Genomic DNA, 288,358 nt, shown 5'->3' on the forward strand with positions numbered 1-288,358 from the left:
TCGATGGTCAGACGCCATGATCCATCGGGCTTCCTCACTGGCCAAATAGGGGCATTATTGGTCGAGGCTACCGTTCTGAGCACACCTTGCTCCAATAAGCTTCCTATCACCTTTTCTATTTCCACCTCTGCTTCCAGGGGAAATCTATACTGTTTCTGTGGTCGGGGGTCCTGTCCGGTAACGTAAACTGGTCCAGTCATTCTGCCACAGTCATGACGGTGACTGGCAAATGCTGTCCTGTGTTTGTTCAGTAGGGCTTTTATTTGTCTGTCGGTGTGGAGTGTAGTCAGGTCAAATGAGTACTCTCCCACTGCGCTAATCCGATTAGCGTAGTCTCCTACTGTGAGGGTGGCTGGTGCTCTGTCTGATCTAGCCATTCGCCAGACACACTGGTTCACTGGGTCGAACGACAGGCTATGGGCATTCATAAAGTCTATCCCCAGGATGTGTTCTGCTGTCCGGGGAAGATTTACTAATACAACGGGGTGTTTGGTTGAGATGTTCCCTAGCTGGATCGCTACGGGTGCTGTGATATGTCCCTGCTGCGAGTGTCCGGTGAACCCGCTAAGTGTAATGGTGGATGTGGTCGGCCACGTGTCTGCGTGTGCCGTGGTCGTAGAGTTAATGGTGGTGCGGGAGCCTCCTGTGTCCCACAGTAACTCTATGGGCTTCCCTTTTACTCTCGCTGTGACTACGGGTCTCCCTGATGGATCCCATAGTGTGTCACAGACCCAAGTGGGGGAGCCCGAACACCGTCAGTTTGTCTCGTCCACATTGGTGGGTCCTGACTGTACTGCTATATTGTGGATGAGTTTTGCCTTACTGCGGTTCAGAGTGCCTGTCTGCTGGCCTCTCTGAGATCGCTGGGGTGCATTGCATTCCTTTGCCCAATGCCCTAACTGTCCACAGTTATAGCATTCCTGTCCTTTCTGCTGTGGGCTGCTCTTCCCTTCATTTACCCATGCGGGTTTCTGGTGCTCTCTCACTGCCTGAATATCTGCTGCAGCCTGAGCCTCTTCTGGGGATTTAACCTTACTCTTTCCCTGAATTGATTGCTCCCAAGCGCGGGACAACCTTTTCAGGACCCATTTCTCATTATGGGCCTCTTCTGAGGGGTCATAACTGTTGCAAGCGCTCTGTCCTGCCTCTGTCGCGTGTGAGATTATAGTGCGCGTCCATTTGACCATATTTTCCCGGTTCAAATGCGCTCTATTTAAATCGCCGAAAACTGCTTTGAAATGAATCCACAGCCTTCCTGCGAATGCTGTGGGGTGTTCGGATCTTTTCTGCCGGCACTTATTAAGTCCTTCTACGGGGTCACCTCGATTATACCCTATGGCATCTAAAATGGAGGTGTGCATCTCCTCTAGGGTGCCTCCGGCAACGTTCTGTGGGTCGGGGAGGGCTGCTACTACTGACTGGTCTAAGCTCAGCACGGTGAGCTTAACCTGCTCTCTCTCATCCAGGCCGTACATGGTCGCCTGCTGTTTCACTTTAGCGAAAAACTGGTGGGGGTCTGCGGTGGGGAGGGACGGAGTGATCTTCTCACATGCGTCCCTGAGCTGGGTTACAGTTAAGGGGGTGGTATAGGTTATATCTGGTGCGCCTTCTGTTATAGCTTTTCGCTGCGTGGTTACGGGATTCATGGGTGCGGTTATGATCTGATCTGTAGGGGGTTGGGGTGCCTGCCTTTTCTGTTGCGCTGCTGGCGCACATGTTCCCTGAACATATCGCTGCGCTGTCTCACTTAATTCTTGCCAATCTGGGGCATTTTCTCCATCTAACTGGGTTCCAAAGGTGCTTTGAAACCCATTTTGCACCGAAAGCAGCGATTGCAGCTCTGCAATCTGTTTCCTGCATTTCGCGTGGTCTACTGTACTTTGCCTTTGCTCTGTGGTTGCAGCATGGAGTGCTCTCAAAGCTGCTTTGAGATCAGAGCACTGCCTCTGCAAAGCCTCCACCTGCTTGTCTGATTCCTCTCTTATCAGAACGGCACGTTGCACGTCCTGATAAGCCTTTTCGTACTGGGTCTGGGAACTGCTGAGATGGGCTAGACAAGACTGATGTGCCCTCTTGGCATCATCCACCTCTCTACCTTTCTCTGCCAACTTCCCTCTTAGATCCATATTTTACTTTTCAATGTCCCTGACATCGACCTTACTCATACGGTTCCTTTCTTCTAAATCTGCCCGGAGCGTCCTGACGACCTCCTCTGTGCCTCGCAATTGTGCCAAACAGGACACAATCGCCATCGGCTTACGTGCTTTACTCATGTTCTTTTTATGAATTTGAGAGAGGTTCTCCCACCAAATATGTCCTATACTTCCGGGACCTGTCTCCTCATTCAAACAAAACTCTTTCCAAAGGGGCCATCCCTTTCCTTGCAGATACTTGCGGAGTTCCAGCTCCCACGTGGGACACTGACCTACCCTGCTACTGCTGCTGGTCGCTGCGACCACAAACCTTTCTGGATCCATCAGACGTTCCATCGCCTGCATGGCCATTTCCTCTGACTCTCTTTTAGTTAATTTAGAACAGGGGGTTGCTGGGGTTGTGTTTCAAGAAACGGGTACGGCTTACACTATGTTCCGTTCACGAAACTACCGAAAGTTTGTCGCAACAAAAATGCTTTCAGTTTTACCTTACAGCCGTTAGTACGCATGCACTAAACACACTTCCGAATTACGCTTATTAGTTTGAACACCTTGAATACTCGTGATTTTCTTTACTTTCCTACTTTCTCTGTAATTTGGAGGTCTAATTCAAATTTCAGGGTCCTGGACGGTGTGGGGGTACCACTTACAACCGTATCCCACCAGAGTCGCCACTAAATGTTGCACGTTTAGGTATGTGGGCAAAACGCGTTTATTGGGGTGTATTAACTTCCAAGTGCTTAACACCACTAGGCTCTGTTCTATGTATTTATTCAGCTTAGGAGTCGCCAGGTGCCGTATAGACACCGTCACGAGTATTCCAAGGTCAAGTTCAAAGTAATAAAGACGATACACCGATTAGTAAGGTCCAAACGATAATATTTATTATGCAGTTATAATAAATACTCATGCACACACTAAGAGACTAAGCTATGACTAAACTAAAGTAATCAGAATACTTATCTAACAGGAACAGGCAAGGTCAGGGAGCGAGGCCTTCGTCCTGGTCTTGGGCTGCAACCTTCAGCAAGCGTTCTGGTCACTGGGGGTTCTAGCGGGCTTAGTTCGCGTAGCGAGCGTCGTACTGGCACTTACGGTTCGGCGGCTGGTGCTCAACGGCTGGAGTCAGGATGTAGCTTCTAGTTCTTGGTCAGGGCCAGAGCACGAAACAACAGATCTTGATCGAAGTTAAGCCGGAGCACAAACAACAGACCGGACAACACGAGGTCCCTGTCTTTTATAGGGATCCCAATGTCCTTCCCTCTTCTTGGGCGGGCTTTAACCTTTGGTTATCTATTGGGTCAATTCCTCATCGATACTGTTTTAATTCCCCAATGCGAGGGGGTCTCCGTGATGGGGGGGGGCGTTTCTTATGCCCTTTTGTTTGGAGGTTTCTGGTGCCTCGATGTCTGGGCCTTGATTCAAATGTGTCCATTCAGAATCAAATGTTTCTATTGTGTGGGTGTTCAGGTCTGATTGCCTCATTAGCATGCAAAGCGTTTTGCCATTTGCACCTAACTAAGGTCTTCTCACCTGAGCCCAAACTGGTTTCTGCTACTTGCAGAATGCAAAATGCTGTCTTTGCAGACTGCTGTTTTGGCTAAACTGCCTGTTTCCCTGCAGTCTTAGCGCTTGGCTTACTTTGTAGCTCAGCGTCCATTTTAGGTGGCTACAATAGAATCATGGAATTCCTACAAGTGCTGAAGGAGGCAAATCGGCCTATTGAGTCTGCAATGACCCTCCGAAGGAGCACCCTACCAACTTTTTTCTTTGGACACTATGGGGCAATTTATCACGGCCAATCAACCTAACCTGCACATCTTTGGACTGTGGGTGGAAACTGGAGCAAATGGAGGAAAACCATGCAGACACGGGGAGAATGTGCAAACTCCACACAGATAGCGAGCCAAGGCCAGAATTGAATCCAGGGCCCTGCTGCTGTGAGGCAGCAGTGCTAACTACTGTGCCATATCTGGTTGCCATATTGAAAAGGCATCCACTATATTGACCCACCATTGAAGGGAAGAAGATGAATCACCTGAGAAAGGAAATAGATCTCCAAGAACACACTGAGGCTGGAACATGGATCTCCAAAGAAGATGGAACACCAGCAATGCTCTGAGACCGGAAGATGGACCTCCTTGATGACACTGACTCTGGATGATCCACCTGTAGATAATCCCCCAGCCGCTGCTGTGGTGTTCCAGGGTCACTGCTGGTCTCCATCATGAAATCCTGAGGTAGCAGCCCCAATTTCTGCACACCATGTTGTTCTAGACATTTTCTGGACCATCCCATCAGTAAGGGGCTGGATTTAACCCAGCAGATGAGTGTTCAAATTTCGTACACATCCATATCCCAAACACTTGTGTGCTCATTCATACAGAACTTGCATAGTTAAAAAAAAATCTTGTAAGGGTAAAATCTGAAGAAAAATAATTACACAAAGTAAACAACTAAATATATTTATTCAATTTCAATCAGAAAAAAAGTCAATGCATTGTTCAAACAGATTTTATTGTCATTCTTCTGCATTTATGTAGTGGAGTATGTTTACATCCAGTGTGAACAAGGCCACGGAAGATCAATCCCTTCACCATAAAATTATTTTAAAATTGACTTATTAATCCTCATTGATATTATGTCAAGTCTAACTTCCTGATACTGGGGGTGATTTTTGAGCCTGCATTGGCCGTCAGCGTCAATGGCGGTGCGGGCTTAGAACCCTGTGAGAGTGAAATTCTCGCGAGTGAAATCTCGTTTTCCAATTTTCCACGCCACCTCATCCATGATGTAACGCCTTTTGGGGGCGGGAACCTCAATTCCAAATAAATTTTACTTAAATGTCGTTTAAAGGGCTTGCCCACAATATGTTCCCTCCTCACTGAATATGCATGCCTTACCGATGTGACGCCATGTCAGTGAGATTTACAACAGGTTATTTAAAACTTGAAAAAGTCTAAGGGAACCCACGCGGGCCGCAAAGGTAAGTACAGACAATGGGGGAGAGAATAATGCCCTGGCACCCTGGCTGCCCCTTGGCACTGCCCCTCGAACTAACAACAGAGCACTGCACCTTGGCTGCCTCTTGGCACTGCCCCTAGCATTAACAACCCAGCACTGCACCTTGGCTGCCTCTTGGCACTGCCCCTAGCATTAACAACCCAGCACTGCACCTTGGCTGCCTCTTGGCACTGCCCCTAGCATTAACAACCCAGCACTGCACCTTGGCTGCCTCTTGGCACTGCCCCTAGCATTAACAACCCAGCACTGCACCTTGTCACCCTGGCACTGAGAATGAAATGAGAATCGCTTATTCCCACAAGTAGGCTTCAAATGAAGTTACTGTGAAAAGCCCCTAGTCTCCACATTCTGGCGCCTGTTCGGGGAGGCTAGTATGGGAATTAAACCGTGCTGCTGGCCTGCCTTGGTCTGCTTTAAAAGCCCTGTGCTAATCCAGCCCCACTGCGCTCTCACAGTGTCAAATAGGCTGTGCCAGGGGCTGGCCTTCTGGGGGGATGGGGGTTCCCCTGATGTGTGGTGGAGCGACATGCTCCAATGTTAGTGGGGTGGGGAGATGCGTCCCAATGCTTGTGAGGATGGTGGGACCTCATGCTTATATGTGTTGGTGGGGAGGGGGCTGTGAGGGCTGCTTGTGGGAGGCAGTCGCCTAGATGCTTGCCCAGGGGTGGGGGAGAGAGGTCGCAACGAAGGTTGTGGAGGGTTGGGGGGAAATCTATTTTTATCGCAGATGCGAGCGCCAACCTCCCCCCCCCCCCCCCCCCCCCCTCCACAAAACAAAATCATGCCCCAGATTTTCTTTTGCACAGAGTACACTAAACTCTGGAGAGGAAACATGGCTGTGTAGCTGGAGAGCTTCACGCCAGTTTACTCACCTCAGGCAGCACTCTGGGTACTAAGGAGAAAATTCTACCCTCTGTGCACAGTGGCTAGCACTGCTGCTTCATAGTTCCAGGATCCCAGGTTCAATTCCCGCATGGGTCACTGTCTGTGCGGAGTCTGCATGTTCTCCCCGTGTCTGCGTGGGTTTCCTCCGGGTGCTCCTGTTTCCTCCCACAAGTCCCGAAAGACGTGCTGTTAGGTAATTTGGACATTCTGAATTCTCCCTCTGTGTACCTGAACAGGCACTGGAATGTGGCGACGAGGGGCTTTTCACAGTAACTTCATGTCAGTGTTAATGTAAGCCTACTTGTGACAATAATAAGGATCATTATTATTAAATACTTTTAGTAAAACACGGTTTCTGTACTCTCTGTAACTGTCTTTATTTAAACATAGGACCAAAGATTTACAGGCTAGGTGGATTGACCATGCTCAATTGCCCCTTAGTGTCCAAAGATTTACAGGTTAGGTGGATTGACCATGCTCAATTGCCCCTTAGTGTCCAAAGATTTACAGGTTAGGTGGATTGACCATGCTCAATTGCCCCTTAGTGTCCAAAGATTTACAGGTTAGGTGGATTGACCATGCTCAATTGCCCATTGTGTCCAAGGATGTGCAGGTTAGGTGGGGTTCTCGGTATGGGGACGGGAGAGTGGGCCTAGGCGGCTACTCTTTCGGAAGGGTAATACCCTCACCCCTATTTTAGAGAGTTGCACAGACTGACGTTCCAATGTAGTACTGAGGGAGCACTACTCTGCTGGAGGCACTTCCCTGATTATGAGAAGTGGAACCAGGGCTCCATCTGCCATTTCAGGCAGAGTTACACAATGTCATGGCACTGTTTTGAAGAAGAGAATGGTTTTGATTCACTCTTACCCTAAACTGGTGGCCTGGCAAAACTTATCCCTCAGTCAAGAACTGAAAACTGATTGTTGCTTTTTGTGGGACCGTGTGTAGAAATTGGCTGCCGTGCTTCCGACATGACAACATGTATGTACATTGACAGAAAAGCACTTTGAGACATTGTGACGCTTTGATAATCACCACGTACATGGAAACCTTTCTTTGGGCATTCGCTGGTTGCTCTGTTCAGCTCCACTCCATTACCCAGATACCCATGTACATGCTCAGTGAGCAGCTGGCCTGGAGATCAAGCCATCACTGATTTGAACGGAAAAAACGATTAACTTCTCTGGGAATAAGCAAATTACATTAACAAGAATTCATTTAGAAGGCAAACAGAGGAGTCACTGAACTAATTAATTTGTCATAATCATAAATGGAAAGAGCAAGCAAAAAATGAGACAAAAAATCAGATTAATGTGTGCCCCTTTTTCCAATAAATGATATTCTTCCATCAACGGCAGGATAAACCTTTTGCATTTGTCTGATGTACTCTGAAACAACTGTAAAATCGGTGTCACCTACGGCAGAAAAAAAATACTTATTAATGTAACATTTCACATAAATACGAGCAGAAACCCGCAAAACATTTTAATTTCTCTCTTGTGCCATTCCATCTTCCCATGCCATCCATTTCAGACCACATCTATTGTTCCCAGCCCATTCCATCCCCTACCCCAACCCTTCTCCCCATGCAACTCTGCTCCTTTTCTGTATCGCCCATGCTTCAACATTCTGCCAGGCTGTCAGCCCCCAATACTGTTCTCCCACGTTGGCATTTCTCTCCTCGCATGCCATCATCCTCCTTCCAGCCACAGGAATGTTGTTGTTGACTTCCCCTCACCCTCCGATATCCCCCCCCCTCCACCAACTCCCCACCCAAACTCTGATCACTGCCAACCATTGGAAGCTCACATCCATCAAATGCTTCAGCTTGCCTCATGGCTCATGCCTTGCCCACCAAATTAGCTGATTGACCAATCAGAACATTGTGGACAGACAGGAACTGTAGTATAACATGTTGGTAATAAATGGCAGATGATTTGAACATCTGTTGGAAATGTGTATATACCAGTATCGTGTTTGAGGTTTTTGTCCTTCAACATGGTGAACCCATCTCCACCTCCAGCAAGGTAAGAGTTGACAATGATTTTGTAAACTTTGGAGTCTTTGAGTCGTTTATAGTGTGGCACACGGCACTTTGAGCAGAGAACATCCAGTTTGACCACCCTGTGACCCGGTTCTTTATTCAGGTCAAATTTCACATGGACACCTAAGAAAAAGAATCACGTCAGCCTTGGCAGCAAGGAGAGAATTAACATTGCAAATGATCATGTTTGGTACATAATGTGTGTGTCCCTGAACTTGGTCACTTTAACTCCCTTCCAACTGGACTCCTCCTTTCCCTCTGAACCCTTCACCTGATGGTTGCTCTTGACAAATGATAGTCTTCTACTCTCTGTGGAATGAAGACACTTTATTTCTCTGTGACATGCTCGTCATAGGACTTCAGTTTACATATTTCAAGTGGTTTCCCATCTGAAATGTCTTTCCCAGGATCCTCGGCAAGATGGCAGCAAATGTGATGAATTTAGGTATTTCCGATATATATTGTATTATATGTAGCTGGTGGAGTAATGATTAAATGCCTGGGCCAGGGTGTGTCTGACTGCTGCAGTCATGTTTTTTTTGAAATCCTGGTTTGAAAGGCAGCTAGACTTTGGGGCTACAGAGTTGCAATTAAAGCATTGTAAAAATATGAACAAAATTCATTTCAGCCATGGATATTGTTTGCCAACGTTGGGCTAATGGAATTCTGTCAATAGAAACACAGAAGGGGAGTGGCTAATAAGAGACATTGGACTCGATTCCGTGACTGCGTTGTGCCCGGCGCAGATCCAGGCACGCCGGGTGAATAGTGGGAGAGAGTAAAATTGGGAATTGCAAGGCTTGAACCATTTTGCGATTCATCTGGTCAACTCCCGACAGTGAGTTCCAGATCTCACCCAAAAATGGTGTGAATATCGTTCACCTTAATTTGCATTCATTTCAATCTCATTAATGAGATTGAAGTCAAATGCAGTGGCCTCCCAAGAATTACCCGAATCCCCAGCAGGACATCACACATTTGTAATTTAGTACTACTTTTTAATAACGTGAAGCTGGCACCGTGGCTGCTGAGGGGAACTGATGAGGTGAGTAGCCATTTACATTTTCAAGCATGCAGGTCAAGCGCACCGGAGCTGCTGCCCTAGTGCTCAGGAGTGGGGGTGGGAAACCCTTAGATGTGCTGGTCTTGGCCAGGGGGTTGAAGCTTTCCAGGTCAGGGATCACCCCAGGGCCATGGGGGTGGGGGTGGGGGGGGGGGGGGGGGGGGGGGTGGGGGGGGAGTGAGAACTTTGTGACTGTGAAGCCTTTAAACCATCTGAAAATATTGTGGAGACCCATAACTGGGGCAAGCACAGCTTCAGCCTGTCTGTCCAACCAGATTCTCCCAGGACAGAGCCCTGCTGTAGCTTCTGTCCTGAAGTAATAATAAGTAGGCTGACATTACTCTGCAACTCCACACTCACAGGATGCCTTGATCCACTGTAATCCGCATACATCACAACCGATCCACAACAGACGCCATCTTCCTGGCCTTATGTTCATTGCTGGAGCATCTCGACAGCAAGGACCCCTACATCAGACTCCTATTTATTGACTGCAGCTTCGCCTTGAACACCATAATCCCAGCCAAGCTCATTTCAAAGCTCCAAAACCTAGGACTTGGCTCCTCACTCTGCAACTGGATCCTCGACTTTCTGACCAACAGACCACAGACAGTAAGAATAAACTACAACACCTCATCCACAATAGTCCTCAATACCGGGGCCCCGCAAGGCTGCGTACTTAGCCCCCTACTATACTCCCTGTACACACAACTGCATGGCAAAATTTGATTCCAACTCCATCTACATTTCTGCTGATGGCATGACCCTAGTGGGTCGGATCTCAAACAATGATGAGTCAGAATACAGGAGGGTGATACAGAACCGAGTGGACTGGTGTAACAACAATAATCTATCCTCAATGTCAGCAAAACTAATGAGCTGGTCACTGACTTCTGAAAGCAAAGTACACACCTCTGTCAGCATCAACTGGGCCGAGGTGGAGATGGTTAACAGCTTCAAATTCCCAGGTGTGCACATGACCAAAAATCTGTCCTGGTCCACCCATGTTGACGCTACCACCAAGAAAGCACATCAGTGCCTATACCTCCTCAGGAAACTAAGGAAATTCGGCATGTCCACACTGACTCTTACCAACTTTTACAGATGCACCATAGAAAGCCTTCTATCGGGCTGCATCACAGTCTGGTATGGCAACTGCTTGGCCCAAGATCGCAAGAAACTTCAGAGAGTCGTGAACGCAGCCCAGTACATGACACAAACCTGCCTCCCATCCATTGACTCTAGCTACACCTCCCACTGCCTTGGGAAAGTGGTAGCATAATCAAAGACCCCCTACCGCCTGGCTTACTCAGTCTTCCAGCTTTTGCCATCGGGCAGGCGATACAAAATTCTGAGCACACTCACGAATAGATTCAAAAACAGCTTCTTCCCCGCTATTGCCAGACTCCGAAATGACCCTCTTATGGACTGACCTGATTAATGATTACACACCTGTATACTTCATCCGATGCCAGTTTCTATGTATTTACATTGTGTACCTTGTGTTGCCCTGTGTTGCCCTATTTTGGAACATAAAACATAGAACAGTACAGCATAGTACAGTCCCTTTGGCCCACGATGTTGTGCCGACCATTTATCCTAATCTAAGATCAACCGAACCCACACCCCTTCAATTTACTGCCGTCCATTCAGTCGCTTAAATGTCCCTAATGACTCTGACTCCACCACCTCTGCTGGCAATGCATTCCAGGCACCAACCACTCCCTATTCCTTTTCTTCAAGAGGGGACCAACATTCGCCTCCCTCCAATCATCCGGTACTCCTCCAGTGGAGAGTGAGCACGCAAAGATCATCGCCAACGGCACCGCAGAAAAATACTTTTCATTGTGCCTCGGTAACGTGACAATAAACAATTCCATCCGTCCATCCAATGAAGTTACTGTGAAAAGCCCATAGTCGCCACACTACGGCACCTGTTCGGGTACACAGGGGGAGAATTCAGAATGTTCCAAATTACCTAACAAGCGTGTCTTTCAGGACGTATGGTAGGAAACCGGGGCACCTGGAGGAAACGCAACCAGACACGGGGAAAAGGTGCAGACTCCATACAGGCAGTGACCCAAAAACCGAACCGGAGTCCCTGGCGCTTTTAAGCCACAGTGCTAACCACTGTGCTACCATGCCACCCAAATCACTTTTACCCCCTTTGACTGTGAGCAGCCTCTAGCTTCACACTGGAGGCTATTTCAAATGAGGAATTGTCCTTGCTCGTAGTGAGAGCACTTTACAGCTGCAGGTTCATTTGTTGCTTGCTTCTGCTGATGGCTGCAGATGCCTGGAGGCTGCTGTTTCCTTCCTTTTCTGCAGCCGGAAAGAATGATAGAATCTCTACACTGCAGAAGGAGGCTATTTGACCCATCGAGCGGTCCTTGGAAAGTGCACTCTAAGCCCACACATCCACCCTATCCCCGTAATCCAGTAATCCTACTTTTGTGAGGGCCATGAAAAATCCAGCGCAAGTTGAAGGATAGAAAGAAATAACATTTATTTACAATAACATGTAGCAGCAGCAGCAGCAGCAGCAGCAGCAGCAGCAGCAGCAGCAGCAGCAGCAGCAGCAGCAGCAGCAGCAGCAGCAGCAGCAGCAGCAGCAGCAGCAGCAGCATCATCTCATGCTGCTTACTCTCCTCTAGCTGGTTCCAAACTGGCCAGCTCTATTTATGCAGGGAATCTGCTGATGATGTCTCCGCCCCCCTCATTCGGGAAGCTCATACTCCCTAAGGATTGTGGGATTGCCATTAGTCCCCAGCCAATGGTTAAGCAGACAGCTTATAACATCCCTCCCCCCCAAAGTCCAAGGAATCCACCGAAGACCCTGGCGAAGGAGGGTGTCGGACTCGTTTTGCCGCAGGCCGGACACCATTTGTATGAGGCGCTGGATCGGGCGGCATGTAACGAGACAGAGAACGGCGCTTTCGTGATGAACGGCGTAATGGTTGTACATCCACGGCCTGTGGGCCTGAGGACTCCTCCTCTGAGGCGCTCTTTATCTCCATCTCAGAGTCGGAGTCCGCTGCCTCCGTCACCTCGGCGTCTCTATCTCCACGCGGTTCTGCAACGACCTGCGCAGGCTTTGAGTGCGGCACCAGAGGAAGATTGTGAGGAATCTTTTCCACTGTGTCTGGCCTCTGTGGCTGTAGAAATTAGCTCCGGGAGCGGGGAACCTTTGGAAGAAATGGTCTTCTGGACCGAACGTGATCTACATGTTTGCGCTGGAGACGACCCTGGGCTTGCGCCTGGTAAGAGATAGGGCACATTCGGTGAAAGATAACGCCAGGGACCCATTGGGCACCACCAGCAAAATTTTGAACGCTCACTGGGTTTCCGGGCGCAAACTGCCGAATTGGCCGGTGCCGAGAAAAGCCATGGCCCTGCCATTCCTGAGTGCGGCGTACTGTCCGGGAAAACCATGCTAAGGTGGGTGCGGAGTCTCCGGCCCATTAGGAGTTCTGCGGGAGCTACCCCAGTCACTGCATGGGGGGTGGTCCTATATGAAAACAAAAAACAAGCCAGTCTCATGTCCATCGACCCGGAAGACTGCTTCTTTAGGCCTTGTTTGAATGTCTGCACTGCGCGCTCCGCCAACCCATTTGAAGCCGGGTGGTATGGGGAGGTGAGGATATGGTGTATGCTGTTCATCTTCATCAACCTCGCAAACTCCTCACTTGTGAACGGAGTGCTGTTGTCCGTGGCCAGCACCTCGGGGAGGCCATGCGTACTGAAAGACAAATGCATCTTCTCAATTGTTGCGCAGGACGTTGTGCCGACCATCTTATGCACCTCTAACCATTTAGACTGGGCGTTGATTAATAGAAGGAACATGGATCCTTGAAAAGGGCCGACGCAATCCGCATGCAAGTGCGCCCAAGGCCGCCCTGGCCATTCCCAGTGTTGTAGGGGCGTGGCCGGCGGAAGCTTCTGATGCTCCTGGCAAATGGAGCAGTTTTGGGCCACCTTCTCAATGTCGATGTCGAGGCCTGGCCACCAGACATAACTCCGGGCCAACATTTTCATTTTGGTCACACCCGAATGCCCATTGTGCAAGTCTCTCAGTATCAGCTCCTGTCCTTTTTCCGGCACAAATCACACGCGTCCCCCACAAGAAGATACCGTCTTCCACGCTAAATTCTGACAGCTTGGAGGAAAATGCCCGCAACTCGTCTATGCTGCCCACCATACAGGACTATGTGCCGAACCTTTGACAGGACTGGCTCCATCTGGGTCCACTCACGGATCTGTGATGCCGTGACAGGCAAGGTGTCCATAAAATTTAGGGTTGCAACCACCTCACCGGTCGTGGGGATCCGTGCGGAAGCAATGGACGGTATTGGCTTATCCTCTCTGAAAAGTCCCAGCAGAGGCTTATGATTAGGGGCAGCACGGTAGCATGGTGGTTAGCATAAATGCTTCACAGCTCCAGGGTCCTAGGTTCAGTTCCCGGCTGGGTCACTGTCTGTGCGGAGTCTGCACGTCCTCCCCGTGTGTGCGTGGGTTTCCTCCGGGTGCTCCGGTTTCCTCCCACAGTCCAAAGATGTGCGGGTTAGGTGGATTGGCCATGCTAAATTGCCCGTAGTGTCCTAAAAAGTAAGGTTAAGGGGGGGGTTGTTGGGTTACGGGTATAGGGTGGATACGTGGGTTTGAGTAGGGTGATCATTGCTCGGCACAACATCGAGGGCCGAAGGGCCTGTTCTGTGCTGTACTGTTCTATGTTCTATGTTCTATCAGTCACGATAGTGAAGTGGCGGCTATACACATACTGGTGGAAACGTTTCACCGCAAAGGCCACTGCCAGGCCCTCCTTCTCGATCTGTGCGTACTTCTTTTCCGCTGTAGTCAATGTCCGGAAGGCGAAAGCTATCGACCGCTCGGCCCCGTTCTCCATCTTGTGGGACAGGATGGCCCCAATACCAACGGAGATGCACCACATATGATGAGCAAAGGCTTTCTAGGGTCATAGTGGGTTAGTAACCCAGACAACGGCAATTGTTGTTTTACCCACCGGAAAGCGGTTTCTTGCGGCTGAACCCAAACCCAGGTGTGATTCTTCTTTAGCAGAAGGTGCAACGGGGCCAGCATAGTTGCCAGATTGGGGAGGAATGTCCCATAATAGTTTACGAGGCCGAGAAATGAACGAATATGTGTAGTGTCAGTCGGGGCGGGGGCCTGTTGAATCACGCGCACCTTCTCTGCGACGGGGTACAAACCTTCGCGGTCCACCCGATAACCCAGGTAGACTACTTCCTTCGCCTCAAAGACGCACTTTGTACGACGCAAACAGACTCCAACCTCTGAATAGCATCTAAGGACAACCTCCAAATTTTCCAAATGTTCCTGGTCCAATGTCCCTGGAATCAAAACGTCGTCTAAGTAGACAGCAACATGCAGTAAACCTCTCAAGATGCCCTCCATGACGCGTTAAAAAATAGAGCAGGCATAGGATACCCCAAAGGGCAACCGTGTATATTCATACAGGCCCCTGCGTGTATTAATAGTTACATATGGTCCAGCTCCAACTGTAGGTAAGCGTGACTCACATCAAATTAGTGAACGAGAGTCCGCCTGCAAGCTTTGCGTAGAAATCCTCTATGCAAGGGGTTGGATATCGGTCGAGCCGGGAAACCGTATTCACTGTAAGTTTATAGTTGCCACACAAGTGAACTGTGGCATCTAGCTTCATTACAGGTACAATTGGTGTTGCCCAGTCGGCGAAACGGACGGGCCTGATAATACCCAAAGTCTCCAAACGAGTGAGCTCCCCTTCTACCTTCTCGAGCAAGGCATAAGGCACCGGGCGCGCCCGGAAATAGTGCGGTGTGGCTCCTGGTTCTACTTGGATACGGACTACGGCCCCTTTTATTTTCCCCAAACCGGGCTGGAATACATCTGGATACTGTCCTAGTACCTCCGTCAACCCTCCAGAAACTGTTTGGAGGATGTGCTGCAACTGCAGCCGCAAGTGGCGCAACCAGTCCTGACCCAACAGGCTGGGCCCATGGCCGCGCACCACGATAAATGGGAAACGCCCCTCCTGGCGTCCATAAACAACAGGGATCATCGTAGTTCCTGCAATGTCCAATGGTTCTCCTGTGGCCAACCTGGCCTGTGTGTCGGTTAACGTAAGGGTCTGTATATCCTGCTTGATGCGGTCGAATGTCCTCTGGGCGATCACGGAGACCGCTGCGCCAGCGTCCAACTCCATCTCAAGCGGGTGACCATTGACCTGTCCTGTCACCTTAATGGGGGCCAAACGGGAAGCTGCCACACAATGCAGCTGCAGACAGTCGTCCTCCGTCTCCATGTCCTCGGGAGTAGCCGCCGCAGATTCATCCAAATGAAAGGTACGGCCCCTGGGTTGGCCCCAGTTTCTGTCGGAACGACAGCGCCTCTGGCACCCCCAGGACCGGCGTCCGCGACGTCAGCGCCTACAAGTCTGAAACGGACATGGCCATAAAAATGAAATCATGGACAATGCCACCGAGCATCAAGATGGGTCTTGGGCCAGAACATTAGACCAATAGTGCTTTCCGTTTGACTAAAGACTGCAGTTTAAAACAAAAGCTGAAAGATTTCAGAACAGGAATAAAGAAAAAGACACATGGAACAGACAAGGATTGAACAAATTCCTTACAATGTGTGTTGACTGAGAGTGAGCGGTGAGGGAACATTTAAAAGCAGCTCCCCCTTGTTAGCGTCGAGCAGCTTAGGTAGGAATCAGGTGAATCAAACAGTGGGGGAGCCTGTAACGTTGGGAATCTCATGGGGGCTCCTTTTTGGCACTAAGTGCTGTTGAATACAGGCCACGATCTCGCCAACATGGCTATCGTGAAACTCCTTGCCAAACACACCCAAAACCGGATTTTAACTTTGGTCTGTTGAATTACGCCCATTGATTTTAGACTCAGTCAGATGGTCATAACCCAGTTTGTGGGATAGAGATGATGTGGCTAATGGGAGGAACCAGGGCTGAAGCAGTCAGGTGTTGAGTTTAGTTTAGATCTGTCTGTGACAGACTAACAGCTTCTGAAAACAGTGAGTTAAAAGGTTTGACTAAACAGAATAGCAGCGTTTTGCCAAATGCTAGGAAGTTAAACAATAGTTTGACACAGACAAGGATTTCCTAGTTAGATCCTGAAGAATCTCTCTCTCAAAGTAGTTCATCCAAGACTTCTCTACAAAGCAAGTATTCCTGGGTCTGCTAACTATATCTAAAGAAGGGTTTTGACCTGAGATGGGTTTTGTTTGATTGGGGATGAAAGATAGCAGTTAAGAGATAAAAGGTGCGATTCTCAGCCCTCGTTGCACTCGCGCTCAAGCAGAACAAGGCCGGTGAATAACGGGAGAGGCTTAAAATGAGAACCGCGCCAGGCGCCAAACAGTTTTCGATGCAACTGGCCCACTCCTGTGGGCAAAATTGGGGTCTCACTGTAAAATGGGAAGAAACCAATTATTACCACTTAAGCCCTACTTCCATACAATTAACTGGGAGCAACTCCATATCCAACGGCCTCCTGTCATTCATCGGCCTGTCCAGTGTGTGGTCACGCTGGGGCTGATTAGTAGTCCTTTTGAAAAACGTGAACCAGGTGGAAGGGCTTCAGCGGGGAGCCGGGGAGGTGAGTAGCCATCTTTGCTCACAGGTAAAGAGCCCGGGGGTACTGGGCTTGCCACAACAGTGCTCAGTGGGGGGTGGGGGACCCTCAGCTGGGGGGAGGGGGCACCATCCGCAGGGGTGGGGAGGGGGAGGTGCTGGGTGGGCAACCACGTACGGCATCACCATGCCGACACTGGATTATGGATACCAATTCCAGGGGTAACCCTAGCCCCTGCCCGTCTGCCTCACCGATAACCCCACCAACTGCCGAGGCCTCTGGCCATGCGGCTGAAGGCTATTGCTAATGGGGAATTGGCAAGCGTGGTTAAGTGAGCACTTCACACAACCCAAGTGGGTTCCCGTAGGTGGGTGGACCATGTAGCATGTGGGAGTCATTGCCTAGCATCCCAATCGCACCTTGATGCATGGACAATGTGCTTGAACAAGCGGAGACAACACCACACACTCAGCAGCCAACATCCGAGCACCCAGGAGCTGGGACACAGCTCTGGGGACATCTCCACGGCTGGAGAGCTGGTGAGTACTACGGGAAAGGGGGGAAGCCTGGAGAAATCGTTCAAGGGATCGGAAGTCAGGCTGCATTGTGGAATAAAGTGACAGAGGCATCATACTGCTTGTGGTCAAGGGTTTCTAATGTGTGACAGGTGTCCAACAATGCACCACTCTCTCAATGGTGCCGTCCCACTCTCCCCAACACCTGCCTAGCCCCCCTTACCACCCCCCTCACCCTGCCCTCTCTCCACCTCCCCTGGTGTTGTCAGTGTCCTCAACGTGCTTAACCTTTTTTGTACTACCGCTACGTCTATGTGTGTCCCGAGGATGCACATCTGAGGTGAAGGCAGGTGGCAGCGTGCCACATCCCATTGCCTTTGATGCCCCTGGAGAGGGTCCTGTGGGGTTCTGCGGCCAGAGGGCCCATACGCACTTGTCGACAACATATGCACAGCTGCTCCGGGTGCTGGCTGCGAGACACGGCCTCATCAGAGGGACAGAACTCAGGGGAGCTGCTAACCACCACCCTCACTCCATGGGACATGTCCGGGTTGGCACTCAGCACCCCCTCCTCTTCTCGGTGCCTATAGGGCCCTGGGGTTCACCTCGGGATGGAGGGATAACTGGTTTGCCCCCATTGCCCCTGCATCATCTGTCTCTGCCAGCCCTGGCAGCTACCCAATGTCTGCACCATGGTGTTGATGGCCTCGGTGATGCTCCTCAGTGATTGGGCCATGCTCTGCAGCGCCTCGGCAATGCCCACCTGTGAGTGGAAGAAGCTCCGCAGCACCTCGGCCGTTCCCATCTGAGAGCGGTCAGCCTGGTAGTGAGTCACATCCCCCAACATGGGGTGAGTTGGCAGTCTGCTGAGACCCTCAGCCATGGCCGTCACCAACTGTACCATACCTTCACTCATGCTGCCGACGTTGTGCACCAGGCTCTCCACTGCGGTCACCACCCTAGCAGTGTTGGCCTCGGTGCCACGCATTGCCGGCGACATCTCCTGTGCCCGTAGCCTCTGGGACTCCTCCAATTGTGTTCCTCCTCTGCGGGAGTCACCGGCACGGGCCCCATCACCACCTCCTTCTTTCAGGGTGCCCAATGGCCCCCGGGCTATCCCATGGGATGGGGTGCGAAGGGAGCTATCCTCTGAGGCTCCCCCGCCACCTGGCACTGCCAGTGCTGGCGGTCTGCTCTGGTCTCAACCAGGATCCGTAAGCTCGCGGCCATGGAGCACAGGGAGTCAGCCATGTCTGAGTGGGACTGCGCCACATCAACCATTGGCTGTGCCACCATCTTCTGGGATACCTACCTCTGCATCTGTGCCATGTTGCCCATCCTCTCAGCAATGCTGCTAATGTTCCCAGTTATGGCCTGCTGTGACTAAGCCGCACTCAGGAGTGCCACTGTAGTTTCCAGATGACTCTGGGATATGGTCGCCTGACCTGGGCCTCGGCCAACACCTGCACAGAATGCCCCAGGCCTTGGACATGCTGAACCACAGCTAAAAGCGTTGCCACCCCAATGCCACCACCATGGACGCCACCTTTGCTTTGTTCGTCAGGCTGGCATGCACTGTCCACACCACCTCCTGCTCCTGCAGGCGGTTGGACTCCTCCAACTGCACCTTCAGGTGCTGGATGCTCGTCGACAACCCTCATGTAGTCCTTGGCTCTGCAACTGCATCTCCACGATTGATGGGACTGTCTGTTCCAGAAGCTCGAGACCCATCTGGAAATAGTTGGTTCCTGGGATCAGCCTGCCCTCCGACCATCTGCCCCCTTGGGGGTTCCCATCTCCACCTGCTGTACTGGGTCAGCTGTGTGGCAAGCACCAGAGAGTGTCCCAGGAGCCTCTTCATGAGCATGCCCACCCGAGGTGAGTGTCTCTGGGATGGTGGATGATATTGCAGACAGCTGTGATGGGAAATCATTGTCATCCTCCAACCCGAGCTCCAGTGTCTCCTGAGTCTCGGGCAGAGGGCTGGTGTCCGAGCTGATTTCAGCGTTGAGGACCGGATCATGGACCAGCCCCATCCCCTGCAGACACAAGACAAGACACATGTTTAGACCATGATCCTGGTCTAACCACAGAGAGTGGGGGTGGGCGCGTGGCTGGGGCTGGGGGGTGTGGTATGGGGTGAGGGTAGTGTAGGGTTGGTGTTGAGGGGGAGCGGTTGGCACATGTGTCGTGGGGAACCCCACCTACGTGGGGGCTCACTTCCTTGCCCACGGCCAAGTTCCAGCACGGCAGCCTCTCTTTCCTCCGGACTGCCGACCACATCCAGGGCCCTCCTCTCGGCCATGGTCAGGAGCCGTTTGTCCGGCGGTCCCGCTCATGACTTCCCATGCTCCGGCAGGGCGGGGGTGGAAACAGAAAACGACAGTGTTGGAGACTGTTGACTCATGCAGCCCAGCGGGTGGGCAGCTGGTGGTCTCAGTGGTCAGGGCACCCTGCCATGGCGACCGGTATGGGTGCTGACGTGTGGGAAAGAGTGGGGGTTCGGTCACCCTCCAGGTGAGAGGGGGCGTCGGGTCCCAGATGTGTAGAATGTGGGTTAGTACCAGGGGCACAGTTCTGCCTACTCACCATGGACGCCCTGAGGAGGCTCATCGGGCACTGCTGGCCGGTCCGGACGGTTTTACAGGTGGTGCTGACCGCCTCTGCCACTTGCCATGCATGACAAAAGGTGGCAGCTGGCAACCTCCTTACCAGGCCAGGGTATAGGGTAATCCGCTCTCCTCCACCGCATCCAGAAGGATCTCCAGCGCGGCATCGATGAAATGGGGTGCCTCTCTCCTCGCTGCCACCTTGTTGGCTGGGATGGTGTGTCTGGGGAGTGAAATGTGTATATGCGGCTGCAGCTTGTCAGCCTCCTAAGTGTCAATCACAAACCCGATGAATCCGGCACCGTTTCTCATTGGAATTGATAGTGTTCCACATGGCGCTGGTGCTAGCCCCTCAATGGTCGCTGAATCGGTCCAGGTGCAGTGACAAATTTGCTGTTGTGAAAGTCCACGAATCCTGCATTGGCGTCAACACTTAATCTCAGAAGTTGAGAATCCCGCCTCTATTATCAGTCTGACAGGGTGGTATTTGACTGTGTTGAAGTGCTGGCCTGGTGAACTGAGGAATTGTTTGGATTCCTATGCAGGCAGCTGGTGCCAAATGAGAGCCGCTGCTGGCTATTGTGGTCATCGCTCTCCTCCCTTCTCACTCCTGTTGCAAGCTAAAAGGAGACTGAATGCTTCACCAAAAGAGCCTGGGGAGATCAGCTGGATAACAATAGGTTAGAACTGCCCAGAAAGCAGTCCAGTTGTGGTCCAGTCAGGACTTTATTAATCAAAGGCATGGTTTCTACTCCTGTGCATTCCATAGAAAATAGAACATAGAACACTACAGCGCAGTATGGGCCCTTCGGCCCTCGATGTTGCGCCGACCTGTGAAACCATCTGAAGCCTATCTGACCTACACTATTCCATTTTCATCCATATGTCTATCCAGTGACCACTTAAATGCCCTTAAAGTTGGCGAGTCTACTACTATTGCAGGCAGGGCGTTCCACACCCCTACTACTCTCTGAGTAAAGAAACTGCCTTTGATATCTGTCCTATATCTATCACCCCTCAATTTAAAGCTATGTCCCCTCGTGTTGGTCATCACCATCCAAGGAAAAAGACTCTCACTGTCCACCCTATCTAACCCTCTGACAATCTTATATGTCTCTATTAAGTCACCTCTCAGCCTTCTCCTCTCTAACGAAAACAACCTCAATTCCCTGAGCCTTTCCTCGTAAGGCCTTCCCTCCATACCAGGCAACATCCTAGTAAATCTCCTCTGAACCCTTTCCAAAGCTTCCACATCCTTCCTATAATGTGGTGACCAGAACTGCACGCAGTACTCCAGGTGCGGCCGCACCAGAGTTATGTACAGCTGCAGCATGACCTTGTGGTTCCGAAACTCAATCCCCCTGCTTATAAAGGCTAGCACACCATATGCCTTCTTAACAGCCCTATTAACCTGGGTGGCAACTTTCAGGGATTTATGTACCTGGATGCCGAGATCTCTCTGTTCATCTACACTACCAAGAATCTTGCCATTAGCCCAGTACTCTGCATTCCTGTTACTCCTTCCAAAGTGAACCACCTCACACTTTTCCGCATTAAACTCCATCTGCCACCTCTCAGCCCAGCTCTGCAGCTTATCTATGTCCCTCTGTATCCTATAACATCCCTCAGCACTATCCACAACTCCACCGACCTTCGTGTCATCTGCAAATTTACTAACCCATCCTTCTACACCCTCTTCCAGGTCATTTATAAAAATGACAAACAGCAGTGGCCCCAAAACAGATCCTTGAGGTACACCACTAGTAACTGAACTCCAGGATGAACATTTCCCATCAACTACCACTCTCTGTCTTCTTTCAACTAGCCAATTTCTGATCCACATCTCTAAATCACCCTCAATCCCCAGACTCCGTATTTTCTGCAATAGCCGACCGTGGGGAACCTTATCAAACGCTTTACTGAAATCCATATACACCACATCAACTGCTCTACCCTCGTCTACCTGTTCAGTCACCTTCTCAAAGAACTCGATCAGGTTTGTGAGGCATGACCTACCCTTCACAAAACCATGCTGACTATCCATAATCATATTATTCCTATCTAGATGATTATAAATCGTATCTTTTATAATCCTCTCCAAGACCTTACTCACCACAGACGTTAGGCTCACCGGCCTATAGTTACCGGGGTTATCTCTACTCCCCTTCTTGAACAAAGGGACCACATTTGCTATCCTCCAGTCCTCTGGCACTATTCCTGTAGCCAATGATGACCTAAAAATCAAAGCCAAAGGCTCAGCAATCTCTTCCCTGGCTTCCCAGAGAATCCTAGGATAAATCCCATCCGGCCCCGGGGACTTATCTATTTTCACCTTGTCCAGAATTGCCAACACTTCTTCCCTACGCACCTCAATGCCATCTATTCTAATAGCCTGTGTCTCAGCATTCTCCTCCACAATATTATCTTTTTCTTGAGTGAATACTGACGAAAAGTATTCATTTAGTATCTCGCTTATCTCCTCAGCCTCCACACACAACTTCCCACCACTGTCCTTGACTGGCCCTACTCTTACACTAGTCATTCTTTTATTCCTGACATACCTATAGAAAGCTTTTGGGTTTTCCTTGATCCTACCTGCACACGGGGAGGATGTGCAGACTCCACACAGATAGTGACTAGTCGGAAGTAAATAGTCGGAAACAAAGAAATGGCAGAGGAACTAAATAGTTACTTTGCATCAGTCTTCACGGTGGAAGACACCAGTGGGATGCCAAAGCTCCAGGAGAACCAGAGGGCAGAGGTGAGTGCAGTGGCCATTACTAAGGAGAAGGTTCTGGGGAAACTGAAAGGTATGAAGATGGATAAATAATCTGAAGCGGTTGGACTACACCCCAGGGTTCTAAAAGAGATAGCTGAGGAAATTGTGGAGGAATTGGTGATGATCTTTCAAGAATCACTGAAGGCAGGAAGGTTCCCAGAGGAATGGAAAGTGGCTAATGTAACACCACTGTTTAAGAAGGGAGGGAGACAGAAGATGGGAAATTATAGGCCGGTTAGCCTGACTTCGGTCATTGGTAAGATTTTAGAGTCCATTATTAAAGATGAGATTGCGAAGTACTTGGAAGTGCATGGTAAAATAGGACTGAGTCAGCACAGCTTTGTCAAAGGGAGGTCATGTCTGACAAATCTTTCAGAGTTCTTTGAGGAGGTAACAAAAAAGTTAGACAAAGGAGAACCAGTGGACGTGATTTATTTAGATTTCTCGAAGGCCTTTGACAAGGTGCCGCATAGGAGACTGTTAAATAAGTTAAGAGCCCATGGTGTTATGGGTAAGATCCTGGCATGGATAGAGGATTGGCTAACTGGCAGAAGTCAGACAGTGTGGCTAAAAGGGGTCATTTTTAGGATGGCAGCCGGTGACTAGTGGTGTGCCTCAGGGGTCTGTGCTGGGACCACAACTTTTTACAATATGCATTAATGATCTGGAAGAAGGAACTGAAGACACTGTTGCTAAGTTTGTAGATAATACAAAATATGTAGAGGGACAGGTAGTACTGAGGAAGCCAGGGGGCTGCAGAAGGATTTGGACAAGCTTGGAGAGTGGGCAATGAAGTGGCAGATGAAATACAATGTGGAAAAGTGTGAGGTTATGCACTTTGGAAGAAGGAATGGAGGCATAGACTATTTTCTGAATGGGGAAATACATACAAAATCAGAAGCACAATGGCACTTGGGAGTCCTTGTGCAAGATTCTCTTAACGTTAACATGCAGGTTCAGTCAGCAGTTAGGAAGGCAAATGCAATGTTAGGATTCATGCCGAGAGGGCCAGAGTACAAGAGTAGGGATGTAATTCTGAGGCTGTATAAGGATCTGGTCAGACCCCATTTGGAGCATTGAGAGCAGTTTTGGGCCCCGTACCTAAGGAAGGATGTGCTGGCCTTGGAAAGGGTCCAGAGGAGGTTCACAAGAATGATCCCTGGAATGAAGAGCTTGTCATGTGAGGAATGGTTGAGGACTTTGGGTCTGTACTCAGTGGAGTTTAGAAGGCTGGGGGGGGGGGATCTTATTGAAACTTACAGGATACTGTGAGGCCTAGATAGAGGTCACAATCTCAGACTAGCCATTTAAAACAGAGATGAGGAGGAATTTCTTCAGCCAGAGGGTGGTGAATCTGTGGAACTCTTTGCTGCAGAAGGCTGTAGAGGCCAAATCACTGAGTGTCTTTAAGACAGAGATATTTAGTTCCTGATTAATAAGGAGATCAGGTGTAATGGGGAGAAGGGAGGAGAATGGGGATGTGAAAAATATCAGCCATGATTGAATGGCGGAGCAGACTCGATGGGCCGAGTGTCCTAATTCTGCTCTTGCAACTATTCGACTAAGCGGGGGTTTGTTGGGGGTGGGGGGGGGGGGGGGGGGGGGGGGTGGATGTGAGACACAGGTGAGCAACGGACAGAGGCAAAAGGAAAGGGCGAGCGGGGGAGGGAAGGGACAAGGATCAAAAGCACACGCAAAAATGCAAGGGACAAATCAGCAGGCGTCTGCTCTGGGGGCAAGCTGAGACTCAAATAAAACTGTAAATAGATGTTTGTAAATACGTGCTTTGGCCATATTGGGGAATGTAAAATATGGTCTTATGCTGACAAAAGCGGGGGTCACAGCCACAGTTGTAGTGAAGATACTTGCTTATGAATGTAGGTGTTGTTTTCTGGCATGGTTTTAGAATATGTAATTTATGAATTGTTGGATATAATATATAAAAACTCGATAAAAACATTTTAAAAAAGAAATTAATTATCTTTCTGGTATGTTAGTTTGTTTATTCTGGTCTCTATGAGGGTTAAAAATTCCTCATTAAACCTATTCTGCCTTTACTAAAGTTAAAATCCAGCATTGAAACTATTCTGCCTTTGCTACATGTTTTCACAATCTCTGCATTTATACAATCTACCAATTCACCGCTGTCATCAGGCAATTTATCAACAATTCCCAGTCCAGCTTTAAATCATTTTCAATTTCTTAATTCTCCCCATAAAGTCTGTAGTATCTGCTTAGCTCTTCATCATCAATTAAGTGATTTCATCCTTAATTATGAGAGTAACTCTTCTGTACAGATTTGTAACCTGATTGTTATGACTTGACAGCCATGTCTCGGTGATGATTATCATGTCATACAGTGTAAGTTGAATTTAGAATTTATCGTTGCAGTTCATTTAATTACAATGTAAAATAAATTTGCTGTCATGAAAGTCCACAAATTCTGCGTCGGCGTCAACACATAGTCTCAGAAACGGAGAATCCCGCCCAAGGTTCCTTTAGTTCACCAGTATCAAAGTTGCACAAAATCTCAAGGGAAAGCTTAACTTCAAGAAACAAACTATTTACTGAAACTCTTCATAACCAATGCCCCAAATCTTTGCCCAGTCCGTGGCCACGGCTCTTCAACACTGTGACTCACCAGGCTTCACCTGCTGCTCCAGTTATTGGCTGCAGGTCTGGTCTCCTCTCTCTTCACAAGGCCTTTGGTCCCTCCTTATTCAGCCTACACTCCAGGCTTAGGCTCCAGCCCTCAATTTGCTGAGGACTTTGTCTCCTGTTCCACGGGAATACTTAGGAGCATCCAAATCCTCAGCCCAGCATCTTCATGGGCTGAAGGCTTCTGCTAGTGGGGACCTGGTGCCCAGCAGGCAATGCCCTGCATGGGTATAGCCCAGCCTTTGACCCCAATCTGAAGTTGGATGTTGGAAATTGATAGATGAATGGCCCACTGACCTCGCCCAATATAATGATCAAGGCTACTGATGGTTAATGGATGGAGTTATGGAATATAAATCAAAAATCTAATGTAAACTAGACAAAATTTAACAAAACAAGTCCAAAGATGGACAGAGTAGGTGGATTCGCTATGCTAAATTGCCGCTTACTGTCCAGGGGTATGCAGGTTAGGTTAAGGGTTGCAGAGATGGGCAGATGGAGTGCTCATTTGAACGATCAGTGCAGACTCGATGGGCTGAATGGCCTCCTTCTGCACTGTAGTTATTCTATGAGTCTATTAAATCTGTCCTCACATCCCTCCGTATATCTGGCCCAATATCCTAAATCTGTATCCCCTTGTTTTGTTCTATCGGGTAACAGGAACAGGTTTTCTTTGTCTACCTTATCTAAATCTGTCACAATCTTGTCCACCTCTATTAATTCTCCCTCAAGCTCTTTTGCTCTAAGGAAAACAATCTCCAATCTAATCTTGTATCTAAGTTTGATGTTGCTCTACTCTCTTTTGTTATTTGGTTTGCAACTATAATTTAAAAAATTTATATTTTTCTTAGCATTTTTAGTTTTATGAAATAACTTCCAACTATTCCCAGAATGCTAATTGGTGTCCGATGAGGTAGGCTCTCATTTTTCCGATTAAAAAGGCCTTCAAACATGAAGGCATTTAGAAGGTGGTAAGAATATAACGCCTTTCTGAATGAGTTGTGTTTTCAGTCAGTTATAAATTTCAATTTATAAATTTGCACATTTGCAATTTGAACACTAGCTGAGGAGTATGACTCATTGGCATAGTTAAAATAATAATCAACAATATCCCAAGAGGTATAAATGATAGAATTCCAACAGTGCAGAAGGAGACCATTCAGCCCATCACATCTACACCAGTCCTTTGAAAGAGCAGCCAAACTACGGTGACACAGTAGTGTCAGCACTGCTAACATAGGGAACCAGGCTCAATTCCGACCTTGGGTGACTGTCTATCTGGAGTCTGGACGTTCTTCCAGTGTCTGCATGGGTTTCCTCTGGGTGTTCCAATTTACTCCCACAATCTAACAAAGTGTAGGTTAGGTGGATTGGCCATGCCAAATTGGCCCTTAGTTTCTAAAGATTAGGAGCCGTTATGGGAACAGGGTTGGGATTGGGCATGAATAGGGTGTTCTTTCAGAGTGTCAGTGCAGATTTGATGGGCCCAATGGCCTCCTACTGCACTGTAAGGATTCTATGGTTCTATCCCTATGACCCCACCTAACCTGCACATATTTGGATACCAAGGACCAATTTAGCATGGCCCAACTACCTCACGTGCACAGCTTTGGACTGTGTGAGGAAACCAGAGTGTCAGGAGGAAGCCCATGCAGACACGGGGAGAACATGCAAACTCCACACAGACAGTCACCCGAGGCTGGAATTGAACCCAGGTCCCTAGCATTGTGAGGAAGCAGTGCTAACCACTGTGCCACCATGTTACCCCTAGCTGAAGATCAGTTATCATATTGCAGCCACAATTATCTTGCAGGAAAGCTTTGTGTTCAACGGTGAAGAATGACCTTACCAGTCACCTGCAGGAACTTCCCTTTTCCATGTCCGTATGTCCAGACAGAAAGCTCAAAAGCTGATCTTAAAGTTGAACCGGAGACTTTTATCAGATCAATGGTATTTCCAAATGGTAAAACACTTAGAATATTTTCTGCATATATTTTTCCTGTGTGTGAGAATAAAAGGTAAACCTATTAAGTTACTCTCGGCTTCTTACATTCGTTTAGTTGAGCTTTTATCCCCAAACGGGAGAGTTTTACATTTCAAATTCACTTATTAATTATCTTGTCTACAAGTAATTAATCAGTTTTCTTTTAAAGTGTGCTGTTTTCTCTGTATATGACATGATGGCAACCTCCCTCGAAGGCAAAGTAGTCCTAAAATTCCAACAAACGGTGTAAAGAATTTCTCCCATCCTCTCTCCTCATTGGCAGCAGGGTAGCATGGTGGTTAGCATAAATGCTTCACAGCTCCAGGGTCCCAGGTTCGATTCCCGGCTGGGTCACTGTCTGTGTGGAGTCTGCACGTCCTCCCTCTGTGTGCGTGGGTTTCCTCCGGGTGCTCCGGTTTCCTCCCACAGTCCAAAGATGTGCGGGTTAGGTGGATTGGCCATGCTAAATTGCCCGTAGTGTCCTAATAAAAGTAAGGTTAAGGGGGGGTTGTTGGGTTACGGTTATAGGGTGGATACGTGGGTTTGAGTAGGGTGATCATGGCTCGGCACAACATTGAGGGCCGAAGGGCCTGTTCTGTGCTGTACTGTTCTATGTTCTATGTTCTATGTTCTATTCCTCACGAATAATTCTGAATCGTAAATTTCTTATCATTGAACCGTCAAACAGGGAAAATCGACTTTACAATTATTCGATTTCCTGCTCCAATGAGAAGAGTCCCAGTTCCAGGCTACCTGTTGAATTCACATTATATACTCCCTTTGACACAAACATCTTTTCTACAATGAGGCTCCCTAACTGGTAACTCGAGATACACAAACTGTGACCTAACCAGCACTTTATATACATTTTGCATTCTTTCCTTCTTATTGTACTCTGCACCCCTACTTCTGAAAGACATCAGTTTATTGCCCTTTTTTAGGTTTTATTCATCCATGTTCTCACTTCAGGGAATGATGTATTCAAACCAATTGTTCTCCATAATCACCTGCCCGTATTCCCATCTTCCGAATGATTGCTTTGCCCTATATTATTTCTTATGTCCAAATAAAGCTTGTAGTCTTCCAGTTGAAGTAAATGCTTTATTGAGTAGGTTCATTCTCTCTCCAGAGCTTATACTAGATGTTATTTGTGAGCTGTCTATCTGTGTCCTGCTCACTAGCTGCCGTTCCTGTGAAGAGTGAGATGCTGGATCCTGTCCATTATTTTATACCTCTCTAGTGCTCCTTCTAGTGATTACTTAGTTGTAGTGTATTTACATTAACCCCTTGTGTACATGCAGATGTGCAGATCACTACATGCCCCATTCATTGCTCTTAGATCCAAAGCAAAACCCTCACAAGCATCCACAAAAATGTGCATCTACCACCTGTTTGAGGGGCTGGTTTAGCACAGTGGGCTAAACAACTGGCTTGTAATGCAGAACAAGGCAGCAGCGCGGGTTCAATTCCCGTACTGGCCTCCTCGAACAGGCACGGAATGTGGCGACTAGGGACTTTTCACAGTAACTTCATTGAAGCCTACTTGTGACAATAAGCAATTATTATTATTATTATTTGCATTCTATTCCCCCGTGGCATCAACTTATAGCATCATTAATCGAAGAAAATCATGCAAATTGCTTCACAGGAAGGGAATCAACACAAATCCATTAACCTCTGAAGGTTTTCCTTCAAGCTTTTGTGGTCCTCGTCACTGCTTACCAAGGCCTTATTTTTGTCATCAGCAGGTTTGAAGATTGTGTTTCATGCACTCAAATTCAAATTATCTGCCCGCATGGAGGAAAAAAATGGATCCTCCGATATCAAAGAACAAAAGATCAAACAATGGTCCAGCACAGGAACAGGCCCTTTGGCCCTCTAAGCCTGTGCCGACCATGCTGCCTGAATAATCTAAAACCTTCTACATGTCCGTGGTCCGTATCCCTCTATTCCCATCCTACTGATGTATTTGTCAAGACGCCCCTTCAACATCACTATTGTACCTGCTTTCACAGGGGCAGCACGGTAGCATAGTGGTTAGCATCAATGCTTCACAGCTCCAGGGTCCCAGGTTTGGTTCCCGGCTGGGTCACTGTCTGTGCGGAGTCTGCACGTCCTCCCCGTGTGTGCGTGGGTTTCCTCCGGGTGCTCCGGTTTCCTCCCACAGTCCAAAGATGTGCGGGTTAGGTGGATTGGCCATGCTAAATTGCCTGTAGTGTCCTAAAAAGTAAGGTTAAGGGGGAGTTGTTGGGTTACGGGTATAGGGTGGATACGTGAGTTTGAGTAGGGTGATCATTGATCGGCACAACATCGAGGGCCGAAGGGCCTGTTCTGTGCTGTACTGTTCTAAATTCTAAATTCTAAATTCTAAACCTCCTCCTCTGGCAGCGAGTTCCAGGCACCCACTACCCTCTGTGCAAAAGACTTCCCTCGCCCATCTCCTCTAAACTTTGTCCCTCGCACCTTAAACCTATGTCCCCTAAAAATAATAAAAATCTTTATTTTCACAAGTCGGCTTATTTAACACTGCAATGAAGTTACTGTGAAAAGCTCCTCGTCACCACATTCTGGCGCCAGTTTGGGTACACAGAGGGAGAATTGAGAATGTCCAAATTACCTGGCAGCATGTCTTTCAGGATTTGTGGGTGACAACACGGTGGCACAGCAGTTAGCACTACTGCCTCACAGCTCCAGGGTCCCAGGTTCAATTCCGGTCTTGGATGACTGTCATTTAACTCCCGAGGTAAGTTGAAACAAGTCTCCATTCTCTCCATGGCCACAGGAAACTGAAGTTCAGTCTTTTGCATTTATATTATCAACCATGCAAGGCATAGCCACCCGCTTGATTGCTCCCCCTTTGCACAAACACTCAAACCCTCTACCACCGACGAACGGTGGCAGCCACGTGTACCATCTACAAGATGCACTGCAGTAACTCACCAAGGTTCCTTAGACAGCACCTCCAAAACCCACGCCCACTACCATCTAGAAGGACAAGAGCAGCAGATACCTGGGAATCCCACCGGCTGGAGGTTCCCCTCAAAGTCACTCGCCACTCCTGACTTGGAAATCACAGAATCACAGAATTTACAGTGCAGAAGGAGGCCATTCGGCCCATTGAGTCTGAACCGGCCCTTGGAAAGAACACCCTACCCAAGCCCACACCCCCACCCCATCCCCGTAACCCAACCTTTTTCTTTGGACACTAAGGGCAATTTAGAATGGCCAATCCACCTAAGCTGCGCATCTTTGGACTGTGGGAGGAAACCGGAGCACCCGGAGGAAACCCACGCAGACACGGGGAGAACGTGCAGGCTCCGCACAGACAGTGACCCAAGCCGGGAATTAAACCTGGGACCCTGGAGCTGTGAAGCAACAGTGCTAACCACTGTGCTGTCTTGCTGCCCACTATATTGTCGTTCCTTCACTGCCGCTGGGGCAACACCCTGGAACTCTCTCTCTAACAGCATAGTGGATGTACCTACATCTCAAGGATGGCAGAAGTTCAAGAAGGCAACTCACCATCGCCTTCTAAAGGACAACAAGGGATGGGCCACAAATGCTGGCCCAACCAATGACACCCACAACCCGTAAACTAATAAAAAAATGAATGTCTTCCTTTCAGGTGTCGCTGTCTGAAGTGAGACTTCATATGTTTTTAGGTGTGAAATTCCATGTTTTCTCAGGACACGTCTGTTACTATAATCCACATGGGAATTTTCCCAAAAGTAGTCACTTTACATTATCAACCATTGTTTGTTCAGTACCTTTGCTTGTAACTCTTTAATAAAACACAGGCCTTCCTTAAGAAGTTCAATATGCCCACAAGTCATTCAAGGCTGTAATCTGTTCTTTCTGACACCACTTCGGTACCAGAAAAATAGCCATGAAGTAGGCTCTGCACAGTCAGTATGAGGAGTGAGGCAACAAATTAAGAAGTAGAACCTTAAAGCTACTATAAAATATAAATTCAAGGTGATCAGGCAGAGTCAACATGGCTCTTGTTGAAAGGGAAATCATGTTTGGGCAATGTATTGGATTTCTTTGCAGGTGTCGCATGTGCTGTGGATGAAGGTGGGTGCACTGTACTTAGATTTCCAGACGGCATTTGATAAGGTGCAACATCAAAATTTATTGCAGAAAATAAATGCTCATGGTGTAGGCGGTAGCATATCAGCATGGATAGAAGATTGTTTCCTGTTAACCAGCTAGAGAGTGGGCATAAATAGGGTCTTTTCTGATTGCCAGGATGTAACGAGTGTTAAGCCACAGGGTTCAGTGCTGGGGCCTCCACTTTTCACAATTTATATCAGTGAGCTGGATGACGGGACTGAAGGTATAGTTGCTAAACTTGCTGATGAAGACAGGTCGAAAAGTAAGTTGTAAAGAGGAAACAAGTAAGCTACACAAGCACATGAATTGGTTAAGTGAGTGGGAAAAGATCTGGTGAAGGAATATAATAGAATGCTATTGTTTACTGTGAAGGGAATTGAACGTAAAAGTGGGGAGGTTATGCTTCAGCTATACAGGACACAAGGGAAACCACATCTGGAGTATACCGTACAATTTTCGTCTTCTTATTTAAAGAAAATAATAGCCGACCCACATACCATTGTCACTGAGCTCATCAATAGGCCCACGGATTCCACCCCCATTCGTCAAACAAATGGATGCTTGGGTCCAAGACTTTTCATCTGTTCTCCGGATATATTTATTGATCTGAAATTGTTGTAAAGGTAGAGAGAAGAGGAGTGTAGGTTTTGTTAGCTCATCTACCTGATACGGCACACTTCAACAGGACATTCTGTGCTGATGTATGCAGATTGTCACAGGCATTTCCTGGTTAGTAAGATTCAAAAACAATAACAACTTGCATTTATATATGCCCTTTCTATAATGGCGGAAATGCTTTATAATATGACTCAAAACATGTCACCAAGCCACACAGAGCTGCTCAGAAACTTGATCAAAGAGTTGGGTTCGAAGAAGTCTCAAAGGAGGGAACGTGGGGTGGAGAGGGAAATGGAGGGAATTCCAGAGCTCAGGTTCCGGGCAGCTGCAGACATGGCCCCCAGTCGTGGGACAATAATCAATGGGAATGCATCAGAGACCAGAATTAGAGGGGCACAGATATCTCAGAGGGCTGAGGGTTTGGAAGAGATCACGGAGATAGGGAGGGGAAAGGCCCCGGAAGGGTTTGAGATCAAGAATGAGGGGATGGATTCTCCCAAAAATGGGACTATGTCCCCATGCCGGTGTACGAACGTTGGAGTTTTACTCCAGAGATTCCTGGGAAAACGTACAGCTAATCCATTGCCCTGCACGGGGCTAGCAGGGACCCAGAGTAAATATCGCTGCTTTAGCTACGAATATGAGCCCCCGCACTTCCGGTTTGGAGTCCGCACATGAGCATGGCGGCGGTCTCCAGCGGCCGCGCCGAGCTCCATGGCAGACTCGGACCACGGAGCAAGACACAAAAATTAGACTTCCCTGATCGGCCGCCGGAGCATCTAACCTCGCACAAGTACTCCGGTGTCGGTCCTCCCGCCCCCGACCAGGACGGCCGTGGACTGAATCCGCAGCCGCCATGCCACCATCCCGACTGTCAATAGGTGGTTAGTTCAACGCTGTCGGTAACTCGGCCGGTTGGGAGTGGACTGGGCGGGCCTCTGTCAATGGGCCCCCAGCCGCACAGCGTACTCTGCGATCACGCCGATTCTAGGGTCCAAGAGAATCGCCGCACCAGCACCGGGCCCAATTTCGCCATGAAAGTGGATTCTCCGCCCCCACTGCGTAGAATCCAGCCCGAGAAGTTAAATCAAGATGTTGCTTAACAAGGAGCCCTTATGGGCAGCATGGTGGCCTAGTGGTTAGCACAACCGCCTCACGGCGCTGAGGTCCCAGGTTCGATCCCGGCTCTGGGTCACTGTCCGTGTGGAGTTTGCACATTCTCCCCGTGTTTGCGTGGGTTTCGCCCCCACAACCCAAAAATGTGCAGGGTAGGTGGATTGGCCACGCTAAATTGCCCCTTAATTGGAAAAAATAATTGGGTAATCTAAATTTATAAAAAAAAAACAAGGAGCCCTTATAAGTCAGCGAGCACAGGGGTGACTGGGGAACTGGACTTGCTGCAAGTTTAAAGCAGCAGAGTATTGGATAACCAAGTTCATGAAGGGGAGAGCGTGGGAGAGCAGCCAGGAGTGTGTGGGAATAGTCAAGTCTCGAGGTGACAAAGGCGTGGATAAAGGTTTCAGCAGTAGATGGGCCAAGACAGGAGTGAAGTTGAGTGATTGATGTTACTGAGGTGGAAATAGACAGTTTTAATGATGGCTTGAATATTCCAACATAAACGACTTAATCATCATTGACAGATCCATAAAAATGTTTTTCATTTTACACTAAATTGATACAGTCATATGATTCATAGAATACCTACAATGCAGAAGGAGACCATTCAGCCCCTGAAATCTGCATCAACCCCCTGAAAGAGCACCCTCCCAGGCCCTCTCCCCCGCCCTATACCTATGACCCAACCTGACATTTTGACATTAAGGGCAATTTAGCATGGGCAATCCACCTCACCTAACCTAATCTTTGGACTGTGGGAGGAAACTGGAGCACCCGGAGGAAACCCAAGCAGACACGGGGAGAAAGTGTAAACTCCACCCAGAGATGTGGAGATGCCGGGTAAGCATTCTCCAAGGCGGTCTTCAGGACACGCGACAACGCAGAATTGCCGAGCAAAAACTTATAGCTAAGTTCCGCACGCATGAGTGCGGCCTCAACCGGGATCTTGGATTCATGTCGCATTACATTCACCCCCCACCATCTAGCCTGGACTTGCAAAATCCTACCAACTGTTCTGGCTTGAGACAATTCACACCTCTTTAACCTGTGATTATCCCTCTCCCTGGATCTGTAATGATTTGATTACCCGCAAATGCTCGCATTCCAAGCATTGTCCAGCATCTCTGACTTTGTCTATTGTGATGGTATGAATGTGAGCACTGCCATTGGTGCAGAGCATTGGTTTCCCATTGGCTCTGGCTGGTCATGTGCCTCTCGTCCGATTGGCTGGGACCAGTCATGTGACTGCTCACCAATTGGTCGAGAGGCAAGTAGACCCTGCCTCCGAGGAGGGGTATAAGTACCCAGAGTTCCCGGCAGTCGGCCTTTCTCTGTAGTCGACCACCGGGCTAACAACTAGCTGATTAAAGCCACAGTTTGGATCATCATCGTGTCTCGCGTCCAATCGATGGTACATCATCTATATAAATGTTTCTGGAACATACCTCTCCATTCACCTGAGGAAGGAGCTGCGCTCCGAAAGCTCGTGTTTGAAACATACCTGTTGGACTTTAACTTGGTGTTGTAAGACTTCTTACTGTGTCCACCCAGCGAGTCACCCAAGGTTGGAATTGAACCCGAGTGCCTGGTGCTGTGAGACAGCAGTGCTAACCACTGTGCTACTGTGAATATGAGGAATGCAGATGATGTAATGGAATATTACATTGTATGTTTTTATTGGCTGTAACAGAAGGATACACACTTTGATTTTATATAATCTCAACCGACACAAGTTCCATTTAATGTTGACTCACTTAATGGTGTGTTGTTTAAGATTGTTAAAACAGTGTCAAAGTCTCTATTTACTGGCACAAGCTTCACTTTCACACTGGCTGCCAGAGATTTCCTATTTTCTGGTCTACCTGTGCACATGACCCTTTCCCCAGTGCTCCTGCTCCTGCCCTCAGCACTGAAATCCATCGTTCCCCCACTCCCACCCTCCATTCTTACTTTTAAAGTTCTGGGTATGTATTATAGCCATCACTGGGAACCAGCTCCTCAAAAACCGTGTTAGGGACCTGGAGCTTGAGCTGGATGAACTTCGGATCATTCGGGAGATAGAGGGGGTCATAGATAGGAGCATCAGGGAAGTAGTTACACCAAACACTGGAGATAGATGGGTAACTGTAAGAGGGACTGGGAAGAAGCAGTCAGTGCAGGGACCCCCTGCGGTCGTTCCCCTGAGTAACAAGTATACCGTTTTGGATACTTGTGGGGGGTCGACTTACCAGGGGTAAGCCATGGGGTACGGGCCTCTGGCACGGAGTCTGTCCCTGTTGCTCAGAAGGGAAGGGGGGAAAGGAGTAGAACATTAGTAATTGGGGACTCAATAGTCAGGGGCACAGATAGGAGATTTTGTGGGAGCGAGAGAGACTCACGTTTGGTATGTTGCCTCCCAGGTGCAAGGGTACGTGATGTCTCGGATCGTGTTTTCCGGGTCCTTAAGGGGGAGGGGGAGGGGGAGCAGCCCCAAGTCGTAGTCCACATTGGCACTAACGACATAGGTAGGAAAGGGGACAAGGATGTCAGGCAGGCCTTTAGGGAGCTAGGATGGAAGCTCAGAGCGAGAACAAACAGAGTTGTTATCTCTGGGTTGTTGCCCGTGCCACGTGATAGTGAGATGAGGAATAGGGAGAGAGAGCAATTAAACACGTGGCTACAGGGATGGTGCAGGCGGGAGGGATTCAGATTTCTGGATAACTGGGGCTCTTTCTGGGGAAGGTGGGACCTCTATAGACAGGATGGTCTACATCTGAACCTGAGGGGCACCAATGTCCTGGGGGGGGAGATTTGTTAGTGCTCTTTGGGGGGGGTTTAAACTAATTCAGCAGGGGCATGGGAACCTGGATTGTAGTTTTGGGGTACGGGAGATTGAGAGTATAGAGGTCAGGAGCACAGATTTGACTTCGCTGGAGGGTGCCAGTGTTCAGGTAGGTGGTTTGAAGTGTGTCTACTTCAATGCCAGGAGTATACGAAATAAGGTAGGGGAACTGGCAGCATGGGTAGGTACCTGGGACTTCGATGTTGTGGCCATTTCAGAGACATGGATAGAGCAGGGACAGGAATGGTTGTTGCAGGTTCCGGGGTTTAGGTGTTTTAGTAAGGTCAGAGAAGGGGGCAAAAGAGGGGGAAGTGTGGCGCTGCTAGTCAAGGACACTATTACGGTGGCGGAAAGGATGCTAGATGGGGACTCTTCTTCTGAGGTAGTATGGGCTGAGGTTAGAAACAGGAAAGGAGAGGTCACCCTGTTGGGAGTTTTCTATAGGCCACCTAATAGTTCTAGGGATGTAGAGGAAAGGATGGCGAAGATGATTCTGGAAAAGAGCGAAAGTAACAGGGTAGTTGTTATGGGAGACTTTAACTTTCCAAATATTGACTGGAAAAGATATAGTTCGAGTACATTAGATGGGTCGTTCTTTGTACAATGTGTGCAGGAGGGTTTCCTGACACAATATGTTGACATGCCAACAAGAGGCGAGGCCACATTGGATTTGGTTTTGGGTAATGAACCAGGCCAGATGTTAGATCTGGAGGTAGGTGAGCACTTTGGAAACAGTGACCACAATTCGGTGACCTTTACGTTAGTGATGGAAAGGGATAAGTATACCCCGCAGGGCAAGAGTTTTAGCTGGGGGAAGGGCAATTATGATGCCATTAGACATGACTTAGGATGTGTAGGTTGGAGAAGTAGGCTGCAAGGGTTGGGCACACTGGATATGTGGAGCTTGTTCAAGGAACAGCTATTGCATGTTCTTGAAAGTACGTACCAGTCAGGCAGGGAGGAAGGGGTTGAGCGAGGGAACCGTGGTTTACCAAAGAAGTGGAATCTCTTGTTAAGAGGAAGAAGGAGGCCTATGTGAAGATGAGGCATGAAGTTTCAGTTGGGGCGCTTGATAGTTACAAGAAAGCGAGGAAGGATCTAAAGAGAGAGCTAAGACGAGCAAGGAGGGGACATGAGAAGTCTTTGGCAGGTAGGATCAAGGAAAACCCAAAAGCTTTCTATAGGTATGTCAGGAATAAAAGAATGACTAGGGTAAGAGTAGGGCCAGTCAAGGACAGTGGTGGGAAGTTGTGTGTGGAGGATGAGGAGATAAGCGAGATACTAAATGAATACTTTTCGCCAGTATTCACTCAAGAAAAAGATAATATTGTGGAGGAGAATGCTGAGACCCAGGCTATTAGAATAGATGGCATTGAGGTGCGTAGGGAAGAAGTGTTGGCAATTCTGGACAAGGTGAAAATAGATAAGTCCCCGGGGCCTGATGGGATTTATCCTAGGATTCTCTGGGAAGCCAGGGAAGAGATTGCTGAGCCTTTGGCTTTGATTTTTAGGTCATCATTGGCTACAGGAATAGTGCCAGAGGACTGGAGGATAGCAAATGTGGTCCCTTTGTTTAAGAAGGGGAGTAGAGATAACCCCGGTAACTATAGGCCAGTGAGCCTAACGTCTGTGGTGGGTAAAGTCTTGGAGAGGATTATAAAAGATACGATTTATAATCATCTAGATAGGAATAATATGATTAGGGATAGTCAGCATGGTTTTGTGAAGGGTAGGTCATGCCTCACAAACCTTATCGAGTTCTTTGAGAAGGTGACTGAACAGGTAGACGAGGGTAGAGCAGTTGATGTGGTGTATATGGATTTCAGTAAAGCGTTTGATAAGGTTCCCCACGGTCGGCTATTGCAGAAAATACGGAGGCTGGGGATTGAGGGTGATTTAGAGATGTGGATCAGAAATTGGCTAGTTGAAAGAAGACAGAGAGTGGGAGTTGATGGGAAATGTTCAGAATGGAGTTCAGTTACGAGTGGCGTACCACAAGGATCTGTTCTGGGGCCGTTGCTGTTTGTCATTTTTATAAATGACCTAGAGGAGGGTGCAGAAGGATGGGTGAGTAAATTTGCAGACGACACTAAAGTCGGTGGAGTTGTAGACAGTGCGGAAGGATGATGCAGGTTACAGAGGGACATAGATAAGCTGCAGAGCTGGGATGAGAGGTGGCAAATGGAGTTTAATGTGGAGAAGTGTTTGGTGATTCACTTTGGAAAGAATAACAGGAATAAGGAATATTTGGCTAATGGTAACATTTTTGGTAGTATGGATGAGCAGAGGGATCTCGGTGTCCATGTACATAGATCCCTGAAAGTTGCCACCCAGGTTGATAGGGTTGTGAAGAAGGCCTATGGTGTGTTGGCCTTTATTGGTAGAGGGATTGAGTTCCGGAGCCATGAGGTCATGTTGCAGTTGTACAAAACTCTAGTACGGCCGCATTTGGAGTATTGCGTACAGTTCTGGTCGCCTCATGAAAATGAAAATCGCTTATTGTCACGAGTAGGCTTCAATGAAGTTACTGTGAAAAGCCCCTAGTCGCCACATTCCGGCGCCTTATAGGAAGGACGTGGAAGCTTTGGAACGGGTGCAGAGGAGATTTACCAGGATGTTGCATGGTATGGAGGGAAAGTCTTATGAGGAAAGGCTGATGGACTTGAGGTTGTTTTCGTTAGAGAGAAGAAGGTTAAGAGGTGACTTAATAGAGGCATAAAAAATGATCAGAGGGTTAGATAGGGTGGACAGCGAGAGCCTTCTCCCGCAGATGGAGGTGGCTAGCACGAGGGGACATAGCCTTAAATTGAGGGGTAATAGATATAGGACAGAGGTCAGAGGTGGGTTTTTTACGCAAAGAGTGGTGAGGCCGTGGAATGCCCTACCTGCAACAGTAGTGAACTCGCCAACATTGAGGGCATTTAAAAGTTTATTGGATAAGCATATGGATGATAAGGGCATAGTGTAGGTTAGATGGCCTTTAGTTTATTTCCATGTCGGTGCAACATCGAGGGCCGACGGGCCTGTACTGCGCTGTATCGTTCTATGTTCTATGTTCTAGTCGGAGCACCCGGCAGTCGTCCATTTTATTGTAGACAACTGCAGGGCTAAGTTCTAGCTTATTAAAGCCTAACTTTTGCATAGCAACTCGTCTCTCGTGCAATTGATGGCTCATCAGTGTGTGAGTGTGGAGACAGTGTGGGGACAGTGTGGGAGTCTGGGGACAGTTTGGGAATGTGGGGACAGTGTGGAGTGTGAGGACGGTGTGTGAGTGTGGGGACAGTGTGGGAGTGTGGGGGAAGTGTGGGGACAGTGTGGGACTGTGGGGACAGTGTGGGAGTGTGGGGACAGTGTGGGAGTGTGGGGACAGTGTGGGAGTGTGGGGACAGTGTGGGAATGTGGGGGCAGTGTGGGGACAGTGTGGGAGTGGGGACAGTGGGGACAGTGTGGGAGTGTGGAGTCAGTGTGGGGGCAGTGTGGGAGTGTGGGGGCAGTGTGGGAGTGTGGGGACAGTGTGGGAGTGTGGAGACAGTGTGGGAGTGTGGGAGTGTGGGGACAGTGTGGGAGTGTGGGGACAGTGTGGGAGTGTGGGGACAGTGGGGACAGTGTGGGAGTGTGGAGACAGTGTGGGAGTGTGGGGACAGTGTGGGAGTGTGGGGGCAGTGTGGGAGTGTGGAGACAGTGTGGGAGTGTGGAGAAAGTGTGGGAGTGTGGAGACAGTGTGGGAGTGTGGGAGTGTGGGGACAGTGTGGGAGTGTGGAGACAGTGTGGGAGTGTGGAGACAGTGTGGGAGTGTGGGGACAGTGTGGGAGTGTGGGGACAGTGTGGGAGTGTGGGGACAGTGGGGACAGTGTGGGAGTGTGGAGACAGTGTGGGGACAGTGTGGGAGTGTGGGGACAGTGTGGGGACAGTGTGGGAGTGTGGGGACAGTGTGGGGACAGTGTGGGAGTGTAGAGACAGTGTGGGAATGTGTGGGGACAGTGTGGGAGTGTGGGGGGAGTGTGGGGACAGTGTGGGGACAGTGTGGGAGTGTGGAGACAGTGTGGGAATGTGTGGGGACAGTGTGGGAGTGTGGGGGGAGTGTGGGGGCAGTGTGGGAATTTGGAGACAGTGTGGGCGTGTGGGGAGAGTGTGGGAGTGTGGGGACAGTGAGGGAGTGTGGGGACAGTGGGGACAGTGTGGGGGCGGTGTGGGAATGTGGGGACAGTGTGGGGACAGTGTGGAGACAGTGTGGGAGTGTGGGAGTGTGGGGGGAGTGTGGGGACAGTGTGGGAGTGTGGAGACAGTGTGGGAGTGTGGAGACAGTGTGGGAATGTGGGGACAGTGTGGGAGTGTGGGGGGAGTGTGGGGACAGTGTGGGAGTGTGGAGACAGTGTGGGAGCGTGGGGACAGTGGGGACAGTGTGGGAGTGTGGGGACAGTGTGGGAGTGTGTGGACAGTGTGGGGACAGTGTGGGAGTGTGGAGACAGTGTGGGAATGTGTGGGGACAGTGTGGGAGTGTGGGGGGAGTGTGGGGACAGTGTGGGAGTGTGGGGGCAGTGTGGGAGTGTGAGGACAGTGTGGGAGTGTGGGGGGAGTGTGGGGACAGTGTGGGAGTGTGGGGGCAGTGTGGGAGTGTGGGGACAGTGTGGGAGTGTGGGGACAGTGTGGGGACAGTGTGGGAGTGTGGGGGGAGTGTGGGGACGGTGTGGGAGTGTGGGGACAGTGTGGGAGTGTGGGGACAGTGTGGGAGTGTGGGGACAGTGTGGGAGTGTGGGGATGGTGTGGGAGTCTGGGGACAGTGTGGGGACAGTGTGGGAGTGTGGGGACAGTGTGGGGACAGTGTGGGAGTGTGGGGACAGTGTGGGAGTGTGGGGACAGTGTGGGGACAGTGTGGGAGTGTGGGGACAGTGTGGGAGTGTGGGGGCGGTGAGGGAGTGTGGGGGCAGTGTGGGAATTTGGAGACAGTGTGGGGACAGTGTGGGGACAGTGTGGGAGTGTGGGGATAGTGTGGGAGTGTGGGGACAGTGTGGGAGTGTGGGGACAGTGTGGGAGTGTGGGGACAGTGTGGGGACAGTGTGGGAGTGTGGGGGGAGTGTGGGGACGGTGTGGGGACAGTGTGGGGACAGTGTGGGAATGTGGAGACAGTGTGGGAGTGTGGAGACAGTGTGGGAGTGTGGAGACAGTGTGGGAGTGTGGGGGCGGTGTGGGAGTATGGGGACAGTGTGGGAATGTGGGGACAGTGTGGGAGTGTGGGGACGGTGTGGGAGTGTGGAGACAGTGTGGGGACAGTGTGGGAGTATGGGGACAGTGTGGGAGTGTGGGGACAGTGTGGGAATGTGGGGGCAGTGTGGGAGTGTGGAGACAGTGTGGGAGTGTGGGGACAGTGTGGGAATGTGGGGACAGTGTGGGAGTGTGGGGACAGTGTGGGAGTGTGGGGATAGTGTGGGAGTGTGGGGACAGTGTGGGAGTATGGGGACAGTGTGGGAGTGTGCGGACAGTGTGGGGACAGAGTGGGAGTGTGGGGACAGTGTGGGGACAGTGTGGGAGTGTGGAGACAGTGTGGGAATGTTGGGACAGTGTGGGAATGTGGGGACAGTGTGGGAGTGTGAGGACAGTGTGGGAGTGTGGGGGCAGTGTGGGAGTGTGGGGACAGTGTGGGAGTGTGGAGACAGTGTGGGAGTATGGGATCAGTGTGGGGACAGTGTGGGGACAGTGTGGGAGTGTGGGGACAGTGTGGGAGTATGGGATCAGTGTGGGGACAGTGTGGGGGCAGTGTGGGAGTGTGGAGACAGTATGGGGACAGTGTGGGGACAGTGTGGGGGCGGTGTGGGAGTGTGGGGACAGTGTGGGGACAGTGTGGGGGCGGTGTGGGAGTGTGGGGACAGTGTGGAGACAGTATGGGGACAGTGTGGGGACAGTGTGGGGGCGGTGTGGGAGTGTGGGGACAGTGTGGGGACAGTGTGGGGACAGTGTGGGGACAGTGTGGGGACAGTGTGGGAGTGTGGAGACAGTGTGGGGACAGTGTGGGGACAGTGTGGGAGTATGGGGACAGTGTGGGGACAGTGTGGGAGTGTGGGGACGGTGTGGGAGTGTGGGGACAGTGTGGGGACAGTGTGGGAGTGTGGGGACAGTGTGGGGACAGTGTGGGAGTATGGAGACAGTGTGCGAGTGTGGGGACAGTGTGGGAGTGTGGAGACAGTGTGGGAGTGTGGAGACAGTGTGGGAGTGTGGGGACGGTGTGGGAGTGTGGAGACAGTGTGGGAATTTGGAGACAGTGTGGGGGCAGTGTGGGAGTGTGGAGACAGTGTGGGAGTGCGGGGACAGTGTGGGAGTGTGGGGGCAGTGTGGGAGTGTGGGGACAGTGTGGGAGTGTGGGGACAGTGTGGGAGTGTGGAGACAGTGTGGGAGTGTGGGGGCAGTGTGGGGACAGTGTGGGGACAGTGTGGGAGTGTGGAGACAGTGTGGGAGTGTGGGGACAGTGTGGGAATGTGGGGACAGTGTGGGAGTATGGGGACAGTGTGGGACTGTGGGGACAGTGTGGGAGTGTGGGAGTGTGGAGACAGTGTGGGGACAGTGTGGGAATGTGTGGGGACAGTGTGGGAGTGTGGGGGGAGTGTGGGGACAGTGTGGGGACAGTGTGGGAATGTGGGGACAGTGTGGGAGTGTGGAGTCAGTGTGGGGACAGTGTGGGAGTGTGGGGACAGTGTGGGAGTGTGGGGACAGTGTGGGAGTGTGGGGACAGTGTGGGAGTGTGGGGACAGTGTGGGAGTGTGGGGACAGTGTGGGAGTGTGGGGGCAGTGTGGGAGTGTGGGGACAGTGTGGGAGTGTGGGGACAGTGTGGTAGTGTGGGGGCAGTGTGGGAGTGTGGGGACAGTGTGGAGTGTGGAGACAGTGTGGGAGTGTGGGAGTGTGGGGACAGTGTGGGAGTGTGGGGACAGTGTGGGAGTGTGGGGACAGTGTGGGAGTGTGGAGGGAGTGTGGGGACAGTGTGGGAGTGTGGGGACAGTGTGGGAGTGTGGGGACAGTGTGGGAGTGTGGGGGCAGTGTGGGAGTGTGGAGACAGTGTGGGAGTGTGGAGACAGTGTGGGAGTGTGGGAGTGTGGGGACAGTGTGGGAGTGTGGAGACAGTGTGGGAGTGTGGAGACAGTGTGGGAGTGTGGAGACAGTGTGGGAGTGTGGAGACAGTGTGGGAGTGTGGGCACAGTGTGGAAGTGTGGGGACAGTGGGGACAGTGTGGGAGTGTGGAGACAGTGTGGGGACAGTGTGGGAGTGTGGGGACAGTGTGGGAGTGTGGGGACAGTGTGGGAGTGTGGTGACAGTGTGGGGACAGTGTGGGAGTGTGGAGACAGTGTGGGAATGTGTGGGGACAGTGTGGGAGTGTGGGGGGAGTGTGGGGACAGTGTGGGGACAGTGTGGGAGTGTGGAGACAGTGTGGGAATGTGTGGGGACAGTGTGGGAGTGTGGGGACAGTGTGGGGACAGTGTGGGAGTGTGGGGACAGTGTGGGAGTGTGGTGACAGTGTGGGGACAGTGTGGGAGTGTGGAGACAGTGTGGGAATGTGGGGGGACAGTGTGGGAGTGTGGGGGGAGTGTGGGGACAGTGTGGGGACAGTGTGGGAGTGTGGAGACAGTGTGGGAATGTGTGGGGACAGTGTGGGAGTGTGGGGGGAGTGTGGGGCAGTGTGGTAATTTGGAGACAGTGTAGGCGTGTGGGGAGAGTGTGGGAGTGTGGGGACAGTGTGGGAGTGTGGGGACAGTGGGGACAGTGTGGGAGTGTGCGGACAGTGTGGGAGTGTGGAGACAGTGTGGGAATGTGGGGACAGTGTGGGAGTGTGGGGGGAGTGTGGGGACAGTGTGGGAGTGTGGGGACAGTGGGGACAGTGTGGGAGTGTGGGGACAGTGTGGGAGTGTGGGGACAGTGTGGGGACAGTGTGGGAGTGTGGAGACAGTGTGGGAATGTGTGGGGACAGTGTGGGAGTGTGGGGGGAGTGTGGGGACAGTGTGGGAGTGTGGGGACAGTGTGGGGACAGTGTGGGAGTGTGGGGGGAGTGTGGGGACGGTGTTGGAGTGTGGGGACAGTGTGGGAGTGTGGGGGGAGTGTGGGGACAGTGTGGGAGTGTGGGGACAGTGTGGGAGTGTGGGGGGAGTGTGGGGACAGTGTGGGAGTGTGGAGACAGTGTGGGAGTGTGGGAGTGTGGGGACAGTGTGGGAGTGTGGGGACAGTGTGGGAGTGTGGGGACGGTGTGGGAGTGTGGGGACAGTGTGGGAGTGTGGGGACGGTGTGGGAGTGTGGGGACGGTGTGGGAGTGTGGGGACAGTGGGGACAGTGTGGGAGTGTGGGGACAGTGTGGGAGTGTGGGGACAGTGTGGGAGTGTGGGGACGGTGTGGGAGTGTGGGGACAGTGGGGACAGTGTGGGAGTGTGGGGACAGTGTGGGGACAGTGTGGGAGTGTGGGGACAGTGTGGGAATGTGGGGACGGTGTGGGAGTGTGGAGACAGTGTGGGAGTGTGGGGGCGGTGAGGGAGTGTGGGGGCAGTGTTGGAATTTGGAGACAGTGTGGGGACAGTGTGGGGACAGTGTGGGAGTGTGGGGACAGTGTGGGAGTGTGGGGGCGGTGAGGGAGTGTGGGGGCAGTGTGGGAATTTGGAGACAGTGTGGGGACAGTGTGGGGACAGTGTGGGAGTGTGGGGACAGTGTGGGAGTGTGGGGGCAGTGTGGGAGTGTGGGGGCGGTGTGGGAGTGTGGGGGCAGTGTGGGAGTGTGGGGACAGTGTGGGAGTGTGGAGACAGTGTGGGGACAGTGTGGGAGTGTGGGGACAGTGTGGGAGTGTGGGGACAGAGCGGGGACAGTGTGGGAGTGTGGGGGGAGTGTGGGGACGGTGTGGGAGTGTGGGGACAGTGTGGGAATGTGGGGACAGTGTGGGGACAGTGTGGGAGTATGGGGACAGTGTGGGAGTGTGGTGAGATAACCACTGTAGTTATGTGTACTGCAGTAGGGGGATGTACAGGGCCGGCTCAAGGCACCGGCAACTCGGGCAGTCGCCCGGTCCGCCATGTGCTAGGGGGCGCCTGACTCGGGTCCCGCGCATGCGCAGTTGGGCCGGTGCCAACCAGCGCATGCACGGTGGCCGCCCTCCCCCAGGGCTGCCCCCCCCCTGGTCCGCCCCCCCCGGCTCGGTCCGCTCCCCCGCTCCGCCCGCCCCCCCCCTCGGTCCGCCCCCCCCTTGGTCCGTCCCCCCCTGCTCGGTCCACTCCCCCCCCGCTCGGTCCGCTCCCCCCTCGGTCCGCCCCCCCGGCCCCCCCCCCCTCGCTCCGCCCCCCCCTGGTCCGCACCCCCTCGGCCCCGCCCCCCCGCCTCCGCCCCCCCACCCGCCCCCCCCCGCCCCGCCCCCCCCGCCCGCCCCCCCGGCCCGGCCCCGCCCCCGCCCGGCCCCCGCCCGCCCCCCCCGCCCGGCCCCACCTCCCCCGCCCGGCCCCGCCCCCCCCAAAAAGCGCCGAAGTTCAGCTTGCCCTGCGCGCCAGCATCCCTAGGGCCGGCGCTGGGGATGTATGCCTGTACCTGTAATACAGGTTCCTCCGGTCAGCCCCTGCCGGCTAGCTCCGCCCACAGGGAGCTTATGTATAAATGTATGAGAGCTGCTCAGACCCTTAGTCTACTGTTGCAGATGGAGGGACAACATCGTACAGCAATAAAGCCTCTATTGTACTAGTCTCTCGGCTTTGAGTATAATTGTTAGCGCCACAATTTATTGCTGTACGATGTTGTCCCTCCATCTGCAACAGTTTCCCCTCTCGGCCGAGGCACAACAGGCCTTCGCCTGCATTCGATCTGACATAGCCAGGGCGGGGATGCACGCCGTAGACGAGACTCTGCCTTTCCAAGTAGAGAGCGACGCTTCAGATGTCGCCCTTGCCGCCACGCTGAATCAGGCCGGCAGACCCGTGGCATTCTTTTCACGCACCCTCCACGCCTCCGAAATTCGGCATTCCTCTGTTGAAAAGGAAGCCCAGGCAATCGTTGAAGCGGTGCGGCACTGGAGGCATTACCTCGCCGGCAGGAGATTCACTCTCCTCACTGACCAACGGTTGGTAGCCTTCATGTTCGACAACACGCAGCGGGGCAAGATCAAGAATGACAAAATCTTGCGGTGGAGAATCGAGCTCTCCACCTTCAACTACAAGATCTTGTATCGCCCCGGCAAGCTCAACGAGCCCCCAGACGCCCTCTCCCGAGGTACATGTGCCAGTGCACAAGTGAACCAGCTCCGTGCCTTGCACGAGAGCCTTTGCCATCTGGGGGTCACTCGCTTGTACCATCTGATCAAAGCCCGCAATCTGCCCTACTCCGTCGAGGAAGTACGGACAGTCACCAGAGACTGCCAGATCTGTGCGGAGTGCAAGCCGCACTTCTACCGGCCAGATCGCGCGCGCCTGGTGAAAGCATCCCGCCCCTTTGAACGACTCAGCGTGGACTTCAAAGGGCCCCTTCCCTCCACCGACCGCAACACCTACATCCTTAGTGTGGTCGATGAATTTTCTAGGTTCCCCTTTGCCATCCCATGCCCAGATATGACGTCTGCCACCGTCATCAAGGCCCTGGATTCCATTTTCGCCCTGTTTGGTTTCCCCGACTATATCCACAGTGACAGGGGATCCTCATTCATGAGCGATGAGCTGCATCAATTCCTGCTCAGCAGGGGTATCGCCTCCAGCAGGACGACCAGCTACAACCCCCGGGGTAACGGGCAGGTAGAGAGGGAGAACGGGACGGTATGGAGGGCCGTCCAGCTGGCCCTACGGTCCAGGAACCTCCCAGCCGCTCGCTGGCAGCAGGTCCTCCCTGACGCGCTCCATTCCATTCGATCACTACTGTGCACCGCAACTAACAGTACACCCCATGAACGTGTTTTTGCCTTCCCTAGGAAGTCCACATCTGGAGTGTCGTTCCCGACTTGGCTCACGACTCCGGGCCCAGTCCTTCTCCGTAGGCATGTACGGCACCACAAGGCGGAACCCCTGGTGGACAAAGTACGCCTTCTCCACGCCAACCCTCAGTATGCCTACGTGGAGTTCCCCGACGGCCGCCAGGACACAGTCTCGCTCCGGGACCTGGCTCCCTCAGGTGCCGATCCCATGCCCACACCCCTTCCTGCGCCAACCCCAGCGCCCCCCTATTCGTCCCCATCAGGTCCATCCCTCATCCCCCTGCCCACCCTGGAGGACACGGAAGATTTTGGCTTGCTCTCGGAGTCATCCCGCCAGCAGCCAGCACCAACACCGCCAGCACCTGCACCATCGGGGCCATCACCGCCTGTGCCGACGTCACCACCACAGCTACGCCGATCACAGTGGAACGTCCGACCACCGATTCGGCTCAACCTGTAACCTGCTAACCGGATGGACTCTTGATTTTCCTTGTTGGACCCTCCTGTAAATAGCATCCTTTGTATTACAGTTACATGTCACCCCCGCCGGACTCATTTTTTACAGGGGGTGAATGTGGTGAGATAACCACTGTAGTTATGTGTACTGCAGTAGGGGGATGTATGCCTGTACCTGTAATACAGGTTCCTCCGGTCAGCCCCTGCCGGCTAGCTCCGCCCACAGGGAGCTTATGTATAAATGTATGAGAGCTGCTCAGACCCTTAGTCTACTGTTGCAGATGGAGGGACAACATCGTACAGCAATAAAGCCTCTATTGTACTAGTCTCTCGGCTTTGAGTATAATTGTTAGCGCCACAGGGAGTATGGGGACAGTGTGGGAGTGTGGAGACAGTGTGGGAGTGTGGAGACAGTGTGGGAGTGTGGGGACAGTGTGGGGACAGTGTGGGAGTATGGGGACAGTGTGGGAGTGTGGAGACAGTGTGGGAGTATGGGGGGAGTGTGGGGACAGTGTGGGAGTGTGGGGACGGTGTGGGAGTGTGGGGGGAGTATGGGGACAGTGTGGGAGTGTGGGGGGAGTGTGGGAACAGTGTGGGAGTGTGGGGACGGTGTGGGAGTGTGGGGGGAGTATGGGGACAGTGTGGGAGTATGGGGACAGTGTGGGAGTGTGGGGACAGTGTGGGGACAGTGTGGGAGTATGAGGACAGTGTGGGAGTATGGGGACAGTGTGGGAGTGTGGGGACAGTGTGGGGACAGTGTGGGAGTATGGGGACAGTGTGGGGACAGTGTGGGAGTGTGGGGGCAGTGTGGGAGTATGGGGACAGTGTGGGAGTGTGGGGACAGTGTGGGGACAGTGTGGGAGTGTGGGGGCAGTGTGGGAGTGTGGGAGTGTGGGAGTGTGGGGACAGTGTGGGAGTGTGGGGACAGTGTGGGAGTGTGGGAGTGTGGGGACAGTGTGGGAGTGTGGGGACAGTGTGGGGACAGTGTGGGAGTGTGGGGACAGTGTGGGAGTGTGGATACAGTGTGGGCATGTGGGGACAGTGTGGGAGTGTGGATACAGTGTGGGGACAGTGTGGGGACAGTGTGGGAGTATGGGGACAGTGTGGGAGTGTGGATACAGTGTGGGCATGTGGGGACAGTGTGGGAGTGTGGATACAGTGTGGGCATGTGGGGACAGTGTGGGAGTATGCGGACATTGTGGGAGTGTGGGGTCAGTGTGGGTGTATAATGCTGAGGTAGACGATCAGGCTCAAAATGCCGAAAAATGCCCAACTCCTGCTGTTATTTTTTATGTTCCAATATATAAATTTCCAAATTCCCAGGTGAGTAGTGGGATTATGGAGCAAACTGGTTGGGTCTGTAATGGTGCCAGGCAGATTACAAGAACAAGTGACAGAAGATGGTGTGACGGTATCCCTTTCCCTATCTGAATTACATGATATCAGGTAGTCACATACTGCTGGGTTTATGTCAATGATATGAATGATGGTGTGGTTGTTTATACTTGTGTTTCTTACCATGGCTTCACAGATTAAATTCCCCATATTGCATTCCCGATTCCTGCATTCCTCAGTGGTTCCATTCAGATAGACCAGTGTTTCCCCAATGAATTCCTTTGAAAACTTAGCAAGTGCTTTTTTCCAGTTGTTTACATCTGCCAGCAGCACCTTATCTGAATGTAAGACAGGAAAGAAGATTTTAATGCCGTGGATTAAATGATATTCCTTGACAGCTCTTTCTGCTCCAGAGGAGAATTACCCCCCGGTCCTCTCCAAAATAACAGCTTTTTGAATTTATATCACGTCTCTAATGTAGTACAAGCCTCAGAACATTAATACCAAACCACAGCTGGTAATATTGGACCAAAACCTTGGTCAAAGAGCAATGTTTAAGTGAGGGTTAAAAGGAGGATGAAGAGGTCGAGAGCTGGAAATATTTAGGGAGAGAATACCAGAGTTTAGGCTGAAAGTTCAGCCGCTAACGGTGGAGTGACTAAAATCAGGACTGAGCAACAGGTCAGAATTGGAGGAACGCAGAGCTTCCCGGGATGTGGTAGGGCAGTTTGGGTGAGATTGTCCGGCTGATCTTCCAGTCTCACCGATTGTTGAACCCCCGCGGGATGGGATGGATTCAATGTGATCCCATTGACAGCAGTAGGAGCAGGAGATCCCGCTGCAGCCACTGTAGGCCTCCTCCCACTGCGGGAAACACACCGTGGGGAGGGCAGAGAATCTCCCCCTTTATGTCCACCTCAGAGGCCAGGTGGGGCCTTAGTTAAACATCGCATCTATCAATGCTGCACGCTCACAATATTGTCAGCTATGGATCAGCTGATGGTGCTCTTGTCTCTCAGACAGAAGGCGGTGGGTTCAAACTCCACTCCAGCACTTGAGCACAAAATCAAAGCTGACACTGTGGTGAAGTCTGAAGGGATTGCTGCGCCGTTGGAGATAACATATTGAACTCAGGTCTCATCTGCCTGTTGTGATGGATGTAAATAATCTGGATCATTTGACAAATAGGTGGATAGGATGGGAATAGAGGGATACGGCTCTAGGAAGTGCTGAGGGTTTTGGCCAAGGGTGGCATCATGGCTAGTACCGGCTTGGAGGACCGAAGGGCCTGTTCCTGTGCTATATTGTTCTTTAGAACATAGAACAGTACAGCACAGAACAGGCCCTTCGGCCCTCGATGTTGTGCCGAGCAATGATCACCCCACTTAACCCACGTAACCGGTATACCCGTAACCCAACAATCCCCCCCATTAACCTTACACTACGGGCAATTTAGCATGGCCAATCCACCTAACCCGCACATCTTTGGACTGTGGGAGGAAACCGGAGCACCCGGAGGAAACCCACGCACACACGGGGAGGACGTGCAGACTCCACACAGACAGTGACCCAGCCGGGAATCGAACCTGGGACCCTGGAGCTGTGAAGCATTGATGCTAACCACCATGCTACCGTGAGGCCCCTGTTCTTTGTTCTTTATTACTTCGAAGAAGAGTCCTGGAGCTATCCCAGTGTCCTGACCAATTATTTCCCCTCAGTCAACATCACAGAAAAAACAGATATCCAGCTGATTATCACATTCAGCGGAATTCTCTGCTGGTGGGATTCTCCAGTCTGCCGGTAGCGCACCCACACCCACGTGTTTCCCGGCAGCGTGAGGCGGCCACAAAGGGAAGCCCCATTGACTGGCAGCGGGAATGGAGAGTCACGCTGCCGGCGGGGGCTCCGAGCTGGAAAACGCGACTGGTGGACCAGAGAATCCTGCCTATTGATATTTATGGGGTTTGCTGTGCTGCTGAGTTTATACATTATAACAGTGTCTATACCGCACTTCATCAGCAGTAAAACACGTTGAGATCTGGTGGTGGTGATAGGTGCAATATCAATGCAAGTCTTTCCCCTTTCTTTCACTGAGGGTTTGGCTTAGTTAAAACACTCAAGTCCCTGGAGTGGACATGTGCCCACAAACCTCTGACCCCAGGTGAGAATGTCACCATGGGCCAACGCCGATACCGGACACAGCGTCAGGCACTGCTCTCGGGGAAAGTAACGCATTATGGAAATGTCACCAAAGCAGCCTCCCCAAACTGAATTATAATCTATTTCCTCAAAGGAATTATTCAGCTGCACATTCTGGTGTAGAATAAGTTATTTTATAATAAACAAGAACAATTGTGTCTGAATTGAGTCTGCCATCGTAGGTGATGTAAATGGTGCCTTGGTTCTATTTAGTAGAAAGGTTGGGGGTTTTTCCCTGCTGTTCTGGTCAACACATGTTCCATAACCAATATCGCTGTTATGTATCTTAAATACAAATAGAAAGAAAATAACATTCCAATATGAAGGCAAAATAAAATAACATGATGTAGATTATGAGGACCATTAATGAATGCAATACTTGGAAAGAAAACAGGAAAATTTGAATGTTTTGTGCATGAGGCAAAAGTTAAGCCTCCTCCAACAATAATGAGCTTCCACCAATCAGCATTTGTATCCAATGTGGTTGAATTATTTTAATTGCATTGGGTCATAATTTAAAAAGCACTATTTAGAAAAGATGCTTAAAAATCTTTTTCATTGCAGTGAATAATCTCCCAATCAATGTGCACTTGTCCTATTACCTTGAGGAATGCTGCTGTCTAACAGTATTGGATTTCCCTCCGCTTTGGTCACTATTCCATTCTCATCAAATGTCACCTTTAGATATCCAAGATATTTTCCGTATGCGTAGGCCTGTACAACAGGAACATTTCTGCCATCGTCTGACTTTACCATGTAGGGGTAAGGGCCAACAGGGATGTTATTGGAAGGAGCCTTGCCTGTTGGGTTAAAACATACAGTGTAAGAGGTAGAGCAAATAGACATGGACGGCAAAAGCAGTGACCTATTGATTTGCCCTTAGAGAATCACTGTGGTTAGCACTGTAGCTTCACAGTGCCTAGTCCCAGGTTCGATTCCCAGCTTGGGTCACGTTCTGTGCGGAGTCTGCACATTCTTCCCGTGTGCATGGGTTCCTCCGGGTGTTCCGGTTTGCTGCCACAAGTCCCAAAAGACCTGCTGTTAGGTAATTTGGACATTCTAAATTCTCCCTCCGTGTCCCCGAACAAGCGGCGGAATGTGGCGACTAGGGGATTTTCACAGTAACTTCATTGTAATGTTGATGTAAGCCCACTTGTGACAATAAAGATCATTATTATTATTATTATTGTAATTCTGACCATAACAATTGTGTTTAAAAAAGACAAACAAATTCTCCTCATCTTTCCTGCCCATTATTTTAAATTTTCATCCTCTTCATGTGAATTCTGTCTCTACAATACCCTTATTTTCTATCTTTATTCTCACTTAGACAACAAGGAAACAAACCATCTCCGCTCTCAATCCACCTTAAATATCCTGTACCAGCCTCCCCGGACAGGCGCCGGAATGCGGCGACTAGGGGCTTTTCACAGTAACTTCATTGAAGGCTACTCGTGACAATAAGCAATTTTCATTTTTCATTTCATGGTGCAGAGGAATACTTGCTTTACAGAGTTATTCTTTGAGAAACAGATCTCTTCAAGCTGCTTTTCAGAAAGATCTGACTCCTGTCAGAAAGTCTGGCTGTATGTCTTCAAAAGCTATTTCAACTAACTCATTCTTTATCCCTCCGTTCTTGTCCTCAGACAAATCTGCACTGCTTTAAGGACTGTTGATCTCTTTTTAACAAAACTACAGAGAGCAAAAATCTGGCGTGCGGTCCCAGCTTCCTCCAGAACAGAACTGAACGGAAATGCTTTCTCAAAAAACCTTTGCTCCACCCAGCAATGACATTATCGTACCAAACTGAAAACCAATTCACTCTCCAGAGAATCTCCTTAACCAAAACAAAATTGCATTAGCCCAAGCTTTTTACAATGGTTAATTGCCCACCTCTGGCTCCTAAAAGCTTTGTTGTTTTTCAAACCAAGATTCTTTTAAAAACATGACTGCAGCAGTCAAACACACTCTAACCCAGGCTTTCAACCCATACTTCACCAAATAGTTACAATGCGACATAGCTGAAAATTGCCACATTCAGCACACCTCCCCATTAAAAAAAATGAACCAGAAATATAAAAAATGCCTTCATCTTTCCAACACCTTTTAACTATAACCATTTCTCATTATTAAACACAACTAATATTCTATAAGATGCATATATTACATTTTAAACATGTAAATTTAAACATGAATGTGGTCCATTTCAGTCTTTCTTCACCACCTTCAAAAGTTCCAGCCTTCTCACACTTCAAATTTGTGATAAAGTATCAGCAAACATGTTATCTCTTCCTGCTACATGCACATTTAAAATATTAAACGGATGGACAATTAACTCCATCTAAGCTGTCTTGCAGTTCGATCCGAAACTGTAATGGATTATAGTCTGTATATATAATCATCTACGATTATTAACAACATAAATGTCAAAACATTGTAACCCCAATACCAAATTCAATGGCCGGGATTCTCCGATCCCACGGCCAAGTTCTGACACCGGCATCGAGAGTGACACCGGTGTCAAAGGGCCTCCAGGCCCAGGCATTCATCCCTTCCTCAGGGGCTAGTAAGGCCTGGAGTGGTGTCTGTTGCTCCGGCGCTTGAATGCATGCCACGGCCGGCGCGGGTCCGCGTATGCGCTTCACAGCCGGCACGGGTCCGTGCATGCGCTTGGGTTGCTGACTCCATGCCGGCCCCCGGAGCCTGGCACAGAGGAACATAGGCCCCCCACGGAATTAGCCTGCCCACTGATCAGTTGGCCCTGATTGCGGACTTGGCCACCGTGGAGGCCCCCCCGAGTCGGATCCCCCTGCCCCTCCAAAGGACGGCCCCCGCAGCCAGAACTCCGAGGTGCGCCAGGTCGGACCATATGTAACCCACGTCGGCGGGACTCAGTCGAACTCAGCGGGCACTCGGCCTTTCGAGGTGTGGAGAATCGCCGGGGGGAGGGGGGGGCGCTTTCAATGGCCCCCGACCAGCATGGTGACGATCCCGTGGGTGCGATTGCTGCTGATTCTCCGGTCGGCGGAGAATGGGCGGACTGGCGTCGGAGCGGCGTGATGTGATTCTCACGCCCTCCCGCTGGTTCTCCGACCGGCGTGGGATTGGAGAATCCCAGCCAATGTCTCCTTCTCGATGGTCGAATATTTCTCTTGATTCATATTTAGTTACCGAGACAAATAACCAATTTAGATTCTTTTCGTACCTTTCTGCAACAGTAAAGCACCAACACCTCTATCACTCGCATCAATTTCTACCTTAAAGTGTTTGTCATAATTAGGTGTCATCAACACTGCTGCAGTGGCTAACACAGATTTCAGATTATCGAACGCCTCCTGACATTTCGATATCCACTGAAATTTCCCGCGTTTTGCCAGAAGTTCAGTCAATGGAGCAACCACACTGCTAAAATATGGCACAAATTTCTGGTAGAAACCACTCATACCCAGAAATCTCAGAACCTTTCTCCTCGTTGACGGTATTGGGAACTTTCCAATGGCTTTTGGTTTCCCATTCTGTGGGTCATCTGACCATGTCAAATGGTATGGCCTAAGAATGTGATTTAAGCTTTCACAAATTCATGTTTAGCCAAATTTATCACTAATCCAACCTCCTGTAGCTGATTAAATAATTCCTTTAAATGTTTAAATGCTCCTTCCATATTTGACTGAACACCACCAAATCTTCAATGTACACTGCACAATTGTTTAGTGCAGAAATTACCTTGTTGGTTAATCTTTGGAATATTGCTGCTGCATTCTTCATTCAGAATGGCAAAACCTTAAACTGATACAGACCATTTGGCATCACAAAAGCCAAAAATCCCTTCACCCTGTCTGATAAAGGTCCTTATCAGTATCCTTTAAGAAAGTCAAGTTTGCTTGTCCCAACTTTTCAACACAGTCTTCGAAATAAGGAATAGGATACATATCTGACTTGGTAACTGCATTGACATTTCTATAGTCCACACACAATTGTTGTGTTCTATCTGGTTTTGATACCATCACAATAGGTGTGCTCCAATCACTGTAACTCACTTTGATTATATAATACTTAAGTATGCTGTCAATCTTCGTTGTACCTGTGCTAACTTTAGTGGATTGAGCCTGTATGGAAGTTGTTTAATGGAAAGAGAATTTCCTCCATCTACATCATGCCTAATTACTTTCAAACTTCCTAATTTATTCCTACGAACAGCTCTATGTAACTGTAATAACTCTTAGATCATTTTGATTTTACGTCAGAAAGTAACTCAATAAATTATCCCAATTTCTTATTACGTCCTCATTGTCCAATCGAATTATAGGAAAGTCAAATTCAGAATCATCTGGGTTTATCTCTTCTCCCTGAGTTACAGCAACCAATACCTCCTCCTTCTTTCCTTCACTATCAACATACCTTTTCATAGAATCACAGAACCCCTTCAGTGCAGAAGGAAGCCATTTGGCCCATCGAAGCTGCAACAACCCTCCGTAAGAATCTAGTCACACTCCTCCACCCGATCCCCATAACTCCAGCTAACCTTTGAACACTAAGGGGAAATTTAGCATGGCCAATCCATCTAACCTGCTCATCTTTGGACTTATGAGCATATTAACATGACACACTCTGAGTTTTCCTTCTATCTGGCACTCTTATCAAACAATTCACCTCACTCAATTTCCTTCCAATTTGATAAGGGTGGCACAGTCATTAGCACTGCTGCCTCACAACTCCAAGGATCCGCATTCAATTCTGACCTTGGGTGATTGTCAGTGCGGAGTTTACACATTCTCTCCGTGTCTGCTTGGGTTTCCTCCGGGTGCTCCCATTTCTTCCCACAGTCCAAAGATGTGCAGGTTAGGTGGATTGACCATGCTAAATTGCCCCAATGTGTCCAAAGGTTGGGGGAATTTATGGGGATAGAATCTAGGTAGGGTGCTCTTTCAAGTTGTTGGTGCAAGCTTGATGGTCCAGATGGTTTCCTTCTGCACTGTAGGGATTCTATGAAGCTCTGCTAAATCTTGATTTTAATGGTTCACCTACCTTTGGTAACAATACTTTCTCCCCACTAACAAAACTGTGAAATTTTGATTTCTTATCTACCTCTGTTTTCATCGCATGTTGTGACAATTTTAAATACTTTCTAGCCAATTCACCAGCCCTAGTTAATCTCTCCGTAAAGTTTGACACATAGTACAAAACTAGTCTCTGAACGCTGCCTCACCGGGCGGGATTCTCCCAGCCCAGGCCGGGTCGGAGAATTGCCGGGCCGGGTGCAATTCGCGCGATGCCACCCTGGTGCCATTGGTGGATGCGTGGCTGGCTCTATGTGCCCCCCCCCCCCCCGTCCTGGCGATTCTTCGCTTCAGGATGGGCTGGGCGGCTGCCCAGAAAAGCCCGAGTCCCGCCGGCGCCGTTCACATCTGATCTTACACGGCGGGACCTCGGCATCCATCCTATTGGGGACAGCCTGGTGGGGGAGGGATGGGGGGGGCAAGGGGGAGGGGGGTGCGACCCACTGGGTCCTGGCCCGCAATCGGGGCCTACCAATCGGCAGGCCAGCCTCTCATGGTGGGGGCCTCTTTTGCTCCACGTCGCCCCTGTAGCCCTACGCCATGTTGCGCCAGGGCCAGCGCGCGCATTTGCGCTGGTCGGAGTGCGCATGCGCAGACCCGCGCCGCCCATTTGACACCAGTATCGGCAGCTGGAGCAGCATGGGTCACTCCAGTGCCGTGCTGGCACTCTGAAGGGCAGAGGATTGCAACACATGGCATTCCAATGACGCCGTCGTTGAACCCTCCAGTTTTTACGACGGTGTCAACACTCTGCCTTCAGATGGGAGAATCCCGTCCCCTATTTCTCTTTGATGAATTTAAGTGTTCCTCTCACCTCATGACCAAAAATCAAATGAAGACTGAATTTTAGATCATAGATCATAGAAATTGCAGTGCGGAAGGAGGCCATTCGGCCCATTGAGTCTGCACCGGCTCCTGGAAAGAGCACCCTACCCAAGGTCAACACCTCCAACCTATCCCCATAACCCAGTAACCCCACCCAACACTAAGGACAATTTTGGACACTAAGGGCAATTTAGCATGGCCAATCCACCTAACCTGCACATCTTTGGACTAAATCAATTTAGTTGATTTATTCGGTGCATTCCTAATTGCAAATAGTACAAATGCAATTTCTTTATCCCAACCCTCTGGATAATCTTGATTATAGGCCCTCAACATGGTCTTCAATTTATGATGCCATCTTTCTGCTGCCCCTAGTGATTCCAGATGACATCCAGTTGAGTCAAATTGCTGTATTCCTAAATTACCCATAACGTCTTTGAATAAATTCGATATAAAATTGGATCCCTGATTTGATTGAATTTCTTTTGGTAGTCCAGGTTTCGTAAAAAATTAGGTTCACTCCTCTCCAGCCCATGGGGGGGTATTGTTTCTGAATGGAATGGCCTCCGGGGATCTAGTAGGCACACCCATTATGGTCAACAGATACTGATCCCCACTTTTCGGTCCATCGGGGGCGGAGAATCAATTCCGATGCCGGAATCGGGACCGCCGCCAGTTTGATGTCGTTTTCCGATTCTCCGTCCCTTCCAAACTGGCATCATCGTGATGCGCACCGTGTGCAGTTGAAATGCCATTGACACCTCACTGGTCAGCTCACTTTCTAATTGTTTCATTTGTAACTGAATTCTTGTTCATTCTAATGATCCAGGCTGTGTATCTGGCAAATTTAAATGCTGACTTATTGTTTGACATTTGCAGCAGCTCTTTGAGGAGCAATGTTCAGTCCTCACTGCAAGTCATCATCTTCCTCCTCCATTGTTGGGATGAGAGGCATCCCTTTCCCATGACAAGGACCATATCAGATATGGGACATTAGTGCCAGCAAACAGGCAGGACCATCTCCCATGATGAGGCTCTGGTGGTCACCCTAATCCTAGTCATCAGCGAAGCAGGAGGTAATGAGGGTGCCCCAAGTTCTCCTCCTGCTTTGGCCCTCCCCACTGCATGATGGTCTTCCTCTGCCTCCTCCAGGGGCTACTCATCTTGTCCATCCCCTCGCCCCATTGGAGTGCCAGTTTGTGGAGAACGCAGCACAGTAAAATGATGCACAACACTCCCTGGTGGACATGCAAGGCTGGGGGAGGCTTGGGGGATTTGAGGTCCCCGGGATGGAAGCTCAAACTGATTGTCAGTCTAGCTCCTTCTCCAATTCCTTACAGAAATCAAAATGGATAGTGGTTTTGGTCCAGCAGCCGAAGTCCTTGCAGTGCTGGAGAATGCAGCAGCATCGATGTAGGCTGGAGGCAGCACCCCGTGTGCAAAGGGCTACCGCACACCCTGAATATCAGGTCACCCATCAAGCCGAGAGGGTACCCAGAGGGGACTCCAGTGATGGCCCAAGGCATACAGGTGTCATTGGCCTGTGAGGACAGGAAGGGTAGAATGTGCCACAGGAGACTCCGTCTCAACAATAGACAGTATGGCACCTCTGCCACGACCTCGCGGACTTGGCACTCCATGGTAGGACACCGGCTTCTGGTGGCCGTGAAGGTTACTGCAGCCCTGAACTTCTCTGCAACAGATTCAGACCAGGACTCGAGCGGGGACTTGCGCAGCATTTCCCAAGCAACAGCCCACAAGTGCATCCATGAGGTCACGGATGCCCTGTATGTCCGGCCAGCTGACTGTATTAACTTTGGGCTGGACCAAGCCCACCGAGAAGCCCGGGCAGCAGGATTCCCTGCCATCACCTGGATGCCCCAGGTCCAGGGGCTAATGGAAGGCATGCATGTTGCCTTGTGCGCACTGGGGCATTGGGGAGTTCCCTTCATTAACAGGAACAGTCATTAATAGTCTCACTCCCTGAATGTGCAACCATCACCTCCAGATCATGTCTGTATATGCATGCTTCCCAGGAAGTGTGCATGACAGCTACATCCTGGGACACTCAGAGATCACGACAGCTTCGAGGACCACACCAGGATGATGGGATGGCTCTTGGCGGAATAAGGGGTGCCCACTGAAGTCCTGCCTGATGACGCAAGTGAGGAGACTGTAGACCTTGGGGGAGACCTGGCATAACGAGGCTCATGTTGCCACCCATACTGTCATTGAGCGGTGCATCGGACTGCTCAACATGCAGTTCCAATTCCTGAAGCACTCTGGTGCTGCCTGCAGTACTCCCCCTGACATTGTGGTGGACTGCTGTGCCCTCCACAATCTGGCATAGCAGCGGATAAACATGCTGGAGGTGGAGGAGCCGGGCTAGGAGTGAATGGTGGAGCAGCCCGGGGAGGGTCGCAGGAGGACCCTGAGGGTGGCGGAAAGGCAGTGGCAAGGATCCAGAATACCCGGATGACCGGGGTGCCCTTATCCTCGCTCGCTTTCAAAGGGCAAGGCTTTGTCCATCTGCTCGTCCCTCTCTCCCATTCCCCACCATCCCCCTCCTTCCCCCATTCCCCTCTTTCCCCCCGAGCATTCCCTGACCCTTCCACCACCACCCTCCCCACCTCCTGAGTACCATATTCCACCCTCCCAATTTTCACTCTTTCTACCGCCCTTCCGTTTTGTTGGTATAAACCTTTGCTGAGCACTGTGAAAAATCACTTGGAAGGTTCTCCACTGTTCCTCAATTGTTTCACCATAACACCATTTCAGTGTAACATCACTCCAGGGTGATGGGCCTGTGTTGGCACTATCAGCCGGGTATACACGGCAGGAGAGTGATGACCACTCACTGTGAGGAAAGCTCTGGTGCTCCTCAGTTCCTGGCTGGTTTAGCACAATGGCGACTCGGGGCTTTTCACAGTAACATCATTAAAGCCTACTTGTGACAATAAGCGATTATTATTCTGCCCGCTGCCCTTGCGATGCGCTGGTGTCAGGGCGGGGGTGGGGGTGGGAGGGGGGAGATTTGGAAGAACTGGTGACCATGGCATCTCCTAGGTGGCAGGCCCTGGGTTGGCCTCCAGAACTTCCTCCTCCCTGACAGTGCCCGTAGGGTTCTAGTGGTCTCCATGGGACATAGGGACTGCTGGAGTTAGTTCCATAGGCCTCCGCGTGATCTGGCTCGACCAGTCCTGGCGTTGCTGTTGACACCCTCAGCGATCCCCCTCAGTAACTGGGCCATGATCTGCAGAGCCCACAAAATGTCCTGCTGCATCTGGAACACATCCCTCAGTGACTGGGACATGCTCCAAAGAACCTCAGCAATGTCCATCTGTGCCTGGGACACATCTCTCAACGACTGGGACATGGTCTGCAACGCATCAGCAATATCCCCTTGCGTCTGGGACATGACCAGAATCGACTTGGACATGATGTCGAGGCCCTCAGCCATGGTCATCACAGACTGAGCCATGCCTTGGTCACCACTACTGAAGACATTGATGTCGTGCTCCAGGCTGTCCACTCGGGTTGTCACCCTAACAGTGTTGGCCTCGATGCCACGCATTGTCGACATCATCTCCTGCCCGTAGACTTTGGGACTCATCCAATCGGCTTTGCAGTCCCTGGAATGTTGCTGACATCCTCTGCTGAATCTCATGACTGTGTCCTAGCATCTGCATCAGATCTGGGATAACCTTGTCCAGAGGCTCGGCATCTGACTGGGACTCAGACCTCCGACTGCTGTCTCCCTTCAATGTTCCTGCCTCCACCTGATGTGCATTAGCAACTGTGCGGTGCACACCAGATTGTGCCCAGAAGCCTGCCCACTAATGTTGCCCACCGAGGTGCATGTATCTGTGCTGCGCTGTGGAAGGTGCGGGTGACAGCAGTGAGGCCTCGATGGTGGTCTCCTCAGAGGTCTCTAAGGAGTTCTCGAGGGTGGCAGGGGGTGGTTGTGGTGGTGGTGGTTGCGGGGGGGGGGGGGGGGGGCGGGGGGGGTGGAGGGAGTGTGGATGACTCCAGATGACGCAGCCCCATCAGATTTAGATTTAGATTTGTTTTCACGTGTATTGAGGTACAGTGAAAAGTATTGTTCTGCATACAATCCAGGCAGATCAAAGGAGATCCTGCAAGAGAATGGACATGTGGTCAGTGAGAGGGAAGGATCATCCTATCTGACATGAGTAACTCACTTGAGACAGGTCATCTGGGTAAAGGGGCAGTGGGTGGTAACTCACCTCTGCGGCGCAGGCCGACTTCACTCTCAGTGACTGCTCTCCTCGGCAACTCCATGATTTCCAGGGTCTGTTAATCATACGGGGTGAGGTCTTGTATCAATGACACTCCGCCTCCTGTCTTGGCCCTTTTCTGCTTATTATGAGTTATCTTCTCCTGTGGGGACAAAGACAGGACTTTATGAACCACGCATTTAATGGAACAGGTGGCATGTGTGGGCACCGCAATTGGACATGAAGGGGTTGTGTTGGTGGGTGCCTGGGATGCTGAGGAGCAAGCACGAAGATTGGATGTAAGGGGTGTGCGAAGTCACAGCCACTGATTTGTGGGGTGGGGTTTTGGAATTGTGGGGTGGCAGGTGGAAGTGGTGCCAGGAGAGGTGGTAACTTACCCCTGCAGCTCGGTGGAGGATGTTGGCCTCCTTCCTACATCGGACGGCGGTCCTCCTGGTCATGCTGCCCGCACTGACAGCTGCTGCCACTGCCTCCCAGGTGGTATTGGTGACCCTGCAGCTGGTTCACTGAACTGATTAGGGAACTCGGGGCTGGATCCTCCAGTCGCCGACGCAGAACTCGCGCTCGGTGACTGGCGGGAGAATCCGAAATCCCGACCAAATCGGGGGTGGTGCCGCTTTTGCGCTGCTCCGCCCCTTCCAAGGCGTACTCAAAGAGTACGCCACGCCACACATGGACGGCCTCAGGATGCTGCCTGAGGCCTGCCCTGATGCTCCACCCCCAACCAGCCCGGATCCCGATGGCGTCGGTCGCATGTGGTCTCACCTGTCGGGAACTTGGCGTGGCGGCTACGGACTCAGTCCAGCGCCACCACAGTCAGGGGACGGCCGATCCACGGACAGAGGGGACATTATTCGGGGCTGGGGACACTGTGGGGGGGGGGGGGGGGGGGGGGGGGGGGAATGGTCCGGGGTGTGCAAGCCGGGTGAAGGGGGGGATCTATTTTGCAGGCTGGGTCAGCGAGCGGCTGGCGCCATGTTGCACACCGCGGCTGCTGCACGCTGCCGCTCTGCACATGCGCGGCAATCCGGGGCATATCGGTGGATAGATCCGGGTGCTGTACGCTGCTGTCCTGCTAACCCCCAGCAAAACGGGAATTGGTGGCCGTTTTACGCCATTTATTCCGGCATACAACGCCAGCATTCCCACGCCAGCATGGGGATGTAATCCCAGGATTGGAGAATTCAGCCCTGGATGTCGCGTCTCGCATCCACAGCATTGAGAAGCCTGGCCTGGGCGGCCTTATCAAAATGAGGAACAGGTATGCATGCTGCCATGCTTGTGTGTTGACTGAATGAGTGATGAGGGAGTGTTTAAAAGCAGCCTCTCCTTGTTCGTGGCGAGACACTGAGGCATGAGTTTGGTGAGTCAGACGGAGAGACATCCAGTAATGGCGAGAAGCTTGTGGGGGCTCAATTCTTGAACCAAGTGCTGTTAAATACAGGCCACAATCTTGCCAATGCGGCCATCATGAAAATAACATTTCAACATGCTCCCGTTAAATCATGTCCCATGATTCGAAAAATGACTGAAGGGAGGGAGATTTGCTTGTTTTTCCTGACTCCAATACTCAGCTTCTTGGTTGCTGAAGGTCAGGGAAGGGAATCTATGTGTGGAGCCAGAGGAAATAGGTGAGGTACTAAATGAATACTTTGCATCAGAATTCACCAAAGAGAAGGAATTAGTGGATGTTGAGTCTGGACAAGGGTGCATAGAAAGCCTGCGTCACATTGAGATCCAAAAAGACGAGGTGTTGGGTGTTTTAGAAAATATTAAGGTGGCTAAGTCCCAGGGCCTGATGGGATCTACCCCAGAATACTGAAGGGGGTAAGAGAGGAAATTGCTGAAGCCTTGACAGAAATCCTTGGATCCTCACTGTCTTCAGGTGATGTCACGGAGGACTGGAGAATAGCCAATGTTGTTCCTTTGTTTAAGAAGGGTAGCAAGGATAATCCAGGGAACTACAGGCCTGTGAGCCTTACGTCAGTGGTAGGGAAATTACTGGAGAGAATTCTTTGAGACGGGATCTACTGCTATTTGGAAGCAAGTGGACATATTAGCGAGAGGCAGCACTGTTTTGTGAAAGGGAGGCAGTATCTCACTAACTTGATAGAGTTTTTCAAGGAGGTCACAAAGATGATTAATACAGGTAGGGTAGTGGATGTTGTCGATATGGACTTCAGTAAGGCCTTTGACAAGGTCCCTCATGGCAGACTGGCACAAAAGGTGAAGTGACACGGATCAGAGGTGAGCTGGCAAGATGGCAAGATGGATACAGAACTGGCAAGGTCATAGAAGGCAGAGAGTAGCAATGGAAGGGTGCTTTTCTGATTGGAGGGCTATGGCTAGTGGTGTTCCACAGGGATCAGTGCTGGGACCTTTGCTGTTCATAGTATATATAAATGATTTGGAGGAAAATGTAACTGGTCTGATTAGTAAGTTTACGGACGACACAAAGGCTGGTGAAATTGCGGATAGTGATGAGGACTGTCAGAGGATACAGCAGGATTTAGATTGTTTGGAGACTTGGGCGGAGAGATGGCAGATGGAGTTTAATCCAGCCAAATGCGATGTAATGCATTTTGGAAGGTCTAATACAGGTAGGGAATATATAGTGAATGGTAGAACCCTCAAGAGTATTAAAAGTCAGAGAGATCTAGATGTACAGGTCCACAGGTCACTGAAAGTGGGGACACAGGTGGAGAAGGTAATCAAGAAGGCATACAGCATGCTTGCCTACATTGGCCGGGGCATTGAGTATAAAAATTGGCAAGTCATGTTGCAGCTGTATAGAACCTTAGTTAGGCCACACTTGGAGTGTAGTGTTCAATTCTGGTCGCCACACTACCAGAAGGATGTGGAGACTTTGGAGAGGGTGGAGAGCAAATTTACCAGGATGTTGGCTGGTATGGAGGGCATTGGCTTTGAGGGGAGGTTGAATAAACTTGGTTTGTTCTCACTGGAACGACGGAGGTTGAGGGGCGACTTGATAGAGGTCTACAAAATTATGCAGGGCATAGACAGAGTGGATAGTCAGAGGCTTTTTCCCAGGGTAGAGGGGTCAATAACTGGAGGGGAAAGGTTTAAGGTGCGAGGGGCAAGGTTTAGAGGAGATGTACGAGGCAAGTTTTTTACACAGAGTGTAGTGGGTACCTAGAACTTGCTGCCGGAGGAGGTCGTGGAAGCAGGGACAACAGTGACGTTTAAGGGGCGTCTTGACAAATACATGAATAAAATGGGAATAAAGAGATACGGACCCCGGAAGTTTAGGGTAGAGCAGTGGTCGGCACAGGCTTGGAGGGCCGAAGGGCCTGTTCCTGTGCTGTACTTTTCTTTGTTCTTTGTTCTTGTAACTTATATGACAGACACTTAGAAACAAACTGATAATTAATCAACACTGAACCGATATCAAGAACTTAAATAAAACACAATCTGCTCTGTGGCACTAATAATGGAAAGTATTATATATCAGGGTTATACTATTGGCTGCTGTAATGTTGTGTGTTTTGTAATGGTTTCATCGGAGAGTTTTGCGATCTCTTGCAGAGTTCACCATTGTACCCTGCTTGAGCAGCACCTTGTAAATAGCCCCCTTGCGCTATGTTATACGTACGCAATGTGTGATATCTTTGATTCTTTCTCGTTTCAGCTACAACAAAGAACATAACATTGTGCAGCACAGTGGTCAACACTGCCCCCTCACAGCGCCAGGGACCCGGGTTCAATTCCAGCCTCGGGTGACTTTCTGTCTGGAGTTTGCATGTTCTCCCCGTGTCTGGGTGGGTTTCCTCCAGGTGCTCCGGTTTCCTCCCACAGTCCAAAGATGTGCAGGTTGGGTGGATTGGCCATGCTAAATTGCCCCTTAGTGTCCAAAGATTAGGTGTGGTTACAGGGTTGCAGGGATAGGATGGGGGAGTGGCCTGAGGTAGTGTGCTCTTTCAGAGGGTCATTGCAGACTCAATGGGCCCAATGGCCTCCTTCTGCACTTTAGGGATACTATCATTGTATAACAAAAGGGACACCAGCGACAATATTTGGGCCATATAAAAAAATGAGAGAAAAACTACTTTTGACAAAAATGTTGTGAGGTAGAAGAAGGAATCATCGATGGAGATTCAGGCCCATTCAGCATCGGGAGGGAGGTCAGCAGAAATATCATCCAAGGTGGAATCATTGTTGTGGTAAGAAAAAAATAACACTTTAGTAAATATTTGGCCACCAAACTGTTTGTAGCAAGGTGGGTCGTCCATGCGAACGCGACGTGCAAGTAAATGAGGTTTTAAATAAAATACTGTCAGTCAACTGCGAGTTACGGGGGGGGGGGGGGGGGGGTGGTCACTTCAATCGCAGGATCGGAGTTTTCAGTACATTTACTATTGTAGTTGGTAAAACTGCACACACCACACACAAGACACTGAAACGCGTCGCGGGAAGACAAACCTATGGGCTGTGCCTACTGGCTGGGAATCGATACTGAGGCACAGAAACAGCCAGTTTGCTTGTGCACTGCGAGTTTGTCTGTTTTAAACGGAAAGAAAGTAAATGGCAGTGAAGACAGGCTGAAGACTGAATAGCACAGATCAGGGAGCTGTAATCCAAAAATGGTGGGATGTTAAGGCACAATGGACGCATTTAATAAGGAGGAGACATGGAACTCTTATGAGAAAAGGTTCCAGTTGTTCCTTAAAGGCCATCAGACACCAGCAGATCTGCATACTGCGACTTTTCTCAGCTCAGTTGGGAAAAAAACATTCATGTTACTACAGAATTTAATACACCCAGCTAAACCTAGAGACAATCATATGATGACATAGTGACTGTTTGCAAGAACATTTCTCTCCCCGTCCACTATTAATAGCTGTGAGAGAAGCTTCGCTGATTGGAGTTCGAGCAGAAGTCCATAAAATGGAGACTGTGAGAAGCAGGTCCACCAGGAACCTGCCATGTCATCGCTGCAACCAAGTGGTTCATGCGGTCGGAGATTGTTGGAGCAGGAAAAATGCCAAAATTGTGGTAATGTTGGTCACATTGCCAAAGCATTGTGGTCACGCCAACATTCATCAGCACAAACAAAGTGTCCCAAGAAAAATACTGCAAAGTCGACAGGACAGGTTTGCCAGTTAAGTACCAAAGTCAGCTTAAGAAATGTAAGCTCAGCGTTCTAGCCAGTATCAGGAGACCAGCAACGATTTTGGGTCTATCCAAAATGAAATGGGAACACTATTGGGATACAGGCGCTACAGGATCACCTATTCCTGAATCATTTAGATTTAGATTTAGAACAGTAGAGCACAGAACAGGCCCTTCCGCCCTCGATGTTGTGCCGAGCAATGATCACCCTACTCAAACTCACATATCCACCCTATACCCCCAACCCAACAACTTCCCCCTTAACCTTACTTTTTAGGACACTACGGGCAATTTAGCATGGCCAATCCACCTAACCCGCACATCTTTGGACTGTGGGAGGAAACCGGAGCACCCGGAGGAAACCCACGCACACACGGAGAGGACGTGCAGACTCCGCACAGACAGTGACCCAGCCGGGAACCGAACCTGGGACCCTGGAGCTGTGAAGCATTGATGCTAACCACTATGCTACCGTGCTGCCCCTTATGCTACCGTGCTGCCCCTTAATATACCATCTTAATATGCCTTAACATGTGCCCCATTATACCATCAGAAACGGCAGCACGGTAGCATTGTGGATAGCATAATTGCTTCACAGCTCCAGGATCCCAGGTTCGATTCCGGCTTGGGTCACTGTCTGTGTGGAGTCTGCACGTCCTCCCCGTGTATGCGTGGGTTTCTTCCGGGTGCTCCGGTTTCCTCCCACAGTCCAAAGATGTGCAGGTTAGGTGGATTGGCCATGCTAAATTGCCCTTAGTGTCCAAAATTGCCCTTAATGTTGGGTGGGGTTACTGGGTTATGGGGATAGGGTGGAGGTGTTGACCTTGGGTAGGAAGCTCTTTCCAGGAGCCGGTGCAGACTCGATGGGCCGAATGGCCTCCTTCTGCACTGTAAATTCTATGAAACTGAATTATCTGCTTTCAACCATCTGATGTGGTCTTGAGGATATTTACCGAGGAGGTTGTGCCGCTGAAGGGCTTCATCCAGGTGACTGTGGAAGTTAACAAGCAGAAAGTGGAGTTATCTCTCATATTGTTCAAGGACATTTTCCACCGTCGTTTGCGAGGTCTTGGCTAAGGATGATTAAGCTAAACTGGGCAAATATAAACCAACTCGCTGGGGATGGGGGTGAACCATGATGTCTGTGGTGGGGGGAGTAGGAGGAATGAGTGTCCCAGTGCTTGTTGGGGGGGGGGGGGGGGGGAGGAGTGCTCCACAATGTCTGCGGAGGTGAACATGAGCACATCGTTGTTTGCGGGGGGGATTGCCCTGATTCTTAGGTGGGGGGGGGGGTTATATTCAGCACGTATCAGGGCACCCTTTAAGATGGCCAGCTCCATCAGTCCCCACCCCACCAGAGTGATGGTTCAAACCAGGCCCTCTGAATGCCAAAAAATCTGGAGTGAAAGTCTGGCTGTGCATCTGGAGAGACAAGAGCCTGGTTTTCGTCTGAATCTGACAATCAGTCCGATTTGGAGGAAATTCCACCCGATAACTTTGGTATACCTGACAGAGAGAGTTGGCTGAGACGTTTACCTGTGTAAAGAAAAGTGTTGGTATGTCCTCCCACGACAACATCGACCCCTCTCACTTTCTTTGCAATTTCTTTGTCCATCTCGAATCCTGCATGACCCAGGGCGATAATCTTGTTAACCCCCAGAACTGTGAGTTTGTCAACTTCCCGTTGCACGGCTTCAACTTCATCCTCGAAGATTAGATGGGGCCCTGGAATATATTTTTAAAAATTGGTGTCCTTTTCAAAGCTCCACAACACAGTGAGCCTCAGCTTCAAACAGTACCTACCTGTACTTGAAAGTATTGGCGTTTCTTTGGTGGTGTATCCAACCACACCAATCTTCTGCCCATTGACAGTCAGGATCTTAAAAGGATGGTAGTAGCCGGAGATCTGTTGTGATAACTGTTGATCTGCTTTGAGATTCGCACTCAGCACTGGGAAGGAAACTTTCTGAAGAAAGGGGCCCAAGAGGCCGTCCACCCCATTGTCAAATTCATGATTCCCCAGAGCCTAAAGAAGACAACAACAGTCAAGTCACAAAGTTTTTATTTTTTATTTTTTTATTTAAAAAAATTTTTTTTTTAAGAGTACCCAATTAATTTTTTCCAATTAAGGGGCAATTTAGCATATTCAATCCACCTACCCTGCACATCTTTGGGTTGTGGGGGCGAAACCCACGCAGACACGGGAAGAATGTGCAAACTCCACACGGACAGTGACCCAGAGCCGGGATCGAACCTGGGACCTCAGCGCCGTGAGACTGCAGTGCTAACCCACTGAGCCACCATAGTTAGTGAAAATGGAGATGGAGGGCCGCATCTGATTAAATTGTATGTTCATTTTAATCACAAACAGAGCAAACTGCAAGGGAAATAAGATAGCTTGTATATAGAACATAGAACAGTACAGCACAGAACAGGCCCTTCGGCCCTTGATGTTGTGCTGAGCAATGATCACCCTACTCAAACCCACGTATCCACCCTATACCCGTAACCCAACAACCCCCCCCCTTAACCTTACTTTTTAGGACACTACAGGCAATTTAGCATGGCCAATCCACCTAACCCGCACACCTTTGGACTGTGGGAGGAAACTGGAGGAAACCCACGCACACACGGGGAGGACGTGCAGACTCCGCACAGACAGTGACCCAAGCTGGATTCGAACCTGGGACCCTGGAGCTGTGAAGCATTTATGCTAACCACCATGCTACCGTGATGTGGTATGATGCGGCCTTTCAGCAATGGGGAACAAGGCAGACAGGAGAAGGAAATCTGGTTGAGGCCAGAAATCAGTTTCCTAATGCAGATTGAACTTCAGCAATTATGTTTCTGGTGCTTTTTTGGCAGATCGAGCTGACTGATGAACATTGTTGGGAAGTCCTTTTTTAAAATATATTTGCATGTTATGCTTGATGATTAAAAGGCCACCAGTGAGGATTAAGTTCCTGCCAGGGCAAAATTAGAACATTTACATTCATAACTGCGCACAAGTGGTGAGCGCCTGGAAAAATTGACTTCTTCCACCATTAATGGTGAGTTGCCCAGCATTTTATTTATTTATTTATTTATTTGTGGGTCGCTGACTAGACCAGTCTTTATTGCCCATCCCTAACTTCCCTTGGACAGGTACTAGTGAGCTACTTTCTTGAATGACTACAATCTCTGTGGTGTAGGTACACCCATTGTGCTGTTAGGGAGGAGGTTCCAGGGTTTTGCCCCAGCGACAGTGAAGGAACAGCGATATATTTCCAATCCAGGAAGGTGAGTGACTTGGAGGGGAACCTCCAGGTGGTGGGGTTCCCCTGCATTTGTGGCTCTTCTCTTTCTAAATGGTAGCAGTCATCAGTTTTGAAGATGGAGCGTTGGTGAGTTCTTGTAGTGCACCTTGTAGAAGGTACACACAGCTGCTACTGTGCTTCAATGGTGGTGGTGTTGTATTTTATATTTTCCCCGCGTCTTGACTGTGATTCAGGGGCGAGGGGTATCGCAAATAAGGCATGTTGCAAATCAACAAGGGTAAAAATAGTCGATTCCGGTGGGACATTGCTAAGGATTGTCGCTGGATTTGGGACAATGGGATGTAAGGGTTTAACTATCTGATTAATAAGCTGGAGGTCTTGGACTAAACGCTATTCGGATGGTCTTCCTATTTTAGGAAGTGGAAGAATCGGGGTATTACAGGGCGATTGGCATGGTATCAAAATTCCCTGTTGAAGGAACGAATGAATCATGACCGAGACTCCTTTTTCAGCCTCGGGCCGCAAAGGGTACTGTGAAATAGAGGGTAAGGGCATATCAGGTTCGACTCTAATAACAACAGGAGGGTCATTAGTGAGACCAACTTCGTGTTTGGAGGCTGCCCATAAATCTGCGGGTAGTTCAGGAGTCGCCGATTGGGTTGAATGATGATGGTGCAGTGTGCCAATGTGGACAAATGGGCGTTTAAAATATTCTAAAGTGCCTGCGGGTAGGGTTTGACTATCATTAAGGAAAGGATCAGCTTGTCCTCGTAGTGCAGCTGCCAGAAATCCCAAGGACTTGGCATTGTAGCCTTCGTTGACAGAAAGGGTCACGTGGGGTGACACAAGTCTCGACTGACGTCATAGGCTGTGGGGTAAATCGACAAGAAAGGCAGACCCTTCTTTTGTCTTGGTAAATGCTCTCCAAATCGGGCGAGGTTACTGTATGATCGTAGCAAAGAGTGACATGTGGATTGGGAATATCTAAGGGAGGTGAAAAGTGTGAGGGATGAAAATCAAACGACCACCACTGTGGAATAGTGAATAGGGGAAAGTTTCGAAGCTGGGCCTGCGGGATAGGTGATATGGTAATGCCGTTACCAAGGCTTGGGTCACTATATTCTCTCATCTGGACTCTATCGGGTGTTTTAAACAGTGGTACTCAGGGTTAACGTTAGCTGCCAGCATAGAACACAGAGCAATCAGGCGCAGGCACAGAAGTTATTAAATTCTGCAGCTGGTGACCTCGTATTTGAGACAGTTCTATAAACATTCCATTATCAATGCAGTGTATTACCGCTCCGAATTTGCAGTGTCTAATCAGCAACTTTCTAATCAAGGTGGATAGCCTAACTTGGTTCTTTTCCATATGCGCATTCCGTTTTCAAGACCTGTCAATTCTATACTCAATTTTAATTCTTTATCCTGCCAGCTGGCTAACAAGGAGGCATCCTTCAATTTTGGACAATATTCCCTCCATAGAGAAACTAACTTTTTAGCAGTTGACGCCCTATTATTTTCCTAAATCACTTGTTGAGCTTCTATTACTGTTGATAGGCCTTTAGTTGTTCACACAGCGTTTGCAGTACGCTGCCATTTAAAAAAGTTGTATCTAAAGTTTTACCCATTGCACACTTTGTCTGATGCCAGATGGTCCTTCCGATTCCAATTTTAACAATTGATTAAGGAAATTACGTGTGTGATGTTTTATGTCAGGGTCCGCACGCTTTTTGCCCTGTTTATGTGTTATTAAGCAGAGTTATCCGCATCTGCAGGAGATTATAATTTAAATCACGGAGTAATCGCGCTCCATGCAAACCAATTAACAGCTTGAAGGTGACACTGTAAAGATTCTATGCCACCCGCCTTACAAAGTTAGCGGGAACCTTTTATCGCGAAGGTTTCAGGTAATAACAAGGACCATGTTGGCATCGATATCTCTTTACCTCTTTCAAATAATCACAGCTTGAAACATAATTTTTAAAGTCAAAGTCTGAAAAATGAAATATGAATTCTTTCCCTCTCTCTCTTATCTATCTCTCTCCCTCTCTACATAACTCTGTCTGTCTTTGGAACTCTTGTTGCTCTTTCTCTTTATCTGCCTACCTCTCCATCTCTGCCTCTCCCTGACTCGCTCTCTTTCGCTCTCTCTAACAGTTCCTGTCTCTTGTCGCTGGCTCTCTATCTTCTTCAATCTCTTCCTCTGTCTCTCTTTCTCTCTCTTGGATTCAGCCCTTGTCCTTGCGGACAAATTTTGAACAAAAATTTTTCATTCTCTTTCGAAAGCTTTATCTGTGTTATTCCATTTAAGTCAATTTGCACTGATTAATTTTAGAGGTATTAGCTATTCTTTGAGAAGTATTTTTTCTTTGTCAATTCAGAAAAGACCAACTGTCTGCTAAAATGGTTAATGTTTCCTGCAGAATGTAAGGGGTGGAGAACTTGCCGTGATGCCATTACGTTTGCCAGATGTTCCAATGCTGAGGCCATGTAGATGCTTGTAGATGCATGTAGAGGGTTGTTCGATATTTACAGCTTGCGTCTGTGACCGAGTGCGTGTCGCTAAGGGGGATACGTTAGCAGGAGTTTCATTGGTAATGGGATCAGAAGTGGGAGTCAGGACTTAGGACAGTGGAATTGCAAGATCGGGGAGCGCAAAATGAGGGTGGGGTCCAGGGTTCAAATTCTCCTCGTCTTCTGTATTGCTTGAATAGGGGAACATCTGGCAAACGTAATGGCAACAGAAGCCAGGGACACTGGACAGGCACTGGCCGAGGTCTCAGCTGAGCTAGTGACTGTCCGGACCGTGGCATTGCAAAATCGACTGGCTTTGGATTATCTGTTAGCCTCGCAGGGAGGAACGTGTGCTATCATAGGCCAAGAGTGCTGTACTTACATTCCAGATGGCTCTGAAAATATCACTAACCTGGCCGACCATATTAAGAGACAGGCTGCTCAAATTCAAGAAATTGGCAGTGAATTTCACGACTATAACCCGCCGGGTTGGCTAGGGTGGTTGGGTCATGGATTATTTGACTGGATCTTTAAGGCCTTTATTCTACTTCTACTAATGCTACTAGGGATAGGATTGCTTTCCTGCTTGTGTAAATGCATTTTCAAACGAATCATGGATATACCTATTTAGCTAGTTGTCATGATATGACAAAAGGGGGGAGTGTGGTATTGTGTGAAGCAAATAATGGCATGATGGGAAAACTAGTCAAGTCTTCTTGGTACAATTGAATTGTCAAAAGCACAGTGCTATAAATATTGTTTAGTAATAATTGATGTGTTTAGTAAATGGATTGAAGCATTCCCCACCACTAATTGTACGGCACATACAGTAGTAAAGTTGTTGTTAACGGAAGTCATGGTGAGCTCAGACAATGGACCACATTTTGTAGCTCGGATCAATACCGAATTGTGCAAAGCCCTTGTAATTAAACAGCAACTGCACTGCGCGTATCACCCGCAGGCAGCAGGAATTCTGGAAAGAGCCAACGGGACTTTAAAAGAAAAATTATCTAAATTAACTGAAGAAACTGGGTTAAATTGGCTAAAAGTACAACCTTTGGCACTGTTTCACATGCGAGTGACTCCCCATTCGCGGACCGGACTGTCAGCTGCAGAGATAGTCTATGGTCGGCCAATGAGGACTCCCTGGGATGCCCATGAAAAACCCCTAGAGGGAATAGACCTCCATGTGATGGGGGAACAAATGCAGAACTATTTGAATCAATTAACACTTTCTTTGAAGTTTCTTCACTCACAGGTAAAACAGGTACATCTACCAGTAATGACAGGGACAGCCGCCCCTCGATATCCAGTGGTCAAACCCGGAGACCTCGTGTTGGTAAAAAAACTAGGACAGAAAGAAACTAGGACAACGCTGGAGCGGACCATTCCTCGTACTACTGACGACGCCAACTTCGGTCAAACTTGAAGGACGTTCAAGTTGGATACATCTATCCGATTGCAAGAAGATAGTCTCCAATCCAGACGAGAACACAGGATGAAGATCTTCAGTATAATTTTTGGACTTTCTGGACTATTTAGCCTCAATGGCCACTCGGTAGTAAAAAAACGAACTAAACGAGACCTGCCTTCCAATACCTATTCACATATGTCATATCTTTACGCCGAAAAATTGAATATTAGCAAGTGTTGGGTTTGCACCCACATCCCTGTCCATTCAAGGGAAGGAATACCTCTCCAATCTCTCCCCTTTCATACCACAGGAACAGTTGAATGGATTTTACGACAAAATCAAACAGGAATCAGGGGAGATAGGGGGAATATGAAAATATGGAGATCTGCTGGCTATGACATGACTAAATTTTCAGCTTCATATCAACCTAACTATAATCATGCCCTAACTCCACCCTCCCTCACTGTCCACTCATATAATGTTCAAGGTTCCGTATGTTTTAATAAATCAGGGAAAGGAAAGTTAATGGGGCAAAGTAGGTGCAACCTACCAATACAATCCCCTGGATGACATCAGCTGATGATTTTACAGCCTACAATGGAACCTATTTCATATGCGGCACTAAAGCATATCCGTGGCTCCCCATGGATTGGACAGGATCCTGCTTTTTGGGATATGTCATACCCCAAATGCGTCACCGATCCACCCTTAAGTACTCCCCCTCGCGAGCAAAAAGAACAATTTCTAAAACGGAACGGGCAAGGCATCCAACGAACTGATCTACATGGCCTCAGCATTGGAACATCTGGCAAACGTAACGGCAACAGAAACCAGGGACACTGGACAGGCACTGGCCGAGGTCTCAGCTGAGCTAGTGACTGTCCGGACCGTGGCATTGCAAAATCGACTGGCTTTGGATTATCTGTTAGCCTCGCAGGGAGGAACGTGTGCTATCATAGGCCAAGAGTGCTGTACTTACATTCCAGATGGCTCTGAAAATATCACTAACCTGGCCGACCATATTAAGAGACAGGCTGCTCAAATTCAAGAAATTGGCAGTGAATTTCACGACTATAACCCGCCGGGTTGGCTAGGGTGGTTGGGTCATGGATTATTTGACTGGATCTTTAAGGCCTTTATTCTACTTCTACTAATGCTACTAGGGATAGGATTGCTTTCCTGCTTGTGTAAATGCATTTTCAAACGAATCATGGATATACCTATTTAGCTAGTTGTCATGATATGACAAAAGGGGGGAGTGTGGTATTGTGTGAAGCAAATAATGGCATGATGGGAAAACTAGTCAAGTCTTCTTGGTACAATTGAATTTAAACCTAAGGCACAGATACAAACAGCCAAGGTCAACCGAGAACTGGCTGACTCTAACACTCAGATAAGACGCGTTCGTCATGAGACCAGAGGAGTCTAAATATATACGATAAGCTAAAAAACTGTCTCTGCCTGTATGTAAACAAGTTTGTCCAGTTCTTAAAACAAAGACAAGATAATGATATGAAACTCAAGTCCCCTAAAGGTCAGAAGGTGACGCCATTGTAACGATTATTACTTATGTTTTACTTTCGATCAAATTCCTGACCAAGCTGTATTCATGTTATCTTGATCCTATAATGTATAAGAATCGCCTTCTTTTCTGTACTATCGCAGACTTGGGACGGACTCCGCAGTTTGTAATTGACTGCCTTCCGACTCCAAGTATCAGCCATTTTCTGCTAGCAGTTCTAATTAGTGAATAAAGTTCAGTTTTGCTTACCTAATGAATCATGTTTGAATTTCTCTATCACAGTCAAGACGCGGGGAAAATATAAAATACAACAGTGGGAGTGAATGTTTGTGGATGGGGTACTTATCAAGCGGGCTGATTTGTCCTGGATGGTGTCGAGCTTCTTGAATGTTGTTGGAGCTGCACTCATCCAAGCAAGTGGAGAGTATTCCATTACACTCCTGACTTGTGCCTTATAGATGGTGGACAGGCTTTGGGGGTCAGGAGGTGAGTTACTCGCCATAGGATTCCTGGTAGCCACAGTATTAATGTGGCTAGTCCAGTTGAGTTTCTGATCAATGGTAACAGCCAGGATGTTGATTGTGGGGGATTAAATGATGCAATTGAATGTCAAGGGGGTGATGGTTAGATCCTCTCTTGTAGAAGATGGTAATTGCCTAGTACTTGTACGACGTGAATGTAACTTGCCACTTCTCAGCCCAAGCCTGGATATTGTCCATGTCTTGCTGCATTTGGACATGGACTGCTCCATTATCTGAGGAGTTGCAAATGGCTCTGAACATTGTCTTCTGCAAACATTCCTACTTCTGACCTTATGATGCAAGTGAGGTCATTGATGAAGCAGCTGAAGGTGATTGGGCCCAGGACACTACCCTGAGGAGCTCCTGCAGTGAGGTCCTGGAGCTGAGATGATATGACTCCAACCAGCGTAGAGTTTCCCCCCTGATTCCCATTGACTCCAGTTTAGCTATGGCCCCTTCAGGCCATACTTGGTCAAATGCTGCCTTGATGTCAAGGGGAGTCACGCTCATCTCACCTCTGGCATTCAGCTCTTATGTCCATCCTTGAACCAAGACTGTAATGAGGTCAGGAGTTGAGAGACCCTGGTGGAACCCAAACTGAGCATCCATGAGCAGGTTATTGCTGATTTAGTGCCGCTTGTTAGTCGTGTTGACTCCTTCCATCACTTTGCTGATGATGGAGAGTATACAGATAAGGCAGTAATTGGTCGGGTTGGATTAGTCCTGTTTCTTGTGTATAGGGCACCCCGAGGAAATTTTCCACATTGCTGGGTAGATGCGAGTGTTGTAGCTATACCGGAACAGCTTAGCTAGGGATGCTGCAAGTTCTGGAGCACATGTCTTCAGTACTATTGCTGGAATATTGTCAGGGTCCTTAGTCCTTGCAGTATCCAGTGCCCTCAGCAGTTTCTTGGTATTATGTGGAGTGAATTGTGTTGGCTGAAGACTGATATCTATGGTGCTGGGGACCTCTGAAGGAGACCGAGATGGATCATTCACTCGGCACTTCTGGTTGATGATTGTTGCAAATGTCTTTTACACAGATGTGCTGAGTTCCTCCATAATTGAGGATGGAGATGTTTGTGGAGCCTCCTCCTCCAGTGAGTTGTTTAATTGTCCACCACCATTCACAGCTGGATGTGGCAGGACTGCAGAGCTTAGATTTGCTGCGTTTGTTGCGAAATCGTTTAACTCTGTCTATCACTTGCTGCTTATGCTGTTTGGCACAAAGGTAGTCCTGTGTTGTAGCTTCACCAGGTCGACACCTCATTTTTCGTTATGCCTGATGTTGCTCCTGGCATGCTCTCCTGCACTATTCATTGAACTGGCTTGTGGTAATGGTAGTGGGGGATATACCGGGCCATGAGGGTGCAGATTGTGGTTGAGTATTCTGCTGCTGCTGATGGCCCAGTGCCTCATGGATGCCCAACCTTGAGTTGCTAGATCAGTTTGAATTCTATCCCATTTAGCATGGTGGTCATGCCACACAGCACAATGGAGGTTATCCTCAATGTGAAGATGGGATTTTGTCTCCACAAGGATTGTACGGTGGTCTCTTCTACCAATACTGTCATGGACAGATGCATCTGCAGCAGGCAGTTTGGTGAGGATGAAGTCAAGTCTGCTTTTCCCTCTTGTTAGTTCCCTCACCACCTCCAAGTCACTCACCATCCTGACTTGGAAATATATTTTTTGCTGGGGCAAATCCTGGACCTCCTTCCCTAGCAGCACAGTGGGTGTACCTACACCTCAGGGACTGCAACAGTTCAAGGAGACAACTCACCACCACCGTAAGAAGGGCAAGTAGGGATGAGCAATAAATGCTGGCCTAACCAGCAACACTCACATCCCATAAATTAATTTTTAAAAAGTTCCTGGCTGTGGCGTACTATCCCACCTATATCAAGGAAAAACAGACTAAGAAGCGTTTAATGCCTCCGGCCCATTAGAAATTCAGTTGGTGCCACTGTGGGTGCGGCATGCAGAGTGGTCCTATAGCAGAACAAAAACCTGGCTAGTGTTGTATACATTGACCACAAAGTCTGCTTTTTTAGTTCAAGTTTGAGCGTTTGTAAAACTCTTTGCTGCAGCCTGTTTGAAGCTGGGTGATAGGGTGCCGTACGGATGTGCTGCACCCCATTAGCCATCAGGTATTCTGAGAACTCTTCACTTGTGAAAGGCGTTCCATTGTTGGTAACCCACACCTCTGGGGTACGGTATGTACTGAAGGACAAGCGCAATTTTTCAATGGTCGCCCTAGAGGTGGTCGGTGACATCCTGTGGACTTCCAACCACGTGGAGTGGGCATGTATCAGGAGTAAGAACACTGAGCCTTGAAATGGGCTGGCAAACCTAGCGTGTAACCGCACCCACAGTGGCCCCAGCCATTCCCATTGGTGAAGAGGCGCAGCTGGCGGAAGCTTCTGGTGCTCCCGACGTATGCCGCACTGGGCTACACCCTCTAATTCAGTGTGCAGGCCCAGCCACCATCTGCCCATTGTGCAGATCCCTGAGGATCAGGTCCTGGTCCTTGCCTGGAACGACAACTCAAGTTCCCCATAACAGGATGCCATCTTGTGGTGGTATGAATGTGAGCACTGCCATTGGTGCAGAGCACGGGTTTCCCATTGGCTCTAGCTGGTCATGTGCCTCTCGTCCGATTGGCTGGGACTAGTCATGTGACTGCTCACCAATTGGTCGAGAGGCAAGTAGACCCCGCCTCCGAGGCAGGGTATAAGTACCCAGAGTTCCCGGTGGTCGGCCTTACTCTGTAGTCGACCACCGGGCTAACAACTAGCTGATTAAAGCCACAGTTCAGATCCTAATCGTGTCTTGAGTCCAATTGATGGTACATCAATTTATCAGCTAGAAGTTTGGAATGGAGCTACGCATCAAGCCTGACTGCCTCCGTACCAGCCTGCATGCTGCAAATGCGTCTGCAATCTTTAAACACTGGCAGGCGTGTTTTAATAGCTACCTGACGACAGCAGCCGGCAAGCCCACCAAGGAGCAGAAACTCCACATCCTTCACTCATGCGTGGGCACGGCGGTATATTCAATGATTGAGGACGAAAGGGATTATGATGTAGCCATGGAGATTCTCAAAGGACACTTTCTCTGACCGATCAACGAAGTTTACACACGGCATCTCCTGACGACTAGACAACAGTTCCCTGGTGAGTCACTCGACGAGTTTTACCAGGCCCTCGCAGCTCTAGGGAGAATGTGCGCATGTATCCAGGTTTCGGCGACTGAGCACATGGAACTTTTAATCAGAGACGCTTACGTTGCCGGCATGCAGTCCCCTTCTATCTGCCAACGATTGCTGGAGAAGAACACCCTCAGCCTAGCTGAGGCACGGACCCTCGCAACCTCCCTGGAGGTTGCTGACCTGAACGCCCGCGCTTACGCCCCCGGCCGCACAGCAACCCCCTGGACTTCATGGCACGCGCCACCCCCGACCTCCGTGGACCCCGACACCCCCCCCCCCCCCCCAAAGCCTGCGCTGCGGGTCGCTCCGACAAACTAGCGGGGCCCCGTTGCTATTTTTGTAGTCTCTCCAAGCACCCCCGCCCACGCTGCCCGGCCCGCTCCGCCCTGTGTAAGAGCTGCGGGAAGAAGGGCCACTATGCGGTGGTCTGCCAGATCAAGTCGGTCGCTGCTTTCTGCGCAGCGAGCGCAGACCCCCCCCCCTCTCTCCCCCCCCCCCCCCCCCCCCTCTCCCCCCGGGCCCCCCTAGGGCCCAGCGCTGCGCACCAACCTCTCCGGCCCGCCTCCCGGCCCCCGCAACGGGCCCACGGTCCTCCCAACCCCCGCTCCCGGCTGCCCCAACCGGCCCGCAGACGCCGCTGACACTGCCCCCAGCTGCCACGAGGTTCCCACGGGCGCCGCCCTCTTGGGTCCCAGACGCCATGTGTGAGCCATGGGCGCCGCCATCTTGGGGCCCCGGCTCCACATGCGGGTCCTGGGCGCCGCCATCTTGGGACCCCGACTCCACGTGCGGGTCCTGGGCGCCGCCATCTTGGGCCAAAACGCGAAGGCCCGGCAAGCGATTACTCTGCCACTGAGGATGATCTGGAATTCTCAACACGACTTGCTTCCATCACACTCGACCAGTCGCGACCACGCACGCTTGCCAAGACTACGGCAATGGTCCAGCTCAACGAACACAAAACGAGATGCCTGCTGGACTCCGGGAGCACGGAAAGTTTCATCCACCCCGACACGGTAAGATGCTGCGCGCTCCCCATCCATCCAGTTAAGCATAAGATTGAATTGGCCTAAGGTTCGCACTCCGTCCAAATCACCGGGTGCTGCATAGCGGACCTCATGGTCCAGGGGAGGGTCTTCAAAAACTTCAAACTCCTCATCCTCCCCCGTCTATGCGCTCCGGCACTCTTGGGCCTGGATTTCCAGTGCAACCTGCAGAGCTTGACCTTCCAATTCGGCGGCCCTATTCCTCCTCTTACTGTTTGCAGCCTCGCGTCCCTCAAAGTGGACCCCCCTTCCTTGTTTGCTAATCTCACCCCAGATTGTAAACCTGCCGCACAGGAGCAGACGATACAGTGCCCAGGACCGGACCTTCATCGGGTCCGAGGTCTAGAGGCTCCTTAAGGAAGGAGTTATCGAGGCCAGCAACAGTCCCTGGCGAGTCCAGGTGCTGGTATTCGGACTGGGGAGAAAAACAGGATGGTCATCGACTACAGTCGGACCATCAACAGGTTTATGCAGCTGGATGCGTATCCTCTCCCCCGTATTTCCGACCTGGTTAACAGGATCGCGAAATACAAAGTATTTTCCACGGTGGACCTTAAGTCTGCATACCACCAGCTCCACATCCGTGCGAGTGACCGAAAGTACACTGCGTTTGAGGCAGATGGGCACCTCTACCACTTCCTCAGGGTTCCATTCGGTGTCACAAATGGAGTCTTGGTCTTCCAACGGGAGATGGACCGAATGGTCGACAAGCACGGTTTACGGGCCACCTTCCCATATCTCTATAACGTCACCATCTGCGGCCATGACCAGCAGGACCACGACATCAAGCTCCAAAAATTCCTCCGAACCGCAAAACTCCTTAACCTCACATACAATAAGGATAATGTGCGTGTTTAGCACTGACCGTCTAGCCATCCTTGGCTACGTAATGCGTAACGGAGTGATAGGTCCCGATTCCGAACGCATGCTCCCCCTCCCCAACTCCCTCAAATCCCTCAAACGCTGGCTGGGCTGCTTCTCATATTATGCCCAGTGGGTCCCCAACTACGCTGACAAAGCCCGCCCCCTCATCCAGTCCACTTCCTTTCCCCTGTCGATGGAGGCCCACCAGGCCTTTAGCCGCATCAAAGCGGATATCGCAAAGGCCACGATGCATGCTATCGACGAGTCTCTCCCATTCCAGGTCGAGAGCGACGCGTCCGATGTAGCTCTGCCGGCCACCCTCAATCAAGTGGGCAGACCCGTGGCCTTCTTCTCCCGTACCCTCCACGCTTCCGAAATCCGCCATTCCTCGGTGGAAAAGGAGGCACAGGCCATAGTCGAAGCTGTGCGATATTGGAGGCACTATCTGGCCGGCAGGAGGTTTACCCTCCTCACAGACCAACGGTCAGTGGCTTTCATGTTCGACAATGCACAGAGGGGCAAGATCAAGAATGACAAGGTCTTGCGGTGGCGGATCGAGTTGCCTACGTACAACTACGATATCTTGTATCGTCCTGGGAAGCTCAATGAGCCTCCCGATGCCCTATCCTGCGGTACCTGCACCAGCGCGCAGATCGACCGCCTCCACTCCCTCCACACGGACCTCTGCCATCCTGGGGTCACCCGTTTTTACCATTTTATTAAGACCCGCAACCTGTCCTACTCCATTGAGGAAGTCAGGACCGTCACCAGGGACTGCCGCGTCTGCGCCGAGTGCAAACCGCACTTCTACCGCCCCGAACGAGCGCATCTGATCAAGGCATCCCACCCCTTTGAACGTCTCAGTATAGACATCAAGGGTCCCCTCCCCTCCAACAACCGTAACACATATTTCTTGAGTGTTATCGATGAATACTCCCGCTTCCCTTTCGCCATTCCCTGTCCCGACATGACCACAACAACCGTCATAAAGGCCCTCCTATCCATCTTCTCCCTGTTCGGTTACCCCGCGTACATCCACAGCGACCGGGGGTCCTCCTTTATGAGTGACGAACTGCATCAATTCCTGCTCAGCAGGGGCATAGCCTCTAGCAGGACAACCAGTTATAACCCCCGGGGTAACGGTCAGGTCGAACGGGAGAATGGCACCATTTGGAAGACCATCCTGCTGGCCCTACGGTCCAGAGATCTCCCTATCCCCCGTTGGCAAGAGGTCATTCCCGACGCTCTGCATTCAATCCAGTCTCTCCTCTGTACTACCACTAATCAAACACCTCATGAACGTCTTCTTGTTTTCCCTAGGAAGTCGGCCTCAGGATCCCCTCTCCAGACCTGGCTGGCCACCCCGGGCCCATCTTGCTCCGGAAGCATGTGCGGGTGCACAAGTCCGACCCGTTGGTTGAGCGAGTCCAGTTACCCGCAGTATGCGTATGTGGAGTATCCCGACGGTCGGCAGGATACGGTCTCGCTTCGGGACCTGGCACCCGCCAGAGTGCGGCCTTCTCCCCCTACATCAACACCTCCCCCCCAACCCCAATTCCCCCAGCACCCCCCACGCCCCCACGACCCAGCGCACCTGCCCCTCGATTACAGCGCCTCCACCACCGGCCCGGGGTACGGAGACACATCTACGACCGACGCTCCCGGAGGCAAGGACGACCATCAGCCCGACGTCACCGGCTCCACTGCGACGGTCCTCTAGAACAGTGCATCTCAAACTATCTGATGTGGCGTACCGGCAGCTTTTTTCTTCAATGTGCCAGGGACCGGTGAGCGAAACAAGCCAATCCAGGATTACTGTCTCTTTCTTTTCTGGAAACACTCCAAGTACCGGCAGACGATTGCTCACGTACCGGCACCGGTACGCGTACCACACTTTGAGAAGCACTGCTCTAGAACACCACGGGCACCAGACAGGCTGATCGTGTCCATCTGATGCGGCCATGGGACATTTTGGACTTTGTTGTTATTCTGTTGCACCTTAAGTAGTAGTAGTATTGTTTTTTTGCCACGAGCCAGTGGGCAGCCCACCTTTCTTGATTTTCACTGCTCATACCACCAGTCCTCGGACCCCCCTCCCCCCCCTCTCTCTTTTCCACTTACACCCCCACCCTCCGCCTTCTTTCTCCACAAGGGGTGAATGTGGTGGTATGAATGTGAGCACTGCCATTAGTGCAGAGCATGGGTTTCCCATTGGCTCTGGCTGGTCATCTGCCTCTCGTCTGATTGGCTGGGACTAGTCATGTGACTGCTCACCAATTGGCCGAGAGACAAGTAGATCCCGCCTCCGCGGAGTATAAGTACCCAGAGTTCCCGGCAGTCGGCCTTACTCTGTAGTCGACCACCGGGCTAACAACTAGCTGATTAAAGCCACAATTCGGATCCTAATCATGTCTTCAGTCCAATTGATGGTACATCACATCTTCCACGCAAAATTCGGACATCTTCATCAAGGATGCCCGCATCTTGCCTTGTAACCACCTATGCTGATCCCCATATAGGAATGTTCAAAAGGACTGGGTCGGTCTGTGTTCACTCACAGATTTGGGAGGCGGTAACAGACAACAAATCCATAATGTTGAGCGCGGCCACTCCCTCATCGGTCCTGGGATGAGAAGGAGGGTGTGTCGGCAAAGGCAGTTGGCGTAATGCATCTACATGTGTGATCTGGGTTCTGGGACGATGCTCAAACTAATACTCGGAGATGGCCAGCAGGCGGTCCCAACGCTGGATTCTGGCGGAGGCGATGGGCAGAATTGCCTTGTGCTCTTTAAAAAGACCGAGCAGTGGCTTGTGGTCCATAATGATCGTGAAAGTTTGACCAGACAAATATTGATGGAATTTCTTCACGGTGAAGACAACGGTCAAACCTTCTTTCTTGATTTGTGCATAATTGCACTTGGCCACAGCCAGTGTCCGGGAGGTGAAAGCAGTCGGCCTCTCTCTGCCATCTTCCATGCAGTGTGATAAACAGCGCCAATGCTGTACTGCGACGCGTCACATGACAATTAGTTGTTTGGTGGGATCCTAATGTGTAAAAAGCGGAGGAAATTAATTATTTTTTTACTTGTGTGAAAATTGCTTCCTGTTGCTTTCTCCACATCCATTGCTGGTTCTTTTTTAAGAGGAGGTGTAGGGGGGGCTAACATGGGCATGAGGCCAGGGATGAACTTGCTGCAATAGATCATCAATCCCTAAAAATGCAGCTTCCTGGTGTTTTTGGGGGTAGCAGCTTGCTGAATCGCCCGTACCTGCTCTGCGACTGGTATCACCCCTCACGGTCCACTCGGTAACCCAGGCACTCCAAATCTCTTGCACTTTTCTCTCCGCAGGCAAATGCCAATCTCCGAGAAATGACAGAGCACCTCTTGAAAATTACTTCAATGTTCCTGTTCAGTTGCCCCTGTGATCAACACGTCATCAACACTGGCGGCAAACCTCTCAGTATGTTTACCATTATCCTCTGGAAAATGGTACAGGCCGATGACACTCCAAAGGATAGTCTGGTGTACACGTGCAGGCCTCTATGGGTATTTACCAGCCAATTTTGCATATAGGTCCTCGATGCGGGGCATTGGGTAACAATCCAATTGGGAGGCCCTGTTGACTGTTAACCTATAGACTCCACACAATCTGACCATCTTATCACGGACCGCCGGTGCGGCCCAATTCGCCTGATGATCCCAAGTCCTTTGAGTCGGCTAAGTTTATCCTCAGCTGTCACTAACAAAGCGCACGTTGGGCAGACCGGGCGAGCTCTGAAATATCTTAGTTGTGCATCAGTGTCGAGCTGAATGTTTGGAATGGCCCCTTTTATTTTCCCCCAGTTCGGGTTGGAAAACCTCAGGGTATTTTCCTAGTACTTCGTACAAGCCCCCGGATCCCATTTGGAAAATTTGCTGCCATGCAGATGCAGGCGCTTTTGCCAATCGTGGCCTCGCAGGCTGAGGCCATGCCCCTTGACTACGATCAATGGGAGAAGCACTGACTGTTGTCTGTAACCACCAGGGTCATAGTAGTTCACCGGTATATGTTTCTAATCTTGCCTCAGTGTCCCGCAGATCCAAATGCTGCATCCCCAATTTTATCCTGTCAAAAGTCTGTTTTTCAACAATGGAAACTGCAGCTTCCGTGTCAAGCTCCAGGTCTAATGGATGCCAATTAACCTGCACAGTTGCAACCCAATCAGCTCATACACTCCTCCTCTGGTTTGGCCAGTTGTAAAATGTGAGCCCTTGGTTGGTGCCTGCCTTGGCTGGGGTGCCTGGATCTCTGGCTGACTTGTGCCTTGCTCTCCCTTCAGCCCCTGCGACCACATGTCCCACAACATCCTGGCTCTCCCTCTATAGATTCTGGGGAGGAATCCCCTCATTGACCAACGGGCCTGGTCCCTACGGTACTCGGTCCAGGACAGAGTGTCAGTCCTGGAGGAGGGCCGCTTGTTAGGAGGGGGCACTTCCTCAGATGTTTACATCCATCCCCTGATCTCCTGCACTCCTCTCTCAGCACTTTTGTTGGAAGGTGACATTTATACGACCTGCTGAAGGTTTAAGGACAGTTCGGCGAGCAACGTCCTTTGAGTAGCCATGTTATTTATGATGCAGACCAAACAGTCACATAGCATTTTGGAAAGGGCAGTCCTGTATTCAGAAATTCCAGCTGTTTGCCGTAGCCTTGTAAAAAAACTGCGGTTACGGACTCTCCAGGAGCCCTCTGTGCCATATTAAAATGGTGGCCAGGATTCTCCCCTACCCGGCTGGGCGAGGGGTCCCGGCGAGTCGGAGTGGCGTGAACCACTCCCGCGTCGGGCCGCCCCAAAAGGTGCGGAGATTCCGCACCTTTAGGGGCCAAGCCCTCACATTGAGTGGCTAGGCCTGCACCGGAGTGGTTCCCACTCCGCCGGCTGGTGTGAGCCGCCTTTGGCGCCATGCCAGCCGGGGCTGAAAGGACTTCGCCAGCCGGCGTAAGTCCGCACATGCGCCGGAGCGTCAGCGGATGCTGACGTCATACTGGCGCGTGCGCAGGGGAGGGGGTCTCTTCCGCCTCCGCCATGGTGAAGGCCATGGTGGAGGCGGAAGAAAGAGAGTGCCCCCACGGCACAGGCCCGCCCGCCGATCGGTGGGCCCCGATCGCGGGCCAGGCCACCGTGGGGGCACCCCCCCGGGGTCAGATCACCCCCCCAGGACCCCGGAACCCGCCCGCGCCACCAATCCCGCCGGTCAGGTAGGTGTTTTGATTCCCGCCGGCGGGAGGGGCCTGTCAGCGGCGGGACTTCGGCCCATCGCGGGCCGGAGAATCGCTGCGGGGAGCCCGTCGACCGGCACAGCGCAATTCCCGCCCCCGCCGAATCTCGGGGGTGGAGAATTCGGGACACGGCGGGGGCGGGATTGACTCCGGCCCTGGGCGATTCCCGCCCGGTATCTCTGCACAATTATGGATGATTTAGGGTTGAAGTGTTGCACCGCTAGGGCTACAATTGTTCAAAAACCTTAAGGTCCAGAGCTGCAGGATATGTCAGGCTTTATAATCACTCCATAAGTTTCCATTCCAGAGGCAGTGAGCCATATTTCTGTCTGTCGATCGTCATCTGTGATAGTGTTTGCCCAGAAAAATTAAAGTCTGTGTTCTGTGTCCAATCTTCTAAGCTTGCGTCAAACATGCCCAATCTTCCAAACAAAGGCATATTTGTTAAAAAGAAATTTCCAACCTCGGTCCAGCAGAACAAAGGAGGTGGTTCACCCAACGATGTAGCAGCATCAATAGTAATCCAGTTGTATCCTAGTCACCAGTTTTCTAGACCACAATGAGTCTGAGCCGAGTTAGTAAAAATAAACTTAGTTTATTGCAAAGCATTTATGTTTACAATAGACATCAGATCCCAGCCGGGTCTGCTCTGTTTTGTTCGATTCCTGGCCGAGTTTATACAAATCTTAACCATGAATGATTTAAGGCTCCCGCCCCCTCAGGGGGGTAACTTCAGCAAGACTTACGGGGAGACTGATTGCTCCTACTCCATGGGTCTCTTGTGGCTGCTCTCCCCTTTTGAGAGAGAGAGAGAGCTGACTGGTGGTGATTTAACCTGAGGGGCACCACACCTCAGGCGAGGGGCGAGGTTGAGAAGGCCCAGTTGGTTAGCTCAGTTGGCTGGACGGCTGGTTTGTGATTCGGAACAACGCCAACAACACCTGCTCCATTCCTGCTCCAGCTGAGGTTATTCATGAAAGTCCTACCTTCTCACCTTGCTCCTTGCCTGAGGTGTGGTGGCCCCACAAGTTAAATCACCACCAGTCATTTCTCAAAGTGGAATGCAGCCTATTATCCTCTGGGACTGTGATGACATTAAGACTGCCACTGGTGGTATCATTGATCAAAATCTTGTACACCCGTTTGTAGAGAATAGGATCAGAGGGTGCTTTTGGGGAAACCTGCTTAGAGAGGGATTGACTAACTGTTCGGCCCTGAGTTGTTGGTTTGGATTTGTCTCGCTTCTTGCTGGGCAATTTTCCAATTTGTCAGGTTGGCACCAGAAGTCATATTGGTACAGCTTGCCTCAGGCTGCAGTTAGTTCCGGAACACAGGTCTTCGGCGCTACAGTCAGGATGTTGTCTGCAGTGCTTTGATCTGACTCGTTGGATGTGGAGCCCTTACCTCTGACGGTAGCATGCTATTTCCATTGTTTCAGATTAATGGAGTCCTGTATCAGTCTGGCACCTCACTCCTAACTGTAGCTCAAGCTGTTACTGGCATGTTCTCCTGGAACCTTTCACTGAACCAGGATTGATGGTAATAGGTGAGTGAGGGATATGTTGGCCCATGAGTTTACAGTCTGTCTGAATACAATTCTGCTGCTGCTGTTGTTCCATGGGGCCTCATGGGTTCAGTTTTGAGTTGTTCGATCTGTTCTGAGTCTATACAATTTAGCACAATGGTAGTCCCGCACAACATGATCAAAGATGTTCTGGGTGCAAAGACAGGATTTTGAATACACAAGGACAGTTAAGCCATAAGACCATAAGACATAGGAGCAGAATTAGGCCACTTGGCCCATTGAGTCTGCTCCGCCATTCAATCATGGCTGATATTTCTCTCAATTCCATTCTTCTGCCTTCTCCCCATAACCCCTGATCCCCTTATTGATCAAGAACCTATCTCTGTCTTAAAGACACTCAATGATTTGGCCTCCACAGCCTTCTGCGGCAAAGAGTTCCACAGATTCACCACCCTCTGGCTGAAGAAATTTCTCCTCATCTCTGTTTTAAAAGATCGTCCCTTTAGTTTGAGATTGTGTCCTCTGGTTCTAGTTTTTCCTACAAGTAGATACATCCTCTCCACATCCACACTATTCAGACCTTGCGGTATCCTATACATTTCAATAATATCCCCCCTCATCCTTCTAAACTCCAACAAGTACAGATGCAGATTCCTCAACTGTTCCTCATACAACAAACTCTTCATTCCAGGGATCATTCTTGCGAAACTCCTCTGGACCCTTTCCAAGGCCAGCGTATCCTTCCTTAGATACGGGGCCCAAAACTGCTCACAATACTCCAAATGGGGTTTGTCCAGAGTCTGATACAGCCTCAGAGGTACATCCCTGCTCTTGTATTCTATCCCTCTCGGCATGAATGCTAACATTGCATTTGCCTTCTTAACTACCGACTGAACCTGCACGCTAACCTTAAGATAATCTTGAACAAGCACTCCCAAGTCCCTTTGTGCTTCTGATTTCCTAAGCATTTCCCCATTTAGAAAATAGCTTATGCCTCCATTCCTTCTTCCAAAGTGCATAACCTTACACTTTTTCACATTGTATTCCATCTGCCACTTTTTTGCCCACTCTCCTAGCCTGTCCAAATCCTTCTGCAGCCCCCTTGCTTCCTCAATACTAACTGTCCCTCTACATTGAACATAGAACAGTACAGCACAGAACAGGCCCTTCGGCCCTCAATGTTGTGCCGAGCAATGATCACCCTACTCAAACCCATGTATCTACCCTATACCCGTAACCCAAACCCTCCCTAACCTTACTTTTTAGAACACTACGGGCAATTTAGCATGGCCAATCCACCTAACCCGCACATCTTTGGACTGTGGGAGGATACCGGAGCACCCGGAGGAAACCCACGCACACAGGGGGAGGACGTGCAGACTCCGCACAGACAGTGACCCAGCCGGGAACCGAACCTGGGACCCTGGAGCTGTGAGGCACACCACTAGTCACCAGCTGCCATCCTGAAAAAGACACCTTTATCCCTACTTTCTGCCTTTTGCCAGTCAGCCAATCCTTTATCCATGCCAGGATCTTACCCTTAACACCATTGTCTCTTAACTTATTTAATAGTCTCCTATGTGGCACCTTGTCAAAGGCCCTCTGGAAATCTAAATAAATCAGGTCCAATGGTTCTCCTTTGTCTAATTTCCTTGTTACCTCCTCAAAGAACTCTAACAGATTGGTCAGACACGACCTTCCTTTGACAAAGCCGTGTTGACTCAGTCCTATTTTAACATGCACTTCCAAGTACTTCGCAATCTCATCTTTAATAACGGACTCTAAAATCTTACCAATGACCGAAGTCAGGCTAACCGGTCTATAATTTCCCGTCTTCTGCCTCCCTCCCTTCTTAAACAGTGGTGTTATATTAGCCACATTCCAGTCCTCTGGGACCTCCCTGCCTCCAGTGATTCCTGAAAGATCACCACCAATGCCCCCACGATCTCCTCCGCTATCTCTTTTACAACACTGGGGTCTAGTCCATCCAGTCCAGGTGATTTATCCATCTTCATACCTTTCAGTTTCCCCAGAACCTTCTCCTTTGTAATGGTCACTGCACTCACCTCTATCCCCCGGTTCTCCTGGAGCTCTAGCATCCCACTGGTGTCTTCCACCATGAAGACTGATGCAAAGTAACTATTCAGTTCCTCTGCCATTTCTTTGTTTCCGACTATTTACTTCTCCAGCCACATTTTCCAGTGGTCCAATGTCTATTTTTGTCTCTCTTACCTTTTATATATTGAAACAAAACTCTTCCTAACTCCTTTTATATTACTAGCTAGCTTGCACTCATATTTCATTTTCTCTCCCCTTATTGCTTTTTTAGTTTCTGCTGCTCACTTTTAAAGGATTCCCAATCATCTGGCCTCTCACTAATCCTCGCCACTTTGTATACATTTTGTTTTTTGCCTTTATGCTGTCCTTGACTTCCCGCGTCAGCCACGGATGCCTTGTCCTCCCCTTAGCATGTTTCCTCCTCCTTGGGATGAATTTCTGTTGTGCCTCCCTAATAACCCCCAAAAACCCCTGCCATTGCTGTTCCACTGCCTCCCTGCTAGGCTCCTTCTCCAATCAACTCTGGCCAGCTCCTCCCTCATGTCTTTGTAGTTACCCTTATTTAATTTACATCTGATTGCATCTTCTCCCTTTCAAACTGCAGGGTAAATTCTATCATATTGTGGTCACTACTCCCTCAGGTTTCCTTCACCTTAAGTTCCCTAATCAAGTCTGCCTCATTACACATCACTAAATCCAGAATTGTCTGTTCCCTAGTAGGCTCTGTCACAAACAGCTCCAAAAAACCATCTCTTAGACATTCCACAAGTTCCTTTGCTTAAGATCCATTTGGGGCGAGTCAAACCCTGTGCGGACCAGCTGGTAAGTGTATTCATAGACATCACCAACACCTCACTTCTCTGCTCAGAGGTTCCCATCTCCTTCAAGAAGACCACCATAATACCAGTACCAAAGAAGAACAAGGAAGCCTGCCTCAACGACTACCGACCAGTGGTCCTGACGTCTGTTATCATGAAATGCTTCCAGTGGCTAGTCATGTGAAACACCAGCCTCACCGACAATCTGGATCCATTGCAGTTTGCCTATCGCCGCAACCGGTCCACAGCAGATGCTATCTCCCTGGCCCTAAAATCAACACTCAAACACCCCGACAACAAGGACACCTATGTAAGACTGCTGTTCAAAGACTACAGCTCCACCTTTAACACCATTATCCTGACAAGGCTAATAAACTAACTCTGCAATCTTGGACCTGACCCCTCCCTGTGCAGCTGGATCCTTGAGTTCCTCATCAACAGACCGCAATCTGTCAGGATAGGCAACAGCACCTTCTCCACAATAGTCCTCCCGATACACACAAGATGGTGGGGCAAAATTTTACTCCAATTCGATCTGTATGTTTGCGGATGATATGACTGTGGTGGGCCGTATCTCAAACAATGACGAATCAGACAACAGAAGGGAGATAAATCATTTGGTTGCATGGTGTACCGAAAAAAAAAACTTTCTAAATGTCGGAAAGACCAAGGAACTGATCATCGACTTCAGGAAACATAGTATGACACACGCCCCTGTCTACATCAATGGCTCTGAAATGGAGGTGGTGGATAGCTTTAAGTTCCTGGGAGGTTACCATCACCAATAGTCAAGAAAGCCCAAAAGCGTCTCTACTTCCAATTGGTACTTCAACCAATTACTTCCAATGGATAAATTTGGCATGTCTGCATTGACTCACAAACTTCTACAGATGTGCGAGAGAGAGCATCCTATCCGGCTGCATCACAGCTTGGTATGGCAACTGCTCGGCCCAAGATCGCAAGAAACTGCAGAGTGGGGTGAACTCAGCCCAATGCATCACACAAGCTTGCCACCCTCCCATTGATTCTGTCTACTCCTCCCACTGACTCAGAAAGGCAGACAGCATTGTCAGACCCCTCGCATTCAGGCTTTGCCTTCTTCCAGACCCTTCCATTAGGCAGAAGATACAGAAGTCTGAAGACTCGCACATCCAGACACAGGAACAGCTTTTTCCCCACAGCTACTAGACTCCTCAACGACTCTCCCTCGTACTGATCTGTTCCCTGTAAGGCACTATTCATGATGCCCTATGCTGCTCTTGCTCATGTTGTATTTGCTTTGTTTGGCCCTTGTTTCGCACTGTAACCAATTACTTATTTGTTGATGTACTTTGTCGATTATTCTTTTTGTCTGCTATGTACGTACTGTGTACATTCACTACGGCCTCAGAAAAATACTTTTCACTGTACTTTGGTACATGTGACAATAAATCAAATCAAATCAATCAACCACTCCCAACCTGATTTTCAAAGTCCACCTGCATATTGAAGTCCCCCATGATTATTATAATATTGCTTTTTTTACATGCCTTTTCTATCTCCTGATTTATTTTCTTCCCCACATCCTGACTACCGCTAGGGGGCCTGTACATAACTCCCATCAGGGTCTTTTTACCTTTGTGATTCCTCAACTCTACCCACAGAGATTCTAGGCGGGATTCTCCCGTACCCGGCGGGGCGGGGGGGTCCCGCGGGCTGGGGAGGCGTGAACCACTCTGGCATCGGCCCGCCCCAAAGGTGCGGAATCCTCCGAACCTTCAGGGGCTAGGCCGGCACCAGAGTGGTTTGCGCCCCGCCGGCCGGTGTGGAAGGCCTTTGGCGCCGCACCAGTCGGGACTGAAGGGATTCCGCCGGCCAGCACGGGCCCGCACATGCGCGGGAGTGTCAGCGGCTGCTGACATCATCCCCGCGCATGCACGGGGGGTGTCCACCAACGCGTTGGCCATCGCAGAGGCTGACACGGCCGGCGCATTTGAAAAAAGTGCCCCCACGGCACAGGCCCGCCCGCGGATCGGTGAGTCCCGATCGTGGGCCAGGCCACCGTGGGGGCACCCCCCAGGGTCAGATCGCCCGCGCCCCCCCCCCCCCCAGGACCCCGGAGCCCGCCCGCACCGCCAGGTCCCGCTGGTAAGGGACCTAGTCTAATTTACGGCGGTGGGACTGGCAAAGAACGAGCGGGACTTCAGCCCATCGCGGGTCGGAGACTCGCCGGGGGGGGGGCTGCTGCGAGTTTGTTACCGGAGTATTCAGCGGCCGGCGGGGGCGGGATTCACGGCGCCTCCAAGCTATTCTCCGACCCGGCGGGGAGTCGGAGAATCCCGCCCTCTAGGCCTTCTGATCATATATCACTTCTTGCTATCGATTTAACTTCATTCCTTACGAACAATGCAACCCCACCCTCTTTGTCCATCTGCCTGTCCTTTCGATAGGACCCCTATCCTTGTATATTTAGATCCCAGCCCTGATCCCCTTGCAGCCACGTCTCTGTGATGTCCACAACATCGTGACGGCCAATTTCAATGTGCGCAACAAGCTCATTTACCTTGTTCCTTAGACTGTGCACAATTAGGTACAACTCCCTCAGTCCTGCATTGACCACCTCCCTTCTCATACTAGTCACCTTTTTTGCTCTGCCTGAGTTTAGATTCTTGCCACCTGCTATACTCTCTGTTCTATTATGTGGTCTGGAAACTTTACTAACCTCTCCTCAGCCCTCGGCTCCTTTGAGTATTTAAAGGTCCTCACCGTTAACCTGCACTTTGAACCCTCTCCTTTAACTTTGCTTTCTACTTCTCCATACAACTGAATCCTCTCCTCCACTATTTAGTTGAAAGCCCAGTGGTCATTCACAGAAATATGGATATAGACTAATGCATCTGCAACAGATCAATTGGTAAGGACAAATAGGTTTTTCCCTCACATTAGTTCTCTCACAAACCTGCCACAACTGCTCTCTGACAGTGACGTCCTTGAGGACTCTGCTGACTCTGTTAGTAGTGGTACGACCGAGTTACTCGGTGGTTGAGATTGAAGTTCCTCCCTCCTCTCCACAGGCAGTATATTCTGTGATACTACCAACTTTAACATTTCTTCCAATTGATGTTCATCAGTTGAAGGATGATAATGAGCAAAATGTTTCCTTCGATATGTTTGACCTGATGCCATGAGACTTCATGGCATTTGAAGTCAGTATTCAGGACTCCCCAGGCAAATTCCTCTCAAATGTGTACTTCTATATATCAATGTAGCTAGTGGATCAGCCCGACCAGTGAGAAGCCTGTATTGGTAGTGTCGGCGATCTGCTGATAGGTGTGATTTTGTGAGTATGACTGTGTCAGGCTCTTGCTTGATTAGGCTGTGGGACAGTTCTCCTATTTTGGACACAAGTCCCCATATGTTAGTGACAATGCCAGCAGACGTGATGGGCCCCTCTTTCTCGTCCATAAAGCTCTATAACTCTAAGTTAACCTGGACTGCCCATGTCAATTCTGAGTGGGGTCAACCCTGTTTTATTCTTATTTTATTGTTTTGGCAGCAGTTTAATACAACTGAGTGGCTTGTTCAGTCATTTCAGAGGGTAGTTCAGAGTCAACCACAATGCTATAGATTAGGAGTCACATGTAGGCCAGATTGAGTAATGATTTCTTCCTGAGAGAAAATTGAGTTTAAACAACAACTCATAGTTCCATGGAGTCCTGACTGATATGAGCTTTTTTATTCCAGATTTAATTTAGTTAACTGAATTCAAATTCACAAACGAACAATGGTGAGATTGGAACTAATGGGCGGGATTCTACGGGAATTGGGGGGGGTGGGCAAAAACGGCGCAGTGGAGTGGCGGGAACCAGTCCGGTGTCCAGCCGCCCCAAAGGTGCGCAATCCTCCACACCTTCAGCGGCTAGGACGGCGGCGGAGTGGTTTGCGCCCCGCTGCCCGGCGTGGAAGGCCTTTGGCGCCATGCCAGCCGGGGCCAGAGGGTCTCCGCCGGACGGCGCGGGTCCGCGCATGCGCGGGAGCGTCAGCATCTGCTGATGTCATCCCCGCACATGCGCAGGGAGGGGGTCACCGTCACGTCGACCATCGCGGAGGCTGACACGGCCGGCGCATAGGAATAGAGTGCCCCCACGGCACAGGCCCGCCCGCGGATCGGTGGGCCACAACCGTGGGCCAGGTCACTGTGGGGGCACCTCCCCGGGGCCAGATCATCCCATTGCCCCCCCCGAGGACCCCGGAACCCGCCCGCGTCGCCAGGTCCCGCCGGTAAGGGACCAACCCCAATTTACACCGGCAGGACCGACATAGAACGGGCGGGACTTCGGCCCATTGTGGGCCGGAGAATCGCCGGGGGAAGCCCGCCGGCCGACGCGGTGCAATTCCCGCCCCCACCAAATGCGGGATTCACGCCACCCCCCATTATTAGTACATGCCTCTAGGTTACTAGTCCAGTAGTATTGCCACGATATTACTGTACCCAAAATATATATTCACGTTTTATAACATCAATATTGGCAATAAAGCAGGTTTATTATAATTGTTAGACTCATTCCAGCATCAGTTGAAAGCTTTGAACAAACTATTTTGAGGAAGCTGAAGTTTCCTTTTGAACTCCCTGGGGGTTAAATAAGAGAAGGTAAATATTCTGCTGAGGAACAAATCATATAGATTGTATTGATCCACAAATACTGACTGTCGTTACTACACATTTACAGATCTGGCAGAATATAATAAAAACAAAGCTTGCAAAGGGCAAGCAAAATGACTTCATGCTTTGACTCCCTCAATTGCCATGGTGATGTAGTTTGTCCATTTGCCTCCCGAATGAACTTTGATGGGATGGATGGGTTCAAAATGCCAACTCAGATTCCAGGAGGTAGGCCTCTCAACAATAGATGTGTTTCGGGGCCCTGGAGCGTGTGGCAGTGGCCAGGGAATTCATGCCAAATTCAGGTTCATTACCTCTCGAGAGGTGAAACCTGGGGCAGTATTCTTTGGTCCTCGAGTAACATGATTCTCAGCTGTTCACTGGTGGAAGGATTCTCTCTTCCCGCCAGGATTTCCCATTGTGAACACCCCAGGCCATTGGGAAACCCGCAGGCTAGGGTGTGCTGCCGACGGGAAAAGTGAATCACAATGAGCGGAGACGTCCATCCCTGGTTTAATGGGGATGTATTAACTTATTAGCAACACCCATTCCAATTGTTATGAAATGAGAACTTGTCCATTGCCAAATTCCAGGCTCTCAGTGGATGATTCACAACAGATCGGACACCAACAAAAGAGATCATAGACTAGTAAAAGGGTTCCTATTAGTGTGTTGTGGGGAATGTGGGCAGTAAACTACGCCTGAGTGAGATGTCAATTGAGTGAGCAGTAAGGAATTTGGTTCACAGTGAGAAAGAGGCGCTTCTTTTTTCAAACTCTTTTTTCAGCTTCCAGTGACTGGCGAGTTTCCTTTCAAGTTAGGCGAGTGCAACTTTCCATTACTTAATCTGCATAACTTTGTAACTACTTGGCTAATTAAGTAAATAAGGATGGACAGAAACAGCAGCGCTGGTGGTGGGCAATGATTGCAGCATGTGGGAATCTGGAATGCACTGCAATCCTGGACAACCATGTCTGCAGAAAGTGTCTGTGTTGCTGTGCCCAACCCTTCAAAAAATGGACCACCTTCATTTTTCAAAGCCTTTTCAACTTTAAACACTACTCATTACTAAACACCACTAATACATGAAAATGAAAATCGCTTATTGTGGCACTTATAGTCGCCACATTCCGGCGCCTGTCCGGGGAGGCTGGTCCGGGAATCGAACCGTGCTGCTGGCCTGCTTGGTCTGCTGTAAAAGCCAGCGATTTAGCCCGGTGAGCTAAACCAGCCCCTGGTCAAGTGAGCTAAACCAGCCCATACATTGTATGACACATATCTCGTCTGATTTAAGCAAGCAAATTTAAACATCAGCATAGTCCATTTCAGCCTTTCTTTCCCAACTTTGAAGGTTCCATTCCTCTTGCATTTCAAAGTTATGATAAACATCTGCAATTATATTTTCTCTTCCTTTTACATGTATAATTTTCAAGTTAAATGGTTGCAGCAATAAACTTTATCGAAACAGTCTTGCATTTTGATCTTTAATTTTTTCCAGAAATTTCAATGGATAATGGTCTGTATAAACAATTGTCTCTGATGAATTGTTGGCAACATTAATGTCAAAATGTTCCAACGCTAATTCCAAACTTGTGACTTGGGCCTTCACAAGCTCACTTTTAGTCAAATTTACCACTAAGCCAGCTTCCTTCAGTCGATCGAACAATTCCTTCAGATGTTCAAAATGTTCCTTCCGCATTTGACTGATCACCACCTATGTACATTGCACAATTCTTTCGTCCAGAAATGACCTTGCTGGCTAATCTTTGGAATGTTGCTGGCACATAGGGCAGCACCCCAGCAAAATGATTAGCACTGTTGATTTACAGCGGCAGGTCCCAGGTTCGATTCCCACATGGGTGACTCTCTGTGCAGAGTCTGCACGTTTTCCCCATGTCTGCGTGGGTTTCCTCCGGGTGTTCCAGTTTCCTCCCACAGTCCAAAGAACTGCAGGTTAGGTGGATTGACCATGCTAAATTGCCCTTAGTGTCCTAAACAAAAATGTTAGGTGGGGTTACTGGATTAAGGGGATATGGTGGAGGTGTGTGCTTAGGTAGGGTGTCCTTTCCAAGGGCCGGTACAGACGCGATGAGCCGAATAGCCTCCTTCTGCACTGTAAATTCAATGATTCTACGATTTTTCATTCCAAATTACGTAACTTTAAACTGAGACAGACCATTTGGTGTTATAAAAGTCAAAACTTCCTTCACCTTTTCTGATTAAGGTACTTGCCAGTATCCTTTAACTAAATCAATTTTGGTAATAAAACTTGTTTGTCCCAACTTTTCAATCAAGTCTTACAAACGAGGCATAGGAGATGCATCTGACTTTGTAACTGCATTGACTTTCCTAGAGTCCTCACACAATGGTTGCTTTCTATCTGGTTTTGGTACCACCACAATAGGTGAGCTCCAATCGCTGCAACTCACTTCAATGATGTCATTCTTAAGCAGTTTTTCAATTTCCTTTTGTACCTGTGTCAGCTTGAGTGGATTCAGTCTATCTGGATGTTGCTTAATTGGAATAGAATTTCCTACATCTACATTATGTATAATAACCTTTGTACATGGGCAGCATGGTAGCATAGTGGTTAGCACTGTGGCTTCACAGCTCCAGGGTCCCAGGTTCGATCCCCTGCTGGGTCACTGTCTGTGCGGAGTCTGCATGTTCTCCCGTGTCTGCTTGGGTTTCCTCCGGGTGCTCCGGTTTCCTGCCACAGTCCAAAGATGTGCAGGTTAGGTGGATTGGCCATGATAAATTGCCCTTCGCGTCCGAAAAGGATAGGAGGGGTTATTGGGTTGGGGGGGGGGGTAGGTGGAGGTGAGGGCTTAAGTGAGTCGAATGGCTTCCTTCTGCACTGTATGTTATATGTTCTATGTACTTCTGAGTTTGGTCCCACAAGTAGCTCTATGTAACTGTAAAAACTATTTCAGCTCACTCTGTTTTTCCTTGGAAGATAACTCAGTAATTTATCCAAATTTCTTATCACTTCCTCATTGACCAATCTAATTTGGGAAATGTTGAATTCAGAATCATCTGGATTTATCTCTTCCCCCTGAGTTTTAATGACGAACACATCCTCCTTCTTATATCTTTACAAAATATCTTTTGAGTATATTAACATGACACACTCTGTGAATTTTCTTTCTATCTGGCATTCTTATCAAATAATTCACCTCATTCAATTTCCTTTCGATTTGATAAGGCCCACTAAATCTTGCTTTTAATCGTTCACCTACCAGTGCTAATAATACAAATACTTTCTCTCCACTCAGAAAACTACAAGTTTTTGATTTCTTATCCGCCTCTTTTTTCATCACATGCTGTGGCAATTTTAAATGCTTTTTAGCCAACTCATCAGCCCTATTTAATCTCTCCCTAAAGTTTGACACATTGTCCAACAAGAAAGCTGACTCACCAATTTGACCTTATTATTATTATTAAAGATTACTAATCAATTTAAGTGGTTCTCTTACCCCATGACCCAAAATCAATCGAAACAGATCAATTTAGTTGATTCATTAGGTACATCCCTAATTGCAAATAGCACAAATGGAATTCCTTTATCCCAATCCTCTGGATAATCTTAACTATAAGCCCTCAACATGGTCTTTAAAGTTTAGTACCACCTTTCTAATTTTCCCTGTGATTCTGGATGCTAAGCAGTTGATTTAAATTGTTTTACACCAAAGCTATCCATAACTTCCCTGAATACCTTTGACATACAATTGGACCCTTGATCTTATTGGATTTCATTTCTTTATGTCTATATCTGGTAAAAACAAATGTAGTTAACTCCTCTACAATCCTTTTAGCTGCAATATTTTGTAATGTAATGGCCTCCGGTAATCTAGTAGACACAGCCATTATGGTCAACAAAGGATTCCCACTTTTCATCTTAGGAAGGCCCGAGTAAAAGGGTCCTCAAATACCAGAATCGGTACTAAGGGGGCTGGTTTGATTACCGCTTGAAGTCTTCCCATTACCAAACATGTCTGACATGTACGGCAAAATTCAACTACATCCTTATGCAGTCCAGGCCAATAAAAAACTTTACTGCTGAAAAAGGCAACTTCTCTTTTACTCCTACCATTACTTCACTACTTTTCACCTGACTCTTGAACCCTACTTTAAATAATGGAATAATACTCACTTCACCCGTAATCCCATATTTTACCACCTTTTTGGCAATACTTCTTCTGAACTTCATAGCTCCTTATTTCTCACCATTAAAGATTGACTTGCTCCTGTATCCCTTACGACCATAACCTCCTTACCTACTTCACTGTGTATACAGGAGTAAACCTTACCCTCACAAAAAAAACCATTAAAAAGATCTGACACTTTCTTATTAACCAACCTCTGAATGGCTTGTACACACTTTTACACCTATTCAGCTACAACTGTGGTTTCTTTTGCCACTTTAATAAATCCCACTGGCGTATCCTGTTTTAAAGAGTCAGTCTTCCCAGTATTTTTCCCAAGTACCAACACTGCGACTTTGTGAGTCCAGCCTTAAGTTTTGTTACCTCTCTTCCATCTTTATAAGTTTCCTTTTTAACCTGGGACAAAATCTCTTTAATATTTCCAAGTAGATCTCCTTTGCCTTATCCACCTGTGGATTTCTCATTTCTCCAGCTTCTGTCTTTCACAGGCTGAAATTAATGTTGAAAACCAAACCTTGATTGCAGAGCTTATTCAAAATGATTGGCCCTTTCTGCTGCCTGTCCAGCAGTTTTAACCCTTTGCTCTTCCATATGAGCGGGAATGAATCTTTAAATTCCTCAAAAATAACCATTCCCCTTAGAGCTCCATTTATTAGCCCTATTTTTAATGCGCTCATCCACTTATCAAAATTATTCTATTTGTCTCTTTCAAATTCTATCTGTCTGACCTGGTCCTTTCCTTAGATTTCTAAGCTTCTGTCTGTAGGCTTCTGGCACTAGTTTATATGCACTTAAGATGGCATTTCTCACCATCCCTACATACATTCTCTGATAGTGATGCAAACAATTCAACACCACTACCTACTAACTTTGTTTGAACCAACCAAACCCACATGTTTTGTGGCCACTTAAATTGCATCTCAAGTGAGGTAAAAATGCTTCCACATCTTTCTCACCACTCCTTGGCAGTGTTTGAATATATTTAAATATATCCCCACTCAGGTAATGACCAGGAGGGATTACTCCTCCCTCTAAACTTTCCTCACCTTCTACTTTTAACACCAACATTTTAAGTTGATGTTCTCTTCTCTCCTTTTCCTATTCCTCTGTTTTTGCTGCTCTCTCATTTTCCATTTCCTCCACCATTGCCACTCTCTCCTCGTCTTTTCCCTTCGCTTTTAATACCAGTTCAAACTCTCTCAGTTCTATTTCTCTCCCTTCACCTTTTTGCTGCATTTTTAATTTATTTAGTTCTATTTCTTTCTCTTTCTCTTTTTTCCTGCATTCCTAATTGTAATTGAATTTTAGCTAATTTCAGTGATTCAGACTGTGGCTCGGGTCAATTTAAATGCTGAGCTATTGCGTGAGTTATCTCCACCATCCTCAAACCTTCAGGTAAATTCAACCGCAACTTGTCTGCCAAATCCAAAAGCCGTTAGTTTTAACAACCCTTTGTAAACCACCCAGAGTGATCTCTTCCACAACCAGGAAAATCTTAGCCACTAAAAGAGCCACTTCACCAATCACTCCCTATTTATACTGACAAGAATATCAACATCTGAAAGAAAGTATTAGCCCCTCACACTGACTGTCTTAAATTCAATTATCCCAAATCAAACTAGGATTTTTAATTCCAATGAAGAGCCTCAATTTAGTTGGGATACTGGACCAGGCCCCAGTTTTTGTTATTAGGGAAAGTGAGGAAAAGATATATTTTTTAAATAAATTTAGTGTACCGAATTCATTTTATCCAATTAAGGGGCAATTTAGCGTGGCCAATCCACCTACCCTGCACATCACGCAAAACGCACGCAAACACGGGGAGAATGTGTAAACTTCACATGGACAGTGACCCAGAGTCAGGATCGAACCTGGGATCTCGGCACTAAGAGACTGCAGCAATGCTAGCCACTGCACCACCATGCTGCCCTGAGGAAAAGATATTTCACCCCAGGAATTATGGTTCTGACCAAAAGATATATTTTATATGAAAACAGACTTTAATTTAAATACAGATTTAATGACATTAACATCAAAGAAATAGCTTTACAATTAACATGTAAAATGTTCTGAAATAAAAGAAAAACATACTTTACCTCATAAACTACACCTGTCACTATGTATTTTCCAACTAAGCAACCCAATACAGTTCAAACTCCACTTATAAATAAAGTTAGCAAATCAGGATTACTTGCTGTTCTCTAAGCAAACCTTAGAGAGAGATCCTTTCAGGAACAACTTGAAAATCCTTTTCTCTTGTCAGACTCAAATCCTGTAGCAAACTGCCGTAAACTACAGAAAGACCTGGCTTCTCCCATTAGCTACATCTTCTGTATCTCACTCAGATGCTCATGACCTGCTTATCTGGGACTAAGCACACTCCGTAAAATTTTCTACGCCCAGGGAACCATCTTTCTCAAAACAATATTCCACTAACCATCTCTTTGTAAACAAGTACATGGTTAAGATCAATGATTATCTCTCCTTTTATGACACCTTGATTATAGCTTTATTAGAAATAATGTCTTTCTATGCATTTAAATCCAGGGTTTTTAATAACATTAGCATGACAAAATATAAAAAATAACAATTTCTATCACAAAAGGAAGACATAATGGGAGCTTGACATAAAGTTATGACAATATCCATGGCAGATTTTAATCTACATATAGACTGGAAAATTGGATGGGCAAAGGCAGCCCATATGAGGAGTTAATTGAATGTTTCCCATATAGTTTCGTGCAACAGCATATTCTGGAGGCAGCCAGACAGCAGGCATTGTGCACCCAGATAAGATTAATTAATGACCTCATAGGGAGGGTGTCCCGAGGTAGCAGCAATAATAACATGATTGAACAGAGGGACAAAAGAATGGGTCTAAGGCTAGCATTTTCAATTTAAATAAGAACAATTACGAGGGTATGAAAATAGAGCTAGCTAAATTGAACTTGCTACTTGGGTTAAGGGATAGGTTAATAGAGGTGATAGCAGAACGTTAAGGGGGTATTCCAGAATACACAGAAAAGATATATTCCAAAGTGAAAGAAAGAGTCCAAGCAGAGGACCGCCATCCATGGTTAACAAAAAAGGTTATCAACGTTCTTAAAATTATATTAAGTCTACACAAAAACGTCTACTTGCACAAAGATGGATGACAGGTCAGATAATTGGACAGACTATTAAATAAAGCAAAGAATGACTTTTAAATTAATAAAGAAGGATATATTAGCGTACGAGAGAAGCTGGGTAGATAAAGACAGATACTAAGAGTTTCCATCGATACGTTTTAAAAGCCGCAGGAACAAAGTGAGCATTGGTCCCACAGTAAGTGAGTCTGGAGAATTAATAATGGAAGATAAGGAGAAGGCGGGTGAATTGAACAGGCATTTTGCACCAGTCTTCGCAATAGAGGATACAAGTAGAATCGCAGGAATAGCTTTAAGTCAGCAAATGGAAGGGAGGGAGGAACTGAAGAAAATTACAATCACCAGGGAAGTGGTATTCAGTAGATTTATGGATCTGTGGGCTGTAAGTCCCCAGGTCCTGATGCACATCATCCTTTCATCCTTCAAAGAAATGGCTAGTGAGATAGTTGATGCCTTGGGTTTAATTTCTCAAAATACGCTAGAGTTGGGAAAGGTTCCATTGGTTTGGAAAATAGCAAATGTAACTCCTTTATTCAAAAAGGGAAGGAGACAGAAAACAAGAAACTACAGATCAGTGAAGCATCAATTCCCTTTCTCAAAAGGCAGTGGGAGGAGAGTGTTTTAATATGTTTAAGGCAAAAGCAGATAAATTATTGCAAATTAACAGGATGAAAGGTTATTGGAGGCAGGTAAGGAATGTGGGGGTGAGATTGCAATGAGATCTGCTATGACCTTATTGAATGGCAGTGCAGGCTCGAGAGAGGCTGAGTAGTTGACTCCTGATGCTAACTTGTGGGCACGATTCAACAAACCCGATGCACCTGGTATGGATCTGTGCTCAATGAATAAATCCCGTGCAAGCCCCAAATCATCCGACTTGCTCCACCTATGCAATCTTGGGCTCGCCCTCACTGGCAGAGATCCAGACCTGAATATTTCAATGAACATAGTGGCTCATTTAAATACCTGTATGCCGGCTTCACCCGGCACCTGGGACTAAACGGCCGTGTCTGGGAGACCTCCACATGGCACTGTTTGATACTGGTCCACACAAAAGTGGGCCAGGAATAACGGCACCCTGGGGGATTTCTTCCAGGTCATTGGCAACTCCCAGTGATCAGGGGCACCATGGCAATTTCCCTGGCACCTGGGAACCTCGGTACTACCAATCTGGTATCCTGGCTTTGCCACTTGGGCAGTGTCAGGGTACCCGAGTGAAATTTCTATGGTGCCGGGGCACTGCCAGGAGTTGGGTCCAGGTAGAAGCCTTGTCAATTAGAGGGGGGCATAAGGGGGGTTCCCGTTGCCTCCTCAAGGTTAGAGGCATGAGAGGAGGGGCCACAAAAGCGGGGGCGGGTCTGAAAGAAGAGGGAATGATCGGGGCTGTCAGACAAAATGACGCCTGACCTGGGGGGAGCCACTCACCAGCAGGAAATCACTCCAAGTGCAGCCTCAGCAGAGAGACTCTCTCCAAGGCTAAGAAAAAGGACAAATTGCCATTGGATAGCAGGGTGGTTCTCAGCACTGCAGCCATCGAGAAACACCTGCCAAACATGCTGTTCAGCAGACTTTAACTTCTGTCCATTGAATCACGCCTTGTACGTTCATATCATCGGATCACAGTATTCCTGTAGTGCACAAGGAGGCCATTCAGCCCATTGAGTCTGCACTGACCCACTGAAGGCCTACTTCACCTAGGCCCACACCCCCACCCTATCCCCATAACCCCACCTAACCTGCACATCTTTGGACTGTGGGAGGAAACTGGAGCATCTTCATGCTTGTTTGACACTGAAGAAAGGGGAGGTGTCTGGGAGCACAGACAAAGAAGGGTGCACACTTCTTTTGGTTAGCCACATAAAGTACATTGCATTGATTGGAACGCAAGGTTCTCAAATGAAATGCCAGCTGTACCTAAAACAAATTCACTGAGGATAGAGGGTGGAGATTTGACTTGGGCTTCGACGCAAACGTGGCGATATTGGATCTCTTGCTTCCAGTTTCATTTCTTTGTGCCACTGCCTGTGACTAATTTCTGTCCATGATGGTAGTTTCTTCACACACTGGGGAGAGTCTTCATCACAACGTATTCCTATTTGACATTTTTGCCATTAGAAAATACTCCCGGATTTATTGTTCACAGGATTGTACATGCATTAAAATATGCTGGTGGTTAATCCATCATTGACCTGACGGTAACGTGAGCCAAACAAAAGCCTTCAATGAAGATGTGCCAATCCCTCCTGCTCAGCCAACCACTAATGTTTAACTTCTCAATACTCAGTCAAAGTTTGCATTCAACAGTGCAAGTTTGTAGGTAATATAGGACTTAATAAAAGCAAGAACTTTATTCTGTAGTTTGTACATCATCTTGTCGTCATTCCTGTGTTTCCAATACAAACCAATTCTGCTTCCACTGTACTGATCGCCAGCGCTTTGCAGCAACACCATATGTAGAAGTGCTTTTAAAGCTGATTACTCTGCACAACCTTTGCTCCTCCATTTGCAATAATACTTGTGTTGCATTGAATGATTAGAACAGATATCAATGAGTCACAACATTAGTCATAACATTCAAGGCTATGGGCCAAGTACTGGGTAAATTGGATTAGGTCGGCAGGTCTTTCTTGCGTCGGTGCAGACTCGATGGGCTGAAGGGTCTCTTACGCACTATTATTCAGTTATTCTGTGACAAGTCATTCTCTACTGTTCAATGCAAATAGACACAGCAACTCAGAGAATTATTTCAAATTCATTCTATGTCCTTGTCTTGGGTTCCCTTAAATTTTGTAATTATCAAATTAATTTGGAAGGACAATTGTCACACTTTTGTAAAACACTATTTTCTGGATTTGACAATGGCTCCTGAGTTAATCTTTGATGGATCTATCCTTATGACCAGTGCTGGATGCTAGTTGTAGAGTCCAGTCTACATGTGTGGCATTTGTAGATTGCAGAAGAAAGATGATCAACTCTCTCAGGTTGAGATCTTCATCACTCTTCTGATGGAAAGTTCTCCATAAGCTCTGGAGCCCCCCAGTCAACATCTCTTAGGTTCGATTTGAAGTTAAATACTGGAGCTTGGGTCAAAACAAACTAATTCTTGGGGATATTGACTGCCTTTTATCGGCACTGCACATTTGGCAATAACTGTTTTGCAATAATACTTTTCTCGAGTTCCCAAATTATTGCCCAGGCCCAGCAGGACAAGTACAAACTCCAGTGGCAATTAATCTTTGCACCATAAACTATTAGTGATTAAGTTCTGACTTAGAAAAAGGAATGCAATCTATCAATTACCATGTTGATATTTATTATTCTAATAGATAAACAGTTAGTAAAGGGTTCAGGCCTATATAACCTTGAACAGTTTATGAACATTATGGGGATCCTCTATTTGCCATTTTGAGATAACTGGTTAATGTATTAATGCCAAATTCAATATAGACTGCTTTAGCACCTATTTACTCGAAATGGTTTGATAACTTAGTTAAGTAGGTCCTGTGGTAAATTAACACCAATGTGACAACCAGTGAGCATGATAACAGCAAAATGAAGAGTCTCTAATTCATGCAGCTACAGTTGGCATAAGACCATAAGACATAGGAGTGGAAGTAAGGCCATTCGGCCCATCGAGTCCACTCCGTCATTCAATCATGGCTGATGGGCATTTCAACTCCACCTACCAGCATTCTCCCCGTAGCCCTTAATTCCTCGCGACATCAAGAATTTATCTATCTCTGCCTTGAAGCCATTTAGCGTCCCGGCCTCCACTGCACTCCGCGGCAATGAATTCCACAGGCCCACCACTCTCTGGCTGAAGAAATGTCTCCGCATTTCTGTTCTGAATTTACCCCCTCTAATTCTAAGGCTGTGCCCACGGGTCCTCGTCTCCTCGCCTAACGGAAAGTTTCTTTGCGTCCACCCTTTCTAAGCCATGTATTATCTTGTAAGTTTCTATTAGATCTCCCCTTAACCTTCTAAACTCCAATGAATACAATCCCAGGATCCTCAGCCGTTCATCATATGTTAGACCCGCCATTCCAGGGATCATCCGTGTGAATCTCCGCTGGACACGCTCCAGTGCCAGTATGTCCTTCCTGAGATGTGGGGCCCAAAACTGGACACAGTACTCCAAATGGGGCCTAACCAGAGCCTTATAAAGGCTCAGTAGCACATCGCTGCTTTTATATTCCAACCCTCTTGAGATAAATGACAACATTGCATTCGCTTTCTTAATCACAGATTCAACCTGCATGTTTACCTTTAGGGAATCCTCGACTAGCACTCCCAGATCCCTTTGTACTTTGGCATTATGAATTTTCTCACCGTTTAGAAAGTAGTCTATGCTTGGATTCTTTTTTCCAAAGTGCAAGACCTCACATTTTCTCACGTTGAATTGCATCAGCCATTTCCTGCACCACTCTCCCAAACTGTCTAGATCCTTCTGCAGCCTCCCCACTTCCTCAGCACTACCTGCCTGACCACCTAACTTCGCATCATTGGCAAACTTCGCTAGAATGCCCCCAGTCCCTTCATCCAGATCATTAATATATATGGTGAACAGCTGTGGCCCCAACACTGAACCCTGTGGGACACCGCTGGTCACCGGCTGCCATTCCGAAAAAGAACCTTTTATCCCAACTCTCTGCCTTCTGTCAGACAGCCAATCCTTAACCCATGCCAGTAGCTCACCTCGAACACCATGGGCCCTCACCTTACTCAGCAGCCTCCTGTGTGGCACCTTATCAAAGGCCTTTTGGAAATCCAGATAGACCACATCCACTGGGTTTCCCTGGTCTAACCTACTTGTCACCTCCTCAAAGAATTCTAACAGGTTCGTCAGGCACGACCTCCCCTTACTAAATCCATGTTGACTTGTTCTAATCCGACCCTGCTCTTCCAAGAATTTAGAAATCTCATCCCTAACGATCGATTCTAGAATTTTACCAACAACCGAGGTTAGGCTAATTGGCCTATAATTTTCCATCTTTTGTCTTGATCCTTTCTTGAACAAGGGGGTTACAACAGCGATCTTCCAATCGTCCGGGACTTTCCCTGACTCCAGTGATTTTTGAAAGATCTCAACCAACGCTTCTGCTATTTCTTTAGCCACCTCCCTCAGAACTCTAGGATGTAGCCCATTGGGGCCAGGAGATTTGTCAATTTTAAGACCTTTTAGCTTTTTTAGCACCATCTCTTTTGTAATGGCAACCATACTCAACTCAGCCCCCTGACCCTCTATAATTTTTGGGATATTACTCATGTCTTCCACTGTGAAGACAGACGCAAAGTACTTATTAAGTTCTCCAGCCATTTCCTCGTCTCCCATCACTAGCCTTCCGGAATCAGTTTGAATTGGCCCATGGGCAGGATGTGGATGGGAAACCGCCTGAGATCACATTGTTAAAGTGATATTATGCTGGATGGGCAATTAACGTCTGTCCAGCATGTAATGCATTTACCCATTGCTTCTTTGTGCAGACAAGACTTAGAATTTTGTAGGGCAGCACGGTAGCATGGTGGTTAGCATAAATGCTTCACAGCTCCAGGGTCCCAGGTTCGATTCCCGGCTGGGTCACTGTCTGTGCGGAGTCTGCACGTCCTCCCCGTGTGTGCGTGGGTTTCCTCCGGGTGCTCCGGTTTCCTCCCACAGTCCAAAGATGTGCGGGTTAGGTGGATTGGCCATGCTAAATTGCCCTTAGTATCCTAAAAATAAGGTTAATTGGGGGGAGGGTGGTTGTTGGGTTATGGGTATAGGTGAATACGTTGGTTAGAGTAGTGTGATCATTGTTCGGCACAACATCGAGGGCCGAAGGGCCTGTTCTGTGCTGTACTGTTCTATATCTATATCTAAGAATGCGTTGGTCCAATGCGGACCCAGCCTGGGGTTTAAAAACAAAGGACGCAGCTCCCTGTAGGTTAAAGGAGTTTTGGGAGAGGCTGTATGGCTGAAGACTGCTCTCCAGGAATGTCATCAGTGCCAGGAGGCCATGGAAGGCAGGAGGGCAAGTCGGATGGGCAAAGTGTTGCCCCGTTTTACAGCTGAGTGCCTGTCCGTGCTGGTGCAGGGGGTCAGTTCCATGCACAACATCCTGATGCCCAGGGATGGGAAGAGAAGGCTGCCCACCTGATGAAGAAGGCTTGTACTGAGGTGGCATGATATGGCGTGCCACACCTGGCTGCTGTACCACAAAACGTTCAATAATCTTGTGCAGACGGCAAGGGTAAGATGCAGAGATGTCAAAGACCTGTGCGGAGAGATGTAGTCGGGTATCCAATCTCCTGAGCGCTCAGGTATCTGAGTATGTATTCCAACTGGCAATGAAGCTGCCCTGCCAGGGCTGGACTGTCAGCACAATGAGCAGCAGTACACTGGAGGGGGAGTTGTACCACAGTGAAATGACTCACTAACTGTCTGTGTTGGGGAAAGGTGCATCCAGAATGGACCTTAAGGAAGATGGAATCCTGATGAGCCTTTCCGTTGTCCTCTATCAGCAGCAGTCTTCACAATACTGCGGAGGGTCACCGACCTTTGGGGGGGTCACCGACCTGTGGGGTCCCCAATCTGCTGGTGCTGATGAGGAGCATGAGAGATGCTCCCAGGTTGGACAGCCACTGGTCAGCTCGCTTCCACAATCCTGGTGAGACAGGGGTCTGCGATGAAGATAAGCGTATAATTCCCAGATCCATGTGCCGTGTGTGCGGGAGAGTTCACAGGCTCGATATCAGATAGTCAGCTGCTCCAGCCAGCCTGCCCATTGAAGCTCCAACGCCGATGTCACCATGCAGCATCTCTCCACTGTCTCAGCAGCCACCGAGCCTGTACAGTGACGATGATGATTGTGACAATGCCGATGCCACCATGCAGCATCTCTCCACTGTCTCAGCAGCCACCGAGCCTGTACAGTGACGATGATGATTGTGACAATGCCGATGCCATCATGCAGCATCTCTCCACTGTCTCAGCAGCCACCGAGCCTGTACAGTGACGATGATGATTGTGACAATGCCGATGCCACCATGCAACATCTCTCCACTGTCTCAGCAGCCACCGAGCCTGTACAGTGACGATGATGATTGAATTCACTGATGTTGTGCCTTCCTTCCACGGATGAGCCAACAGCACCAGCCACAGGCAGCCCCGAGGACACCCTGTCAGGTATCCAGGAGGACACTGCTCCTGCATCCGTGTCACGCAGTCTTTCAGCACAAGACACCAGCACAGGTACTCATAGGTCAGTGGGCATTCGGTTGTCATCTCCGTGGGAAGTGTACATTACACTCGCATGAGTGGTGGCAAAGGCAGAGAGATCCCAGGGTGCTGATGGTGGGAGTGCTAGAGAACAGCACTAGGATGATTCAGAGGTGAACCTCTGGAGATATCCATCAGGCAGCAGGTTCTGGCTGTCCAGCGGGATGCGGGGGAGATCTGGTGGATATCCATGAGGGTCTGCGTGCTGCGGCGTCCGTCACTGTGGAATCCATGAGGGACATGAGTGCTGCATTGACCCTGAGCACCGAGCGCACAGTCTCCGCCATTGAGAGAGTGGCTGAGGCTGCTTCAGGGATGTCCTCGGGGGTTCCAGGGGTCACATTCAGACCAGCAATCCAGCACACCAGCAGAGACCTGTGAAGGTCACTGCCTGTGTGGGAGATGGAGAAGGAATCTAGTCTCTCTGCTCGGTGTCCAACGATCAATGGTGAACATGGAAGTGCAGAGGCATCTCACGCTAGCAGATGAGTTCCCTGTCGTCTCTGTGGGCTGCTTACAGGGTGCTCCAGATGAGGGCAGCAGCTCCCTGTCGCTCTACCAGTGGCCGCTGCATCTGACAATGCCGCAATATCTGCATAGTGCCAATCAATGGGGCTGGATGCTCCTTCCCAGCCGGAGCCAACTCAGGCACGGCGGCCAGAAGACACCCATCAAGGTTATCATGGCCACCACAACAGTGAAATCAGCTGGCTTCCTCAAATGCTGCAAGGGTGGTGTGGAGGTGGGGGTGGGGGGGGGGGGGGGGGGGGGGGGGGGGGGGGGGGGGGGGGAGGGGGGGGTGGGGGGGGGGGGTGTGAGTTCACCAAGACGCAGCACCTGCAGGCAAAAGATTTAAGCACCTTAAGTGCTACAGGGATGTGTCACAGGTGACATTGTTTGCATTCATTACTTTGAATTTTCTGCCTGGTTTGGCACATATGTGTGCTGTTCCTATGTTAATAGGAAGTCACGTTCCTTGATTCAATAGACACAGTAGGCTGCATGCTTTGAACATTGGCCAGATGCTGCAGAGGCTTATATGCTGAGGGCTTTGCGTGGTGCAGAATTTCTGGGTTGGGTTCGTAAGGAAAGTTTTGTTGGGATTGAGACGTTGCCATTGGATTGAGTTGACCTCCATGCCTTGGATGTCAAGTTTACCTTTCATTGGATCAATGTAGCCCTCACGCCCCTGCCCCACTGAATGCTCCTCTCGTCCACCTCAAACTCCTCACCCTGTGCGATCCCAGGCTCACCCTCAGATCCATGACTATTCATCCTCCATAGCTTGAGGTCCTGCCTCACTCTCCTCAGCCTCCACTAGATACCTTGTCAGAGCTAGACTGTGCAGGGCATGGCACGGCAGCAGAAACTATGAGGAAAACATGCTTTGGTGGATATTACAATGATTCTCCGGATCGGTCAAAGCATTGGGAGTACATTTTGGTCAACCCGATAGTCCTGTCCACCACCACTCTAATAGATGCATGACTCTTGTTATATCTGTCTTCTGCCTCTGATTGGGGTGATCAGTCACCTCTTCACGAGATAGCCCTTGTCACCCAGGAGCCATCCATCCAAATTTGCAGCAGTCACAAACAGCCTTGGTACCTAGGAGTGCCACAAGGTGTATGGATCATGTGGGATCCCTATACAACGGGCACAGACTTGCCAAATCTGTGTCCCGTGATCATAGACAAACTGAGCTCTCATCGAGATCCTGCTTGTTAATGAAAATTCCTGGCTCTCCTGCTTGCATCCTGATGTCCACACACATGCTGTCTGGATACGGGGAACCCATCCACCACCTCAAACTTTGTGAGACATTAGTTTGTGGCCTCAGGAATTAAGCCATCCAAAGGAAATTATTGACTGAAGGTGCATTCACCCCAAAATCTGCGATAGAAATTGTAACATCTATAGAAATTGCTGAGAGAGAAACATAGCTGATTGGAGTTCGAGCTAAAGCCCAAAAGATTGAGTCTGTGAGAAACAGGCCCACCAGGAACCTACCATGTTATTGCTCCAATCAAGTGGGACATATGGCAGGAGATAGTTGGAGAAAGGAAAACAAATGCAAAAATTGTGGTCAAGTTGGTCACATTGTCACGACACCAAAAAGAAAATGCTGGAAAATCTCAGCAGGTCTGGCAGCATCTGTAGGGAGAGAAAAGAGAGAACGTTTTGGTCCAATGACTCTTTGTCAGAGATAGGATACATAGGATAGATGTGGGCAAGTTGTTTCCACTGGCGGGTGAAAGCAGAACTAGGGGGTATAGCCTCAAAATAAGGGGAAGTAGATTTAGGACTGAGCTTAGGAAGAACTTCTTCACCCAAAGGCTTGTGAATCTATGGAATTCCTTGCCCAGTGAAGCAGTTGAGGCTCCTTCATTAAATGTTTTTAAGATAAATATAGATCGTTTTTTGAGAATAAAGGGATTAAGGGTTACGGCGTTCGGGCCGGAAAGTGGAGCTGAGTCCACAAAAGATTAGCCACGATCTCATTGAATGGCGGAGCAGGCTCGAGGGGCCAGATGGCCTACTCCTGCTCCTAGTTCTTATGTTCTTTTGAAACGTTAGCTCTTTTCTCTCCCTACAGATGCTGCCAGACCTGCTGAGATTTTCCAGCATTTTCTTTTTGGTTTCAGATTCCAGCATCCGCAACAATTTGCTTTTATACACTGTCAAGACATGTTGGCCACGTCAACCTTCATCAGCACCGTAACAAGAAAATTACTGCAAAGTCTACAGGGTGAGTTTACCAGTTAAATGATCCAAATGAAGACTCACCGAGTACCAAAGAGTCAGTCAGTTTAAGGAAGGTAAGCTCGGCATTCTAGCAACATAAGGCGACCAGCAAGGATTTTGGGTCCATCCAAAATTAAATGGGAACACTGTTATCTTAGAACAGTACAGCACAGAACAGGCCCTTCGGCCCTCAATGTTGTGCCAAGCCATGATCACCCTACTCAAACCCACGTATCCACCCTATACCCGTAACCCAACAACCCCCCCCTTAACCTTACTTTTATTAGGACACTACGGGCAATTTAGCATGGCTAATCCACCTAACCCGCACATCTTTGGACTGTGGGAGGAAACCGGAGCACCCGGAGGAAACCCACGCACACAGGGGGAGGACGTGCAGACTCCACACAGACAGTGACCCAGCCGGGAATCGAACCTGGGACCCTGGAGCTGTGAAGCATTTATGCTAACCACCATGCTACCCTGCTGCCCCTGGATGGAAGGGGCAGCAGTTATGATGGAAGTCGATCTGGGTGCTGCAGTATCACTTCTACCTGAATCAATATACCATCAAAAACTGAATCATCTGCCAGTGTGGTCTTGAGGACATATACCGAGGAGGTCTTACTGCTAAAGGGTTTCACCAAGGTGACTGTGGGAGTTAACGAGCAGAAAGTGGAGCTGCCTCTTCACATTGTTCAAGGAAACTTTTCAGCATAGTTTGGGAGATCTTGGTTAAGGAAGATTAATCTAAACTGGGCTGTTGTGAACATACCTGTTGATTCTATGAATGATCTTCAATGACTTCTGAGAAAGTATGTGAAGATATTTGAGGAGTCACTGGATCCGTGATTTGGGTCGAAGTGAAACTCAGGCTGAAGGCAGACATGGTGCCGAAATGTTTGAAAGCACATATGGTACCCTATGCTATTTGACTTAAAGTGGAAGAAGAATCAGAGAGATTACTTGTAGTAATCCACGGGAGGCAGGAGTTCCGTCACCACACCAATATTTATTTACAATAACGATATTACAGGAGCAGCTACAAACAGTGCTGCTAGCAGTCCAGTCAACATAAGACTGCTCACAAAGCCTACACAGGTGATTATATGGGCCCCCTCAATGAGCTATCATTGAGGGAGCTCATACTCCAATTGGCCAACCAATAAAGCCAATTGGAGTTCATTACACTCCCCCCCCCCCCCCCCCCCCCCCCCCCCCCCCCCCCCCCCCCAGGTCCGAGGAATTCCTGCCAGCTGGCAATCCTCTGAGCTTCTTCCTGCTCCTCATGTCTGGGTCTGTCACCTCTGTGTCGTCCGCGCCGGGTCGTTCTCTGAAGTGGGCGGGGTGTACCTTATAGGTGCCCGTCTTTTCCTTGACGACCTCCTTGGAAGTTGTTCTTCCTCCTCCTTGGGGAGAGGTGTCGCGGCGGCCTCGTCGAGGGTGTCCATCTCCGACTCTGACGACTGGATGACGGGGTCTGGAGAAATTGCTCGGGGCTGGAGTGTGGGTATCCTTTCCGTCTGGGCTATCCCAGCTTGAGGCAGTCCTGCTTCGCCTGCCTCCAGGTGTGGTTCCGCTGCCCTTATTTGGTCTAGGTGTTTCTTCAGCACCTTACCTCTTATTGAAACCTCATAGGATATGGGCCCTGTTTGGGACTCTACCGTGCCTTTGACCCACGTTGGTCCATTCCCATAATCCTTGACCCAAACCGGTGCCCCCACCTGGAAATGTCTCTGCTGCCGACTATTATCATGCCCCCTGCGTTGGGCCTCCTGTTGTTTCTCCACTTTCCCCGTTAAATTTGGGAAAAGGAGACTCAGCCTCGTTCGCAGCCGCCTTCCCATTAAGAGTTCAGCTGGCGGTATGCCCGTTGTGGAATGCGGTGTGGTCCTGTAATCAAACAGCCAGCGGGAGAGCTTTGTGTCCATTGACGCTGCCGGCTGCTTCTTGAGTCCTGCTTTAAGTGTCTGGACCGCTCTCTGCCAGGCCGTTGGTCGCTGGATGGTAAGGAGCCGTTTTGATGTGACAGACTCCGTTTTCCTTCAGGAATTTTCCAAATTCCCCACTTGTGAATGCCGTTCCGTTTTCCGACACCAATACCTCTGGAAGTCCATGTGTTGCAAACGAGGCCCTGAGCTTTTCAATTGTCAATGCTGTGCTTGCCATGGTTACCCGGTGGACGTCCAACCATTTAGAGTGGGCGTCCACTATCACCAAAAACATTGAGCCCATGAAAGGGCCGGCGTGGTCAATATGCAGGTGGGTCCACGGTCTGCTTGGCCATTCCCACGGGTGCAATGGCGCCGCTGGTGGCACTCTTTGCCCCTGTTGGCACTCCTGGCACCGACGTACCAAGGCTGCTATGTCTGTGTCCAAACCTGGCCACCAAACATAGCTTCGAGCTAGCATCTTCATTTTAGACACCCTTGGGTGTCCGTGATGTAACTCGGTTAAGATTGCCTGACGGCCCTGAGCTGGGACAATTACCCGGGCTCCCCATAATAGGATACCGTCTTCTCCGTTTATTTGGTCCCTTCTGCTCCAGTATGGGTGCATCTGGGGCTCCACTGGTCTTTCCAGTTCCCCTGTTAGCAGTAAATGCTTCATCTTGGCTAAAACTGGGTCTTTTTGCGTCCACAACCGAATATGTTGTGCGTCTACTGGTATGGTGTCCAAATAATTTAGAGTCATTACTGTCTCCTCTACTTTTGGTATTTGTGGCGGAGTGTCCGGGAGGGGAAGTCTGCTCAAAGCATCTGCATGTGCTACTCGCGTTCCCGGTCTGTGCTCCAGAATGTATCTATACGCCGCCAGTAGCAACGGCAGCGTTGGATTCTAGCTGATGCAATCGGGGGTATTGACTTGTCTTCTTTTAATAACCCTAATAACGGCTTATGGTCCGTCACTATGGTGAATTTCTGCCCGTACAGATACCGGTGAAATTCTTTTACAGCGAATATCACCGCCAGTCCTTCCTTCTCGATTTGGGAGTACTTCCTCTCAGCCATCGCCAAGGTCCTCGAAGCATAGGCTATTGGCCGTTCTTCCCCATTCCTTCCTCTATGGGCTAAGACGGCTCCTACCCCGTAGGGGGATGCATCACAAGTGACCACCAACTCCTTCCTTGGGTCATAATGCTCTAGGACATTTTCGGATGACAGCTGTTCCTTAATGTCCCTAAATGCTCGGCTTTGGCGGGTGGACCATTTCCATTCTTGCCCCTTTTTTAGTAGCTGGTAGAGGGGTTCTAGGATGGATGCCCTATTTTCAATAAATTTACCATAATAGGTTACCAACCCTAGAAATGATCGTACCCCTGGACCGTGGTGGGAGCTGGGGCCTCTTTTATTGCCCTTACTCTGTCTTCTAATGGGTGTAAGCCTGACTCGTCTACTTTATATAATTGTTCCCCTTAGGAGGAGGATGGGGCGTCTAGGTTGTGTACTTCCCTGCGTCCCCACCTGCTATTCCTCTTTTGCCACCTTCTAAGGTTTCTGTCGCTGTTACCCCACTCTGTCTGGTGCCAGAAACGGTCTTCCTCTGTTGGGGGAGCCTCAGCCGGTACTTCCCTCTGTCTCCAGTTAGTCCTGGCAGACTTGGTGGCAGTTCTGGGGTTTTCCTTTTTCCCTCTATTCCTCAGGTTTTTCCTGAGAGCGGCTATCTGGTAGCAGGACCCATTGTGGTAGTCCCTCTCACAGGTATCTACCTCCATTGGCATGCCCTGTAGTTCCTGTGCCCCACTTGCTGCCTTTTCTAGGGACAGTGCGAGCTGTAACACCTGCCTGCAGTCTAGCTCCGTTTCCGCCAACAGGCGTTTCTGTATTGTGAGGTCGTTTATACCACACACTAACCGGTCCCGAAGCATTTAATTTAGCGTCGGGCCGAACTCACATTTTTCCGCCAGCCTTCTCAGGCGGGTCAAGAAATTTGTGACTGACTCCCTGTCTTCCCGCTTCACTGTGTAGAATCTGTACCTACGCAAAATGAGGGGTGGTTTTGGGTCGTAGTGCTCTTTCACCAATTCCGTTACTTCTTGGAAAGTTTTCGTGTCCGGCGCATCGGGATAAGTCAGACTACGTATAATGGCGAAAGCTGAGGGTCCGCACGCCGACAGCAGGATAAGCCATCTCCTTTCGTCCGTCATTATATCATTTGCCCGGAAGAAGTAACACATTCTCTCCACATACTGGGACCAGTCCTCAATAGCCGGGTCGAATGCCTCTAACCTTCCAAAAAACGGCATTTTTAAAATGGCAAGGCTTACCCTCCGAGTGCGGCAGCTGGTCTCCGCAAAATTCATAGTTTACCTCGTCGCCACTGTAGTAATCCACGGGAGGCAGGAGTTCCATCACCACACCAATATTTATTTACAATAACTATATTACAGGAGCAGCTACAAACAGTGCTGCTAGCAGTCCAGTCAACTTAAGACTGGCTCACAAAGCCTACACAGATGATTATATGGGCCCCCTCAATGAGCTATCATTGAGGGAGTTCATACTCCAATTGGCCAACCAATAAAGCCAATTGGAGTTCATTACATTACTGAAGGCAGGAGTCACAGCGCCTGTCACCATCAGCAATTGGGCAACCCAAATCATCCGTGACTTAAAGCTGGGCGGCACAGCGGTGCAGTGCTTAGCACTGCTGCCTCACAGCGCTGAGGACCCGGGTTCAATCCTGGCCTCGGGTCACTGTCTGTGTGGGGTTTGCACATTTTCCCCGTGTTTATGTGGGTCTCACCCCCACAACCCAAAGATGCACAGTGTAGGTGAATTGGCCATGCTAAATTTCCCCTTAATTGGAAACAAAAAGGATTGGGTACTCTGAATTTATATTTAATATTTATATTTTAAAAATACTTGACTTAAAGCAGGATGGTTCAGTTCGAATATATGGAGGGATTTAAAAATGATTATCAACCCTGTATTATAAGCTGATCAATATCCTTTACCACTTATCAAAAATGCATTTGCAGGTCTTTCAGGAGGCCAAACATTTAGTAAAATTGATCATTCCCAAGCCTAACTGCATATGGATGTAGCGATTGAATCCCAGTATTACTGACCATGCTGACCGAAACAGTGGCACAGTAATTAGCACTGTTGCCTCACAGCGCCAGGGATCCGGCTGTGGTTGACTGTCTGTGCAGAGTCTGTACATTCTCCCCATGTGTGTGTGTATTTACTCCGGGTGTTCCGGTTTCTCCCACAGTCCAAAGATGTGCAGGTTATGTGGATTGGCCGTGATAACTTGCCCCCTAGTATCCAAAAGGTTCGGTGGGGTTACAGGGATAGGATGGGGCGCGTGCCTTGAAAGGGTGCTCTTGCTGAAGGTCAGTGGAGACTTGATAGGTCAAATGGCCTCCTTCTGCACTGTAGGGATTCTATGATTCTATGAATAATACACAAGGGTTTATTCTAGCAGCAAGAGCAGTAAACAGGTGTCTGTCGGGCAGATAGGTTTCCCGCTTTAAAAACATACCTTTCAGGAGAAGCGGCCTTTGTTTATTAAATAACTATTATTTTGGAGTTTTTTTTGTTTCAGAGCAGCAGGAAAGCGGAAGTCGGCCGTGGGGATTTCTGGGAAGGTGTGTAGTACCTGTATATAAGTTGGGCGGTTGCTAAACCCGGAACACTACACTTGTAGTCCCCCACCCTTCCACCTCCTCTAACCTAAGGGGTAGTGAATAACAGGTAAGCTCTTCCTTTCTTTTTCTTGTTTTATCTAGAGGGGATGGCAGGGAAGGCAGTGCAACGTTCTTCCTGCAGAATGTTTGAGGTGAGGGACGCCGTCAGTGTCCCGGCTGATTTCACCTGTGGGAAGTGCACCCATCTCCTGCTCCTCAGAAATCGCATTAGGGAACTGGAGCTGGAGTTGGATGAATGTCGGATCATTCGGAAGACAGAGGTGGTCATAGATAGATGCTTCAGGGATTTAGTTACTCCGAAGAATGAAGATAGATGGGTGACGGTGAGAGGGGCTGAGAGGGAGCAGTCAGTACAGGGATCCCCTGTGGTCGTTCCCCTTAGTAACAAGGATACCACTTTGGATACTGGTGGGGGGGGGAGAACTTACCAGGGCTAAGCCATGGGGTACAGGTCTCTGGCACAGAGTCTGTCCCTGTTGCTCAGAAGGGAAGGGGGAGAGGAGTAGAGCATTAGTCATTGGAGACTCCTTAGTTAGGGGGATAGATAGGAGATTCTGTGGGAACGAGAGAGACTCGCAGTTGGTGTGTTACCTCCCATGTGCCAAGGTCCGTGATGTCTCGGATTGTGTTTTCGGGATCCTTAAGGGGAGGGGGAGCAGCCCCAAGTCGTGGTCCACATAGACACCAACGACATAGGTAGGAAAAGGGATAGGGATGTAAGGCAGGAATTCAGGGAGCTAGGGTGGAAACTTAGAGCTAGAACAAACAGAGTTATTATCTCTGGGTTGTTACCCGTGCCACGTGCTAGCGAGACGAGGAATAGGGAGAGAGAGCAGTTGAACACGTGGCTACAGGGATGGTGCAGGAGGGAGGGTTTCAGATACCTGGATAATTGGGGCCCATTCCGGGGTAGGTGGGACCTCTACAAACGGGATAGTCTACACCTGGACCAGAGGGGTACCAATATTCTGGGGGGGGGGAAATTTGCTGATGCTCTTCAGGAGGGTTTAAACTAATTCAGCAGGGGGTTGGGAACCTGAATTGTAGCTCCAGTATACAGGAGGTTGAGAGTAGTGAGGTCGAGTGAGGTTTCAAAGTTGCAGGAGTGTACCGGCAGGCAGGAAGGTGGTTTAAAGTGTGTCTACTTCAACGCCAGGAGCATCCGGAATAAGGTGGGTGAGCTTGTGGCATGGGTTGGTACCTGGGACTTCGATGTTGTGGCCATTTCGGAGACATGGATAGAGCAGGGACAGGAATGGTTGTTGCAGGTTCTGGGGTTTAGATATTTCAGTAAGCTCAGGGGAGGTGGTAAAAGAGGGGGAGGGGGGGCAGCACGGTGGTACAGTGGATTAGCCCTGCAGCCTCACGACGCTGAGGTCCCAGGTTTGATCCCGGCTCTGGGTCACTGTCCGTGTGGAGTTGGCACATTCTCCCCGTGTTTGCGTGGGTTTCGCCCCCACAGCACAAAAATGTGCAGTGTAGGTGGATTGGCCACGATAAATTGCCCCTTAATTGGAAAAGATAATTGGGTACTCTAAATTTTTTTTTTAAAAGAGGGGGAGGGGTGGCATTGTTAGTCAAGGACAATATTACGGTGGCAGAAAGGACGTTTGATGAGGACTTGTCTACTGAGGTAGTATGGGCTGAGGTTAGAAACAGGAAAGGAGAGGTCACCCTGTTGGGAGTTTTCTATAGGCCTTCGAAAAGTTCCAGAGATGTAGAGGAAAGGATTGCAAAGATGATTCTGCATAGGAGCGAAAGTAACAAGGTAGTTGTTATGGGGGACTTTAACTTTCCAAATATTGACTGGAAACGCTATAGTTCAAGTACTTTAGATGGGTCAGTTTTTGTCCAATGTGTGCAGGAGGGTTTCCTGATACAGTATGTAGATAGGCCAACAAGACGCGAGGCCACATTGGATTTGGTACTGGGTAATGAACCAGGACAGGTGTTAGATTTGGAGGTACATAAGAACTAGGAGCAGGAGTAGGCCATCTGCCCCCTTGAGCCTGCTCCGCCATTCAATGAGATCATGGCTGATCTTTTGTGGACTCAGCTCCACTTTCCGGCCCGAACGCCGGCACAAAGTACGTGAGCACTTTGGTGATAGTGACCATAATTCGATTACGTTTACTTTAGTGATGGAAAGGGATAGGTATATGCCGCAGGGCAAGAGTTATACCTGGGGGAAAGGCAATTATGATGCAATGAGGTAAGACTTAGGATGCGTAGGATGGGGAAGGAAACTGCAGGGGATGGGCACAATTGAAATGTGGAGCTTGTTCAAGGAACAGCTACTGCGTGTCCTTGATAAGTATGTACCTGTCAGGCAGGGAGGAAGTGGTCAAGCGAGGGAACCGTGGTTTACAAAAGTAGACAAAAGATGTGCGGGTTGGGTGGATTGGCCATGATAAATTGCCTTTAGTGTCCAAAATTCTATGATTAACCTAGGACAAAAGTTCGGCACAACATCGTGTGCCGAAGGGCCTGTTCTGTGCTGTATTTCTCTATAGTTGAATCACTTGTCAAGAGGAAGAAGGAGGCTTATGTAAAGATGAGACGTGAAGGTTCAGGTAGGGCGCTCGAGAGTTACAAATTAGCTAGGAAGGACCAAAAGAGAGAGCTAAGAAGAGCCAGGAGGGGACACACAAGGTCTTTGGCTGGTAGGATCAAGAATAGATAGAACAGTACAGCACAGAACAGGCCCTTCGGCCCTCGATGTTGTGCCAAGCAATGATCACCCTACCCAAACCCACGTATACACCCTATACCCGTAACCCAACAACCCCCCCTTAACCTTACTTTTTAGGACACTACGGGCAATTTAGCATGGCTAATCCACCTAACCCGCACATCTTTGGACACATCTTTTGGATAACCCTAACGCTTTCTATAGGCATGTCAGGAATAAAAGAATGACTAGGGTAAGAGTAGGGCAAGTCAAGGACAGTAGTGGGACGTTGTGCGTGGAGTTCGAGGACATAGGAGAGGTGCTAAATGAATATTTTTCATCAGTATTCATGCAGGAAAAAGACAATATTGTCGAGGAGAATACTGAGATTTAGGCTCCTAGACTAGAAGGGCTTGAGGTTCATAAGGAGGAGGTGTTAGCAATTCTGGAAAGTGTGAAAATAGATAAGTCCCCTGGGCCAGATGGGATTTATCCTAGGATTCTCTGGGAAGCTAGGGAGGAGATTGCTGAGCCTTTGGCTTTGATCTTTATGTCGTCACTGTCTACAGGAATAGTGCCAGAAGACTGGAGGATAGCAAATGTTGTCCCCTTGTTCAAGAAGGGGAGTAGAGACAACCCCGGTAACTATAGACCAGTGAGCCTTACTTCTGTTGTGGGCAAAGTCTTGGAAAGGTTTATAAGAGATAGGATTTATAATCATCTAGAAAGGAATAACTTGATTCGGGATAGTCAACACAGTTTTGTGAAGGGTAGGTCGTGCCTCACAAACCTTATCGAGTTCTTTGAGAAGGTGACCAAACAGGTGGACAAGGGTAAAGCAGTTAATGTGGTGTATATGGATTTCAGTAAAGCATTTGATAAGGTTCCCCATGGTAGGCTATTGCAGAAAATACGGAGGCATGGGATTCAGGGTGATTTAGCAGTTTGGATCAGAAATTGGCTCGCTGTAAGAAGACAGAGGGTGGTGGTTGATGGGAAATGTTCAGCCTGGAGTTCAGTTACTAGTGGTGTACCGCAAGGATCTGTTTTGGGGCCGCTGCTGTTTGTCATTTTTATAAATGACCTGAAGGAGGGTGTAGAAGGATGGATGAGTAAATTTGCAGATGACACTAATGTGGGTGGAGTTGTGGACAGCGCGGAAGGATGTTACAAGTTACAGAGGGACATAGATAAGCTGCAGAGCTGGGCTGAGAGGTGGCAAATTGAGTTTAATGCAGAAAAGTGTGAGGTGATTCATTTTGGAAGGAGTAACAGGAAGACAGAGTACTGGGCTAATGGTAAGATTCTTGGTAGTATGGACGAGCAGAGAGATCTCGGTGTCCATGTACATAGATCCCTGAAAGTTGCCACCCGGGTTGAGAGGGTTGTTAAGACAGCGTACCATGTGTTAGCTTTTATTGGTAGAGGGATTGAGTTTCGGAGCCATGAGGTCATGTTGCAGCTGTACAAAACTCTGGTGCGGCCACATTTGGAGTATTGCATGCAGTTCTGGTCACCGCATTATAGGAAGGATGTGGAAGCATTGGAAAGGGTGCAGAGGAGATTTACCAGGATGTTGCCTGGTATGGAAAGAAGATCTTATGAGGAAAGGCTGAGGGACTTAAGGCTGTTTTCATTAGAAAGAAGAAGGTAAAGAGGTGACTTAATTGAGGCATACAAGATGATCAGAGGATTAGATAGGGTGGACAGTGAGAGTCTTTTTCCTCGGATGGTGATGGCTAGCACGAGAGGGGGTATAGATTTAAATTGAGGGGAGATAGATATAGGACAGATGGCAGAGGTAGGTTCTTTACTCAGAGAGTAGTAAGGACATGGAATGCCCTGCCTGCAACAATAGTGGACTCGCCAACATTAAGGGCATTTAAATGGTCATTGGATAAACATATGGATGATAAGTGAATAGTGTCGATGGGCTTTAGAGTGGTTTCACAGGTCGGCGCAACATCGAGGGCCGAAGGGCCTGTACTGCGCTGTAATGTTCTATGTTCCATGTTCTATTTTGGTATCAGAGCCTTCCACTTGGAATAACGTAAGCACAGGTTCACTTCCACGACCCATGGATGAGATCTTGAGTGAGCAATACTACCTGGATGACATTTTGATTATAGGTTCGAACGATGTAGAGCATGTAAAGAACCTAAAAGATACTCTTGCTTGGCTGCAACTATATGATCTCAGGGTCAAGAAAGAGAAGTGTGAAGTTTTTAAATCTTCTATTCATTATCTTAGACACATCATCAGCTGAGACAGTTTTCACAAAGAACCTAAGAAGGTGTCAGAGATCCAGGACTGGATACTCTGCAACCGCCGAATGTGAATCAGTGATGGTCGTTTCTAGAATTATTAAATTACTATGGAAAGTTTGTGCTGCACTTAGGTACAATGTTGCAGACATTACACACGTTGCTTTGAAACAAGCAAGCTTGGATCTGGACGAAAGATTTTGGACTGCTGACCAAAATATCAAAATAAATTTCAGGAATCGGAGTTATTGGTGCATTATAACTCAAAGCTGAATCTGCAGCTTGCTTGCAACGCAGGTTGGAGCAATTGTCTCGCATAGAATTCCTTCAGGCAAAGAACGACCAGTGGCATTTGCTTCCAGGATGTTGACTAGCACTGAGTTCAACGATACTCAACTTGAGAAAGAAGCTCTCAGCATTATTTTTGGTATTCGAAAGTCCCACCATTATTTATTTCACTATAAATTTACTCTACTGACCGATCATTGTCCCTTAACAATAATTTTTGGGCTGCATAAGGGGATCCCTTCGCTCACTGCTAAATGATTACAATGTTGGCCGTTAACCTTGTCAACACATGTTTATGTCATCGCATATCGTGGGTCTGAACAGCACGTGAACTTGGACATTTTGCCTACACTGTCGCTCCAAGACCATAAAATAAGCACAAATCTAATGCACACTTCATCGACATAGTCTATTGGTCTTATGTGGAAAATGTTCCAGTAACATCTTCTCAGGTGTGAAAATTTACTTGAACAGATCTGGTGATGGGGAAGGTGTTGGACATGGTTCAAAAGGGCACTCTAACACAAGAGCACAGAAATAATCCAGACCTTAAACCCTTGTTTATCAGACATCGAGAGCTGACAGTACATACTAGAATATTGTTGTAGGGTTTTAAAGTAATCATTCTGCCATGTCTATGAAGTAGAATCCTGGATTAGCTGCACGAGGGCCATCCTGCATGAAGGAGTTGGCAAGAATCCACTTCTGGTGGCCAGGGTTGGATGCCCAACAAGAAGAGAATGAGGAATTATGAGTTATGAGGAGCTGGGGAGATAAAAGAGAGTGAGAGGGAGAGAGCAGTAGAACATCATAAAGAGGCATGAGAGGAAAAGGATGATATGCTTTGTGAGTGAGAGGTCATTAAATAGTTTATATAAAGTTTTAAGTATGTTAGTGCATTGTGGTCACGTGGAATGTGCATCCTGTAGGATGTGGGAAGCCAGATAGGCACAAAGTGCCCTGGATGACTACATCTGCAGGAAGTGTCATCAGGTGCAAAAACCTAAGCTGCAGGGTATGGAATTTGAGCGGTGGGCGGAGTCGTTGTGGTGCATCCTCAAGACTGAGGATTAAGTGGTTGGAACGGTTAGAGAGGTGGTCACACAGCAGCTAAGAAGTACATCGACAGAGAGGGAAATGGTGATCCCCAGAGTATCTCAGAGAAACAAGCAGATAGTGCAGAAGTATCCCGTAGCTGTCTCACTTTCTCACTACTTTTCCATTTTGAATATTGATGAGTGACATGGCTCCTCAAGAGGACTGTAGCAAGAGCCAACTTCGTGGCACCAGAGGGTGGCCCAGCTGTACAGGAGAGGAGGTGGAAGTGCTTTTATGGCACCATAAAAACAGCAGTGGACAGAATATCTGCAGGATCCTCCCAAACCCCTCCCATTCTTTTGGTAGATTGGTGAAAAGCCTGAAGAAATGGTTATATTAGTCTTTCTCTGCAAAGTGTCACCCATCTTTCATTGGAAGATTGGGAGAACTCCCCCCCACCCACCCCACCCAACATCCGGGAAATTCTCATTCCCCCAGCCTTTTTAAAATAGTGTGCTTCTATCTATAATGCTACAACGCCACCTGTCTTAGCATCAGCAGCAAGTGTTGATATACAGCTTTCTATCCTACTATCTAAGTCATTAATGAATATGGGGAAACATCGAAGCCTTGGCAGCATGGCTGTGCAGTGGTTAGTACTGCTGCCTCATGGGGCCGAGGTCCCAGGTTCGATCCCAGCTCTGGGTCACTGTCCGTGTGGAGTTTGCACATTCTCCTCATGTTTGCGTGGGTATCGCCCCCACAACCCAAAGATGTGCAGGGTAGATGGATTGACCACGCTAAATTGCCCCTTACTTGGAAAAAATAAATTGAGTACTCTAAATTTATAAAGAAGAAAAAAACGTTGAAGACTAAACACAGATTTTTGGAAGGTACCATTAGTCAAATCCTGCCAATATGAAAACCTACACATTATCCTCACTCACTGTCCAGTACCACATAGCCAACTTCCTAATCACGTCAATAACTTCATAAGCTTCACCTTTAGCTAACAGTGTCAAATGAGGCATATTATCTGCTGCTTTCTGGAAGTCTACATCAATAACATCCATAGATACTCCACTAGTTTAGTCACCTCCACAAAAAATTAAATTACATTTCTCACACATGACCATAACTGTGGCAAATTTATGCTGGCTCTCTGGTCAGCTCAAAACTTTCAATGTGTTCATCTATGCTATCCTTCATTGTAGATTCTAGCATTTCCTGGAAACAGATTTTAGGTTAACTGGTCTAGATTTTCCTGTTTTCTCATTTTTCTTAACTAGTGGAGAGGCAAAAGCAATTTTCTAATCAGAAAGAACAGTTTTGAAATTGAATGCACTTCGAATGAACTGCAGTGTGTGCTCCGAAAACCAGTCCTTTTATCAAAAGCTATGTATTTCTATTTGTAAAAGGGAAAGGAAATAACGAACAATAGCTTGCCTAACGTTTAACCCAATTATTTTTGGGTTATGGGGGCGAAACCCACACAGACAAGGGGAGAATGTGCAAACTCGGCAGAGTGACCCGTAGCCGGGATTAATTGCGGGTTCTCAGCGTCGTAGGCAGCAGAGCTAACCATTGTGCCACCGTGCTGCCCACCTAACATTTGGTACAAATGACAATTCTTCTTTCTACAATGGAGCTTGGCACAAATCCTAAATCTATTAGCCTGACTAATCAAATCAAAAGAAAATAGTGGGTATGCAGATGCAGTGTGATGACTGCCAAGGTCCTGCACAGATCAGCTCATTAAATGTTAACCATGACTTCAGGATCCTGAACACACAATGTAGGCTGACAGTCCAGTGCAGCACTACAGCCGTGCAGCACTGTCAGAGGTGCTACCTTTGGATGAGACATTAATCCAAGACCCCATCCACAATTCTCAGGTAGACACAGAATAAAAGCTTAAAAGTATTCCGTAAAAGATTGGGCACAGTAAGAAGCCTTACAACACCAGGTTAAAGTCCAACAGGTTTGTTTCAAACACGAGCTTTTGGAGCGCAGCTCCTTCCTCAGGTGAATGGAGAGGTATGTTCCAGAAACATTTATAAAGACAAAGTCAGAGATGCTGGACAATGCTTGGAATGCGAGCATTTGCAGGTAATCAATTCATTACAGATCCAGGGAGAGGGATAATCACAGGTTAAAGAGGTGTGAATTGTCTCAAGCCAGAACAGTTGGTAGGATTTTGCAAGTCCAGGCCAGATGGTAGGGGGTGGATGTAATGCGACATGAATCCAAGATCCCTGTTGAGGCCGCACTCATGCGTGCAGAACTTAGCTATAAGTTTTTGCTCGGCAATTCTGCGTTGTCGCGTGTCCTGAAGACCGCCTTGGAGAACGCTTACCCGGAGATTCGAGGCTGAATGCCCTTGACTGCTGAAGTGTTCCCCGACTGGAAGGGAACATTCCTGCCTGGTGATTGTCGCACGATGCCCGTTCATTCATTGTCGCAGTGTCTGCATGGTCTCGCCAATGTACCACACTTCGGGACATCCTTTCCTGCAGCGTAAGAGGTAGACTACATTGGTCGAGTCGCACGAGTATGTACCGTGTACCTGGTGGGTGGTGTCACCACGTGTAATGGTGGTATCCGAGTCGATGATCTGGCATGTCTTACGGAGATTGCCCTGGCAGGGTTGTGTGGTGTCATGGTCGCTGTTCTGAAGGCTGGGTAATTCTCTGCAAACAATGGTTTGTTTGAGGTTGCGCGGTTGTTTGAAGGCTGGTAGTGGGGGTGTGGGGATGACCTTGGCAAGATGTTCATCTTCATTGATGATGTGTTGAAGGCTGCGAAGAAGATGTCATCGTTTCTCCGCCACAGGAAAGTACTGGATGACGAAGGGTACTCTGTCAGTGGTGTCCCGTGTTTGTCTTCTGAGGAGGTCGGTGCGGATTTTTGCTGTGGCGCATTGGAACTGTCGATCGATGAGTCGAGCGCCATATCCCGTTCGTACGAGAGCATCTTTCAGCTTCTGTAGGTGTCTGTTACGCTCCTCCTCGTCTGAGCAGATCCGGTGTATACGGAGGGCTTGTCAATCGGGATGGCTTCTTCAATGTGTTTCGGGTGAAAGCTGGAGAAGTGGAGCATCGTGAGGTTGTCTGTGGGCTTGCGGTAAAGCGAAGTGCTGAGGTGACCGTCCTTGATTGAGATGAGTGTGTCCAAGAATGCAACAGAATTTGGAAAATAGTCCATGGTGAGTCTGATGGTGGGATGGAATTTATTGATCTCATCGTGTAGTCGTTTCAGTGATTCTTCGCTGTGGGTCCAAAGGAAAAAAATGTAATTGATGTATCTCTTGTATAACATCGGTTTCAGGTCCTGTGTGGTGAGGAAGTCTTGTTCAAACTTGTGCATGAAGATGTTGGCATATTAAGGTGCGAATTTGATCCCCATGGCTGTTCCATGCATCTGGATGAAGAATTTGTTGTCGAAGGTGAAGACGTTGTGATCTAGAATGAAGCGGATGAGTGGCAGAATTGCGTCTGGAGATTGGCAGTTGTCAGTGTTGAGGACTGAGGCTGTTGCAGCAATGCCGTCGTCATGGGGGATGCTGGTGTAGAGTGCCGAGATATCCATTGTGACGAGGAATGTTCCTGGTTCAACTGGTCCATGGGTGCTGAGTTTCTGTCCCATCAGAATGAACTGCGACAACGAATGAACGGGCATTGTGCGATAATCACCAGGCAGGAATGTTCCCTTCCAGTCGGGGAACACTTCAGCAGTCAAGGGCATTCAGCCTCTGATCTCCGGGTAAGCATTCTCCAAGGCGGTCTTCAGGACACGCGACAACGCAGAATTGCCGAGCAAAAACTTATAGCTAAGTTCTGCACGTATGAGTGCGGCCTCAACCGGGATCTTGGATTCATGTCGCATTACATCCACCCCCACCATCTGGCCTGGACTTGCAAAATCCTACCAACTGTTCTGGCTTGAGACAATTCACACCTCTTTAACCTGTGATTATCCCTCTCCCTGGATCTGTAATGATTTGATTACCTGCAAATGCTCGCATTCCAAGCAAAGTCCAGCATCTCTGACTTTGTCTATATAAATGTTTCTGGAACATACCTCGCCATTCACCTGAGGAAGGAGCTGCGCTCCGAAAGCTCGTGTTTGAAACAAACCTGTTGGACTTTAACCTGGTGTTGTAAGACTTCTTACTGTGCTCACCCCAGTCCAACGCTGGCATCTCCACATCGTAAAAGATTGAAACAGCGAGGAGTGTTCTCCCTGGAATTCTGGTGAACATTTATAATTCAACCAGCATCAAAAACCCGTTTGTTATCACTTGGCTGTTTGTAGGATTGGTTATATGCATCTTGGCTGTTGCATTTCCTGTATTGTTAGATTTCAAAAGCCCTTTAGGATGCCTTGAGATTGTGAAAGGTGACGATATAAATGCAAATTCTTGGAAAGGAAATAACAAACAAAAGCTAGCCTAACATTTGATAGCAAATGCCAATCCTTCTTTCTGCAGAATGAGATTATAGTGACTTACTCTGACATTGGTCTGATTGGGAAGCAGATATTACCAACACATTGGTGCTTTCTTACCATTGCATCGTAGTTCAGCTTCTTCATGAAGTGAGCAGCCTCCGTGCCCTTGTAATAATTGAACCAGATGGTCCCCTGGTATTGGTCCCCGGCATCCAACAGCAGCACATTTTTCTCCTGCTTCCTGATCTCTCGGATTTTAGTCAATCTCCTGGCCACTCCAGCAAAGCACTTGGACATGCACTTGCTCGAATCCTCGCTCGTCTCCTCCACCCTGGCGTGTACATCGTTAGTGTGGAGAATAGTGAGCTCAAAGGAGAGAGTGGCCCTGATGCAGAGGACACTGAGCAGGGAGAGAGAGAGCAGCAGTGCGGAGGAACAGCCCATGGCAAGCGAGCGAGAACGTGACTGGTGCTGCTTTGAGCTGCTGAACCTTCAGCTTTATAGGAACCCGAGCCTAGACTCTCCCTGCCATACAAGAGGTAGGCGGAGCGAGAATCAATTTATGCAGCTTACTTCTGTAAATCACAAGGGAGCTCATTGATAACCCCAGCAACTGCAGGTTACCTGCAGAGATTTGAGAACATTGGTTGACAAAAGGTTGCAATTTCTTATTGCAAGTACCTTATCCAAATCTTTGCATCTTCCCCACACTAAAGTGTGGCTGGAACTTTTCACAAGTCTGTTGGTGCCTGAGTTCGCAGCAATGAACACAAAACTCAGCCTCACGCCGATGCGTTAAACTGAGCTGCGAGCTGCTGTCAGGAATTTGGAACTCCTTCCTCAGGAGACGGTGGAAGCAGAGTCTTGGAATATTTTTAAGGCAGAAGTAGATGGATTGTTGATAAGCAAAGGGTGAAGGTTAGCAGGAATGTGGGGTTGAGGTTACAATCAAATCAGTCAGGATCTCATTGAATGGCCAAGCAGACCTGAGGGGCTGATACGCCCACTCCTGCTCCTAATCCGTGTGTTCATCTGGGAGGGAATGTAAAAGATTCCCTTCACACAGCTTCTAGACTCCTCAACGACTCCCCCTCGGACTGATCTGTTCCCTGTAAGAACACTATTCACGACGCCCTATGCTGCTCTTGTATTCGCTTTGTTTGGCCGTTTGTTCCGCACGGTAACAAATCAGTGTTTGTTGATGTACCATTTGTCAATGTGCTCTGTTGATTATTCTGTTTTTGTCTACTATGTGCATACTGTGTACGTTCCATTGGCTGCAGAAAAATACGTTTCACTGTACTGCGGTTCATGTGACAATAAATCAAATCAAAATCAAAATAAAATCAGATTCCCAGGCACAATATAGATCACAGACGTTCTTCTGGGTTCTGGTCAATAGGTGTCCTCTAAACCAACAATGCTAAAGAAGATTTGGCCATTAGTGCATCATTTTTTTTCAGTGTTTGCTGTGTGTAAATTGTCTGCTAAGTTACCCATACCACAACAATGACCACACTATCTAAGTATTAAACACTTTGGGATATCCCAAGTTGTAAAAGTTACTTCAGAAAATTATTTCCTTCCCACTGAAACCTTGGGCCTGTTCATCTGAATTTGAAAATGTGTGTTAGAAACTCTGATCCTCATTCTCCAATGGTCTGGTGACACCAGCTGGAGAAGAATTAGCTGCTCATCACTTTTTTGTTTAACTGCAACAATTTGTTTCTCATTGAGAACTGGAAGCTTCAAAGGCTTCGGCTGCTAACTCTAGTTATACGTATTCCAACGGCTTCATCACAAGCCAACATGACAATTGGTTCCCAGTGTAAAGTGAGGCGACCAAGCCCTCGCCGTAACATCAATAACTCCTTGTTCCACCAGTAAAATGATTGAGAGAAGATAAGCCTTGACAATCTGACAAATTGTCTGCAGGGATGTAAGAGTCTAGAAACTGATAACAAGATAAATTGGACTCACTGTTCAGTGTTCCAGGCCATTGGCGGCATTAATTACTGGATGTTCCAGAACATTCTGGGTTGACTGGTGATCTTAAGAGGGTCGATAAACTTGTTCTGTCATTGCTGAAGCGTAGCTTGATGGTGTCTTGTACAAACAATACCTATGGGTCCGCCTTCAGAAAAAAGGGATGAAATAGGATTAAGGCTGCACTGAAATGTTCAAGTGTACTAACCCATCCAACCATCAACTGTACATCTGAATGTTTTGCTGTACATCCCCCATGAATTAGAGTTGGATCCTGCAGGCTCTGTCCCATTATTCAGCAAAGGGTGGAGGCATTTTGGGGAGATGGGGGTAATGTCACTGGGCCAGTAATCCAGAGGCCCAGTCTAATTTCCTGGGCATATGGGTTCAAATCCCACCACAGCAGCTGCTGGTGAAATTTAAACTTAATTGATAAATGCTCATCTCAGTTATGGCGACCATGAGAGCATCATCGATTGCTGTAAAAACCTACCTGGTTCAGTGATGTCCATTAGGGAAGGAAATCTTCCATCCTTACCTGGTCTGGCCTACATGTGACTCCAGATCCACAGCAATGTAGTTGACTCACAACTGCCCTCACTTCAACAGCAATTGGGGATGAGTTACAACAGCTAGCCTTGCCACCATCACCCATGAAAAAAATAATGGTTTATCCTTCATCTCACTGACAGGCTGCTCAGTGCAATCGAATACCCTGGGGTTTTGGTTTGAAAGGGCAAATGGTAGTCATTTGTTTTAAAGGCAATGGGGAATTCTGTGACTGTCCAAGTCCATGGTTTGGGGTTTGCAGTCAGGAGTCACAGGGTACAGATACTTCTGTGGTTTAGCTCACAAGGCTAAATCGCTGGCTTTTAAAGCAGACCAAGCAGGCCAGCAGCACGGTTCGATTCCCGTACCAGCCTCCCCGGACAGGCGCCGGAATGTGGCGACTAGGGGCTTTTCACAGTAACTTCATTGAAGCCTACTCGTGACAATAAGCGATTTTCATTTCATTCATTTCATGTGGAAAGGAGTCACAGATTACAGGCAGCCCTGGGGTGAGGTGGACCGCATGGTGATACGTTAGAAATGGGAGACAGTCCAGGGTTGCACAGGTGGAATCATTGGGAGCGTACCCCAGCTGCTGGGAGGGGCAATAGTTGTTTGTTCCAGAGGAAAATAATAATAATAATCTTTTATAGTCACAAGTGTGAAAAGCCCCTAGTCACCACAATCTGGCACCTGTTTTGGTAAGCTGGTACAGGAATTGAACCCACGCTGCTAGCCTTGTCTGCATTACACGTCAGCTGTCTAGCCCACTGAGCTAAAACAGCTCATTGAATGCAGGGCTGCCTCACAGTCACTGCCCCTGGGCTTGGGGTGGAGGGTTAACCTCAGTAGGTAATTGTGCACACAGCCTCGAGATGAGGCAGGTAGAGGTCCACATGAGGCACGGGGCAAGGGTAGAAATGTCCACCTCACCAACTATGGGATCCAGCATTATCGTGGGAAGCTGGAGAGCAACAGGAGGAAACTCCAGCCTCAGGTAGTGATGTTCGAGGTTTAGATCTTACACATGCAGAGTGAGAAACGGAGCTTCGGATTCCGTTTGGAAATAAAAGTGAGGAGCCACCATCAGGTGGCACTGGCTCAAAACGAAAGTACCAGTGAATCTGATTGGGAGGAGACAGTGTGGGAGAGTTGTACTGCTGAGCTAAGGGACTCCTACGAGGGGCACCCTCTGACTTGTTGACGCCAGAAGAGTGAACAGTGGTCTGTTCAGAGGGAAAGGAGGAAGTCCTCCTTGGGAAGAAAGTTACTGACTGTCAATACTTTCATTAGAGCTGTTAAAGGGGTACTCAGTACTCAGCGACTTCACATCACAGTTGTGCAGTTGCGCGCAATACTGGTCACACTACCAGAAGGATGTGGAGGCTTTGGAGAGGGCGCAGAAGGTGATAGTTATGCGGAAAGGTTGAATAGACTTGGATTGTTTTCATTAGAATGACGGAGGTTTACCTGATAGAGATCTACAAGATTATGAGGGGCATGGATAGAGTAGATGGGCAGGCACTCTTTCCCAGGGTGGAGGGGTCAGTCACTAGGGGGCATAGGTTTAAGGTCCATAAGGCAAAGTTTAGAGGAGATGTGTGAGGCAGGTTTTTTACACAGAGGGTGGTGAATGCCTGTAACGTGTTGCCAGGGGAGGGTGTAAGCAGATACACTAACGGCGTTCAAAAGGCATCTTGACAAACACATGGATAGGATGGATATAGAGGGATACGATACAAGGAAGTGCTGAGGGCTTTGGCCAAAGTTGGTATCATGACTAGTACAGGCTTGGTGGGCCAAAGGGCCTGTTCCTGTGCTGTATTGTTCTTTGTTCTTTTTTCTTTGTTCACAGCCGCTCCATGTCAAGAGTAACAAAGAGGAATGTAGACTTTGTGAACACAGGTAATGGTGAAGGGGGCACAACTGCATCATATATGGCATTCTATCAGTGAAGGCCAGTCACGTGTTCACAGAATTGACATTCATAACAGGTCAAAGCGCATCTTCTTATTAACAATGAGCACCTGATTGGTCATTACTATGCCACATGGGTGGCACGGTGGCACAGTGGTGAGCACTGCTACCTCACAGTGCCAGGGACCTGGGTTCAATTCCAGCCTCCGATGACTTTGTGGAGTCTGCACATTCTCCCCGTGTCGGCGTGGGTTTCCTCCGGGTGCTCCGGTTTCCTCCCACAGTCCAAAGATTTGCAGGTTAGGTGGATTGGCCATGCTAAATTGCCCCTTAGTGTCAGGCAGGTTTGGTTATGGGGTTACGAGGATAGGGTAGGGGCGTGGATCTAGCTAGAGTGCTCATTCTAAGAGTCAGTGCCGACTCAATGGGCCGAATAGCCTCTTTCTGCACTATGGGATGCTATGATCAGAGATTGGAGCAGAGAGCTAGTTTGGGTCATTCATCTCATTTAGACTTTATCATCCCACCATGGTCACCAGCTATCACATTTCCTAATGCCATTTTGGTCACCTCAGTGTATACTGATGTCTGAAGGATAAGGCTGCACCATTCACCATACAAGTAGGGCAGGAACAGTTGTGGACCTTCATGTTTCCCATGGGTTTCATATTCAGTGCTTCCCAACCCTTTAATCATTCTTGTCTTCAATGTTTCATTTTAAAGAGAAGTTAAAAGATCAAATGGATCCAGGGCTCAATGCTGCCTTTGTCAAGAGTCCTAATGCAATGCAGGAGGTGAAGGAGGGAACTGAGACACTGAGCACAGATCCAGAAGGAGGCCCCATCTGAGGGACATGGTCAAGGGGAGCCAGAGCATGAGCAGGAGGGTCAGGAAGAGAAGCTCAGGCAATGAAGGTGATTCCCCAGACCTAGTGGCCGGAATTCCTTCACCTCGGGGCCGGGCTGGAGAATCGGCGGGACGGCGCGAATTGTGCCACGCTGCCCTGTCGCCGGTCCGCCGATTCTCTGGAGAGCTGAGAATCAGCGGCATTGCCGCCGGTGCGGTCGGCGCGGAGCCAGTCGGGGGCCGCTCTGCGGGGCCCCCACGGCGATTCTCGGCTATGGATGGGCCGAGCGGCCACGCCAGAAAACCCGAGTCCAGCCGGCACTGTTCACACCTGCACTTAGCCGGCAGGACCTCGGCGTGGATTCATCCGGGGGTGGCCTGGTGTGGGGAGGGAGGAGAGTGCGACCCCGGAGGAGGCCTCCACTGTGGCCTGGCCCACGATCGGGGCCTACCGATCAGCGGTCCCAAGTTGAACTTACCCGTGCCCATAAGTCCTCTCTAACTCCTCTGTTCCTTGAGCAGTGAAGAGCCTGGGGAGTCATGGCTGCCTGAGGGTTCACCTTCAATATCCCCCTCGGAGGTAAAGCCAGCAGGTTAATGTTTATGCTGAGATGTTGGCTGCCCGGTGGTCTGGCGAGAGTGCTTGCCAATGACATGATAAACATATTAAAATGAGGTTCCCGGGCTAGCACGGCATGATTCTCACTACTCCACTGGCAAGGGGAGGGGGGAGGAGGGGGGGGGGGGGGGGGGTAAATACCAAAAGCCAATCATGGCAGAGAGACTCGTGTTTTTCGATTCCGGATTTTGAGCATGTGTCGAGTTTTTCACAGGCGGAGTAAACCCACTTACTTCCCTTTGTCTTGATCCTCCATCCCAACTCACCCGGTATCTACAATGAGCAGACCTTAGGAGCCACATTAAGATGAAATAAAATGAAGTTCGAATTATGTTTTACAGCCTCTATTATACTGAAAAAACACAATTTGAATCCCATTCAAGACATTTAAATCCCCTCATGTACCTAATCTACAGCTAATACAGCTAATTTTTTTTTTAGTCTTTGAGTTGACAGCCAAAAGGTTAACTTAGGATCTCATACTGTGATAATGATAGACAGGATGATAGCCTTTGGGGATAACAGCAACAATTTTCTGCTATTACAATTGCTAAAACTGATTTTTTAAAACTCCTAATGAAATATTTTAAAAGTTTCTTTTGAAGGGGTGGGAATTTAACCAGATCGACAGTTCTGCAGACATTTTCTGCCCTACAAGAGCACTCATAATTCCCACATTGCGGTAATGGCTCTTGCTGCAGCAAAAATGGTATCTTGTTGAGTTCAAATGGCCATGCTGAGTACGGATTTCCCTCATGTGTCGATCACATGCCGCCCCATGTACCAACCAGTGAAAATGGGATGTGTTACACATGGGAGGGGAGTTTCCAATTCCAGGTCCCCTCTGCCATTTTGAAGTCTCCAGTCTTCATGACTCCGTTAAAATCCAGAATGAAATGTAGCCAGCACAGAAATGCAACAAAGGATATTGAGCACTTAAGGATGAGTATTGTTTATATAGTGTCTCATCCCAAAGTGCTTCATGGACCATGAGGATACCGACCTAATGATTTATTTTTGGTAACACCGATTGATGGAATACTTGGATATAAGGAAATCATCATTTCTTCGGAAAGTTCCATCAAATCTCTTAAGTAACCTATGAGTGAAAACAGGTTTATTGCCTCATCCAGAAAGGAAATTGTTGCATGGTACAGAACTAAATTGTCAGCCTCAATGATGCATTCAAGTCTCTGCAGTTTAACTTAAACCGGTTGACTCAGAGGTGTGAGTCCTACCACAAAACCACTATTGGTTACTAACCGAAGGAACTTCACAATATATTGCAGAATAAGCCCACTTGTTGATGTACATTTCCAAGATTATGTCTAGCCGAAGACGTTTTTTGTGCACCTCTGCTAATTTCTCCCGTTTTACTGAACATCGCATTATCTCAAACAAATCAACCAACGGTTTGGTTATGTGGATGCTGAGAATCTGTTTTTCTGCCTGATGTTTATTTACAATACGTAATGTGTTTAATTGTGATCTGTGGAAAGGAGAAGTCTGTTGCTTGGCGACCTGCTGAGAGACTGGTGGCTCCAGACGTTCTCTGGTCTGAACAGTGAGGGCCTCAGTCATTCACATCTAATGCTCCTGTGGCCGAATAGTTCTGTTTGCACTATCGTTGTGACACATTCTGAGAAGAATTGATTGGTGGTTCCCTAACTTCTTTGGCTGATGGACTCATTTGCATAAGGATTAGTTTTCACAGATCCTGTCTTGTAATTCTATATAATATTTATAATATAAAGGTGTTGCATATAGAGAGTGTTTTAAGGATGCTTTAAGAAAAAAGGGACTGGATTCCCCACATCCCGACTCCGAAATCGCGTCCGGCGCTGGGATGGTGAATCCAGTTCCACGCATGGAATCGGGATCGTCAGTGGTTCCTCGATTCTCTGGCCCCTGAACAGCAGCGTACTCGGGAGTACGCCGCGCCACGTATCCCCTATCTGCGGCCATTGCCAGAGGCCCACCCCGCTATTCCCCGCCCCCGACCGGCCAAAGTCCTGACGATGTGGACCACTCATAGTCCTGCCATTTGGGATACTCGCGTGGCGACTGCGGACGCAGTCCACAGCAGCCATGGTGGGGGCGGGCCGATCAGAGAGCAGGGGTGCCTCATATGGGATTGGGGTATTTTTGAGCGGGCGGTCCGGGTCGGACGCGAGGCCGATCGGGGGCACTATTTGCGTGGTCCAGCTATGCGGTCTGAGTCCTCTGTGCAGCACGGGTGCGGCCGCTGGAGGCCACCGTGCGTATGCGCGGCCTCTGACCCGAAGTGCGGGGGGCTGTATCTGCAGCTGGAGCTGCGTGTTCCATGGCCGTTCCCTGCTAACCCCCTGCAGGGCTGTGAATCTCTGGCCCTTTGACACCAGTTTTTCTGGCGTAAAACACCACAGTTTTCACAACGGTGTGCGGACATGAAAAGCCCCAGGTTTTTGTGTTCAGAGATCAAACAGTTGGGATGCCTGCTTCTCACTGCAGATGCTGTCCACTTTTGCTTTGATATTTGACAATGACTTTAAATCAAACTCCATTTCCAGACAGGACCTATATGTCAGGCAGAATTTGTGGGCCCTGCTGAGGTCGTGAACGGAAGATGGTGGAACCTGAGAATACAGGGACTGGCTGTGTGCCAATTTCCTGACTACATTCCCAGCACCAGCCTGCTGACCGAAGTGGGTTTGGATCCAGCAGAGCTGCCCACTCTCATGAGGCAGGCAGTCAAGCCTTGTTAAAGGCGAATTTAGGATGCTGACTAAGATTTTACAGTTGGCCTCCAGTTTCCAGATGTGACCCAAGATCTTTCAACTGCCTGGAAATGGGCAGCTGGCAGAAGTCTGGGATGCCAGTACTGCAGGTAGGCTTACAGGCCTTTGCAGCCTAATGCGGATGCAGCCAACTGCTAGTCTGTGAAAGAATTTCCACCTCCCCCTATAACAACCCCCCCCCCCCCCCCACGAACAATATAATAATTTTCAATTCCATTTTTACCAGTATACTTGGTATGCACCTTATTAGTTGATGCATTATAATCTCTCCGTCCCATCATTTCCCACCCTGCTTGTGTTGACCCAAGTCACCAGCCTCTCTATTGCTTTGACATTTCTCTTCAGATGTCTAAATATCCCTTCAACTGGCCCCCATTTCCTCTTTTCGTTTAAAGCCCTATCCACAGTGATTCACCGGGTCACTGTGTCGAAGTATTGTGAGGCTAACACAGGAGTTCTTTTGATTAAGTTTTATTGACATGTGCACATGGAGGGCAAAGCCAGTGGGATGCACTGGTATTAATCTGAGTTATCTTAGTAAGCAGAAACATTGATAGCTTGATTTAACCATTAGATACATTTTAAGCATTTAATTGATTGTCGCAGTGCCAATAATATCACAGTTAAACTATCATTTTTGACCAATGAAAGGACAGTAATTCTAACCAAAAGCAAGCGATAGAAAACAGGGCAAACGGACCAATAGAAACATTAGCACTTTCTACCCTTCTTTTGCATAATTATAGAACATAGAACATAGAACAGTACAGCACAGAACAGGCCCTTCAGCCCTCAATGTTGTGCCGAGCCATGATCACCCTACTCAAACCCACATATCCACCCTATACCCGTAACCCAACAACCCCCACTTAACCTTACTTTTATTAGGACACTACGGGCAATTTAGCATGGCCAATCCACCTAACCCGCACATCTTTGGACTGTGGGAGGAAACCGGAGCACCCGGAGGAAACCCACGCACACAGGGGGAGGACGTGCAGACTCCACACAGACAGTGACCCAGCCGGGAATCGAACCTGGGACCCTGGAGCTGTGAAGCATTTATGCTAACCACCATGCTACCCTGCTGCCCCAATTATCTTCCCTTTGACCTGAAGGGAATGGTAGTTTACAGAAAAGCGCGCCCTTGTTACGGCTACTTCCATAATTCTGCCTCCACAGAATTATGTCATTCACTCAGAACCGGTTTTATGGATTCCATTCTAACTTATGTCCTTCGTTTCTCCAGGATATTATGGATTTCATATTAACTCATGTCCCTTGCGAGGAAACAGTGTAGCATGGATTCCACAACTGCTCCCACCCACCAACTCAGTTTAAGTGGAGCCCAATCCAATGGAATACCTCCCATGCCAGTGCTCCATCAATCCAAGCTCCTTCTTCCCACACCATCTTTAAATCACTTACTTAATGCTGTAATCTGGTGAGGTGAACCCACGGCAGTGGGAGCATGGCTCTCCTAACTATCCAGAGATGATCACCTTTCAGGTTCTACATTTTACTTTGGTCCATAACTCTTCAAATTCTATTCATCCCTCATTCTCCGTATGCTGTTGGTTCCTTTGTTGGCTAACAACTGAATCCTCTTCCTCCAACTTCATGTTCATGTCCAGTTGTGGAGAAATGTGTTTAGCTCTGGTATGGGAAAGGCACCACAACCTTAAGATCTCCTATTCATGTCTGCAGAGAACATCTATCCCCCTTAATATACTGTTCTCTATATATCCCATCTTCATTTAAGGGCATACACGGTGGCATTGTGGATAGCACAATTGCTTCACAGCTCCAGGGTCCCAAGTTCAATTTCGACTTGGGTCACTGTCTGTGTGGAGTCTGCACATTCTCCCCATGTGTGCATGGGTTTCCTCCGGATACTCCGGTTTCCTCCCAAAGTCCAAAGATGTGCAGGTTGGGTGGATTGGCCATGAAAAATTGCCCCTTAGTGTCCAAAATTCTATGATTACCCTAGGACAAAAGTTCGGCACAACATCGTGGGCCAAAGGGCCTGTTCTGTGCTGTATTTCTTTATCTATCTATCTATCTATCCCATGTCTCCACATTCCTTACTACACATCCACCCTGGAGTCAGTGTTCTCATCCATCTCTGCTTTCCTACATCTGCAGACACGAACCCTGAATGATATGTTGCCATTTTGGTCCCAGGGAAAGAATATCACTGAGCATATGCAGGACATTCTACAAAGGAAAGGGGATTGGTCAGTAGTTGTGGTCTATTTGGGAATCATTGACATAAATGAGAAAAAGTTGTGAATCTAGAGACAGAGTTTTAGAAGCTATGATAAAGAATCCGGAACAGGGCCTGGGAAGACGCAATGCCTGTTTATCACCATGATAAAATCCCCTATTACAGTTGCTTTTCTACATGTTCTCAAGCTCCCCTGTGTAGCTCAGTCTCTCTTGGGTGCTGTGGATTTGTATCTGACTGCTCTCCCCCAAGGTGCCATCGCCCTCTCTGCTATCACACACTTAATATCAGTTTCCGGGTGCCACATTCTCAGTGGAATTCTGCACTGCCTGTCAGTCCCTCCAACTGATTTGTGCCTATGAAATCCCCCACCTCCTGAACTCTTTGTCATTGCAAAGTGTCATGAATCTGCCCAGCAACAGAAGCAAAACTAATTTAACAAAACATAATAGGATGCAAGATGTCCCGTAACAGGTAGAAATCTGCCCAGAGACAGCAGCAGCCAGTATTGTAAACGCCTCAATGAAATACGTCTCTCCCCGTAATGAGTTTAGATAAGAATAAAACGTGAATGACTTATGAGCAGAAACAGCTATAGACTTTTGGGAAGGTCAATGAGGTATACATATGTTAATAAGAGCAAATAAGAGCAAACAGTTGAATTCACAGAAGGCATAATCAAAGAGGAGTGATCAGAAGTAAGGGAGGCGGTAAACAGTCTCAGAAAGCAGACAGGTCAGTTTCTAACCAAGTTGGTTGTGTTTAGCACACGGCTAAATCGCTGGCTTTGAAAGCAGACCAAGGCAGGCCAGCAACACGGTTCAATTCCCGTACCAGCCTTCCAGAACAGGCACCGGAATATGGCGACTAGGGGCTTTTCACAGTAACTTCATTTGAAGCCTACTTGTGACAATAAGCGATTTTCATTTTCATTTCATTAATAGCTAACAGTCTTGAAGTCTTCGAGCCAAGGTAGTGCAGAAAACTTTCATAACAGCAGTTTTAAGTATCTTCACTGAACTAGGAAAAGACGTTTCCCAGAGTATCATCCCTGTATTGTGAGGTAACTGTACATTGTTTGTTTAATTTGGATGTTGTTTGGGGAACAGGGAAGTCTTACATAATTCGGGTATTGTAGATATATTTTGGAATAAGGGGTACATTCTACATAAACTGTGAGTTGTGTTTAGTAATTCATATACTGTGAATGTCTGATAATAGAGTAGTCCTGTTTGTGTGTATTTGTCTTTTCTTTACTTCAATAAATAGTCTTTAATAATTGTTACATGCCAACTGGGCTATTTATTCTCACTTGGGGTTTCACTTGTCTCCTCACACCAAAACAAAATAAAACTATACACCCCCATGAACCGGTGTACCTTCGCAAATAACACCAACGTGTTAGCACTCTGTCGACACTTTAATGATAGCTGCCAGCCCTCAAGATCTGAAATCCCGAGCTCGAGTTCAAGCATTGACACTTCCTGGACAGCAGGGTAGCATGGTGGTTAGCATAAATGCTTCACAGCTCCAGGGTCCCAGGTTCGATTCCCGGCTGGGTCACTGTCTGTGTGGAGTCTGCACGTCCTCCCCCTGTGTGCGTGGGTTTCCTCCGGGTGCTCCGGTTTCCTCCCACAGTCCAAAGATGTGCGGGTTAGGTGGATTGGCCATGCTAAATTGCCCGTAGTGTCCTAATAAAAGTAAGGTTAAGGGGGGGGTTGTTGGGTTACGGGTATAGGGTGGATACGTGGGTTTGAGTAGGGTGATCATGGCTCGGCACAACATTGAGGGCCGAAGGGCCTGTTCTGTGCTGTACTGTTCTATGTTCTATGTTCTATGGACATGAAGTGTTCTGGGGTTTCTATGTGGGCACGATGTCGAGACAAGAGACTTCAGCTCATGTTACACAACAGCTATTTCACATTATTTTACTTTGCGTTTCAAGTTATTTAACTGTTTATCTAACAATATAAACACTAACCACTTTAAAAAATTCTAACCATGAAAGCCATCAACCAATAAACGAAAGAGATGATTTTTCCCAGAGACTTTCAGCACAAAAGAACCTCCAAGATGATCAAGTCTTAAGCTAAAATGTCAATTTCACGCAAGTATAACACAGATATCACTGGGTGAAGGAATTGAAGCTTGGACTGAGGACAGCAGTTCAGAGGATCATAAATTGGCTGAACTGTTGGATGTGATGTAAATCAGTGTCATGTACAAGTGAGAACAGCAACTGGAAGATCGCGCCAGTAAATGTGTTTCATATTGCTGGAACATTGGGACCTGTTCTGGGGTAGGAAGGACCTGCACAAATTGGGTGGGTTACACCTATACAGGCTGAGACCAACGTGCTTGTGGGGAATTTAAGTTGTATTGTGGAGAAGGGTTTTAAATAATTTGGAAAGGGCCAATGTAGCAGCAGCGAGGAGAGACCAGGGGCATTTGAAATTAGAAAACACAAAGATCGAGTTAATGAAAGATAGTATGGAGAAAGAAAAAGTGAAGTATTGTTGGCATGCAAAATGTATTAGAAATGGCGTTTACAAGTTACAAGCACAACTTAACACTTGGTTTATGTTGTGGTAACCAGAATGGAGATCGAGTTTAAACATGGCTGGGAATGGGGTTGCAGTGTATTCATAAGAGTTATTGAAGGCAAAGGATGGGAGGTGGGGGTGTCAATATTGATTGAGATTAGTATAGTTTTACAAGGGGACCATAGCAGAAGGTTCAAAGACTGAAGCTGTTTAGTTAAATGTAAGGAACATAAACAAAGCTGTTACATTGCTGGGATTTTATTTTAGAATCCCAAACAGTGAGAATGAGATTGAGAAGCAAATTTGTTAGCAGATTTCAAAGAAGTGTATAAATAACGGAGCAGTAATAGTTGGGGGCTGTAAATGCCCAAACATCTTCTGAGATAAAACAGAGTAAAGGGCAAAGGGGGTGAATAATACAGAAAATGTGTGTTGGAGAATTTGCTTACTCAGTATCCTCCCAGCCCAACGTGGAAGCAAACAATGATGAATCCAGCTCTGGTAATTGTGGTCGGGCAAGTGGAATGTGCAGGAGTGGGCGAACATCTGGGTAATGGTGATCATAATACACTGAACATAAACATATGCAGAAGGAGGCCATTTGACCCATCAAGTCTGCACCGACTCACTTAAGCCCTCACTTCCACCCTATCCCCATAACCCAATAATACCTCCTAACCTTTTGGTCACTAAGGGTAATTTAGCATGGCCAATCCACCTAACCTGCATATCTTTGGACTGTGGGAGGAAACCGGAGCACCCGGAGGAAACCCACGCACACACGGGGAGAACGTGCAGGCTCCGCACAGACAGTGACCCAGTGGGGAATCGAACCTGGGATCCTGGCGCTGTGCTGCCCGAAGATTAAAGTGATTATGGAAAGGAATAAAAAAAAGAAAAAGTGAAAATATCCAAGTGTGGAAGAGACCCAATTTCGATGATTTGTAAAGGGATTTAGGACACGTCGGCTAGAAACAAAGGTTGACCAAGAAAAGAGATAAAGAACATTGTCAAATCTCCAAGGCAGGAGAAAGTTAGAACATTCAAAGCTGGAGCTCCCAACAATGGGAATAACGGCTAACCAGGAGACTAAGTATATGCATATGAATTCCACTGCTGCTGCTTGAAGATTGAATACCGGTCATGGGACTGAGACATCACATTCCGCCTGGGATATAGGATTTACAGCAGTTACACACCCTTCAAGGTACACATCCATCATTAACGGGGATAGAAAAAAGGGAATGTTGTGATAAGTAATATGCATCATATCAGTACATCTCCCTTTTTTCTAAACTAACAATTTACTTTTAAAGAATAAAGCTATTTACTTACACTCCTCAAAATGCAACTTGACAGAATGAGTAGCAGGGATTTTGTAGAGTAAGGAAAGCTCTTTCCAAATATCCTGTTCTGTTTGTATTTAGCATTTTAATTCCTTAAGTTAAATTTAGGTTTCTTCTGACCTTAAGCAGGGATAAAGAAGCACTTTACTAGAGAGCTGTTGATATTAGTTAATTATGGAGCTAACTTAATTTGGTTTATGTAGTTGTAGGAGAGCTTACTCAGCTGAGTCTCCAGTAGGATAAATACAGAGGTCTCAGTGCACCATTCCTGGAGTGACACTTGACTGAGTGAGCAGCTGAGTGGTGAGTGAGGGAGTTTAGTGAATAGAGGAAGGTGGGTGCTCCTTTCTGTTGTCTGTAAATTATCAGATATTTCAACCAGTTTGTCAGCAAAACATTTTAACCAGGTGTCTTATGAGATGAACAAAGGGCAAACCAGAGTTGAGAATCTCCACGCTGGCTCGGAGAATCGGAGTTGACGGCGAGACGGCCCGTGATGCATGCCCGACACCGGAACGCGATTCTCCGGCGACCGGCGAATCGCCGTCAGTCGTGTGCGTGCGATCGACGCGGCACCGGTTGGGGGCCAAGTTCCCGCCAGCGTGGTTCTAACATGGTTACAACCGGTGGGAGCTCGGACCCGTGGCCGTGGTGGTCGTCCTGGTGGGGCAGGTGGGAGGATCAAACTCTAGGGGGTCCACCATGACGATGAGGCCCGCGAACGGAAACCACCGATTGTCGGGCGTGCGTGATCCGAGGGGGACTACCTTCTTCCGTGCCATCCTGCTGTGTGGCTCTGCCATGTTGCACAGGCCCTGTGGGCATACGGCCACCACGTGCAAGCGCAGACCGGCAGTGCAAGGCCGCATATCGGCGCCGGCGCTGCGTGGCGCACTCCGGCACCGTGCTGGCCCTCTGTAGGCCACAGAATCGCTGGACCAGAAGGCCCATTGGCGCCGGTGTGAAACACTCCGGTGTTTACGTCGGCGTCAACACTTAGCCACCGTATTGTAGAATCACGGCCCAGGTTTACGATTTAACCCAATTTTATTCACAATTTTCCGATTCTTTTACTGTAACTTTATTCTACCGGGTATTACAATCTGCAACATCACTCACACTAAATTTGACTCCGATTCACAGGTGAGCGCTTGGAATTACTTGCACTTGGTGTTGGAGGCTGGTCAGGCTACAATAATTCCATGTGGATATCGTCTCTAGGCTCGGACACCAGGGTTGGGTCCCTTATTCCTGTGATGGCTGTGCCTGCGGGACAACCAGGTTATTGCTGATGATTTGGTCCAATGTTCCTTCTTTTATACTTGTTCTACTCGTCATAGGTATACACCTACACCTGGCCTGAGTTCTATTGTCCCATCCAGACTTAAATTTATTAATGGGAATGGACCGGATTATCCTGTTCAGCCAGGATGATTCAGTCAAGATCCATTGTCCTCTGAAACACTCTTGTCTGAGCAGCTATCAGCCCATTGTGGAGTTTTATGGCCTCTTTGTCTGTCATTCATTCTGCTGCAAAGTTGATCACCTGTGTCTGGAAGTTGACTTGGATTTTGGATTTGTTTATTGTCACGTGTACCGAGGTACAGTGAAAAGTATTTTTCTGCAAGCAGCTCAAACAGATCATTTAGTATATGAAAAGACAATAAAATAAAAGGGCAGCACAAGGTCCACAATATACATAGACACCTGCATCGGGTGAAGCATACAGGAGTGTAGTGTTAATGAGGTCAGTCCATAAGAGGGTCGTTTAGGAGTCTGGTGACAGTGGGGAAGAAGCTGTTTTTGAGTCTGTTCGTGCGTGTTCTCAGACTTCTGAATCTCCTGCCTGATGGAAGAGGTTGGAAGAGTGAGTAAGCCAGGTGGGAGGGATCTTTGATTATACTGCCCGCTTTCCCCAGGCAGCGGGAGGTGTAGATGGAGTCCATGGATGGGAGACAGGTTCGTGTGATGGACTGGGCTGCGGTCACGACACTCAGAAGCTTTTGCGGTCCTGGGCTGAGCAGTTGCCATACCAGGCTGTGATGCAGCCCGATAGGATGCTTTCTATGTTGCATCTGTAAAAGTTGGTAAGGGTTAATGTGGACATGCCGAATTTCCTTACTTTCCTGAGGAAGTATAGGTGCTGTTGTGCTTTCTTGGTGGTAGCGTCGACGTGGGTGGACCAGGACAGATTTTTGGTGATGTGCACGCCTAGAAATTTGAAACTGCTAACCATCTCCACCTCAGCCCCGTTGATGCTGACAGGGGTGTGTACAGTACTTTGCTTCCTGAAGTCAATGGCCTGCTCTTTAGTTTTGCTGGCATTGAGGGAGAGATTGTTGGCGCTGCACCACTCCACTTGCTCCAGTTGTATACAGCCTTGGCGCAACCACACCTGGAGTACTGTGTGCATTTTTGCTCTTGTCATCGAGGGAGTGCAGTGGAGGTTCACCAGACTAATCCCTGAGATGGCAGGATTGTGTTATGGGGAGAGGTTGAGGAAACTGGGCCTGTACTCTCTGGAGTTTTGGAGAATGAGAGGGGATCACATTGAAACTTACATAATTCTTACAGGGCGTGACAGGGTTGATGTGGACATGGTGTTTCCCCTGGCTCGTGAGTCAGGAACCAGGGAATTAGTGTCAGACTAAGGGGGAGACCATTTAGGACAAGGATAAGGAGGAATTTCTTCACTCAGCAAGTGGTGAATCTTCGGAATTCTCTACCCCAGAGAGGTGTGGAAGCTCAACCATTGAGTATGTTCAAGACAGAAATTGATAGATTTCCAGATATTAATGACGTCCAGGAATATGGGAATTTTACATAGATAGATTTTTTACATAGAATTTACAGTGCAGAAGGAGGCTATTCGGCCCATCGAGTCTGCACCGGCTCTTTGAAAGAGCACCCTACCCAAGCCCACACCTCCACCCTATCCCCATAACCCAACCCAACACTAAGGGCAATTTTGAACACTCAAGGCAATTTATCATGGCCATTCCACCTAACCTGCACATCTTTGGACTGTGGGAGGAAACCGGAGCACCCGGAGGAAACCCACGCATACACGAGGAGAACGTGCAGACTCCGCACAGACAGTGAACCAAGCCGGGAATCGAACCTGGGACCCTGGAGCTGTGAAGCAATTGTGCTAACCACCATGCTACCGTGCTGCCCCAAATAGTGTAGGAAAATGGTATTGAGGTAGATGAACAGCCATGATCTAACTGACGGAGCATGCTTGATGGGCTGAATGGTCTGCACATGCTTCTATATTCTGACATGACAGCAAAGTGATTTGATTTATTCATTCATTGTCACGTGCACCAAGGTACAGTAAAAAGGTATTCTGCCTCCAGTCCAGGCTGATCATTCCATACATGAAAAGATAGAATATACTATAAATCGCAGTTATAAAAGATGTAGGAAGAGGATCTATAGGGGGGAGTCGCCAGGCTCCGGCGCCATCTTGGAAAAAAAATTTAATCCAGCTATAGCCCATTGTTTTTTATTCCCTTTTTTGCTATTCGTTCTGAATCACCGCCTTTGGCTTCTCCTTTCTCTTGTTTCCCTTCCTCTGCTCCTCCAGCTGCTGTTGTTGGACACCTTCAAAGGTTTTCTTCCTGTTCCTGGCTCCACTGGTCCCTGGGCCCGGCCTACTGCTGCTGGTGGAAGCTGGGCTACCTCCGCGGTGAGCCAAGATATTACAGGCACCCTCACTGCCCCTTTCTGCTGTGTCTCGCTTCCTTCCGTCGTGTCGCAGACACGGGGCTGCTGTTGCCCCTATCCCCGGCCTTTCCAAGAGTCATGATATGGAGATGCCGGTGTTGGACTGGGGTGAGCACAGTAAGAAGTCTTCCAACACCAGGTTAAAGTCCAACAGGTTTGTTTTGAATCACTAGCTTTTGGAGCACTGCTGAGGAAGCAGTAGTGCTCTGAAACCTACTGATTCGAAACAAACCTGTTGGACTTTATCCTGGTGTTGTAAGACTTCTTACTTTCCAAGAGTGTCTGACACGAATCCCGCTCTTTCGGAGTGGGTTTTGTTTACATCCTCTCCCACTGTCCAGGATACCTGCATCGCTGGCTCGGCTCCATCAACCTCTTGCTGCTCCTCCAGCCGTTTGGCTGTGTCTCCAGACACGCTCCGGTCACGGTTCAGTCTCCCGCACTCTCTCTCCAGCCACTATCACCCAAGAACATCAAATAGAAAATATGGAGAATTAGTGAATAATCTATTGTACAAAAGCAATAAATGTACAAGTTTCTGAAACGTATCGATCGTTTGCTTATCTATCCCGTCTTGGTTCCAGTGATTTTGCTGAATGCTGCTGTACATTTTCAGAATGCTGGATATGGGAGCTGTATTTGTTTTGCATGGTAGAGCATGTTTTGTTCAGAATGGGATAACTCGCTGTTTCTCGTTGTAGCTTTAATCTGATTTGGCAATTGTTTTGTTGCACTGTCATGTCATTTGCTGTTCTTACTTGATACAATCTTGTTCTGGGCATATGCTGACGATTTCTGCTATATTCCATATATTGTCAGCTGTGTGTTGTACTCAAATTTTCTGTCCGATATTCAGGTTGGGTAATTTGCTACCTGCAATGCCGGTCATGGGCATCTTTGATATACCACTGTTTTTCAATACCTTTCGTACTTCTGGGAATATCATCAGGGAGGGTTGTCCACACTTCCTTGAATAGTAATTCTGTGTTGGTTCCGCAGTGCGATAAAGTGTGAATGTTCAGAATGGGTATAATTTTTATTTGGATCAAATTGTACCACTCAGCCTGTTGGCTGGTGACCTGTATTGCAGAGCTGGTTGGTCCTCACCCACCAGAAACACAGGGTTTCCAATGACACTCCTTGTAGTCTGTAATTTTGCTATTTTCTTGATGAATGGTGACCAAGGACAGTTCTTTGCATGCAGTTAGGTCTTCGATTACTGGATCTATGGTGTCCACAATATAAAACACCAGAGGAGAACAGGGTAAGCTGTTGTATTAGCAAAGCTCTGAGCCATTGCATGTGGTGAGTTTGGGTATTCCATATAGATTAAGCTGCCTCTTCATCTGTGGCATATAATCTGGATGGTGATACAGGCTACTTTTGGTGCCGCTGTGCCAATACATTCTTTGTTGTTCAGTATGTTGAATGTCTGTTCCCTTTGAGTGTTGGTGGTCTGGTTGTGCTCATGTAGCTGAGCTAAATATTTTGTGGCTCTTGTCTTGGCAATATTTGGTACACTCTCTTGGTTGGTTAGAATATTGTACCTGTCTGGCCTCTCATTGTGTTTCTCATGGTTTGGAACCAATACTTTTTGGTCACAATGTCCTCCGGTGCCACATGCCTTTACACACAGTGTTAAAAGTTGGGCAGTTTCTGGGTTCACGTATGAGACTGCATTGTCCACATTGTTTATTAGGTTTGCCTGCATTCGCTATAAAGCCAATGGTGGAAGAATTAAACATATGCTGTAGACTCTGTCCAGCCAAACGTATGACTTTACACTGATGTCCACTCTGCATTCGTGCTTCCATGGTGTAACCTTTGTATTGGTCCAGGAGGTCTTTTTGGGGTAGATACTATCCTGAACTTGATTATTCTGTTGGCCAGCTCTGCTGCCGGGAAGTTTCGATCATGCCCCTTTGTCTCTGCAAGCACTTGTGAATTGATCAATGATCTCTGTCAGTTGTACCTAAAAGACATGGACAGGCTTCACCATTGTCTGACGGCGAATTCGGGAAACGCGATTGGGCGGAGAATAGGTTCTGACGCCAAAATTGCGGTGGATGCCGATTTGACTCCAAATCTTAATTCCCTGTCACCTCGACAGTGGCGTGAATGTGTTCCACTCGGTACGTACAGTAAACACGGTTGGCATATCATTAGCGAGCCTGGCCTGGTATTCTCCGGAGTTTCCGCGACTCTCCACCTCGATGGTCCGGGTTCCCGATGGCGGGGTTACTTGTGCTCTTAAAAATCGTTAAACCGGCATCATGGTTGCTGATGGAGAGAGGGGGGAGGGGTATGGAAAGTGTACGACATCGTCAGTTTGCCGACAGTTGTGCCGATAGCTGTGGGGCTTCTGCCGGGGCCGGGGAGTAGTGGGGCTTGGCCAGCAGGTGGGCTGTGGGGTCAGGATGGACGGGCACTGAACACCATTGCCAGCCGTAAAGGCTATCATGCAGCTGCGTACACCGCTGACAGCCCACTCTGAACTTAAGACAACGGGTCATAGAGGTGTCCCTCTGCTAGGTGCCCTCTAGCCCCAGCTGACCCATCAGCTGCATGAGTGCACTCCAGCACAACCAGTACCATCTTGTTGGTTGGGATGAGTGTGTGTGGGGATTGTAATGTGTCTATGCGGCTGCAGCTTGTCAGCCTCCCGAGTGTCAATCCTGGACCAGGCGAATCCTGGAATTCCATTTTTCATTGGAATCGATTCTGTTCCACATGGCGCCAGTGCTAGCCCCTCCATAGTCATTGAATCGGTTCAGGTTCGCCACCCGTTTTGCTGTCATGAAAGTCCATGAATCCTTAGTCTCAATAATGGAGAATCCAGTCCATGAATTCCAGATGGTGTATACTGAAGTTCAGCTTCACTTGTAATTGATCTTTGGGAGTTGACCGTATTCTATCTGGACTTTAAGGTGGTCATTGGAGGAATCCGGCACGGAGGAATCCATCCTGAGCCCTGGACGCTGCTGAGTCCAGAGGCGGATTTACAATGAAATGCATCATGCCTCGATCCAGATCTCTGACCAATGGGGGATCTGGCCAGGTCTGTGGGCACCAATCAGAGCTGGATAGCTCTGCATTTACTAATAGTTTCATTTGAGCCTATCAGCAGGCAATGCCGACCGACATAAGACTCTGATTGGTCGAGTTGACTTCGTATGGGAAACACTGGTGAACATTGAGGTGACTAGGAGAGAGAGAGCGGCAGCAGTCAAGTCGAAGATCTCTTGTGTTTACTTAATTCACATTTTTGCAAATTGGTGGAAAGGACTTCGTTGGCAGGAGGTGGTGAACCAGTCAGCTGGCCAGCTCTTGGAAGCAAGCCTTCGTTGAGGGGAGCAGGGGCACCTCGACCCCCAGTTCAAAGCTGAGGAGGGCTGGGCAGGCCGTAGCTAGGCAGCCAGCATTGAGGGGAGGTCATTGAGGTGAGGTGCAAAGCGCCGGTGGGATCGGATGAACTGGAAATAAATGACCCGAGAGGGAAGATGGTCAGCCTGCCAGCCAACTGGGACTTGGGGTAGCCATCATCGAGCAGTGCGGTGAGCAGGGGCAACTCAACCCCCGGGGCTGAGGAGAAAAAATAAAGCCTGCTCCTTCAGAAAATTAATATTCATTAAAATCAAGAAAGATCAGTTAATATGAAGCAATACACGGTGGGCTATACGGCTGGCTTGTAATGCAGAAAAGGCCAGCAGCAATTCCCGTAACAGCCTCCCAAATAGGCGCCGGAATGTGGTGACTAGGGGCTTTTCACAGTAACTTCATTGAAGCCTACTTGTGACAATAAGCAATTATTATTATTATTACTATCAATCTGGAATCAAATTTGAAGGTGAGGGAAGAGAATAAGTTTTGAATAGAGCACAAACTGCACATTGATCCCCACCCATCAAAAATATGGGTGAAATATCAATCGATGAGTTGCCGATTTCCAGAGAAGCCACATCACCTGAAAAAGCTGATCAAAAAATGGAATCTGAAATGGTAATGCAACTATATTTCTACTTCTGAAATGGGTGAAGAAACCTAGCCTGAAGACATCGCCTTAAGGTCAAAATCTGTTCCGCTGTGAATGATCGAATATTTCATATTTTTTGGGCCAGCACGTAGCGCAGTGGTTAGATTCCATTCCCGGCTTGGGTCACTGTCGATGCGGAGTCTGCACAGTCTCCCTGTGTCTGCGTGGGTTTCCTCCGGGTGCTCCGGTTTCCTCCCACAGTCCAAAGATGTGCAGGTTAGGTGGATTGGCCATGATAAATTGCCCTTCATGTCCAAAAAGGTCAGGTGGGGTTACTGGGTTATGGCGATAAGGTGGAGGTGTGGGGCTTAAGTGGGGTACCCTTTGCAAGGGCTGGTGCAGAATTGATGGGCTGAATAGCCTCCTTCTGCACTGTAAATTCTATGCTCTATGTAACATGGAAAATTTGAGAAAATAATTTGAGGTTGGAGCCTGAAGCAGGCTAGAAGTCTTCAAAAGTCCCATTTTCTGAAGGTGAAGAGAAATGGGATGACAGAAACTAGAAATTGGTTGACTTTCTTTGGAAACCTTTAATGCATTCTACTGTTATGTTTGCAAATCATTCCCTGGTCCTAGTAAAGGGAAACAAGCATTTGTTGTTGGTTACTCGAACTGAAGAAACTGGAGAACTGGAAGAGACATTGCTGATCTCGAAACTTCCAAAAGTCATATTAAAGCTGTGTGTGCGTTTGTGCAAGGATGTAAATTATTTGGAAGAAGCGATTCTGCGTTATCGGCTCAGCTTGAAAAGGAGTGTCCTTACTGGAGGAAAGTGCCGAGTGTGTTGTTACCACAGTCAAACCAAGAAGGTGAAGGTGACTTGAGCACTCACTTCCGATATCCCTTTTGGAGCTGAGCTCGCCAGGTTTATGTTTATGTTAACATAGAACACTACAGCGCAGTACGGGCCCTTCGGCCCTCGATGTTGCGCCGACCTGTGAAACCATCTGAAGCCTATCTGTCCTACACTATTCCATTTTCATCCATATGTTAATCTATTGTACATGACGCCGGCACCAATTAATGTGGACGTCCCGGAGTGAGTGCTCGCTAATGTCACGCTAATGGATAAAATGAGGCCCTGGGCCCCTGAGGCATTTTCTCAACATTCTGTCAGCAAGGGGGGTTGAAAATTGGAAATTACAATCTCACCGGTGAGATTCACGTTTTACGATTCTCATCAGATTTTGCGCCTGTTTCGGCGAACCCACGCACGAGTAACGCAACCCCAAAATCATGAACCCGGGGGTCTGTCGGATTCCTACTGAGCAGCAGAATCAATTCTGCAAGATGAGTTCTTTATGATTGTTTCACTTCCTTGATTCCCTTCTTTGCTGGAACCATTATATGGTTCTTTAACAGTGTTTTTAAAACTTTTTCCCGGGACCCACTTTTACCAAATGGCCAACATTCGCGACCCACGCCGGCTGACCTTCGCGACCCACGCCGGCTGACCTTCGGGACCCACGCTGGCCGATCTTCGTGATCCACTCAGGCCGATCTTCTTGATCCATTCAGGCCGATCTTTGCGATACACCATTATTGCTTACCTTTAATGCGACAGGTGAACATGCTTGGTCCTCACGATCTGACTCGCTTTGTCATTCAATAAGACCATAAGACATAGGAGCAGAATAAGGCCACTTGGCCCAATTATGGATGATATTTTTCTCATCCTCATTCTCTTGCCTTCTCCCCATACTCCCAGGCCCCTTATTAATCAAGAACCTATCTATTTCTGTCTTAGAGACACTCAGTGATTTGGCCTCCACACCATTCTGCGGCAATGAGCTCCACAGATTGACCACCCTCTAGCTGAAGAAATTCCTCCTCATCTCAGTTTTAAAGGATCGTCCATTTAGTCTGAGATTCAATGTTACATTTCTGTTAAGGACTTCGGCTTACGATTTAAGTTCTCACTCCATCCTTTGAAAAAAATCAGGATGTCTGTCCTCGAACTTGCCATGCTTAGTCGAAGCTTTGAGGGTTTTAAACTCTCATTCGCCAGTTCTTTCCTGCATATAACACACCGTGCATCCTGACGTGCGTTGGCACAATTTACAAGGCCACACTTCAAGAAATCATCCTTCTCCTGCTTTGTTCCTGATTTCAGTTTCTTCTTAATTGTTTGTTCACCAGAGGCCCTGGAGCCCTGGTTACAGCTCACGACATTCTCCCTGTGTCTGCATGGGTCTCACCCGCACAACTCATGGCTTTGTCCTGCTGTGTACTCTCCTCAGAAGATTCAGTTTTGAGATCCTGGCCTGTGTCTCTGGCCCTCTCTTCCTGATTACAAAATGATCCATCTTCAGTTCTTCACACAGTCCTGTTGCTTGCTTGCTGGCAACTACAAAATGAAGGAATCTCTTCTCCGTGATTTTGCACCCAAAGTTCAGATCTACAGGGCTTGTGACCTGCTGTCTGTCACCGCTTCTGGCGAGAAGACTCTTAAAAACTGGTCGTGACCGTTGGGCGCTTCTCCCATGATTGGGAACGGCACGACCGATCGCTCCGTGACCCTCCTGACACCTGCCTGTGGGTGACGACACTGAGTTTGAAAAATCCTGTTCTATGATGCTGGTGTTAACTTCCTGCTGGAGAAATGAATTAATGATTGCTTTTAAGTTGCAACATGGTGTTTTTCTGCTGAGACAGTGAACTTTGGACCAAGAGTGACTAATAGATGGAGCCTCCAAAGACAATGGGTCAATGATGACCAGTGCTCCATTTCTGCAGGAGCTGTTATTTTAAGCTGTCAAATCAGCTGCGACCACATCCAGGACTGGCAACTCATGACTTTATGTAATCATGTGCGCAACATATGGATTGGACAAAAAAGTAAACTACTCTATATAGAATTGATAACTATATATGGTATGAACTGTGATGCTAAGAGAATTGATTGGCTGTATGTAAATGAGAATGCGAATTAATTCTGCTTTGAAAGGGTATATTAACACAGTTTCAAGCCACAGCTCAGGGCAAAGGTGTGCTGGCAGGAATAAGGAGTCCAGGACCTTTCTCCCAGAGCTCTGCACAATAAATTGCTTCTTTTGCTCACATTAAAGTCTACTTGTGAATATTTTCACCCAACAATGATACTAGAATTGAGAGGTTTTTACCTCTCCAAAGACCTGTCCAAAGCCAGAAATAAAAGATAGTGGGCGGATACTGTGGCCATGCCCACCCGGCAACTGGAAATTCCTGCGAGGTTAATGGACCTTCACATGGTCTTGTGAAATGTTAACTACCATTGATAAGTTGGGAAGAATGACCTGTTTCATGTTGTGATGTTGTATGTTCAATGTAAATTCCTCCACCTCCACTGCCCTCTTAAGAGCCGCATTGAAGCATCCTCTTTGGCAATGCCTTTTTTTCAAACCCTGATATTTCCATGCTTGACTTTGTATTATTACAACCATAGGAAAGTATTCTGAGGAGTTCTGTTGCATTTCAAGCAGTACATCAACGGTATAGAATTTGAATATCTTGGAGATACGAGTTCCTCCCAGGATTTTCTTCAATTTACCTCAAAGGAAGAAAAAAGAAAGAACTTGCATTCATATTATGACCTCAGGAGACCCTGAAGTGAGGCACAGCCAATTAAACACTTTTGGAGCGTAGTCACTGATGTCGAGAAATGCAGCAGCAAATTTGCACAGGGTATGAACTTACAAACTGCAATGTGATAACAATCAAATCAATTTTATTGAGAATTGAGATATAGATATTGGTTGCGACAGTGGGGAGAACTCCCTGACTCTTCAGAATATTCATGATGTGGAGATGCCAGCGTTGGACTGGGGTGAGCACAGTAAGAAGCCTTACAACACCAGGTTAAAGTCCAACAGGTTTGTTTCAAACACTAGCTTTCGGAGCACTGCTCCTTCCTCGGGTGAATGAAGAGGTGGGCTCCAGAAACATAGACAAAGTCAAAGATGCAAGACAATACTTAGAATGCGAGCATTTGCAGGTAATTAAGTCTTCACAGATCCAGAGATAGGGTTAACCCCAGGTTAAAGAGCTGTGAATTGTCTCAAGCCAGGACAGTTAGTAGGATTTCGCAAGCCCAGGCCAGATGGTGGGGGATGAATGTAATGCGCATTTCATAGATTTCATAGAATTTACAGTGCAGAAGGAGGCCATTCGGCCGATCGAGTCTGCACCGGCTCTTTGAAAGAGCATCCTACCCAAGCCCACACCCCCACCCTATCCCCATAACCCAATAATCCCACCCAACACTAAGGGCAATTGTGAAAACTAAGGGCAATTCATCATGGCCAATCCACCTAACCTGCACATCTTTGGACTGTGGGAGGAAACCCACGCACACACGGGGAGAATGTGCAGACTCCGCACAGACAGTGAACCAAGCCGGGAACCGAACCTCGGACCCTGGAGCTGTGAAGCAATTGTGCTAACCACCATGCTACCGTGCTGCCCTGAATCCAAGGTCCCGGTTGAGGCCGTACTCATGTGTGCGGAACTTGCCAAGGGCTTGCGAAATCCTGCCAACTGTCCTAGCTTGAGTCAATTCACACCTCTTTCACCTGGGGTTACCCCTATCTCTGGATCTGTAAAGATTTAATTACCTGCAAGTGCTCACATTCGAAGCATTGTCTGGCATCTTTGAATTTGTCTATGTATATGTTTCTAGAACAAACCTCTTCATTCACCTGAGGAAGGAGCAGTGCTCTGAAAGCTAGTGATTTGAAACAAACCTGTTGGACTTTAACCTGGTGTTGTAAGACTTCTTACTGTGCTTCAGAATAGTGGCATTTCACCATTTAACCCACAGAAGGGGGCTATCAGGACAGCCATTTGGGATTTTATCTGAAAGACGGCATGTCTAACAGCACAGTGTTCCATCAGCATTGCAATGAAATGTCAGCCTAGGTTTTATGTGCCAGTTTCCATATGGAGTGCACTGGCCTTCAAGTTTAATTTGCAAATATATGCATCTATTAGTGCCATCTCAACTTCTTGACAACATCACTCTTTATCTTAAAATCACTCTCCTTACTCCTTTTTTATGATTCTTCCTCTATTCCAGTTTATTGGTTGAGATTTCCGTTGTATTTCTCAGCATCCATGTCAGTGCATTATTTATTTATTTATTGGTTACATGTTTCCCAGGTATTTCAATAATTGGTCTCCAAGGGGACACGGATAACTGGCCCTTTAATTGTTTTTTCAGTTTTGTGTGTGACCGTACCAATAGGACTGTGCTCTTCCACCTCATCACTCAGTCAATAAAGCCTGTTTAATAATCCACAGGTGCGGTGCTTAATTTGCAGCAATTAGCCTCATTAACTTCTAATTATAGTTAATTTTTGATTATGCTGGCACCAGTTGTTCAACAACACTGAGGTGCCTCTGGCGATGTTAACCTGAAAAATAAAACAAACACTGAAATACAGGCCGAGGTAATGGCCAGTGTGAATGCTGAACAGAGGATGGTTTCACTGGCAGAGAAAGGTCATTCAACCCAGCCTTTACTGGGGAGTCAGACACAGCGGCTTGAATGTGTTTCACAACACACGCCTGTGTGGGCATGCAAATTGTCACAACCGTTAGCAATAAGTAATGAGCCTGATCCGGTATTCTCCGGCCTTCCACAATGCTCCGCCTCCACCAGGCGGAAATATTGGCAGCGTGGTTCACTTGTGGTACTTAAAATCGGGAAACAGGGGCCATGGCTCAGGGTGAGATAGGAGGTAATCCATGTTTCCAAAGGCACAACTTTGGGCTGCCAGTTGTGCCTCTGGAAGGGGCCGTTTGCCAGGGCCAGAGGGGGGGGGGGGACCCTGGGATTGGCTGCGAGGTCAGGGTGTCCAGGCACGGACCACCATTGCTGTGGCCTGCAAGGCATCCATCTAGCTGCATGCCCGCCAATCACCCATCATGGCACGTTGTTGTGCAGAGCGTCACCGGCCGTATGAGTGCCCCCCCCCCCCACCCCCACATGCATCCCCCAGGAGCCACAGACCCTGCCCCCCCCCCCCCCCAAGGCTCACAGACCCCAACTGACCCATCAGCAGAGTGGCGTGGCCCAACGCAGTCTGCTGCCCACCAGGTGTTGGACAGCGCAGTGCACCCATCCGAGGTGTTGCCCCACTGCAGAGACAGCAGGGGGCCCACGGAGCGCACCCTGACCGACTGACGCATGGACTGTGGCCGTCAGCACCCTACCTGGCCCTGCACTGCTCGGAGGTCCCATCAGTGACAGCATCAGCTAGCCCACCACACAGGACCGGCAGCTGTCACTATGCCTTGCCTGCCCGCTGTGCCCATGGCCCCATCCTTCCTGCCACCAGACACGTAGGCACAGCTAGAGGGGTGCACAAAGAGCCCACAGCTCACTGCTGCCATGGTCCCAGCTGGTTCTCACCCTCCAGACAAGCCCACAGGCATGCCACCATGGCCCTGATCGGTGGGGTATTGCTTCCCCCCCCCCCCCCCCCCACAACCAGGTGCCACCCTGCTGGCGAGGAATCATGCGGCCCACCCAATGAGGCCCCCATAGTAGACCCCACAGGAGGGCACATGACAAGGGCTGCAGAGCATACTGCTGACATAGGTAGTGCCAGCCAGTGGTACCCCTGCCAGCAGGGATGGGTGCTGGGGTTTGCGGCCCCCCCCAGTGCCAGGCACCAACGGAGCCAGGGATGCAGTGCGAAGGGGCAATGGCCATGGGTGGGATGGGAATGGGAGGAGATAGGATGGGTGGGGGACATGACGGGGCAGAGGCTGCAGTGCAAGCCAGGGCCACCGTGTAGCCTGTTGGACCTGGTTGGCCAGGAGAGTACTTATCATATTAATATGTCTGCCCTTCACACCCAGCTGACAATGGATTTTGGTATTCACCAGGAATGGTGAGCATCTGACTGCCCGCTGCAGCTCTGGAGGACACAGTGAGGCAACACGAGCAGGTGGTGCTCGGGGAGGACTCGGCTGAACAGGAGTCTGCCCCAGAGAAGCAGGGGTCAGCTGGTGAGGATGGAGAGCCGCCCGCCCAACAGGCTGAGGAGGAGGTGGGACAGAGGCCTTGTGTGTATCGACAGCGCTTGTCGTTCGAGGACATTCCGGACTGGGCATATCGCCGAAGAGTCTAATTGGCCAGGGAGACAGTACCTGCTGAATCATGGCGCTCCTGGAGCTGTGAGGGAGTGGGGGAGCACACCCGCTCCTGATGGCCATCAAGATGATGGTCGCCCTGAGCCTTTATGCCATGGGGTCCTTCCACGTCCTGGTGGGGACCTGTCTGGAATCTCATGGACGTCCATGCATCAGAGGCCCTGTATGCCGAGCGGCACAATCCATCAACCTGAATATAGATTGAACCCACCAGGTTGCCCAGGCAGCAGAATTTGCTACCATCGCTGGGATGCCCCAGGTCCAGAGGGTGATCGACAGGACAAATGTCCCCATATGAGCACTGCCAATAACGAACTGAAACTAGGGCAGCACGGTAGCACAGTGGTTAGCACAGTTGTTTCACAGCTCCAGGGTCTCAGGTTCGATTCCCGGCTTGGGTCACTGTCTGTGTGGAGTCTGCACGCCTCCCCGTGTCTGCGTGGTTTCCTCCGGGTGCTCCGGTTTCCTCCCATTGTCCAAAATGTGCAGGTTAGATGGATTGGCCATGCTAAATTGCTCTTAGTGTCCAAAAAGAGTGGACGTGTGGGCTTAGGTACGGTGCTCTTTCCAAATGCCAGTGCAGATCCAATGGGCTGAATGGCGTCCTTCTGCACTGTAAATTCTATGATTCTCTGAAAGGGGTTCTACTTGCTGAACGTGCAGCTGATATGTGACCACCGGCTGCACATCATGCACGTCTGCGCCCGATACCCAGGCAACGGATATCACGCCTTCATCCTGGCACACTCGACTGTTCCCGACACTTTCAAGGTGCTCCCCTGGATGAAGGGTTGTCTCCTGGGTGACCCGCTACAATGATGTCCATGTTGTGACCCGGAGCATGATGGAATCGTGCATCGGCGTCCTGAAGATGCAGTTCAGGTGCCTGGACTGCTCTGGAGGGGCCTTCCAGAATAGCTCTAGGAGGGTCTCGCACATCATGGTGGCCTGTGGTGTCCTCCACAACATTGCGCAGCAGCGGGGCGACATGCAGAGGAGGAAGATGAAAGTCGGTCCTCGTCTGGGCCGGCGCACATGGAACAATTTAATTGCCTCCTGATCACCAACTAGGGTGCCTGGCCGCCGGCAACTCAAACGTCCCCTCCCACTCCCACATACCACCACAGCCCTTGCCCCCAACCTACGGCCAATCTCACCCTCCCCTGTCCACCCTCCCTGCACTCAATCCCACCCCTCTCGCACCTGCACCCTCTCTATGCTTTCCACCTGCTTCACTACAGGGTGCTGGCCCTGGGTTAGCAGTATCAGTGGGTGTGGTCCATAGGATAGAGGATGACGATGGCCCGCTCTGCAATGAGCTCTGGTGCTCCGCATTGTTTGAACAAGTCTAACTCTTGCCCTCAGTAGCACTTTCCCCCGTCCGTCCGGGGGGTCACTGCATGCGAGCCTGCCATTCAATCTCACGATCCCATTGAACCCCTGGGGTGGCAGTGATGGGGACCGGGTCCAGGGTTGAGGGGGGGTTGGGAGTGGGTCAGGATTAGGTATCAGGATGGTGTGCGGTGATGGGTTTCTCACTGGGTAGGCCCTACCCCATGGCATCCCCACGCCGCCTCCGAGGGTGACGCCAGGGATGGCCTTCAACTGCCCTGGGGGCCCTGGCCCATGCCCATCTCCACTGCCCAGGCCCCTCACAGGTGCCTCTCACCCCTCCACCCGGCACACCTTCTGCTCCTAGTCCATCCCTCACACCCTTCTACAGAGCATCGAGACAACTCGGAATATTGCTGAACAGGTGTTTATTGCGATGTATACAACTAATGTGCTCTAGCCCCTAACACCAACCTACGTGCTTCACCTGTACCAACTTAATTGGTGTCTAAGTTCCTGGTCTTATGGGCCCTAACGCTATATCTAGGTGCTTCCCCAGGCAGTACAGCCAGAGTGGAGGCAGCTTGCTGTGACTCCTGCCCTGTGACCTGGGTCCACTTTGGCAGCCTTCTTTTGGGGCGACTGGTACCGAATGAGCCCAACAATCTTCCGAGTGTCACAGGTGGCATGGTGCTGCCCTGTTTGCCCGCTGCCCACTAGATGCACCAGGGGAAGGAGGGGAGGAGTTCAAGGTGCTGGGGTGTTCTGGGACCTCCCCTGCGAGAGTCACGGGCACAGGCCCCATCACCTCCTCCTCTCTCGGGGTGCCCAATGGCTCCCAGGTTACTCCTTGGGATGGGAGTGTGGCCGGAGTAATCTTTGGGGGCTCCACCATCACCTGACACTGCCAGTCTTGGAGAGCCGGTCTCCCCTTGAGCATGATCTAAAGGCCCGCTGCTACGGAGAACAGCGACTGTGCCATGACCCTTTGGGAATGTGCCATGTCCATCTGGGACTGTGCCACGTCCCTCTGGGAGTGTGCCACGTCCCTCTGGGAGTGTGCCACGTCCCTCTGGGAGTGTGCCACGTCCCTCTGGGAGTGTGCCACGTCACTCAGGGACTGTGCCACGTCCCTCTATGTCTGTTCAGATCTGCCGGCGTTAGGCCAATGCTCTCGATGCCTGCAGACATGCCCGTTATGACTGGGCCAAGCTCTGGAGTGCAGTAGCAATGTCAAATGGCCTGGCAGACGGCTGCCTGTGACATGGCCGCCCTGACCTGTGTCTCAGCCGCCGTCTGCACAGAGTGCCCCAGGCCTTGGATATCTTGACCCGTGGCCGGTACCCTTGCACCCGAGGCCTCCACTGCGGATGTCACCCGTCAGTGTGGGTTCATGGGTACGTAAGAATTAGGAGAGAAGCAGGCAATTCAGCCCTTCAAGCCTGCTCCGCCATTCAATCAGATCATGGTTGATCTCTTCCTGATCTCAAATCCACCTCCCTACCTGCTCCCCATGTCCCTTTAACCTGTTTTTTTAATCAGACATATATCTATCTCCCTCTTGAAACCATTTAATGAATCAGATTCCACCGCAATATGGGGCAGCGAGTTCCATAAATTCACCACCCTCTGCAAGACGTAGTTCCTCTTTATCATAGTTTCCTGCTCTATGTTTTCGGCAGCTCAGTTGGCCTGGGTGGCGCACAAGGAACGGCGCCATCTCCTGCCCCTGCAGGCGAATGGACTCCTCCAACTGCACCTGCAGGTGCTGAGTGGTTGCAGACAGCCACTCCGGTAGTACTCGGCTCTGTGACTGCATCTCCATCATTGATAGGACCGCCCTTTCCAGAAGCCCGCAACTCGTCAGGATGGCAGCCAGTCCCTAGGGGTCGGGTCACCAGTAGGTCCTGCCTCATCGCCTGGTGAGCCGTGGAGTTGCAGTTAGTGACTGGAGAGTCCCGATGGACCCGCTTTGTTGTCAGGTGACCCTGCAAGATAAAGTCAAGATACATAGTTACATTGCTGGTGGGGGGGGGGGGGGGGGGGACATCACAATTGACTGGGGGCTCACTTGCATCTCTGTTGCCGACATCCCCCTTGGCGACTCCCCACTCTCTGACCCCACCGAGCAGGTCTAACACATTCAGCAGTGAGGGTCTGCAGGTCCGGTGGACCCCCTGCCTGTCTCCTCCCTCTCCCTGCAGTTACCAGCTGCCTTTTCCTGGGGAGACAAATAATGTGCAGTGTGAGACAGTCGGATGCGGGCAGCACAGGGGGTCCGCGAGCAGTGGTCTGCATGTGCAGGGCACCCGACCATGTCGGGCGGTATGGCTGTTGGCATGTGGTGCAGGGGAGGGTCACACGGACTGCCGGCTGGTGGTGTTTGATTGCCCTCTAAGGTGGGGGGGGGGGGGGGGGGCTATGCATGTGGGGGATGGGTGTGGGTGCCAGGGGCACAGTGGTGGTTGTGACTCACTCTGGCTGGCCCGGGCTGTTGCTCACCCTCACCAAAACTGCCTCCTGGTCTGTCTGGTGGGGGGGGGGGGGGGGGTCGTTGATGGGTGTCGGGAGTTTGGAATGGGGTTGTGCCAGGGTCATGGTGGTGGTGGTGGTGACTCACCCCTGATGCCCTGTGGAGGTCCTGCAGCTTCTTCCTGCACTGCCGTGGGGCCCATGCGCTCACAGCCTCTGCCACCTGCACCCAGGACCAATTGACATCACTGGGTGGCAGCCTTCCTTCCACCCTAGGGAATAGGGTGTCCGCTTCTCCTCCACTGCATCCAGCAATGTCTCCAGATCAGCAGGCACGAGCCTCAGTGCCGCTCTTTATAGTGACTTGGCTGGAATGAGAGTGTGTGTGGAGTGGGCTGATTATATGCAGCTGCAGCTTGTCAGGCTCTCGAGTGCCAATCCTGATCCCGGTGAATCAATTGCCAGGATTCACTGGAATAGCACAAGTTCCCTGTGGCACCGGTGCTGGTCTATTAGCATGTCCTGCATTACTCCGGGACCAGGACTCCCATCGTGACTTTAGAACACCCACAATTCTGTCCCAGCTCAGCACTTACTCTCTCAAATGGAGAAACCTGTCCATTGTGTTGAAACTTAAGCAAGAATCAGGCAAAGCTTTAGTTTAGTTTCAGGAAGCTGTGAGCTGAACAGCTTCTGCAAAAGGCTGTCAGGTTGAGTAAGAGCCTGACAAAGTGGCACAGTGGTTAGCACTGCTGCCTCACAGCTCCAGGGACCCGGGTTCAATTCCAGCCTCGTGTAACTGTGTGTGGAGTTTGCACTTTCTCCCCTTATCCTTCCCGCGAGAACACTTGTCCCAGATCGGTTCACGTGGAGACCGTTATAACGATACAGATCCGCCCTGTCCCAATACTGATGCCAATGCCCCATAAAATGAAACCCCTCTTTCTTGCACCACTCCTTTAGCCACCTGTTTGCTTCCCTAATTTTCTCATCCTTACGCCAATTCACATGTGGCTCGGTTAGTAATCCTTGAGATTATAACCACTGAGGACCTGTTCTTTAATTTAGTTCTTAGTACCTGATAATCCCCCAACAAATCCTCAATCTCCCAACAGGTCCTCTTTCCTAGTCTTGTCTATGTTGTTTGTCCCAACATGGACCACAACAACTGCATCCTCCCCCTCTCGCTCCAATATCCTTTCAAGTCGGTCAATGCAGCTCGCAAAGGGATCTGCCAGTTTCCACATCATGCAGCTACAGCACATCACTTGCCCAGCCATCTGTGCTTAGTTAATTACTTAATTAATTAGATTTGTACTGATCTATTTCAAATTCAGCAGAGTTTTCTTACAGCCAATCAGGTCACAGCTTTCCTGTGACGTCACCTTTTCAGTCTTTTTCCGTTCAGCCGAATCCCTGCGGTTACAGACTACTCCCTGGAAACAAGGCCGTGAATCCCCGAGGTAGCTAACTGCTCCCTGGAAACAAGGCCGTGAATCCCCGAGGTTGCTAACTGCTCCCTGGAAACAAGGCCGTGAATCCCCGAGGTTGCTGACTACTCCCTGGAAACAAGGCCGTGAATCCCCGAGGTTGCTGACTACTCCCTGGAAACAAGGCCGTGAATCCCCGAGGTAGCTAACTGCTCCCTGGAAACACGGCCGTGAATCCCCGAGGTTGCTGACTACTCCCTGGAAACAAGGCCGTGAATCCCCGAGGTTGCTAACTGCTCCCTGGAAACAAGACCGTGAATCCCTGAGGTTACAGACTACTTCCTGGAAACAAGGCCGTGAATCCCCGAGGTTGCTGACTACTCCCTGGAAACAAGGCCGTGAATCCCTGAGGTTGCTGACTGCTCCCTGGAAACAAGGCCGTGAATCCCCGAGGTTACTGACTGCTCCCTGGAAACACGGGCGTGAATCCCTGAGGTTGCTGACTGCTCCCTGGAAACAAGGCCGTGAATCCCCGAGGTTGCTGACTGCTCCCTGGAAACAAGGCCGTGAATCCCCGAGGTTACTGACTGCTCCCTGGAAACACGGCCGTGAATCCCTGAGGTTGCTGACTGCTCCCTGGAAACAAGGCCGGGAATCCCCGAGGTTTCTGACTGCTCCCTGGAAACAAGGCCGTGAATCCCCGAGGTTACTGACTGCTCCCTGGAAACAAGGCCGTGAATCCCTGAGGTTACTGACTGCTCCCTGGAATCAAGGCCGTGAATCCCCGAGGTTACTGACTGCTCCCTGGAAACAAGGCCGTGAATTCCTGAGGTTACTGACTGCTCCCTGGAAACAAGGCCGTGAATCCCCGAGGTTACTGACTGCTCCCTGGAAAGAAGGCCGTGAATCCCCGAGGTTACTGACTGCTCCCTGGAAACAAGGCCGTGAATCCCCGAGGTTACTGACTGCTCCCTGGAAACAAGGCCGTGAATCCCCGAGGTTACTGACTGCTCCCTGGAAACAAGACCGTGAATCCCCGAGGTTACTGACTGCTCCCTGGAAACAAGGCCGTGAATCCCCGAGGTTACTGACTGCTCCCTGGAAACAAGGCCGTGAATCCCCGAGGTTACTGACTGCTCCCTGGAAACAAGGCCGTGAATCCCCGAGGTTACTGACTGCTCCCTGGAAACAAGGCCGTGAATCCCCGAGGTTACTGACTGCTCCCTGGAAACAAGGCCGTGAATCCCCGAGGTTACTGACTGCTCCCTGGAAACAAGGCCGTGAATCCCCAAGGTTACTGACTGCTCCCTGGAACAAGGCCGTGAGTCCCCGAAGTAAGTTGATATATTCACTGCTCCGATGCTCCACCCTCCAAGGCTGCCTCCCGCAGGTCCTGACAAGCCTATACCAGACACGGTAGACCAAGCGTTAGCCAAAGGGTAACTCTTTATGGGAGTTCCCCCCAAAGTTCCCCTCCCACACAATGCAAGACCTGCCCACTCTACCCCCACCAGATCCCCCCCCCCCCACCGCATCCCCACCAGAGACCCCCGAATTAAAGAAACCTCCTACAGAACTCCTAAATAAAGAGACCACCCCCACAGTCCCCTGAAATAAAAAGATATCCCACAGAGACCGCCTAATTAAAGAGTCATTCATCTCCCTTTATGGTTGAGCAATTTTGAAGTGGTCAGCTGTGAAACTAACCTCAGTTTATAAACATCAAACTTTGATTGACAGCTCCTGGACCACATCAAACAGCTTTAAGCGCTTTCCTTCATCTCCCTTCAGGGTTGAGTGACTTTGAAGTGGTCAGCAGTGAAACTAACAGAATGCACTTAACTCTTTTTGATGTGGTCCAGCAGCTGTCAATCAAAGCTCGATGTTCATAAACATTGATAGTTTCACAAAGCTACTCAACCCACAAGGGAGATGAATGGAACAATGCAGACAGCTAGGTGTGTGTGGAAGCAATCAATCACGGCCTAGTAAAATCAATATCAAAGAGAAGCGAATGAAGGACTTGCAGATCACAGATCTGAGGGGGTTGAAACACAGCTGATTAGTTTTTCTTTCCAGGAATTGACAGGTGATGTGTCCTCTGCCCTAGCCAGCAGGTGTATTGCCCAGGTGAGTTTTAAAGCAGTGATTTTATTTCACTACCTCTGTCTGGACTGCTTTTTAGCTTCCAGAAGGGTTTCTCTTCTGGGAGGTGGGGGGCGGGGGGGAGTTCTCAGGGGATCTCTTTATTTCGGGGATTTCTTAATTTAGCGGGTCTCTGGGGAGGGTTAATTTAATTCGGGTGTCTCTGGTGTGGGTGGGGCAGCGCTGGGGGGGCCCGTTCAGAACTGAGCCTCACTTCCAACCCCACCCCAATCACCGGGCTCTCTCTATGGGCCCACAATCATTGGGCTCTCTCTCTCCTCCCCTCCCCACATGTTGCCATCCCCTCACTGCCTGATTTCCCCCTACCCTGTGCCTGCTTGCTCCCCCCTCAATGGACTTTGAGCTCTTCTCCCCCACCGCACGTAATGGTAACCTCCATGAGTGTTTGACATTTCAATCTATTGGAAGAGACCTTCTGGAAGCACAGGAGAATCATGGCTCACTCCAGAATCTGTTTGGGAGGGACAATGTGCTTGGGTTGTCTTTTTGATCGTGCAAAAGTAACAGGAGACACTGGAATCTGTGGTTGCAGCTGTGGTAAATTATAATACCAGAGCTTGAAGGGAAACCTTTATTTGACTGGAAGGATGGTGTGGGAAATTTCATCTGAAATGTTTATGTACAAATTCCTCCCAAGCCTCTCTTATGCCTATGTCATTGCATCTCCAATGTGGCCCCTCATATCCTTCAGGATCCTGCGGCTGGTCATCAGCTTCCTGATCATCATCCCTGTCTGAGAGTGCCTCACACTCCACTAAATCCTCAGTGGTCTTCTCCCTCTGCAGCGCCAGGGTGTGCAAATCACAACCAATCATCAAGAGAGACCCTTGCTGAGCATATTGAAATGCCCATTGGAATGATCCGAATGCCAAAATCTCATCTTCAGGATTGCTATGGTCTGCTCGATGTCGCATGGCTGGTGTTGTATCTTTTTCTCTGCTTCTATCATTTGGTCCCTCACTGGAGTTAATAGGCAGCTCTTTGATAGTATTCGCTGCCAAAAACATAACCTTGAAGGTACACAGGGGAAGTGAAACATTTAGGAACCTGGAAATACCTGAATATGAAGGTTGATATCTGGGAAGCGTGCACACACCTGCAGGACTCATTGATACTGGTCACACATTGGTGGGGCATTTATGGAATAGAAGCCCTTTCTGCTTACCTGTGGGAACCTTAATTGTCACATGTGTGCAGTTCATCACACCTTGCACCTCGGGGAAATCCATTGGTTCTCTCAGAATAATTGTCTGGATGAAGTGTGATAATGGATAAATTGGCTGACCACCTCTCAGCAAGGCATCGGTCACCACCTGGATGCGATGACGCACTCTTGATTAGGAAATGTCACAGGTCTCCAGTGGATCTCTGGGATGAATTGGAGTGGTAAAATCAAGGCTCATGGTGACCTTCACCATGCACAGGCACTGATTGACCGCCACTACCAATGGGGGTTCAGCTCGTCGATCATCATGGCACAAAGATCTGTGATGGCCTCTTGGGAGAGGCACGGTCTTCAGTGACGCAGCTTCTATGACATCTGGAGATAGTTCACCCTGTCTGTGCACCATTGCTACAGGGTTTATTCATCTCTATGTTATTGTTTGCTTGTGGCTGCCAGTATGACCTTCCCAGCAGGTGACCTTGAGGTTGCTGGAATCTAGGACATTGTGGCTGCAGCTCCCGCCTTCTGAAGTTCTCACCTTTGCTGGAGGACCCATCTCCTGAGGGGGAGATGCCCATGGCTCCTGAGTACTGCTACTTTCAATGGCCACTCTACTCCCACACCCCACTCCACCCCCTTCTCAGCCCTCTTTCAATGCTCCATATGCCAGCAGCCATATGGAGGCTCAACACCAAAAGCCCTGGCACCCAGACTCCCCCGCCTCACTGCAAAATACCCTGGCCACACTGTCTCAACCTTTGGGGCAGCAGGGTAGCATGGTGGTTAGCATAAATGCTTCACAGCTCCAGGGTCCCAGGTTCGATTCCCGGCTGGGTCACTGTCTGTGTGGAGTCTGCACGTCCTCCCCCTGTGTGCGTGGGTTTCCTACGGGTGCTCCGGTTTCCTCCCACAGTCCAAAGATTTGCGGGTTAGGTGGATTGGCCATGCTAAATTGCCCGTAGTGTCCTAATAAAAGTAGGGTTAAGGGGGAGGTTGTTGGGTTACGGGTATAGGGTGGATACGTGGGTTTGAGTAGGGTGATCATGGCTCGGCACAACATTGAGGGCCGAAGGGCCTGTTCTGTGCTGTACTGTTCTATGTTCTATGTTCTTGTAAAGGTGCACTGGCTCAGCTGACGGCTGCCGAATTTAGCGCCAGCCTGAGCTGCCAGCTTGTAGCCACATTTGGTTCAAAATTGGAACAGACACGGTAAATTGGCACATGAAGTGCCGTAATTACCTTGTTTTTAGATCCATTCAACCTCTATAAAATCCATTCTTGCCATGGTGATGCTCTAACTCCATGTGGTTCACGGCCTCCCCAAACCCCCACCTCCAATTTGTCCACAAAGTGGTCACAAAATCTCAGCCAGTGACAATGTCTAACAGCCTGGGTCATAAATTGGCTAGTTAATCATTAACTAGGGGGGGTGAACTCATAATTAAAACTCGATGACCAAAAGGGGAAGTTAGAAGATTTATTTTAATTGGAACATGAACTAATTTACCACAGAGATATGCTATTGAAGTTGTGACTAGTCTTGATGATGCCACATCTGGAGTACAGGGCAAGTGTGATTTTATTGGAAGGGGTCCAGTGGAGAGCTGTGGCTGATTCATGAGCTTTAAAGAGTTGAGTCAAAGATGAAATATTGTCTCCACTGGGATTTTAATCTCTGGAGAATGGGAAGATGAGGGGGATTTGATGATTGTGGTGCTCTTTGTGTTGCTTATTTCAGGATGGTTGGCGTAGTGTTCACAAAGACCACAAAATGTCTTTAACGTAAACAAAGCTATAAATTTATTAACACTACGAACTTGGATTTGACACGTACTCCGTAAGAATACACATTTGATAATAACGTGTAAACTACATTCATCTACTGCTAATCTCACTATTGGTTTAAACTATGGTCTGCACTCACTTACACTATCTGCTCGTCTGACCTTCACTAACTAACTCCTGCACACACTCCCCACCACGGCTTAGCATCCCTGCCTTATATAGTTGTAACTGTAGCTCCCTTTAGTGGTTACTATTGACACCTCATTAACCCTTACAGTGCTGATAGTTATGATAATATCACAATGATGATTAAGATTTCCACATTATGCGCTGCACCCCTCAAGCTGCGTCCAGGGAAATATTGAAGATCCGGACTGGGACTGGGGATGTGGTGTCAGAACCAGGGAAGATAAATGAGGTATTTAGAGAGTATGACCAGGGACTTTTGAGGCAGACCCAGAGGGAGAGGAGGGGGACATGGGACGGTTTCTGTACGAGCTGGAATTTCGCCAGGTGGAGGAAGCAAAGAGGCAGGCAGGTAAGGACGGTGCTGGATAGTATCAGGGGTATGAAGTCGGGATGGCCCCTGGGCCGGATGGGTACCCAGCAGAATTTTACAAGGAATTTGCAGCGGACCTGGCACCACATCTGTTGGGGGCGTTTAATGAAGCACTGGAGAAGGGGGAGTTGCCGGAGACGATGAAGCAGGTGGTAATCACACTAATCCCAAAAAAAGGGAAGGATCCGGTGGAATGTGGGTCATATAGACCCATATCACTATTGAACATGGATGTGAAAGTATTGGCTAAGTTGTTGGCGGGGAGGCTGGAGGATTGTGTCCCGGGGGTGGTTATAGAAGATCAAACAGACTTTGTGAAGGGCAGGCAGCTCGTGAGTAATATAAGATGGCTGTTGAATGTGGCGATGAATCCGTCGAGAGCTCTGGTACCGGAGGTGGTGGTGTCCATGGACGCTGAGAAAGCTTTTGATCGGGTGGAGTGGCGGTACTTGTTCAAAGTTTTGGGAAGGTTTGGGTTTGGGCCGAGATTTGTGGCATGGGTGTGGTTGTTGTATGTGGCGCCAAGAGCGAGGGTGAGGACGAATGATATGAGCTCACGAAGCTTTGACTTACACAGGGGTACGAGGCAGGGGTGCCCGCTGTCGCCGCTGAGAGCCATTGGCGATGGCTCTCAGAGTGTCGGCAGAGTGACAGGGGTTAATGAGCGGAGACAGGGAGCGTCGGGTGTCGCTCTATACCGATGACTTCTTGCTGTATGTTTCGGATCCGTTGGAGAGTATGGGAAGGATTATGGGCCTGTTGGGGAGGTTTGGAGGGTTCTCGGGTGCACGCTGAATGTAGGGAAAAGCGAGTTATTCCCAGTGACTGAGCTGACACAGCAGGCTAATTTAGGGGGATGCTATTTACGGTAGCGAGGGGTAGGTTTAGGTACTTGGAGATTCAGGTAGCGAGGGACTGGATGGGGCTCCATAAGTGGAACTTAACAAAGCTGGTGGAGGAGGCCAGGGAGGATCTTAAGAGGTGGGATACACTGCACTTAACGCTGGTTGGGAGGGTCCAAGTGGTGAAAATGAATATTCTGTCGAGGTTCTTGTTTATCATTCAGGCTCTCCCGATCTTTATACCAAAGGCCTTTTTTCGGAAAGTGGACACAATCATCTCTGAATTTGTATGGGCGGGGAAGGTGCCGAGGGTGGGGATGACCCTGCTGCAGAGGCAGAGGCAGCAGGGGAGTTTGGCGTTGCCGAACTTGCTTCATTATTATTGGGTGGCGAATGTGGACAAGGTGCGGCGGTGGTGGATAGGAGAAAGGGTAGAATGGGTTAGGATGGAGGAGGAATCTTGTAAGGGGTCTAGTTTGAGGGCTATGGCGATGGCAGCATTGCCAATGGTTCCGAGTAGGTATTCAGGGAGCCCAGTGGTGCAGTCCACGGTGAAGATATGGAATCAGCTGAGGAGGCATTTTACGGTGGAAGGAATGTCGGTGCTAAAGCCGCTGTGCGAGAATCATGGGTTTGAGCCGGGGGGGGGGGGGGGGGGGGGGGGGGGGGATGGATAGTGTATACAGGAGGTGGAGGGAAGTGGGGCTGGTCATGGTGAGGGATTTGTATTTGGAGGAAGGGTTCGCCAGTCTGGAGGAGCTAAGGGAGAGGGTTGAGCTGCCGAAGGGTAGTGAGTTCAGGTATCTACAGATTAGGAACTTTGCACGAAAGGTCTGGAAGGGGTTCCCTAGATTGCCGGGATACACCCTGCTGGAGTGATTGCTGCTTCCAGATGTGGAAAGGGAGGGAAAAATTGGGGATATATATAAGCGGCTGTGGGAGCAGGGAGGCGAGCATGTGGTGAAGATCAAGGAGTTGGGAGGGGCGATCAATTGGGGAGTATGGAGTGAAGCACAGCGAAGGGTAAACAGGATCTCCTCTTGTGCAAGGATGAGCCTGACACAGTTTAAGGTGGTGCACAGGGTGCATATGACTCGGACGAGAATGAGTGGGTTCTTTCAGGGAGTAGCAGATGAGTGTGAGAGGTGTGGGCGGGGGCCAGCGAATCATGCGCACGTTTTGGGGTTGCGAAAAATTGGGAAGATTCTGAGCAGGAGTGTTCGCGGTCTTAGCCAGGGTAGTGGAGGAGGAGGTGGACACGGACCCTTTGGTGGCGATATGTGGGGTTTCAGAGAAGCCGGAGTTCATGGAGAGGAGGAAGGCCGATATTGTGGCCTTCGCCTCTCTGATTGCACGGCGGCGAATTTTGCTGGAGTGGCGGTCGGCATCGCCACCGGGGGTAGCAGCATGGTTGGGTTACCTATACGACTTCCTGCGGTTGGAGAAGATAAAGTATGAGTTAAGGGGCTCAGCAGGGGAGTTTGAGAAAAGGTGGGGGATGTTTGTGACCGTGTTTGAGGAGCTGTTCATCGCGGTGGGGGGGGGGGGGGGGTGAAAAAGGAGGAAAATCTGTACAAACTGTATAGTTGATTGTTGGAAAATATGTTTCCCAGGGTGTTTATTTGCTGTAACTACTTTGATACAAGTTTGAATAAAATGCGATTTAAAAAAAAAAGATTTCCGCATTATGAGTGTTAAGTTCAGGGAAAGCTCTTCTCTCGTGCACAGAATTCAAGGAAAGGTGACTCACTTCAGTGCTTGTATTGTTTTAGTCATTAATGGGATGTCGACATTACTGACAAGATGAGAATTTATTGTCCATTTCTAAATGCCATTGAAAAAATGGTGATAAGTCACCCAAAGGGCAGCACGGTAGCATTGTGGATAGCACAAATGCTTCACAGCTCCAGGGTCCCAGGTTTGATTCCGGCTTGGGTCACTGTCTGTGCGGAGTCTGCACGTTCTCCCCGTGTCTGCGTGGGTTTCCTCTGGGTGCTCCAGTTTCCTCTCACAGTCCAAAGATGTGCAGGTTAGGTGGATTGGCCATGATAAAATTGCCCTTAGTGTCCAAAATTACCCTTAGTGTTGGGTGGGGTTACTGGGTATTGGGGATAGGGTGGAGGTGTTGACCTTGGGTAGGGTGCTCTTTCCAAGAGCCGGTGCAGACTCGATGGGCCGAATGGCCTCCTTCTGCACTGTAAATTCTATGACCTCCTTAAACCTGTACTTGTGGTTTGGGTACTGAAGTGGTGTTCCAGAAGGAATTCCATGGTTTTGATTCAGCAGTGAAAGAACAGTGCTTTAGTTCCAAGTCAAGATGGTGTGTGAAATGGAGGGGAATTGCTGGTGCTGGAATTCCCATTTACCAAATGCCCTTGTTACTCTAGGTGGTAGACGTATTACGATCCCAGATCCGACCCCAACATGCCAGGATACCGGACAGGAACCTCAATACTTTTCTTAAATTTGTAAATAATAGATCATAGAATTTATAGTGCAGAAGGAGGCCATTCGGTTCATTTGGTCTGTACTGGCCCTTGAAAAGAGGTCCCTACCCAAGCCCACACCTCCACCCTATGCCCTTAACCCAGCAACCCCACCTAACCTTTTTGAACATTAAGGGCAATTTTGGCATGAGAGGAAACTGGAGCACCCAGAGGAAACCCACGCAGACACGGGGAGAACGTGCAGACTCCGCACAGACAGTGACCCAAGCCAGGAATCGAACCTGGGACCCTGGAGCTGTGAAGCAACAGTGTTACCCACTGCGCTACTGTGTCGCCTGAAAAACCTCCAGTAAAACTGTGAGGAAAGGAGAATCCAGCCCTTGTTTGAGTTTGAAGTGTGGACTCAGTGCATATGGAACACTCACTGAACAAACTGTGATGGTTTTATCATTAGAATGGGGATCTGACTCCTGCAGACTGTTCTGAGGAGACTTGTTGCAGATGTTTCTCATTTTCAGATGGAGGTCTGAAGGTCCATAATTGTTTCTGTATGACACTGCACTCCAAACCTTTGTCCTGAGAATTATACCTTTCCGCAGTAAAAAGGATAGCTGCAGGAAATGTTTGTGCATTTGTGTCTTCTTTGTAGAATAAATGGCAGAACAATCTGAAAATTACTGTATTCTGCAGCACACATTTATGTTTTTTATTACCACTTATAAAGTGTTTCCTGTCAAGCTGTTGGAACAGTTTATAGTTTGCACGAACCTGGGAGAATAGTCTGTCAGAAGTTTGGAAGACGTTAGACATCCATCCGTTTTATTGGCGAACCTTAGAAAGGTCAACACCTAATTGTGACACGGCAGCAGATGCAGTCAGTGTATATTGCTGAAGTACCAGCTGAATTTTGTTCAACTTCCTAACTGTTTTATTCTTAAGAAAATGTAAGGGTATTATGGTGGCTATTAGAAGATATAGCCTCGTGGGAAGGCGAATGATCAGTGCAAGGATGGCCAATTGTCACATCATTGAATTTTCTTTCGAAAACTTCTCACTTTACAGAGACAATCCAATACGGTGAAACCAAACAAAAAAAAAACAAGAAAAGGCTGGTTCTGAGGAACTGAATGATGTATTGGTTCAATTCTCCCAGCCCCAGGATAGTGGGCTTGGAGACAGCGGATGCAGGAATATAGTACCCAAATATCTATTAATCTCTAACTTCAATGTGCTAAGCCACTGACCATCCACAGCCCTTTGAGGAGAGGCGGGTGCAGAGAATTTGGAGGGTTTACAATCCTTTGGTGAAGATATTTCTCCTCACCTCAGTCCCAAATAGCTGTTCCCTTATTCTGAGACTGTGAGCCTGTGTTCTATATTCGCTGACCAGGGTGTAAGAAATTTGTTAACTTCTTGTCTGTTTCATTATTCTCTTTCTAAACTTCCTGTCCTGCAACCTTGCAGATTTTGTTTTAAACTGCAGACTTTGGTCAAACTGACAACAATCCTGGTCTAATGTACTGGCCCAAGACCTCCCTTGATGTTTTGTGGCATAGCCCGTGGTGTCATTTTGATGGACTTGGCAAGCAGCCGATCGGTGCTGCTGAGAATCTGGGAAATCCTCTGTTCTTGTTTGGGATTGGTCCAGCTTGCCAGAGAGTTGCTTAAAGATTCGGAAACAGCCAGGCAAGCTCCATTTTGGTTTCTCAGTTCTGTACAGACGTGGAAGGCAGTACACAACAGGACTCCCTCTCTCTCAGCTTTCAGCCCAGCAATTTGAATGCTTCCAGCCAGCCTGGGGAAGTAACTTCTGCCTTAAATTTCTCCAGCCAGTTCAGTGAAAGTGTAAAACTGTTTGAAAGGCCTGGCAATTTAAGTGCTTTCAGCTAGCCTGGGAAAGTAACTTATGAGAGTAGATATGGGCAAGTAGGCATTTCTATTCTGATTAAGAACTGTGAAGCTAGTGCTCCAACTTCTCTCTCACCTGTTGGGCTCTTCCTGTGAGTTCAAGATAAAGTCTCTCCCCCGGCCGGCAGTCAGTTTAACCTGTCGAAATTCAACTGGAAGTAATCTTGATCTGCAAAAATGGCAGACAAGCAGTCGATGTGTGGGATGGACGGACATCCTCCGTTTAAATTCTCAGGCAGATAATTCTAAGATTGTCTCAGTGAGACTGGGAGTCAATCTGATGGAGCCTGTCAGGACTGAGCCAATCTCATGGGGAATTCTCAGTATGAAGACACTGATTGTTTAATTCTTACCATTAGATGTTTGTTTTTTCCCTTGTTATAAATAAATAGTTTTTAAAAAATATTTAACTTACAAATCTGGGGCCTGTAACTCATTGGAGCAGTCAAGGGTCAAAGATCCTGCGGGGCAGCACGGTAGCATAGTGGTTATCATAAATGCTTCACAGTTCCAGGGTCCCAGGTTCGATTCCCGGCTGGGTCACTGTCTGTGCGGAGTCTGCACGTCCTCCCCCTGTGTGCGTGGGTTTCCTCCGGGTGCTCCGGTTTCCTCCCACAGTCCAAAGATGTGTGGGTTAGGTGGATTGGCCATGCTAAATTGCCCATAGTGTCCTAATAAAAGTAAGGTTAAGGGGGGGGGGGTTGTTGGGTTATGGGTATAGGGTGGATACATGGGTTTGAGTAGGGTGATCATGGCTCGGCACAACATTGAGGGCCGAAGGGCCTGTTCTGTGCTGTACTGTTCTATGTTCTATGTTCTATCTCAGGAAAATACACAAATTATTGGCTAATTCAACTATGTTCTACTGAAATCCCATTGACATATCTCCTGCCCCACCAGAGGTGCAAACACCCTGGACCACTGCTACACAAGTATCAAAGGTGCCTTGCGCTCCATTACCCAACCACACTTTGGTAAATCCGACCACAAGTCGGTACTCCTACTTCCGGCTTACAAACAGCAACTCAAGCGTGCTGAGCCAATCAAGAAAATCGTGCACTGCTGGTCCGAGGCATCAGAGGACATCCTCCGTGACTGCTTGGAGTCTGTGGAGTAGTGCATATTCAAGGTCGCGGCAGCTAACCTGGACGAGTATACGACCCACTAAGTGTGTCGAGGACTGTGTACCAAATACGGGTGTTCCCCAATCGGAAATCCTGACTTAACATCCTGACTTGTCATTTTTATAAATGACCTAGAGGAGGGCGCAGAAGGATGGGTGAGTAAATTTGCAGACGACACTAAAGTCGGTGGAGTTGTAGACAGTGCAGAAGGATGTTGCAGGTTACAGAGGGACATAGATAAGCTGCAGAGCTGGGCTGAGAGGTGGCAAATGGAGTTTAATGTGGAGAAGTGTGAGGTGATTCACTTTGGAAAGAATAACAGGAATGCGGAATATTTGGCTAATGGTAAAATTCTTGGTAGTGTGGATGAGCAGAGGGATCTCGGTGTCCATGTACATAGATCCCTGAAAGTTGCCACCCAGGTTGATAGGGTTGTGAAGAAGGCCTATGGTGTGTTGGCCTTTATTGGTAGAGGGATTGAGTTCTGGAGCCATGAGGTCATGTTGCAGTTGTACAAAACTCTAGTACGGCCGCATTTGGAGTATTGCGTACAGTTCTGGTCGCCTCATTATAGGAAGGACGTGGAACGGGTGCAGAGGAGATTTACCAGGATGTTGCCTGGTATGGAGGGAAAATCTTATGAGGAAAGGCTGATGGACTTGAGGTTGTTTTCGTTAGAGAGAAGAAGGTTAAGAGGTGACTTAATAGAGGCATACAAAATGATCAGAGGGTTAGATAGGGTGGACAGCGAGAGCCTTCTCCCGCGGATGGGGGTGGCTAGCACGAGGGGACATAGCCTTAAATTGAGGGGTAATAGATATAGGACAGAGGTCAGAGGTGGGTTTTTTACGCAAAGAGTGGTGAGGCCGTGGAATGCCCTACCTGCAACAGTAGTGAACTCGCCAACATTGAGGGCATTTAAAAATTTATTGGATAAGCATATGGATGATAAGGGCATAGTGTAGGTTAGATGGCCTTTAGATTTTTTTTCCATGTCGGTGCAACATCGAGGGCCGAAGGGCCTGTACTGCGCTGTATCGTTCTATGTTCTATGTTCTAACTGAAGTCCTGGGCAGAGGCATTCAAGTCTAATGATCCTGACCTATATAAGAAATCAAGGTAGAAGTACGTAAAGCCATCGGGGACGCCAAAGACAATACCGGACCAAACTAGAGCCCGAGGCCAACGGCACAAACCCACAACATCTATGGCAGGGCTTACAAGAAACAAAGCAAAGTCAGGCAGAATCTCTGGTGCTGGAGCATCACTCCCCGATGAACTGAACGAGTTCCATGCCCGCTTCGAACAGTCAGCTAATATATCAGTGCCACCCACCCCAACAGCACTGGATGCACCCATACCCAATATGCCTCAGAGGTAAGAGCTGCCTTCTTGAAAGTGAACCTGCGGAAAGAGACAGGTCCCAACAGAGACCCTGGGCGAGCACTCTGAGTCGGCGCAGACCAGCTGGCGAGTGTATTCGTAGACATCTTCAACACCTCACTCATTCGTTATGAGGTCCCCACCTCCTTCAGGAAGACAACCACAATACCAGTACCAAAGAAGAACAAGGTAGCCTGCCTCAACGACTATCCTGGCCCTGACATATTATCATGAAATGCTCGGGCGGCTACTCACGAGACGGAACAACGCCAGCCTCCCAGGCGGTCTCGATCCACTGCAGTTTGCCTTTCACAGCAACCGGTCCACAGCAGATGCTATCTCCCTGGTTCTACAATCCACATCCGAACACTTCGACAACAAGGACACCTATGTAAGACTGCTGTTCATAGACTACAGCTCCGCCTTCAACACCACTATCTTGACAAGACTACTAATAAACTATGTAATCTTGGACTTGACTGCTCCCTGTGCAGCTGGATCCTTTACTTTCTCACCAACACACTGCAATTTTTCTGGAGGCACCTCCTCCACAATAGTCTTCAACACCTGGGCCCCACAAGGATGTGTGTTCAGTCCTCTCCTGCAGTGTTCTTCAAACTTTTTTTCAGGGGACCCATTTTTACCAACCGGCCAACCTTCGGGACCCACGCCGGCCGACCTTCACGACCCACCATTTTCTCTTACCTTGTTTGCTGTTGACAAAAATGGAGGAAATGATTTTGGGTCCCTTTGGCCCTCGTACACGATCCTCCAATGGAACCTGTTGGATGAAGGTGAAGCCTTCCAGTGTTGGAAATTATGGCGTCTCCATCTGTCCAAAGTTCTGCACTTATTTTTCCTGTAAAATTTTATCAAATAAATCCCCCCCCCCGAAATTGTAAAAAAAAAAATAGATGCAAAAACTAAAAATTAAATGAATAAAATAAATGAATAAACCCCCCCCAGAACTTGTAAAACAAAAATCTGCGACCATTTAAAAAAAAAAGCGGCCGCACAGCGCATGCCTGCTAGATCATCGGCGCGCATGCGCATAGTTGTGCGCATGCGTGACGATGATCTAGCAGGCATGTTCACGGCCACTTTGAAGGCCGAATGCAGCCGGCGTTAGTAACAGCTGGCTGCTGCAGCTGTTGCGCGCAGATTTGCGTGAGCGGGAGTGCCGCGACCCACCAAGTTTGACAATGCCTGCTCTACTGTACTTCCTATACAAACACAACTGTGTGGCAAGATTTAACTCCAATTCAATCTATAAGTTTGCGGATGATATGACTGTGATGGGTCATATATCAAACAGCGACGAATCAGACTACAGAAGGGAGATAGATCACTTGGTTGCATGGTGTACCAAAAAGAACCTCTCTCTACATGTCGGAAAGACCAAGGAACTGATCATCGACTTCAGAAAGCATAGCACGACAACCCCCCCCCCCCCCCCCCCCCCCCCCAACCCTGGCATCAATGGCTCCGAAGTGGAGATGGTCGATAGCTTTAAGTTCCTGGGGGTTACCATCACCAACAGTCTGTCCTGGTCCACTCGCACTGATGCAACAGTCAAGAAAGCCCAACAACATCTCTCCTTCCTATGGAAACTCAAGAAATTCGGCATGTCTGCATCGACTCTCACAAACTTCTACAGATGTGCCAGGGAGCATCCTACCCGGCTGCATCACAGCTTGGTATTGCAACTGCTCGGTCCAAGATCGCAAGAAACTGCAGAGTATGGTGAACTCAGCCCAACGCATCACACAAGCTTGCCACCCCCACATTGATTCTTTTTAAGCCTCCCGTGCCTCAGGAAGGCAGACAGCATTATCAGAGACCTCTCATACCCAGGCTTTGCCTTCTTACAGACCCTTCCATTAGGCATAAGATACAGAAGTCTAAAGACCTGTACATCCAGACTTAGGAACAGCTTCTTTCCCACAGCTACTAGACTCCTCAACGACTGTCCCTCGGACTGATCTGTTCCCTGTAAGAACACTATTCAAGATGCCCGATGCTGCTCTTGCTCATGTATTGCTTTGTTTGGCATTTGTTCCGTGCTGACCATTACTTATTTGTCGATGTACTTTGTACTTTCACATTCACTGTAATTATCAACTATTCTTTTTTGTCCAATGTGTATGTACTGAGTATGTTTCCTTGGCCGCAGATAAATGCTTTTTATTGTACTTCGGTACATGTGGCAATAAAAATCAAATCAAAAATCCCGGATCTATGGGGCTGGAATTGACCGTGCATTTGCCCAGCATGTTGTTACAAGGGGGAAAGTTTTCTCAGTATCTAACCTGTCAAGCCGTTTATGAATAATATATTTCCATTAGATCAAGTCTTATTCTTCTAAATGCTGGGAAATATAGATTTAGTCTATTTTATCTCTCCCCTTCAGACAATCGCCTTTTCTTGGACCCAGTCCAGTGAACCTTTACTGTACCCCCTCTTGGCTAGGTATATCCTTCCTTAGGTAACAATGCCTAAAGTGCAGACAGACAGAATTCCAGATGTGATCTTGCTAATGCCTTATTTACTGATATACTTTTGTCCCTTTGTAACAAAAGCTAACGCATTGTTTACCTTCCTAATTGTTTACAGTACCTGCATGTTACCTTTCTGAGATACATGTACATGGTTCCTCTGAATGCAAACAATTCCCAGTCTCTCATCATTCAAAAACTATTCCACTGAAATAAAATTTGAATAAATTAATAAATTCAACAACTTCAACAACCACAATTTATATAACGCTTTTAATATAATCCAACATCCAAAGACACTTCTCAGTATCTACCATTTGATGCGTATTCCTTTTCCTTGTTTGCTCTTCCCAAATACATTACCTTACACTTCACCAGGCTGAGTTCTATGAATCGCTTTTCCCAACTGCTTTTGCTATCTTCCTGAAGTCTGCAGTTTTCTTCTTCATTACCAACCAGACCGTCAATTGTTTGTATTTTCTGAAAACATCTCAATCAAGACTTAGACTTAGAACAGTACAGCACAGAACAGGCCCTTCGGCCCTCAATGTGCCGAGCAATGATCACCCTACTCAAACCCACGTATCCACCCTATACCCGTAACCCAACAACCCCCCCTTAACCTTACTTTTTAGGACACTACGGGCAATTTTAGCATGGCCAATCCACCTAACCTGCACATCTTTGGACCCCATACATTTGAGCCTAAGTAACTGATATATCCATGAAAAGCAATGGAAATTGTGCTGAACCTGTGAACCCCCACAGGAAAGGGACTTCCAATCACAAAAACACTGATCAATCATTACTGTTTGTTTCCTGCCACTAATCTATTTCTGGACCCAACATGTCACATTGTCTTGAATCCCATGGCCTTTTGCTTTTTGGGCAAGCCTGCCATGTGGAACCTTATCAACAGCCTTGCTAAAATCTATGCATATTGTATCATATATGCTATTGTCATCAACCCTCCTTGAAATCTTTTCAAAGAACTCAGTCAAGCTAGTCACATATGACCTTCTCTAATAAATCCATATTGACTGTCCATGTGTGCCTTTCTAAATGGCTATTATTTTTACTGTCCCTCAATTTTATTTTCAATAATTTGCAACTATACCTTTTCTTTATCCCTTTCTTACTTTTTAAATATTGGTACAACATTATCTGTTCCCCAGACCTCCAGAAGCACATCTGTAGGCATAGTGAATTGGAAAATGATGGTCAGAGCCGACGTTATTTCCTCTCTTGTTTCTCTTAATGCCTTGGGTTAAATTTCATCTGGTGCAAGTGATTTGTTTTCATTCACAGAAACCAAACCTCTTAATATTCCCTCTCTCACTAAGTTTATTTGCTCTCTCACTAAGTTCAGCCCATAAACTATTTTTTTTTTAAATTTAGAGTACCCAATTATTTTTTTTTCCAATTAAGGGGCAATTTAGTGTGGCCAATCCACCTACCCTGCACATCTTTGGGTTGTTGGGGATGAAACCCATGCAGACACGGGAGAATGTGCAAACTCCAGACAGACAGTGACCCGGGCCGGGATTGAACACGCGTCCTCAGCGCCGTAGGCAGCAGTGCTAACCAATGCGCCGCCCATAAACTATTTTACACTCTGAATCAAAAACATTTGCAACATCTCCATTGTTCATGAAGAGAGGTGTAAAGTATTCATTAAGAGTAGATTATCTCCTCCAGACACTGGTTTTTCCCCTTAATTATTCTGTTGCATGTTAAGTATTTATAAATCATCTTTGTGTTCTCCCTGCTTTTATTTGCAGAAAGTTTTTTGAAACTTTTCTTGCTTTCCATACACTTTTAAAAGTCCTCTGGCTTTCTGCCAATATTGAGTTCCATATATCTGACATGTTTCCTTTATTGGCTTCATGCTGCACGATATGATCCTTAATAATGCGTTAATAATAGCCAAGGGGTTCTGGATTTGGGATGCCCAGCCTTTTCCTTTGTAAGAATATAAATGCTGAAAATCTGAAATAAAAACAAAGAAATGTTGAAAATACTCAGCAGGTCAAGTAATGTCAGATGATGGCTCTTCATCATAGAACAGTACAGCACAGAACAGGCCCTTCGGCCCTCGATGTTGTGCCGAGCAATGATCACCCTACTTAAACCCACGTAACCCATATACCAATAATCCCCCCATTAACCTTACACTACGGGCAATTTAGCATGGCCAATCCACCTAACCCGCACATCTTTGGACTGTGGGAGGAAACCGGAGCACCCGGAGGAAACCCACGCACACACGGGGAGGACGTGCAGACTCCACACAGACAGTGACCCAGCCGGGAATCGAACCTGGGACCCTGGAGCTGTGAAGCATTGATGCTAACCACCATGCTACCGTGAGGCCCCTAAATCAGAATTGGGAAAAATTAAAGAAATGATAGACTTTAAGTAAGTGAAAGGGGAGAGGGTTAGGAAAAGATAGAAAGGGAGCAAAAGGAATTGAGTGGAAGTCACAAGTGATTCAGGGCTATATTTTTGCGACCGAGGCAGGTAGCTCGAGTGTTGGTTACGTCAAATATTTACTCCTAGGAGGCAGCAACAGAATAGATGATAGATCAGAAACAGACACATCATCTGGCCAGTACTGCGACGGGATGATTTGAAGGCCCACTTCAAGTCTCTAGGACTTAGTCCTTAGTTGTTTTAGAAGCTGTTAGCCCTTCTAGCCATAATATTCACACACCCTCACTTCCTACGCATTACCCATGCCATCTCCATAGCATTCATCCAGAATCCACTATGGGCAGATATCAGGAGCAATGTGAGCTTGAAAGATCTATTGCACTTCTAGCAATCCAATAGAGTTCTCATTCATACACACTTGACACAGAAAACAGTCTCATTCATGAAACCCATTCTAAGATTTTAAACCCTCAAATGCTCAGTCAATTATAAAAACAAAGTTATATTCAATGGCCACACTGAAGAAAACAAATCCTTAAATAGCCCCATTTGGAGTATTGTGAGCAGTTTTGGGCCCTGCATCTAAGGAAGGATGTGTTGGCCTTGGAAACAGTCAGAGGAGGTTCACAAGAATGATCCTTGGAATGAAGAGCTTGTCGTATGAGGAACGGTTGAGGACTCTGGGTCTGTACAAACCTGTTAAGAGTTCTTTGAGGAAGTAACAAGGAAGTTAGACAAAGGAGAACCAGTGGATGTGATTTATTTAGATTTCTAGTAGGCGTTTGACAAGATGCTGCATAGGAGACTGTTAAATAAGTTAAGAACCTATGGTGTTAAGGGTAAGATCCTGGCATAGATAGTGGATTGGCTGACTGGCAGAAAGCAGAAAGTGGGGATAAAGGGGTCTTTTTAAGGATGGCAGCCGGTGACTAATGGTGTGCCTCAGGGATCAGTGCTGGGACCATAACTTTTCACAATATACATTAATGATCTGGAAGAAAGAACTGAAGGCACTGTTGCTAAATCTGCATATGATACAGAGATCTGTAGAGGGACAGGTCGTATTGAGGAAGCAAGGGGGCTGCAGAAGGATTTGGACAGGCTGGGAGAGTGGGCAAAGAAGTGGCAGATGGAATACAGTGTGCAAAAGTGTGAGGTTATGCACTTTGGAATGAGAAATGGAGGCACAGACTATTTTCTAAATGGGGAGATGCTTCGGAAATCAGAAGCACAAAGGGACTTAGGAGTCCTTGTTCACGATTCTCTTAAGGTTAACGTACAGGTTCAGTCGGCAGTTAGGAAGGCAAATGCAATGTTAGCATTCATGTCGAGGGGGCTAGAATACAAGAGCAGGGATGTACTTCTGAGCCTGTATAAGGCTCTGGTCAGACCCCATTTGAAGTATTGTGAGCAGTTGTGGGCCCCGTATCGAACAAAAGATGTGCTGCCTTGGAAAGGGTCCAGAGGAGGTTCACAAGAATGATCCCTAGAATGAAGAGCTTGTCATATGAGGAATGGTTGAGGACTCTGGGTCTGTACTCTTTGGAGTTTAGATGGATGAAGGGTGATCTTATTGAAACTTACAGGATACTGCGAGGCCTGGATAGTCGAAGTGGAGAAGATGTTTCCACGTTCAGGAAAAACAAGAACCAGAGGACACAATCTCAGACTAAAGGGACAATCCTTTAAAACAGAGATGAGGAGGAATTTCTTCAGCCAGAGGGTGGTGAATCTGTGGAACTCTTTGCCGCAGAAGGCTGTGGAGGCCAAATTACTGAGTGTCTTTAAGATAGAGATAGATAGGTTCTTGATTAATAAGGGGAACAGGGGTTATGGGGAGAAGGCAGGAGAATGGGGATGAGAAAAATATGAGCCATGAATGAATGGTGGAGCAGACTCGATGGGCCAAGTGCCTAATTCTGCTGCTATGTCTTATGGTCTTGTGGTCTTTAAACTGTCAACTAAAATATATGCAGCCTCTGCTGAATTATGTGCTTTAGTGGCTTTTTTTGTGCATTAATAGTGACCTCAGCTGTAGTGGTATTTACTAACATACACCAGATGGCCTGTCAATCAACGAGTCCAACAGGCAGTGTTTTTTTATAATTGAGATCTTCAGCCATTTCATGTTTAAAGGGCTGGGGCTTTTGACAAATCAGAACATCATATTTGAACAGGCTGTAACAACCCATCAAGAGCCTTTACATCTACTCCATAAATACTTGACTTCCATATTGCGGGTTAAGGCACTTGGAACTGCGAAAATGGGGCCGGTGTGAACTCAGCACTAATTTCAAATAGTCGGCTGAGTTTAGGTTTCTCACCTGTATGATTCATTTTTCTTTTTTAAAAATTCATTTACGGGACGTCGCTAGTTAGGCCAGCATTTTTTGCCCATCCCTAGTTGCCCTTCAGAAAGTGGTGGTGAGTTGCCTTCTTGAACAGCTGCAGTCCTTGAGGTGTAGGTACACCCACTGTGCTGTTAGTGAGGGAGTTTCAGGATTTTGACCCAGCAACAGTGAAGGAACGACGTATGATATATTTCCAAGTCATGCCTCATCCCCTTCCCGTTGCCAGAAAAACATGGATATGTTGGAAATGGGGGTGGAACTTGCACATCAGGTCCCAGAGAATACAACCCTAGTCTATGTAATTTACCTTTACAATTTGACCCTTTGTGTCCAGGTATCATTCTGATAAATGTATGCCGCACTCTGTTCAAGCTCAATATATCTTTCCTGAGTTGTGCTGCACAGAAATGCTAACAGTATTCTGAACCCAACTTGGGTGTTAGATAGCTCAAGTATGAATTCTGATCTCTTGTATTCTAGTCCTCTGTTCATAAAAGCCAAGATGTGGAGATGCCGGCGTTGGACTGGGGTGAGCACAGTAAGAAGTTTTCCAACACCAGGTTAAAGTCCAACAGGTTTGTTTCAAATCTGTTGGACTTTAACCTGGTGTTGTAAGACTTCTTACTGTGCATAAAAGCCAATATTGCCTTGGCATTTCTCATTATTTCCTTTACTGTTCATGTCATTCTGATAAACTAGGCAGCTGGAACCTCAAGTCTCATTGCACCTCCAATGCATCTAGCTTTTAACCATTTAGAAAGAATTCTGTTTTCCCTTATTAGATCCAAAGTGGATGCCCTCTACTTTCTCTCATTGAAATCATTTGCCAAAGTTGTGAACATTCACTTAACCTAATATCTCCTTGCAATGTGTTGTGTACGTCTACATTAGCATGTGGCTTTCTACCCAATCATCTAAATCATTAATGAGTTTGGTGAAGAGGCCCCAACACAGATCCTTGTGGAACGTCACTGATGACACTGCCAATGCGAGTATTTGTCTATTTTCCCTACATTCTGTCTTCCGCTACTCAGACAATTTTCTAACCTGGTCACTAGTTTGCTTTCAGTTTTATGAGCTAAACTTTAGTTAGTGGTCCCTTATGAGGGACCTCACCAAATGCATTCTGGAAATCCATATCAATAAGATCTATATCATTCCCCTGCCCACTACTTTTGTCATCGCTTCAAAAAATTCTGCCCGTCTCCTCGGCTGTGTTCAAATCACTGATCAGTCACTGTGGGGAAATATTTGAATCTTCAGAGTCACACATCAGCTTTTAAAGCCAAACCACAGATGTGATCATGTGCGCAGCCTCCAGTACAAGTGTAAATTGCTCATATAAAATGCAGACCTAAATTGCTGGTAAAAGATACAGAGATAGAGCACTAATCGGGAGTCACAGCTCAGCATTAAGCCAATGGGGAACGAAGGGGAAGGTAGGGTGTTACCAAAAATGTGCATGTAAAAAAAACTTGACCTTTAGTGCACGTGATTCTTTTGTTTGTTCTTTGGTTCTTTTGTTTGTTCTTTTGTTCCTTGGTTTCTTTTGGTTCCTTTGTCTCTTTTTTATATCTGAACTACGTTTTGCAATAAACTCAATCTAAACCTACCACCGGACTTTATTAGAAAATAAGAGATCCTACAACTTGGCACTGCGAGCAGGGTCGCTGGAGGATTAAAGAACCAGAGATCTAGACATTGGACCTATATTGGCCCCCAGAGGTAAGGACACCTCTTTATTGTAAAAAGTCCTCAGCCATTGTTTACACTCGGTAGCCCTCTTACGGGACCTCAAACCCGTCCGGTCTGGTAGTCGGCTCAAGCTCCTAAAAGACATCTGACATTCGCCAGTATAAAATATAGATACATACCGACCCGGCTAAAAATGCCCCATGGCTTGGGACCCCAAATATGAATCGGTATTATGGAAGAGGAACAGAACAAAGACAGGCAGGCCTCGCTGGATATCTCGGAAGATGAGATCCTTCGGCAATTAAAAGAATATACAGAGCAGCAATTTGACTTATCCAAAACCTGCACCAAGACTGAGGAAAAATTGGTGCCTCCAAGGGACAATGGTCCTCACAAGATATTAAAAGGGTCTGGGGAAAAACGACTCGTATGAAGGAAAAGGAACAAACCAAATAGTCCCTAGTTGTAATGGGTCAGGTCCAACATGATCGTTCCCTGATCAATGCGAACGACCAACTGAAGGCAGTCTGCGAACAGCTAAGGAAGGAAAAACGCAAATCAGAAAAGTTTGAAGATTAAAAATAAAACTTAAGTCCGAAAACAAAGAATTCAAGAAACAATTGATGAGGAATCAGTAATACAACCAAAAAGGTCAAGAGCACTCCCTGGATCCCCCACGACTAAGTTATACCCATGCCTGGCGATAATAGAAAAGGAAAAGCGAATAACGCAGTTACCACAAGCTGGTCTGGAAACCGATTCTGAGTCTTCTAGTGACTCTAGCGGAGAAAGTAGCACTGAGGTGGAACTCCCCAAGGCGCGGCTCGCCCCTCTGAAGAAAAAAAGAGTTACGATGAAGCCAGAAGAAACTACTGATGAATCTGGTAAGAAAACAATCAGGGCTAAATATGCTCAACACTTGCACCACGTCCCAGTAGACAAAATTGGTAAATGGTCTAAAGAATGGCCACACCCTGGAAAGGGGGAATAGAGACATGGAAACAGCTTAAACATAGAACATAGAACAGTACAGCGCAGAACAGGCCCTTCGGCCCTCAATGTTGTGCCGAGCCATGATCACCCTACTCAAACCCACATATCCACCCTATACCCGTAACCCAACAACCCCCCCTTAACCTTACTTTTATTAGGACACTACGGGCAATTTAGCATGGCCAATCCACCTAACCCGCACATCTTTGGACTGTGGGAGGAAACCGGAGCACCCGGAGGAAACCCACGCACACAGGGGGAGGACGTGCAGACTCCACACAGACAGTGACCCAGCCGGGAATCGAACCTGGGACCCTGGAGCTGTGAAGCATTTATGCTAACCACCATGCTACCCTGCTGCTTTAAACGTTTAAAGGATATTTACCATCTCCCACCCATGGGGCGGGATACAGATCCTGATGGTAATGGTACCCAGACGAGAGGGAAGAAACTAAATAAAGAGGTTCAAGTTGCACTTGGAGATGATGAACAGCGACTAGAGGCCGGATGGGTTGCAATCAAGCGTTGGCTATAGGTTTTCAGTCGAGCAAAAACAGACTGGAGTATGATGAGTTGTTCCAAACGGTCTGGTTGGAACACTCGGGACTGAACAAAGAGGGACACAAGGATATGGGCGAGAGCACTCTTGGACCCATGAAAGCTGCCTTTGTCGTTGATTAAAACCAGAATTGTCAAAGATGCTGAAGGTCACCCTACTCGGGTGGGAAGGCCGAGACACAAACTCCGCAGGATTTGTGGATCAATGTAATCAGTTAGACTGGGATGTTGGTGCTAAACTCAAAACCATGCAGGCAGGATGGAAATCCAAGCATCCTAACAATACAGAAGGTAGACGACCCAGAAAATGTCACTAGTGCAGAAAGGAAGGACATTGGGTCAAGATGTGCAAAGCAAAAGGGGGCAGCAGGGAAATAACCCGACCACACAAACCAGTTCCACCCTCTGATGGCGACGACCTCTGGGAAAGATTCATGCGGCTTACACTACAGCAACAGAGGAACTACTGGAGGTAACAAAAAAGCTAAGGGAGCCCGCCCTCGCCCTCCTAGCACCACTCCTGGGACTGATACAACAACAAGCAGATGGATTGAATATCACTATGAGGGCTGGCGATCAAGATATAGACTGTCTCCTGGATACAGAGGCAGAACTAACATGTTTGCCCCAATAATACAAAAACACTTTACCTCACGATGTCAGGGTACATATTGCCCATGGTGGGGTGGGGGGTGGGGTGGTAATCAGAATTTGACTATGGTTGTCTGGATAGGCCCAGTGGACCAAGCCCTTCTGGGTATAGATATCCCGAGTCAATTGAATTCCTCGTTACATTTTGAAGATGGTCAGGTAACATGATCTATCAGAAGTCTGAAGAATGAGGAGTTGAAAGGACACCCAATATAGGCCAAAGATAAAAACGATTGTAGCCTAATCTAGATGGACCGGCATCATTTACTGGGATTGCCCCGATGTGCACGAAACAATACCCCATTAGCTCAACTTCCATTGGCGAGATTTTGCCCGTCATCCAACAATCCAGCAAAATGTGCTGGTCAAAACACATAGTTCCTCTCACAGGCCCGTGTGACCAGTACAGAAACCCAATGGACATGGCATCCGACCGTCGATTACAGGAAGGCCAACCAGTGTATTGATCGAAAGGCCCCTTTGGTCGCCGGCCACTCCACCATTTTTAATATCCTAACGTGGGAACATAAATGGTTGTCAGTTGTAGATATGGCCAATGGGTTTTGGTTGGTGCCATTCTCTGAGGTTGGACAGTGGTTCACCTTTACCGTCCAACAGCAACAGTACACCCGGACAGAACTACCACAGGGTTTTCACAACAACCCTATGGTATTTCACATAGCCTTACAGACCATTTTAGAGAATTACTGATCATGCATTGCACGGTCATCCAGTACAGTTAGTGCGCGTGGTTCCCTTCTTTGTTCTTTGTTTCTTTTCTTTGTTCTTTTGTTCCTTGGTTTCTTTTGGTTCCTTTGTTTCTTTTTTATATCTGAATTTGTACCAACTATATTTTGCAATAAACTCAATCTAAACCTACTACCGGACTTTGACTCTTATTGGAAAATAAGAGATCCTACAGTCACCCTGTTCTTCATTATAGAGTCCAGTAAATTCCGGACAGCTGATGTTAGGCTAACTGGTTTCCCTCTCTTACTTTGCTTAAACAGTGGAGTGACATGAGCAATTTTCCAATCGAAAGAAATGGTTCCCAGATCAAGAGTGTTGAAGAATTATAGCTCGGGCCTCTGCAATTTCCTCACCTACATTCTTTCAAATCCAGAAATGGAAACCATCTGTTTCCAGGAATTTGTCACTCGTGGGTGTCATTATTTTCTTCTTTAGTGTTCTTTTGCTGACGTTGATGGGCCACTTCGGTAGTTACATTTCAGTTTCCTTGGGAAGTTTGGCGTGCTGATCTCTTCCTCGGCTGTAAATACCGGTGCAAAGTAAAAACTCAGTGTGTCCATTTCCTTTTGATAATTGATGGCATCACAGTTACCACGTTTTAACAGTGCATTTTCAGCTTGAAAATTCTCGTTGTCCTAACTTTGATTAAAATTTTATTTGTGTTGAGCTTGATGTCCCTTTGCAAGTTTATTTTCATGCTTTCTTTTGTATAGCTTAAAAATCTGTTTCCTGTATCTTTGACATGCTGGATCTGTGCCTTTTTAAACACATTTCTGGATGCTATTTGCTTTAGCTTTACCTTAGCACTTGCCCCTTTAGTTTTCCATGGCTGTTTTCTTCTTGCTCATCAGGAGAATAGACTGATTCTGTATCACTAGTAAGTTATTTGTAGAGCTCACTTCCCACTGATCAACTGTCTTTTTACCCGTTAACTCTTTTACTAATTCACTGTGGTGGTATTTGAAAGGATAGGCTTGCATACCATAAAGGTACAAAGAAACAAGGGGCAAGATTCTCTGAGCCTCAGTGCTGAAATCGTGCTTGGCGCGGGGGCAGAGAATGGGGCGTCTGACCCGCGATCGGGTCCGACGCCTTTCCGTGATTCTCCGCGGACCGGAGAATCGCCACCAGTCACATGCGATTCACAGCCGGCAACTGGCTGAGTTCCCGCCGGCGTGGTTTTCTCATGGTTGCACCCAGCAGGCACTCGGTGTGGCGGCTGGGGACACGGTCTGCGGCCGCCCTGGTGGCGGGCGGGTTCTTCCATCAGCGCCGGGTCCCTCCAGGACAGCCAGGGTTCCGATCAGGGGTCACCGATCGGTGGGTGCGCGTGATCTGGGGAGGGGGCTATATTGTTGAGGCTGGCTTATTGTGTGGGTACGCCATGTTGCGTGGGTCTGCCGCCTCTGGTCTGCCGCCAGAGGCGGCCGCCGCGCGCATGCACAGACCCATGCCCGGAAGTGCACGGCCCTATATCGGCAGCCGGCACTGCGAGGACTAATCCGGGGCCCTGCTAGCCCCCTTCAAAATGGAGAATCACTCTGGACTTTCTCCAGGAAAGTCTAGAGTGATTTGCATCCATTTTCTCGCAGGCGTGGGGACGTAGCCCCATTTTCAGAGAATTCCGCCCAAGAGCTTTATTGGAGACGCATCTTCTCCACAGGCTGATTGTCAACCTGTCCAAACTGCTGATGATGTCATCGATATGTCACATGACCAAACTCTTATAGTGGCCTTGTTCAAACTGGGAACAAACATGAATGCACAACAACTATTTACAGTCTCTGTCTCTTCCCGTTGAAGTTAGACCTATCTACCTGTTTATAGCTGTTTCATGTTTCTGCCTTTTAACACTATGTTGAACATGATCATATTATGATTACTACCAGTTAGACGATTAACTAAACCTTGCTTTTTGCTCTTAGTCCAGAACTAGGAGTTATAGTTTGATAAGGGGGAAACGTTTTAGGATTGAGGTGAGGAGAAATTTCTTCATCCAGAGAGTGGTGAATTTGTGGTATTCGCTACCACAGAAAGTAGTTGAGGCCAAAACATTGTGTATTTTAAAGAGAGAATGGGCATAGCTCTTGGGGCTAAAGGGATCAAGGGATATGGGGGGAAGACGGGATCAGGATATTGAGCTTACTGATCAGCCATAAACATAAATGAATGGCGGAGCAGGGTTGAAGGGCCGAATGGCCTCCTTCTGCTTCTATTTTGGATGGTTCTGTTTCTATTACTAAATCTAATATGGCTGACCTTTCTTGTTGACTCTGGGTCATACTACTTGTAGCCACTTGGGGTGACCACTGCCCAAACACAAAATGGAAGATTGCAAGGAATGCAGGGAAAATGGACATGTTGTAAAAAGCAAGCAGCTTGCAGAGCGCTTGTATATTTGGACTGCTGCAGAAACCAGTTTGGCTGTTGCTGAAACCAGACAACGCTGTGAAAAGAAACAGTTAGCATATTAATGAGGCGATACCGGGCAATCCCCAGGCACAAAAGACATAAGTTAACACTAATCGATACATTGAATGGAAGGCCAGACTTTTCGGCGCCAAAGAAGCCCAAAACAATGAGTCCCAAGAACCGCCCCAGTGATCGAGACACTGTTCCGTTATTGGGGAATTCAAATCAATCGATTGGGAAGAGACCCAATCGATTATAAGAGTATAGAGGGTCCGCCCAGGTGGGCGCAAGACCCTGAGAGGAGTATAAAACAGAGACCCCGACCCCAGCTCGCTCTCTCTGTCAGCCTCTCCTTGACCAGCTAGCCCTCCCAGCAGAACACCGTTGCAGCAGAAGAACCTTGTGCAGGAGAGGTCTGGACAGAAGCCGCCAGCAAGTAAGTCACAACGCACGCTACGGGAATAGACACTCCTGACCCCTTTAGACCATAACCACTGGAAGCCTGCGGACCCTGGACAAAGCGAGAAGCCGTTGTTCCCTGATCCGGCAGTCCCCTTATCCAAATAAGTATTTGGCCTAGTAGTGGTAGGATTAGCCTAGTCTTATAGTTTATATGCATGATTAGTAGATTACTGTAATATAATAAACGTGTCTTGTTTGAACTTACTAATTGGTGTATGGTTTTATTGCTTTGAACTTGACCTTGAAACTTGTGGCGGTATCTTAACGATACCTGGCGACTCTAAAGCAAAGTAACGAAACAGAGCCAAATTGAGTGTTAAGCACACTCACCCAGAACGAGCAACATACGACAGTGAAGTGTTGGCTAGTGTAGACTTGAGAGATGAACAGACACTTCCAACACTGATGAAGGTTCAACTCAATTTTATTAACTACTTCTAACTAACTAACACACAATGACTGTGGGTCTAATTGATGCTAACTTAAACTAGAGACCTAAGCCTTGTCCTAACCAGTTGATTCTCTCAGCAAGTGGTGTGAGTCTGTGCTGGGCTGGATGAGTTCTTGTTACACTGAGAGGCAGCACCCAGAATGTGCGGGAACCGTGGTGCCCTCTGCGAGGACGGAAGCTCCATGGTTCTCTTGTCCCTGGGACCACTCTGTAATGCTGAAGTCATCCTGACAATGTCCCCCCCATACGCCCCCTCCCTGCCTCACCCACTCCAAACATCATTCAGGCCTCTCATACTGACCAACTTTCTTTCATCATTAGGAATACATTGGCTGAAATCTCCTGAGAGTCTGTCCATCTCCGCAGTCAGTGGAGACCGCGAAAAAGGCAGCAGCAGCTGAGATGTGTCATTTCCACAGATCACCTTGTTCAGTGGCAGGTCACATTCAGTTTTTTGTCAGGCAGGAGTCAGACAGTCACAAAGGATAAGAGGAGCATTGCTCTGTCCTCACTGCAGGTCATCATCATTCTCCCTCATCATCATACCACTGTCGTCCCCTGCTCATGAAAGGAACGATTAAGACGATGATCTCCCACTGGAAGTTCACAAGTCTAATAGTTTTACACCTATGGGGGCTGTAGTAATCCACGGGAGGCAGGAGTTCCGTCACCACACCAATATTTATTTACAATAACGATATTACAGGAGCAGCTACAAACAGTGCTGCTCGCAGTCCAGTCAACTTAAGACTGGCTCACAAAGCCTACACAGGTGCTTATATGGGCACCCTCAATGAGCTATCATTGAGGGAGCTCATACTCCAATTGGCCAACCAATAAATCCAATTGGAGTTCATTACACCCCCCCCCCCCCCCCCCCCCCAAGGTCCGAGGAATTCCTGCCAGCTGGCATTCCTCTGAGCTTCTTCTTGCTCCTCATGTCTGGGTCTGTCACCTCTTGTCGTCCGCCGGGTCGTTCTCCGAAGTGGGCGGGGTGTACCTTATAGGTGCCCGTCTTTTCCTTGACGACCTCCTTGGAAGTTGTTCTTCCTCCTCCTCGGGGAGAGGTGTCGCGGCGGCCTCGTCGAACGTGTCCATTTCCGACTCTGACGACTGGATGACGGGGTCTGGAGAAATTGCTCGGGGCTGGGGTGTGGGTATCCTTTCCGTCTGGGCTATCCCAGCTCGAGGCAGTCCTGCTTCGCCTGCCTCCAGGTGTGGTTCCGCTGCCCTTATTTGGTCCAGGTGTTTCTTCAGCACCTTACTTCTTATTGAAACCTCATAGGATATGGGCCCTGTTTGGGACTCTACCGTGCCTTTGACCCACGTTGGTCCATTCCCATAATTCTTGACCCAAACCGGTGCCCCCACCTGGAAATGTCTCTGCTGCCAACTATTATCATGCCCCCTGCGTTGGGCCTCCTGTTGTTTCTCCACTTTCCCCGTTAAATTTGGGAAAAGGAGACTCAGCCTCGTTCGCAGCCGCCTTCCCATTAAGAGTTCAGCTGGCGGTATACCCGTTGTGGAATGCGGTGTGGTCCTGTAATCAAATAGCCAGCGGGAGAGCTTTGTGTCCATTGATGCTGCCAGCTGCTTCTTGAGTCCCGCTTTAAGCGTCTGGACCGCTCTCCCGCGGTCGTTGGTCGCTGGATGGTATGGGCCGTTTTGATGTGCCGGACTCCGTTTTCCTTCAGGAATTTTCCAAATTCCCCACTTATGAATGCCGTCCCGTTGTCCGACACCAATACCTCCGGAAGTCCATGTGTTGCAAACGAGGCCCTGAGCTTGTCAATTATCGATGCTGTGCTTGCCGCATTTACCCGGTGGACGTCCAACCATTTGGAGTGGGCGTCCACTATCACCAAAAACATTGAGCCCATGAAAGGGCCGGCATGGTCAATATGCCGGTGGGTCCACGGTCTGCCTGGCCATTCCCACGGGTGCAATGGTGCCGCTGGTGGCACTCTTTGCCCCTGTTGGCACTCCTGGCACCGACGTACCAAGGCTGCTATGTCTGTGTCCAAACCTGGCCACCAAACGTAGCTTCGAGCTAGCATCTTCAGTTTAGACATCCCTGGGTGTCCGTGATGTGACTCGGTTAAGATTGCCTGACGGCCCTGAGCTGGGACTATTACCCGGGCTCCCCATAATAGGATACCGTCTTCTACGGTTATTTGGTCCCTTCTGCTCCAGTATGGGTGCATCTGGGGCTCCACTGGTCTTTCCAGTTCCCCTGTTAGCAGTAAATGCTTCACCTTGGCTAAAACTGGGTCTTTTTGCGTCCACAACCGAATATGTTGTGCGTCTACTGGTAGGGTGTCCAAAAAATTTAGAGTCATTACTGTCTCCTCTACTTTTGGTATTTGCGGCGGAGTGTCCGGGAGGGGAAGTCTGCTCAAAGCATCTGCATTTGCTACTCGCGTTCCCGGTCTGTGCTCCAGAATGTATCTATACGCCGCCAGTAGCAACGCCCAGTGTTGGGTTCTAGCTGATGCAATCGGGGGTGTTGACTTGTCTTCTTTCAATAACCCTAATAACGGCTTATGGTCCGTCACTATGGTGAATTTCCGCCCGTACCGATACTGGTGAATTTTTTTTACTGCGAATATCACCGCCAGTCCTTCCTTCTCGATTTGGGCGTACTTCCTCTCAGCCATCGCCAAGGTCCTCGAAGCATAGGCTATTGGCCGTTCTTCCCCATTCCTTACTCTATGGGCTAAGACGGCTCCTACCCCGTAGGGGGATGCATCACAAGTGACCACCAACTCCTTCCTTGGGTCATAATGCTTGAGGACATTTTCGGATGACAGCTGTTCCTTAATGTCCCTCAATGCTCGGTTTTGGCGGGCAGACCATTTCCATTCTTGCCCCTTTTTTCGTAGCTGGTGGAGGGGTTCTAGGATGGACGCCCTATTTTCAATAAATTTTCCATAATAGGTTACCAACCCTAGAAATGATCGTAACTCCTGGACCGTGGTGGGAGCTGGGGCTTCGTTTATTGCCCTAACTCTGTCTTCTAATGGGTGTAAGCCTGACTCGTCTACTTTATATCCCAGGTACGTCACTTGTGGGGCCAGAAAAACACATTTTTCCCTTTTTAGCCGTACGCCTGCCTTTGCGAAACGCCTGAGCACTTCCTCCAGGTTCCTTTAAGTGTTCCCTGTTTGTCCTACCCGTGATTAAGACATTATTCAAATAAATCGCCACCTGCGGTAGTCCCTGCAGAATATTTTCCATCGAACGCTGGAATATAGCGCAGGCTGATGACACTCCGAAAGGTAGCCTAGTATAACGTAAAAGGCCCTTCAGGGTGTTGATCGTAGCGAACTTCTGGGAGTCCTTGTCCAGTTTTAACTGCAGGTAGGCGTGGCTCATGTCCAGTTTCGTGAACAAAAGCCCACCTGCCAATTTGGCATATAGGTCGTCTATTTTCGGGATTGGGTATTTGTCCAGCAGTGCGTATTTGTTTACCGTCTGTTTGAAATCTCCACAGAGACGTATCGAGCCGTCTGGCTTCAAAATTGGTACCACCGGCGCTGCCCATTCCGAGGACTGTACTGGTTTGATAATGCCGTCGCGCCGTAACCTATTTTGTCATCTACTTTCTTCCTTAATGCAAAGGGTACCGGCCTGGCCTTACAAAATTTCGGAAGGGCTTCTGGGTCCACGTGCGAAGTTGCTTTGGCGCCTATGATTTCCCCCAAACCTTCCTGGAAGACCTCCAGGTATTTTTGGAGTACTCCACTCAACTGCCCGCTTCCACTCTGGAAAATTTTCATCCAATCTAATTTTAGGTCTTTCAGCCAGTTTTGTCCAATTAAGCTCGGTCCAGAGCCCTCTACTATCGTCAACGGTAATCTGAGCAATTGTTTCTCATATTCCACGGGTACATGAGTCGTGCCTAGAACTTCCAGGGTTTCCCCCCGTGTAAGTTTTAAGTTTCGTCGATGTTTTTGTTAGGGTTAGTGGCTGGAGTCCATCTTTGATTTTTCTAAATGCTGCCACTCCCATTACTGATACGGCCGCACCCGTGTCTATTTCCATTATTGTCGGCCGCCCGTTCACCCGTGGGGTAATCTTAATGGGTTCTGCTTTCTTCGTTGCAATATTATATAATTGTTCTCCTTCGGAGGAGGATGGGGCATCTAGGTTGTGTACTTCCCTGCATCGCCACCTGCTATTCCTCTTTTGCCACCTCCTTCTAGGGTTTCTGTCGCTGTTACCCCACTCTGTCTGGTGCCAGAAATGGTCCTTCTCTGTTGGGGGAGCCTCAGCCGGTACTTCCCTCTGTCTTCAGTTAGTCCTGGCAGACTTGGGGGCAGTTCTGGGGTTTTCCTTTTTCTCTCTATTCCTCGGGCTTTTCCTGAGAGCGGCTATCTGGTAGCAGGACCCGTTGTGGTAGTCCCTCTCACAGGTATCTACCTCCATTGTTGTGCCCTGTAGTTCCTGCGCCCCACTTGCTGCCTTTTCTAGGGACAGTGCGAGCTGTAACGCCTGCCTGCAGTTTAGCTCCGTTTCCGCCAACAGGCGTTTCTGTATTGTGAGGTTGTTTATACCACACACTAACCGGTCCCGAAGCATTTCATTTAGCGTCGAGCCGAACTCACATTTTTCCGCCAGCCTTCTCAGGCGGGTCAAGAAATTAATGACTGACTCCCTGTCTTCCTGCTTCACTGTGTAGAATCTGTACCTACGCAAAATGAGGGGTGGTTTTGGGTCGTAGTGCTCTTTCACCAATTCCGTTAATTCTTGGAAAGTTTTCGTGTCCGGCGCATCGGGGTAAGTCAGACTATGTATAATGGCGAAAGATGAGGGTCCGCACGCCGACAGCAGGATACGCCGTCTCCTTTCGTCCGTCAGTATATCATTTGCCCGGAAGAAGTAGCACATTCTCTCCACATATTGGAACCAGTCCTCAATAGCCGAGTCGAATGCCTCTAACCTCCCAAAAAACGGCATTTTTAAAATGGCACGGCTTACCCTCCGAGTGCGGCAGCCGGTCGCCGCAAAATTCTTAGTTTACCTCGTCGCCACTGTAGTAATCCACGGGAGGCAGGAATTCCGTCACCACACCAATATTTATTTACAATAACGATATTACAGGAGCAGCTACAAACAGTGCTGCTCGCAGTCCAGTCAACTTAAGACTGGCTCACAAAGCCTACACAGGTGCTTATATGGGCCCCCTCAATGAGCTATCATTGAGGGAGCTCATACTCCAATTGGCCAACCAATAAAGCCAATTGGAGTTCATTACAGGGGCACAATTCTGGCCACCCTAGTCCCGGTCCTCCCCAAAGCGGGAGGCAATCGGGGTGTCCCTAGCTCTGTGCTCCAGTCGGGCCTTGACTATCGCCTGAGGCCTTTCCTCTGCCTCAGCGGCCTGAGCGTCACCTCCAATATCCTCTTCGGAGGTGAGATCACCAGGTTCTCACTTTTATGCAGCTGTTGTAAGTCACACGGACGTGACGTTCTGCTAACAAGATGTTAATGCATTTAAATGAGGGTCCCGACCATCTTGGGCGCGACTCCATTATGCCGAGACGAGGGGAGTGGGAAATCGCAAAACGAGATCTATCCAGCTAACACAGGCTCAAAACTCCACCCAATGTCTCTATTGCCTGCTTATATTCTCCCTTATCATTGAATTAATGTAATCTTTAACCACAAAGGCTGTTCTTTTCCCTCGATCATTCTCCTAATTTTTCATATCGCTCTTTCAACCTGGTATAATTAATTCCCAGTCCTGAACATTTTGCAGCCTTGTCTCAGTAATGACTAACATGTCACCCTCCCAGTTGAATTTTCACCTCCAGTTCATTCTGTGTCTTACTTAAATTTCCCTTCCTTGACTGCTCTGTCTCTATTCCTGATGATAGGCGAACTACTACTGTTCATGAGAAACCCACTGACTCCCGCAGCTACTTCAATTAGACTTCCCTCCACTCTGCATAAAAGATGAGAGCATTTTCCAGACAGAGAGAGAGGAATGGAAGGAGCAGGGAGAAGGACAGGAAGAGACAGACAGCGAAGCAGCTGAATGAATAATTCACGAGGATAAATTGCTGCGTGTCCAGAACAATCAGTGAGAGAAACTGAGAGTTGAAGTTGTTATTACTAGTTGTCAGTTTGGGTGTGTTTTATTGTTGGACTCACTGCCAGTATATACTTTACTGTCAGGTTCTCAGTTTGTTTTGGAGAAAGTTCATTTCCCCCTTACTTACAGATTGAATAAATAAATATCATTGAATCAATTATTTACTGATGGTAATTCATTATTTAAAAACTGTGCTTTAACATCTGTTTGACCATCAAACTGAAGCTGATTTCATCTTTGTATTTAAATTCTTTTCATTGTGGCCTCACAACTCACAAAAAACCTTATGGGATGAATGTTCCCAGTTGCCCCGGTAGACCTATTGGCTGAAACCTTACCATATTATTTCAAAGTGTCAGGCTCAGGCTGAACACCAGTGTGTCGCTCTCCAGTTACACAGACCAGTTTTTTCTCCAGACCTTGAAGCTCTTTCAAGAAACAAAATGAGTAGGATTTTTTTTTGGAAATGTTTTTTATTGAGTTTTCATATTTTATATCCAACAAATTACAAATTATTAGAAAAAAACACGCAAAAATTTACATGTATATTTACAGGCAAGCATCTTCATAATAACAACTGTGGCCACCCCCTTTAGCCGCCATACATATTTTACATTCCCCAATAGGGCCGAGGCACATGTTTATCGACATTTATTTATAATTTGGTTTTGGGCCTTAGCTTGTCATCAGACTGTCGCTTGCGGCTTTGTCCTTCCTTTTTTTTTGGAATAATTTTTATTCAAGTTTTCAACAAAAATTTTTATCACAACAGAGAAAAACATTAACCCCTCCCCTCCAATACAAGAAAAATAAATTAACAAGAAAAAGAAATAAGCATAAAACCATGAGAACAAACCCCCATAACGAACCCGTAGCCCCCCCACCACCCCCCCCCCCCCCCCACCACCCCCCCCCCCCCCCCGGGCTACCTTCCTCCAATTCCCGTCCATTTATAGAGCCCACTTAACAAGAAACCGTATGAGTAGGTTCTTCTCGGAGGTGGAGGACAGATGTGAACGGTGCCAAAGAGGCACGGCCAACCACGCCCACATGTTCTGGTCTTGCCCCAGACTTGCCCCGGGACCTGTTTGTGGCCAATGAACAAGAGGAAGAATAGCCGGGTGGCCAAAAATGAGTGGGTTTGATGATGACTTGCAGCTATCACTCTGGTGAGCCAGGTACTGAGAGAGCCAGGAACTGGCTCCACAGAGACTGGGGTACCATCTTCAAATGCTGCTCTGACCAGAATCATTGAATCATAGAATTTACAATGCAGAAGGAGGCCTTTTGGCCCATTGAATCTGCACGGGCCTTGGAAAGAGCACCCTATCTAAGCCCACACCTGTACTCTATCCTCATAACCCAGTAACCCCACCCAACCTTTTTGAACACTTAAGAGCAATTTATCATGGTCAATCCACCTGACCTGCACATCTTTGGACTGTGGGAGGAAACCAGAGCACCCGGAGGAAACCCACGCACACACGGGGAGGACGTGCAGACTCCGCACAGACAGTGACCCAAGCCGGGAATCGAACCTGGGACCTTGGAGCTGTGAATCAACAGTGCTAACCACTGTGCTACCCAGAACTGAGCTATAATCAAGACTGCCGCTGCCTTGCCAAAGCGAGCTGGCAGCTCCAGCAGTATAAAAACAAATGATTGTGTCCATGCAGCTAAAACAGAGGTAATCAAGTGGAAGATTGCTGAGGGCCCCATAATTTCCAATTTAGCTTCAATAAAGATGCTGTGAACTCGGCATCTGCATGCTAATGTGTACCAGACGGAAAGTTCTCTTTTGGAATTAGCAGTTCCGACCTCCCTGGCCACTTAAGCTCTCCCAGGAGTTTACTGGGCCATTAACTGGAGGCAAGAGCATTCCCCATTCCCTGCTTCCCAAAAGGGACAATCGCAACGTGTCTGGAAAACTGACGGAGTCATTAGAAACAGAGGGTGGGATTTTCCACCCAATCCGCCGTGAAATGAGGCAGCCTGCCATTGGCCGGTGGCCGGATCTTCTGGTCCTGCCATTGTCAATGGGGTTTCCCGTTGAATGTACCGCTCGATGCCAGGAAACCTGCGGCATGGTTGTGCCGTCGATGGGACCAGAAGATCACGCCGGCGTGAACGGATGGAAAGTCCCGGCGAGAGTAATGGTCAATGGATATTTTCCGGGCTGGAAGAAGGTTTGTAGTGGTCTTCCCCAGGGATCGGTATGGGAACCCTTATTTTTCCTGAAAAACGTTAATGATCGAGATCTTGATGTGCTGGGGACAGTTTCAAAGTTTACGGATGATACAAAACTCGGAAGCACTGTAAACAGAGGTGGAGAGTGCAGAATTTCCAAAGGGCATAGACAAGTTGGTGGAATGGACAGATAGAATTCAATGTGGAGAAGTGTGAGGTGATGAATTTTGGTGGGAAGAAAATGGAGAGACAATAGAAAATAAATGGTAAAATTCTTATGGGGTCCTGGGTGATTATACGCATAGATTATTGAAGGACAGGTGGAGAGAGCAGTTGATTAAGCATACAGCATTCTGGACTTTATTAATAGGGGTATGGAGTACAAGAGCAAGGAGGTTATGCTGAACTTATACAAGACACTAGTTACACCTCAGCTGGAGTATTGTGTACAGTTCTGGGTGCCACACTATAGGAACGTATTACACATCCTTTCACGTTTTCACACGTGTCTAGAAAACACTGCCTGAAAGTGTGGACACCGGTTTAGTCGAGGCATTCAAGTGGGCATCAGATGATCATTTGAATAGAGACAATGTGCAGGGGTACAGGGGAAAAACAGGAGAATGACATAATGCTCATTTGGAGAGCTGGTGCAGGCACGATGGGCTGAATGGCCTCCTCCTGCACCATAAGCATGATGTGATTCTATAGTTCTGCCGTCAGTTTACACAAAACAGTACAAGTATTGGCACAAAATAAACATTCTATTCACACGGCGCTCTTTTTGTCATCACTCTTGTGTGACACTGCCAACGTGCAGTGGTCACATGACAAAATGATAAAGGAGTTGTTGACTCTGTAAGCCAATCAATTTCTATCTATTAAATATGAGGTGATAAAATCTACCAGCTTTGGTAGCCAGAGGTGTAATGTCAGCTGCTCACAGTAGTCAGGAACATCGTACAGGACCATGGAAAGAGCTGCAAATACTCAATCCCAAGAAAGACTTTTTAGGCGGCAACATTGATTGTGTCTCTTTACAGATGCTGCCTGACCTGCTGAATATTTCTAGCTTTACCTGTTTTCAGGTTTTCAGTATCTGCAATACTTCATCACTGCGGCAGTGTAAATGAATGGAGTGTCTGCTTTCTCCAGGCAAAAAGCTCACAAAGTGAGTAATCATGCAGTGACTGGTTCTCTGGTGGCAAAGGTTGAGGGAGCATTGTTGGCCAGGACTCCAGGATGGTTAAAAAGCAAATACTGCGGATGCTGAAATCTGAAACAAAAACAGAAAATACTGGATAATCTCAGCAGTGTTGTGTTTGGTCCTTTGTAATTCACAGAGGAACTCAACAAACACTTCAACTTGTCCAAACCAAAATATTGAGTCTTGTGTGGTAAGATAGCAATCTGATACAGAGCAGGTTATCATGGAGACTGCTGACTACTCCTCTGGAACTTGCCCCTAGCATTGACCATTCACATGTATGTCTGATTACCCTCTCAATCCTCTTCTGCCGATGGCCGGATGTGTCCCCCTTTATATCCGAGTCACAGGTCACATGACCTTAGTCTGGCGACTACATGGTGTGTCTGTACCGCCACCTGCTGGTTGGAGGCCACACACCATTCAACTATGATATAGCCCACAGGCATATCACCACAAGCAGGTCTGACTATCTGTGGAGAGAAAAGAGAGTTAACGTTTCGAGTCTGGCTGACCCTTCATCAAAGCTTTGACTCGAAACGTTAGCCCCCTTTTCTCTCCACAGATGCTGTCAGACCTGCTGAGATTATCCAGTATTTTTTGTGTTTGTTGAAGGATAGCTTGTTACTCAATGGCCTCAGTCTAGAATTGCCTCCATTCACTGCCTGCTCTGAAAGCAGGCTCTTTAACAATGCAGGACTGTCTGGGCCTTAGCTATCCTGCAGCATCGGCCTTAAGTCTCAAAGGCTGGCTTGAGGCTTACACCCAACTTTCTGATCCAAAATTGACTGCACAAGCAATGAAGCAAGCTGATAACTGCCTGATATTTTGGAGTTAAACTTGTTATAAAGCTTTCTACGCTGGCACAGTGCATATGAAACACCACAGATACAGTTGTCAGAGCAACCAAATGTTTTAATGGAAAAAAAACAGCCCTTTAATGAAGTGGGCCTCTTCTGTTTGTAATATAACATTTTCACATTGCCAGAGCTTCAACTAAACTCCCAGACTCAAAAAAGGTTTTACATATATATTTGTACATGATAGAGTCATGTATCGGTGGAAAAGGAAATCAGAGCATATAAACTCGGCCCAAGTGTGAGCCGGACAGTAGTCCCCTCTGGACCTCTGTATATAGTCTTTTTGTATCCCTGTAAATAAACCTTTCATTCCCAACGCTTCCCATGTGGCGGCTTCTGTGAACTCAATACTGGCTACGAGGATAAGTGGAGCTGCAGATGGCGTCATTTTTGCTGTACCCAACTGCCTCACCTCGGACCTCTGGAGGACATTTTGTCAGCTGTTATCATGCCGCACTTCGGAAAGCTGAATGCATTTGACACAGGTATAGAAGACTGGACGCAATATGTCGAGGGATATGTCATTTTTTTCGTGCCAATGCCATTGTCAGAGATGAGGGCCAGACCTTGACCTCTTGACAGCCTGTGGAGCACCCACCTGTATAGTGTGATTAAGGGTTTGACCAATCCCGGCCACCCAAATTCTAAGTCATGGTAGTGCTGGTGGTGCATCATTACAATCGCAAGCCGTCGGTCATCGTCCCTCTTCAATGCGACCGACAGAACCCATGGGAAGTCCATAATGGAATTCCTGATGTGCCTCAGGAAGTTTGCAGAATACTGCGAATATGGTTCCGCCCTCTCCGAAATGTTGCGGGATAGATTGATCTGCGTGGCACATAACACAGCGACCCGAGGAAGGTTGCTCGCCGAACCTCAGCTGGATCTCCAGCTGCCCGTGGAAATTGCCCTGTCGCGTGAAAGTGTGGAGCAGAGCATATAGGAATTGCAATGGATGGAAGTCCTCAGCTTAGGGCATGCTCCTCCCCAGAGCATGCCCCCCCCCCAGGTAACTCCGGTTCTCCGCCTTGGTCAGCAGCCTGTCGGGGGTCAGGCTGGCGACCTAGGACCCCAACAACCAGGTATGACCCCTCCTGATCTGCAAGAGGAAGACCCTGGGTGTTGTGGGATGCCTGATCGGAGAGGCTGTAGGGAGTGGTGACCGCGAGATGGTCCGTCTGCCCACCGCTCCGCCAAAATTGGCTGCTCGTCCCTTTTTTGCGAAAGAGCCCACAAATGATTGTCTGCATGTAAACTACGTTGCGCCACCCAATGTCACCCCCATTTAAGGTCACGGTTCAGGTCAATGGTCACCCATTGCTAATAGAGTTGACACAGGTGCCGCCGTCTCCGTTGTCGGAAGGCACACTTTTGAGAGGCTCCGGAAGGGAGTAAAGCTCTAGGTTTTCCAGACCTGTCTGGAACGATCGGCAGTGCCATGGTGAAGATTTACCTGGACTCCATGGCACAACCGAGGTATTTTCATGCTTGCCCGGTTGCCCTACGCGCTACTGCCCAAGATAGAAGTGAAGCTCGGTCAGCTCAAAGGCCTGGGGATCATCTGGGCAGTGAAGTTTGCAGACTGGGTGCCTCTTGCCATGCTGTCATGAAGAGCTCAATGGCGCGGTTCGCCTCTGCGACCATTCTAAATTGACAGTGAATAGGACCTCCAAGCTGGGACGGTATCCGATGTCGCAGATTGAAGACTTTTATGCTAAAGAGGCCGGAGATCACTCATTCACCAAGCTCGATAGGAGTCACACGTATCTTCAGTTGGAGCTGGACCCAGAGACTCATCTGTACCTGATGGTGAACACGCATTGGAGGCTATACGAGTATACAAGATTATCTTTTGGTGTGTCGTTGGCCTGCACCATTCTCCAGTACGTGATGGAATATATTCTGGGGGTGTTGCTGCACATAGCATCCTGGTTACAGGCCCGACAGAGCGAGACCACCAGAATACTGGATGAGGTACTCCATCACTTTGTGGAGTCAGGCGTTCGCCTTTGCAGAGAAATATACATTTTCCATTGGCTTGTTGGGTGGACTGGGAGAGCCTTCACCCGGTTGAAGACAAAGTGCAGGCCATCCAGCAGGCCCCATGCCATGAGATGTGATGGAGCTTTATTCATTCCTGGGGCTCATATATTACTACGGGAAGTTTATTCTGGGCCTTGCAGCTATGTAGGCCTTCTCTGCATGATTAACTCAAGAAGAACCAGTCGTGAGCCTAGAGAGTGCTGCAGGAGGCAGCGTTCACTGAGGTAAAAAGACAGCTCACTTCTTTGCGGTTGCTGACCCACCTTGATCCCGCTAAACCGCTCTTGGTCACCTGCGACGCCTCGCCGTACAGTATCAGCTGTTTCATCGGATGAGCAACAGTAAGGAGCGTGAGATCGCTTTTGCCTCGAGTACACTGGCCACGGCTGAGCAAAACTAGACTCAGATAGAGTAGGAAGGTCTGGCCATGGTCTTTGTCAGAAAGAAGTTCCACCAATACATCTATGGGCATTGTTTCATGGTATTGACTGATCACAAGCCACTGTTGGGGTAATTCAAAGGGGACAGGCCAATCCCGCCCCATAGAATTGGCCAGAATTCAATGATAGGCCCCCTTGTTGGCAGCAAATATGCGCTGGAACACCGTCCTGGAATGCAGATTGCAAATGGATTGAACAGGCTCCCGCTGCCGACGAGGCCCCGGACAACGCCCCCCTCTGCCCTGAGCCAACAATGCCTTCACTCCTATGCATTGCCTGTCACGCTGGCCCGGGCATGTGCATGGACACAGACTGACTCCCTGTTATTCAAAGTTCTTCATATCGTGTTATATGGGGCCCAGCATCACTCCCTTGCCAGTGAACTGAAAGCTTTTACCTCGAAGGTCACTGAGTTCAGCATGGGGGGAACGGTATATTCCTTTTGTGGATGAATGTGGTGGCTCCGCAAAAGGAGCATGGTCCTAACTTGGCGAACCTCCCTGCTGTGTCTAAGATAAAGATGCTCACCTTAAGTTATGTATGGTGGCCAAGGTTAGATGCAGTGATTCATCGCCTCGCCCAACAGTACGAAGTGTGCCAGGTGCAGCAAAAGCTCACGCCTGCGGCACCGCTTCATCCCTGGCAGCGGCCAGGTCGGCCGTGGGTACATCTCCATGCCAATTTTGCCAGCTCTTTTCAGGGTCCACGCTCCTCTTCCTTGTCAACACATACTCCAAATGGTTGAACGTCCTCAGGACGTCTGTCGTTTATGACTTCGAGAGCGACGATCGAGAAGCTCAAGCTCACTATTAGCATGCATGGCATCCTGGACATGCTTGTCTCCAGCAATGGAACACTGTTTACTGGTGCGGAGTTCGGGAATTTCATGCAGATGAACGTAGTGTGCCACATGCGCACTGCCCCATGTCACCGTGTTTTGAATGATTTGGCCGAAAGAGCGGTCCAAACGTTCAAGCGTGGCATGGACAAGCAGACCTCGGGGTCCCTTGACACACCTTTGGCATGCTTTCTTTTTCAATACTGCTCTGCACCGCATGCCGCCACCAGAGAGGCACTGATGGAACATTGTATAGGACGTCGGCTTCGGACTTACCTCAGTCTGGTGTTGGCCAATGTCGGCAGGAAGGTACGCCATGGACAGGAGCAGCTGGGGCCTTGCCATGTTGAGAATGCCCCCCCCCCAGACGATTCGTACTAGTTGTGCAAATTTCAGAGACGGTGCCAAGTGGGTTCCTGGCACTATCATTCAAAAGACCAGGCCTGTGTCAAACTGGATTCGTGTGCAGGATGGGGAATTAAATAGACACCTTGATCCTTTCTGGACTAGGAGCCCTGTGATGGGCGACCCCTTTTTGGAGGAACCTGCACAATGTCAGGCCATCTTGGCACCGATGGCTCCGCAGGTGCCATCCCAAGGGGACTTGACACCAAGATGAAGGCTGCTGAGGATTCTGACTCTGCAATGGCGGTTCTGTTGCCGGTTGGTTCTGATGGGGAGTCTCCTGATAACCAACTGCCGGCAATGTTCGATGAGGAAGTGTTGGTTGCCGGCTCGCTATACACCACCGGGCCCTGCTCAACCGTCGCCCGAGAGACAGTCAGGGGCTAAGAGGTGAGACCTCCTCACAATGCTAAATGCAGTTACCCCGCCCGTCAGCGGAGGAGCTCGTATTCTGGCAGAACCACGGGGAAGATAATCTTCCCATCCCAAAAGGCCCGTGCAGGATATTACAGGAACCATACCAGTCAGCAGACTTCACACTCTAATTGACTGCTTCCATTGAGAAAGATAACACTTGCTAACTCATAATGGCCTTATATTGTGGTGGGATTAATTTGTGGCTGAAACTTGAGAAAATAGAATGGAAGACGAGGCATTCCAACTAGACGCCATTTAAACTGGCAAGTGTAGGCCGCAGTAGTTATAGTGATTTGCCAGGTTTTTCAGAGGATTCATTGAGTGTAATGTTTCAGGGACAGACAGACAGTGGGCTGGATTCTCCGGTTTGCCAGCCATGTGTTTCTCGGCCGCTTGCCTTTCGTTGGCGGCAGGATTCTATCTTTCCACCGATTGTCAATGGGATTTCCCAATGTAACCACCCCACAGTGGGAAAACTGAATCGCAACAACTGGAGAATTCCGGCCAGTTTGACTCAATGTTGTGCCTTTAATGTTCCTCAACATGGGAATTGGATCGAAGGAAAATTTGGCCCTGCCCAAGGACAAGGGGCGCGATTCTCCCAGACAGGGAGAAATCGTAAGGCTGGTGTCAAAACCGGGCGGGTTTGACGCCAGCCTCCCCCTCCCCCTCCCCGACCGGGAACCGATTCTGGTCGGGACTAGTATGCCGCGGCCATGAACTCCGGCATCGCGGGCTTAACGAATTTTGTTAAGCCCGCTTGCCAGAGTTTGCGACGGCTGACGCGTCGCATGACGTCAGCCGCGCATGCGCGGATTGGAAGACTCCAACCCGCGCATGCGCGGATGACGTCATCGCGCATTTGCGTGAAACCCGCGCATGCGCGGGCCGGGATGCCCCTCAGCCGCCCCGCGAATTGATACAGCGGGGCGGCGGAAGGACGAAGAGTGCGCGGGAATCGGACCCGCTCCCCGCGATTGGTGCCCACCGATCGTGGGCCCATGGCACCCTTGGCACGGCCGTGGTACTGCCGTGCCAATCGGTGCCATGGTTGCCAAGATCGGGACTTTACGGACGTTTTTATGAACAGCCAGACCAGGTGTGTTTGCCGTTCATAAAAACGGACGTAAAGGGCTTGGAATTCGGCCCATCGGCCAGCTGAGAATCGCTGCTCGCCGTAAAAAAATGGCGGCAGCGATTCGTGTCGGGCGTGGGGGGGGGGGGGGAGAATAGCAGGAGGACGTCAGACTAGCGTGGCCGTAAAAATTTTCGACCCCCGCTATTTTCCGCACCGTCGTGAGTGCGGAGAATTGCGCCCAAGATGTATGAAGCCATCAGTTCATGGGGTTATTGGCACCTACTCCTCCCCCAAAGAATATTTAGTTCTCTCAGTTGATGAGGCTGCTCCAAGAGAGCTGTTTCAGAAAACTCCATGTCAGAATGGATGAATGTGGGTAGCATACGAAACCTGTAAAGAAGGAGCAGGAGTAGATCTTGAGCCTGCTCCCCCTCAGTCAATAGACATCCGTAACCTTCAACTGAATTTTTCAAAATTGCCAACACCTATCCAAGCCAACTTTCCGAGCATGCCTCCCTGATCCCGATCCGGACTCTTCCAACTCTGGATTTGACAATTGCATAATCTATCTCCACTACCTCCACGGTCTGCCAATTCTCACTGCCCAAAGTAATTTCGGTGAGCTAATTCTGGTGCCTAAATGGTGTTAAGTCACGAGCTGTCGGCAACATGTGGAAAGCAGATGGTCGAATACAAAGGTTGAACGCTTTTCAACTTATCAAAGCATGAATTGTAGATACCAAAAACAAGGGAGTCACCTTGGTTTATTGAGCTCATTCAGGCCCAGTGAGAAACAGTAATGGAGGAATAGAATTCAACCATGTGGAAGCAACTATTACTGTACCAAGGTTTAACAGTATTCAGAAAAGGACCTTTACCCGCCAAACAAAGAAATGATCTCCAAATAATCACTTTATTATTTATTTTCCTTTCAGTAAAATAATCTGGTCCATCCAAATCTGGAATAAGAATGAGTAAGACTTTCCCTACTGACAGCCTTCAAAGGGCTCTTTAGCTTTTCCAAGTATTCCTGCCAACCTTCAAAATATAAAAGCTTCAAATTCCCTCAAATTGCTAAGATATTGGGCTAGAATTTCTGTAAAAATAGCAGTAAGGCTAATAGTATTCACTATTATATATGCTCAAATCAGGCAGCAACTTAAGATGTGCATAAGTATACGTATAAAGACAAACATCTGTATGTTACTTCTGAGACGTGGCACTCTGTCAGTAAACAGCCATCAGCTCCCATTCAAATGTTCAGGATGTGTGAAGATAGGGCTTGTCTCTTTCAATCATTTTAACGATAAATCATAAATGTTGCCATACAATATTTCTTGCATTGACATATACAAGTATGCGATGTAATTCTTTTTGATCTTAATTGTTGGAAATATGATTTGTGAAACTTCTTCTCTATCACTCTTATTCCAATCTTTCCTTCTCTTTCCTTGTTCCACTTTCTGTACCTGAATTAATGAGCAATTCATGATTCTAACTTACATTTCCGACTCTCAACTGGCCAATCCTCAATCTGTCAATCTAATTGCTGAAGGATGTACTCAATGTTTGGTCTTGTTCACAAAGAACCCAGATGCCCTCAAGGGAGTGCTTGCACTGTTCCCAACTTGCACCAACGGAAATATACAGTGCAAAGTCAAATGGATATTAAACTGACAGAGGCAACTGCGGCTTCTGTTTACTTCATCAGGCCCTATTCTGGCTCATTGACCAACACTGTTGTCTTGTCTTCTGTTAATAAAGAAATTAGAGGTATTCCTTTTAAAAATTAAATTTCTTCCCCTAGATATTGGTTACCACTGGTAAAGATCAATCAAACTTACTCAGCTATTCACAATAAATATTAATGATTTGGATGTGGGAACAAGATGTAACATCTCAAAGTTTGCAGATGATACCAAGTTAGATAGGAGGGTGAATGGTGACGAGGATGCAGGGATCCTACAGCATGATCTGGACAGGTTGGGCGAATGGGCAAATCAATGGCAGATGCAGTATAATGTGGATAAGTGTGAGGTTATTCACTTTGGAAGCAAAAACAGGAAGGCAGATTACTACCTGAATGGTTGTAAATTGGGAGGGGGGAATGCGCAGTGGAACCTGGGTGTCCTTGTGCACCATTCGCTGAAGGTAAGCATGCAGGTGCGGCAGGCGTTAAAGAAGGCTAATGGTATGTTGGCCTTCATTGCGAGAGGTTTCGAGTATAAAAGCAGGGATGTGTTGCTGCAATTATATAGGGTCTTGGTGAGGCCACACTTGGAGTATTGTGTGCAGTTTCGTTCTCTTTCTCTGAGGAAGGATGTTCTTGCTCTCGAGGGAGTGCAGCAAAGGTTTACCAGACTCATTCCAGGGATGGCGGGACTGTCATATGAGGAGAGATTGACTAGGTTGGGATTGTTCTCGCTGGAGTTCAGAAGAATGAGAGGATATCTCATAGAGACTATAAAATTCTAACAGGACTAGACAGGGTAAATACAGGGAAGATGTTATCAATGATGGATGTGCCCAGAACCAGGGGTCACAGCCTGAGGATTCAGGGTAAACCATTTCGGACACAGATAAGGAAACATTTCTTCACACAAAGAGTGGTGAGCCTGTGGAATTCATTACCACAGGAAGTAGTTGATGCTAAAACTTTGATTATATTCAAGAGGCGGCTAGAAATAGCACTTGTGGAGAATGGGATCCAAGGCTATGGGAAGAAAGCAGGATTAGGCTAATGAGTTGGATGATCAGCCATGATCGTGATGAATGGCGGAGCAGGCTCGAAGGGCCAAAAGTCCTCCTCCTGCTCCTATCTTCTATGCACCATTTATCTATAACAGACCAGTTTTAAACAGGACAAGTAGATGATAAAGTTCCTTAACTGGCTGTAACTCAGGTGTCAATCACGGTTCAGTTACAGCAACCCATGCCCCCTATCCATCCCAAATGACCGTCTGTGTTAACCATGACCCCAACAACACCATGGTGCCTTACAGCCCCTTTGCTAACTTGGTGTCAATTTATCCAACCCATGCCATCTTATGGCTAGCTTAATGCCAACAAATGTTCCTCTCCATGCCAATTCGCTCAGTATTTACCATACGCAGACCTCATGACTCATGCTGAGATTAAACAAATTAAAGTTTTAAATATCTATTACTGGATTCTCTATATAAAAACAATTCCATTCATGAAAGTGTATTCAATACACTTAAAGTACTTAATCCCCTATAAAACAATTACATTTGTAATTACATCAAAGACAGTTAATCGTTTAATAGCCTCATTGATCTGTCAATCATACTGTAAACTACAAGCTCTCCACCTCACTATGATGATAAGTTGTGGAAAAGAGCCAGGTTCTGATAGTACCATAATGATAACATCTCGGGTTACATCAACAAACAGTTTTTGAAACTACTGGAGCAGATTGTTTTCAGCTCTCACAGACACAGGCAGGCAGTTTGTCCAGGATCATTTGTTTGGTAGCGTGCCAATCTGATTGGTCAGCGTCCAACAATATTCATTGACTGAGTAGGAGGTGCCAGATTGCTCACTTCCTCCTTCCTTGCTAATCTCATGGACGATTGTGTTTCAGCCTTTCCAGGTACTGCTTTCTTCACTCTTTTCAGCTCTGTGGCTGGAGCGCAAAGTAAGCCTAGTATCTCTATGTTTAGTTTGTTTCACAAGGCCCTTGGCTTCCCAATCTCCTACAAGACCGCCCTCAGTTGATGGTGTCTGTTGCCCTGCTCTGGCCCTCCCCATCATAATCTCTCCTTGGTCCCTTGACCATAGGGCAGAGGGCATCAGAGCGGAGCCGCTGATTGGCTGTTGTGGGGAAAATTTGCATCAGTGCATTGCGGTCACTGTATCCAGAAGGTGCACCTGAGCAAGACACCCTTCGTATTCAAGTGAAGGAAAGCATCCAGCAGAGGGCAGCAGAGCAGAGCTGCTAATTGGCTGTTGCGGGGAAAATTTGCATCAGTGATTTGTGGTTACTGTATCCAGAAGGTGGTTTGTGGAGGAGCTATTGTCAAGTGACAGTTAAACCCGAAACACGTCTTCAGTGTTTCCCTCCCTACCTCCTCCTCTAACCAAAAAAAAATCACTAAAGATCCCAGCCGAGTAAAGATCAAGAGGGAAACTCGAGGGCAGGTAGAAGTAGAAAGAAGTTGAACTGTGATGTCCCAGCCAGCAGGTAAGTGATTGGCTGGTAACTGGTAATTAGTTTTACTTTTCCTTGAGGTGTGTTGATAAGGTAAGGTTTTTCTATTTCTATTTTTTTATTGTGTCATTGGTATCAATTTTTCTCTTTTTTTCCTTTTTCATTTATTTATTATTTGATATTATAGTTGGATTAAGTTAATCTTAAAATTAAAAATGACAGGGGATCTCAGAACTGTGTGATGCTCCTCTTGCTCAATGTTGGAGCTCAGGGACGTGGTTGATGTTCCTGGATCCTTCACGTGTGGGAAGTGTGTCCAGCTGCAGCTCTTATTACACTGCATGCCAGCTCTGGCGCTGCGGATGGACTCACTTGGGAGCATCCACGATGCTGAGGAAGTCATGGACAGTACGTTTAACGAATTGGTCACACCACAGCTTAGGATTGCTGAGGGAGAAAGGGAATGGGTGACCAAAAGGCAGAGAAAAAGCAGGAAGGCAGTGCAGGTGTCCCCTGCGGTCATCTCCCTCCAAAACAGGTATACCATTTTGGATACTGTTGGGGGAGATGGCTCACGAGGAGAAGGAAGCAGTAGCCAGGTTCATGGCACCGTGGCTGGCTCTGCTGTACAGAAGGGCGGGAAAAAAAGTGGAAGGGCTATAGTCATAGGGGATTCAATTGTAAGGGGAGTAGATAGGCGGTTCTGTGGTCGAAAATTAAACTCCCTAAAGGTATGTTGCCTCCCAGGTGCACGGGTCAGGGACGTCTCAGATCGCTGCAGAACATTCTGAAGGTGGAGGGTGACCAGCCAGTTGTCGTGGTGCATATAGGCACCAATGATGTAGGTAAAAACGAGATGAGGTCCTACAAGCAGATTTTAGGGAGTTAGGAGCCAAGTTAAAAAGTCGGACCTCAGAGGTAGAGCAACCAGTGCCACTTGGTAGTCAGAGTAGAAATGAGAGAATAGGCAGGATGAATGCGTGGTTTGAGAGATGGTGCAGGAGGAAGGGGTTCAGATTTTTGGGACATTGGGACCCGTTCTGGCGGAGGTGGGACTACTACAAATCGGACGGTCTACACCTGGGCCGGACTGGAACCAATGTCCTTGGGGATGCTTTTGCTAACGCTGTTGGGGAGGGTTTAAACTAATGTGGCAGGGGGATTGGAACCAAATGAGGTTAGTGGACAGTAAGGAGGTAGTAACTAAAGCCTGGAAGAAACTAGATCATGTCAGTTTGACTAAGAGGAAGAGTAGGCAGGAAGCAGATGATGAACGCAAAGGGACTGGTGGTTTGAGGTGCATTTGTTTTAATGTAAGAAGTGTAGTAGGTAAGGCAGATGAACGTAGGGCTTGAATTAGTACCCGGGAGTATGATGTTATTGCTATTACTGAAACTTGGTTGAAGGAAGGGCATGATGGCAACTAAATATCCCAGTACATCAATGCTTCAGGTGGGATAGAAAAGGAGGTATAAGGAGTGGAGGCGTTGCATTACTGGTCAGAGAGAATATCACAGCTGAGCTGAAGGAGGGCACTATGGAGGACTCGAGCAGTGAGACGATATGGGCAGAGCTCAGAAATAGGAAGGGTGCGGTAACAATGTTGGGGCTGTATGACAGACCTCCCAACAGCGAGCGTGAGATAGAGGTACAAATATGTAAACGGATTATTCAAAGTTGTAGGAGCAACAGGGTGGTGGTGATAGGAGATTTTAATTTTCCCAACATTGACTGGGATACACTTAGTGTCAGAGGTCTAGATGGAGCAGAATTTGTAAGGAGCATCCAGGAGGGTTTTCTAGAGCAGTATGTAAATAGTCCAACTCGGGAAGGGGCCATACTGGACCTGGTGTTGGGGAATGAGCCCAGCCAGGAGGTTGAAGTTTCAGGAGGGGATTACTTTGGGAATAGTGATCACAATTCCGTAAGTTTTAGAATATTTGTGGACAAAGACTTGTGTGGTCCAAAAGGAAGAGTGCAAAATTAGGTGAAGGCCAACTACACCAAAATTCGGCAGGAAGTGGCAAATGTGGATTGGGAGCAGCTGTTTGAAGGTAAATCTACATTTGATATGTGGGTGGATTTTAAAGAGAGGTTGATTAGAGCGCAGGACAGACATGTCCCTGTGAAAATGAGGGATAAAAATGGCAATGTTAGGGAATCATGGATGACAGGTGAAATTGTGAGACTAGCTAAGATGAAAAAGGAAGCATACATGTGGTCTAGGCAACTGATGACAGACATAGCTTTGGAAGAATATCGGGAATGTAGGACCTATCTGAAACGAGGAATCAAGAGGGCTAAACAGGGTCATGAAATATCTTTAGCAAACAGGGTTAAGGAAAATCCCAAAGCCTTTTATTCATATATAAGGAGCATGAGGGTAACTAGAGAAAGGGTTGGCCCACTCAAGGACAAAGGTGGAAAGTTATGCGTGGAGTCAGAGAAAATGGGTGAGATTCTTAACGAATACTTTGCATCGGTATTCACCGAGGAGAGGGACATGATGGATGATAAGGTTAGGGATAGATGTTTGATTACTCTAGGTCAAGTCAGCAAAAGGAGGGAGGATGGGTTGGGTATTCAAAAAGACATTAAGGTGGACGAGTCCCCAGGTCCGGATGGGATCTATCCCAGGTTACTGAGGGAAGTGAGAGAAGAAATAGCTGGGGCATTAACAGATATCTTTGCAGCATCCTTGAACACGGGTGAGGTACCGGCGGAATGGAGAATTGCTAATGTTGTCCCTTTGTTTAAGAAGGGTAGCAGGGATAATTCAGAAATTATAGACCGGTGAGCCTGACGTCAGTGGTAGGGAAGCTGCTGGAGAAGATACTGAGGGATAGGACCTATTCCCATTTGGAAGAAAATGGGCTTATCAGTGATAGGCAACATGGTTTTGTGCAGGGAAGGTCATGTCTTACCAACTTAATAGAATTCTTTGAGGAAGTGACAAAGTTGATTGATGAGGGAAGGGCTGTAGATGTCATATACATTGACTTCAGTAAGGCGTTTGATAAGGTTCCCCATTGTAGGCTGATGGAGAAAGTGAAGACTCGTCAGGTCCAGGGTGTACTAGCTAGATGGATAAAGAACTGGCTGGGCAACAGGAGACAGAGAGTAGTAGTGGAATGGAGAAAGGTGACTAGTGCTGTTCCACAGGGATCCGTGCTGGGACCACTGTTGTTTGTGAGATACATAAATGATCTGGAGGAAGGTATAGGTGGTCAGATTAGCAAGTTTGCAGATGACACTAAGATTGGTGGAGTAGCAGATAGTGAAGGGGACTGTCAGAGAATACAGCAGAATATAGATAGATTGGAGAGTTGGGTGGAGAAATAGCAGATGGAGTTCAATCTGGGCAAATGCGAGGTGATGCATTTTGGTAGGTCCAATTCAAGAGCGAACTATATGGTAAATGAAAATGCCCTGGGGAAAATTGATGTACAGAGAGATCTGGGTGTTCAGGTCCATTGTACCCTGAGGGTGGCAGGTTGATAGAGTGGTCAAGAAGGCATATGGCATGCTTTCCTTCATTGGAAGGGGTATTGAGTACAAGAGTTGGCAGGTCATGTTACAGTTGTATAAGACTTTGGTTCGGCCACATTTGGAATACTGCATACAGCTATGGTCGCCACATTACCAAAAGGGTGTGGATGCTTTGGAGAAGGTGCAGAGGAGGTTCACCAGGATGTTGCCTGGTATGGAGGGTGCTAGTTATGAAGAAAGGTTGAATAGATTAGGATTATTTCCATTAGAAAGACGGAGGTTGAGGGGGGACTTCATTGAGGTCTTCAAAATCATGAGAGGTATAGACAGGGTGGACAGCAAGAAGCTTTTTCCCAGAGTGGGGGACTCAATTACTAGGGGTCACGAGTTCAAGGTGAGAGGGGAAAAGTTTAAGGGAGATATGCGTGGAAAGTTCTTTACGCAGAGGGTGGTGGGTGCCTGGAACGCACTGCCGGCGGAGGTGGTAGAGGCGGGCACGATAGCGTAATTTAAGATGTATCTAGACAGATACATGAATGGGCAGGGAGCAGAGAGAAAATAGGTGACAGTTTTAGACAGAGGATCTGGATTGGTGCATGCTTGGAGGGTCGAAGGGCCTGTTCCTGTGCTGTAATTTTTCTTTGTTCTTTCATTGTTCTATCGCCCTAGCTCTGGTTTCTCCTGTGTGGCATGTCTCAGACTCAGTGTACGTGTATGTGTGTGCGAGTGAGAGTATGTGTAAGAGTCTGCGTGTGAGTAAGTGTTCTTTGTGTGTGTAAGAGGAAGTGTGAATGAGAGTGTGAGAGTGAATGTGTATGAGTGTGTGTGTATGTGCATGAGTGACTGTATGTTTGAGTGTATGTGAGTGTGTGTGAGAGAGAGTAGTGTGTGTGAGAGAGTGTAGGTTGTGTGTGAGTGTGTGTGCATACATCAGAGAGAGAGTGAATGTGTGTGTAGCTTGTGTGTGTGAAAGAAAGTGTTTATGCATGTGCGAGAAAGTGTGAGTGAATGTGAGTGTGTGAGAGCGTGTGTGAGATAGAGTGTGAGAGGACAATGCTGAGAGGGCCGCCTGCATCGTGGCGGCCTGCTGCATCCTGCACAACATAACACAGCAGAGGGGCGATGTGCTGGAGGAGGAGGGTGAGGAGGAAGGGTAGGCCTCGTCCAACGAGAAAGATGAGGGAGAGGGGGACGATGAGCAGGACATGGGGCCCAGGCAGGCAGGGGAGGTCACATGACACCATCGCCAGGGCCAGCGCGCACGTGACGCTTTGATCGCATTTCACCGACTAGGTGTGGGGGGGGGGGGTGTTGCTATCTAGGGGCACGGACACCACATTCCAGACCCACACCCCCCTCACCTCCCTCACCAGCAAACCTCCCGCATGCACACCCCCTCCATGATACATACCTGTGGCGTGACGAGCTGGGGGCCCTGGGTTTACCATAACAGCAGGTCTGGTCCATGGGATGGAGGATGATGACAACCTGCTCTGCAATGAGGTCTGGTGCTCCACATCGTATGACAATGTCTGACTCATGCCCGCAGTAGCACCTTCTACCTGGCCGATGTCTGCATGTGAGCTGGCCGGTCCATCACACGGTATCACCGGATCTCTGCGGTGGGGGTGCTGGGGATGGCCGGGCACGTGGGGTGGGGTGGGGAGGACAATCCATCCAGAGGGCCAGCACTGGTCGCCTCACCCCCACACACAGCAGACAGAGCACCGGGGCAGGTTCCAACGGTGTTACCAGGTGTTTATTGTGCAGAAATATATCCAGTCTGTGCCCTAGCCCCATAACTCAACTGTGCCCCGCACCCGTGCCAAATTAACTGGTCTCTAACTTTCTGGCCTTACGGGCCCTAACACAATGCTTAGGTGGTTTCCCCAGACGGTACATTATGAATGGAGGCGGCCTGCTGTGACCCTGACCTGCGACAAAGGTCCCCGTTGGCGTGCATCTCCTGGGGCGACCTGGCCTGCATAGGCCCGGCCGCTGTTCGGGTGTCCTAGGTGGCGTGGTGCCACCCCGTTCTTGCTGCCCACCAGAAGTACTAGGGACAGGAGTGAGGGGGGGGGGAGAAGAGGAGTCCGAGGTGTTGCGGTGTTCCGGCAGCTCCCCTGCAGGAATCATTGGCATGGGCCCCATCACCTTCTCCTCCCTCAGGGTGCCCGATGGCCCCTGGGCTACTCCATGGGATGTGGTGCGAGCGGAGCCATTCCCCAAGGCCAGCCACCTGCCACTGCCAGTCCTGGAGGCCCACTCTGGTCTCGACCAGGGTCTGCATGCTCGTGGGCATGGAGCACAGGGAATGGACCATCTCTGTCTGGGACTACACCACATCTCACTGCGACTGCGTCACCACCGTGAGGGTCTGTGTCACATCAGCAAGTGACTGGGCCACTTCCCTCTGGGTGTGGGCCACCTCCCTCTGGGACTGGGCCACCTCCCTCTGGGACTGGGACACCTCCCTCTAGGACTGGGACACCTCCCTCTGGGTGTGGGCCACCTCCCTCTGGGACTTGGCCACCTCCCTCTGGGTGTGGGCTAACTCCCTCGGTGTGGGCCACCTCCCTCTGGGACTGGGCCACCTCCCTCTGGGTGTGGGCCACCTCCCTCTGGGTGTGGGCCACCTCCCTAGTAATGCCAGCCTGCGCCTGGACAATGCTGCCTATGTTCCCAGCCATGGCCTGCTGTGACTGGGCCATGCTGAGGAGCACTGCTGCAATGTCCAGGTGGCTCTGGTACATGGCTGCCTGTGAGAGGGCAGCGCTGCACTGGGCCTTGGCCAGCGCCTGCACAGAATGCCCCAGGCCTTGGACACTGACCCATAGCCAACACCGTCGTCGCTATTGCCTCCAACGCGGACGCCATGCGTGCAGTGTCGGCCTGGGTGGCACTCATGACTGGCACCACCTTCTGCTCCTGCATGTGGATGGACTCCTGCACCTGTGCCAGCTGGACGCTGGCCGTCACCCCCTCCTATAGTTCCTGAGTCTCTGAGTGAACCTGCACTGTGGCTGGGCCTGGATATTCCAGAAGCCCGGGATCCATCTGGGCGGCAGCTCCTGGAGTTGACCAATCCTCCGATCGTCCGGACCCCTGGCTGTTCCACCTCCACCTGCTGTACTGGATGCAATGTGTGGTGAGCAGCAGATAGTGTCCCAGGAGCCTCTTCACTAATGTGCTCAACTGAGGTGATAGTCTCTGGAATGGTGGAGGGTGTTGGAGAAGGCAATGCCGGAAAGTCAGAGTCCTGCTCCGACCCGTGCTCCAGAACGTGTCATGGAAGACTCCGGCAGACCATGCATAATTGCACACTTGCAACCATGGGAGTATGGCCCAGTGGCTGTCAAGGTGATGGCCGCCCTGAGCTTTTACGCAATGGGGCCCTTCCATGCGCCGTGTGGGTACATGTTTGGGATTTCACAGACCTTGGTGCACAGGTGCATCCGAGCCATTATGGAGGCCGTGTATGCCCAGTCGGGCAAATCCATCCACTTCAATATGGACCAAGCCCACCAAGTTGCCAGGCAGCGGGGTTTGCCACCATCGCCAGGCTGCCCCAGGTCCAGGAGGTGATCGGCGGGACGCATGTCCCCCTATGAGCACCGGCGTATGAGAGTGGTGTGACCATGAGCTGCACATCATTCATGTCTCCCGACACCTGGGCAGTGTGCACGACGCCTTCATCCTGACACACTCGACAGTTCCTCTCACCTTCAAGGCGCACCCCCGGGTGAGGGGTTGACTCCGAGGCGACAGAGGTTATTTGCTGTGGTCGTGGTTGATGACACCTATCTGGAGGCCACAGACTGATGCAGAGACCCACTTCATTGATGCTCATGCAGCGACTAGGAGTGTAATCAAACGGTGCATCGGCGTCCTGAAGATGCGGTTCAGGTACCTGGACCATTCTGGAGGAGCCCTCCAGTACAGCCCCAGGAGAATCTCCCACATCGTGATGGCCTGCTACGTCCTCCACAACATTGCACGGCAGAGGGGCTACAGGCTGCTACATCCCCAAGTAGCTCCTGCTCAGACACATTCAGTGCATAAATGATTAATTTATTCCTTTGACATTGATTTTTTTTTGTTTTCTTCATACCTTGACTTTTTTTGGAAAATTCACGCTTAATGTGCCAAACTGAATCTCAGAATGTTGCAGGTTTGTTTCTGAAGTAGAATTAGAGTTTTATTCCTTTTTGGAGGGCTGGGTAAGGGATTGTTTTTGCCCCAATAGAAATAGAAAGTGTTCGAAATGCTCAGCACATCTTCTGTCATCTGTACAGAGAGAAACAGAGGTCATTGACTCTTCATCAGAACAAGTACAAATCCTGGACCTGAAGAATTGACTCCATTGTGTCACATCAAAGGTTACTGTGGAAAATCAAAGCTCACCTTATAGAGGGTAACATATTAGCATGGATTGAAGATTGGTTGGCCAACAGGAAGCAGAGCGTAGACATAAATGGGTCTTTTACATGTCAGCAAAATGTGTTGGGACTCTAACTGTTTGTGATTTATATCAATGGCTGGGATGAAGAGATGGATGGGACGATTGCCAAATTTGTTGATGACACAAGGCACAAAGGAAGATAGGAAAGTGAAACCAAAGAGAAAATGCTGGAAAATCTCAACAGGTCTGGCAGCATCTGTAAGGAGAGAAAAGAGCTAACGTTTTGAGTCCAATGACTCTTTATCAAAGCTAACAGACATAGAAAGTGGGAAATATTTATACTGTGGAGTGAGAATGAAAGATGAGTCATAGCCACAGAAACCCAGGGAAAGGGGATGCTACTAGCACAGAAACCAAGGGGAAAGAGTGTTAATGGCAGTCCCCAGAGAGGACAAAAGGTGTGAAAGGCCAAACAGCAGGGAAACTAACATCAGAGGGTAAACTGCAGATGTGGGGGGAGAGGAAGGGGGAAGCAAAGGGGAGAAAGGGTAACGAAAGGTGGATAAGATGGGGGGGGGGTAAACTTATATAAAGAAAGACAACAAAAAAATAAAAGGTAAAAGACAGTTAAAATGAAATGGAATGAAAACAAAGGGGTCGAGGTGGGGTCGAACTAATCATCTGAAATTGTTGAATTCGATGTTGAGACCGGAAGGCTGTAGCGTGTCAAACCGGAAGATGAGATGTTGTTCCTCCAGTTTGCATTGAGCTTTCTGGACTCGAAACTTTAGCTATTTTCTCTCCCTACAGATGCTGCCAGACCTGCTGAGATTTTCCAGCATTTAACCTTTGGTTTCAGATTCCAGCATCCACAGTAATTTGCTTTTATTTAGAGAGAGAAGTGAGATGTGAAGAGGACATAAGGAGGCTACAAAAAGATATAGATAGGTTACACGAGAGGAGAATAATGTTGAAAAATGTGAAAGAGTCTATTTTGGCAGGAAGAATTAAAAAGAAGCTCATTGTCTAAATGGTGAAGGATTGTTGAGCTCGAAGGTGCAGAGGGATCTTAGTATTCTATTACATGAATCACAAAAGGCTAATCCATAGATACATAGAAGATAGGAGCAGGAGGAGGCCTTTTGGCCCTTCGAGCCTGCTCCACCATTCATCACGACCATGGCTGATCATCCAACTCAATAGTCTAATCCTGCTTTCTCCCCAAAGCCTTTGATCCCATTCTCCCCAAGTGCTATTTCTAGCCGCCTCTTGAATATATTCAAAGTTTTAGCGTCAACTACTTCCTGTGGTAATGAATTCCACAGGCTCACCACTCTTTGTGTGAAGAAGTGTCTCCTTATCTCTGTCCAAAATGGTTTACCCTGAATCCTCAGGCTGTGACCCCTGGTTCTGGGGACACCCATCATTGATAACATCTTCCCTGCTTCTACCCTGCCTAGTCCTGTTAGAATTTTATAAGTCTCTATGAAATCCCCCCTCATTCTTCTGAACTCCAGCGGGAACAATCCCAACCTAGTCAATCTCTCCTCATATGACAGTCGCCATCCCTGGAATCAGTCTGACAAACCGTTGCTGCACTCCCTCGAGAGCAAGAACATCCTGACTCAGAGAAGGAGACCAAAATTGCACACAATATTCCAAGTGTGGCTTCACCAAGGCCCTGTACAATTGCAGCAACACATCCCTGCTTCTATACTCAAAACCTCTTGCAATGAAGGCCAACATACCATTAGCCTTCTTTACTGCCTGCTGCACCTGCATGCTTACCTTCAACGAATGGTGCACAAGGACACCCAGGTCCCGTGGCACACTCCCCTCTCCCAATTTACAACCATTCAGGTCGTAATGTGCCTTCCTGTTTTTGCTTCCAAAGTGAATAACCTCACCTTTATCCAAATTATACTGCATCTGCCACTGGTTTGCCCACTCGCCCAACCTGTCCATATCTTGCTGTAGGATCCCTGCATCCTTTTCACAATTCACACTCCCACCTAATTTGCTATCATTTGCAAACTTTGAGATGTTACATTTTATTCCCTCATCCAAATCATTAATATATATTGTGAATAGCTGGGGTCTCAGCACCGATCCCTGTAGTACCCCACTGGTTACTGCCTGCCAATTTGAAAAGGTCCCATTAATCCCTACTCTTTGTTTCCTCTCTGCCAGCCAACCAGTTTTCTATCCACTTCAATACATTTCCCCCAATCCCATGCGCTTTCATTTTTCACAATAATCTCTTATGCGGAACTTTGTCAAACGCCTTCTGAAAGTCCAAATATACCACATTGACTGGCTCCCTTGGCACCAGTCAACTGTACTGGTTACCTCTTCAAAGAATTCCAACAGATTTGTCAAGCACAATTTTCCCTTCATAAATCCATGCTGACTCTGATTGATCGTGCCACTGCTTTCTAAATGTTCCGCTATAAAGTCCTTGATAATGGATTCAAGCATTTTCCCCACTACCGATGTTAGGCTTACTGGTCTATAATTCCCTGCTTTCTCTCTACCTCCCTTTTTGAATATCGGAGTGACGTGAGCGACCCTCAAATCTGCAGGGACAGTTCCAGAGTCTATAGACTCCTGTAAGATGACCACCAATGCATCCGCTATTTCCAGAGCCACCTCCTTCAGCGCTCTGGGATCCAGATTCTCAGGCCCTAGGAATTTATCCGCCTTCAATCCCATCAGTTTTCCCAGCACCATTTCTCTACTAATGTTGATCTCCCTCAGTTCTTCTCCCTCACTAAACCTTTCATTCTTCAATATTTCTGGGATCTGATTTGTGTTCTCATTTGTGAAGACAGAACCAAAGTTTGTATTTAATTGCTCAGGCATTTCTTTGTCCCTTATTCTGCATTCCCGTTTCTGTCTGTAGGGGGCCTACATTTCTCTTTACCAATTTGTTTCTCTTCACATATCTGTAGAAACTCTTAGTGTCAGTCTTTATGTTCCCTGCAAGCTTCATTTCGTACTGTACTTTCCCCTTCCTAATCAATCCCTTCGTCCTTCTTTGCTGAATTCTAAACTGCTCCCAATCCTCAGACCTATTATTTTTCTTGGCCAATCTACATGCTTCTTCCTTGTATTGGATACTATTTCTAATTTCCTTTGTAAGCCATGGATTGGCCCTCTTACCCCCTTTGCTTTTGTGCCAGACAGGAATGAACAGTTGCTGCAGTTCATCCATGCGTTCCTTGAATGTTTGCCATTGTCTATCCACTGTCATCCCTTTAAGTAACTCTCCCCAATCAATCAAGGCCAACTCACGCCTCATATCCTCATAGTTCCCTTTATTAAGATTCAGCACCCTCGTCTCTGAATCAACTCCTTCACTCTCCAACTTGATAAAAAATTCTATCGTGTTATGGTCGCTCATCCCCAAGGTATCTCGTACAGTCAGATTGGCAATGATTCCCTTCTCATTACACAGTACCCAGTCTAAGATGGCCTGCTCTCTAGTTGGTTCCTCTACATATTGGTCAAGAAAACCATCCCTTACACACTCCAGAAATTCCTCCCCTATGGCATTGTGGCTAATTTAATTTGCCCAATCTATGTGAAGATTAAAATCACCCATGATCACTGATATTCCCTTATTACATGCATCTCTAATTTCGTGTTTAATGTCATTCCCAACCTCACCAGTGCAGTTTGGGGGTTTATATATGACATCCATTAATGTTTTCACTAATGTAATATGCAGGTACAGCAAGTAATTAGGAAAGCTAATAGAATGTTATCATTTATTGTGAGGGGAATTGAATATAAAAATAGGAAGGTTATGCTTCAATTGTTCAAAGCAGGAGTGAGACCACATTTGGAGTACTGTATGCAATAGTGGTCTCTTTATATAAGGAAGGATTTAAAGGCATAGGCAACAGTTCAGAGAAGGTTATACCAGCCTAATACCTGGAATGGGCAGGTTGTCTTATGAGGAAAAGCTGGACAGGCTAGGTTTGCATCCACTGGAGTTTTAGAAGAGTAAGAGATGACTTGATTGAAATAAACTCCTGAAAGGTCTTGACAGGGTGGGCGTGGAGACAATATTTCCTCTTGTGGGAGAATTTAGAACTAGTCATAGAATTTACAGTGCAGAAGGAGGCCATTCGGCCCATCGAGTCTGCACCGGCTCCTGGAAAGAGCCCTCTACCCAAGGTTAACACCTCCACCCTATCCCCATAACCCAGTAACCCCACCCAACACTAAGGGCAATTTTGGACACTAAGGGCAATTTATCATGGCCAATCCACCTAACCTGCACATCTTTGGACTGTGGGAGGAAACCGGAGCACCCGGAGGAAACCCACGCACATACGGGGAGGATGTGCAGACTCCGCACAGATAATGACCCAAGCCGGAATCGAACCTGGGACCCTGGAGCTGTGAAGCGATTGTGCTATCCACAATGCTACCGTGCTGCCCATTGACTAGGTGTCACTGTTTAAAAATAAGGGATCGCCCATTTAAAATGAAGATGAGGCAGATTTTTTTCTCTGAGAATCATGAGTCTTTGGCACTCTCTTCCTGAAACAGTGGTGGAAGCAGAGTCTTTGAATATTTTTCAGGCTAAGATGGATAGATTCTTGGTAAGCGAGGGGGTGATAGGTTATCAGGGTAGGCAGATGTAGATTTGAGATTACTATCAGATCAGCCAGGAACTTATTAAATGGCGGAGCAGGTTCAATGAGCTGATTGACCTTTTCCTGCTCCCAGTTTGTATGTTTGCTAGTCACTCTCCAGAGAGGCTCCCTGAGCTGAGTATTAACTCGCATTTTGGGTTTATATTTCAGGTTTCCAGCATCAGCAGTATTTTGCTCTCCTATTATTTGCCCACATGCTGAATATTTGTAAGTTTCACTTGAAAATGAGAAAATATTCATCAGTCGATGCAAAGTGTAATCTTTCCATCAATGTCCACGTGTGAGAATAGAAATAGCACATTATTGCCGGCCAATTGATAGGTACTAAATTGCTGGAAGGATTTTCCATTTTTAAACTTGGAAATGAAACCAGGGAGATAGGTGTTAATTGAATATGTCACAGTTCAATGTATTCTCATTTGTACCAAGGATTGTCGTTTGTGACTCACACAGCTCCACACTCTGCTCGAAGTCCTTGCTGCCAGTGGAAATACCATTGGGCAGACAAAAAAAAAACGAGAGACTTGAATGTGGTTAGTTGCAAGGGTTCTTCGTCCAGCAGGATGTGCTAGAACCCAAGTTTGCACCCAAAATGGTGTACACTTCGGCATTTGGAATGTCTGCTATTACCTATTCCACTGTCTCCCCAGAGCGATGTGTTCTGAACAGCGCCTTGTTCAAGTGCACTGGCCAATATATAACCTGACCATACTATCTTTCTTCACAGTGGCTACCTTTGCTGAAACCCATTCTATGGGCCTTGTCTATAGGAGTTATGACACCCAGTGTTGTCATCCGATTCAGCTCATTGACTATTTTCTGCTCCATGGCTACAGGTACTCTTCTCGGAGCACAGACTGTTGGTGACACAGAAGGCCTTATGTGATATATAACTGGTAGCTTACCAATGGCTTCATAGTTGAACAGGCCTTTGAATACTGTAATCTCTATGGTTTAGGGTTGTAGAATAAGTACTTTGGACCAATTGAATGATCCCCCACCATAATGCTGTCCCAAAGACGTCGTAGTGGCTTTACATTCAACTCAACTATGTGAAACTTGAAACCGCCCTGTGTACAGTGGAGAGCGACTACACCTTTGGTGTAGATGATTTGTCTGCCGTAAGGGACGAAGTTCATCTGGGAATTGGGGTCTGGTGTTGCATATGGGCCTAGTTCCTGTAATTTTCAGCTGGACACTGCATCTCACCCTTTTCCATGACAGTGTCAACACTCTCGCAATAGAGTGTTGTTGGAGGCTCTTAACATTTGGACATTTGCTGCATTGGCTGAATTCCACTTTGTTCACCTTGCTCACATCCATGGAGGATCAACCTGCCACCATGTTGCTGATGGCAGAGGAGGAATGGTGTGGTTTTGACCTGCATCACTCAGCAAAGTGATTCCAATTTCCATATTTGTTGCATCTTTTACCATACCCAAAACAAGTATTCTGTTTGGAGGGTGCAGTCTGCGCAGAACAGGCACCCCCTGTATGGAAAATACTTCTGTTTCCCAGTGAACAAACTTTTTTCTGATTGTTTGTTTAACATACAGATACTAATGGCTGTTTGTAACGTTAGATCTTTCTCTTGCAGCAGCTGTTTGTGGACTAAATCTTCATGAAATCCACAAACTTTTAATCCCTGATTAGTTCTTCAATGAGAGTTCCAAATGCACATTTCTTTGCCAATGTTTTCAGGCGTAAGGTTATATGTCTGTGTAGAGTTTGCATGTTCTCCCCGTGTCTGCGTGGGTTTCCTCCAGGTGCTCCAGTTTCTTCCCACAAGTCCCAAAAGACATGCTTGTTCGGTGAATTGGACATTCTGAATTCTCCCTCTGTGTACCTGAACAGGCGCCGGAATGTGGCGACTAGGGGATTTTCACAGTAACTTCATTGCAGTGTTAATGTAAACCAACTTGTGACAATGAAGATTATTATTATCATTGGTTTACACGCTGTTTGATGTGTTGAATTGAATGCATGTATATCAGGGATTATTTTTCACTGGGAGGCAAATAGTCTCAAACTTTTTCAGGATTATTTCTGGGTCCTCTTTCCTCCTCAATCTGGAACACAAACAACTCAAATTTCCGACAGCCTCGGGACCGGTGAAGTTTAATGGAGCATAAATCTGTACCTCTTTCAACTTGTCAGCAAATGCCGCATCATACGTTACTCCTTTTCAAACTTTCCCAATTAACCGCAATATTTTTATCAAAAGCGAGCGGTACAATACGAAGTCTTGGCGCCACACTGCGAACTCCTGATACCATGTAAATATTGTGGGTTCCAGACTCAAAGACAGTAAGCTACTTCAACAGTTGTGCTCTGCCTGTGTTCCCGAGGATAGAGCCCGTGCTCCCGGGGATAGAGCCTGTGCTCCCGGGTATGGAGCCCGTGCTCCCGAGGATAGAGCCTGTGCTCCCGGGTATGGAGCCCGTGTTCCCGGGGATAGAGCCCGTGCTCCCGGGGATAGAGCCCGTGTTCCCGGGGATAGAGCCCGTGTTCCCGGGGATAGAGCCCTTGCTCCCGAGGATAGAGCCCGTGTTCCCGGGGATAGAGCCCGTGCTCCCGAGGATAGAGCCCGTGCTCCCGGGGATAGAGCCCGCGCTCCCGGGGATAGAGCCCACGTTCCCGGGGATAGAGCCCGTGTTCCCGGGGATAGAGCCCGTGCTCCCGAGGATAGAGCCCGTGTTCCCTGGGATAGAGCCCGTGCTCCCGGGGATAGAGCCCGTGTTCCCGGGTACGGAGCCCGTGTTCCCGGGTACGGAGCCCGTGTTCCCGGGGATAGAGCCCGAGTTCCCAGGATAGAGCCCGTGTTCCCGGGGATAGACCCTGCGCTAACGCCACGTGACCTTTTTTTGAGCTGCATCATCATGTTCTGACGTGATCACCCGGTTTACAGGGATTAACATGACAGACTGCCTCAGGGGCTGTTTAGCTCACTGAGCTAAATCGCTGGTTCGATTCCTGTAACAGCCTCCCCGAACATGTGTAGACTAGGGGCTTTTCACAGTAACTTCATTTGAAGCCTACTCGTGACAATAAGCGATTTTCATTTTCATTTTTTCATTCAGTTAGAAAATGAATGAGAGGACTCTGTGTGCAGTAAAATACCCAGCACAGTGTGCGGCATAGCTGGCACTGACGGCAGGGTGAGCCAAAGAGACAGTTCACTGGAAAGCTCTGCTGAGGACATCAGGGAATCAGCAATAAAATTCAGACCACTGTTTACAATCACAATGCCAATCACTTGCAATTATCTATCGCCACCAATGGAACAAAATGTCCCAAAGGCACATGACAGGAGTATTTGGGAGAACATTGGACATGGAGTCACACAGGGAGATATTAGGGCAAATGGTCAAAACAAATGGGTTTGAGGGAGAGTCTCAAAGGATAAATGTGGGGTGGAGAGTTTTAGGAAGTGAATTTCAGAGTTTCTGGACCTGCACAAATAGAACATAGAACGATACAGCGCAGTACAGGCCCTTCGGCCCACGTTGTTGCACCGACATGGAAAAAATCTAAAGGCCATCTAACCTACACTATGCCATTATCATCCATATGTTTATCCAATAAACTTTTAAATGCCCTCAATGTTGGCGAGTTCACTACTGTTGCAGGTAGGGCATTCCACGGCCTCACCACTCTTTGCGTAAAAAGCCCACCTCTGACCTCTGTCCTATATCTATTACCCCTCAATTTAAGGCTATGTCCCCTCGTGCTAGCCACCTCCATCCGCGGGAGAAGGCTCTCACTGTCCACCCGATCTAACCCTCTGATCATTTTGTATGCCTCTATTAAGTCACCTCTTAAATGCTGCAACAGTTCAAATCCGGGATGGGCAAGGAACTGGAATTTGGGAAATGCAGTTGGCTCAGAGATGTTGGGCTGCAGAAGCTGCAGTGATAGAAAGCGCCTGGCCTCATTAACAAAAAGCCAGTGGGCTGGGAGAAATAGTGTCTCGATGCTCTGGGGAATTCTAAGGTCAGGCAGCCTAACTTGTCTCCGAGAGGGGCAACAGGGCGGCCCAGGAGGAGAGGTATGTTGCCATGGCAGCGGATCAGGTTTCATCAAGGAGCTTTTTCTCTCTCTTTCTGCCAGCTCCACAGTAAATAAATTCAAACTTACCACCGGAGTTCCTCTTCAGATGAAGCACCTAAAATGGAATGAGCTCGCACAGCCCTTACCGTGCCCAGCTGAATCTTAAAATGACAGCGAGGGTCCCCCGTACGCCATGTGGGATCCTATAATTTGCCTTTTTAAAGGGGCCAGTGTCTGACTCAAGCAGACGCTCCAGTTAGCTGGCCGTGGAATCTGTCACATTGTCAGTAGTAATGAGACAGTAAGTCATACTCCACCATTTTGGATCTCTGACTTATCACCTGTTCATGATAGGTGGCCTCAAAATCTGCCGCATTATTTCAATGGTTGACACTTAGAAGCCCAGTATTGCGTCCACAGAGGAGCCCAGGCGAGAGGATTAAAGAAGCGGGTTGTTCATTGAACAAGAGACTATTTACGCAGTTCCCAGTCAGGATTCTCTGCTCAACATCCACTTGAGCCGAGCTTTTATACATAGTGTCCATGGCCCCCAAGTGGGGAAGTCCAGGAGACTACTAGATCCAGCCCTGAATGTCTCGTGCGGGTTATAACAGAATAAAGAATCAGGTGACGCTTTTTCTCTCAGTGAAAAGGTTGTAGAAGATCCACATTGAGCCCTGGCCAGATTCTGCCTGTTAAATCAATGGAAAGTAATAAAAGTATATTTCCAGCAGGTGGCAGTAAGTGACTATTAAAATGCAGAAAGAAAGCTTTAGGGCACAATTTAATCCAGGTCCCAATTCTGTTCAATTTGTCAGAGAATAAACTTTGTCGATTTAGGAATAAGCATGAAATTGCTCCCAGACCTGACTGTGAGTTTCTGATCCTTGTTTTCAAAACCTGTCAAAACCCCAGTCCTTTTCTCGAGCTGTAACCTCCTCCAGCCCGACAATGCTCTGTGATCTTTGCCTTCTTCTATTCTGGCCTCTTGCACATCCATGGTTTCCACCATTGTCGGCCCTGTCTTCAGCCGCCAGGTGCTGAGCTCTGAAATGTTTTCCCTAAGCCTAATGGTTAGATGCCAAAAGCTCGGTACCAAAAACGCCTAGGGGCAGTGCAGAAAGAGCAGGAGTGAAATTTAAAAAAGGAAGTTTGGAAAGTAAAGGGAGAGCAAGCGGAATCAAGGAGAACTCAAAAGATGTTTTATATATATACAAAGTTCTAGAGAAAAAACAGGAACAATCAGAGATCAAAATAAGACCTTATAGTGGAGCTGGGCAATGGTACTTAATGAATATTTTGCATCAGTCTATATAAATGAGGGACAATGCAGGCATTGCCGTTAATGAAGAGGATTTAAAGTATTAGATAGGATAACATTGTGAGGTTGGAAAGTTTAAGATGTTTGGTACCACACCCAAGTGAAATGTATCCCAGGCTATTAAGGGAAGCAAGGAAATAAATAATGGATTTCTGACCATCATTTTTCAATCCTGTCTGGCTCTAGTTGTGTTGCCACAGGACTGAAGGATTGCTAACACAGTGCCATTGTTTAAAAAAGGAGTAAGCAATGAACTGAGTAATTACAGGCCAGTCTGTCCAGCCCTGAGGTGGTGAGTTAATTATTGGAAAGATTTCTGAGGCACTATAAATCGTCATTTAGAATGCTATGGATTGCTAAGGAAAGGTCCTGTCTGCCGATCCTGGTAAATCGTTTGAAGGGGTAGCAACGAGGTTTGGCAACGAGGATGTAACATTTGATGTAGCCCACTTCCATTTCTTTTTTATTAATTTGTGGGCATCGCTGGCTGGGCCAGTATTTGTTGTCCATCCCTAATTGCCCTTGAACTGAGTGGCTTGCTGAGCCACTTCAGAGGGCATTTAAGAGTCACATGTCAGCCAGACCAGGTAAGGACGACAGATTTCCTTCCCTGAAGGACATTTGTGAACCAGATGGGTTTTCATGACAATTGACAATGGTTTCATGGTCATCATTAGACTGTTAATTCAAGATTCTTATGGCATTCTAATGTCACCACCTGTCATGGTGGGAGGAGCATTACCCTGTGTCTCTGGATTACTAGTCCAGTGACAATGCCGCTACATCACTGTCTCCCCATTTTAGTAAGGACTTTTGATAAGGACCCACATGGCAGACTTGTCAGCATATTAAAAGTCCAGAGGATCCAAGGGAAAGTGATCCGGTAGTTTCAGGATTGGCTCGTGGCAGGAGATGGCAGGGTTATGGTTGATGGGTGTTTTGTGACGTGGAAGTTGTATCCACTGGAGCTCCATGGGACTCAGAACCAGGTTGTTTCCTGTTCATAGTTTCAATGATTTAGAGTTAAACACAGGGAAGTTTGCAGGCGTCTCAAAAAATTACCGTTGTGTCTGACAGGGAGGAAGAAAGTTGTCGGCAGCAGGAAGATTTGTTAAGTAAGCAAAAAAGTGGCAAATGTAATAATATTCAGAGAATGCATTTGGAGAGAGCAAACCTTTCAAGGGAATAGATATGATAGGATTCTGATTGCATGGAGGAATAGAGGAACCTTAGAGCTTTTGTCCATAGATTCTTATGAGGGGCATAGAGAGTGGATAGTCAGAGTCTTTTTCCCAGGGTAGAGGAGTCAATTACTAGGGGGCATAGGTTTAAGGTGCGAGGGGCAAGGTTTAAAGATGTACGAGGCAAGTTTTTTATACAGAGGGTAGTGGGTGCCTGGAACTCGCTGCCAGAGGAAGTGGTGGAAGCAGGGATGATAGTGACATTTAAGGGGCACCTTGACAAATACATGAATAGGATGGGAATAGAAGGATACGGACCCAGGAAGTGTAGAAGATTTTAGTTTAGACGGGCAGCATGGTCGGCGCAGGCTTGGAAGGCCGAAGGGCCTGTTCCTGTGCTGTACTTTTCTTTGTTCTTTGTTCTTAGCAGGACTGGTAGATGAGTTGATCAAAAAGGGATGGGGGAAGGACTTATTTATTGGATGATGTCTAGAATATAAGTGCAAGCTGTATCAAATGTTACAATCCAGAAAACTGAAAAAGGATGATACTGGAGCCAGATTTTATTCATTTTCTATTTATCTGCAGGGTGAAATGTTCTAAGCATATACCTCCTAACCCAGCCACACACAGCTTCAGCAAGTATCTCATTCTCTGTGCTCACCTCAAACTACAGTTAATGTCCTTCACCTGCATATAATTAAAAACGACTGAAATACAATTAACCTAAAATACTAGTAAGACTACAACTGCACAACAGATCAGGTCGCTACATGTCGGGAAGTGGGTGATTGCATTGGAGAGGCTACAGAGGGGAATAACAAGGATGTTGCTAGGAACAGGGAATTTTAATTATGAGGAAAGATTGGATAGCCTACTGTTTAGTTGAAGTGTATAAAATTATCCTAGTGGCCAGATAGAGTGGGTCGGGAGGACCTACCCAGATAGAGTGGGTCGGGAGGACCTACCCAGATAGAGTGGGTAGGGAGGACCTACCCAGATAGAGTGGGTAGGGAGGACCTACCCAGATAGAGTGGGTAGGGAGGTCCTACCCAGATAGAGTGGGTAGGGAGGACCTACCCAGATAGAGTGGGTAGGGAGGACCTACCCAGATAGAGTGGGTAGAGAGGACCTACCCAGATAGAGTGGGTAGAGAGGACCGACCCAGATAGAGTGGGTAGGGAGGACCTACCCAGATAGAGTGGGTAGGAAGGACCTACCCAGATAGAGTGGGTAGGGAGGACCTACCCAGATAGAGTGGGTAGAGAGGACCTACCCAGATAGAGTGGGTAGGGAGGACCTACCCAGATAGAGTGGGTAGGAAGGACCTACCCAGATAGAGTGGGTAGGAAGGACCTACCCAGATAGAGTGGGTAGGGAGGACCTACCCAGATAGAGTGGGTAGGGAGGACCTACCCAGATAGAGTGGGTAGGGAGGGCCTACCCAGATAGAGTGGGTCGGGAGGACCTACCCAGATAGAGTGGGTAGGCAGGACCTACCCAGATAGAGTGGGTAGAGAGGACCTACCCAGATAGAGTGGGTAGGCAGGACCTACCCAGATAGAGTGGGCAGGGTGGACCTACCCAGATAGAGTGGGTAGGGTGGACCTACCCAGATAGAGTGGGTAGGGAGGACCTACCCAGATAGAGTGGGTAGGGAGGACCTACCCAGATAGAGTAGGTAGGGAGGACCTACCCAGATAGAGTGGGTAGGAAGGACCTACCCAGATAGAGTGGGTCGGGAGGACCTACCCAGATAGAGTGGGTAGGGAGGACCTACCCAGATAGAGTGGGTAGGGATGACCTACCCAGATAGAGTGGGTAGGGAGGACCTACCCAGATAGAGTGGGTAGAGAGGACCTACCCAGATAGAGTGGGTAGGCAGGACCTACCCAGATAGAGTGGGTAGGGAGGACCTACCCAGATAGAGTGGGTAGGCAGGACCTACCCAGATAGAGTGGGTAGAGAGGACCTACCCAGATAGAATGGGTAGGGAGGACCTACCCAGGTAGAGTGGGTAGGGATGACCTACCCAGATAGAGTGGGTCAGGAGGACCTACCCAGATAGAGTGGGTAGGGATGACCTACCCAGATAGAGTGGGTAGGGAGGACCTACCCAGATAGAGTGGGTCGGGAGGACCTACCCAGATAGAGTGGGTAGCGAGGACCTACCCAGATAGAGTGGGTAGGGATGACCTACCCAGATAGAGTGGGTAGGGATGACCTACCCAGATAGAGTGGGTAGGGAGGACCTACCCAGATAGAGTTGGTAGAGAGGATCTACCCAGATAGAGTGGGTAGGGAGGACCTACCCAGATAGAGTGGGTAGGGAGGACCTACCCATATAGAGTGGGTCGGGAGGACCTACCCAGATAGAGTGGGTAGGGATGACCTACCCAGATAGAGTGGGTAGGGAGGACCTACCCAGATAGAGTGGGTAGGGAGGACCTACCCAGATAGAGTGGGTAGGGAGGACCTACCCAGATAGACTGGGTAGGGAGGACCTACCCAGATAGAGTGGGTCGGGAGGTCCTACCCAGATAGAGTGGGTCGGGAGGACCTACCCAGATAGAGTGGGTAGGGAGGACCTACCCAGATAGAGTGGGTCGGGAGGACCTACCCTGATAGAGTGGATAGGGAGGACCTACCCAGATAGAGTGGGTAGGCAGGACCTACCCAGATAGAGTGGGTAGGGAGGACCTACCCAGATAGAGTGGGTAGGGAGGACCTACCCAGATAGAGTGGGTAGGGAGGACCTACCCAGATAGAGTGGGTAGGGAGGACCTACCCAGATAGAGTGGGTAGGGAGGACCTACCCAGATAGAGTGGGTAGGGAGGACCTACCCAGATACAGTGGGTAGGGAGGACCTACCCAGATAGAGTGGGTAGGGAGGACCTACCCAGATAGAGTGGGTAGGGAGGACCTACCCAGATAGAGTGGGTAGGGAGGACCTACCCAGATAGAGTGGGTAGGGAGGACCTACCCAGATAGAGTGGGTAGGGAGGACCTACCCAGATAGAGTGGGTAGGCAGGACCTACCCAGATAGAGTGGGTAGGCAGGACCTACCCAGATAGAGTGGGTAGGGAGGACCTACCCAGATAGAGTGGGTAGGGATGACCTACCCAGATAGAGTGGGTAGGGAGGACCTACCCAGATAGAGTGGGTAGGGATGACCTACCCAGATAGAGTGGGTAGGGATGACCTACCCAGATAGAGTGGGTAGGGAGGACCTTCTTCTCTCAGCAGAGATCAAATAATCAGGGGAATTAGATTTAAAGTAATTGACAGAAGGATTAGATGGGAATTGAGGAGAACCTTTTCACCAAAAAGGTGGTGGGATTCCGGAATTCATTCCTCAATGGGCAGAGGAGGCAGAATCCCTCTTCATGGACGGAATTCTCCGGCTGTTGGGATTCTCATTTCCCGCCGGCAGCGCACCCGGCCTGCTGGTTTCCCGATAGCGTGAGATGGTTACGATGGGAAATCCCGCTGACAAGCGGCGGCAGGAGAGAATCCCAGCACCAGCGAACTGCACGCCACTCAGAAACACACGGCGGGGGCATCGGAAAATCCCACCCATTATATCAGAACATTTGTACCTGCACCTGAAGGGCTGGACCAAGAGCTGGACGATGGGATTAGGCTGGACTGTTGTTTTACAGTCAGCTTGGGCAGGATGGCCTTATATTCTGGAACTATCTCACCTCAGGGTGAGAGCCCTCCACAACCTGGCACAATAGCGGGACAACGTGCTGTAGGTGAGGGGGAGGAACATGCAGCCACTTCTGAGGAGGCGCAGCACCAGGAGGGGCTGGAGGACAAGCCCATGGAGGACCCCCCATGACCAGCCGGAGCATGGAGGGCTGGTGGCAGCGGCAAGGGTCCGGCAAGCTCGGAGTGGCCGGGGAATCCCTCATCCTCGCCCACTTCACATAGGATGTGGCTTTGTCTGCCATCACATCCTAGCCCCCCCCACCCCCCAGTGACCCACCTTTCTGCCTACCTCCTTACCCCCACCCTATTTACCCCCCCCCCCCCCCCCCCCCCACCACCACCACCACCACCACCACCACCCTGTTCCACTCTCCCAGGGTCTGTGTAACATCACCCCACGGTGACGGGAGTATGTCAGTGCTGTCACCGTGTCACTGTCCAAGGCGGGGGGTGGGGGGGGGGATGATAACCCACTGAGAGCTGACCTCTGGTGCACCTTAATCTATGCCATAGTCTGACTCCTGTCTGGTTACTGAGTGCTTGCTCACACCCATCACCTGCACGTGGTGTGCCTGAGGGGTTGGAGATGGGTGGGTAAGGGGAAGAAGAGGGAGGAAGGTGGGGCACCCCTGTTCCCCAGCGCAATCTGGCTGTGCCAGGGAGGTTTGTGAGTTGGCACGCATTGCAGAAGAAAGAGCCAGAGACGTCATATTTCTTGGGTGCAACATCTTTTAATACTTACATATGTGTCCCCACTTGCCTCGATGGTGCTCCCCCCCCCCCCCCCTTTCCCAAGCCTTTCAACCCACCTTATCCCTTTCCTCCCTTCACACTCCCACCCGCTTCCCTCTCAGTGATCCTCAACTTGCTTGGCCTTCCGAGCTCTACCGTTGCATCTAGGTGCGTTCCCAGGATGCATATCAGAGGTGGAGGCAGTCTGCTGCTTACCATGTCTCGTGGCCTTCAATGCCCCTGGTGGGCATCGTCTGGGCGCCCTGGGATCGGAGGGCCCCAGCACACTTGCCAGCGACACATGGCCCACCATGCCACCCTGTTCCATGGGCTGGCTCCAAGGTGCGCACTATTGGTGGTTGGTGGGGGGGGGGACCCCGGGGAAGCTGGTGGCTGCCGTTGCCACTCCATAGGGTATCTCTGGCTTGGCATCCAGGACCCTCTCTTCCTGGTCGGTGCCCATAGGGTTCCTGGGTGTCACCTCAGGTCAGAGTGGCAGCTGGATTGATCCCCGGCTGCCCCTGCATCACCTGACTCTGCCAGCCCTGGCGGCTCCCCATTGTCTGCACCATGGTGTGGACGCCCTTGGCGATGTGCCTCAGTGACCGAGCCATGCTCTGCAGTACCTCTGTAATGCCCACCTGCGACTGGGACAGGCGCCGCAGCATCTCAGAAAGATCCCTCAGGGACTGGGACATGTTGCCGAGATGCTCCACCATGGCCGTCACTGACTGAGTCATGCCTTGGACACTATGCTGCTGACATTGTGCACAAGGCTCCCCACTGCGGTCTCCGCCCTTGCAGTGTTGGCCTTGTCGCCACGCATTGCTGGCACCATCTTCTGCTCCTGTAGTCTCTGGCACTTCTCCAATTGACTATGGGCCTGCTGGAGTGTCGCTGGCATCTCCCTCTAAATATCACAGCTGCTGTCTATCGTCTGCATTAGCTCCGGGTAAACCTGGTTCAGAGGCTCAGCATCTGACTGGGACCCAGCTGGGTCCTGAGATCCAGCAGATCTCTGACCGCTGTCTTGCCTGGGAGTTCCTGCCTCTACCTGATGTATTTCAGCAACTGTGTGGTGCTCACCAGACTGTGCCCCAGAAGCCTGACCACTGCTTGCTGCACTATCAATTATGACGAGGCGAGAGTAGAGTGTAATCGAGGCTTTATTATGCAGAGATGTGGAGCCTCCCACATCAGCTGGTGAAATGGCTGCAGCTCGGTGAGCACACACATTTATACTCTGCCTACTGGGCGGAGCCAGCAGGCAGGGATCTACCCCCGTACCTGTAGTACAGGGGCCTTACCATAATACACCTCATATGCGGTACATACAATACAACAGTGGTGACTACCACACTACTGTTGCCCACTACAGTGTGTCTCTCTGTGCTGGTGGAAGGTGGGGATGACAGCTGTGCATCTATAGTGGTTTCCTCGGAGCTCACTTCCACGGTGTTCCCTTGGGAGGCGGGTGGGGGTGGGAACCATCCCGGATGGGCCGACACAGGCGGATCCTGCAGGATAATGGACATGTGGTCAGTGGAAGGGATGGGTCAGTCTGTATGGTATTAATAACTCCATATCAGGTCATTGGGTGGCAGCCGTTGGATCCTCACCTCTGCATCGTACGCCGACATCTATGTCAGTGACAGATCTGTCCTTGGCCACCACTGTGACCTCCAGGGCCTGTTCCTCGTAGGGGGTAAGGTCTCTGATGTCCGGCAGCCCGCTGCCTGTCTGGACCCTCTCCTGTCTGTTGTGGGCCAAGTTTTCTTGCGAGGACACATGGAGGGCATCGTGAGCCACTTGCTTCGTTCATCACAGAGGGAGGGGGGGCGATGGTGAGTGGATGGGGAGCAGGTGTGGGCAGCACTGCTGCATATGGATGGGCCAGGGCACATAATGGTGCTGGGTAGGCACGGTGACAGGCGCGTGGACGTCAGTGGGGGGGAGCTGGTGTTGGCAGGTGGGCGGAGTCGGTGCCAGGGGCCATTGACAACCCACCCGTGCGGCCCGGTGCAGGTCATTGACCTTCTTACGGCACTGGGTTCCGTCCTCCTGGTGACGCTACCCAAGCTGATGGCCACTGACACTTCCTCCCAGGTGACACTGTCTGCCCTGTGGCAGACCCTCTAGCCCCTCCGGGCAACAGGACATCCTGTCGTCACTTGACCGTGCCCGACAATCTGGCCTGGCCGGCATCCCTGAATCACCTCGGTGGCACGGTAGCGAGCTGTGGTGCCGTTTGTTCTGTGGGATCAGTTTAAGTGCTGCTTCCCCTTACTGGCAGAAAGCTGGTGGGCATGGTCCTGGTGAATCAGCCGGTGGGACCATTGTTAGCGGCGTGAAGCCTGTGGGGCCGCATGAAGTGGACCAATTAACGTTTGATACCAGCAATGGCCTGACTGGGTCGAGCGTCGGCAAGCTCGTGGCAGTTCCCACTCGCTACCACGCTGAGAAACGTTTCCATTAAATCGCGCCCTTTGTCTGTAAGGTATGGTGTTCTGTGAGCATGACTATGTCAGGCTGTTGCTTGGCTCGTCTGTGGAGACAGGTCTATTTTGGCACAAGCCTCCAGCAGTGCCGGCAGCACTGGGTGTCGGTGCCTAGATTGATCCATCAATTTCGGTTCTTTTCAACTTCCTGGTGATTTGACGCCACTCAGGGGTTAACTCAGAGTCAACCACATTACTTTTGGTTTGGAGTCACATGTCAGCCACACCAGGTAGGGAGAACAGATTTTCTTCCCTGAAGGGCATTAGTCAACCAGATGGGCTTTTATGACACAGCTTTTACATCTTTGTGCTAACTATTAGACAAACTTTGAATTCCTGATTTTATAAATTGAATTGAAAACTCAATCCAGCTATCAGGGTAGGACTTGAACCCACGACCCCAAAGCCTGCGCCTCCGGATAACTAGTCCAGCAACATTACAGCTACACCATCGCCTCTCTCCGTATGGATGCTGCCTGACTGCTGAGGTTTTCCAGATTTGATGCTTTTATCATTGAGGGTTTATTGCTGTGTAAGTGCCACTTGATAGCATTGTTAATAACATCTTCCATCACTTTGCTGACGATGGAAAGTTGACTAATGGAGTTGTAATTGGCTGGATTGGATTTGTGCTGCTTTTTATGGACAGTCATACCTCAGCAATTTTCCACGTTGTCAGATCGACACCAGTTTTGTGGCTGCACTGGAGCAGTTTAGCTCGGGGCGCAGGAAGTTAATGAGCATAGGTTTCCCAGGCAGGGTGATGTCGGGGCCTGTAGCATTTGCACTACTCACTGCACTCAGCAAATTCCTGATATTCAAGAGTGAATAGAATTGGCTGAAGAATGCCATCATTGATGGGGACCTCAGAGGGGTGGGGGGGGGGGGGGGGGGGGCAGCGATGGATTGTCCATTTGACACCTCTTCTAAAACTGCTTGCAAAATCTTCGGTCTTGTCTTTTTAGCTGACATGCTGGACTCTATCTTGATTGTGAATGAGGATGGTCATTGAACCTCCTCCTTCCCTAAGTTGCTTAATTATCCACCACCATTCATAACTGCAGAGGTTTGATCTGATCAGTTGATTGTGGGGTCTCTTTACTCTGTTCTGCTGTTACTTCTGCTGTTCTGTACGGCTATAGTCTAGCAATGTAGCATCACCGGAGAATCCCTCCCCTATAAACTGAACAAGTTCTATGTCTGCTTTGAACAGTCAGCCAATACATCAGTGCCACCTGCCCCAACAGCCCTGGGCACACCCATACCCACTATTACAGCCTCAGAGGTAAGAGCTGCCTTAGTGAATCCTCGGAAAGCGACGGGCCCCGACGGAGACCCTGGACGAGCACTCAGAGCCTGCACAAACCAGCTGGCGAGTGTATTCGCAGATATCTTCAACACCTCACTCCTCCACTCCACCTCCTTCAAGAAGTCCACCATAATACCAGTACCAAAGAAAAACAAGGTAGCCTCCCTCAACGACTACCGACCGGTGGCCCTGACGTCTGTTACCATGAAATGCTTTGAGCGGCTAGTCATGAGACGGATCACTGCCAGCCTCCCAGACGGTCTCGATCCACTGCAGTTCACCTATCACCGCAACCGGTCACAGCAGATTCAATCTCCCTGGCTCGACAATCAACACTCGAACACCTCGACAACAAGGACACCTACGTCAGACTGCTGTTCATAGACTACAGCTCCGCCTTCAACAACATTATACCAACAAGACTTGTTACCAAACTCTGCAATATTGGACTTGACCCCTCCCTGTGCAGCTGGGTCCTTGACTTTCTCACCAACAGACCGCAATCTGTCAGGATGGGCAACAGCACATCCTCCTCAACACCGGAGCCCCGCAATAATGTGTCAACTGTACTCCCTATACACACACGACTCTGTGGCAAGATTTAACTCCAACTCAATCTATAAGTTTGCAGATGATATGACTGTGGTGGGTCGTAACTCCAGCAACGCTGAATCAGACTACAGAAGGGAGATAGATCACTTGGTTGCAAGGTGTACTGAAAACAACCTCTCTAAATGTCGGAAAGACCAAGGAACTGATCATGGACATCAGGAAGCGGAGCATGACACACACTCCCGTCTGCATCAATGGCTCCAAAGTGGAGATGGTCAATAGCTTTATGTTCCTGGGGTCACCATTACCAGTCTGTCCTGGTCCACTCACGTTGATGCAACATTCAAGAAAGTCCAACAACGTCTCTACTTGCTGCAGAAGCTAAAGAAATTTGGCAGCACGGTAGCACAAGTGGATAGCACTGCGGCTTCACAGTGCCAGGGTCCCAGGTTCGAATCCCGGCTGGGTCACTGTCTGTGCGGAGTCTGCACGTTCTCCCCATGTCTGCGTGGGTTTCCTCTGGGGGCTCCGGTTTCCTCCCACAGTCCAAAGACATGCAGGTTAGGTGGATTGGCCATGATAAATTGCCCTTAGTGACCAAAAAGGTTAGGCGAGGTTACGGAGATAGGTGGAAGTGAGGGCTTAAGTGGGTCGATGCAGACTCGATGGGCCAACTGGCTTCCTTCTGCACTGTATGTTCTATGACTCTCACAAACCTCTACAAATGTGTCATAGAGAGCATCCTATCCATCAAGCCTTGTATGGCAACTCTCGGTCCAAGATCGCAAGAAACTGTAGAGTGTGGTGAACTCAGCCCAACATATCACACAAGCTTGCCATCCTCCCATTGATTCTGTCTACACCTCCTGCTGCCTCAGGAAGGCAGACAGCATTATCAGAGACCCCCTCCCACCCAGGCATTGCCTTCTTCCAGACCCTTACATCAGGCGGAAGACACAGAAGTCTGAAGTCCCGCACATCCAGATATAGGAATAGCTTCTTCCCCACAGCTACAAGACTCCTCAGCGACTCCCCCCTCAGACTGATCTGTTCCCTGTAAGAACACTATTCATGACGCCCTATGCTGCTCTTGCTCATGTATTTGCTTTGTTTGGCCTCTTGTTCCGCACTGTAACCAATCAGTGTTTATCGATGTACCATTTGTCAATGTACTCTGTCGATTATTGTTTTTGTCTATTATGTACATACTGTTCCCTTGGCCGGAGAAAAATACTTTTCACTGTACTTCGGTACATGTGACAATAAATCAAATCAATCAATCAATCGCCAAATTGAAACTTTATTTTTTAGGTATGCCTAGTGTTACTCCTGACATGCTCTCCTGCTATTTTCAGAGACCAGTTTTGATCTCTGATTTGATGATAATGGTAGAGGAAGGGGTATGCTGGGCCATGAGGTTACTGTTGCTGATGATAGCCCACATCATATCACAAATGCCCTATGTTGAGTGCCAGCTCAGTCCTGAACCTGCCTCATTTAGCATAGTGGTAGTGTCATGCAACACACTGGAAAGTGTCCTCAGTACAAAGACCGAAATTTGTCTCCACATTAGTGAAGATGAGGTCAAGTTGGCTTTTCCCTTGTGTCGACTCTCTCACCTTCTGCCACAGGCACAGACTGGCAGTTATGCCCCACAATATTCAGCAAACTCAGTCAGCAGTGGCACTACTAAATCATTTTTGCTGATGGATACTGAAATTTCCCCCCCTCCCCCAGAGTCCTTGCTACCTGCAGTGTTTCTTGCAAGTGATGTTCAACATGGAGGAGTATTATTCATCAGGTTCTGTTGGGTGATAATGGTAATACCTGTCCATGTTTCACCTCATTCCACAGGACTTCATGAAGTGCGAAGCCAATTTTAAGAATTCCTTGCCCTGCTGCATACCGCATGTGCTGGATCTATCCTGCTGTTGGGACAGGACATACACAGGGAAGGTGGTGGAGGAGCGAGGAAGATTGTAAGGTCTGATTCAGTGAGTATGGCTATGCCAGAGCTATTGCTTGACTGATCTGTGGGACAGCTTCTGTCCAGATTTTGGCAGAAGAAGAGGGCGATATGGTGGCACAGTGCTTAGCACTGCTGCCTCACAGCGCCTGGAACCCGGGTTCGGGTGACTGTCTGCATGAAGTTCTCATTTTCTCACTGTGTCTGCGTGGGTTTCCTCCCACAGTCCAAAGATATGCAGGTTAGGTGGACTGGCCATGCTAAATTGCTCCTTAGTGTCCAAAGGCTAGGTGGGATTCTGAGTTTACGGGGATAGGGTGACAGATTGGCCTCGGTAGGGTGCTCCTCCGGAGGGTCGGTGCAGACTCAGTAGACCGAATGGCCTCCTTCAACACTGTAGGCATTCTATGATTCTAAGTCCCTGGATTTAGTGAGGAGTACTTTACAGATTTGACTTGGTTGGGTTTGCCTTTGTCAAATCCAATGCCTTGGTTGATGCAAGGTGGCCCATCAGGTTTAATTTTATTTCTTCACAGCAATAATACAACTAAATGGTTAATAAGGCCTCTCCAGAGGGTATTTAAGGATCGGCCAGATTACTTTGGATCTGGAGTCACATGCAAGGTGGACCAGGTAAGGACAGTAAATTTCCATGCCTAAAATGATGAATAAACTCAGTCGGTGGGATTCTGTTTTAGAGTGTTTCTGCTGGGACAGAAGATGTGGAGTTTTACAACATTCAAAAAAGCGACGCACCCGGAGAAATTCAGCCTTCACCAGCGCCACGTAGAACACGACCGATTCCAATGAGAAATTGTGTCGGATTCGCCGGGGTCGGGATTGGCACCCAAGAGGCTGACAAGCTGCAGCCACATATTAGCACTCCAGTCCCCAAACACACACACATCCCAGCCAACAATATGGCAGCACGGAGAACAGCATCCCGGTTTGTGGACGCGGAGCTCAAGATCCTGTTGGATGCAATGGAAGAGAGGCAGTGTGTGAAGAACTCTGCCTCCCACTGCCGTACACCGAGCTTGGGTGCAGGTGGCAGGCACTATGGTGTCCTGGCCATGAAGGCCACCAGATATCCACCCCTGTGCTGCATTCTGTGTGCATTCTGTCTCCCCACTCCCCCAGGAGGAGGTGGGGAAAGACTGGTGGGGGACCACCAGGCCTGCAGCCCCTCACCATAGTGGACCACCGGGCACTGGACCTGGTTGGTGAGACCGGAGAAAGGGCCGTCGCCAAGGCGGATGTCGGCATCGGGCGAGCAAGTGAGATCCCGCGAAGCTACGGTTCACCATGGCACGTGTGTCATCACCCCCACCATCACCCAGCATCCCCACACTGCCCACACATCTCCCTTCAACACTGCTAGACCCCCCTCACCCACCACTCGCACCACCTCTCCACTACCCCCACCACCATCCACACAACCAGCACTCCCCTCCATCACCACCCAAATCCACAATCCAATCATGCGTCATGTCTTGGGTCTTGCAAGATCACTTGGTGATGAGGCGGGCCCTTCTAGTGTCCCCTGACCCCAACCCCAGGTGGAAATCAGAGAGGAAGAAGACAGTGACAAGAGCCCTCGATCCGCAGCTGTCTCCAATACCCTCCACCACCCCAGAGACACTCACCTCGGTTGGGCACTTTAGTGAAGAGGCTCCTGGGACACTATCTGGTCCGCGCCACACAGCTGCTCCGCTACAGCAGGTGGAGGGAGGAACTCCCAAGGGGGCGGATGGTCGGAGGGCAGCCCGACCCCAGGTACCAGCTGCCTTCCAGATGAGTCTTTGGCTTCTGGAAAGGGCGGTCCCATCGATAATGAAGATGCAGGCACAGAGCCAGGGATGACAGAAGGGGGTGTCAGCAATCATCCAGCATCTGCAGGTGGAGGAGTCCAACCACCAGCAAGGGCAGGATGTGGTGCCAAACATGCGTGCCACCCAGGCCAAAGGCACATGGGTGGCGTCCAAGTTGGAGGCCTGGGGGGTGGGGTGGGGGGACGCAAAGGTATCGGCCATGGGTCAGGATGTCCAAGGAATCCCGAAGGAGGAGGAGGTGATGGGACCCGTGCCGGTGATATCTGCAGGGATGGTGCCAGAAGAACACCATAGTGCCTCGGACTCCCCCCTTCCTATCCCTGGTGCATCTGATGGTCAGTGGGCAGACAGGGTGGCACCACACCACCTTGGACACCCGAGCAGCAGTTGGGCCCATCCAGCCCAGTTGCCTCAGAAGACTGTTGCCAAAGACTGCCACAGGGCGGGAACTGCAGCAGGCCGCATCCACTCCTGATGTACTGCCTGGGAATCCACCTTGACGTAGCGTTAGGGCCCGTAAGGCCAGAAAGGTAGACAACAGTTAAGTTGGCATGGGAGCAGCGCACAAAATAGCGATAGGGGCTAGGGCACAAACCTATACATATCTGTTCACCATTGCACAATAAACAAGAGTTCACCATGTTTCAACCTGCCTCGGTGCTCTGTCGGAAAGGTGTGTGGGGTGCAGTCTGGGTTGGCTGCATTGGAGCTGGGGTGGGGGAGATGGTCGGATGTTCAGCCAGCGCTCGCCGCTCTGGTGCCCCACCCCAATCCCCCAGGCCATCCCCAACTCTGCCACCCCAAGTGATGGAATGGCCAGTTTGCATGCAGGGATCCCCCAGGTAGACAGGGGTAAGAGCTACCATGGGCAGGAGCTCATCGGGCAGCGTGTTGTCATCATCCTCCATCCCTTGAACCAAACCCGCTGATACTGCCAACCCAGGGCCCGCACCCCGGAGGGGGCTGCAAGGGGGGAGTGGAGTGGTGGCGCATGGATGATGCTCATGGGAGGGGGTGATCGGCCAGAAGGGGATGTGGGGGTGGAGCCAGGTGGAAAAGGTCCGTGCTGTTGGCCAGGCCCCCTAGTCGGCGAACCTGGTGGCAATTAGAGCATCCTGTGTGCACCAGCCCTGGCATCCACGTTGTGTGGCTTCCCATGCCTGTCCGGGCCCCATGTCTGCCCATCCTCGCCCTCTCCCACGTCCGCGTCGTTGTCAGAGGCCTGACGTTCATCCTCCTCCTCCAGTATGTCAACCCTCTGCTGCGTGATGTTGTGGAAACTGCAAGCCACTATGATGTGGGAGACCCTCTCAGCGTCATACTGAAGGGTCCCTCCAGAGTGGTCCAGATACCTGAACCGCATCTTCAAGATATCGAAGCAACACTCGATCACACCCCTGGTTGCCTCATGGGCGTCATTGTAGTGGGTTTCCGCGACGTTCTGTGGCCTCCGGATGGGCGTCATCAGCTACGACCGCAGCAGGTAACCCAGGTCACCCAGGAGCCAACCCCTCACCCGTTGGTGCACCTTGAAGAGGTCAGAAACCATCGGGTGTGCTCACTGCCCGGGTATCGGGCGCACACGTGCATGATGTGCATCTCATATACACACACTAGCTGCACGTTCATTGAGTGGAACCATTTTGGTTTGTGAAGGCCGGCCTGTCATGCTCAGGTGCTCATAGGGCGACATGCATCCCATCGATCATCCCTAGGATCTTGGGCATCTCAGAAATGACGGCGAACCCCGCTGTCTGGGTATCCTGGTGGGCTCAGTCCACATTGGATTTGATGTATTGTGCTGATCGGGCGGATAGGTCCTGTGTTACGGCCCGGATGCACCTGTGCACAGAACTGAGAGTCTGGACAGGTCCTCACTTGGCGCATGGAAGGATCCCATGGCTTAAAGTTGCAAGGCGACCGTCACCGACAGTCATCGGGAGCGGGTGTCCTCCCCCATTCCCCCGCAGTGCCAGGTGTGCCATGATCTGGAAGATATGCCATATGCTCCCCCTGCTCAGCTGGAGTGTTCGACAGCGTGTCCGGTCCAGCAGGTCCTCAAATAACAGGCGCTGGCGATACACATGAGGCCTCATGCGGTGCCTCCTTCCCACCTCCTCCTCGGTCTGTCTGGCGGCCGGCTCTCCATCCTCACCAGCTGCCTGCTGTTCTCCGGCGCTGCGGGGTCCCCCCCCCCCCACACCCCCCCCCCCCCCACACCACCCCGGCAAGCAGATCCAGCTCATACAACCTCAGTGCATCCCCAGGGCTGTGACGACTAGGATAGAGGCCACCAATCCTGGTTTAATTCCAATATCCATTGTCTGCAGGAGCTGAAAGGCAGACATGTTAACATGGTGGGTACCACCATGCCCAACCAGGTCCAACGGGCTACATATAATAATCGCTTATTGTCACAAGTAGACTTCACTGAACATAGAACATAGAACAGTACAGCACAGAACAGGCCCTTCGGCCCTCAATGTTGTGCTGAGCCATGATCACCCTACTCAAACCCACGTATCCACCCTATACCCGTAACCCAACAACCCCCCCTTAACCTTACTTTAATTAGGACACTACGGGCAATTTAGCATGGCCAATCCACCTAACCCGCACATCTTTGGACTGAAGTTACTGTGAAAAGTCCCTGCTGTGAAAAGACCACATGGTGGCCCCGGTCTGCACTGCAAGGGTGATGGGGTACAGGGTGGGGGGTGGAGTACGTGGTTGTTGGGGTGGGTGGGTGAGAACTGGAGTTAGGGGGGTGGTGGGTTGTGGGCACCCATATGGCTGGTGTCACTCTGCACAACCAGGAGCCATGGTGGGTAGTTAATGTGGTGCGCAGCATAGGCCACGTCAATGGCAGTCTGTGCTTGGTCACCCCAGGCCCATGGGGGTGTCACCCGACCCCACGGTCTATCCCCAGGCCTGGCCGCCGTCCCCACCCCCAGTCAGCCCAGCCAGTGTCAGGACCGGCAGCCCACGGCCACATCTCAGCATTTCCTACCTCCTCTCTCTCCCTCATCAGCCACGGTGCCTGTTTCCCGATTTTTAAAACCACAAGTGAAACCCGCCGTCGGGAATTCCTCCCGGAGGAGGCAGAGTATCACGAAGGCTCCGGAGGATATTGGGTCAGGCCCGCTATTGATATGTGAACGGTACTCACTGTACACAAGGGGCAGAATGCATTGACGCCGTTGTCGATGCACCGGAACATGGCACTCTGTCGAGGCCTGGTTCCAGCAACGAGTTTAGCTTCTGGACCAATTCTCCACCCGTACGCCTTTCTCGATTCTGGTGTTGGGTGATGGAGTATCCCGCCCAGTGTTTTTTTTATAACAGCAATCTGCTGATTTCATGATCGCCATTACTGAAAGCAGTTTTTTATTCCACATTTATTTAATTAACTGAATTTAAACACCCATCTGCCATTGTGAAACTTGAACTCATTAGTTCAGACATCTGGATAACTAGCATAGTAACATATGGTACACTACCATATCCATTATTAGATCTACTGCATTGCCCTCGGCCACACTTTGCTACTTCATCAAATAACTCACGTTCGTTAGCCATGATTTACCTTGAGCAAAGCCATGCTTGCTACTCCTCATTAACCCAATCTTCTCCAGTGAGATTTAATTTTGGGCTGAATTTTCCTTGTCGATTGGAGGCAGGCCAGAAGGCGGGAGGGATCAGGTGGGTAGGATTTGGGACACTGAGAAAGGAATGGCAGGAGAATGTTATGTTTCCTCATGGCAGGCAGGTAGTTGAGCTTACTAGAAAAGCAACTAACTTTACCAGAGGTTTTGAATTTTTCCATGCCTGTCCATAAACCACAAGGCTTCAGAGACTCGCCAGATCTAAAGAGGTGGTGAGCAAGCGGGAGGTCAGAGCTTACTGCAAACAACAGCCGTCATGAGTTGCAGCTTGGCTTGGAAAGGAGGGTGAGACAGCATTTACAGGGCGGAGAAGGTGTTAGAAGTGTAGGAGCAGTGTCAGAATATAATTTTACCTTTATTCGTTCATGGGATATGGGTGAGCATTTATTGCCCATTCCTGAGGGCATTGCTGAGGATCTGGAGTCACATGTAGGCCAGACTAGGTAAGGATGACCGGTTTCCTTCCCTAAAGAACATTAGTAATCAAGATGGCTTCTCACAATAGTTGACAATGGTGTCGTGGACATCATTAAACTTTTAATTAAGTTTAAATTTCACCATGTGTCATCTTGGGTTTCGAACACAGGTCACCAGAGTGTTGCCCTGGTCTCTGGATCATCAGTTCAATGATAATACCACCATGTCACTGCCTCCCGGTATCGCGGAAGAAGGGTTGGAAGGATACCCTCGACACTTGAGTGTCCAGTGGGGGATGGGGCACTGCATGGAGTATGGTGGAGATGGCGACAGGGTGTTAGCACTTCTGCCTCACAGTGCCAGAGATCCGGGTTCAATTCCAACCTCGGGTAACTGTCTGTGTGGAGTATGCACGTTCTCCCCGTGTCTGCGTGGGTTTCCTCCAAGTGCTCTGGATTCTCTGTGTACAGGTTATCACCATCAGAGTGGGTCAACAGACCACAGCTCAGCTACCTTCAGACGTCAGAGATATCGCCAAAGATGTTACCTCTTTAAAAAGGTCACCGCTCAGCTGTGTCCCAAGCTGCAGGACAACCTGACCCTCAGGGAACGTGGTGGCCACCCAGTGCCAGTGATGCTGAAGGTCACCGTAGTGTTGAATCTCTGTGCCTCAGAATCATTCCAGTGAACCACTGGAGATATGTGTGGGACATCGCAGTTTTCTGCACATCACTGCATCAAGCTGTTCACCAATACCATATTTGCTACCGCAGGCTGAGAGATCCACGAGGTTCATAAGATCATCAGAAAAACGAGGAGGCGCTGCTCCTCTGGCTAATCGAGCATGCTCAGCCATTCAATAAGATTGTGGCTCAGCTAATTCTGGCCTGAGCTCCACTTTACAGCCTGTCCATAATCTTTGACTTGATCTACATTGTAGGCCTATGACCCGGCCTTCACTGTTCCCGAGGGAGTTCCCAAGACTAACAACCTGCTCAGAAATAAATTCTTCCTCATTTTAAATGGGAGACCCCCTTATTTTTAAACTGAGGCCCCAAATTCTTGATTCCCCTCAATCCCCCCTGCCCCCCCTCCTCCCCCCCCCCCTCCCGATGAGGGGAAACAGCAACTCCCCTGTTTGAGCCCCCTCAGAAGATAATTGGCAGGATTCCATGATTGGGAAACTAAGTGCTGACGTCGGGACTGAATAACGGGAGTTCCATGGTCCTGATGGGGGTACGACTGCCAGAGCCTTTGAGGACATTCTAACGGGCCAGGTTTCGCGACATGTGGAGCTAGTGCAATTCCAACACATGCCGGCGTGTGATTCACTGGGGTTGGGAACGACACTTCAGAGCCTGACAAGCCGCAGTTGTATACAAACGTTCCTCTCCCCAGACACTGTCATTCCAGCCTATAAGGTGGCACCCCACAGAACAGTCCCAAGATTCATGGACACAGAACTTGAGATATTTCTGGATGCCATGGAGGGGAGATGGGACACTCTGGCTGGGATTCTCCGACCCCGATTCTCGGGCACAACACCGGTTGGCCGATTCTCCGGCGCTGATTCTCGGGTGCCGATGGGATCGCTGCCGCGCCGGTCAGGAGCTGTTGAAAGCAGCCCCCCAGGTGATTCGACTGGCCGAGTGCCCGGCGCGTTTGGCCAAGTCCAGCCGACGTGGGTCACGTATGGTCCTACACAGCCAGACCTGGAAGTTGTTTCTGTGAGGACCGTCCTGGTGGGGTGGGGGGGGGGGGGGGGGGGGGGGGGGGGGGTCCGACCCCAGGGGAGGCCTCCACGGTCACCTGACCCGCGATCGGGGCCTACCGATCCGTGGGCGGGCTGATCCCGTGGGGACCTATGTTCCTCTGTCACGCATGCGCGATCTTGTCTGCACATCCTCCCCGTGTGTGCGTGGGTTTCCTCTAAGTGCTCCGGTTTACTCCCACAGTCCAAAGATGTGCAGGTTAGGTGGATTGGCCATGATAAATTGCCCTTAGTGTCCAAAAAAGGTAAGGTGCGGTTACGGGGATAGAGTGGAAGTATGGGGATAGGGTGGAGGTGTGGGCTTAGGTAGGGTGGTCTTTCCAAGGGCCGGTGCAGACTCGATGGGCCGAATGGCCTCCTTCTGCATGGTAAATTCTGTTTTCTGTGTGTCTGTGTTCCGTGCCCCTGGCACCACCCTGTCCCACACACCCCAACCCCACACCCAGTACCCTGCCATGCCGTCCCCACCAAGCAGTTAGCGCTGAGTCAGGATGGGCAACCCCCAGGCCAGCCAGGATGAGTCACCACCACTGTACCTCCGGCACCACCCCTGTCCCACATTCCCGTAACACACGCTCCCTTCCTAGACGGCGACCGAACTCCACACACCGCCAGTTTGTTCACACCCCACCCATACCACCCGCCATGACCGGGTGCCCTGCACACACAGGCCACCAGCTACGGACCCCCTGTGCTGCCCACATCACACTGTACATTATCTGTTCCCCCAGGAGACGGAGGCTCACACCCGCCGGGAACAGGTGAAGACCGGCGGGGGCCCGCCGCACCTACGACGCCTCACTGTCGTGGACCAGAGGGCGTTGGACAAGTTTGGTAGGGTGGGATAGTGGACAGTCACAGAGGTCGAGTTTGGCATGGACCAATCAAGTGAGCCCCCAGTGCATTGTGATGCCCATATGGCATGTGAGTCACCCCTCCCCCCCAACACCCACAGTCTCGTCATGCATCTTGTCTTTTATCATGCAGGGCCACCTCCCAACGAGGCTGAATTGACTGGTATCCCTCACCCCAGACATACCCCTGAGACTCAGCTAGCGGCGGGGCAGGCTCGTCTGGGGTCCCTCTCACCCAGCCGCAACCCTGCAACAGGCTGGAGCACATGACCAGGGACGACACTGATCTCTCGTCATAGCTGTCTCCAACACCCTCCGCCATCCCAGAGACACTCACTTTGGTTGGGCGCTTTAGTGAAGAGGCTCCTAGAACACAATGTGTTGCTCACCACTCAGCTGATCCAGTACAGCTGGTGGAGGTAGGAACACCCGAGGAGGCGGGCGGTCGGAGGACGGCCCGACCTCAGGGATCAGCTTCCGTCCAGGTGGGTTGATCGCTTTTTGGAAGTGCGGTCCCATGAATGATGGAGAGACAGGCGCAGAGCCGGAAACTACATGAGGGGCATCAGCAACCATCCAGCGCCTGCAGCTGCAATTGAAGGTGTTATAGAAATATAGAAAAGAGGAGCAGGAGGAGGCCATTCAGCCCTTTGAGCCTGCTCCACCATTCATTATGATAATGGCTGATCATCCAACTCAATAGTCTAATTCGCGTTCCCTCCATATCCTTTGACCCCTCCGCCCTAAGTGTTATATCTAACTGCCTCTTGAAAACATACTGGGCGGCATTCTCCGACGACCAAAGCCGAAATCGGGAAAAGGGATTGGGTGGAGAATCGGCCATGAGTCCAAAATCATGGCTGGCGCCAGGTGCCCTACGGAATGCCATGCTCCGGTGCCTTGACAGCACCATCAATGCATTCTACTCCGCATGTATAGTCAACGCCGTCCGCATCTGATTAGCGGGTCTGACCCGGTATTCTCCGGGCCTCCTGCCTTCGCTGGGAGGGAGCACCGATGACGAGGTTCACTTGTGGTTTAAAAATCGTGAAACAGACGCTGTGGCTGATGAGGGAGAGACAGGGTGTGATGAACGGTATTAATAACTGCTGTAAACGGTACCTGACCTTTAATACCTTGCCCCTTTAAGATGCTTGGAACCCTGGGGGACTCCGCCGCTGGCTACGCCCCCAGCAAACGGTATATAGGATAAGGCTCCATGTGGTGAGCACACTTCTCTCGGATGCTGTTCAGTTCTCTGTAGATTAAAGCCTTTAAATTACCAACCTCACTCTCGCGTCGTAATTGAGGGAGCCTCAGAGGGGATACGAAAAGTGTCCAACATTGCCATAGTTTGCTGTCAGTTGCGCTACTGGCCGGCGGCTTCTCCCAGGTCCAGGTTGTGGGAGTAACGAGGGGCAGCCAGGAGGGGGTGGATGGGCACGGAACAGCATTGCTGCAGCCTGCAAGGCAGCCATGTAGCTCACTGTAAACCTAGTGCTACAGGTCACATAGCTCCCCCCCCCCACCCTTCCAGGCCACCCCTAGGTATCCTCTGGCCCCAGCCGACCCATCAACGGGATGGGCGTGCTCCAGCACAACCAGAGCCATCTGGTTGGTTGGGATAAATGTGTGTAGGGAATGGAGTTCTAATATGTGGCTGTAGCTTGCCAGCCTCTCGAGTGCCATTCCTGACACCTGCGGGTCTGACGCATTGGAATCACTCGTGTTCCATGTGGCACCAGTTCTAGCCCATTCACGGTTGATGCATTGCTCCGGGAGCACTGCCAATTTTGTTGTTGTAGAACACCACCGATCCTGGCCCATCATCAGCACCTCGTCTCTGAAACGGAGAATCCCACCCACAATGTTTTGCCGTCAACTAATTCCTGTGGTAACGCATTCCACAGGCCAATCACTCTCTTTGAAGAAATTTCAACTCAGCTCTGTCCGAAATGGTTTACCCTGAATCCTCAGGCTGTGACCCCTGGTTCTGGACACACCCATCATTGGTAACATCTTCCCTCCATCTACCCTGTCTCGTCCTGTTAGAATTTTATAAGTCTCCATGAGATTCCCCCTCATTCTTCTGAACTCCAGCGAATACAATCCCAACCATAGAACATAGAACAGTACAGCACAGAACAGGCCCTTCGGCCCTCGATGTTGTGCCGAGCAATGATCACCCTACTCAAACCCACGTATCCACCCTATACCCGTAACCCAAACAACCCTCCCTTAACCTTACTTTTTAGGACACTACGGGCAATTTAGCATGGCCAATCCACCTAACCCGCACATCTTTGGACTGTGGGAGGAAACCGGAGCACCCGGAGGAAACCCACGCACACACGGGGAGGACGTGCAGACTCCGCACAGACAGTGACCCAGCCGGGAACCGAACCTGGGACCCTGGAGCTGTGAAGCATTTATGCTAACCACCATGCTACCGTGCTGCCCTATTCAATTTCTCCTCCTACGTCAGTCCCACCATCCCTGGAATCAGTCTGGTAAACCTTCACTGTACTTCCTGTAGAGTAAGAACATCCTTCCTCAGATAAAGAGACCGTAACTGCACACAATATTCGAGGTGTGGCCTCACCAAGGCCCTGTATAACTGCAGTAAGACATCCCTGCTCCTGTACTCTAATCCTCTCACAATGAAAGCCAACATATCATTTTCCTTCTTTATCTCCAGCTGTACCTTTTGTGCTTACTTTCAGCGACAGGTGTATGAGGATACCCAGGTCTCATTGCACATTCCAACTGCCTGTAGGAGCAGGAGGTGGTGCTGACAATATGTCTGGGGCTGGTTTAGCACACTGGGCTAAATCGCTGGCTTTTAAAGCAGACCAAGGCAGGCCAACAGCATGGTTCAATTCCCGTACCAGCGTCCCCGAACAGGCACTGGAATGTGGCAACTAGGGGCTTTTCACAGTAACTTCATTGAAGCCTACTCGTGACAATAAGCAATTTTTTTTTCACGTGCTACCCAGGCCAACACCACACAAGTGGCACCCGCGGTGAAAACCATGTGTTTGAGGGTCCCGGCCATGGGTCAAGATGCCCAAGGCCTGGGCACACTGTGGGGGCGGTGGCCAATGCACAGGACAGCGCAGCCATGTCACAGGCAGCCATGTACCAGAGCCACCTGGGGCGTTCCAGAGCTTGGCCCATTCACAACGGGTCACGGCTGCCGGTGTCGAGAGCATTGTCCTGACGCTGACTGACCTGTGCCTCCCCTGAATGTCTGTGGGCCCGTGTGATGAACTGGCTTGCTTGCATGCAGGGATCACCCAGGCAACAGTGGAATGTGGTACCGGGGTGCAAGTCAAACGTTGTCAAATGATGCGGTACACCAGGACCCATCGTAGAGCAGGCCATTAACATCCTCTTGCCCCATTGACAACTGATACTGCCAAACCAGGGCAAACACCCTGCGGTGCTGCTGGTGGGGAGCTCGGAGGGGGTGGAGGTGCAAGGTGGGGGAGATGGAGTTCAGGCAGAGGGTACAGGGGAGGGGGTGGGTGGCCATGGCAGAGGGGGTTGGGAGGGTGGGGGTGTTGGTATATGGGGGTGGGACAGGATGTCTGGTCTGCTGGTGGCCAGAGCTCCTAGTCAATGAACCGGGAAACGATTAGATTGTCCCAGGCGCGGCAGCCCATGTGCACACATCTGGCGGCCGCCTGTGGCTGCCCGGCCCCATGTCCTCTCCATCTTGACCCTTCTCTGCATCCTCCTCGCTGGCCGAGATGTGATGTTTTTCCATCTCTTTCAGCATGTCAACCCTCTGCTGCCAGATGTAGGAGAGTATGTTGCAGGCCACCACGATGGGGGAGACCCTCCTAGCGCTATACCAAAGGGCCCCTCCAGAGCAGTCCAGGGACCTGAACTGTAGCTTCAGGATGCCGATGCACCGCTCGTTCATGGCCTTGGTTGCGGCATGGCCGATGTTGTAGTGGTCCACCGAGTTGGACTGGGGCCTCTGGTTCGACGTCATTCGCCATGACCACACCAGATACCCCTGTCACCCAAGTGTCAACCCCTCACCCAACTGAGCACCTCAAAGGTGTCGGGCAGTAAAACGTGTGCCAGGACAAGTGTGCCATGCACGCTGCCTGGGTACAGGCGCATGCGGTGGTTGCACGGCAACTGCACATTCATTGAGTGGAAGCACTTCCTATTAATGAAGGGTACCGCCTCGTGTACCGATGCTCATGGGGGGGGGGGGGGGGGGAGGGGGGGCATGTGTCCTGTAGTCAAGCCCTGGACCTGGGGCATCCCTACAATGGCAGCGAGCCCCGCTGCCTGGGCAACCTGATCATCTTGGTCCACATTGAAGGTGATATATTGTGTTGCCTGTGCATAAAGGGCATCCATTACAGCTCGGATACACCTGCGTACTAACGTCTGGAAAAGTCCAGACAGCTGACACTCAGTGCCTGGAAGGACACTTTGGTGTTAAAGATTCAGGGTAACAGCCACCGAGAGCGGGTGTCCTCCTGCATTCCCCCCAGATTCCAGGTGCACTATCGTCCAGCAGTGATGTCGCACGGTACCGCAGTCATCAGTGACACATTCTGACTGGCAGGTCCTCGAATAACAGGCGCTGCTGATACACTCAAGGCTTGATGTGGTGTCTCCGTCCCACCTCCTCCTCAGCCTGCTGGACAGCCCGTTTCCATCCTCACTGGCTGGCCCCTGTTCTGCTGGATCCTACCCGAGCAACTCCTGCTCGTGCAGTCAGTGTGTCTCCGCAGCCAAGCAGATGCCAAACATTCCTGGCTGGACTCCGAAATCCATTGTCTGCAGGGGTAAGGGGTGGACATGTTAGCATGGTGACTATTCCTGTCCCCACCCAGGTCCGAGCTTTGTGGTGGTCCTGACCTACACTGCAGTGCCCGCACCGGCATGCCATCCTCCCCCCTCCCAATCCCAGCCCCATTCCTGGTTGTTCATCCCGACACTCTGCTTCCCACACCGTGCCCCTGGCTCCATTGGTACCTGGCACCGGGGGGCCTCTAACCCCTACATCCGTCCCTGGTGGCAGCGGTATTCGCGGCTGCCACTACCAATGCCAGCGATAGGCCCCTATCCTGAGCCCTCCTGTGGGGGTTAACGTGAGTGTCTTCCTTGGGTGAGCTGTGTGATACCCCACCAGCAGGGTGGCACCTGGTTGTGGGTGGGGCCACTTGTGGCAATGACCGACACCATGCCTGGTGACAGGCGTGCAGGTAGGGCCCACAGATGGGGCTGGGTGAAGGGGGTGGGTATCTGTTGGGACTGTAGCTGTAGTGTGCCATGGGTCCTGTGTGCGACACATGGGTTGTGCCTACCTGTCTGGAACAGGATTGATTGGAGCAGGGGGCAGTGGGCAGGTGAAGCTTGGTGATAGCTGGTGGTCCTGCGGGGTGGGCTAGCTAATAGTGTCACTGGTGGGGCATCTGCCCTGAGAGGGGCAATAAGCCAGGGTGGATGCCAAAGGCCTCGGTGCATGCGTCACTGTACACGGTGCGCTTTGAACTTCCCCTGCCCCCCCCCAGTCGAGCAGCACCTTGGATGGGTATACAGAGGAGTGGCAGCACCTGGTGAGCCACTGACTGTGCTGGATCACACCCGTCCTGTTGATGGGTCGGCTGGGGTTGTGGGTTCCAAGGCAGATGTCCTGTGCTGGGAGTGGGGAGGTGGGGGGGGGGAGGGTGTGAGGTGGCTGTGGGGGGCACTCATACGGCCAGTGGTATCTGTGTAACGTATATAGTGTAACGTATCAGATTGGGAGAGGGTGGGTATCACAGTGGGCAGTCAGTTGTGTGGCTGCCTTGCAGATCACAGCAATGGTGGTCTGTCCCAAAACCCACAGCCATGTCCTGGCTGCTCCCCCAGCCATGGTTGATGCCTTCCCAGCCAGCGGCACTTGGAAACTTTCCTTACTTCCTCTCACTCCTTCAGCAGATATGGTGCCCAGTCCTCGTTTTTTAAACACCACAAGTGTTTACATCTGCCTGGTGAAGGTGGAGCATCGCGTGAGGCCGGAGACTACCAGGTTGGGCCCGTTAATGATATGTTAATGAGTGCTCCTGTATGTTTTGCATGCCGATGCTGGTGCAGGGCGTGGAATGCATTCACGCCACCATCGAGGCACCAGAGCATGGTGCTCCGAAGGGCACCCGGCGCCAACCTCGATTTTTGGCCAACGTCCAATTCTCTGCCCGATCAAGATTCGTGATTCCCGCATCGCTGGATGGAGAATCCCACCCAATATGTTTCAGTCAGGCCACCACCCATTTTTCTAAACTCCAATAAACATATGCCCACCCTGTTCAACGTTTCATCACAAGACAACACCTTCATCCCAGGAATGAACCCAGTGAAACAACTCTGAGCTGCTTCCAATGCAGTTCTCCCTTGAGAGAAGGAGACCAAAACTGTACAATTTCCTGTACAGTTGCAGCAAGATTTCCCTATTTTTATATTTCATTGCCCTTGCAATAAGCACGAGAATTCCATTTGCCTTCCCAATTACTTGGTGTATTTGTGTATTAGCTCTTTATGTTTAATGGCCATGTAAACCAGATCCCTCTGCACTCTACCATTCTGTGGTACCTTAATGTGAATAACATTTTGTTTTCTATTTGTCCTCCCAAAGTGAGGAACCTCCACTTTTCCCACATTATTCTCCATTTGCTAATTGTTTGCTCACTCATTTAACCTATCTATGTATCTATGTCCCTTTGCAGTCTTTGTCCAGAATTTTCCGGATATCCATGCCGACGGGATCTTCCGGTCCCACTGAGGGAGTAGACCCGCCGCCGGGCTTACGGGAAACAGTTGACAACAGCGGAAGCATGAGATCCTGCACTAGCCAATAGCAGGCCACCTCTGCTGCAGCAAAACATGTGGCGGGTTGCTCGGAAAATCCCGACCTTTGTGTCCTCCTCACAACTTGCTTTCCAGTCAATCATCGGCAAATGTGCTGCAATGCGGTAGCATTGTGGATAGCACAATCGCTTCACAGCTCCAGGGTCTCAGGTTCGATTCCGGCTTGGAAAGCACCGGCTCTCGGAAAGAGCACCCTACCCAAGGTCAACAACTCCACCCTATCCCCATAACCCAGTAACCCCACCCAACACTAAGGGCAATTTTGGACACTAAGGGCAATTTATTATGGCCAATCCACCTAACCTGCACATCTTTGGATTGTGGGAGGAAACCGGAGCACCCGCAGGAAACCCACGCACACGCGGGGAGGATGTGCAGACTCCGCACAGACAGTGACCCAAGCCGGAATCGAACCTGGGATCCTGGAGCTGTGAAGCGATTGTGCTATCCACAATGCTACCGTGCTGCCGTGGGATATACATCAGATCCCGGCCGGGTCTGCTCTGTCGGTTCGATTCCTGACCGACTTTATGCGGATCTCAATCATGGACGTCCTCGGGCTCCACATCCCCTCAGCAGGGAGCTCATATTCGGCGAGACTCACGGTGAGACTGATTGCTCCAACTCCGTAGGCCTTGTGCGGATTATAACATTCGTCTTATTTAAATATCCCGCCGCCACATTCACCCGCCGTCCGGGAGTCAACAACTGGCACTTATTAGAACTGGTTTCCATTAGCGTGGCCAAGGAACGATGGCAAATCGGCGTTGGAGTGCATTAGAGCCCCCGGGTAGTCAGGGACAGGGCAGGGTAATACCCTGGCACTCCCCTGGCACGCAGGCATCCAGGCCATGCCACCCAGGTGCCTGGCTGGCACGGACAGGATGCCAGGGCACAGAAAGGGTGTCAGGCTGGGAGTGTCACGGTGCCCATGTGCCAGGTTGGCACTGCCAAGGGACAGGGCCTGATTGTGCCCAAGCCCATGAAAGGGTGAGAGGTGGTATGAAGGGCCGCAGGAAAATTGGTGGGGGGGTTTCTGAAAAGGGGGGGGGGGGGGGTCCTCAAAGCAGTGGTGTGGAAATCGGGGCAGTTTTTAAAATGGCGCCCCGATCTCAGGAACTGGTCCTGCCGCGCGGTCAGGTCCCCAGTGCTGGAAAAATTTCAAAGTGTGGTCTCGATGGCAGGCATCTCCCCAAGGCCCAATAAACTGGCTGAGTGCCATTGAATAGCGATCTCAATCCCGGTATTGCAGCTGCCTCGAGACACACTGGGTGATTTGGATTTTTAGGCGCGATCCAGGGGCGAGATTCTCTGCAGACCGTCGTAACGCCGATTTCCGGCGAGCAAAATTGGAGTAGATGACTCTGGCGTGGGGGCCTTCTTTTAGGCGGCGATTCTCCGTTCCCGGAGGGGCCAGCAACTGACTGACGCGATACGCGTCAGTTTCATCAGCTGCGGAAGTGGTGAGACCCGCCGTTTTTTGGAGGAGGAGGAGAAGAGAGACTGACCCGGCGTTTGGGGGGGGGGGGGGGGGGGGGTGGGTTGCGGCATCGGGGGGGGGATGGGTTGCGGCATCGGTGGGGGGTGGATTGCGGCAATCGGGGGGGGTGGGTTGCGGCATCGGGGGGGGTTTGGGTTGCGGCATCGGGGGGTGGATTGCGGCATCGGGGGGGGGTTGCGGCATCGGGGGTTGCGGCATCGGGGGGGGGCATCGGGGGGTGGGTTGCGGCATCGGGGGGGTTGCGGCAGTCGGGGGGTGGGTTGCGGCATCGGGGGGTGGGTTGCGGCATCGGGGGGTGGGTTGCGGCATCGGGGGGGGTTGGGGGCAGCGGCGTGCAGAGAGGGGGGGCGACGGATGCCTGGGGCCAGCGCACCGTCGCCCCCCCTCTGTACGCCGCTGCCCCCTACCCCAACCACCCCCCCCTCACCACCCCTACCTCCCTCCAACGCCCCTACCCCCCCCCACCACCCCTAACCCCCTCCCCACCACCCCTACCCCCCTCCAACGCCGCCCCCCCATCTCTCGCAAACGCCGCAACCCCCCACCCTCAACGCGCAACCCCCCCTCATCGCCGCAACCCCCCCCCTCAACGCCGGGTCCCCCCCTCAATGCCGGGTCCCCCCCCTCAACGCCGGTACCCACACCCCGTCCCCCTCCCTCTGAAGGCCGGTACCCACACACCCCCCGTCTCTCCTCCTCCCCACCTTCCTTCCTCCTCCCCCCTTCATCCTCCCCCCTTCCTTCCTCCTCCCCCCCTTCCTTCCTCCTCCCCCCCTTCCTTCCTCCCCCCCTCCTTCCTCACCCCTCCTTCCTCCCCCCATTCCTTCCCCCCCCCCTTCCTTCCTCCCCCCTTTCTTCCTCCCCCCTCCTTCCTCCTCCCCCCTTCCTTCCTCCTCCCCCCTTCCTTCCTCCTCCCCCCTTCCTTCCTCCCCCCCTCCTTCCTCCCCCCCCTTCCTTCCTCCCCCCTTCCTTCCTCCCCCTTCCTTCCTCCCCCCTTTCTTCCTCCCCCCTCCTTCCTCCTCCCCCCCTTCCTTCCTCCTCGCCCCCTTCCTTCCTCCCCCCCCTTCCTTCCTCCCCCCTCCTTCCTCCCCCCTTCCTTCCTCCTCCCCCCCTTCCTTCCTCCCCCCCCTTCCTTCCTCCCCCCCTTCCTTCCTCCCCCCCTTCCTTCCTCCCCCCCTTCCTTCCTCCTCCCCCCCTTCCTTCCTCCCCCCCTTCCTGCCTCCCCCCCTTCCTTCCTCCTCCCCCCCTTCCTTTCTCCTCCCCCCTTCCTTCCTCCCCCATCCCCCTTCCTTCCTCCCCCCCTTCCTTCCTCCGTTAGTGGGAGGGGGGGGTGCGGCGTTAGTGGGGGGTGGGGGGGTGCGGCGTTGGAGGGGGGTAGGAGTGGTGAAGGGGGTAGGGGTGGTGAGGGGAGGGGGTTGGGGTAGGGGCAGCGGCGTGCAGAGGAGGGGGGCGACGGATGCCCGGGGCCAACGCACCGTCGCCCCCCCTCTGCACACAGCTGCCCCTACCCCAACCCCCTCCCCTCACCACCCCTACCCCCCTCCAACGCCGCACACCCCACCCCCCACCCCCCACTAACGCCGGACCCCCCCCCCCCCCACTAATGGAGGAAGGAAGGGGGGGGAGGAAGGAAGGGGGGGAGAAGGAAGGAAGGGGGGGAGGAGGAAGGAAGGGGGGGAGGAGGAAGGAGGGGGGGAGGAGGAAGGAAGGGGGGGGAGGAGGAAGGAAGGGGGGGAGGAGGAAGGAAGGGGGGGAGGAGGAAGGAGGGGGGAGGAGGAAGGAAGGGGTGGAGGAGGAAGGAAGGGGGAGGAGGAAGGAGGGGGGAGGAGGAAGGAAGGGGGGGAGGAAGGAAGGGGGGGAGGAGGAGAGAGGGGGGGTGTGTGGGTACCAGCCTTCAGAGGGAGGGGGACGGGGTGTGGGTACCGGCGTTGAGGAGGGGGGGGGGGACCCGGCGTTGAGAGGGGGGGGACCCGGCATTGAGAGGGGGGGACCCGGCGTTGAGAGGGGGGGGACCCGGCGTTGAGAGGGGGGGGGACCCGGCGTTGAGAGGGGGGGACCCGGCGTTGAGAGGGGGGGGGACCCGGCGTTGAGAAGGGGGGTTGCGGCGATGGGGGGGGTTGCGGCGTTGAGGGTGGGGGGTTGCGGCGTTGCAAGAGATGGGGGGGGCGGCGTTGGAGGGGGGTAGGGGTGGTGGGGAAGGGGGGTAGGGGTGGTGGGGAGGGGGGTAGGGGCGTTGGAGGGAGGTAGGGGTGGTGAGGGGGGGGTGGTTGGGGTAGGGGGCAGCGGCGTACAGGGGGGGGGGCGACGGTGCGTTGGCCCCGGGCATCCGTCGCCCTCCCTCTCTGCACGCCGCTGCCCCCAAACCCCCCCCCGATGTCGCAACCCCCCCCGGATGCCGCAACCCCCCCCGGATGCCGCAACCCCCCCCCCCGATGCCGCAACCCACCCCCCGATGCCGCAACCCCCCCCCCCGATGCCGCAACCCACCCCCCGATGCCGCAACCCACCCCCCCCGATGCCGCAACCCACCCCCCCCGATGCCGCAACCCACCCCCCCCGATGCCGCAACCCACCCCCCCCGATGCCGCAACCCACCCCCCCCGATGCCGCAACCCACCCCCCGACACTGAACGGCGTCAACCATCATCAATGGTTGACGCCGTTTTAAAGCAACTGTGATTTTCGCCGACGTGACCCGTGGCCACGTCGGCGGGACTTCGGCCCATCCGGGCCAGAGATTTGTGGAAACTAAAAAAAAAATGAAATCCCGCCGGCGCCAGCTGTTTTCAGAGGCTGCCGGCGGGATTTGCACAGCGCCGGTTTTTGGCCGGTCAGAGATTTAAGAACCCTGCGGGAGCGGGAATAACGCCGCTGCCGGCCGATTCTCCGACCCTGCGTGGGGTCGGAGAATTTCGCCCCTGATCAGTATTCACCCACACTTAGTCATTTTGTTTGGAGCTTGCGGCATCCTACAGTGGAAAATCCCAGAGTTTGGAATTTTTACTTGCAATGGGGAACTAAAGTCACAGAATAGAATTTACAGTGCAGAAGGAGGCCATTCGGCCCATTGGGTTTGCACCGGCTCTTGGAAAGAGCACCCCACCCAAGCCCACACCTCTACCCTATCCCCATAACCCAGCAACTCCACCTAACACTAAGGGCAATTTTGGACACTAAGGACAATTTATCATGGCCAACCCACCTAACCTGCACATCTTTGGACTGTGGGAGGAAACCGGAGCACCCGGAGGAAACCCACGCACACACGGGGAGGATGTGCAGACTCCGCACAGACAGTGACCCAAGCCGGAATCGAACCTGGGACCCTGGAGCGGTGAAGCAATTGTGCTAACCACAATGCTACCGTGCTGCCCGGCAAGTCACCGGCAAGACCAGTTCCCCAGAGATCGGGCGTCATCTTGAAAGGCTGCCCAGGTTTCAAAGTGCGGTTGAGGGTGCCCCACACACCCCACCCACAGACATCGAGACCCCCCACAGACATGGACAATCGCCCCACTCCTCGACCCCAGAAGGGTAAATTCCCCCCCTGACTAAAGATCCGTGTGCCCCACCCCTCCCCCACCACCAGGCATGAGGGTGACCTGGCCCCGCATCCATCCATCCCAGTGGGCATTGCCCCACCCCCTGAAGTGAGCCCACCCCGCTTTAGAGCCTCCCACTGTCAATCCCACCCTGAAGGGAACTTTCAGGTTCCTTCTCTCTTTTCAGGCTCTACTCCTCAGTTGACCGGCCCCACCCTTCATAACCGTCTTCATACTCTCCTTCACTCCCCCCCCCCCCCCCACTCTTCATACCCCTCCTTCACCCCCTCCATCTTTCATACCCCACCTTCACCCCCCCTTTTCATGTCCATGCCCCCCTTCAGATCCTGCACCTTGGCTGTGCCAACCTGGCACCCGGGATCCTGCCCCAGGCAGGCTGGCAGTGTCAATATGGCACCCCTGAAGTGCCAGGTTGACACTGTAGGGTGCCAGTTTGGCACTACCAGTGTGCCAGGGACACTCCCAGGGCATTGCACTGCCCTGTCGGCCACAACTGGGGGGTCTCCAATGGCCTCTAAGCCCCCTGCTATGTCCATCACGCCTGGTCTCCATTAGTGGATACGCGTACTAATGCGCACCGGCGTAGTGCCTGACCGGTGTGGCCAGTGACTACCGGGAACCATTTAAATGAACCCAGCATACCGAGGAGGATAGTCCTTCAATACTTGGGATGCTCGTGATCCTCAAGGTCCAGGCCCCCAGGGGACACTTGCCAAAATCATCTCAGGCAACACGGTGCGGAAGGCAGCAGGCCGCCTCAACCTCGGCTGTGGATCCTGGGGATACAAATAGATGTAATGGGAAGGTGAGGAAGAGTAGGAAACTATAGGCACCCATTGGGCACAGGTGGACCTGGGCACCAGTATAAATAGGTCACCATTGTAATATCTCTCTTGTATTAAAAGCATCACTTTGCTCACTCTGACAGATCCTCCATGTTGTCAGTTCATGGCGGCAGGCTCTGCAAACAACCGCACACACTCGGCGCTTCATCCCTGTGGAGTATGAGATTGGCAGCGCTGTATCTCCCACCTTCCACACTGACAATGCATAAAGACATGCTACTGCTGGCAGCTCCCCCCCCCCCCCCCCCCCGCCCCACCGCATACCCCCACAATGCCCCATCCATGGAAGGTTAAAGCCACCCCCCACTACCAATATCAATGCTCAGGCCTCTCGTGTCTGCCAGTCTTCTCTTGGGATGAGAATGCCATGGCCTGAAAATGTGTTGAGAGCTTGTCCACCTCATGTATATGTGGACCCCTGACCTCGGAGGAGGCAGTAACAGCTAAGATTTGACATCCAGCATCTCTGAATGCCATGAAAAGCCCATTCATTGGCAGAATGTGTTCAGCTCTCTGTCAGGCAGGATTCAGATATACTGACGAGGATAAAAGGAACATCGCTCTGTCCTCACTGCAGTCATTATCATTCTCCTGCAGCATCCTGCCAATGCCTTTAAAGCCGTTTCCTTAAATGTAGCCATTATCATGATGACCTCACCCAGGCACCACAGTGGATGTCAGACCCTGTGGTGGGAGAACTCTTCACTCCCTTGTCCCAAACCAAGTGGCTACGGAAACGTCCCGCGCCCTGCACCCTATGCAAGCCTTGACCATTGACCAAGGTCCTTCCTCCTCCTCCATGGGTTGCCCCTCGCCACCCTCTTTGATTTCCTCCTTACATGAGGAGATGTGGTACTCCTCCATCTCCTCCTGGTCCAGCTGCTCACCCCGCTGCAGTGTCAGGTTGTGCAGAGCGCACCAGAAAACTATGATGCAGGACGCCCTCTGGGGGCTGGATTGGAAGGCTCCCCCAGATACTGGAACTGCATCTTGAGCAATCCTATCACCTGCTCAAACAACACACCGGCTACAGGCGGGCGTGACTTCGGCCCATCGCGTGCCGGAGAATTCGGGCAGCCCTGCCGCCCATTGAATCGTGCCGGACCCTGCCAGTCTCCGAGTCGGGCGGCGCGACTCACGCCGGGCCGGTGTTTGGGGGACGGGAGAATTGTGAAGACGGCGGGGGCGGGATTCATGCCGACCCCCGGCGATTCTCCCACCCGGGGGTCAGAGAATCCCGCCCCTGGTTTCCCTTGTGGCAAGCAAAGCCTGCATGATTAGTGTGAAGACTGCAATTAGCATGTCATATTCATCTCATTCCCCCAGCTCACGTGGGTTCAGATTGAACAATCTTTTCAACTGGAACAAACAGCCACCCTGACACTAATTCCTGGCAGCTTGCGCCATTGGATGGACAGTAAGATCCCACCAGCGTGAACGGCCAACAAGTCCAGACCCAAGTCTCATCTTCACTTTCCTTTCACTTGACTGTACATTAAACCAAACTGACATATTTAATTGCACTCAATGTGAATTATTCTAGTTTCCATTTGATGTTGTACATTTTTTCCCCAACATTATTACCTCGTACTATTTAACATGTGACATAGTTATCACCTTATCTCATTTGTAAGCCCTGGAGAAACTTTACAGTTCAATAAATATCCTCTCAACATATTTAAAACAGAAATCAAATATGTTCACTTTGATTCCAGGGATTAGCATATTTTACTTGTACATCCTTTATTTTGGATGACATTTTCATTTCTCAAAAGCAACTTACTAAATTACATTTGACCTTTATACATTCAGAATTATTTTAAACTCAAGCGGCAAGTTTGTTTTCGGACTAACAGGTTTCCTTTTTTCTGTAGCTGATCTTTCTCCAGAAGAAACCTTTTCCGTTCAATAATAAAAACCACTCGTAGAAATGTGTTTGCATATTTTTATTGGCTTTAGGTCATTTTTAAAAAATTTGAATATCTTCTCTTATTCATTACATCGAACTGAATTATCCCCATCCCCAGTTTTTCCCCAGATCCTTGCCAGAAGCCTGTATCTTGGCCTGAGAAAGAGGTGTTGATTTCTCTTCCTGCTTGAAAGTACTAGTCCACCAGAATTGGCAACTGTAGTCTTGCTGATTATTGCAAGCTGCTTTTTGTCTGATGTTCCATTTAAAGGGGGTGAAGGGGTAAATATTGAATGTGAAACTCAGTCTGTGACAATGGATCAGGCGGAGCACATTGCAGACAAACTTCAGGGTCAGATGGGAAACCTGGGGCTGGATGGGCTGGTTTGGGATTTCCATGATGAATTGCAACAAAGGCCACACTTGACTTCGCCAACTCTTCATCTAACTCATATATTTGTGATTCACAATGAGAATGGTCTACCTCTGCTCTCACGCTGTTCAAACATTCCCTAAAGGCAGCCTGTGAGTCGTGCAACTGCAGTTTAAGACACATCTCTTCCTCAGCTCGTGAACGTCTCTGTTTAGAATCATCCACTTTCGCAACTGTGTCGTGAGAAGAGGCAATGATATGACCCAGCTGTTGTAACAAAACTGATGTATGTCCTCTCTCTTCTGCTACCTGATTGAAAGTGAGTTCTCTCTCATGTTCTAGCTGCTGTGAATGGGTTTGCTACATACTTTGAATGGAGTTCCCTCTCCTCAGCCTACCTGTTTTGGATCAAATCGGGGTAGGATCAGTAAGTTTGAGGATGACACAAAGATTGGCCAGGAGGTTAACAGTGAGGTTGAATGTCTTGAGTGACACGAAGAAATAGATAGGATGGTCAAATGGGCCAAAAGTATCAGATGGAATTTAACCCTGAAAAGTGTGAGCTGATACTCTTTGGAAGGAATAATGTGACAAGGAAGTATTCAATGAATGGCCTGACACTGGGTAGTTTCAAGGACCAAAGGGACCTTGGGGTGTTTGTCCATTGATCTCTGAAGATGGAAGGGCAGGCTAATCGGGTGGGGAAAAAGGCATATAGCGCACTTGCCTTTATCAATCGAGGCATAGATTACAAAAACAGGGAGGTCATGTTGGAGTTGTTTCGGACTTTGGCGTCTGTGTGCAATTCTGGTTGTCACATTATAGGAAGGATGTGATTGCACTGGAGGGTGTGAGGATACGATTCACCAGGATGTTGCCTGTGATGGAACATTTAAATTATGAAGAGGGTTTGGATCGGATTTTTGTTGGAGCACAGAAATCTGAATCATAGAATACCTACAGTGCAGAAGGAGGCCATTTGGCCCATCGAGTCTGCACCGACCCGAGGAAAGAGTACATTACCTAGGACCACACCTCCACCCAATCCACGTAACCCAATAACCCCACCTAACTTTTTTTGGACAATATGGGCAATTTATCATGGCCAATCCACCTACCTGCACATCTTTGGACTGTGGGAGGAAACCAAAGATGACCTGATCAAGGTGTACAAGATTATGAGGGGCATGGTCAGAGTGGATAGGGAGCAGCTATTCTCCTTAGTTGAAGAGTCAGTCACAAGGGGACACATGTTCAAGGTGAGGGGCAGGAGATTTTGGGGGGATTTGAGGAAAAACATTTTTACCCAGAGGGTGGTGATGGTGTGGAATGCACTGCCTGGGAGGGTGGTAGAGGCGGGTTGCCTCATATCCTTTAAAAAGTACCTGGATGAGCACTTGGCATGTCATAACATTCAAGGCTATGGGCCAAGAACTGGCAAATGAGGTTAGGTAGGCAGGTCAGGTGTTTTCCACATATCGGTGCAGACTCAATGGGCTGAAGTTTCTCTTCTGTAGTTTATTATTCTGTGAATGAAATTGTTCGTCTTGTTCCAATTCTCCCTCAAGCTCAAAGAATCCATGTTCTTTATCTCGGATTATAACATCGCGTCTGACAGGACAACAATATGCTCCTTACGCTAAAAGGCCCATACATTTTGAAAACTTCCATATCTTACTGTTAACCTTTGATTCAATAAAATCAATCGCTTTGTCAAATTGGACATCATCTGTTTCAAATAAGCATTCAGAACATAGCAGCTCAAACTCCTTTCCAGATAAACGGTCTAGTTTAACTTGGCACTGAGATGAAACACAAAAGTTAAAGTCTGTTAATGTTAGTTAGAAATTTCTAAACATGGAGTTTTAAATATGATCATGTGTTATCATTAAAGTACTCAATCTTAGTCACGTTCTGTCTCGGTTGCTAATTATAAATTGTTTTTTAATCTATATCTAAGATTTATTGGGTTCACGTGTTTGCAATAACCTCCCCACCCACCTCTATCATAAATCACAAGGTTCTGGAGGCAACTACATGACAAGAAAGGACACTTTAAATGATGGATTCAGAAAGTTATTAACCATTAAATAGGTTACAAGTCAGAATGATAAAAAGCAAAGTATCAATTAACATCAATTAGCAGTAATTAACAGTAAGAGGGGGAAGCTTAACTTTAACAATTGAACAGATTTTTCACCACCCTTCTCAGGCCAAGTCGTGAAGTGGCAACATTGAAAACAGCTCTGAGCATCTCTCCATAAACATCACTCTCACCCCACCTCTCCTTCTCTCCCTCCCGGAAACATCTCTCTCCCCCTCACAACCACATCTCTCTCTTTACATTTCTTTCTGCCTTTCTCTGTCTATATGCCTCTGACCTCTCTTCCTCCCTGTCCGCCCCTACCCAAAATGGTTCTCCCAGACCCCTTTTTGTACCATACAAATTGAAAGCCCACCTTAGACAATTGTAGGAAAAATAACCAATTAGTCGATAACTTTTCAATAATGAAATAAGAATGAGCCCCTTTTATTAGGTAATTACACGTGTCTCAGCTTTAAGACAACGGGCGAAATTCTCCGCACCCGCGGAAAGTCGGCAAACCGTCGTAAAAATCGGGACCGTTTTACGACGGTCGCGAAGGCTTCATTTCCCGACGGATTCACTTCCTGGAAATGGGCTAGTAGCGCGGCCGCGTCAATTACGTGCGTGATGACGACGGAACGCGACGACGACACGAACCCGCCCATGTGACGCCGCCCGACGCCGTAAAAAGGCGCGGGCGACCACAGAATCTGTCGGGCAGGATGTCGGAGCCGAGGAGAGCTGCTCCTCGCTTTGTAGATGCAGACGTCGAGGCGCTGCTCGATGCCGTGGAGCAGAGGAGGGGCATCATCCGCCCGCGGAGAGGGCATCGCCAACCTGCCAGCACGGTACGCCAGGCCTGGCGTGACGTGGCTGCTGCCGTCAGTGCTGTGGGGCAGACCCCTCGCTCAGCAGAGCAATGTCGGAAGAAGTTACACGACCTCACCAGGTCTGCCAGGGTAAGTGCCATGAGGGTGCCCCCTAGTCACAACCATCCCTCCCCCTTAACTGCCCGGGGGGGGAGAGGGATTGGGGCAGAGTTATTTGAGGGTGGTTCACAAAGTTGTCACAGACCCAGCGCTCTGGCCCCGAGGAGAGATGCAATCATCTGATGACAACTTGCCCCCCCCAAACTGTGCCAGTATCTGAACGGACTGCTGATACCTACCGTTTTGTAATGATCTACCTATGTTCCCTCCCCCAACAGGCCAAGGCCGGTCATAACCACCGTGAGCGGCACAAGACTGGAGGGGGTTCGCCCAACATGCACCCCCTCAGCACCTTTGAACAGAGGGCACTGGACCTTGTTGGGGGGTCTGCCACCCGCGATATCGCGCAATGCGAGGTTGGCGGAACTGCAGCAAGTGAGACAACCCTCCCTGACAAACACTCACCCCTCCCCCATCCTCTGTCCCTTCACACACCCTGCCCACTGGGACACCTCCCCCATCCTCTGTCCCTTCACACACCCTGCCCACTGGGACACCTCCCCCATCCTCTGTCCCTTCACACACCCTGCCCACTGGGACACCTCCCCCATCCTCTGTCCCTTCACACACCCTGCCCACTGGGACACCTCCCCCATCCTCTGTCCCTTCACACACCCTGCCCACTGGGACCGTCCAGCGGCCTGCCGAGCAAATCGAAATAACCCGTCTCATTCTCTTCCCTAGGACGTGATGCCGAACGACCAGGGCCGTCTGGCTGCAGACGGAGACAGGAATCTGCCACCACCTCACCCGGGGCCTCACAACAGAGGGTGCCCGATCAGCGGGCAGCCCTATCCGCCCCAACCCAATCTGCGGACCAGGACGCACAGAGGGTTCGACGTCCACCACCACCACCAGAAATGGCCAGGGACAACCCTCCTGTCGCTGAGCAGCCCCACACCATGGACGAGGACCTAAGCATTGAGAGCGTCGGGCTTGCGGCACTGCTTTCTCCCACCACATCCATCATCCCAGAGATACACACCCCGGCGGGCCTATTTAGTGATGAGTCTCCTGGGGCACAGTCTGGTTGGCACATCACAGATGAGCAGGTACAGCAGGTGGAGGTCGGAGCAACAGAGGGCCCGGACTCGCGGAGGCCAGACCAGGCCCAGGATGCAGCTGGCTCCCAGACGTTTTCGGAGTTCCTGGAGTTTATCAACCCACCCGCACAGCCGATGCCTCAGGAAACCCAGGGAAACAATGACGGGATGAGGGCTTCCTTCCAGACTCTGCAGACGCTGTTAGAGGAGTCGAACCGCGTCCAAGAGCAGGGAGTGGTGCCGCTCATGGCAGAGACCCAGGCCGACACCGCACGGGTGGCATCCGCGGTGGAGGCAATGGGTCAGGTTATGCAAGACGTTGGGGTTAATGTGCACGCGTCATCCTCGGCCCTGGACAGGGTTGCCCTCTCACAGGCAGCAATGTGCCAGAGCCAAACCGACATTGCCGGCGCCCTGCGGGCCATGGCCGAGTCTCAGCAGGTCATTGGCCAGTCGCAGCACGCCATGGCACAGTCCCAGCAGTCGATAGCACAGTCCCAGCAGTCGCTGGCACAGTCCCAGCTGTCAGTCGCGGAGACCATCAACCGCCTGACACATGTGCTGGATGGCGTCGTGCACACACAGGTTGAGATCGCACAGTCCCTGGCGGGAATGTCTAACTCCCTGGACTCCGTCTCTGCAAACCTTCGGATCCTGGTGGATACCGTTGCAGGCCTCCAGGACTGGCAGCGCCAGGTGTCGGTGGTGCGACGGGGAACCTCCCCGCTCGCACCTCTGTCCCAAAGTGAGGCCCGGGGGCCACCGGGCTCCCCGAGGGAGGAGGAGGTTTCGGGGCCCGTCCGATTAACTCCATCACGGGACGTCCCGGAATTCTCGGCCTCCCCCCGTCCCATCCCTGGTGCATCGGGTGGGCAGCAGGCAGAGCAGGGTGGCACAATGTCACCCGAGACGCCCGCAGAGCAGCCTGGCCCATCAAGGCCGGGTCGCCCCAGGAAACGCTTGGCCAAGGAGAAACGAGTCGAGGGGGGCGATTCGCAGCAATCCTCCTCCACTCCTGCTGTATCATCTGGGGATTCACTTAGACGTAGTGGTAGGGCCCGTAAGGCAACTAAGATAGACACGGAGTAAGTTGGCACGGGTGAAGGGCACAGTTTAGTTGTAGGGGCTAGGGCACCTGTAAATAATTGTTAATATTAAACGCACTGTTCCACCTTACTTGTAATACCGTGTGATTGTTCCACAGCCACAGGAATCGTGATGGTGACCGAGTGTCGCTGGGGGTGACGGGTGGTGAAACCTCGGTGCCGGGTGTGCAGTCCCTGCCCCTACCCCCCTCCCACAGCTAGCCCACGCGGGCACGTGATGGAGTGTCAGTGACGAACTCAGCGGCCACCAAGGTGGATGGTTCAGCTATTGCCATGGGTCAGACTCTCTCTAACGATTCTGAGCTCACAGCTCTGCGCAGAGCGGGCTGTCATCATTCCACATGGCACTGATCACACCCGCTGACACAGCCATCAATGTTGTGCCATTCCGTCTGTACCCAGTGATAAGCGTCATGTCGAAGTGGAGCAGTGTACACTGAGGGGGGGGGGGTTGTGGTGGTGGCAGTTGTGTGGTGACCCTCTGCATGACTAGCGATGCAGGTGGTGGTTTGGTGTTCATCGGGGACGTCACATGCGATCCGTGAACCGTGCTGCCACCATGGCGTCGCGTGCCCGCCGTCCTTGCCGGGTCCGTCGTGCCGCCTCCTGGACATCACCAGCACCTGGGTCGTGTCTGCGTGCTGCGCCCGCCACTCCGCTAGCGTCCTCCTCCTCCTCCTCCTCCTCCTCCTCCTCCTCCTCCTCCTCCTCCTCCTCCTCTTCTGTGCTGGCACCACTGCCACTAGCTTCTCCCTCCGCCTCCTGCAACAGGTCATCTCCCCTCTGCATCGCGATGTTGAGCAGCGCACAGCAGACCACTACAATGCGAGCGACCCTGTCGGCCTGGTACTGCAGGGCCCCTCCGGAGCGGTCCAGGCACCTGAATCTCATCTTCAGGAGGCCAAGGCAGCGCTCCACCACACCCCTGGTTGCTGCATGGGCCTCGTTGTATCGTGTTTCCGCATTGGTCTGAGGCCTCCGTATAGGCGTCATCAGCCAAGACCTCAGCGGATAACCCCTGTCACCTAGCAACCAGCCCCTCAGCCGGGGGGGACGTCCCTCAAACATCGCAGGGATGAACGACTGCGCTAGTATGTCGGAGTCATGCACACTCCCTGGGAACCTTGCACAGACGTTCATGAACCTCATGTGGGGGTCGCATACCACCTGGACATTAATGGAGTATGTCCCCCTCCTGTTTGTGAACACTTCCTTGTCCACAGCAGGCGGGCGCATGGGGACGTGAACACAGTCGATTGACCCCTGAACCCTCGGTATCCCGGCCACACTGGCAAATCCACGGGCTCGTGAGTCTTGACTTGCTCGGTCCTCGGGAAAGGTGATGTAGCGATCGGCGATGGCATAGAGGGCGTCGGTCACATCCCAGATGCACCTGTGCACCGATGACTGGGAGATCCCAGAGACGTCCCCTCTCGGAGACTGGAAGGAGCCGGTAGCATAGAAGTTCAGAGCGACCGTCACCTTGATGGCTACCTGGATCGCGTGTCCTCCCCCCGTTCCACGTGGGGCGAGGTGCGACAGGAGTTCGCAGATATGTATCACCGTCTGCCTACTCAGCCGGAGTCTCCTCCTGCAGATGATGTCCGGCATTGTTAGGAAAGAGACCCGGATACGGTACACCCTCGGCTTTGGTCGTCGCCTCTGACGCCGTGGCTGCACCCTCACTCTCTCCTCTTCCTCTTCCTCCTCCTCCTCCTCCTCCTCCTCCTCCTCCCCCCCCCCCCATGCTGCTCGACGACTGGCAGCTCCTCGGCCCTTCCCTCTGCTGCTGCAGCTGGCCCTGCAGCCACTGCGGGTTGTGGGTGTGGATGCTGCTGCATCTCCAAATCCAGTAGAGCGGCCCCAACCACTGCGCAGAACATAGCCGTTCTGTTCACATACATCGTGCTGACCTACAGAAGGGTGGTGGGAGGCAGAGAAACGGGACATGTTAGACGGAGGTTAGTCGACACCTCGGCAGCCGCCAGCCATGGGATACCAGTGTGTCCCGGTGGCCTGGTCGCGCTGCTGACACGCGGTCAGCCTAACCCCTGGTCACTTTCTGCATCCAACGGCCAGTAAACTATGTCCTCCTCACGGGTGCGTCAGTGGCCTGTGTCCGGAAGCCACAGGGGAACCAGCGGCCGTGTCCTCGTCACCTGCACACCATGGCATGCTGGCAGACATTTTGTTACGGGCTTGGACGGCTCACTCTCTACCTAACCCCCCCCCCCCGTCGCCCCCCACTGCTCCCTCCGTCTCCCCCACTGCCCCCTCCGTCTCCCCCACTGCCCCCCCCGTCTCCCCCACTGCCTCCCCCGTCTCCCCCACTGCCTCCCCCGTCTCCCCCCCACTGCCCCCTCCGTCTCCCCCACTGCCCCCTCCGTCTCCCCCACTGCCCCCTCCGTCTCCCCCACTGCCCCCTCCGTCTCCCCCACTGCCCCCTCCGTCTCCCCCACTGCCCCCTCCGTCGCCCCCCACTGCCCCCTCCGTCGCACCCACTGCCTCCCCCGTCGCCCCCACTGCCCCCCCCGTCTCCCCCCCACTGCCCCCGTTCTGGACCCCCTCCCGTTCCCAGGGATGCCTTCCGCGTTGTGGCCAGACTCGAGCGGTGCGCTGAGCGGTGCGCTGAGCGGTGCCCTGACCTCCTCCAAGCTGTCGTCAGCCAGGCCGACTGGTTGACGAATTTAAAAAGCAGGTGTGTTTCACGACGTCCAAACAGGGCGCCATGACGTCGGGACTTCGGCCCATCCGGGCCGGTGAATAGCGGGGGGGCTCTCAGTGGCGATTCTGGTCGTGTCAGGGGCGGGAAGGAGGCGTCTGTCGGGAAACGCGACTCCGACAATTTGCGGGGTTCGGAGAATAGCGGGAGGGCGTCGGAACAGCGTCGCCGTAAAAATTTCCGACGCCCGCTATTCTCCGAACCGTCATGAGTCCGGAGAATCTCGCCCAATGTTTCTTCTCAAACTATGGCCAAGATATGAGTGGCAGCGAGCGGGAACTGCAGCCAACTTCCCGGTACCCAGCCCAGCGAGGCTGGCAATGCAATTCAATGTTAATTGGTCTACTTAATAAGGCCCCACGGGCATCTCGCCACAAATGAAGGCTCGCCAGCTGATTCACTGGTAACGCGCTCGCCACCCCCCCCCCCCACCCCACCCCCACCCCACCCCCCCCCCCACCCCCCCCCCCCCCCCCCCCCCACCCCCCGGCTAACAAGGTCGAGCAGCACTTAAGCTGCACTTGTTCAACCAGCTCGCAACAATGGTGTCCAGGAACCCAGCCCAAGATTTGGGGACGCTGACCTGGGGAGGCTGCTAGAAGCAATGGAGGCCAGGAGGAAATGTCCTGTTCCCCCAGGGGGTCCCGGAGAGTCAGCTTAGGGCAGCCAGTGCTGCCTGGGACGAGGTGGCAGTGGCTGTAAGTGCCGGGGGTGTGACCAAGAGGACTGGCCTCCAGTGCCCAAAAAAGGTTAACGATCTACACAGGGCAGCACGGTGAGTGGACACCAACACCCACTACACCCCACCGCTCCGAGACCTCTCCGCCCCCACGCAAGCATTCACCCCAACCCTCCCTCCACGCCCCCATTCAACCCCCTCTCCACGCCCCCATGCAACCCCCCCAACCCTTCCTACAGCTCCCCCCCCTCCCTATCAGGCGTGTGGCTAATGATGGCCTCTTTGTGTCTCCTCAGCAAAATCGCCGGGAGAGGGCCCAGACTAGCAGTGGGGTGCCAGACATAAGAATCCTCACCACCTTCGAGGAGGGTGCCTTGGGGATGATTGGCGTGGCTGAGGATAGAGCGGTCACTAATGTGGAGGCTGCCGGATGCCACAGAGGTGAGAAATCACTGGGCTCCACCCTGGAGGACATGTCAAACATGAGATGTTATTGCCGTACTGACTGACCCATCCCTCCCAATGACCACATGTCCATTCTCCCGCAGGTCGTCCAGCCGACGGCACCGGCCCTTCCTGGGTGGCCTCCTCTCCAGCCTCCCAGGAGAACACCTCGGGCAGAGCCTTGAGGAAGACACGATCAAAGCTTCACAGCTGCCATCCTCACCCTCCACCAACGCAGATACACACACCTCGGTGGGAAACGTTTGTGGTCAGGGTTCTGGGCACAATCTGGTGAGCACCACACAGCTGCTGATGCACATCAGGTGGAGGCAGGAACCCCCAGGCGAGACAGCAGTCAGAGGCCTGCTGGATTCCAGGACCCGGCTGGGTCCCAGCCTGATGCTGAGCCTGTGGAAGAGGTCATCCTGGAGCTGGTGAAGATGTTAGAGAGCAGCTGGGACATTGAGAGGGAGATGTCAGCGACACTCCAATAGGTCCATCGACGCTTGGAGGAGTCACAGATGGTGCAGGAGATGGCACCAGCAATGCGTGGCACCAAGGCCAACACTGCGAGGGTGGCGACCGCAGTGGAGAGCCTGGTGAACAACGTCGACACCATTAGTGAAGGTGTCCAAGGTATCACGCAGTCGGTGATGGCCATGCATGAGGGTCTCAGTGGAATGTCCGACTCACTGGGAGATGTCACCCAGTACCAGGCTAACCTTGATGAGGTTCTGAAGGACATGTCCCGCTCTCAGATGGGAATGGCCGAGGCGCGAGGGAGCTTGTCCCAGTCACTGAGGAGCATCGCCGAGGGTTTTGGCACGATGGTACAGACCATGGAGAGCCCCAGGGCTGGCAGAGCCAGATGATACAGGGGCAGCCAGGGCTTGAACCAGCTGTCCCTCCATCCCAGGGTGAACCCCAAGGCACTATGGGCACAGAGCAGGACGAGGGGGCACTGGGTGCCAAACCTGACATGTCCCATTGAGTGGTGATAGTGGCCACCAGCTCCCCAGAGTTCCACCGATCTGATGACGCTGCGTCTCGCACATGGGACAGGGCGGCACGGCTATGCATGTGCCACTGAAATGTGAGCCTGGGTCCTCAGTCCCAGAGGGGGCCTGCCAGGGGCATCGAAGGCCATGGGACATGGTAAGCAGCTGGCTGCCTCCACCCCGATGTGCATCCTGGGGACGCATCTAGACACAGTGGGAGAGCTGCGAGGGCCAAGCACGTCAAGGATCACTGAGGACACAGGGGGAGGGGAAGGGGGTGGGGAGTAGGTAGCATGTGAGGGGGGGGGGAGTTTGGTGAAGGGGGGCGCAATCACCGAGAGGTGGGGATTGTTACGCACAATAAACACACAACTAGTAAATTGCCTCTGTCATTTTCTTCCGCAATGCAGGTTGACCTCAGAACCCTTGGCCCATCTCTCCATGCATCCCCCCCCCCCCCCCCCCCCCCCCCCCCATGACACTCACAAAGTCAACGGCCGTGGACATGTCCCCGAAGGTGTGTCCCATCCCTTGGGTGTTCGGATGTTGCGTGATGGGCTTAACTATTATACATGTTTAACTGTGGGTTGACACTATGCCGACTTGACTGGAGACCTAGTAGTAGCCTGACCAGACTTACTAGCTACCGCATGGTGTTTGCACTGTCTAGCTCACGAACTCTGACTGTCTCAGTGGCTGGGTCCAGAGAGAGCGGGAAACATGCTGCCCTCTGGCTTTATAGTGGTTGTGTCCTGTCTGGTGATTGGCTGCTGTGTTCTGTGTGCTTACTGGTCATCCTGTGTGTCAATCACTGCCTGTCTGCACTCCATTATATACATAGATGTATATTATGACAGCCACCCCCGTACCACTCCCCACCACACACCACAGCCCCCGCAGAAGCCCCTCTTGCCAGCAACACGGTGCCCCCTCACCCCGCCCCCCAGATTGTACGGGTGCTGGACACAGTCTGCAGCCGCTGCGCGAGGTCCCCGAGAAATGAGAGGACACGCAACCCATGTCATCGGGGACTCGGCCCATCAGGGGCGGAGCATTGGGGAGGGCCTCAGGTGACGTCCTGAGGCCGTCCCGACGGTGTGCGGAGGAGTATGCTGTTTTTGAGGGGGTGGAACATCAGAAAAATGGCGCCGCCCCGATCTGACACAAAAATTGATTCTCCGGCATACCGCTGAATGCGATTTCGGCGTCGGCGATCGGAGAATCCCGCCCTACGTGTTGACGCCGGCACAGAATTCGTGGAGCCCTACGGCAGCGAAACTGCCGCTGCACCTGTCCCGATTCCGTTACTGTTAATCGGCGCCACATGGAACACAATAGACTCCAATCCCGGGTTCGGAGGTTTGCAATTGACATGGACGTACATACACATTTCACTCCCCACACACAACATCCCAGCCAACAAGATGTCAGCAAGACACGCGGCACCACACTTCATGGATGCTGAGCTGGAGACCCTTCTGGAGGCTGTGGAGAAGAGGCGGATGACCCTGTACCCCGGCCCTGGAAGGAGGCTGCCAGCTGCCGCCTTTCGCCATGCCAGGGCGCAGGTGGCAGAGGCAGTCAGGGCCATGTGTGAAACCATCCAGACCGGCCAGCAGTGCTTCTTCAGGGCAGCCAGGGTGAGTAGGGAGCACTGTGCCCCTGGCCCACAGACCAGTAACCCTTCCCTTCCCCCCCCCCAACCGGAGGGCAGCAGACCCCCCACCCTGCACCAGATGGTGGCACCCATACTAGAACAAAAGTAAAGAACAAAGAAAAGTACAGCACAGGAACAGGCCCTTCGGCCCTCCAAGCCTGTGCCGACCATGCTGCCCCCGTCTAAACTAAAATCTTCTACACTTCCTGGGTCCGTATCCCTCTATTCCCATCCGATTCATGTATTTGCAAAGATGCCCCTTAAACGTCACTATCGTTCCTGCTTCCACCACCTCCTCCGGCAGCGTGTTCTAGGCACCCACTACCCTCTGTGTAAAAATCTTGCCTCGTAAATCTCCTCTGAACCTTGTCCCTCGCACCTTAAACCTATGCCCCCAGTAATTGACCCCTCTATCCTGGGAAAAAGCCTCTGACTATCCATTCTGTCTATGCCCCTCAAAGTTTTGTAGACCTCTATCAGGTCGTCTCTCAAACTCCTTTGTTCCAGTGAGAACAAACCGAGTTTATTCAACCTCTCCTCATAGCTAATGCCCTCCATACCAGGCAACATTCTGGTAAATCCCTTCTGCACCCTCTCTAAAGCCTCCACATCCTTCTGGCAGTGTGGCAACCAGAATTGAACACTATACTCCAGTGTGGCCCAACTAAGGTTCTATACAGCTGCAACATGACTTGGCAATTTTTATACTCAATGCCCCGGCCAATGAAGGCAAGCATGCCGTATGCCTTCTTGACTACCTTCTCCACCTGTGTTGCACCTTTCAGTGACCTGTGGACCTGTACACCTAGATCTCTCTGACTGTTAATACTCTTGAGGGTTCTACCATTCACTGTATATTCCCTACCTGCATTAGACCTTCCAAAATGCATTAGCTCACCAGGCTAAATCGCTGGCTTTTAAAGCAGACCAAGCAGGCCAGCAGCTACGAGTTCGATTCCCGTACCAGCCGCGCCGGAATGTGGCGACTAGGGGCTTTTCACAGTAACTTCATTGAAGCTTACTCGTGACAATAAGCGATTTTCATTTCATTTAATTTGTCCGGATTAAACTCCATCTGCCATCTCTCTGCCCAAATCTCCAAATGATGTAAATCCTGCTGTACCCTCTGAGAGTCGTCATCGCTATCCGCAATTCCACCAATCTTTGTGTCGTCCGCAAACTTACTAATCAGACCAGTTACATTTTCCTCCAAATCATTTATATATACTACAAACAGCAAAGGTCCCAGCACTGATCCCTGCGAACACCACTAGTCACAGCCCTCCAATTAGAAAAGCACCCTTCCATTGCTACTCTCTGCCTTCTATGACCTAGCCAGTTATGTATCCATTTTGCCACCTCACCCCTGATCCCGTGTGACTTCACCTTTTGTACCAGTCTGCCTTACTGAAGTCCTTACTGAAGATCATTTATACAACATTCACTGCCCTACCTGCATCAATCATCGTTGTGACCTCTTTGAAAAACTCTATCAAGTTAGTGAGACACGACCTCCCCTTCACAAAACCATGCTGCCTCTCCCTAATACATCCATTTGCTTCCAAATAGGAGTAGATCCTGCCTCGAAGAATTCTCTCCAGTAATTTCCCTACCACTGACGTACCTACCTACCTAGATTATCCTACCTACCCTTCTTAAACAAAGGGTTGGTGGGCGTGAGGGTGACCTGGCCACTGAGGCCACCAGCTACCCACCCCCTGGACTGCATGCATCAGACTGTCCAACATTGTCATTTTCTGTTTGTTTCCCAACCTCCCCCCCACCCTCCCCCCCGCCCAGGATAAAGCTGCGGACAATCACCGGAGGCGGGAGAAGACTAGAGGAGGACAGCCGGACTAGCGGCTCCTGACAATGGCAGAGCAGAGAGCACTGGGTGTGGTCGGCAGGCCGAAGGAAAAGGAGGCTGCGGGTGCGGAAGTGAGACCCTGCAGGGCTGCAGTTCCCCGTGACACGTGTGTGAACCCCCCCAACACCATCCCCACACCACCCTCACCCCCACACCACCCCCACACTACCCTCACACCCACACCACCCCCACACCACCCACACCCCCACACCACCCTCACACCACCTTCACCCACACACCACCCCCACACCACCCTCACTCCCACACCATCCCCACACCACCCTCACCCCCACACCACCCCCACACCACCCCCACACTACCCTCACCCCCACACCACCCCCACACCACCCCCACACTACCCTCACCCCCACACCACCCCCACACTACCCTCACCCCCACACCACCCCCACACCACCCTCACCCCCACACCACCCCCACACTACCCTCACCCCCACACCACCCCCACACTACCCTCACCCCCACACCACCCCCACACCACCCTCACACCCACACCATCCCCACACCACCCTCACACCCACACCATCCCCACACCACCTTCACCCTCACACCCACACCACCCCCACACCACCCTCACACCCACACCACCCCCACACCACCCACACCCCCCACACCACCCTCACACCCACACCATCCCCACACCACCCTCACCCCCACACCACCCCCACACTACCCTCACACCCACACCACTCCCACAACACCCTCACCCCCACACCACCCTCACCCCCACACCACCCCCACACCACCCTCACACCCACACCATCCCCACACCACCCTCACCCTCACACCACCTTCACCCACACACCACCCTCACACCACCCACACCCTCACACCACCTTCACCCACACACCACCCTCACACCACCCACACCCCCACACCACCCCCACACTACCCTCACACCCACACCACTCCCACAACACCCTCACCCCCACACCACTCCCAGACCCCCACACCACCCCCACTCCCACACCACCCACACCCCCACACCACCCTCATCCCTACACCACCCTCACCCCCACACCACTCCCACCCCCACGGCACCCCCACACAACCCTCACCCCCACACCACTCACACACCACCCTCACCCCCACACCACCCCCACCCCCACACCACCCTCACCCCCACACCACTCCCAGACCCCCACACCACCCCCACTCCCACACCACCCTCACCCCCACACCACCCCCACCCCCACACCACCCTCACCCCCACACCACCCCCACACCATCTCCACACCACCCCCACCCTTACCCCCACACCACCCTCACCCCCACACCACCCCCACCCCCACACCATCTCCACACCACCCCCACCCCCACACCACCCTCACCCCCACACCACCCCCACACCACCCTCAGCCCCACACCACCCCCACCCCCACACCACCCTCACCCCCACACCACCCCCACACCATCTCCACACCACCCCCACCCTTACCCCCACACCACCCTCACCCCCACACCACCCCCACCCCCACACCATCTCCACACCACCCCCACCCCCACACCACCCTCACCCCCACACCACCCCCACACCACCCTCAGCCCCACACCACCCTCACCCCCACACCACCCTCACACCCACACCACCCCCACCCCCACACCATCTCCACACCATGCCCACCCCCACACCACCCTCACCCCCACACCACCCCCACACCACCCTCACCCCCACACCACCCTCACCCCCACATTACTCCCACACCATCCTCACCCCCACACCACCCTCACCCCAACACCACCCCCACACCACCCCCACTCCCACACCACCCTCACCCCCACACCACCCTCACCCCGACACCACCCCCACACCACTCCCACCCCCACACCATCTTCACCCCCACACCACCCCCACACCACCCTCTCACCCATCAAGCCCAAACCCCCCAACCCATGGTCTGGTTATGGGTCTTGTCTCGTTTCTTACAGGATCTGTTGGAGATGGGGTGGGTTCATCTGGTGACCCAGACTGAGCCACTGTCACAGCTGGAGCCCCCCACTGTGAGCCAAGCAGTGACGGGAATAGCAGCTCGGACGCCGGCCCTTGGTCTGAGTCTCAGGTGACCCCGGAGCTTGAGTCTGAAGGTGACAGTGATTTCCTGCCACAGAGAGGAAGTGGTGAATGTACGGATGCTGTGAGTTGTCTGGGCTCCTTCCAACCTCCCCTGCACCCCCCGGCCCGACCATCCCCACCAGCATCACCCCAGGGATTCCCTGACACCGTGTGATGGATGGCCAGCTCGCATGCAGCAATTACCCAGGTGGACAGTGGAAAGTTCGGCCGTGGGCAGGAGTCAGGCGTTGAATAGTGATGCCGAGCACCAGAGCTCACCTCTGAGCAGGTTGTTGGTGGAGTAGGGCGGTGTCGGTACCCTTGACCAGCAGCGCCGGCCCTAGGGTTGCTGGCGCCCCGGGCAAGCTGAACTTCGGCGCCCTTGGGGGGGCGGGGCCGAGGGGGAGGCGGGGGGGCGGACCCGAGGGGGGGGGGCGGACCCGAGGGGGGGTGGGGGGGGCGGACCTGAGGGGGGGGCGGACCCGAGGGGGGGGGGCGGGGGCGGCGGGGGCGGGGGCGCGGACCCGAGGGGGGGCGGGGGGGGCGGACCCGAGGGCGGGGCGAGGGGGGCGGACCCGAGGGGGGGCGGGGGGAGCGGACCGAGCCGAGGGGGCCGCCCTGGGGGAGGGCGGCCACCGCGCATGCGCTGGTTGGCACCGGCCCAACCGCGCATGTGCGGGACCCGAGTCTCTGGCGCCCCCTAGCACATGGCGCCCCGGGCGACTGCCCGAGTTGCCGGTGCCTTGAGCCGGCCTTGCTGGCCAGTTCCAACCCCCCCCACCACCGCCAGTTGGTGAACCTGGAGCATCCTGTGTGCTTTGCCCCTGGCGCACACGTCGTGCGGACTCCCGTGCCTGCCTGGGCTTCCATGCCTGCCTATTAACCCCCTCCCCCTCATCCTCCTCGTTGGACCAGGCCTTGTGTTCCTCCTCCATCTCCAGCACATCACCCCTCTGCTGTGCGATGTTGTGCAGAATGCAGCAGGCCATCAGGATGCGGGCAACCCTGTCAGCATCAAACTGGAGGGCCCCTCCAGAGTGGCCCAGGCACCTGAACCACACCTTCAGGAGGCCGAAGCTCCACTCGATCATGGTCCTGGATGGGTGGTGTTGTAGCGGGTCACCGCTTCGGCCTGTGGTCTCCAGATAGGTGTCATCAGCCACGACCTCAGTGGATAACCCCTGTTGCCCAGGAACCAACCCATCAGCCGGGGGGGGGGGCATCACGAACATGTCGGGAATCATCGAGTGTGCCAGGATGAAGACGACATGCATAATGCTCGGTTATCGGGCCCAGACGTGTATGTTGTGCACCTGATGGTCACATATCATCTGCATGTTCATCGAGTGGATCCCCTTTAAGTTTGTGCAGAGCGGCCTGGCATCTGCAGATGCTCGGAGAGTGACATGCCCTGGACCTGGGGCATCCCGCCGATGGCAGCAAACCCTGCTGCTCGGGCATCCTGCTGGGCTCGGTCCACATTGAAGTGGATGTATTGATCTGCCTGGGCATGTAGCGCCTCCGCCACGGCGCGTGCACCTGTGCACCGAGGTCTGTGAGATCCCGGACAGGTACCCACTCGGCGCCTGGAAGGATCCCATCACCTAAATGTTCAGGGCGATCGTCACCTTGTCAGTCACCGGGAGCGGGTGTCCACCCCCACACCTTTGTGGTACAAGATGCGCCATGATCTGGCAGGTATGTCACACTGTCTCACTGCTCAGCCGGAGTCTTTGACAGCATTCCTGGTCTGACAGGTCCTCGAATGACAGGTGTGACATTATACAAATGTACAGCATGTAAAGAGTTAATGTTATGTTAAGCCTAGCCACTAGAGGGAGCTAAGGGACAGTGTTATATATTGCACAACCTCTTGGACATCGTGGAGTTTAGGGTGGAGCTCGAGGAGATTAGATTAATAGTGTATTGCAGAGTTAGTTAAAATGTTGTTAATAGTGTTAGTGAGTGTAGTTTAATTCTTATATGTATGTTTGCTATTTGGAATAAATGTCGAACTCACATTTAGTAGTGTTAAAATAAAGCTGGTTTAGTTCTTCAAAAAGAGCTTTGTGTATCTTTGTGATCACTACGTCTACCATCATGGAAGCCCTTCAAGAAGATCATCACACCAGGTGCTTCCAGTAAACACAAGGCCTCAAGCGGTGACTCCTTGGTACCTCTTCCTCCTTGGTCTGTTGGGCAGCCGTCTCTCCATCCTGAGTGGCTGCTTCCTGTTCCTCTGGGGTACACTCCACTGCTGCTGCTTCCTCCTCCTCCTTGAGCGGCTCCAGCTTGTACAACTGCAGTACAGCCCCCAGGGCTACAGCAACTAACAGGAAGGTTACCATTGCTGATTAAATTCCAATACCCATTGTCTGCAGGGGGAGAAAGGCCGACATGTTAGCATAGTGCATACCCAACCAAATCCAAGGGCTACATGGTGGCCCCGGTTGGCATTGCCGACTCTTCCTGTAGCCATGCTGGCCACGCAAAATGGACACTGAGCCAAACTAAAATGGATGACAGCAGGGGAAGCCTGTTTAGTGAGAACAGACAGCCTGCTCTCAACTAATTAGCATTTTGCAAGCAGCAAACCAGTTTTCTGGCCAGGTGCAGATCTCCAAGCCAAAGGTGTTAATGGCAAAGCGCTTAACATTCTGATGAGGCGGCCCAGATCCAGGCACACACAATGGCAACATTTCCATCTCAATGTAGCACTTAATTGGTGGAGCAGACAGGATGGCACCAGAGTAACGAATATCGAAACCACCCCCCAACATCGAGGGAAGCCCCGCATTGGAGGATTTCGAAGGTAGCCGTTTGGAAACGTTCCAATCGGTACCGAAAGGTAGAGCCCGCCTAGAAGGGGGCAAGGACATTAGAGAGGGGTATAAAAGCAAATCCCCCACAGAGCCCGGTCTGTTAAACCCGTGCTCCGGCTCTGACTGACATCTTGCATCCTGACTCCAGCCGTTGAGCACCAGCCGCCGAAACCGTAAGTTCAACGCTCGCTACGCGATCCAAGCCCACTAGACTCCCAAGTACCAGAACGCTTGCTGAAGGCTGCAGTGCCAGACCAGGACGAAGGCCTCGTTCTCTGACCTTGCCTGTTCCTGTTAGATAAGTATTCTGTTTGCTTAAGTTTAGTTATAGCTTAGTCTCTTAGTGTGTGCATGAGTATTTATTATAACTGTATAATAAATATTGATCGTTTGAACTTTACTAATCGGTGTATCGTCTTTATTACTTTGAACTTGACCTTGGAATACTTGTGACGTTGCCTATACGGCAACTGGCGACTCCAGAGCTAAATAATTACATAGAACAGAGCCTAGTAGTGTTAAGCACACGTCGAACTCGGAGGCGTGTTAATACACTCCAATAAACGCGTTTTACGCCCATAGTAAAACGTGCAACATTTAGTGGCGACTCTGGTGGGACCTTGTTGTAAGTGGAAACACCACAGTGTCCAGGACCCTGAAATTTGAATTAGAACTCCAAATTGCAGAGAAAGAAAGAGATCACAAGTATTCAAGGTGTTCAAAATAATAAGCGAAATTCGGAAGTGTGTTTAGTGCATGCGTACTAACAGGGCTGTAAGGTAAAACTGAAAGCTTTTTGTTGCGACAAACTTTCGGTAGTTTTGTGATCGGAAAATAGCGTAAGCCGTACCCTTTTCTCGAAACACCACCCCAGCAACCCCCTGTTCCAAATTATACAAAGAGAGTCAGAGGAAATGGCCATGCAGGCAATGGAACGTCTGATGGATCCAGCAAGGTTTGTGGTCGCAGCGACCAGCAGCAGTAGCAGAGTAGGCAAGTGTCCCACGTGGGAGCTGGAACTCCGCAAATATCTGCAGGGAAAGGGATGGCCCCTTTGGAAAGAGTTTTGTGCAAATGAGGAGACAGGTCCCGGGAGTATAGGTCATACTTGGTGGGTGAACCTCTCTCAAATACACAAAAAGAGTTTAGGTAAAGCACGCAAGCCGATGGCGATTGTGTCCTGTTTGGCACAGTTGCGAGGCGCAGAGGAGGTCATCAGGACGCTCCGGACAGATTTAGAAGAGAGGAATAGGATGAGTAAGGTCGATGTCAGGGACGTCGAGAAAGAAAACCTGGAATTAAAAGGGAAGTTGGCAGAGAAGGATAGAGAGGTGGATGATGCCAAGAGGGCTCATCAGTCTTGTCTAGCTCATCTGAACAGTTCCCAGACCCAGTATGAGAAAGCCTATCAGGACGTGCAACGTGCCGTTCTGATAAGACAGGAATCGGAAAAGCAGGTGGAGGCATTGCAGAGGCAATGTTCCGATCTCAAAGCAGCTTTGAGAGCACTCCATGCTGCAACGACCGAACAAAGACAAAGCACAGTTGACCACGCGAAATGCAGGAAACAGATTGCGGAACTGCAATCTCTGCTTTCGGTGCAGAATGGCTTCCAAAGCACCTTTGGAGCACAGTTAGATGGAGAAAACGCCCCAGATTGGCAGGAATTAAGTGAGACAGCGCAGCGTTATGTTCAGGGAACATGTGCGCCAGCAGCTCAGCAGAAACGACAGGCACCCCAACCCCCCACAGCTCAGACCATAACCGCACCCATGAATCCCGTAACCACACAGAGAAAAGCCGAATCCGAAGGCGCCCCAGACATAACCTACACCACCCCTTTAACAGTAACCCAGCTAAGGGACGCTTGTGAAAAGATCACTCCGTTCCTCCCCACCGCAGACCCCCACCAGTTTTTCGCTAAAGTAAAGCAGCAGGCTACCATGTACGGCCTGGATGAGAGAGAGCAGGTTAAGCTCACCGTGCTGAGTTTAGACCAGAGCGTAGTAGCAGCCCTCCCCGACCCACAGAACGTGGCAGGAGGCAGCCTAGAGGAGATGCACACCGCCATTTTAGATGCCATCGGGTACAATAGAGGTGACCCCGTAGAAGGATTGAATAAGTGCAGGCAGAAGAGATCCGAACACCCCACAGCATTCGCAGGAAGGCTGTGGATTCATTTCAGCGCAGTTTTCGGACAGCTAGATAGAGCGCATTTAACCCGCGAAAACATGGTTAAGTGGACGCGCACAATTATCTCACACGCAACAGAAGCAGGACAGAGCGCTTGCAATAGCTACGACCCCTCAGAAGAGGCCCATAACGAAAAATGGGTCCTGAAAAGATTGTCCCGCGCTTGGGAGCAATCGCTTCAGGCAAAAGGAAAAGTTAGATCCCCAGAAGAGGCTCAGGCTGCTGCAGATATCCAAGCAGTCAGAGAGCACCAGAAGCCCGCATGGGTAAATGAAGGCAAGAGCAGCCCACAACCGAAAGGACAGGAATGCTATAACTGTGGACAGTTAGGGCATTGGGCAAAAGAGTGTAATGCACCCCAGCGATCTCAGAGAGGCCAGCAGACAGGCACTCTGAACCGCAATAAGGCAAAACCCATCCACAATGTAGCAGTACAGTCAGGACCCACCAATGTGGACGAGACGAACTGACGGTGTTCGGGCTCCCCCACTTGGGTCTGTGACACACTATGGGACTCATCAGGGAGGCCCGTAGTCACAGCAAAAGTCAAAGGGAAGCCCATAGAGTTACTGTGGGACACAGGAGGATCCCGCACCACCATTAACTCCACAACCACGGCACACTCAGACACGTGGCCGACCACCTCCACCATCACACTTAGCGGGTTCACCGGACACTCGCAGCAGGGACATATCACAGCACCCGTAGCGATCCAGCTAGGGAACATTTCCACAAGACACCCCGTAGTTTTAGTAAATCTTCCCCGGACAGCAGAGCACATCCTGGGGATAGATTTTATGAACGCTCACAGCTTGTCGTTCGACCCAGTGAACCAGTGCGTCTGGCGAATGGCTAGATCAGACAGAGCACCAGCCACCCTCACAGTAGGAGACTACGCTAATCGGATTAGCACAGTGGGAGAGTACTCATTCGACCTGACTATGCTCCACACCGACAGACAAATTAAGGCCCTACTAAACAAACACAGGACAGCATTTGCAAGTCACCGTCATGACTGTGGCAGAATGACTGGACAAGTTCATGTTACCGGACAGGACCCCCGACCGCAAAAGCAATATAGATTTCCCCTCGAGGCAGAGGTGGAAATAGAAAAGGTTATAGGTAGCTTGTTGGACCAAGGTGTACTGAGAACGGTAGCCTCCACCAACAATGCCCCTATTTGGCCAGTGAGGAAGCCCGATGGATCATGGCGTCTGACCATCGATTATCGGGAACTCAACAAAGTAACCCCCGCGGTAGCCCCAACGGTAGCTACTAGTCCCGAGACCATGCTCAAGCAGGGTCTCAACGCCAAGTACTTCACGGTATTGGATATCAGTAACGGATTCTGGTCCATACCATTGGCAAAAGCGTGCCAATACAAATTTGCATTCACTTTCAAAACTCAGCAGTACACGTGGACATGCCTCCCACAAGGATTCCACAATTCCCCCTCCATTTTCCACCGACAGCTGGCAAGTGGATTAGAAAAATTTTCCCGACCCGAATGTCTGGTACAGTATGTAGACGACCTACTACTGCAGACAGACACAAAGGCAGAGCACATTTCGCTTCTGGCCGAACTCCTGGAACTCTTAACTGAAATTGGCTGTAAAGTTAACCCGAAAAAGGCCCAAATATTGGAAAGTAAAGTGATGTATTTGGGATCAGTCATCACGCACGGCAAACGCGAGATCGAATTCAAAAGAATTGATTCGATTGTCAAATTGCCCCTTCCCCAGAATGTATCAGCCCTCCGGTCGTTTTTAGGACTGGTTGGCTATTGTCGGAACCACATAGACGGATTTGCGACAAAAGCCGCCCCACTTTCAGACCTCCTTAAGAAAGGAGCCCCCTGGGAATGGCTTCCGCAGCATACAGGCGCTGTGGAAGAGTTAAAACGAGCCCTTAGTGCAGCACCCGCGCTGCTAGTCCCCGACCAACTTTCCCCGTGCGCAATCGAGGTAGCGAGCACCGATCTGACCCTCTCGGCCGTGTTGCTTCAGGAACGGCACGAGCAGCTAAGACCAGTGGCTTATGCCTCCCGACTGCTAGACCCAGTAGAACAAGGATTTTCAGCCTGTGAGAGGCACCTCCTTGCTGTCTTCTGGGCAGTGCAGTATTTCTCATACATCACCGGACTCAACCCCATTACTATTCTAACCGAACACACACCCACACAGCTACTACTAGACGGTCGACTGAAGGACGGTTCAGTTAGCCAGATTAGGGCAGCTAGGTGGACCCTACTTTTACAAGGACGGGACATTACAGTAAAACGGACACGCACACACACATATTTAGCAGACAACCTCCAATATCCCGGACAGCCCCATGACTGTGAAATTGTAGCTCCCCTGCATAACACAGGACCCTTTTTA

General features: G+C 49.9%; 1 protein-coding gene across 1 annotated transcript; it reads right to left on the reverse strand.

Annotated features, from left to right (window-relative positions):
* Nucleotides 1–7,373: 7,373 nt before the first annotated feature.
* On the reverse strand, nucleotides 7,374–129,145 carry LOC119969319 (5'-nucleotidase-like). Its single transcript, XM_038802797.1, has 9 exons — nucleotides 128,610–129,145; nucleotides 67,967–68,189; nucleotides 67,700–67,888; nucleotides 51,495–51,692; nucleotides 48,877–49,031; nucleotides 31,938–32,046; nucleotides 27,193–27,342; nucleotides 8,032–8,232; nucleotides 7,374–7,480 (listed from the first exon to the last, which is right to left on the reverse strand). The coding sequence occupies exons 1-9, from the start codon at nucleotides 128,934–128,936 to the stop codon at nucleotides 7,374–7,376; spliced, it is 1,659 nt and encodes a 552-aa protein (XP_038658725.1). The 5' UTR covers nucleotides 128,937–129,145.
* Between the last annotated feature and the right edge of the window lie 159,213 nt (nucleotides 129,146–288,358).

The sequence above is a fragment of the Scyliorhinus canicula genome, chromosome 1 (assembly GCF_902713615.1).
Source record: "Scyliorhinus canicula chromosome 1, sScyCan1.1, whole genome shotgun sequence".
NCBI classification, from domain to species: Eukaryota; Metazoa; Chordata; class Chondrichthyes; order Carcharhiniformes; family Scyliorhinidae; genus Scyliorhinus; species Scyliorhinus canicula.

What these genes read in the sequence shown, in the direction of transcription:
- LOC119969319 (XM_038802797.1), bottom strand. Translation starts at nt 128,936, where the DNA reads ATGGGCTGTTCCTCCGCACTGCTGCTCTCTCTCTCCCTGCTCAGTGTC. An exon ending in CAACACTTTTCTTTACACAG is followed by an intron (nt 51,693 to 67,699) that starts GTAAACGTCTCA and finishes TTAACCCAACAG; the next exon opens with GCAAGGCTCCTTCCAATAAC. An exon ending in TGATGAGCTCAGTGACAATG is followed by an intron (nt 27,343 to 31,937) that starts GTATGTGGGTCG and finishes TCTCACACACAG; the next exon opens with GAAAAATATATGCAGAAAAT.